Genomic DNA, 243,943 nt, shown 5'->3' with positions numbered 1-243,943 from the left:
AACAAACAAAATTTTGTATTAAGAGGTCTGTTTCTTATTACAGGAAGATCACATACCAGAGCTGAACGCTACTTTAGTTTTAGGGTTTTTAAATAAGTGGAGTGGTAAACACCAGTACAATACTAACACCACTTCGGGTAATTTAGCTGGGCAAAAAGGTTATGAAAGTACATAATTTGGGTTTCTTCAGGTTTTGAAGATGTTAAATGGGAAAAGGGAGGTATCAAAAAAGATAGTCTTAAAGTCGGCATGACCCAAGAGGCAATGAAACATACACTAGTGCATGTTTGCTAATATTTTAAGATGCAGGGATGGGCTAAACACATCTGTAAATGAAGGAAGTCACAGGAGTCTGGCGAAAAACAGCAGAAGGGGATATTCTTCTGCTTTGAAAGTTAAGACTTCCGAAGTCTTCCATGGCTTGGGACTATCCCACAGCTGCTCAGCATACAGCATCGTGGGAAGCACCAGGTGATCTCCCTTCTAGAAAGGTGGTCCGTCTATTCAATAAGGCATCAAATTCAAACCAGCAGCCAATGGGGAGGGGCTGTCGACCCATCTCAGTGGTCAGGGGTGGGGTGGAAAGTACACATTTTGCACCCCGATGTAGAGTGGGGGAAGTTTAGGGGCTTGGAGATGCAGATCCAAAAACTGCCTCTTCAGTACAAGACCTTTGCGAGGGAAGAGTGTAAGAAGCCAATGCCCTCTAGGGGGGCAGCTTCCAGCGTTCATCCCCCTCTATTTTCGTCAGGCCCCTGGCCCTGTACTGAGAGAGATCTGCAGCTTCTGTCAAAAACAAACAAAAAAAACAAAAATGGTAAGATTTAATATTGCAAACTACTTTGAATTTAAAAAAATAAAATAAAAACTCCCTAAGTGAGCAATAAAGACTACTATAAATAACAATAAACTTACCTGTCACCTAATGCAAATAGCTAGGACATTTCATGCACAGCAGGTAGCTATGCATTTTACAAATATTAACACAGCAGTAAATAAATGGGTCAATAGACAACAGTACAATACTTGTTTTGAAGGTCTATAATTCACCACACACTGCATGTGCTGTGTACTTCTGGAAAGTCACTGTAAAAGTACATATAATTTCACACTAGTGAACCACCTTTCCATTGGGGAGAAGGAGCCCAGGAAGTTTTCTAAGCAAGAAACTATTTGGCCAGTTAGCCAATGGTGAACTACCACCAAAAGCTAGCACTGTAATCCTGAGTGCAAGTAACACATTTGAACATGGCTAATTAAGGTATAACTTCCACAATATAAAGAAAGAAAGTCATAAAGAAAACCAAAGAGGCCATAAGTAACAAGAAACAGACTTGAACTTGAATTATACAGTGAATAATTTGGACCAGTTTTAGAATGGAGGATTTGACAGCATTATTTAGGGTATACATTCCAAAATACAATAGGTTAAGTAAAAATCTAAATACAAAAGAACATAAAAAAATACTGAATAAATGATCTAATGAAAGAGCAATGTGGCAGAGTATAGTATTAATGCTTTGTGGGCTGACAGCATAAAATTACTACAAATAATCAACATATAAATAATTCAATTACATCTCAAATGAACTAAAAAGTCTAGTACTTAAGGTGCACATAATCAAACCATTTTGAGAACAAACCAAACACTGCCGAATTAGAGGTCTTTGTTATACTAGGGTTATAATGAACACTAATCTCAATTTAATGTCATGGATACTCAGAAGGAGAAGTTATAAAATAAATTCAACCTGTAAAATTACAAACCTAGACCCCGAGAGGCAACATCTGTAGCAATTAGAATTGGGGCTTTTCCAGTGCGAAATTCTGTTAAAAAAAACAAAACCAAGAAAGTAGGCCATTAAAAAAAAAAAAAGTGTACAACAGGAGATACTGACATTATTTCAAAGGTAATTTATTGTAGCATTAGACTACATACTTGCATTGTAGGGTCAAATGTTGTTGAGTTCATATCATGGCATGAATAAATTAGGTAGCAGAATAAACTACATCAGTGCTTCTGAAACTTAGGCCTCAAGACACACTAACAGTCCAGATTTTAAGGATATCCATGCTTAAGGACTGACTACTTAATTCATACCTCAGTCATTGTGATTTAACCATCTGTGCTCAAGCATTTATGTCCTTAAAACCTATTGTGTCTTGAGAACAGAGTCTGAGAAGCACTGTACTAAAGTGTCAAAAGTATGTGGGCACCTGAACAATACATCTATATGCACTTGGATTGTGAACAAACGATATTTCGGACAACGTGTACAAAGCTTAAAGGGGACCATACATCAGGCTAGTATCAGGCAATTCCTCGTTAACCTGGGTCAGGGGATCAGGGAAATTCAACATGTTGATTCCGACCCAAAAATTCCAACCCAAAATTGATCAGTATTAGCTAATCATAAATTTTTAACAAGTAGGATTTTGCTGATCCTCTGATAAATCTGAGATCGGATCACAATTAGCAGAATGGTAATCAACCCACATATGTATGACCCACATAAAACAGGAGCCCTGCCTAATGAGAGTATACAAGATACCGGTCACCAGTCCTGAAAGGTGAACACTTGATTATCGAGCACGGTGACTCATAAGTTGTAATCTGTTAACGTATAATAAAAACACTTTCCCATTATATTGTGTGCATACCGCACTATGGTTTATATATATATATATATATATATATATATATTTTATATATATATATATATATATATATATATAGAAATTTTGTCACTCACCGATAAATCCATTTCTCTGATTCCACAGGGGACATTGGAGACATATTACACTGGGGTATAGAAGGTCGCTACAGGGAGCTGGGCGCTTTAAGAATTTAGAAGTGTTAAGGCTCCTCCCCCTCTATGCCCCATCAGCTCCCTCAGTTAAGAATGAGCCGAGAGGAGACGGAAACAGAGTAAGAACAGAGGAGAACACACAACAAACAGGAAACAGTAGCAAACAACCAGGCAGGTGAAGAAGCGCTGGGAGGGCGTTCAGTGCACAGATCTGTGGGGACGTCCACAGATCGATCTGATGGCCTCCCGGCTCAACAACAAGCTTCCGTGCTATTGTTCCAGGACGAGGGACCCTCTAGCAGTGGGGTTGCACGCGCTGACGGAACCGTGGGATTACCAGCTAGTGTATCTGTTTCCTCTGATCATTCGGAACACCTGTGGATGCAAGCCCCACTCTCCTGGGTTGAGGTTATGGCGGCTTCCGTGCTATTGTTCCAGTACGAGGGATCCTCTAGCAGTGGCGTTAGCACCGTGTTGACGGCACTGTGGGATTACCAGCTAGTGTACCTGTTTCTTCCGATCATCCGAGAGGCCAAACGGCAGCGCTTGGAACTGATAGTGATTTAATGATTTATTTTTAAGTAATATTCAGGATTCTGCAGGGTTCCTGGTAGATTCCATTAAGGACCTGGGCTCCATGGCTACGGGGATCTCCTCCATGTCCATCTCAGCTAGCAGGGGTCACTGGCTGCACAACTGGTCTGCGGACACGGAATCCAGGAAGTGTGTGGAGGGCCTACCATACAAAGGTCAGGCTCTCTTTGGGGAGGCGCTGGATGCATGGATTGCTGTAGCGCTGGGCGGGCGCCCAGCATCCTCTACGGACTACGAGAAAATAGGATTTTGGTACTTACCAGGTAAATCCTTTTCTTTGAATCCATAGGGGGCACTGGAGTACTCTTGGGATATGGATGGCTTCCGCAGGAACAGGGCACTGAATATTTAAATTTAGAACTCTCCACCCCTCCATATCCCAGAGTACCTCAGGGTTTTTTACTGAGCCGAACAGGAGCTATAGAGAGGTTGACAAAGGAGAATTACATATAACATAACGGACAACAATAAAGTTGACACATAACGTTACTGACAACTAAACAGTTGACACCATAACCGATAGAACTTGAAACTTTGAACCAGTCGGTGAGAATGTGTTACCATAAGATCCCCTGAACTTACTACAAACCAGGTAAAACTGCTCTGGGTGGGCATCCAGTGCCCCTATGGATTCAAAGAAAAGGATTTACCTGGTAAGTACCAAAATCCTATTTTCTTTTTCATCCACTAGGGGTCACTGGAGTACTTTTGGGACGTACCAAAGCTTCCCACGTGGGCGGGAGAGCTGTTTGGCACCTGTAACACTAGGCGGCCAAAGCTAGATGCTGATGCCGCAAACGTATCAAACTTGTAAAAGCGCACAAACGCGTGCACTGATGACCATGTAGCCACACGGCAAAGCTGCGTCGTAGAAGCCCCACGACCAGCTGCCCATGAAGTTCCCACAGAACGTGTGGAATGAGCGGTTACTGATGTAGGCGGCTGTAACCTAGCATGAAGGTAAGCCTGACGTATGGTCAGTTTAATCCATCTGGATAAGGTCTGCTTAGAAGCTGGCCAACCCATTTTGGCAGCATCATAGAGAACAAACAAAGTATCCGTCTTACGAACTGTAGACGTTCGGGATACATAAACGCGTAATGCGCGTACCACATCCAAAGTTCCAGAATGTGCTGTCAACACAGGAACTACTATTGGTTGATTGATGTGAAAAGATGACACTACCTTTGGTAAGAAAGCGGGATTCGTCCGAAGTTCCGCTCTGTCATCCTGAAACACCAAATACGATGGCTTGCATGACAAGGCACCCAAATCTGAAACACGCCTTGCTGAAGCTAAGGCTAGGAGAAAAATTGTTTTCCAAGTGAGAAACTTAATATCTACTTGTTGTAAGGGTTCACAATATGAAGACTGTAAGAAATCTAAAACCAGATTCAAGTCCCATGGCGCTGTAGGTGGAATGAATGGAGGCTGTACTCGGAGGACACCTTGCAGAAAGTTGTGTACATACGGCAATAGAGCCAATCGTCTTTGAAAGTAAATTGACAAAAGCAGATACCTGCACCTTTAGTGTAGAAAAACGCAGTCCTCCATCTAACCCAGTCAGTAGAAATAACAAAAGACGGGATAACTTGAAAGATGATGTCGGAAACTTCCGAGCTTCACACCAACCTATATAGGCACGCCAAATTCTGTAATAATGAGCTGCCGTTACTGGCTTCCTAGCACGTAACATGGTTGGTATAACAGATTCTGGAATGCCCTCTCTTCTTAAGAGGGCGGTCTCAACAACCACCCCGTCAAACGCAGCCGCAGTAAATCGGGGTAAAGGAACGGACCCTGTTGTAACAGGTCCGGACGAAGTGGGAGCGGCCAAGGATCGTCTGCGAGTAGTCCGCGGAGATCCGAGAACCAAGCTCTCCGAGGCCAATGAGGCGCCACTAGTATGACTGTGGCGGATTCTCTTTTGATCCGTTTTAGCAAAAGAGGGAGCAGCGGAAACGGTGGAAACAGGTACACGAGGCTGTACGGCCAAGCGATTGTAAGAGCATCCACCGCCACTGCCTTTGGATCTCGCGTTCTGGACACACACTGGGGCTTTTGGTGATTGTGGCGAGATGCCATCAGGTCCACTTGAGGGTAACCCCACCTCTGGACCAACATGTGAAACACTTCTGGATTTAATGCCCATTCTCCTGGATGAAAATCCCGACGGCTGAGATAATCCGCCTCCCAGTTGTCCACTCCCGGAATGAACACTGCCGACAATATCACTTGGTGATGCTCGGCCCAATTGAGGATTCGAGCTACTTCCCGCATTGCCATGCGGCTTCTCGTTCCTCCTTGTTTGTTGATGTACGCGACCGCCGTCGCGTTGTCTGACTGCACCTGGACAGTCTGAGACCGAAGCATGTGCACTGCTTGTCGTAGAGCATTGTAAGTTGCCCGGAGTTCCAGGACATTTATAGACCGCAATCTTTCGTGATCCGCCCAGAGACCCTGGAGCTGACAATTTTGAACTACAGCTCCCCAACCTCTGAGACTTGCGTCCGTCGTTAGAATTATCCAATTCCAGGCGCCGAACCGTTTCCCTGCGGTTAGATTGTGTACTTTGAGCCACCAGAGTAGAGATACCCTGGCCCGTGACGACAACCTCACCCTGTGGTGAATCTGCAGATGCGAGCCTGACCACTGTGCGAGCACATCCAGTTGAAAAGGACGTGAGTGAAATCTTCCGAACTGAAGCGCTACGAAAGCCGCCACCATTGTGCCTAAGAGGCGAATGCACAAATGTATAGAGACTATGCGTGGCTTGAGCACTAATTGTACCAGATGACGAATAATCTGTACTTTCTGTTCTGGTAGGTAAATTCTTTGGATTTACCGTATCGAGAATCATACCCAGGAATTTAAGTAGTTGAGACGGAATTAGATGTGATTTCTTGAAGTTGACAATCCAACCGTGGTAAACCAGTACATTGTACGTTAGCAACGCACGTTGGAGGAGCATCTGTTGAGATGGAGCTTTGATGAGCAGATCGTCCAAGTACGGAACTATTGTCACTCCCAAGGATCCGAGATGAGCTATCACCACAGACATCACTTTGGTGAATACCCGAGGCGCTGACGAGAGGCCAAACGGTAGAGCCTGAAACTGGTAATGGTTCTGCCGCATTGCAAAACGTAAGAACCTCTGATGAGGTGGCCAAATCAGAATGTGTAAGTACGCATCCTTAGAATCTAGCGCAATCATGAATTCCTGTGGCTCTAAACCTGCAATTACTGACCGCAGAGATTCCATCTTGAATCTGTAGCAAGTGCTGTACTGATTGAGACCCTTTAAGTTCAATATTGGCCTGACGGAGCCATCCGGCTTTGGTACCACAAACAGACTGGAATAATAACCCTGACCTTGTTGTTGTACAGGGACCGGAATCAAAACTGCTGAATCCAGCAGGGACTTAATGGCAATTTGCAGAACCGCCCTCTTGTCGTCCGACAGAGGCAGTCGTGTCTTGAAAAACCGCAGTGGCGGGAGACAGTCGAACTCTATTTTGTAACCTTTTAACACTAAATTGCGGATCCACCCATCTGTGGATGTCTGGAACCACGCCAAATGGAACGTCTGAAGGCGTGCTCCCACAATTGGAGATCCGAGATGGGCTGGGAGCCCGTCATGCCACTGGCTTGTCTGTGACCTTAGCGCCCTGACGACTGGTGTTGGTTTGTTGGAAACCACGTCCTCTACCTCGTCTACCAGGCGTGGCTGTTCCTCTACCACGGCCTCGAAAGGGCTGAGGTCTAAAGGATTTGAACGCCGGACCAGAGTATTTTCGTCTTGGTACCGTTGGAGGCAATGGTAAGAAAACAGACTTTCCTCCCGTAGCCTCAGAAATCCATTTGACCAATTCAGGACCAAACAACTTCTCGCCACCGTAAGGCAACGCCTCTATATCTCTTTTGACCTCTGCCTCCGCTTGCCAAGAACGCAGCCAGAGGGCTCGTCGTATTGTAACTAGCGACGATGAAATGAGAGAAGTGAGCTGACAGACGTCAGTAGAAGCTGTACATAGATACTCAGCAGCTTCACAGATTTGATCAGCAAGAAGTATAAGGTGATAGTCATGTAGGGCAGACTTGAGTTCTGTTATCCATACAATTAACACCTTAGTGACCCAAATGCCAACCAACCCAGGTCTAAGCAACACTCCTGCTGCTATATACATGGACTTTAGCATAGCTTCTATATTACGGTCTGAAGGGTCTTTAAGCGTAGTAGCCGTATGGTTAATTTCTTTGTAAGTTTTGACACAGACGAATCCACCATTGGCGGATTCTCCCATGTACATGTCACAGATTCTGGAAACGGGTAACTAGACTTAAATCTGCGAAGTATAGAAAACCGTTTATCTGGATTTTTTCGTGTTTCTACTAACATCTTATTAAGAGATTCCGAAACAGGAAAACACATTGGAGATCTCTTTCGTTTAGTAAAGACGACTTCATCATTTGTCAGAGGCTCCTCAGTTTCTGTAAACTTCAGAGACTGACGCACCGCTCTGATGAGATTATCAATGCCTGGGCTGTCAAAATCTTCACTATCTGACTGCTGGACTACTTCGCCCTCCTCACCCTCATCTTGCGCAGTGAGGTCTGGCATAGAATCGTCAGAATGCAACATAGCAGAAACGGGTAAATCATAAGACAAATTAAATTTATCCCTACTACCCAAAATGGACTTGGACTTATGGCAAGGCTGAGACCCCTCCGGTAGTTCCAGCGGTCTCACCCGAGACTCAGATCTTGCCGCTTCCCGCTCTTGTCGAGCGGCGGCCAATTCTGATTGCAACCCCGCCATTACATTGACTAGCATTTCCCAAGGAGGGTCCGGGGATGAAACCGGCTTTGAAACCGGAGGCGAAATTGTATTCGTAGCTGAATTCACAAAACATACTGTACATGTGGTAGATCCATCCGGTAACACACTTACAGACATTGCAGTGAAAATGCTTTTTAGATTTTGCTGGTGCCTTACTCATTATGCAGACAGACAATACAATATACAAAGACAGACACTTGCACGACTCAGTAAAAATAGGATTTTGGTACTTACCAGGTAAATCCTTTTCTTTGAATCCATAGGGGGCACTGGAGTACTCTTGGGTTATGGACTGGGCGTAGCCGGAAATGGCACATATTTAAATATTTAAATTAGTAACTGGCCATCCCCTCCATAATCCCATAGAGCCTTCAGTATTTTTACTGGGCCGAACAGGAGTGATAGAGAGGATGAACCATAGAGAATTACATATAACATTATATGAACCTATGACATTATAATATAATGGTCAACCCTAAAGTTGACACATAACGGAACTGATAACAATCAGTTGATACCATAACATCGAATGCATTGGTGATAAAGTGTTACCATAAGATCCACAGACCTTACCACAAGACAGGTAAACTGCTCTGGGTGGGCGTCCAGTGCCCCCTATGGATTCAAAGAAAAGGATTTACCTGGTAAGTACCAAAATCCTATTTTCTTTTTCATCCACTAGGGGTCACTGGAGTACTCTTGGGACGTACCAAAGTTTCCCGTTGGGTGGAAGAGCTGTTTGGCACCTGTAACACTACACGGCCAAAGCTAAATGCTGATGCCGCAAACGTAGCCAACCTGTAAAAGCGCACCAACATGCGCACTGATGGTCATGCACTGATGACCATGTAGCAGCTCGTCTACGCTGTTTCGTAGAAACTCCACGACCTGCTGCTCCTGACGTTCCCAAAGAACGTATGGAATGGTCTGACACTGATGTAGGCGGTTGAAGCCCACTTATGACGTTCACTAGAACGTTTGGAATGGTCTGACCCTGATGTAGGCGTTGTAGCCTATTATGAAGCTAAGCCTGACGTATGACATAAGGACTGCTTGGAAGCTTGTAAAGCCATCTTCACTACATTATAGAGAACAATGGGTCTGTTCTACGTACAATTGTTTGGGTTACATAAACGCGTAGTGCGCGTACCACATTCAAAGTAACTTAAGTTCTCGAACATATTGATAACCAAGGAACTACATTAATTAATTGATGCGTGACATTATACGATCTTTGACTGGAACACGGAATTTGTGCGAAGTTCCGCCCTATGACCATAAAACACCAGATTTGGGGCCTTGTCATGCAAGCCACCCTATGTTAAAACACGCCTTGCTGAGAGGCTAAGGCTAAGAGAAAAGTGTTTACCAATTGATAAACGTAACATCCACTTGTTGTAAGAATTCAACAAATGAAGACTGTAAATAAAAAACCTAAAACCAGATCACGTCCCATGGCGCTGTAGGTGGTAAAACCAGATCACGTCCCATGGCGCTGTAGGTGGTATAAATGGAGGTCGTCTGAGGACACCGTGCAGGAAAGTGTGTACAATCGGCAAAGGAGCCAAACACCTTTGCAGGTAAATTGACATGCAGAGACCTACACCTTGAGTGTAGAATATAATCCTTCACCAAACCCAGTCTGTAAAAATATTTAAGACGGGATAACTTGAAAATGATGTTGGAAACTTCTGAGCGTCACACCAAACTATAGAGGCACGCTAAACCTTGTGATAATGAGCTGCCGTACTGGCTTCCCAGCCCCTAACATGGTTTGTATACCAGATTCTGGAATGCCATCCGTTCTTAAGAGAACGCTTGGAACAGCCACCCCGTCAAACGCTGCCGCGCTAAATCGGGGTAAAAGAACTGACCCTAGTGGTACAGGTCCGGACGTGGCGAGAGCGGTGAAGGATCGGCTACGATTAGTTCGCGGATATCCAAGAATCATGGCCTCCGAGGCCAATGTGGCGCCACTAGTATGACTGTCATGGAGTCTTGTATGATCCATTTTAGTACCCGAGGAAGCAGCGTAAACGTTGTAACAGATTCACAACGCTGTACAGCCACGCGATCGTGAGAGCATCCACAGCTGTTGTACTGGACACATACTGGGATGGACACATACTTGGATGTTTTTTTTTTTTTTTTTTTTATTTGTTTTTGCGAGATGCCAATAGATACCCCTGTGGGTAACTCCACCGCTGGACCAACATCTGGAACACTTAAGAATTCAATGCTCAGTGTCCTGGAATAAGCTGCCTTCCAGCTGTTCACTCCCAGAATGAACATCGAGCAACTTGCCGCATGGTCATGCGACTCCGATTCCGTCCTTGATCGGTGATGTATGCGATCGCCGTTGTGTTGTCTGACCGCACTTGGACAGTCTGAGAACGGAGCATGTGGCCCGCTTGCCGCAGCGCGTTTGTCCGAAATCTTCCGTGATCTGTGAAGTTGATCATTTGGGACCCCAGGTCCCCAACCTCTGAGACTCGCGTTCATATTTAGAATTATCCAATTCCAGACGCCGAACATTGTCCCTGCGGTAAAATTATGTACTTGGAGCCACTAGAGTAGTGAAACTCTGGCCCTTAGAGACAACTGTACTATTTGATGACCTTGTAGGAGCGTGCAAGAACTTCCAGGTGAAAATGACCTGAGTGACTCCTTTGCGAAGTAGAGTGCGTCGAAAGACGTCACTCTCCTTTCCAATAGGCAAAAGGCCAAACGGATCAAGACTGTCCGTGGCTTGCGTACGAACTGTACGTGATGACGAACAGTCTGTGTGGCATGTTCAAGCAGGTAAATCCGTGTAATCACGGAATTATCACTAAGCAAGAGTCCGTTGTTACGGAATGAGGCTTGATATCTCTAGGTTAACAATCTAACAGTGCTGAACGACGCCATTGTACGTTAGTAAGGGCCGTTGCATGACGAAGTTTTGAGACGGAGCTTTAATGAGCAGATCTGCAAAACACGGAACTGTTATCACTTCCAGGGATGAGCTATCACGATAGCCATTACTTGTGACAACCCTATGCGCCATACGAAGCCAAAACGGTAACGCTTGAAAGCGAGAATGGTTTACTGCAAACTTAAGTAGGCCTGATGCGTCCAAGTACTTATTCTTGTTGAAATCCAGAATCACTGTGGATTTCAACCTGTAGTCACCAACTGCAGGTATTCATGAATGTGTAGTAAGCGACGCCCTGATTGACCTGAAGGGTCAGTATCGGCCTGACAGATTCAGCCAGCTTTGGAACTACCCCAAACTGAAATAATGACCGTGACTCTGTTGTTGACTGCAGTCAAAGTGCTCAATCTACTAGAGCTTTCTGACCCAGGCAGACCCGTCTTGCAAATTGCAATGGTGGAAAACAATCAACCTTCGTCTGGTAAACTGCGAACCCAAAATAGCGGATCCCCCAACTGTGGATGCCCACAACTGACGATCGGCGATGGGCTGGAAACTCATTCTAGCCCTGGCTTTTCAGTGGCTTAGCTGTAAACGCCACTGAAACCCTGGTTAAAGACGGCTGGAAGTAGGTGGCAGCACTTTAACCGTATATTGACGACAATCAGAGGTTATCGAAAACCACGTTCACTACCACCTGACCCGCCTGTGGCTGTTTCTGTAGCACGGGCCCGAAAGGACCGAGATGTAAAGACTATATCCTGAGTATATTTATTCAGGAATTTGTCCAAGACAGGACGAAACCTGTGGGCAGCGTAAGGTAATGTTTCTATTCTCGTTTAGAAACGGACACCGTCCTGTTAAGCACGTAGCGAAAAAGCACGTCGTGCCGCACTAGTGAAACTGAAAAGCGAGAACTAAACTGGCTGACATCCACAGAAACTGTACCTAGATATTGAGTAGATTCACAAGTGTGATCAGCGAGAAGCGTAAGGCGTTCTTCTTGTAGGGCAAACGTGAACTGTTTTGCCATGCAACCACTGCCCTGTTAAGCCGAAACTGGGCCCAAACCAGGTTAAACAACACCCCTACTGCTGTATACTGTAGGACACACTGCGGCGGGTATCTCTGAAACCGTCAAATTATAAAACAATAATAACAATTGTTCACAGTCCGTATATACGCCAGCCTCCCCCAACGAGGAACGGCAATAGTGCGTATGTGCAGTCTTATTTGTCCGACGGACTCTGCAGCGAAGCTATGTCTTAGACGTACTCCTTATGTACACGGACAATCAAGTACAGAAGGATAGACCAGTACCGTGACTTATTACCACGTAAAAAATAAGATTTTACTCACCGGTAAATCTATTTCTCGTAGTCCGTAGTGGATGCTGGGAACTCCGAAAGGACCATGGGAATAGCGGGCTCCGAAGGAGGCTGGGCACTCTAGAAAGATTTATGACTACCTGGTGTGCACTGGCTCCTCCCACTATGACCCTCCTCCAAGCCTCAGTTAGGACACTGTGCCCGGACGAGCTGACATAATAAGGAAGGATTTTGAATCCCGGGGAGGACTCATACCAGCCACACCAATCACACCGTACAACTCGTGATACTATATCCAGTTTGACAGTATGAAAACAACTGAGCCTCTCAACAGATGGCTCAACAATAACCCTTTAGTTAGCAATAACTATTTACAAGTATTGCAGACAATCCGCACTTGGGATGGGCGCCCAGCATCCACTACGGACTACGAGAAATAGATTTACCGTTGAGTAAAATCTTATTTTCTCTGACGTCCTAGTGGATGCTGGGAACTCCGAAAGGACCATGGGGATTATACCAAAGCTCCCAAACGGGCGGGAGAGTGCGGATGACTCTGCAGCACCGAATGAGAGAACTCAAGGTCCTCCTCAGCCAGGGTATCAAATTTGTAGAATTTTGCAAACGTGTTTTCCCCTGACCAAGTAACAGCTCGGCAAAGTTGTAAAGCCGAGACCCCTCGGGCATCCGCCCAAGATGAGCCCACCTTCCCTGTGGAATGGGCTTTCACTGATTTAGGATGCGGCAGTCCAGCCGCAGAATGCGCCTGCTGAATCGCGTCACAGATCCAGCGAGCGATAAGTCTGCTTAGAAGCAGGAGCACCCAGCCTGTTGGGTGCATACAGGATAAATAGCGAGTCAATTTTCCTGACTCTAGCCGTCCTGGAAACATAATTTTTCAAGGCCCTGACTACGTCCAGTAACTTGGAATCCTCCAAGTCCCTAGTAGCCGCAGGCACCACAATAGGTTGGTTCAAGTGAAAAGCTGATACCACCTTAGGGAGAAACTGGGGACGAGTCCTCAATTCTGCCCTATCCATATGGAAAATCAGATAAGGACTTTTATATGACAAAGCCGCCAATTCTGATACCGCCTGGCCGAAACCAAGGCCAATAACATGACCACTTTCAACGTGAGATATTTTACATCCACGGTTTTTAGTGGTTCAAACCAATGTGATTTTAAGAAACTCAACACCACGTTGAGATCCCAAGGTGCCACTGGAGGCACAACCGGGGGCTGAATATGCAGCACTCCTTTTACAATGTCTGAACTTCAGGTACTGAAGCTAATTCTTTCTGGAAGAAAATCGACAGAGCCGAGATCTGTATCTTAATGGAGCCTAATTTTAGGCCCATAGACACTCCTGCTTGTAGGAAATGCAGAAATCGACCTAGTTGAAATTCCTCTGTTGGGGCCTTTTTTTTTTTTTTTTGGCCTCACACCAAGCAACATATTTCCGCCATATGCGGTGATAATGTTTTGCAGTTACATCTTTCCTGGCTTGAATCAGCGTAGGAATGACTTCCTCCGGAATGCCCTTTTCCTTTAGGATCCGGCGTTCAACCGCCATGCCATCAAAACGTAGCCGCGGTAAGTCTTGGAACAGACAGGGCCCCTGCTGCAGCAGGTCCTGTCTGAGCGGCAGAGGCCATGGGTCCTCTGATATATTTTTTTGAAGTTCTGGGTACCAGGCTCTTCTTGGCCAATCCGGAACCACGAGTATCGTTCTTACTCCTCGCCTTCTTCTTATTCTCAGTACCTTTGGTATGAGAGGCAGAGGGGGGAACACATAAAACGACTGGTACACCCACGGTGTTACCAGAGCGTCCACAGCTATCGCCTGAAGGTCCCTTGACCTGGCGCAATATCTTTTATAGCTTTTTGTTGAGGCGGGACGCCTTCATGTCCACCTGTGGCCTTTCCCAATGGTGTACAATCCTTTGGAAGACTTCTGGATGAATTCCCCACACTCTCGGGTGGAAGTCGTGTCTGCTGAGAAGATCTGCTTCCCAGTTGTCCACTCCGGGAATGAACACTGCTGACAGTGTTAACACATGATTTTCCGCCCATCGGAGAATCCTTGTGGCTTCTGCCATCGCCCTCCTGCTTCTTGTGCCGCCCTGTTGGTTTACATGGGCGACTGCCGTGATGTTGCCTGATTGGATCAGGACCGGCTGGTTTTGAAGCAGAGGCCTTGCCTGACTCAGGGCATTGTAAATGGCCCTCTGTTCCAGAATATTTATGTAGGGAAGTCACCTGACTTGACCAAAGTCCCTGGAAGTTTCTTCCCTGTGTGACTGCCCCCCAGCCTCAAAGGCTGGCATCCATGGTCACTAGGACCTAGTCCTGTATGTCGAACCTGCGGCCCTCTTGAAGATGGGCACTCTGCAGCCACTACAGTAGAGATACCCTGGTCCTTGGAGACAGGGTTATCAGCCTAATGCATCTGAAGATGCGACCCCCGGACCACTTGTCTAACAGGTCCCCCTGAAAAGTTCTTGCATGGAACCTGCCGAATGGGATTGCTTCGTAGGAAGCTATCATTTTTCCCAGGACTCGCGTGCAATGATGCACCGATAACTGTTTTGGCTTCAGGAGGTCTCTGACTAGAGATGACAGCTCCTTGGCTTTCTCCTCCGGGAGAAACACTTATTTCTGGTCTGTGTCCAGAACCATCCCCAGGAACAGTAGACGTGTCGTAGGAACCAGCTGTGACTCTGGACTGTTTAGAATCCAACCGTGCTGTTGTAGCACTTTCCAAAATAGTGCTACCCCGACTAGCAACTGCTCCTTGGACCTCGCCCTTATAAGGAGATTGTCCAAGTACGGGATAATTAAAACTCCCCTTTTTCGAAGGAGTATCATCATTCCGGCCATTACCTTGGTAACACCCTCGGTGCCATGTACAGTCCAAACGGCAGAGTCTGGACTTGGTAATGGTAATCCTGTACCACAAATCTGAGGTACTCCTGGCGAGGATAGTAAATAGGGACATGCAGGTAAGCATCCTTGATGTCCCGGGATACCATGTAATCCCCCTCGTCCAGGCTTGCAATAACCGCCCTGAGCGATTCCATCTTGAACTTGAATTTTTTATGTATGTGTTCAAGGATTTTAAATATAAAGAAGGGTCACACCGAACCATGCGGTTTCGGTACCCCAAACAGTGTGGAATAGTAACCCCGTCCTTGTTGAAGTAGGGGCACCTTAAGTATTACCTGCTGGGAATACAGCGTATTAATTGCCTCTAGCACAGCCTCCCTGCCTGAGGGAGTTGTCGGCAAGGCATATTTGAGGAAACGGCGGGGGGAAGACATCTCGAATTCCAGCTTGTACCCCTGAAATACTACTTGAATGAAACAGGGATCCACCTGTGAGCGAGCCCACTGATCGCTGAAATTTTTGAGACGGCCCCCCACCGTACCTGGCTACACCTGTGGAGCCCCCGCGTCATGCTGTGGACTCAGAGGAAGCGAGAGAAGAATGATGATTCTGGGAACAGGCTGACTGGTGCAGCTTTTTCCCTCTTCCCTTGTCTCTGTACAGAAAGGAAGCGCCTTCGACCCGCTTGCTTATCTGAAGCCGAAAGGACTGTACCTGATAATACAGTGCTTTCTTAGTCTGTGAGGAAAACTGAGGTAAAAATATTTCTTCCCAGCTGTTGCTGCGGATACGAGGTCCCAGAGACCATCCCCAAATAATTCCTCACCCTTATAAGGCAGAATCTCTATGCGCCTTTTAAGGTCAGCATCACCTGTCCAGTGACAGGTCTCTAATACCCTCCGGACAGAATGGACATTACATTCATTTTGGATGCCAGCCGGCAAAATATCCCTCTGTGCATCCCTCATATATAAGACGACGTCTTTAATATGTTCTCATGTTTGACAGGGTCACCGACCACGCTGCAGCAGCACGCTCTGCAGGTTTCAGTCTAGTACCTGAGTGTGTAAATACAGACTTCAGGATAGCCTCCTGCTTTTTATCAACAGGTACCTTCAAAGTGGCCGTTCCTAAAACGGCAGTGCCACCTATTTTGACCACCGTGTGAGCGCCTTATCCACCCTAGGGGATATCTCCCAGCGTAACTTATCCTCTGGCGGGAAAAGGTACGCCATCAGTAACTTTTTAGAAATTACCAGTTTCTTATCAGGGGGAACCCACGCTTTTCACACACTTCATTCATTCATCTGATGGGGGAACAAAACACTGCCTGCTTTTTCTCCCCAAACATAAAAACCCATTTTTAGAGGTTAATGTCAGAAATGTGTAACACATTTTTTATTGCCGGGATCAAGTCACGGATGTTCCTAGTGGATTGTGTATATGTCTCAACCTTGTCGACACTGGAGTCAGACTCCGTGTCGACATCTGTCTGCCATCTGAATGAGCGGGCGTTTTTGAGCCCCTGATGGCCTTTGAGACGCCTGGGCAGGCACGGGCTGAGAAGCCGGCTGTCCCACAGCTGTTACGTCATCCACCCTTTTATGTAAGGAGTTGACACTGTCGGTTAATACCTTTTACCTAACCATCCACTCTGGTGTTGGCCCCACAGGGGGCGACATCACATTTATCGGCATCTGCTCCGTCACTATATAAGCCTCCTCAAACATGTCGACACAGCTGTACCGACACACCGCACACACACAGGGAATGCTCTGACTGAGGACAGGACCCACAAAGCCCTTTGGGGAGACAGAGAGAGAGTATGCCAGCACACACCAGAGCGCTATATAATGTGGGGATTAACACTATAACTGAGTGAATTTTCCCCCATAGCTGCTTGTATATACAATATTGCGCCTAAATTTAGTGCCCCCCCTCTCTTTTTAACCCTTTGAGCCTGAAAACTACAGGGGAGAGCCTGGGAAGCTTTCTTCCAGCTGCACTGTGAAGAGAAAATGGCGCCAGTGTGTCTGAGGGAGATAGCTCCGCCCCTTTTCCGCGGCCTATTCTCCCGCTTTTTTCTGGATTCTGGCAGGGGTATTTACCACATATATAGCCTCTGGGGCTATATATTGTGGTATTTTTGCCAGCCAAGGTGTTTTTATTGCTGCTCAGGGCGCCCCCCCCAAGCGCCCTGCACCCTCAGTGACCGGAGTGTGAAGTGTGCATGAGGAGCAATGGCGCACAGCTGCAGTGCTGTGCGCTACCTTGGTGAAGACTGATGTCTTCTGCCGCCGTTTTTCCGGACCTTTTCTTGCTTCTGGCTCTGTAAGGGGGACGGCGGCGCGGCTCCGGGACCGAACACCAAGGACTGGGCCTGCGGTCGATCCCTCTGGAGCTAATGGTGTCCAGTAGCCTAAGAAGCCCAATCCGGCTGCAAGCAGGCGAGTTCGCTTCTTCTCCCCTTAGTCCCTCGCTGCAGTGAGCCTGTTGCCAGCAGGTCTCACTGAAAATAAAAAACCTAAATCTATACTTTCTTTCTAAGGTCTCAGGAGAGCCCCTAGTGTGCATCCAACCTCGGCCGGGCACAAGATCTAACTGAGGCTTGGAGGAGGGTCATAGTGGGAGGAGCCAGTGCACACCAGGTAGTCATAAATCTTTCTAGAGTGCCCAGCCTCCTTCGGAGCCCGCTATTCCCATGGTCCTTTCGGAGTTCCCAGCATCCACTAGGACGTCAGAGAAAAAGTGTGTATAAATCTACATTACAGCACACGTGTTCATCTTGTGCTGTACAAAACCAAGAAAATAAAATTCCTAACACCCCGGCTCCTCTAGAGGCCGAGTGTTGTAGGGCAGCAACTTCCTGGGAAGAACCAGGAAGTAATGTTAAAATGGTGTCCGGCCATGTGCTTGCTGATTGCAAGATTGCCGATACACCAAGTTCCATATACATAAACATATAGATATATATTAATACATGTATATGCAGATACATATCTGTATTTGCTTGAAGAATCGCAGGACATTCAGTCCTCAGTACCTTCCGCTAGAGGCACAGAAAAATACTGCAGGCTCTATGGGATTATGGAGGGGATGGCCAGTTACTAATTTAAATATTTAAATATGTGCCATTTCCGGCTACGCCCAGTCCATAACCCAAGAGTACTCCAGTGACCCCTAGTGGATGAAAAATAAATTGTACTAAGGTGTGTGTAATATATATGTATATAAGGCCGAAATGCAGTGCACTTGGCCAGTACTATATGAAACCTGATCCAAAATTCCCACTAACACCCCTGCTCATCCGGTGGAGTAGAGATGTAGGACAGGAACGTTGTGGAATCATAGGAAGCATGGTTAAAATGGCCCCCATGCCATGCTTACAGTGAAATCACAGGTCAGGTTACAACACATGTATTTATAACCTGTACCTAACTGTGGAATCAATAATAAGATTTTAAACATACCGGTAAATCTTTTTCTCGTAGTCCGTAGAGGATGCTGGGACTCCGTAAGGACCATGGGGATAGACGGGCTCTGCAGGAGACATGGGCACTTTAAGAAACACTAAAGGCTCTGGGTGTGCACTGGCTCCTCCCTCTATGCCCCTCCTCCAGACCTCAGTTAGAGAAACTGTGCCCAGAGGAGACGGACAGTACAAGGAAAGGGTTTTAGGTAATCCAAGGGCAAGATTCATACCAGCCACACCAATCACACCGTATAACTTGTGATATACTATCTAGTTAACAGTATGAAAAACCAACATAGCCTCGGTCCACCACCGATGAAACTATAACATAACCCTTATGTACGCAATAACTATATACAAGCCTTGCAGAAGTAGTCCGCACTTGGGACGGGCGCCCAGCATCCTCTACGGACTACGAGAAAAAGATTTACCGGTAGGTTTAAAATCTTATTTTCTCTAACGTCCTAGAGGATGCTGGGACTCCGTAAGGACCATGGGGATTATACCAAAGCTCCCAAACAGGCGGAAGAGTGCGGATGACTCTGCAGCACCGAATGAGCAAACAGAAGGTCCTCCTCAGCAAGGGTATCAAACTTATAGAACTTTGCAAAGGTGTTTGACCCCGACCAAGTAGTAGCTCGGCACAGCTGTAGTGCCGAGACCCCTCGGGCAGCCGCCCAAGAAGAGCCCACCTTCCTAGTGGAATGGGCCTTAACCGATTTTGGTAACTGCAATCCTGCCGTAGAATGCGCCTGCTGAATCGTGTTACAGATCCAGCGAGCAATAGTCTACTTTGAAGCAGGGCCGCCAACCTTGTTGGCTGCATACAGGACAAACAGTGCATCTGTTTTTCTGATACTAGCCGTTCTGGCTACGTAAATCTTCAAAGCCCTGACCACATCAAGGGACTCGGAATCCTCCAAGTCACGTGTAGCCACAGGCACGACAATAGGCTGGTTCATATGAAAAGGATGAGACCACTTTAGGTAGGAATTGAGGACGAATCCGCAATTCCGCCCTATCCATATGAAAAACCAGATAGGGGCTTTTATGTGAAAAAGCCGCTAATTCCGAAACTCGCCTAGCCGAAGCGAAGGCTAAGAACATGACCACCTTCCAAGTGAGATATTTTAACTCCACCGTTTTGAGTGGTTCAAACCAATGTGACTTAAGGAAACAACACCACGTTAAGGTCCCAAGGCGCCACCGGAGGTACAAAAAGGAGGCTGAATATGCAGTACTCCCTTCACAAACGTCTGTACTTCAGGAAGAGGCCAATTCCTTCTGAAAGAAAATGGATAGGGCCGAAATCTGAACCTTAATGGAGCCTAATTTTAGGCCCAAATTTACTCCAGTTAGTAGGAAGTGAAGGAGACGGCCCAGCTAGAATTCTTCCGTAGGAGCATTCCTGGCCTCACACCAAGAAACATACTTTCGCCATATTCGGTGATAATGTTTCGATGTCACGTCCTTCCTAGCCTTTATTAGTGTAGGAAAGACCTCATCCGGAATAACTTTTTTCGCTAGGATCCGGCGTTCAACCGCCATGCCGTCAAACGCAGCCGCGGTAAGTCCTGGAACAGACAGGGCCCCTGTTGCAGCAGGTCCTGTCTTAGAGGAAGAGGCCACGGATCTTCTGTGAGCAATACCTGCAGCTCCGGATACCAGGTCCTTTGTGGCCAATCTGGAACAATGAGGATTGTTCTCACTCCTCTTTGTCTTATTATTCTCAACAACTTGGGTATGAGAGGAAGAGGAGGAAATCCATAGACCGACCGGTACACCCACGGTGTCACCAGGGCGTCCACAGCTACCGCCTGAGGGTCTCTTGACCTGGCGCAATACCTTTTTAGCTTTTTGTTGAGACGGGACGCCATCATGTCTATTTGGGGCAGTCCCCACCGACTTGCAATCTGCTCGAAGACTTCCTGATGAAGCCCCCACTCTCCCGGATGCAGATCGTGTCTGCTGAGGAAGTCTGCTTCCCAATTGTCCACTCCCGGAATGAACACTGCTGACAGTGCGCTGACATGATTCCCCGCCCAGCGAAGAATCCTGGTGGCTTCCGCCATTGCCACCCTGCTCCTTGTGCAGCCTTGGCGGTTTACATGAGCCACTGCGGTGACATTGTCTGACTGAATCAGAACTGGTCTGTCGCGAAGTAATGCTTCCGCTTGACGTAGGGCGTTGTATATGGCCCTCAACTCCAGGACGTTGATGTGGAGACAAGTCTCTAGACTTAACCAAAGACCTTGGAAATTTCTTCCCTGTGTGACTGCTCCCCAACCTCGGAGGCTTGCGTCCGTGGTCACCAGGATCCAGTCCTGAATGTCGAACCTGCGGCCCTCTAGGAGGTGAGCACTCTGCAGTCACCACAGGAGAGATACCCTGGCTCTGGGGGACAGGGTGGTCCGCCGATGCATATATAGATGTGACCCGGACCACTTGTCCAGCAGGTCCCATTGGAAGGTTCTCGCATGGAACCTGCCGAAGAGAATGGCTTCGTATGATGCCACCATTTTCCCCAGGACTCGAGTGCAGTGATGCACCGACACCTGTTTTGGCTTCAATAGGTTCCTGACCAGAGTCATGAGTTCCTGAGCTTTTTCCGTCGGAAGAAAAACCCTTTTCTGGTCTGTGTCCAGAATCAAGCCCAAGAAGGTCAGACGCGTCGTAGGAACCAGCTGCGACTTCGGGATATTGAGAATCCAGCCGGGTTGCTTTAACACCTTCAATGAAAGTGACACGCTGTCCAGTAACTTCTCCCGAGATCTCGCTTTTATGAGGAGATCGTCCAAGTATGGGTTAATTGTGACACCTCACTTGCGCAGAAGCACCATCATTACCGCCAGTACCTTGGTGAAAATCCTCGGGGCCGTGGAAAGCCCAAACGGCAACGTCTGAAATTGGTTATGACAATCCTGTACAGCAAATCTCAGGAACGCCTGATGAGGAGGAAATATTGGAACATGAAGGTTCGCATCCTTTATTTCTAGGGAAACCATAAAATCCCCCCCTTCCAGGCTGGCGATGACCGCTCTGAGCGACTCCATCTTGAACTTGAACTTTTTCAAGTATAGGTTCAGGGATTTTAAATTCAAAATGGGTCTGACCGAACCATCCGGTTTCGGGACCACAAACAGGGTTGAGTAATATCGCCTCCCCTGTTGCAGTAGGGGAACCTTGACCACCACCTGTTGAAGATACAATTTTTGAATTGCATTTAACACTAACTCCCTCTCTGAGGGAGAAGCTGGCAGAGCCGATTTGAAAAACCGGCGAGGGGGGACCTCTTCGAATTCCAGCTTATATCCCTGAGAAACAATTTCTATTGCCCAGGGATCCACCTGTGAGAGAACCCAGATGTGGCTGAAAAGTCGAAGACGTGCCCCCATTGGAGCGGACTCCCTCAGGGGAGCCCCAGCGTCATGCGGTGGATTTTGCAGAGGCCGAGGAGGACTTCTGTTCCTGGGAACTAGCTGTGTGCAGCTTTTTTCCTCAGCCCTTACCTCTGGCAAGAAAGGACGATCCACGTACTTTTTTGCTTTTATTCGAACGAAAGGACTGCATTTGATAATGAGGCGCTTTCTTAGGCTGTGAGGGAACATAAGGCAAGAAATTCGATTTACCTGCCGTAGCTGTGGAGACGAGGTCCGAGAGGCCTTCTCCAAATAACTCCTCACCTTTGTAAGGCAAAAACTCCATATGCCTCTTCGAGTCGGCATCCCCCGTCCACTGTCGGGTCCATAAGACTCGCCTAGCGGAAACAGACATAGCGTTTATTCTGGAACTTAGTAAACAAACATCTCTTTGAGCATCCCTCATATAGAATACAGCATCTTTTATATGCCCTAGGGTCATTAAAATGGTATCCTTATCTAGGGTCTCAATCTCCGCTGATAAGGAATCAGTCCATGCAGCCACAGCACTACAAACCCAGGCCGACGCCATTGCCGGTCTAAGTATTGTACCAGAATGTGTGTAAATGGGCTTCATGGTAACCTCCTGCTTGCGATCAGCAGCATCCTTGAGGGTAGCCGTATCTTGGGATGGCAGCGCTATCTTTTTTGATAAGCGTGTCAATGCCTTGTCCACCTTAGGAGATGATTCCCATCGTATCCTATCCTTTTGCGGGTAAGGATACGCCATAAGAATCCTTTTGGGAACCCGCAGTCTCTTGTCGGGGGTTTCCCAAGCCTTTTCGCATAATTCGTTCAGCTCATACGAGGATAGAAAGGTGACCTCAGGCTTTTTCTCTTTATACATGTGTACCCTTGTGTCAGGGACAGGGGGTTCCTCTGTGATATGCAAAACCTCTTTTATTGCAATAATCATATATCGAATATCCTTAGCCACTTTTGGCTTTAATTTTGCATCATCGTAGTCGACACTGGAGTCTGAATCCGTGTCGGTATCTGTGTCAACTATTTGGGATAGTGTGCGCTTCTGAGATCCCGAAGGACTCGTCGACATTGGGACAGGCATGGTTTGACTTCCTGTTTCCTAGCCTCAGCTTTGTCTAATCTTTTGTGCAATAAATTCACATTAGCACTTAAGACATTCCACATATCCATCCAGTCAGGTGTCGGCGCTGCCGACGGAGACCTTGCATTCATACACTCTCCCTCCTCCTTAGGTGAGCCTTCAACCTCATACATGTCGACACACCCCACACACACAGGGAAGCTCTTTTCTGAAGACAGGTTCCCCACCAGGCCCTTTGGAGATACAGAGAGAGAGTATGCCAGCACACACCCCAGCGCTATATGACCCAGAAAAAAATCACAGAATGTTTTACCCCAGTAGCGCTGTTCTAACGTTATACACGCCAATTATGTGCCCCCCCCCTCTTGAAAAACCCACAGTCACCGTCAGTAAGCAGGGGAGAGTCCGGGGAGCTTCCTCTCAGCGCTGTGCTGTGGAGAAAATGGCGCCGGCGAGTGCTGAGGAAGAAGCCCCGCCCCCTCGGCGGCGGGCTTCTGTCCCGCTCAAAATCTATCAAAACATGGCGGGGGCTCTTTATATACATGTACAGTGCCCAGCTGTACATGTATATATATGCTTTTGCCATAGGAGAGGTTTATACTGCTGCCCAGGGCGCCCCCCCTGTGCCCTTACAGTGACCGGAGTGTGTGAGGTGAACGGGAGCAATGGCGCACAGCTTCACCGCTGTGCGTTACCTCTATGAAGATCAGACGTCTTCTGCCGCCTCTGAAGTCTTCTTTCTTCTCATACTCACCCGGCTTCTATCTTCTGGCTCTGCGAGGACGACGGCGGCGCGGCTCTGGGACGGACGGCGAGGATGAAACCTGCGTACCAATCCCTCTGGAGCTAATGGTGCCCAGTAACCTAAGAAACAGGACCTTGAAACTCAGAGAAGTAGGGCTGTTTCTCTCTCCTCAGTCCCTCGATGCAGGGAGTCTGTTGCCAGCAGGCTCCCTGAAAATAAAAAACCTAACCAAAATACTTTCTTACAGGAAACACAGGAGAGCTCCCTGCAGTGCACCCATCTCCTCTGGGCACAGTATCAAACTGAGGTCTGGAGGAGGGGCATAGAGGGAGGAGCCAGTGCACACCCAGAGCCTAAAGTCTTTCTTAAAGTGCCCATGTCTCCTGCGGAGCCAGTCTATCCCCATGGTCCTTACGGAGTCCCAGCATCCTCTAGGACGTTAGAGAAATAGGCCTAACAACCTATTAACATAATGGATGCAGCATATGCAATATTTAAACCCATGCAGCCTATTATAACCCCTGCAGCACGGCATGCAGCCTATGCTCTGTGAGCAGCCTTCTCTCCCCTGAGCTATTGCAGTGAGCCGGGGAGTCTTCTAGCGGGGAGAGCGGCAATGCTGCAGAAGTCTGGCTAGCGGGTGTGAGCGCATGCGGAGCGTCGGTATAGCGCTAGTTGGAGCGGCTGTGTCTAGCGCTGAACCCCGTACAGCGTGATGGTAGTAGCGGCTGGGGCGGGCGGCTTGTTAAAACATTTTCCCCACACAGTGGGACAGCAGCGTGTGCTGACCGCCCCGTCCCCCCAGCATACCTTGACTCCAGTAGCGATGGCTGTGACGGGGCTTCTGTCTGTAAGTTCCGTCCAGCTCTTGCAGCAGTCAATGGGCTGTGTGTGGCTGTGAGGGTGCTCTTTGTGAGGACCGACACGCCATGCGCTGCCTCCGTGCAGCGGCACTATCCCGGACCCACGTTTTTTTTATAAACTGGGAAGGGATGTGCTGAAGATTGTAAAAAGTACAAATGAAAAATAAAAAATATTCAAAAGAAGTGTGGTTGAGCTCCACACAAGCCTTGTTGCTACTTCGAGCACAGAAAAAACACTGAGGTACTCTGGGATATGGAGGGGTGGAGAGTTCTAAATTTAAATATTCAGTGCCCTGTTCCTGTGGAAGCCGTCCATATCCCAAGAGTACTCCAGTGACCCCTAGTGGATGAAAAAGAAAAAGGATTTACCGGTAGGTAACCAAAATCAACGTCCCCCTTATCCAGCGTAGTCGATTCCTCCTGCAGAGTGATTGACCACCTGGCAGTAGCTTTAGCAATCCAAGCACAGGCTATAGTAGGCCGCAATATAGCCCCTGTAGCCGTGTAAATGGATTTCAGTGTAGCATCGACCTTGTGATCTGCCGGGTCCTTTAACGCGGTAGATCCCGGGACCGGTAACACCACCTGTTTGGACAGCCTGGAGACAGAGGCGTTGACTATTGGTGGGGACTCCCATTTTTTCCTATCTTCCTCTGGGAAGGGAAAAGCAACCAAGACTCTCTTGAGAATCTGGAATTTCTTTTCCAGAGTTTCCCATGCCTTTTCAAAGATAGCATTTAATTCTTTGGATGCCGGGAAGGTGAGGGAGGGGGGGGGGGCTTCTTAGTATCTGTAAAGAAGGCCTCCTCCACCTGTTCCGGAGATGTGTCCGAAATGTGTAAAACATCCCTAACAGCCTGAATCATCAACTGCACCCCATTGGCAAGTGCTGACCCCCTCAACACATCCCTGTCACCGCCTGCAGCGTCAGAGTCGGTGTCCGTGTCATCCTGCATGATTGCAAGTGCACGTTTGTGAGAATGTACTGCAGGGGACCCGATGAGGCAGTATCAGACCATACAACCACAGAGGACCTGAGTGGCATGCTCAGTCCTAGCAACTCTATCAGAAATCTGAGAAAACAGGATTTTGGTACTTACCAGGTAAATCCTTTTCTTTGAATCCATAGGGGGCACTGGAGTACTCTTGGGATATGGACGGCTTCCATAGGAACAGGGCACTGAATATTTAAATTTAGAACACTCCACCCCTCCATATCCCAGAGTACCTCAGTGTTTTTTACTGAGCCGAACAGGAGCTAGAGAGAGGTTGACAATGGAGTATTACATAGAACAGAACGGACAACAATGAAGTTGACACATAACGTTACTGACAACTAAACAGTTGACACCATAACCAGCACTTGCTAATTTGAACCAGTCGGCGAGAGTGTGTTACCATAAGATCCCCTGAACTTACCAGAAACCAGGTTTAACTGCTCTGAGTGGGCGTCCAGTGCCCCCTATGGATTCAAAGAAAATAAGAATTTACTTACCGATAATTCTATTTCTCGGAGTCCGTAGTGGATGCTGGGGTTCCTGAAAGGACCATGGGGAATAGCGGCTCCGCAGGAGACAGGGCACAAAAAAGTAAAGCTTTTACCAGATCAGGTGGTGTGCACTGGCTCCTCCCCCCATGACCCTCCTCCAGACTCCAGTTAGGTACTGTGCCCGGACGAGCGTACACAATAAGGGAGGCAATTTGAATCCCGGGTAAGACTCATACCAGCCACACCAATCACACCGTACAACTTGTGATCTAAACCCAGTTAACAGTATGATAACAGAAAAAGCCTCTAAAAGATGGCTCCTTAACAATATAACCCGAATTTGTTAACAATAACTATGTACAGTATTGCAGATAATCCGCACTTGGGATGGGCGCCCAGCATCCACTACGGACTCCGAGAAATAGAATTATCGGTAAGTAAATTCTTATTTTCTCTATCGTCCTAAGTGGATGCTGGGGTTCCTGAAAGGACCATGGGGATTATACCAAAGCTCCCAAACGGGCGGGAGAGTGCGGATGACTCTGCAGCACCGAATGAGAGAATTCCAAGTCCTCTTTTGCCAGGGTATCAAATTTGTAGAATTTTACAAACGTGTTTTCCCCCGACCACGTAGCTGCTCGGCAGAATTGTAATGCCGAGACCCCTCGGGCAGCCGCCCAAGATGAGCCCACCTTCCTTGTGGAATGGGCCTTAACAGATTTAGGCTGTGGCAGGCCTGCCACAGAATGAGCAAGTTGAATTGTGTTACAAATCCAACGAGCAATCGTCTGCTTAGAAGCAGGGGCACCCAACTTGTTGGGTGCATATAGTATCAACAGCGAGTCAGATTTTCTGACTTCAGCCGTCCTTGAAATGTATATTTTTAAGGCTCTGACAACGTCCAACAACTTGGAGTCCTCCAAGTCGCCAGTGGCCGCAGGCACCACAATAGGTTGGTTCAGGTGAAACGCTGATACCACCTTAGGGAGAAAATGCGGACGAGTCCTCAGTTCTGCCCTATCCGAATGGAAGATTAGATAAGGGCTTTTATAAGATAAAGCCGCCAATTCAGATACTCTCCTGGCGGAAGCCAGGGCCAGTAACATAGTCACTTTCCATGTGAGATATTTAAAATCCACATTTTTCAATGGTTCAAACCAATGGGATTTGAGGAAATCTAAAACTACATTTAGATCCCACGGTGCCACCGGAGGCAACACAGGAGGCTGTATATGCAGTACTCCTTTAACAAAAGTCTGTACCTCAGGAACTGAGGCCAATTCTTTTTGGAAGAATATTGACAGGGCCGAAATTTGAACCTTAATAGATCTCAATTTGAGACCCATAGACAATCCTGATTGTAGGAAATGTAGGAAACGACCCAGTTGAAATTCCTCCGTCGGAACACTCCGATCCTCGCACCACGCGACATATTTTCGCCAAATGCGGTGATAATGTTTCGCGGTGACTTCCTTCCTTGCCTTAATCAAGGTAGGAATGACTTCTTCTGGAATGCCTTTCCCTTTTAGGATCTGGCGTTCAACCGCCATGCCGTCAAACGCAGCCGCGGTAAGTCTTGAAAGAGACAGGGACCCTGTTGTAGCAGGTCCCTTCTCAGAAGTAGAGGGCACGGGTCGTCCGTGACCAACTCTTGAAGTTCCGGGTACCAAGTCCTTCTTGGCCAATCCGGAGCCACTAGTATTGTTCTTACTCCTCTTCACCGTATAATCTTCAATACCTTTGGTATGAGAGGCAGAGGAGGAAACACATATACTGATTTGTACACCCAAGGTGTTACCAGTGCGTCCACAGCTATTGCCTGTGGATCTCTTGACCTGGCGCAATACTTGTCCAGTTTCTTGTTGAGGCGAGACGCCATCATGTCTACCATTGGTCTTTCCCAACAGTTTATTAGCATGTGGAAGACTTCTGGATGAAGACCCCACTCTCCCGGGTGAATATCGTGTCTGCTGAGGAAGTCTGCTTCCCAGTTGTCCACGCCCGGGAAGAACACTGCTGACAGTGCTATTACGTGATTTTCCGCCCAGCGAAGAATCTTGGCAGCTTCTGCCATTGCACTCCTGCTTCTTGTGCCGCCCTGTCTGTTTACATGGGCGACCGCCGTGATGTTGTCCGACTGAATCAACACCGGTTTTCCTTGCAGGAGTGGTTCCGCCTGGCTTAGAGCATTTTAGATTGCTCTTAGTACCAGAATGTTTATGTGAAGAGACTTTTCCAGGTTCGTCCATACCCCCTGGAAGTTTCTTCCTTGTGTGACTGCTCCCCAGCCTCTCAGGCTGGCGTCCGTGGTCACCAGGATCAAATCCTGTATGCCGAATCTGCGGCCCTCCAATAGATGAGCCTTTTGCAACCACCACAGAAGATATACCCTTGTCCTTGGCGACAGGGTTATTCGCAGGTGCATCTGAGGATGCGACCCTGACCATTTGTCCAACAGATCCCTTTGGAAAATTCTTGCATGGAATCTGCCGAATGGAATTGCTTCGTAAAAAGCCACCATTTTTCCCAGGACTCTTGTGCATTGATGTACAGACACCTTTCCTGGTTTTAGGAGGTTCCTGACAGGTCGGATAACTCCTTGGCTTTTTCCTCGGGAAGAAAAACCTTTTTCTGAACCGTGTCCAGAATCATCCCTAGGAACAGCAGACGTATCGTCGGAAAACAGCTGCGATTCTTGGAATATTTAGAATCCAGTCGTGCCGTCGAAGAACTACTTTAGATAGTGCTCTTCCGACCTCCAACTGTTCTCTGGAACTTGCCCTTTTTAGGTCGTGCAAGTAAGGGATAATTTAGATGCCTTTTTTCTTTGAAGAAACATCTTTTCGGCCATTACCTTGGTAAAAAGGCCCGGGGTGCCGTGGATAATTCAAACGGCATCGTCTGAAACTGATATTGACAGTTCTGTACCACGAACCAGAGGTACCCTTGATGAGAAGGACAAAATTTGGACATGGAGGTAATCCTTGATGTCCAGGGATACCATATAGTCCCCTTTTTTCCGGTTCGCTATCACTGCTCTGAGTGACTTTATCTCGATTTGAACCTTTTATGTAAGTGTTCAAAACATTTTAGATTTAGACTATGTGTCACCAAGCCGTCTGGCTTCAGTACCACCATATAGTGTGGAAAAATAATACCCTTTTCCTTGTCGTAGGAGGGGTACTTTGATTATCACCTGCTGGATATACAGCTTGTGAATTGTTTCCAATGCTGCCTCCCTGTCGGAGGGAGCCGTTGGTAAAGCAGACTTCAGGAACCTGCGAGGAGAAGATGTCTCGACTCTCCAATCTTTACCCCTGGGATAATACTCGTACGATCTAGGGGTCAACTTGCGAGTGATCCCACTGCGCCCTGAGACTCTTGAGACTACCCCCCCACCTTGAGTCCGCTTGCACGGCCCCAGCGTCATGCTGAGGACTTGGCAGACGCGGTGGAGGGCTTCTTTTCCTGGGAAAGGGCTGCCTGCTGCAGTCTACTTCCCTTACCTCTATGTCTGGGCAGATATGACTGGCCTTTTGCCTGCATGCCCTCATGGGAAAGGAAAGATTGAGGCTGAAAAGACTGTGTCTTTTTTAGCTGAGATGTAACTTGGGGTAAAAAAGGTTGGATTTCCCAGCTGTTGCTGTGGTCCCCAGGTCCGATGGACCGACCCCCAAATAACTCCTTCCCTTTATACAGCAATACTTCCATCTGCCGTATGGGATCTGTATCACCTGACCACTGTCGTGTCCCTGACATCTTCTGGGAGATATGGACAACGCACTTATCTTGATGCCAGAGAGCAAATATCCCTCTGTGCATCTCACATACATATATATAGAATGCATCCTATTAAATGCTCTACATGAATAAAATATTTTCAGTCAGGGAATCCGACCAAGCCAACCCAGCACTGCATCTCCAGGCTGATGGCGATCGCTGGTCGCAGTATAACCACCGTATGTGTGTATATACTTTTTAGGATATTTTTCCAGCTTCCTATCAGCTGGCTCCTTGAGGGCGGCCGTATCTGGAGACGGTAACGCCACTTGATAAGCGTGTGAGCGCCTTATCACCCTAAGGGGTGTTTCCCAACGTTGGCGGGAAAGGGTATAACGCCAATATTTGCTATCGGGGTAACCCTACGCATCCTCACACACTTCATTTTATTTTATCTGATTCAGGAAAAACTACAGGTAGTTTTTTCACTCCCACATAATACCCTTTCTTGTGGTACTTGTAGTATCAGAAACACGTAACACCTCCTTCATTGCCCTTAACGTGTGGCCCTAATGAGAAATACGTTTGTTTATTCACCGTCGACACTGTATTCAGTGTCCGTGTCTGTGTCTGTGTCGACCGACTGAGGTAAATGGGCGTTTTTAAAAACCCTTGACGGTGTTTCTGAGACGCCTGGACCGGTCCTAATAGATTGTCGGCCGTCTCATGTCGTCAACCGACCTTGCAGCGTGTTGACATTCTCACGTAATTCTCTAAATAAGCCATCCATTCCGGTGTCGACTCCCTAGAGAGTGACATCACCATTACAGGCAATTTCTCCGCCTCCTCACCAACATCGTCCTCATACATGTCGACACACACGTACCGACACATAGCACACACACCGGGAATGCTCTGACAGAGGACAGGACCCACTAGCCCTTTGGGGAGACAGAGGGAGAGTCTGCCAGCACACACCAAAAACGCTATAATCATATAGGGACAACCTTATATAAGTGTTTCTCCCTTATAGCATCTTTTATATATATACAATATCGCCAAAATCAGTGCCCCCCCTCTCTGTTTTAACCCTGTTTCTGTAGTGCAGTGCAGGGGAGAGCCTGGGAGCCTTCTCTCCAGCTTTTCTGTGAGAGAAAATGGCGCTGTGTGCTGAGGAGATAGGCCCCGCCCCTTTTCCGGCGGGCTCGTCTCCCGCTATTTTTGAAGTTAGGCAGGGGTTAAATATCTCCATATAGCCTCTGTGGGCTATATGTGAGGTATTTTTTGCCTCTAATAAGGTTTTTATTTGCCTCTCAGAGCGCCCCCCCCAGCGCTCTGCACCCTCAGTGACTGTTGTGTGAAGTGTGCTGAGAGGAAAATGGCGCACAGCTGCAGTGCTGTGCGCTACCTTTATGAAGACTCAGGAGTCTTCAGCCGCCGATTTTGGACCTCTTCTCTCTTCAGCGTCTGCAAGGGGGCCGGCGGCGCGGCTCCGGTGACCATCCAGGTTGTACCTGTGATCGTCCCTCTGGAGCTAGTGTCCAGTAGCCAAGCAGCAAATCCACTCTGCACGCAGGTGAGTTCACTACTTCTCCCCTAAGTCCCTCGTTGCAGTGATCCTGTTGCCAGCAGGACTCACTGTAAAGTAAAAAACCTAAGCTAAACTTTCTCTAAGCAGCTCTTTAGGAGAGCCACCTAGATTGCACCCTTCTCGTTCGGGCACAAAATCTAACTGGAGTCTGGAGGAGGGTCATGGGGGGAGGAGCCAGTGCACACCACCTGATCTGGTAAAAGCTTTACTTTTTTGTGCCCTGTCTCCTGCGGAGCCGCTATTCCCCATGGTCCTTTCAGGAACCCCAGCATCCACTTAGGACGATAGAGAAAAGGATTTACCTGGTAAGTACCAAAATCCTATTTTCTTTTTCATCCACTAGGGGTCACTGGAGTACTCTTGGGACGTACCAAAGCTTCCCCCTTGGGCGGGAGAGCTGTTTGGCACCAGTAACACTAGGCGGCCAAAGCTAGATGCTGATGCCGCAAACGTATCAAACTTGTAAAAGCGCACAAACGTGTGCACTGATGACCATGTAGCCGCACGGCAAAGCTGCGTCGTGGAAGCTCCACGACCAGCTGCCCATGAAGTTCCCACAGAACGTGTGGAATGAGCTGTTACTGATGTAGGCGGCTGTAACCTAGCATGAAGGTAAGCCTGACGTATAGTCAGTTTTATCCATCTGGATAAGGTCTGCTTAGACGCTGGCCAACCCATCTTGGCATCATCATAGAGAACAAACAACGTATCCGTCTTACGAACTGTAGACGTTCGGGATACATAAACGCGTAATGAGTGTACCACATCCAAAGTTCCAGAATGTCCTGTCAACACAGGAACTACTATTGGTTGATTGATGTGAAAAGATGACACTACCTTTGGTAAGAAAGCGGGATTCGTCCGAAGTTCCGCTCTGTCATCATGAAACACCAAATACGGTGGCTTGCATGACAAGGCACCCAAATCTGAAACACGCCTTGCCGAAGCTAAGGCTAAAAGAAAAATTGTTTTCCAAGTGAGGAGAGGATTTTGGTACTTACCGATAAATCCATTTCTCTGAATCCTCTAGGGGACACTGGAATCCTATACAGTAGGGGTGTGAAGCCTTGAACCGGAGGTGTGGCACAATCTAAAATTTGCATTGTCTGCACAGCCGGTTCCTCCCCCTAAACATCCCTCCTCCCTCATTTTGAAAAATTTGACTGAGAGAATAGGACATGACACTATAGCACATGGCGAGGAACCGAACCATACAACATATCAAACAGCAGCCAAGAACTCTTAACCGAATAACTAACGCTGTTTGCACGAACTGTTTAAAACAAGAACTTTGAACACAGCAGGTTGACAGCACCGAGGCGGGCGTCCAGTGTCCCCTAGAGGATTCAGAGAAATGGATTTATCGGTAAGTACCAAAATCCTCTTCTCTTTCATCCACTAGGGGACACTGGAGTCCTATACAGTAGGGGACGTCCTGAAATTTTCCCCCAGGGAGGGAGTGCTGTCGGTGGCCTGCAAAACTAAACGTCCGAACTTAGATTCTCCGGACGCAAAAAGTATCAAACTTGTAAAATTTTGCGAACGTGTGGGCTGAAGACCACTTCGCCGCCCTGCATAGTTGAGTAGTGGAAGCACCCCTGGCAGCCGCCCACGAGGCACCCACTGATCGAGTAGTATGAGCACCCGTCTGAACCGGAACCTGTTTGCCACAGGAAATATAAGCTTGCCGAATGGCAAGTCTAATCCATCTAGACAAAGACTGCTTAGATGCCGGCCAACCCTTCTTTGGCCCATCGTAAAGAACAAACAAATGGTCCGACTTTCTGAAGGACGACGTAACCTGTACGTATACCCGTAAAGCTCGGACAACATCCAATGACACGTCCTCATCTGTGAGACCCTGGAAAGATGGGACCACTATTGGCTGGTTTACGTGAGCTGCCAACCCGCGTGCTCTTCTTGTTACATTTCGTACAAACATAACAGGTCTTGGAGGTCTTGGTTGCCTTAGACATGTTGTTTTGAAAACCCTGTACCAGGGTAGCCCGCCGCGCTTTCACCCTTTAAACTACGAAGAGAAAGACTGGGAGATAACGGAAGCGAAGGTTTTGGATCCGGCTGGAATTACCTGTCCTTTTCGTATATAAAAAGCAGCAGGCCAATATCTTTACTTTAATTAAATAAATAAATAAAAAAAATAAAACACCAGCCGACTCAATCCTCACACCCCAACTGTAAATCAGCTACGATGTTGGAGTTGGTATTCGCTTGCTTCCGTGAATTTTCTGCGGGATCTTTGAAACAGAAGTCCCTTGAAAATATAAATTGTAAAGTAATATTACTTTTCAGGAGATTCTCATATACTGTAAATATATTTTACACCAGCAGAGGGAGCTGTTGCCTAACGATCACTCTGTTATATTTTACTATGCACTATGCAGGCAGTGCAGCAGGGGGAGCTAATTCTGTAATAAGCAACCTTTTCCTTACTTTACTGGGGGGAGGGGAAGGACCCATCCCTTGTCACATTCTGGCGCCATAATCATTAAATATGGCCCCCACTAAATGTCTGCCCCACATATGCTTTCACTTCACTATAGCTTTTTACTGGCTTGGTACGTAAAAAAAAACACTTGCTGCTTTGGCTCCCCTCCCTCCCTCCGCCCGCAGGCTGGCGCGCGTCGAGTCTGCCATCAGCGCTCGGCGAACAGACTTTTCCCCGCTACTATCTGGCGCGCTCCGGACCCACTGGCCGGCGCGCGCCTTGACAGCCCCGTAGCGGCGCCTGTGCTCCGCTTCGGCTGACTGATTCGTCCTTATGCAGCGCTCCTCTCTGCCGTCGCTCCCTGCTCACAGGGAGGAAGGGCTGAGTCCCGCGCCGCACTCTGCTCCCGCCGCTGTATCTGCAAGAGGGGGTCTATTTCTTTTATCAGGAGGCAGCAGTGATAGTAAAGACTTTCAAGAAAGAAAAAAAAAAAAAAATTAATAAATTACATGAAGTACCCTAGCCTAAGCTACGTCTTCCTTCAACCAGTACTCACTGTTAGAAGGTTGGAGGATCTACTGTGCAGAGAGGCAGGTCCCTTCAATAGGGATCTTTGTCTCTCCAATATATATGTGGCTTTGTCTCCCTTTTATTAGGTGGACGCAGCACACTCTTGGTATTTTAGTCAGGAGCTCAGTGCTCCCACGTGCTGTTACCTCCAGCACAATTTTTCAAACTGAGGGAGGAGGGATGTGAAGGGGGAGGTACCGGCTGTGCAGACAATGCTAATTTTAGATTGTGCCACACCTCCGGTTCAAGGCTTCACACCCCTACTGTATAGGACTCCAGTGTCCCCTAGTGGATGAAAGAGAAACTTTATATCCACTTGCTGTAAGGGTTCAAAATATGAAGACTGTAAGAAATCTAAAACCAGATTCAAGTCCCATGGCGCAATAGGTGGAATGAATGGAGGCTGTACTCGGAGGACACCTTGCAGAAAAGTGTGTACCGACGGCAATAGAGCCAATCGTCTTTGAAAATAAATTGACAACGCAGATACCTGCACCTTTAGTGTAGATAAACGCAGTCCTCCATCTAACCCCGTCTGTAGAAATAACAAAAGACGGGATAACTTGAAAGATGATGTCGGAAACTTCCGAGCTTCACACCAACCTATATAGGCACGCCAAATTCTGTAATAATGAGCTGCCGTAACTGGCTTCCTAGCGCGTAACATGGTTGGTATAACCGATTCTGGAATGTCCTCTCTTCTTAAGAGGGCGGTCTCAATAGCCACCCCGTCAAACGCAGCCGCGCTAAATCGGGGTAAAGGAACGGACCCTGTTGTAACAAGTCCGGACATAGTGGGAGCGGCCAAGGATAGTCTGCGGAGATCCGAGAACCAAGCTCTCCGAGGCGCCACTAGTATGACTGTGACAAACTCTCTTTTGATCCGTTTTAGCACCAGAGAGAGCAGCGGAAACGGTGGACACAGATACACTAGGCTGTACGGCCAAGCGATTGTGAGAGCATCCACCGCCACTGCCTTTGGATCTCTCGTTCTGGACACATACTGGGGCGTTTGGTGATTGTGGCGAGACGCCAATCGGGTCCACTTGAGGGTAACCCCACCTCTGGACCAACATGTGAAACACTTCTGGATTTAATGCCCATTCTCCTGGATGAAAATCCAGACGGCTGAGATAATCCGCCTCCCAGTTGTCCACTCCCGGAATGAACACTGCCGACAATATCACCTGGTGGTATTCTGCCCAATTGAGGATTCGAGCTACTTCCTGCATTGCCATGCGGCTTCTCGTTCCTCCTTGTTTGTTGATGTATGCGACTGCCGTCGCGTTGTCTGACTGCACCTGGACAGTCTGAGACCGAAGCATGTGTACTGCTTGTCGTAGCGCATTGTAAATTGCGCGGAGTTCCAGGACATTTATAGACAGCAATCTTTCGTGATCCGCCCAGAGACCCTGGAGCTGACAATTTTGAACTACAGCTCCCCAACCTCTGAGACTCGCGTCCGTCGTTAGAATTATCCAATTCCAGGCGCCGAACAGTTTCCCTGCGGTTAAATTGTGTACCTTGAGCCACCAGAGTAGAAACACCCTTGCCCTTGGCGACAACCTCACCCTGTGGTGAATCTGCAGATGCGAGCCCGACCACTGTGCGAGCACATCCAGTTGAAATGGACGTGAGTGGAATCTTCCGAACTGAAGCGCTTCGAAAGCCGCCACCATTGTTCCTAAGAGGCGAATGCACAAATGTACCGAGACTGTGCGTGGCTTGAGCACTAATTGTACCAGATGGCGAATAATCTGTACTTTCCGTTGTGGTAGGTAAATTCTTTGATTTACCGTATCGAGAATCATACCTAGGAATTGAAGTCGTTGAGACGGAATTAGATGTGATTTCTTGAAGTTGACAATCCAACCGTGGTGAACCAGTACCTTGTATGTTAACAGCGCATGTTGGAGAAGCATCTGTTGAGACAGGGCTTTGATGAGCAGATCGTCCAAGTACGGAACTATTGTCACTCCCAAGGATCCGAGATGAGCTATCACCACAGACATCACTTTGGTGAATACCCGAGGCGCTGACGAGAGGCCAAACGGTAGAGCCTGAAACTGGTAATGGTTCTGGCGTATTGCAAACCGCAAGAACCTCTGATGAGGTTGCCAAATCGGAATGTGTAAGCACGCATCCTTGAGATCTAGCGCAATCATGAATTCCTTTGGCTCTAAACCTGCAATTACTGAGCGCAGAGATTCCATCTTGAATCTGTAGTAAGTGACATACCGATTGAGACCCTTTAAGTTCAATATTGGCCTGACTGAGCAATCCGGCTTCGGTACCACAAATAGACTGGAATAATAACCCTGACCCTGTTGGTGTACAGGGACCGGAATCAAAACTGCTGAATCCAGTAGGGACTGAAAGGCAATTTGCAGAACCGCCCTCTGGTCGTCCGAGAGGTAGTCCTGTCTAGAAAAACCGCAGTGGCGGAAGACAGTCGAACTCTATTTTGTAACCTCTTAACACTAAATTGCGGATCCACCCATCCGCGGATGTCTGGAACCACGCCAAATGGAACGTCTGAAGGCGTGCTCCCACAATCGGAGAACCGAGATGGGCTTGTAGCCCGTCATGCCACTGGCTTGTCGGCGACCTTAGCGTCCTGACGACTTGTGTTGGTTTGTTGGAAACCACGTCCTCGACCCCGTCTACCAGGCGTGGCTGTTCCTCTGCCACATCCGCGAAAGGACTGAGGTCTAAAGGATTTGAACGCAGGTCCAGAGTATCTCCGTCTTGGTACCGTTGGAGGCAATGGTAAGAATACCGACTTTCCTCCCGTGGCCTCAGAAATCAATTTGTCCAATTCAGGACCAAACAACTTCTCGCCACCGTAAGGTAACGCCTCTATACCTCTTTTGACCTCTGCCTCCGCTTGCCAAGAACGCAGCCAGAGAGCTCGTCGTACTGTAACCAGTGACGATGAAATGCGAGAAGTGAGCTGACAGACGTCAGTAGAAGCTGTACATAGATACTCCGCAGCCTCACACATTTGATCAGCAAGAAGTATAAGGTGTTCGTCATGTAGGGCAGGCATGAGTTCTGTTATCCATACTATGAGCGCCTTAGTGACCCAGATGCCAACCAACCCAGGTCTCGGCAGCACTCCTGCTGCTATATACATGGACTTTAGCATAGTTTCTTTTTTGCGGTCTGAAGGGTCTTTAAGCGTAGTAGCAGTTGGCACTGGTATGGTTAATTTCTTTGTAAGTTTCGACACCGACGAATCAACCATTGGTGGATTCTCCCATGTACATGTCACAGAGTCTGGAAACGGGTAACTAGACAAATCTGCGAGGTATAGAAACCGTTTATCTGGATTCTGTCGTGCTTCTACTAACATCTTATTAAGAGACTCCGAAACAGGAAAACACATTGTGTTCTCTGTCGTTTAGTAAATACTACTTCATCATTTGTCAGAGGCTCCTAAATTTCTGTAAACTTCAGAGACTGACGCACCGCTCTGATGAGATTATCAATGCCTGAGCTGTTAAAATCATCACTATCTGATTCCACTTCGCCCTCCTCACCCTCATCTTGTGCCGTGAGGTCTGGCATGGAATCGTCAGAATGCAACATAGCAGAAACTGGTAAATCATAAGACATATGAAATTTATCCCGTCTACCCAAAATGGATTTGGACCTTTCGCAAGGCTGAAACGCCTCCGGTAGTTCTGGCGGTCTCACCCTAGACTCAGATCTTGCCGAGCGGCGGTCAATTCTGATTGCAACCCAGCCAGTACATTGGCTAGCATTTCCCATGGAGGCTCCGGGGAGGAAACTGGCTTTAAAACCGGAGCAGAAATTGTATTCGTAACTGAATCCACAAAACAAACTTTACATGTGGTAGATCCATCCGGTAACACACTGCTACAGACCTTGAGTAGAGATGTAGTACTGAAACGTTCTGGAATCACAACAGGAAGACAAAGGAAGCATGGTTAAAATGGCTGCCATGCTTAAACTTATAGTCACAGTACAGGTCATAATCTTTAAAACTGATATATAACCCTGTATGAAAATCCTGTGTATATCACCCCTGCAGCCTAGCATACTGCTGCTGCTTGTCCCCCCTCGTGCCGCTGATTGTACCCCCTCGTGCAGCTCCTTTCAGCCTGTAATGCCCCCCCCCCCCCCCTGTATGCTCCGTTGCGGAGGCAGTATGCGGGTCGGGCAGCGTTAGTGTGGGGCGGCCAGCGGGAGCCGGGTAGCGGGACGCGCTGTAAACAGACAGCGGGAGGTGGGGAGCGCGGCCCTTTGAAGCGGCGGCCGGAGCAGCGGTGGCGGGCGGGCTGTATAGGGATCCAAGCGGCCAGTAGTATGGTGCGCCAGCGTTAAAGAAAACACCCCACACAGCGGGGCGGCAGCGTGAGCTGGCCGCCCCAACCAACATACCTGGACTCCTGTGGTGAGGCTCCGACGGGGCTTCCCTGTAAGTACCGGCCAGTCTTTCTGCAGGATTTCTGTCTGGCTGTGAGGGTGCTCATTTAGTGAGGACCGACACGCCACAGCTGCTTGTAGCAGCTTGCACTATATCTGACCCTGGCCTTTTGGAAGGGGGAAAGAGATGTGTATGAAAAAAGAAAAAATATTAACTAAAAAAAATTAAAATATTCAAAATAATTGTGGACTAAGCCACAGAAGCCTGTTGCTACTTGAGCACAGAAAAAACACTGAGGTACTCTGGGATATGGAGGGGTGGAGTGTTCTAAATTTAAATATTCAGTGCCCTGTTCCTATGGAGGCCGTCCATATCCCAAGAGTACTCCAGTGACCCCTAGTGGATGAAAAAGAAATAGTCTCCCTCAGAGAGACTAACCATTCTGGCTCTCTAGCTGGGATCTGTGCTAAAACAGTGCAATCCTGATTACATGGAATGGAGTCTTCCTGGGAAGACAAATCCTCTGCAGCATATGAAAGTGTCCCTAGACATGTTGTCACACACCCAAACACCCCACAAACACACAGGGTACTGGCAGACAGAGTTTCCCCCCCCCCCCCAAGAATGGCAGAGAGACACAGAGATTGGAGCCAACCCACACACAACGCTATTAGAGTATAGGGAAACCCTAAACACGCGCTGTGTCCCTTAATTGGTGACAGTCTTCACACAGCCTACCCCCCCTTCTACAACCCCCTGGTACCGTGCAGATAGCTGGAGTCGCTCTGAAGGGACCTGTGCATCCACTGGCAGTGAGCTGCAGGCAGGAAAATGGAGCCCAACGCTGCTGGGTCAGCTCTCAGAAGCTCCGCCCCCCTCAATGGCACTGTCTTCCCGCTCCTTGAAAGATTATACTGGCCGGAGGATTTTGTGCTGGCCTGGATCCGCAGATCCAGACAGGATTGTTATGGTCAGTGGAGGGTCCGGAGCTAGCCCAGGGCGACCATCCCAGCACCGCTGAGCCTTCCAACGCTCCTACCCTCTAGCTGCCCTCTTCACATTGTCCCCCACGCTTGCAAGGGGGGACAGTGACTCTTTTGCCACACTTCAGCTCCCTGAGGGGGTGGCGGCTGGCTGCCGGGGCTAGCGTTCCCCTGTGGCGGTGCGCGATCGGGCACCTCTGGAGCTCAATGTCCAGTCAGCGGGAGCAGTGGCTCAAGACCCCGCAGGGCGGACACTGCTTCCCCCCCAGTCCCTCGCTGCAGGGAGGCTGTCACCAGCAGCCTCCCTGTAAAATAACACTCTGAAAAAAGAAAGAAAAAACTTTTTCTAAGAGAACTCTGTAGAGCTCCCCTAGCTGTGACCAGCTCCTCCGGGCACATTTTCTAAACGGTGTCTGGTAGGAGGGGCATAGAGGGAGGAGCCGGCCCACACTCTCAAACTCTTAAAAAAAGTGCCAATGGCTACTGGTGGACCAGTCTATACCTCATGGTATTAAATATGGACTCCAGCATCCTCTAGTCGTCTTGCTCTTAAAATGTAAACTAAAACTAACCATAATAAATCTCTTTTATGACCAAAACTAACTTACCATTCAAAACCCAATCACGCTCCTGCTGACTCTTGTCACCATGGATACACATGGCTGGCCAACTAAGGAAAGAACATACAGGAACATTAAATACTTTCACAATAGAGAAAGGTGGAAAATAAATAAATAAATTAAACTTCAAATTTTCTGCTCACCCATCACGTCTCATTTTGCGAGTAAGTTCATCACAACGACGTTTAGTTTCTACAAAAATAATTGTCTTATTTTCTTTTTCCGCCATTATTTCTTCCATCAGTTGGATAAGCCTGAAATAGAAACAGAACACTGTAAGAAGCAGGCTATATGGAATACAAAACAGTCTCCTGTGAAAAAATAATTGACCATCTACTACATAAAATTACTCAAAACAACCACAGCACTCATTTTCCAATAAGAAAAAAAATAAGATTTTAAACCTACCGGTAAATCTTTTTCTCGTAGTCCGTAGAGGATGCTGGGGACTCCGTAAGGACCATGGGGATAGACGGGCTCCGCAGGAGACATGGGCACTTTAAGAAAAACTTTAGATCTGGTGTGCACTGGCTCCTCCCTCTATGCCCCTCCTCCAGACCTCAGAGAAACTGTGCCCAGAGGAGACAGACAGTACGAGGAAAGGATTTTTGTTAATCCAAGGGCAAGATTCATACCAGCCACACCAATCACACCGTATAACTTGTGATATACTATCCAGTTAACAGTATGAAAACGATATAGCATCAGTCCAAGACCGATGAGACTATAACATAACCCTTATTTAAGCAATAACTATATACAAGTCTTGCAGAAGTAGTCCGCACTTGGGACGGTCGCCCAGCATCCTCTACGGACTACGAGAAAAAGATTTACCGGTAGGTGTAAAATCTTATTTTCTCTTACGTCCTAGAGGATGCTGGGGACTCCGTAAGGACCATGGGAATTATACCAAAGCTCCCAAACGGGCGGGAGAGTGCGGATGACTCTGCAGCACCGATTGAGCAAACAGGAGGTCCTCCTCAGCCAGGGTATCAAACTTATAGAACTTTGCAAAGGAGTTTGACTCCGACCAAGTAGTAGCTCGGCACAGCTGTAGCGCAGAGACCCCTCGGGCAACCGCCCAAGAAGAGCCCACCTTCCTAGTGGAATGGGCCTTGACCGATTTAGGTAACGGCAATCCCGCCGTAGAATGCGCCTGCTGAATCGTGTTACAGATCCAGCGAGCAATAGTCTACTTTGAAGCAGGGGCACCAATCTTGTTGGGTGCATACATGACAAAGAGTGCTTCTGTTTTTCTGACTGTAGCCGATCTGGCCACGTAAATTTTCAAAGCTCTGACCACATCAAGGGACTCTGGATCCTCCAAGTCACGCGTAGCCACAGGCACCACAATAGTTCATATGAAAGGATGAAAACACTTTTGGCAGGAATTGAGGACGGGTCCGCAATTCCGCTCTATCCATATGGAAAACCAGATAGGGGCTTTTATGTGATAAAGACGCTAATTCCGACACTCGCCTAGCCGAAGCCAAGGCTAATAACATGACCACCTTCCAAGTGAGATTTTTCAACTCCACTGTTTTAAGTGGTTCAAACCAGTGTGACTTAATGAAACTTAACACCACGTGAAGGTCCCAAGGCGTCACCGGAGGTACAAAAGGAGGCTGAATATGCAGTACTCCCTTCACAAAAGTTTGTACTTCAGGGAGAGAGGCCAATTCCTTTTGAAAGAAAATGGATAAGGCCGAAATCTGAACCTTAATAGATCCTAATTTTAGGCCGAAATTCACTCCAGTTTGCAGGAAGTGAAGGAAACGGCCCAGATGGAATTCTTCCGTAGGAGCATTCCTGGCCTCACACCAAGAAACATATTTTCGCCATATACGGTGATAATGTTTAGATGTCATGTCCTTTCTAGCCTTTATTAGTGTAGGAATGACCTCATCCGGAATACCCTTATCCGCTAGGATCCGGCGTTCAACCGCCATGCCATCCAACGCAGCCGCGGTAAGTCTTGGAATAGACATGGCCCCTGTTGCAACCGGTCTTAGAGGAAGAAGCCACTAATCTTCTGTGAGCATTTCCTGCAGATCCAGATACCAGGTCCTTCGTGGACAATCTGGAACAATGAGGATTGTTCTCATTCCTCTCCCTCCTACCATTCTCAACACCTTGGGTATGAGAGGAAGAGGGGGAAATACATAGACCGACTGGAACACCCACGGTGTCACTAGGGCATCTACAGCTACTGCCCGAGGGTCTCTTGACCTGGTGCAATACCTCTGTAGCTTCTTGTTGAGGCGGGACGCCATCGTGTCTATCTGTGGCAGTTCCCACTGACTTGCAATCTGTGCGAAGGCTTCCTAAAGAAGTCCTCTCTTGGATGCAGGTCGTGTTTGCTGAGGAAGTCTGCTTCTCAGTTGTCCACTCCCGGAATGAACTGCTGAAAATGCGCTTACATGATTTTCCGCCCAGCGGAGAATCCTGGTGGCTTCTGCCATTTCCACTCTGCTCTTTGTGCCGCCTTGGCGGTATACATGAGTTACTGCGGTGATGTTGTCTGACTGGATCAGAACCGGTAGGTCGCGAAGCAATGTTTCCGCTTGCCGAAGGGCGTTGTATATGGCCCTCAGCTCCAGGATGTTGATTTGAATACAAGTTTTTTGACTTGACCCAAAAGACCTTTGAAGTTTCTTCCCTGTGTGACTGCTCCCCCACCTCGGAGGCTCGCATCCGTGGCTACCAGAACCCAGTCCTGGATGGCGAACCTGCGACCCTGCAGAAGGTGAGCACTCTGCAGCCACCATAGGAGAGACACCCTGGCCCTAGGGGACAGGGTGATTAACTGATGCATCTGTAGATGTGATCCGGACCACTTGTTCCGTAGATCCCATTGGAAAGTCCTCGCATGGAACCTGCCAAAGGGAATGGCCCCGTAAGATGCCACCATCTTTCCCAGGACCCGAGTGCAGTGATGCACTGACACCTGTTTTGGCTTTAATAGGTTTTTTACCAGGGTCATTAGTTCCTGGGCCTTCTCTATCGGAAGATAAACCCATTTCTGGTCCGTATTCAGAATCATACACAAGAAGGGCAGACGAGTCTTAGGAACCAACTGTGACTTCGGGATACTGAGAATCCAGCCGAGTTGCTGTGACACCTTCAGCGAAAGTGACATGCTGTTCAACAACTGCTCTTTTGATCTCGCCCTTATTAGGAGATCGTCCAAATATGGGATAATTGTGACTCCTTGCTTGCGTAGGAGCACCATCATTTCCGCCAATTACCCGGAAATTGGTAATGACAATACTGTACCGTAATTCTCAGGTACGCCTGATGGGGTGGATAAATGGGAACATGAAGGTATGCAGCCTTTATGTCTAGATACACCATAAAATCCCCCCCTTCCAGGCTGGCGATGATCGCTCTGAGCGATTCCACCTTGAATTTGAACCTTTTCAAGTATAGGTTCAGAGATTTTAATTTTAAAATAGGTCTGACCGAACCGTCCGGTTTCGGGACTACAGCCAAGGTTGAGTAATATCCCCTTCCTTGTTGAAGATGGGGAACCTTGAGCACCACCTGTTGGAGATACAATGTGTGAATTGTATTTAATATTATCTCCCTTTCTGGGGGAGGAGCCGGTAGGGCCGATAAGGAAAACCGGCGAGGAGGCACCTCTTCGAAATCCAGCTTGTAACCCTGAGAAACAATTTCTATTGCCCAGGGATCCACCTGTGAGTGAACTCAGATGTGGCTGAAGAGTCGAAGACGTGCTCCCACTGGGGCGGACTCCCTTAGCGGAGCTCCAGCGTTATGCGGTGGATTTAGTAGAGGCTGGGGAGGACTTCTGTTCCTGGGAACTAGCTGTGCCCTGCGCCCTTACATCTGGTAAGAAAGGACGCTCCTCGTACTTTCTTGTTTTTCTGCGACCGAAAGGACTGCATTTGATAATGTCGTGCTTTCTTAGGCTGTGAGGGACTATAAGGCAAAAGATCAGATTTACCAGCTATAGTTGTGGAGACCAGGTCCGAGAGCCCTTCTCCACACAATTCCTCACCCTTGTAAGGTAAAACCTCCATATGCCTCTTTTAGTCGGCATCACCTGTCCATTGCATGTTCCACAGTACACGTCTAGCAGAAATCGACATAGCGTTGACTCTAGAACCCAGTAGACCAATATCTCTTGGAGTATGTCTTATATATAAGACAGCATCTTTTATATATCCTAGGGTCAATAACATGGTATCCTTATCTAGGGTTTCAATCTCCGCTGATAAGGTATCTGTCCACGCTGCTACAGCGGTATAAACCCCTGCCGACACAATCGCCGGTCTGAGTAGTGTACCAGAATGTGTGTAAATGGACTTCAAAGTACTTTTCTGCATGCTATCTGCAGGATCCCTGAGGGTAGCTGTTTCTTGATATGTTAGCGCTACCTTTTGGGTAAACGTGTCAACGCCTTGTCCACCCTAGGGGAGGATTCCCATCGTATCCTGGCCCTAGCAGGGAAAGGATACGCCATGAGAATTCTTTTGGGAAACTGCAGTTTCTTGTCTGGAGATTCCCGCTATTTTTCACACAATTCATTTGGTTCATGAGAGGGGGAAATGTTATGTCAGCTTTCTTCCCCTTAAACATGTGTACCCTCGTGTCAGGGACAGATGGGTCATCAGTGATATGCAAAACATCTTTTATTACAATAATCATATATTGAATACTTTTCTGCCAGTTTTGGCTGTAACTTTGCATCATCGTAGTCGACACTGGAGTCAGACTCCGTGTCGGTATCAGTGTCTATTATTTTGGATAGTGGGCGTTTTGAGACTCTGAAGGTCCCTGCGACATAGGGACAGACATGGGTAGATTCCCTGTCTGTTCTCTAATCTTTTGTGCAATAAATTTACCTCAGCACTTAATTCCACATATCCAGTCAGGTGTCGGCGTTGTCGACAGACACCACACACACACACACACACACATTTGCTCCATCTCCTCCTTAGAAGAGCCTTTTACCTCAGACATGTCGACACACACGTACCGACACACCACACACTCAGGGAATCCTCTTATCTGAAGACAGTTCCCCCACAAGGCCCTTTGGAGAGACAGAGAGTATGCCAGCACACACCCAGCGCTAATACCCCAGGAAAAACACACAATGTGTTTACCCAGTAGCGCTGTAATACTATTATTTGCTGCCAAATATGTGCCCCCCCTTCTCTGAAACCCCCTTTCACCGTGGATAAGCAGGGGAGAGTCCGGGGAGCTTCCTCTCAGCTGTGCTGTGGAGAAAATGGCGCTGGTGAGTGCTGAGGGCTTCTGTCCCGCTTAAATATAATAAAAACTGGCGGGGGCTCTTTATATATACAGTGCCTAGCTGTATATGTATCTCTTTTGCCAGAAATGAGGTTCATATTGCTGCCCAGTGCGCCCCCCCTGCGCCCTGCACCCTTACAGTGACTGCCGTGTGTGAGGTGTGTGGGAGCAATGGCGCACAGCTGCACTGCTGTGCGTTACCTGAGTGAAGATCATGAAGTCTTCTGCCTCCTCTGAAGTCTTCTTTTTCTTCTCATACTCACCCGGCTTCTATCTTCCGGCTCTGTGAGGACGGCTGCGCGGCTCCGGGACGAACTCCAGGGTGAGACCTGTGTTCCGACTCCCTCTGGAGCTAATGGTGTCCAGTAGCCTAAGAAGCAGAGCCTTGAAACTCACAAAAGTAGGTCTGCTTCTCTCCCCTCAGTCCCTCGATGCAGGGCGTCTGTTGCCAGCAGGCTCCCTGAAAATAAAAAACCTAACAAATATACTTTGTCAGGAAGCTCAGGAGAGCTCCCTGAAGTGCACCCATCTCCTCTGGGCACAGTATCAAACTGAGGTCTGGAGGAGGGGCATAGAGGGAGGAGCCAGTGCACACCAGATCTAAAGTCTTTCTTAAAGTGCCCATGTCTCCTGCGGAGCCCGTCTATCCCCATGGTCCTTACGGAGTCCCCAGCATCCTCTAGGACGTAAGAGAAAACAAAAAACAAACGTGTACCAACTCATCACCCTTGATTCTAAAGCAAAGTATTGGCATCTCTACTTTATTATACACATACCATATAAAAGTGCAAAATAAAAATATAACACTGAACCTACTTGTGGTCTTTCTCACTTTCTTGGCACACATCGACGATCTGTAGGATGTTGTGATTTGCGGAGAGCTCCAAGTTCCCCACATTGATCTGAACATAGTCCCTCAAAAAATCCTCAGCCAGTTGACGCACCTCTTTTGGCCATGTTGCACTCCACATTAAAGTTTGCCTGTCAGGCTAAATAAAACATTTCAATTAAATTATGGCAAGTGACTATGTACATTTCAGGAGCTTTGGGAAATGCATCTACACAAGTATATATCTACTAGGTGACTCATCGCGCCCTACGGGCGCTCTTCACACAGTCGCAAGGGGCTATGCCCCCTTAACCCTTGGGCCGTGCAATATTTAGATTATGTGGAGTATATCCTCCAATCATAATTCTGAGTGGTTAAATATTGCACGGACAAAGGACGTGCGATGGTTAAGGGTCCTTAGCCCCTTGTGACGGCGTGAACAGCGCACACAGGGGACGATCACCTAGTAGGTGCTGTGATTGGGGGAGTGGCGGGTGCGGTGGAGACGCAGATGGGAGAGGGGGTGCCGTGGGTGGGTGAGGGATGGGTGTGGGGGTATCGCGGGTGGGCTAGAGGGTTCGGAGGTGCCGCGGGCGGGGAGGTATGGTGTGCAGTGTACGTATGGGGTACATACATGCACTGCATTACTGATGTACAGTAATGCAGTGTATGTATAGTGTACAGTAATGCAATATAAATATATATATATATATATATATATATATATATATATATACATACATATATATACACACACACACACACATATATATACACACACACACACACACACACATATATAATTGCTGCGGTGCCCTCCTGGTGACAATGGCCACTATATGGGTTGGTTAGAAGAAGGCGGCACTCAGTCAGACTCTTATTGTAGAATTTGGGTCATTTATTTAGACCATGTAGGCCGACATGTTTTTCGGGGTGAACCCCCGTCCTCAGGGCCAATAACAGCATTTTGCTGTTCACCCCGAAACATGTCGGCCTACATGGTCTAAATAAATGACCCAAATTCTACAATAAGAGTCTGACTGAGTGCCGCCTTCTTCTAACCAATAATAAGAATTTACTTACCGATAATTCTATTTCTCGGAGTCCGTAGTGGATGCTGGGGTTCCTGAAAGGACCATGGGGGAATAGCGGCTCCGCAGGAGACAGGGCACAAAAAAGTAAAGCTTTTACCAGATCAGGTGGTGTGCACTGGCTCCTCCCCCTATGACCCTCCTCCAGACTCCAGTTAGGTACTGTGCCCGGACGAGCGTACACAATAAGGGAGGCAATTTGAATCCCGGGTAAGACTCATACCAGCCACACCAATCACACCGTACAACTTGTGATCTAAACCCAGTTAACAGTATGATAACAGAAAGAGCCTCTTAAAGATGGCTCCTTAACAATATAACCCGAATTTGTTAACAATAACTATGTACAGTATTGCAGATAATCCGCACTTGGGATGGGCGCCCAGCATCCACTACGGACTCCGAGAAATAGAATTATCGGTAAGTAAATTCTTATTTTCTCTATCGTCCTAAGTGGATGCTGGGGTTCCTGAAAGGACCATGGGGATTATACCAAAGCTCCCAAACGGGCGGGAGAGTGCGGATGACTCTGCAGCACCGAATGAGAGAATTCCAAGTCCTCTTTTGCCAGGGTATCAAATTTGTAGAATTTTACAAACGTGTTTTCCCCCGACCACGTAGCTGCTCGGCAGAATTGTAATGCCGAGACCCCTCGGGCAGCCGCCCAAGATGAGCCCACCTTCCTTGTGGAATGGGCCTTAACAGATTTAGGCTGTGGCAGGCCTGCCACAGAATGAGCAAGTTGAATTGTGTTACAAATCCAACGAGCAATCGTCTGCTTAGAAGCAGGGGCACCCAACTTGTTGGGTGCATATAGTATCAACAGCGAGTCAGATTTTCTGACTTCAGCCGTGCTTGAAATGTATATTTTTAAGGCTCTGACAACGTCCAACAACTTGGAGTCCTCCAAGTCGCCAGTGGCCGCAGGCACCACAATAGGTTGGTTCAGGTGAAACGCTGATACCACCTTAGGGAGAAAATGCGGACGAGTCCTCAGTTCTGCCCTATCCGAATGGAAGATTAGATAAGGGCTTTTATAAGATAAAGCCGCCAATTCAGATACTCTCCTGGCGGAAGCCAGGGCCAGTAACAGTCACTTTCCATGTGAGATATTTAAAATCCACCTTTTTCAATGGTTCAAACCAATGGGATTTGAGGAAATCTAAAACGACATTTAGATCCCACGGTGCCACCGGAGGCACCACAGGAGGCTGTATATGCAGTACTCCTTTAACAAAAGTCTGTACCTCAGGAACTGAGGCCAATTCTTTTTGGAAGAATATTGACAGGGCCGAAATTTGAACCTTAATAGATCTCAATTTGAGACCCATAGACAATCCTGATTGTAGGAAATGTAGGAAACGACCCAGTTGAAATTCCTCCGTCGGAACACTCCGATCCTCGCACCACGCGACATATTTTCGCCAAATGCGGTGATAATGTTTCGCGGTGACTTCCTTCCTTGCCTTAATCAAGGTAGGAATGACTTCTTCTGGAATGCCTTTCCCTTTTAGGATCTGGCGTTCAACCGCCATGCCGTCAAACGCAGCCGCGGTAAGTCTTGAAAGAGACAGGGACCCTGTTGTAGCAGGTCCCTTCTCAGAAGTAGAGGGCACGGGTCGTCCGTGACCAACTCTTGAAGTTCCGGGTACCAAGTCCTTCTTGGCTAATCCGGAGCCACTAGTATTGTTCTTACTCCTCCTCACCGTATAATCTTCAATACCTTTGGTATGAGAGGCAGAGGAGGAAACACATATACTGATTTGTACACCCAAGGTGTTACCAGTGCGTCCACAGCTATTGCCTGTGGATCTCTTGACCTGGCGCAATACTTGTCCTTGAGGCGAGACGCCATCATGTCTACCATTGGTCTTTCCCAACAGTTTATTAGCATGTGGAAGACTTCTGGATGAAGACCCCCCTCTCCCGGGTGAATATCGTGTCTGCTGAGGAAGTCTGCTTCCCAGTTGTCCACGCCCGGGAAGAACACTGCTGACCGTGCTATTACGTGATTCTCCGCCCAGCGAAGAATGTTGGCAGCTTCTGCCATTGCACTCCTGCTTCTTGTGCCGCCCTGTCTGTTTACATGGGCGACCGCCGTGATGTTGTCCGACTGAATCAACACCGGTTTTCCTTGCAGGAGTGGTTCCGCCTGGCTTAGAGCATTTTAGATTGCTCTTAGTACCAGAATGTTTATGTGAAGAGACTTTTCCAGGTTCGTCCATACCCCCTGGAAGTTTCTTCCTTGTGTGACTGCTCCCCAACCTCTCAGGCTGGCGTCCGTGGTCACCAGGATCAAATCCTGTATGCCGAATCTGCGGCCCTCCAATAGATGAGCCTTTTGCAACCACCACAGAAGATATACCCTTGTCCTTGGCGACAGGGTTATTCGCAGGTGCATCTGAGGATGCGACCCTGACCATTTGTCCAACAGATCCCTTTGGAAAATTCTTGCATGGAATCTGCCGAATGGAATTGCTTCGTAAAAAGCCACCATTTTTCCCAGGACTCTTGTGTACAGACACCTTTCCTGGTTTTAGGAGGTTCCTGACAGGTCGGATAACTCCTTGGCTTTTTCCTCGGGAAGAAAAACCTTTTTCTGAACCGTGTCCAGAATCATCCCTAGGAACAGCAGACGTATCGTCGGAAAACAGCTGCGATTCTTGGAATATTTAGAATCCAGTCGTGCCGTCGAAGAACTACTTTAGATAGTGCTCTTCCGACCTCCAACTGTTCTCTGGAACTTGCCCTTTTTAGGTCGTGCAAGTAAGGGATAATTTAGATGCCTTTTTTCTTTGAAGAAACATCTTTTCGGCCATTACCTTGGTAAAAAGGCCCGGGGTGCCGTGGATAATTCAAACGGCATCGTCTGAAACTGATATTGACAGTTCTGTACCACGAACCAGAGGTACCCTTGATGAGAAGGACAAAATTTGGACATGGAGGTAATCCTTGATGTCCAGGGACACCATATAGTCCCCTTTTTTCCGGTTCGCTATCACTGCTCTGAGTGACTTTATCTCGATTTGAACCTTTTATGTAAGTGTTCAAAACATTTTAGATTTAGACTATGTGTCACCAAGCCGTCTGGCTTCAGTACCACAATATAGTGTGGAAAAATAATACCCTTTTCCTTGTCGTAGGAGGGGTACTTTGATTATCACCTGCTGGATATACAGCTTGTGAATTGTTTCCAATGCTGCCTCCCTGTCGGAGGGAGCCGTTGGTAAAGCAGACTTCAGGAACCTGCGAGGAGAAGATGTCTCGACTCTCCAATCTTTACCCCTGGGATAATACTCGTACGATCTAGGGGTCAACTTGCGAGTGATCCCACTGCGCCCTGAGACTCTTGAGACTACCCCCCCACCTTGAGTCCGCTTGCACGGCCCCAGCGTCATGCTGAGGACTTGGCAGACGCGGTGGAGGGCTTCTTTTCCTGGGAAAGGGCTGCCTGCTGCAGTCTACTTCCCTTACCTCTATGTCTGGGCAGATATGACTGGCCTTTTGCCTGCATGCCCTCATGGGAAAGGAAAGATTGAGGCTGAAAAGACGGTGTCTTTTTTAGCTGAGATGTAACTTGGGGTAAAAAAGGTTGGATTTCCCAGCTGTTGCTGTGGTCCCCAGGTCCGATGGACCGACCCCCAAATAACTCCTTCCCTTTATACAGCAATACTTCCATCTGCCGTATGGGATCTGTATCACCTGACCACTGTCGTGTCCCTGACATCTTCTGGGAGATATGGACAACGCACTTATCTTGATGCCAGAGAGCAAATATCCCTCTGTGCATCTCACATACATATATATAGAATGCATCCTATTAAATGCTCTACATGAATAAAATATTTTCAGTCAGGGAATCCGACCAAGCCAACCCAGCACTGCATCTCCAGGCTGATGGCGATCGCTGGTCGCAGTATAACCACCGTATGTGTGTATATACTTTTTAGGATATTTTTCCAGCTTCCTATCAGCTGGCTCCTTGAGGGCGGCCGTATCTGGAGACGGTAACGCCACTTGATAAGCGTGTGAGCGCCTTATCACCCTAAGGGGTGTTTCCCAACGTACCCTAATTTCTGGCGGGAAAGGGTATAACGCCAATATTTGCTATCGGGGTAACCCTACGCATCATCACACACTTCATTTTATTTTATCTGATTCAGGAAAAACTACAGGTAGTTTTTTCACTCCCACATAATACCCTTTCTTGTGGTACTTGTAGTATCAGAAACACGTAACACCTCCTTCATTGCCCTTAACGTGTGGCCCTAATGAGAAATACGTTTGTTTATTCACCGTCGACACTGTATTCAGTGTCCGTGTCTGTGTCTGTGTCGACCGACTGAGGTAAATGGGCGTTTTTTTAAAAACCCTGACGGTGTTTCTGAGACGCCTGGACCGGTCCTAATAGATTGTCGGCCGTCTCATGTCGTCAACCGACCTTGCAGCGTGTTGACATTCTCACGTAATTCTCTAAATAAGCCATCCATTCCGGTGTCGACTCCCTAGAGAGTGACATCACCATTACAGGCAATTTCTCCGCCTCCTCACCAACATCGTCCTCATACATGTCGACACACACGTACCGACACACAGCACACACACCGGGAATGCTCTGACAGAGGACAGGACCCACTAGCCCTTTGGGGAGACAGAGGGAGAGTCTGCCAGCACACACCAAAAACGCTATAATTATATAGGGACAACCTTATATAAGTGTTTCTCCCTTATAGCATCTTTTATATATATACAATATCGCCAAAATCAGTGCCCCCCCTCTCTGTTTTAACCCTGTTTCTGTAGTGCAGTGCAGGGGAGAGCCTGGGAGCCTTCTCTCCAGCTTTTCTGTGAGAGAAAATGGCGCTGTGTGCTGAGGAGATAGGCCCCGCCCCTTTTACGGCGGGCTCGTCTCCCGCTATTTTTGAAGTTAGGCAGGGGTTAAATATCTCCATATAGCCTCTGTGGGCTATATGTGAGGTATTTTTTGCCTCTAATAAGGTTTTTATTTGCCTCTCAGAGCGCCCCCCCCAGCGCTCTGCACCCTCAGTGACTGTTGTGTGAAGTGTGCTGAGAGGAAAATGGCGCACAGCTGCAGTGCTGTGCGCTACCTTTATGAAGACTCAGGAGTCTTCAGCCGCCGATTTTGGACCTCTTCTCTCTTCAGCGTCTGCAAGGGGGCCGGCGGCGCGGCTCCGGTGACCATCCAGGCTGTACCTGTGATCGTCCCTCTGGAGCTTGTGTCCAGTAGCCAAGCAGCAAATCCACTCTGCACGCAGGTGAGTTCACTACTTCTCCCCTAAGTCCCTCGTTGCAGTGATCCTGTTGCCAGCAGGACTCACTGTAAAGTAAAAAACCTAAGCTAAACTTTCTCTAAGCAGCTCTTTAGGAGAGCCACCTAGATTGCACCCTTCTCGTTCGGGCACAAAATCTAACTGGAGTCTGGAGGAGGGTCATAGGGGGAGGAGCCAGTGCACACCACCTGATCTGGTAAAAGCTTTACTTTTTTGTGCCCTGTCTCCTGCGGAGCCGCTATTCCCCCATGGTCCTTTCAGGAACCCCAGCATCCACTTAGGACGATAGAGAAATATATATTATATACACACACACATACAGACAAACTGTATGTAATTTGTGCAGTGTATGTATGTAGTGTAGAAGTGCACTGTATGTAATGCGTGAATTACTGCCATGACTCTCCCCCCAACGTTTGTATGTGAGCAGCGGTCTGGCAATTTGTGCCCGGGTACCAAGCGCCATCTCCCCCTAGCTATGCCGCTGTGGAGAGCGGGGATGGCTGCATGCGTCAGCAACGTAGCTGTCCACAGGCGAAACAGGGGAGCACTGTGCCGCACGCTCCCGAATTAGGGGAGCGTGCGGGCCGCGGCAGCAGTGAGCTGTCCACGGGCTGAGGGCAGTGGTCGATGGGCGGCCTGTGGCCGAGAGCTGACCGCGGATTTCCGGGGAGCGGCAGAGAGACTGACCGCGGCTGGCCGGCTTCTCTCCGCCTCAGCCTGAGAGTATCCGCTGGCCGGTGAGGGGGAGATGGAGGCGGGGAGAGAGGAGGCGGGAGACAGAGTGGCCATACATACAGCGGCCGCACTGACTGACTGAGGGGCGCCGTCCTCCTCCTCCTCGTGGCCTAGCTCTAGCTTTGTGACTGAGACTCCGCCCAGCGTTAGCCACACAGTCACAGAGTGACAGATGTGGGCAATTATATAGGAGATTTGCATGATCGGGGAAAAAAAAGGCTCCAGCTTCTATTGGAAAATAATATTCTAAGGATAACACAAATGATTGCAATTATACAGTGTCAAATGGCTGCTCAACCACAGCCCCAATACATTTATAGGATCAATCTTCAATTACATCCATAGACAACTGCATTATTGTAATTATCTTTTACAGTATCAGACCTGCAACCACAGAGCTAATCCAATAGAAATGAGTAAGATTCGAAGATGGATGTTAATATTTAGAGATCACATTAATGGCACTCATTAATTTGACTTTCTAACTGTATAATGTAGACATAAATTAACGTATAAATAAATGGTTATATAATTTATCATTCATTCAACTAAGATTCACTGACATCACGGGGAGAGAGAGAATCCAGACATTGGCATTTAAAAAAAATAGGATTTTGGTACTTACAAGATAAATCCTTTTATTTGAATCAACAGGGGGCACTGGAGTACTCTTGGGACGTACCAAAGTTTCCCCCTTGGGCGGGAGAGCTGTTTGGCACCTGTAACACTAGACTACCAAAGCTAGATTCTGATGCCGGAAACGTAGCAAACTAGTAAAAGCGCACAAACGTGTGCACTGATGACCATGCAGCCGCGCGGCAAGTGTGCGTCGTAGAAGCTCCACAACCTGCTGCCCATGACCTTCCCACAATACATGTGGAATGCGCCGAAACGGATGCAAGCGGTTGTAGACTAGCATGAAAGTAAGCTTGACGAATGGTTCGCTTAATCCATCTAGCCAAGGTCTGCTTGGAAGCTGGCCAACGTATCTTGACTGCATCATAGGGAGCTAACGGGTGTGGAACATTAGATTGACAGTGTCTAGGTTGACCACTATAGGCCGACAGGTCAAAAGGTTGACAGGAGTTTTTCATGTTTTTTTGGTGTCGTTTTCTCCGTACAGTGACCGGGAAGCCCAATTAGTGCACAGTCTTCGCTCGCCATGCTTCAGGCAAGGTTACTGTTCCAATCGTAGTCCACGTGGATCGTTAAGTATGAAAAAGTTCAACAAAAAAAAACAAGAAAAGAAAATGTGAAAAACTTGTGTCGACCTAGAAACCCTGCCGACCTATAGTGGTCCACCTAGACACTGTCGATCTTCAGACTGGATCCCAGAGCAAACAATGTATCTGTTTTACGTACTGTTGATGATCAGGCTACATAATCGCAAAGTGTGCGTACCAAATCCAAAGCAGCTGAAGTTCCTGAACCTTCTGAAACACGAACTACGATTAGTTGATTGATGTGAAAAGAAGATACTACCTTTGGTAGAAAAGCGGGATTCGTCCGAAGTTCCGCTCTGTGATAATAAAAATAGGATTTTGGTACTTACCAGGTAAATCCTTTTCTTTGAATCCATAGGGGGCACTGGAGTACTCTTGGGATATGGACAGGGCGTAGCAGGGAATGGCACATATTTAAATATTAAAATTAGTAACTGGCCATCCCCTCCATACTCCCAGAAACCCTTCAGTATTTTTACTGAGCCGAACAGGAGCGATAGAGAGGATGAACCATAGAGAATTACAGATAACAGTATAATATAACGGTCAACACTAAAGTTGACACATAGCGTAAATTATAACGGTCAACACTAAAGTTGACACATAACGTAACTGACAACTAAGCAGTTGACACCATAATAGATATCACCGTAACATCGTATCCATTGGTGATAATGTGTTCCCATAAGATCCACTGAGCTTACCACAAGACAGATAAAACTGCTCTGGGCGGGCGTCCAGTGCCCCCTAAGGATTCAAAGAAAAGGATTTACCTGGTAAGTACCAAAATCCTATTTTCTTTTTCATCCACTAGGGGTCACTGGAGTACTCTTGGGACGTACCAAAGTTCCCCCGTGGGCGGGAGAGCTGTTTGGCACCTGTAACACTAGACGGCCAAAGCACGATGCTGATGCCGTAAACGTATTAAACTTGCAGCAGCGCACAAACATGTGCACTGATGACCATGCACTCATGACCTTGTAGCAGCTCGCCTAAGTTGTTTCGTAGAAGCTTCAGAACCTGCTGGCCATGACGTTCCCAAAGAACTTGTGGAATGGTCTGACACTGATGAAGGCGGTTGTAGCCTGCCTATGACATTCCAAAGAACGTGTGGAATGGCTTGACACTGCCTAGTATGAAGCTAAGCCTGACATATGGTATAAGGTCTGCTTGGAAGCTGGCTAAGCTATCTTAACCATATTATAGAGAACAAACAATGTAACTGTTTAACGTACAATTGATGTTTGGCTACATAAACGCGTAGTGCGCGTACCACATCTAAAGTAGCTGAAGTTCCTGAACCTACTGATAACACCGGAACTACGATTTAGTAATTGATGTGTAACATTACACCATCTTTGGTAGGAAAACGGAATTTGTGCGAAGTTCCGCTCTATGATTATAAAACACAAGATAAGGTGGCTTGCATGACAAGGCACCCAATGTAAAAACACGCCTTGCTGAGGCTAAGAAACAAATGTTTTTCAAGTGAGAAACTTAACCTCCACTTGTTGTAAGGGTTCAAAATATGAAGACTGTAAAAAATCAACATCCAGATTCAAGTCCCATGGCGCTGTAGGTAGTATAAATGGAGGTTGTACTCTGAGGACACCTTGCTGGAAAGTAAGTACAGTCAGCAAAAGAGCCAAACGCCTTTGCAGGTAAATTGACAAGGCCAAGACCTGCACCTTGAGTGCAGAAACATAGTCATTCACCTAACTCAGTCTGTAAAAATATTAAAAGACGGGATACTGATAAAGATAATGTCGGAAATACCGAGCTTCACACCAACCTAAATAGGCACGCCAAATTCTGTGATAATGAGCTGGCGTAACTGGCTTCCTAGCACTTAACATGGTTGGGAGAACAGATTGTGGAATGCCCTCCCTTCTTAAGAGGGCGGTTTCAACAGCCTCCCCGTCAAGCGCTGCCTCGCGAAATCGGGGTAAAGACACGGAGCCTGTTGTAACAGATCCGGACATGGCAGGAGCGGTTAAGAATCGGCTGCGAATAGGTTGCGGAGATCCGAGAACCATGCTCTCAGAGTCCAATGAGGCGCCTCTAGTACGACCGTCGTGGACTACCGTTTGGTCCGTTTTAGCAACCGAGAAAGCAGCGTAAACGGTGGAAACAGATGCACAAAGCTGTACGACCACGCGATCATGAGAGCATCCACTGCCCCTGGAGCTCTTGTTCTGAACACATTCTGAGATGTTTGATGATTTTTTTCAAAATGCCATAGATACCCCTGTGGGTAACTCCACCGCTGGACCAACATCAGGACCGCTCCTGAATATAATGTCCAGTTTACTGGATGAAAATCCTGACCGCTGGGATAATCTGCCTCCCAGTTGTCCACTCCCAGAATGAACACTGCCGACAATATCACCTGGTGACGCTCGGTCCAATTGAGGAGTCGAGCACTTGTCACATTGCCATGCGACTTCGAATTCCTCCTTGTTTGGTGATGTATGCGATCGCCGTCGCGTTGTCTGACTGCACGTGGACAGTCTGAGCCCGGAGCCTGTGCACCGCTTGCCACAGCGCGTTGTAAATTGCCCTGAGTTCCAGGACATTTAATTGACAGCAATCTTCCGTGATCTGTGAAGTAGCCAATTTTGGACTACAGCTCCCCAACCTCTGAGACTCGCGTCCCTCTTTAGAATTATCCAGTTACAGACGCCAAACATTCTCCTGCGGTGAGATTGTATACGTGGAGCCACCAGAGGAGTGATACTCTGGTCCTTGGAGACAAACGCACTTCCTGATGAAGTCGTAGATGCATGCAAAACATCCAGGTGAAAATGACGTGAGTAAACTCTTGCGAACTGGAGTGCGCCGAAAGACACCACCCTCCTTCCTAATAGTCGAATGTCAAAACGTACCGAGACTATCCGTGGCTTGCGTACTAACTGGACGTAATGACAAACACTTTGTGTGTTGTGATGAGGCAGGTAAATCCGTGTATCCACGGAACCATTCCCATGCATGAATCCTTTGTGACGGAATGAGGCTTGATTTCTTGAGGTTGACAATCCAATCGTGCTGAACGACGGCATTGTACATTAGTAAGTCACGTTCCAGTAATAAGCATTTAGACGGAGCTTTGATGAGCAGATCTGCAAAGCAGGGAACTGTTATCACTCACAGGGATCTGAGATGAGCTATCCTGACTCTTGTGACTACCCGAGGCGCCGATTAGACTCCAAATGGTAGTGCTTGAAAGTAAGCATTGTTTCAAGAGCAAACCAGAAGTAGGCCTGATTCGTCTAAGTACGAGATCCATCGTAATCCAGAATTACTGTGGATTCCAACATGCCGACTGCAAATATTCCATGTTGAATCTGTAGTAAGTGACGTACTGTCTGTAGGGTCAGTAGAGGACTGACAGTCATCCAGTTTTGGAACTATCCAAAACTGGAATAACCGTGACTCGGGTGTTAACTACGGCATCAACTGCTGAGCCTAATAGAGTCTGTGTCACGGTCTGCAAAACCGCCGTCTTGTTGTATGACGCAGGTAGACCTGTCTTGCAAATGGCAATGGTGGAAACCCGTCAAACTATATTTTGTACGATGTGTGTCTCGAAGTATATGGCAGTACCTTACCCGTATTCTACCACATGGTCTGGGTATGGCTGCTGCTGTAGCACGGCCTTGAAAGGACTGAAGTGTAAAGCCTATATCCTGAGCATTTCTAGTCAGGAATTTGTAAAGACAAAAAGTAAGAAATCTGAATTTTCCTCCCTTGTGGTCTGCGAAAAGCCTGTGTCCAAGACAGGACCATGTAAAGTAAAGCTTCTATTCTCGTTTATAAACTGACTCCGCCTGTTAAGAACGTAGCGAAAATGCACGTAGTTAACTAGTGAAGCTGAAAGGCGAGATGAGCAAAATGACAAACGTGATCAGCGAGTAGTCTAAGGTGTTCCTATTGTAGGGCAAACGTGACCGTTATGGCCATGCCACTACAGCCCTGGTAACCTGAAACCCCCACCAAAGCAGGGCGAAGCAACACCCATACTGCTGTACACTGTAGGGTACGCTCTGACGGGTATTTAAACGTCGTAGCCTGAAACTGGCAAGATATAACACCAATAATAACAATGGTCTCTCACTGGAAGAATGTGGTTAAGTGTTCGTGGAGAACCTGACGTACTGCCCTGTTGCCTGCTATGTGATATGAGGGCTGGCGTCGATTCAGCAGCAAGCGACGTAGCGGAAACACTCAAATTATAAGACAAATAATACCAATTTTCCTCAGGCAGTACATGCGCCAGTCTTCCCCCCAAAGAGGATCGGCATGGGTGCAGTCGTATTTATTCGACATCTGTCCGACCGACTGTGCAGTGAAGCTGCTTGCTTTTTAGACTTACTGATTATGTACACTGACAAGCCAGTCTAGAATGACAGACCAGTACTGTGACTTAGTACCACGTTTGCATTTACAGGGCACGTGTTTAGCTGCAATAGTGAAACCTGCACTACAAAAACAAAGAAAATAAAATTCCCAACACCACCCCGGCTCCTCCAGAGGCCGAGTGTTGTAGGGCAGCCACTACCCGGGAAGAACCAGGAAGTAATGTTAAAAATGGTGTCCGGCCATGTGCTTGCTATTGCAAGAATAGATTTTCAATGTTATCTCTTACCCAAGCCATATACATATATATGCACCCAAGCACACCTCTGTAAACATATACATATCCATGTGCACACACAGTACATAAAATAAGAATTTACTTACCGATAATTCTATTTCTCATAGTCCGTAGTGGATGCTGGGGACTCCGTAAGGACCATGGGGAATAGCGGCTCCGCAGGAGACTGGGCACATCTAAAGAAAGCTTTAGGACTAACTCGTGTGCACTGGCTCCTCCCCCTATGACCCTCCTCCAAGCCTCAGTTAGGATACTGTGCCCGGACGAGCGTACACAATAAGGAAGGATTTTGAATCCCGGGTAAGACTCATACCAGCCACACCAATCACACCGTATAACTTGTGATCTGAACCCAGTTAACAGTATGATAACAGAGGAGCCTCTGAAAAGATGGCTCCCAACAATAATAACCCGATTTTTGTAACAATAACTATGTACAAGTATTGCAGACAATCCGCACTTGGGATGGGCGCCCAGCATCCACTACGGACTATGAGAAATAGAATTATCGGTAAGTAAATTCTTATTTTCTCTAACGTCCTAAGTGGATGCTGGGGACTCCGTAAGGACCATGGGGATTATACCAAAGCTCCCAAACGGGCGGGAGAGTGCGGATGACTCTGCAGCACCGAATGAGAGAACTCCAGGTCCTCCTCAGCCAGGGTATCAAATTTGTAGAATTTAGCAAACGTGTTTGCCCCTGACCAAGTAGCTGCTCGGCAAAGTTGTAAAGCCGAGACCCCTCGGGCAGCCGCCCAAGATGAGCCCACTTTCCTTGTGGAACGGGCTTTTACAGATTTTAGCTGTGGCAGGCCTGCCACAGAATGTGCAAGCTGAATTGTACTACAAATCCAACGAGCAATAGTCTGCTTAGAAGCAGGAGCACCCAGCTTGTTGGGTGCATACAGGATAAACAGCGAGTCAGATTTCCTGACTCCAGACGTCCTGGAAATATTTTCAGGGCCCTGACAACATCCAGCAACTTGGATTCCTCCAAGTCCCTAGTAGCCGCAGGCACCACAATAGGTTGGTTCAGGTGAAAACGCTGGAACCACCTTAGGGAGAAACTGAGGACGAGTCCTCAATACCGCCCTGTCCGAATGGAAAATCAGATAAGGCTTTTACAGGATAAAGCCGCCAATTCTGACACGCGCCTGGCCCAGGCCAGGGCCAACAGCATGACCACTTTCCATGTGAGATATTTTAACTCCACAGATTTAAGTGGTTCAAACCAATGTGACTTTTGGAACCCAAACTACATTGAGATCCCAAATTGCCACTGGAGGCACAAAAGGAGGCTGTATATGCAGTACCCCTTTTACAAACGTCTAAACTTCAGGGACTGAAGCTAGTTCTTTTTTGGAAGAAAATTGACAGGGCCGAAATCTGAACCTTAATGGACCCCAATTTCAGGCCCATAGACACTCCTGTTTGCAGGAAATGTAGGAATCGACCCAGTTGAATTTCCTCCGTCGGGCCTTACTGGCCTCGCACTACGCAACATATTTTCGCCAATTGCGGTGATAATGTTTTTGCGGTTACATCCTTCCTGGCTTTAGATCAGGATATGGATGACTTCATCCGGAATGCCTTTTTTCCTTCAGGATCCGGTGTTCAACCGGCATGCCGTCAAACGCAGCCGCGGTAAGTCTTGGAACAGACAGGGTCCTTGCTGGAGCAGGTCCCTTCTTAGAGGTAGAGGCCACGGATCCTCCGTGAGCATCTCTTGAAGTTCCGGTTACCAAGTCCTTCTTGGCCAATCCGGAGCCACGAATTTAGTGCTTTCTCCTCTCCATCTTATCAATCTCAGTACCTTGGGTATGAGAGGCAGAGGAGGGAACACACGGTGTTACCAGAGCGTCTACAACTATTGCCTGAGGGTCTCTTGACCTGGCGCAATACCTGTCGAGTTTTTTAATCATGTGGACGACTTCTGGGTGAAGTCCCCACTCTCCCGGGTGGAGGTCGTGCTGAGGAAGTCTGCTTCCCAGTTGTCCAATCCCGGAATGAATACTGTTGACAGTGCTATCACATGATTTTCCGCCCAGCGAAGAATCCCTGCAGCTTCTGCCATTGCCCTCCTGCTTCTTGTGCCACCCTGTCTGTTTACGTGGGTGACTGCCATGATGTTGTCCGACTGGATCAACACCGGCTGACCTTGAAGCAGAGGTCTTGCTAAGCTTAGAGCATTGTAAATGGCCCTTAGCTTCAGGATATTTATGTGAAGTGATGTATCCAGGCTTGACCCTAAGCCCTGGATATTCCTTCCCTGTGTGACTGCTCCCCAGCCTCGCAGGCTGGCATCCGTGGTCACCAGGACCCAGTCCTGAATGCCGAATCTGCGGCCCTCTAGAAGATGAGCACTCTGCAACCACCACAGGATGGATACCCTTGTCCTTGGTGACAGGGTTATCCGCTGATGCATCTGAAAATGCGACCCGGACCATTTGTCCAGTAGGTTCCACTGGAAGGTTCTTGCGTGGAATCTAACGTATGGGATTGCTTCGTAGGAAGCCACCATTTTTACCCAGAACCCTTGTGCATTGATGCACTGAGACTTGGTTCGGTTTTAGGAGGTTCCTGACTAGCTCGGATAACTCTCTGGCTTTCTCTTCCGGGAGAAACACCTTTTTTCTGGACTGTGTCCAGGAACATCCCTAGGAAACAGAAGACAAGTCGTCGGAACCAGCTGCGATTTTGGAATATTGAGAATCCAATCGTGCTGCCGCAACACTACCTGAGATAGTGCTACACCGACTTCCAACTGTTCCCTGGATCTTACCCTTATCGTCCAAGTAAGGGATAACTAAAATTTCCTTCCTTCGAAGGGATATCATTTCGGCCATTACCTTGGTAAAGACCCGGGGTGCCGTGGACCATCCCTACGGCAGCGTCTGAACTGATAGTGACAGTTCTGTACCATAACCTGAGGTACCCTTGGTGAGAAGGGTAAATTTTGACATGAAGGTAAGCATCCTTGATGTCCCGAAACATCATGTAGTCCCCTTCTTCCAGGTTCGCAATCACTGCTCTGAGTGACTCAATCTTGAATTTGAACCTCTGTATGTAAGTGTTCAAAGATTTTAGATTTTAGATTTAGAATCGGTCTCACCGAGCCGTCTGGCTTCGGTACCACAATAGTGTGGAATAATACCCCGTTCCCTGTTGCAGGAGGGGTACCTTGATTATCACCTGCTGGGAATACAGCTTGTGAATGGCTTCCAAAACTGCCTCCCTGTCAGAGGGAGACGTCGGTAAAGCCGACTTTTGGAAACGGCGAGGGGGAGACGTCTCGAATTCCAATATGTACCCTTGAGATATTACCTGAAGGATCCAGGGGTCTACTTGCGAGTGAGCCCACTGCGCACTGAAATTCATTGAGAACGGGCCCCCACCGTGCCTGAGCTTGTAAGGCCCTAGCGTCATACTGAGGGCTTGGCAGAGGCGGGAAAGGGTTTCTGTTCCTGGGAACTGGCCAATCTCTTCAGCCTTTTTCCTCTCCCTCTGTCACGAGCAGAAAAGAGGAACCTTTTGTCCGCTTGCCAACAAAGGACTGCGCCTGATAATACAGCGTCTTATTTTGAGAGGCGACCTGGGGTACAAACGTGGATTTCCCAGTTGTTGCCGTGGCCACCAGGTCTAAAAGACCGACCCCAAATGTCCCTTTTCAAAGGCAATACTTCCAAATGCCATTTGGAATCCGCATCAACTGACCATTTTACTGGTAGAATTGGACAACGCACTTATACTTGATGCCAGTCGGCAAATATTCCGCTGTGCATCATGCATATATAGAAATGCATCTTTTAAATGCTCTATAGGCAATAATATACTATCCTTATCTAGGATATCAATATTTCCAGTCAGGGAATCCGACCATGCCAACCCAGCACTGCACCTCCAGGCTGAGGCGATTGCTGGTCGCAGTATAACACCAGTATGTGTGTGAATACATTTTTGGATACCCTCCTGCTTTCTATCAGCAGGATCCTTAAGGGCGGTCATCTCATGAGAGGGTAGAGCCCTTGTTCTTACAAGCGTGTGAGCGCCTTATCCCCCCTAGGGGGTGTTTCCCAACGCACCCTAACCTCTGGCGGGAAAGGGTATACACCAATACTTTTTAAGAAATTATCAATTGTTATCGGGGGGAAACCCACGCATCATCACACACCTCATTTTATTTCTCAGATTCAGGAAAACTACAGGTAGTTTTTCCCTCACCGAACATAATACCCCTTTTTGGTGGTACTCGTATTATCAGAAATGTATAAAACATTTTCCATTGTCTCAATCATGTAACGTGTGGCCCTACTGGAAATCACGGTTGTCTCTTCACCGTCGACACAGGAGTCAGTATCCGTGTCGGCGTCTGTATCTGCCATCTGAGGTAACGGGCGCTTTAGAGCCCCTGACGGCCTAGGAGACGTCTGGACAGGCACAAGCTGAGTAGCCGGCTGTCTCATGTCAACCACTGTTTTTTTTATACAGAGCTGACACTGTCACGTAATTTTCAACAGTACATCCACTCAGGTGTCGACCCCCTAGGTGGTGACATCACTGTTACAGACACTCTGCTCCGTCTCCACATCATTTTTCTCCTCATACATGTCGACACAAACGTACCGACACACAGCACACACACAGGGAATGCTCTGATAGAGGACAGGACCCCACTAGCCCTTTGGGGAGACAGAGGGAGAGTATGCCAGCACACACCAGAGCGCGCTATATATATATATATATATATATATATATATATATATATATATATATATATATATATATATATATATATACACACATACATACAGGGATAACCTTATATAAGTGTTTTTCCCCTTATAGTTGCTGTATGTTTTAATACTGCGCCTAATTAGTGCCCCCCTCTCTTTTTTTAACCCTTTCTGTAGTGTAGTGACTGCAGGGAAGAGCCAGGGAGCTTCCCTCCAACTGAGCTGTGAGGGAAAATGGCGCCAGTGTGCTGAGGAGATAGGCTCCGCCCCCTTTTCGGCGGCCTTATCTCCCGTTTTTCTGTATATTCTGGCAGGGGTTAAATGCATCCATATAGCCCAGGAGCTATATGTGATGTATTTTTTGCCATGTAAGGTATTTTTATCATGTTTTATTGCGTCTCAGGGCGCCCCCCCCAGCGCCCTGCACCCTCAGTGACCGGAGTATGAAGTGTGCTGAGAGCAATGGCGCACAGCTGCAGTGCTGTGCGCTACCTTATTGAAGACAGGAACGTCTTCTGCCGCCGATTTTTCCGGACCTCTTCGCTCTTCTGGCTCTGTAAGGGGGCCGGCGGCGCGGCTCCGGGACCCATCCAGGCTGGGCCTGTGATCGTCCCTCTGGAGCTAATGTCCAGTAGCCAAGAAGCCCAATCCACTCTGCACGCAGGTGAGTTCGCTTCTTCTCCCCTTAGTCCCTCGATGCAGTGAGCCTGTTGCCAGCAGGTCTCACTGAAAATAACAAACCTAAACTAAAACTTTCACTAAGAAGCTCAGGAGAGCCCCTAGTGTGCACCCTTCTCGTCGGGCACAGAAATCTAACTGGGGCTTGGAGGAGGGTCATAGGGGGAGGAGCCAGTGCACACCAGTTAGTCCTAAAGCTTTCTTTAGATGTGCCCAGTCTCCTGCGGAGCCGCTATTCCCCATGGTCCTTACGGAGTCCCCAGCATCCACTTAGGACGTTAGAGAAATAATAAGATTTTACTCACCGGTAAATCTATTTCTCGTAGTCCGTAGTGGATGCTGGGACTCCGTAAGGACCATGGGGATTAGCGGCTCCGCAGGAGACTGGGCACAACTAAAGAAAGCTTTAGGACTACCTGGTGTGCACTGGCTCCTCCCACTAAGACCCTCCTCCAGACCTCAGTTAGGATACTGTGCCCGGAAGAGCTGACACAATAAGGAAGGATTTTGAATCCCGGGTAAGACTCATACCAGCCACACCAATCACACCGTATAACTCGTGATACTAAACCCAGTTAACAGCATGATAACAACTGAGCCTCTCAACAGATGGCTCAACAATAACCCTTTAGTTAGGCAATAACTATATACAAGTATTGCAGACAATCCGCACTTGGGATGGGCGCCCAGCATCCACTACGGACTACGAGAAATAGATTTACCGGTGAGTAAAATCTTATTTTCTCTAACGTCCTAAGTGGATGCTGGGACTCCGTAAGGACCATGGGGATTATACCAAAGCTCCCAAACGGGCGGGAGAGTGCGGATGACTCTGCAGCACCGAATGAGCAAACTCTAGGTCCTCCTAAGCCAGGGTATCAAACTTGTAGACTCTTGCAAGAGTGTTTTAACCCGACCAAGTAACAGCTCGGCAAATTTGTAAAGCCGAGACCCCTCGGGCAGCCGCCCAAGAAAAGCCCACTTTCCTCGTGGAATGGGCTTTCACAGATTTAGGGTGCGGCATTCCAGCCGCAGAATGTGCAAGTTGAATCGTGCTACAGATCCAGCGAGCAATAGTCTGCTTAGAAGCAGGAGCAGCCAGCTTGTTGGGTGCATACAGGATAAATAGCGAGTCAGTTTTCCTGACTCCAGCCGTCCTGGAAACATATACTTTTCAGGGCCCTGACTACGTCCAGAAAACTTGGAATCCTCCAAGTCCCAAGTAGCCGCAGGCACCACAATAGGTTGGTTCACATGAAAAACTGATACCACCTTAGGAAGGAATTGGGAACGAGTCCTCAATTCCGCCTTATCCATATAGAATACAGATATATGACAAAGCCGCCAATTCTGATACACGCCTGGCCGACGCCACGGCCCACAGCATGACCACTTTCCACGTGAGGTATTGTAGCTCCACGGATTTAAGTGGCTCAACTCAATGCGACTTCAGGAAATCCAACACTACGTTGAGATCCCACGGTGCCACTGGAGGCACAAACGGGGGTTGACTATGCAGCACTTCCTTAACAAAAGTCTGAACTTGAGGCAGTGAAGCCAGTTCTATTTTGGAAGAAAATCGACAGAGCCGAAATCTGGACCTTAATGGAACCCAATTTTTAGGCCCATGGTCACCTCTGACTTGTAGGAAGTGCAGAAAACGACCTAGCTGAAATTCCTCCTTTGGGGCCATACTGGCCTCACAGCACGCAACATATTTCCGCCATATGCGGTGATAATGGTTTGCGTTCACTTCTTTCCTAGCTTTAAATAGCGTAGGGATAACTTCCTCCGGAATGCCCTTTTCCATCAGGATCCGACGTTCAACCGCCATGCCGTCAAACGCAGCCGCGGTACGTCTTGGAACAGACAGGCCCCCTGCTGCAGCAGGTCCTGTCTGAGCGGCAGAGGCCATGGGTCCTCTGAGATCATTTCTTGGAGTTCTGGGTACCAAGCTCTTCTTGGCCACCCGGAACAATGAGTATAGTTCTTACTCCTCTCCTTCTTATTATTCTCATTACCCTGGGTATGAGAGGCAGAGAAGGGAACTCATACACCGACTGGTACACCCATGGTGTTACCAGAGCGTCCACAGCTATCGCCTGAGGGTCCCTTGACCTGGCGCAATATCTTTGTAGATTTTTGATGAGGCGGGACGCCATCCTGTCCACCTGTGGCCTTTCCCCACGGTGTACAATCATTTGGAAGACTTCTGGATGAAGCCCCCACTCTCTCAGGTGGAGGTCGTGTCTGCTGAGAAAGTCTGCTTCTCAGTTGTCCACTCCGGGAATGAACACTGCTGACAGTGCTAACACATGATTTTCCGCCCATCGGAGAATCCTTGTGGCTTCTGCCATCGCCATCCTGCTTCTTGTGCCGCCCTGTCGGTTTATATGAGCGACCGCCGTGATGTTGTCTGACTGGATCAGCACCGGCCGGTGTTGAAGCAGGGGTCTAGCCTGACTTAGGGCATTGTAAATGGCCCAAAGTTCCAGAACATTTATGTGTAGGGAAGTCTCCTGACTTTTCCATAGGCCTTGGAAGTTTCTTCCCTGTGTGACTGCCCCCCAGCCTTGAAGGCTGGCATCCGTGGTCACCAGGACCCAGTCCTGTATGCCGAATCTGCGGCCCCCTAGAAGATGTGCAGTCACCACCACAGCGACACCCTGGCCCTTGGAGACAGGGTTATCCGCCGATGCATCCGAGAATGCGACCCGGACCACTTGTCCAACAGATCCCACTGGAAGATCCTTGCATGGGACTTGGCGAATGGAAATTCTTCGTAAGAAGCTACCATCTTTCCCAAGGTTCGCGTGCATGGATGCACCGATACCTGTATTTGTATTAGGAGGTCTCCGTCTAGAGACGCCAACTCCTTGGACTTCTCCTCCGGGAGAAACCCTTTTTATCCTGTTCTGTGTCCAGAACCATACCCAGGAACAGTAGACGCGTCGTAGGAACCAGCTGTGACTTTGGAATATTCAGAATCCAGCCGTGCTGTTGTAGCACTTCCCGAGATAGTGCTACTCCGACGAACAACTGCTCCCTGGACCTCGCCTTTATAAGGAGATCGTCCAAGTACGGGATAAGTACTTCGGCCATTACCTTGGTAAATACCCTCGGTGCCGGGTACAGACCAACGGTAACGTCTGGAATTGGTAATGACAATCCTGTACCACAATTTTGAGGTACACCTGGTGACGAGGGTAAATAGGGACATGCAGGTAAGTATCCTTGATGTCCAGTGATACCCTGAAATTTTCCAGGCTTGCAATAATCGCCCTGAGCGATTCCATTTTGAACTTGAACCTTCGTATATAAGTGTTCAAGGATTTCAATTTTAGAATGGGTCTCACCGAACCGTCTGGTTTCGGTACCACAACATTTTGGAATAGTAACCCCGGCCTTGTTGAAAGAGGGGCACCTTGATTTCACCTGCTGGAAGTACAGCTTGTGAATTGCCGCCAGTACTACCTTTCTCCGAGGGCAGCAGGCAAGGCTGATGTGAGGCAACGGCGAGGGGGAGTCGTCTCGAACTCCAGCCTGTATCCCTGTGATACTACTTGCAGAACCTAGGGATCCACCTGTGGGCAAGCCCACTGATCCCTGCAGTTCCCGAGACGCGCCCCCACCACACCTGTCTCCACCTGTGGAGCCCCAGCGTCATGCGGTGGACTCAGAGGAAGCGAGGGAAGATATTTGATCCTGGAACTGGCTGACTGGTGCAGCTTTTTCCTTCTTCCCTTGTCTCTGTGCAGAAAGGAAGCGCCTTTGACCCGCTTGCTTTTCTGAAGCCGAAAGGACTGTACCTGAAAATACGGTGCTTTCTTTAGGCTTTTGTGAGGAAACCTGAGGTAAAAAATTTTCTTCCCAGCTGTTGCTGTGGATACGAGGTCCCAGAGACCATCCCCAAACAATTCCTCACCCTTATAAGGCAGAATCTCCATGTGCCTTTTAAATGCAGCATCACCTGTCCACTGCCGGGTTTCTACTACCATCCTGGCAGAATGGACATTGCATTAATTCTGGATGCCAGCCGGCAAATATCCCTCTGTGTATCCTTTAGATATAAGACAACGTCTTAAATATGCTCAATGTTAGCAAATATTATTATCCCTGTCTTAGCGTATTAATATTATCTGACAGGGTGTCAGACCACGCTGCAGCAGCACTATTTATGCGGAGGCAATTGCAGGTTTCAGTATATAACCTGAGAGTGTAAATACAGACTTCAGGATCGCCTCCTGCTTTTTATCAGCAGGTTCCTTCAAGGTGGCCGTATCCTAAGACGGCAGTGCCACCTTTTGACAAACGTGTGAGCGCCTTATCCACCCTAAGGGATATCTCCCAACGTGACCTATCCTCTGGCGGGAAAGGGTACGCCATCAGTAACTTTTTAGAAATAACCAGTTTCTCATCGGGGGAAACCACGCTTCTTTACACACTTCATTCATACATCTGATGGGGGAACAAAACAGTGGCTGCTTTTTTCTCCCCAAAAATAAAACCCCTTTTATGTGGTACTTGGGTTTATGTCAGAAAATGCGTAACACATTTTTCATTGCCGAGATCATGTAACGGATGTTCCTAGTGAATTGTGTATATGTCTCAACCTCGTCAACACTGGAGTCAGACTCCGTGTCGACATCTGTGTCTGCCATCTGAGGTAACGGGCGTTGTTTTGAGCCCCTGATGGCCTTTGAGACGCCTGGGCAGACGCGGGCTGAGAAGCCGGCTGTCCCACAGCTGTTACGTCATCCAGCCTTTTATGTAAGGAGTTGACACTGTCGGTTAATACCTTCCACCTATCCATCCACTCTGGTGTCGGCCCCACAGGGGGCGACATCCCATTTATCGGCCTCTGCTCCGCCTCCACATAACCTTCCTCATCCAACATGTCGACACAGCCGTACCGACACACCGCACACACACAGGGAATGCTCTGACTGAGGACAGGACCCCACAAAGTCCTTTGGGGAGACCGAGAGAGAGTATGCCAGCACACACCAGAGCGCTATATAATGCAGGGATTAACACTATAACTGAGTGATTTTTCCCCAAATAGCTGCTTGTATACATATATTGCGCCTAAATTTAGTGCCCCCCCTCTCTTTTTAACCCTTTGAGCCTGAAAACTACAGGGGAGAGCCTGGGGAGCTGTCTTCCAGCTGCACTGTGAAGAGAAAATGGTGCCAGTGTGCTGAAGGAGAAGACCCGCCCCCTTTTCGGCGGACTTTCTCCCGCTTTTTCTGTAATACTGGCAGGGGTAATTTTACATCTATATAGCCTCTGGGACTATATATGATGTATATTTTGCCAGCCAAGGTGTTATTTATTGCCCTCAGGGCGCCGGCCGGCCCCCCCCCCCCAGCACCCATCAGTGACCGAAGTGTGAGGTGTACATGAGGAGCAATGGCACACAGCTGCAGTGCTGTGCGCTACCTTGGTGAAGACCGAAGTCTTCTGCCGCCGATTTTCCGGACCTTCTTCGTGCTTCTGGCTCTGTAAGGGGGACGGCGGCGCGGCTCCGGGAACGAACACCAAGGTCGGGTCCCTCTGGAGCTAATGGTGTCCAGTAGCCTAAGAAGCCCAAACTACCACCTGTTAGGTAGGTTCGCTTCTTCTCCCCTTAGTCCCTCGCTGCAGTGAGTCTGTTGCCAGCAGATCTCACTGAAAATAAAAAACCTAAATATACTTTCTTTCTAGGTGCTCAGGAGAGCCCCTAGTGTGCATCCAGCTCAGCCGGGCACAGAAATCTAACTGAGGTCTGGAGGAGGGTCTTAGTGGGAGGAGCCAGTGCACACCAGGTAGTCCTAAAGCTTTCTTTAGTTGTGTCCAGTCTCCTGCGGAACCGCTAATCCCCATGGTCCTTACGGAGTCCCAGCATCCACTTAGGAGGTTAGAGAAAAAGAAAAAGAAAAAAAAAAAAAAATATATATATATATATATATATATATATATATATATATATATATATATATATATATATATATATATATATATATATATATATATATATATATATATATATATACATACACACATACCCCTCTACAGGTAACAGAGGCTCTTGTAGTGCCCAGCAGCACTAATAATAACTTTTACCCCCTTCCAGGCTTAAAGCCTGCTTTGTTTGCTGCCTTAAACACAGCTTAGTTAAGGGGCCTCCCTGCGAGTAATCCTCCTTCCTCTCTCACCTGCAGCGTCGGACCGCGCCAGCAATTAGAGCTGTCCGCGGTCATCTGTCATTGAAGCGCCGACTTCCCCCACTGTTCCCCTCTTTGTTTCAACGGACAGGAGTCGGGGAGCAGCGGAAATGTATACTGGGAGCGGCATGTGCGCGCCTGTGCTTGGCGCTCAAAAGCGGCTTCTACGCCCTCACCCTGTGCTGGGAGCCGGGGAGCGGCGTGTGCGCAGCCTGTGCTGGGAGCCGGGGAGCGGCGCCATCATCGGAGACTGGGGAGCGGACGAAAGCTGGCCGCGGCAGCAGGGAGAGCTGGCCGCGGTCAGCTCACCCGCTCTCTCCTTTACAGAAGCTGTTCTGAGAGGTGGGGAGAGGCAAGCGTCCCTGCTGCAGTGCCGGGGACTGCTCGCTGGCTCCGCGCTGAGTTACCGTGGCCGGCGGCAATGAGCGGCTTAGGGAGCGGGCGTTCTCACCCCCTGGGGATGTGGCAGGCAGCATAAATGAGTATAAACACATAGTTAAGAAATAAATAAACAAATACATGTTTCACATAATGGGCGGCAGCATGAGCTGACCGTCCGGCATAGAAAGTAAATAAGTGAGCGGCGGCAGTGAGAGCTGCCTGACCGCTCAGTACCTGCACCACCCGTGGAGGCCATGACGGGGCTTCTCTGCTAAACGCCGTCCTGCTTCCTTGTGCAGCCGGAGGCTGCCATCAGCTCGGCTGATCTTGGTCAATGGCGGGGCCCTATTCATGGGCACCGGCAGACCATCTGCTGCCTTCTGCAGCACCAACAAACCCGGACCCAAGTTTCTTGATAAACTGGGAAGGGAGTGTGGAAAAAAATAAGAATTTACTTACCGATAATTCTATTTCTCGTAGTCCGTAGTGGATGCTGGGGACTCCGTCAGGACCATGGGGTTTAGCGGCTCCGCAGGAGACAGGGCACAATAATAAAAGCTTTAGGATCAGGTGGTGTGCACTGGCTCCTCCCCCTATGACCCTCCTCCAAGCCTCAGTTAGGATACTGTGCCCGGACGAGCGTGCATAATAAGGAAGGATATTGAATCCCGGGTAAGACTCATACCAGCCACACCAATCACACCGTACAACCGGTGATCTGAACCCAGTTAACAGTATGATAACAACGAAGGAGCCTCTGAAAAGATGGCTCACAACAAGAATAACCCGATTTTTGTAACAATAACTATGTACAAGTATTGCAGACAATCCGCACTTGGGAAGGGCGCCCAGCATCCACTACGGACTACGAGAAATAGAATTATCGGTAAGTAAATTCTTATTTTCTCTAACGTCCTAAGTGGATGCTGGGGACTCCGTCCGGACCATGGGGATTATACCAAAGCTCCCAAACGGGCGGGAGAGTGCGGATGACTCTGCCAGCACCGAATGAGAGAACTCCAGGTCCTCCTCAGTCAGGGTGTGCCCCTGACCAAGTAGCAGCTCGGCAAAGTTGTAAAGCCGAGACCCCTCGGGCAGCCGCCCAAGATGCGCCCACTTCCTTGTGGAATGGGCTTTTACTGATTTTGGCTGTGGCAAGCCTGCCACAGAATGTGCAAGCTGAATTGTACTACAAATCCAGCGAGCAATCGTCTGCTTAGAAGCAGGAACACCCATCTTGTTGGGTGCCTACAGGCTAAACAGCGAGTCAGATTTTCTGACTCCAGTCGTCCTGGAAACATATATTTTCAGGGCCCTGACAACGTCAAGTAACTTGGAGTCCTCCAAGTCCCTAGTAGCCGCAGGTACCACAATAGGTTGGTTCATGTGAAAAACAGAAAACACCTTAAGGAGAAATTGAGGACGAGTCCTCAATTCTGCCCTGTCAGAATGAAAAATTAAGTAAGGGCTTTTATATGATAAAGCCGCCCATTCTGACACACGCCTGGCTGAAGCCAGGGCTAATAGAATCTTCACCTTCCATGTGAAATATTTTAATTCCACAGCGGTGAGTGGATCAAACCAATGTGACTTTAGGAAACTCAAAACAACATTGAGATCCCAAGGTGCCACTGGGGCACAAAAGGAGGCTGTATATGCAGTACCCCTTTTACAAACGTCTGAACTTCAGGCACTGAAGCCAGTTCTTTCTGGAAGAAATTCGACAGGGTCGAAATTTGAACCTTAATGGACCCTAATTTTAGGCCCATAGACAGTCCTGTTTTCAGGAAATGTAGGAAACGACCCAGTTGGAATTCCTCTGTAGGGACCTTCTTGGCCTCACACCACGCAACATATTTTCGCCAAATGCGGTGAAAATGTTTTGCGGTTACATCCTTCCTGGCTTCGACCAGGGTAGGGATGACTTCATCTGGAATGCCCTTTCAGGATCCGGCGTTCAACTGCCATGCCGTCAAACGCAGCCGCGGTAAGTCTTGGAACAGACAAGGCCCCTGCTGGAGCAGGTCCTCTCTTAAAGGTAGAGGCCACGGTTCTTCCGTGAGCATCTCTTGAAGTTCCGGGTACCAAGTCCTTCTTGACCCATCCGGAACCACGAGTATCGTTCTTACTCATCTCCTTCTTATGATTCTCAGTACTTTTGGTATGAGATGCATAGGAGGGAACACATACCCTGACTGGTACACCCACAGTGTTACCAGAGCGTCCACCGCTATTGCCTGAGGGTCCCTTGACCTGGCGCAATATCTGTCTAGTTTTTTGTTCAGGCGGGATGCCATCATGTCCACCTTTGGTTTTTCCCAACGGTTTACAATCATGTGGAAGACTTCCCGCTGAAGTCCCCACTCTCCCGGGTGGAGGTTATGCCTGCTGAGGAAGTCTGCTTCCCAGTTTTCCACTCCCGGAATTAACACTGCTGAGAGTGTTATCACATGATTTTTCGCCCAGCGAAGAATCCTTGCAGTTTCTGCCATTTCCCTCCTGCTTCATGTGCCGCCCTGTCTGTTTACGTGGGCGACTGCCGTGATGTTGTCCCACTGGATCAATACCGGCTGACCTTGAAGCAGAGGTCTTGCTAAGCTTAGAGCCTTGTGAATTGCCCTTAGCTCCAGTATATTTATGTGGAGAGAAGTCTCCAGACTTGATCACACTCCCTGGAAATTTTTTCCTTGTGTGACTGCTCCCCAGCCACTCAGGCTGGCATCCGTGGTCACCAGGACCCAGTCCTGAATGTCGAATCTGCGGCCCTTTCATAGATGAGCACTCTGCAGCCACCGCAGAAGAAAACACCCTTGTCCTTGGAGACAGGGTTATCCGCTGATGCATCTGAAGATGCGATCCGGACTATTTTCCCAGCAGATTCCACTGAAAGGTTCTTGCGTGAAATCTACCGAATGGGATCGCTTTGTAAGAAACCACCATTTTTCACAGGACCCTTGTGCAATGATGCACTGATACTTTTCCTGGTTTTAGGAGGTTCCTGACTAGCTCGGATAACTCCCTGGCCTTCTTCTCCGGGAGAAAACATCCTTTTCTGGACTGTGTCCAGAATCATTCCTAGGAACATTAGACGTGTCGTCGGAAAAAGCTGCGATTTTGGAATATTTAGAATCCACTCGTGCTGTCGTAGAACTACATGAGATAGTGCTACTCCGACCGCCAACTGTTCTCTGGACCTTGCCCTTATCAGGAAAGCGTCCATATTTCTTTTAGGAAGAATCATCATTTCGGCCATTACCATGGTAAAGACCCGGGGTGCCGTGGACAATCCAAACGGCAGCGTCTGAACTGATAGTGACAGTTCTGTACCACGAACCTGAGATACCCTTGGTGAGAAGGGCAAAATTTGGACATGTAGGTAAGCGTCCCTGATATCCAGTGACACCATATCGTCCTGGTTCGCTATCACTGCTCTGAGTGACTCCATCTTGATTTGAACCCTTGTATGTAATTGTTCAAATCTTTTAGATCTCACCGAGCCGTTTGGCTTCAGTACCACAATATAGTGTGGAATAATACCCCTTCCCTTGTTGTAGGAGGGGTACTTTGATTATCACCTGCTGGGAATACAGCCTGTGAATTTTTTCCCAATACTGCCTCCCTGTCGGAGGGAGACGTTGGTAAAGCAGACTTCAGGAACTTGTGAGGGGAAGACGTCTCGAATTTCCAATGTACACCTGGGATACTACGTGTAGGATCCAGGAGTCCACTTGCGAGTGAGCCCACTGCGTGCTGAAACTCTTGAGATGACCCCCCACCGCACCCGAGTCCGCTTGTATGGCCCCAGCGTCATGCTGCGGACTTGGCAGAAGCTGTGGAGGACTTCTGTTCCTGGGAATGGGCTGCCTGCTGCAGTCTTCTTCCCTTTCCTCTAACCCTGGGCAGATATGACTGGCCTTTTGCCCGCCTGCCTTTATGGGTACGAAAGGACTGAGACTGAAAAGACTGTGTCCTTTTCTGCTGAGATGTGACTTGGGGTAACAAAAGTGGATTTTCCAGCTGTTGCCATGGCCACCAGGTCCGATGGACCGCCCCTTTATACGGCAATACTTCCATGTGCCGTCTGGAATCTGCATCACCTGACCACTGTCGTGTCTATAAACATCGTCTGGCAGATATGGACATCACATCTACTCTTGATGCCAGAATGCAAATATCCCTCTGCGCATCTCGCATATATAGAAATGCATCCTTAAAATGCTCTATAGTCAATAAAATATTGTTCCTGTCAAGGGTATCAATATTTTCAGTCAGGAAATCCGACCAAGCCCCCCCAGCGCTGCACATCCAGGCTGAGGCGATTGCTGGTCGTAGTATAACACCAGTATGTGTGTATATACTTTTTAGGATATTTTTCAGCTTCCTATCAGCTGGCTCCTTGAGGGCGGCCGTATCTGGAGACGGTAACGCCACTTGTTTTTATAAGCGCGTGAGCGCCTTATCCACCCTAAGGTGTGTTTCCCAACTCGCCCTCACTTCTGGCGGGAAAAGGTATACCTCAAATAATTTTCTATCGGAGGAAACCCACGTATCATCACACACTTTAATTTATCTGATTCAGGAAAAACTACAAGTAGATTATTCCCACCCTACATAATACCCTTATTTGTGGTACTTGTAGTATCAGAAATATGTAACACCTCCTTCATTGCCCTTAACATGTAACGTGTGGCCCTAAAGGAAAATACGTTTGTTTCTTCACCGTCGACACTGAAGTCAGTGTCCGTGTCTGTGTCTGTGTCGACCAACTGAGGTAAATGGGCGTTTTTACAAGCCCCTGACGGTGTCTGAGACGCCTGGACAGGTACTAATTTGTTTGCCGGCCGTCTCATGTCGTCAACCGACCTTGCATCGTGTTGACATTATCACGTAATTCCTAAATAAGCCATCCATTCCGGTGTCGACTCCCTAGAGAGTGACATCACCAATACAGGCAATTTGCTCCGCCTCCTCACCAACATCGTCCTCCTACATGTCGACACACACGTACCGACACACAGCACACACACAGGGAATGCTCTGATAGAGGACAGGACCCCACTAGCCCTTTGGGGAGACAGAGGGAGAGTTTGCCAGCACACACCAAAAACGCTATAATTATACAGGGACAACCCCTTATACAAGTGTTTTCCCTTATAGCATTTTCACATATGTAATCATATCGCCAAATAAGTGCCCCCCCTCTCTGTTTTAACCCTGTTTCTGTAGTGCAGTGCAGGGGAGAGCCTGGGAGCCTTCCTCACAGCAGAGCTGAGCAGGAAAATGGCGCGTGTGCTGAGGAGAATAGGCCCCGCCCCCTAAAACGGCGGGCTCTTCTCCCTGAGTTTGTGAGATCTGGCAGGGGTTAAATACATCCATATAGCCTCAAGGGCTATATGTGATGTATTTTAGCCATAAAAAAGGTATAATACATTGCTGCCCAGGGCGCCCCCCCCAGCGCCCTGCACCCTCAGTGACCGCTGGTATGAAGTGTGCTGACAACAATGGCGCACAGCTGCAGTGCTGTGCGCTACCTTATGAAGACTGAAAGTCTTCTGCCGCCTGTTTCTGGACCTCTTCAACTTCGGCATCTGCAAGGGGGGTCGGCGGCACGGCTCCGGGACGAACCCCAGGGTGAGACCTGTGTTCCGACTCCCTCTGGAGCTAATGGTGTCCAGTAGCCTAAGAAGCAAATCCATCCTGCACGCAGGTGAGTTTACTTCTCTCCCCTAAGTCCCTCGTAGCAGTGAGCCTGTTGCCAGCAGGACTCACTGAAAATAAAAAACCTAACTTAAACTTTTATTCTAAGCAGCTCAGGAGAGCCACCTAGATTGCACCCTTCTCGGCCGGGCACAAAAATCTAACTGAGGCTTGGAGGAGGGTCATAGGGGGAGGAGCCAGTGCACACCACCTGATCCTAAAGCTTTTATTATTGTGCCCTGTCTCCTGCGGAGCCGCTAAACCCCATGGTCCTGACGGAGTCCCCAGCATCCACTTAGGACGTTAGAGAAAAAACAATTAAAAAAAAAAAACATTGAAGTTTTCTGTGGAACTCTCGTCCACTAGTACCTTCCCGACTGGCGGCACAGAAAAATACTGAAGGGTGGGAGTATGGAGGGGATGGCCAGTTACTAATTTAAATATTTAAATATGTGCCATTCCCGGCTACGCCCTGTCCATATCCCAAGAGTACTCCAGTGACCCCTTTGGTAGAAAAGCGGGATTCGTCCGAAGTTCCGCTCTGTGATCATGAAATACCAGATATGGTGGGGCTTGCATGACAAGGCACCCAATTCTGAAACACGCCTTGCCGAAGCTAAGGCTAGGAGAAAAACTTTGTTTTCCAAGTTAGAAACTTAACATCCAGGTGTTGCAAGGGTTCAAAAATTGAAGACTGCAAAAACATCCAAAACTAGATTCAAGTCCCATGGAGCTAATGCTAGGTATAGGACCGGACCCTGCTGTAGTAGGTCTGGACGTAGCGAAAGCGGCAAGGGACCGTCTGCGAGTAGACCGGGAAAGATCCGAGAACCACACTCTCCAAGGCCAATGAGGCACCACTAGTATGACGGTCGTGGATATTCTTTTGAGCTGCTGTAGCAACTGAGGAAGCAGCGGAAATGGGGGAAACCGATACACGCGGCTGTACGGCCACGCTATTGTGACAGCATCCACTGTCACTGCCTTTGGATCGCTTGTTCTGGACACATACTGGGGAGTTTGATGATATTGGCGAGGTAACCCCACCGCTGGACCAACAGCTGGAACACCTCTGGATTTAAAGCCCATTCTCCTGGATAAAAATCCTGACGGCTGAGATAATCTGCTTCCCAGTTGCCCACTCCTGGAATGAACGCTGCCGACAATATCACCTGGTGATGCTCGGCCCAAATTCGGATTTGAGCAACTCCTCGCATAGCCATGCAACTTCCAGTTCCTCCTTGTTTGTTTATGTACGCGACTGCCGTTGCGTTGTCTGACTGAATTTAAACAGTGAGACTGGAGTATTTGAACTGCCTGACGCAGAACGTTGTAGACTGGCCTGAGTTCCAGGACATTTATTGACAGCAATCTTTCTCGGTCTGACCATAGACCCTGAAGCTGACAATGTAGGACCACTGCTCCCCAACCACTGAGACTTGCGTCCGTCGTCAGAATTCTCCAAGTCCAGACTCCGAACCTTTTTCCTGCGGTGAGATTGTGTATGTGGAGCCACCAGAGTAGGGATACTCTGGCCCTTGGAGACAGCTATACCATCTGATGAATTCGTAGACGAGAGCCTGACCATTGTCAGGCGCCACCATCTGTCCTAATATTCGAATGCACAACTGCACAGTGACTGTTGTGGTTTGAGCACTAACTGTACAAGATGACGAATACTTTGCGCTTTCTGTTCTGGCAGGTAAATTTGTTGATCTTCCGTATATAGAATCATTCCTAGAAATTTAATTCTTTGACACGGGACAAGGCTTGGAGTTGACAATCAAACCATGCAGAACTAGTACATTGTACGGTAGGCAGTAAGGCATTTTGAAGGAGTATTTGTCGAGACCGAGTCTTAATGAGAAGGTCCTCTAAGTACGGAACTATTATCACTCCCAGGGATCTGAGATGAGCTATCACCTTTGAGAATACCCGAGGCGCTGACGAGAGGCCAAACTGTAGTGCCTGAAATTGATAATGGTTTTGTTGTACTGCAAACCTTAAGTACACCTGATGAGGGTGGCAAATTGGAATGTGTGTGAGTACGCATTCCTGAGATCAAGCGAAATCATGAACTCTGGTTCTAAACCTGCAATCACGAACCAAAGGGGTTCCCATCTTGAATCTGTTGAAAGTGACGTACTGATTGAGCCCCATCAGGTTCAATATTGGTCCGATTGAGGGTAGGCTTTGGTACTACAAATAGATTAGAATAATAACCTTGACCCTGCTGGTGAACTGGAAGTAACTGCTGAATCTACGAGAAACTGAATCGCGGTCCGCCTTTTTGTCTCCTGACACAAAAAAATAAAAAAGGTACAGCGTGGAGAACTCTCCACGTGTGCCATACCGTCAAGGCACAAAAAACAACAACACACTGAGGTACCTTTGGGAGTATGGAGGGGGTGGAAGGTTACTAATTTAAATATTTAAATGCGCCTATCCCTGCTAACTCCCCGTCCATATCCCAAGAGTACTCCAGTGACCCCTAGTGGATGAAAAAGAAATCCATAAGCTTTTTAAGCTTCTATATCCCCTATCAAGCAGGGAACTCAGTATAGGGCATTCTATTTGCCAGGCTTTTCAAGCAACCTGTATTTATATAGTTACATTTATTTGTTTTATTTTACTGCTATGAGGAGGTGAGGCTCTCTGCTCTCAGCACAGATTCCCATTTCCGACATGGAACTCTTCCAGAGTGATACCCTTTGCGACCTCTGCAGGTAGTGACCATTGAGTGCCGCAGCACCTGACCATGAGTGTGGTAAAGGTTTTCCTTGGCACCAGGCATTTCCTCACAAAGCAACAGTTCGCGCAAAGGGGCTCCATGGTGGTATCCAACAGTTATAGGCCTTGGGAGTGGGTATTGTAACTATGGGCAGTATAGTACCTCTTCGTTGGTGGAAACGCCTGCTGCTGTGAACTACACATCTAAGCATGCACTACCACAATTTTAGCATTCCGTACCAGCAAAACGGTGGCAGGACAAGATAAGATTTGTAGTCCCACAGAAGCTGGAGTGACACACACTGCCTACCCCTAATCTAGAAAAACACAGTTTGGGGTAGATCCAGGGCACAATCTCTCTCTAAAATTAACCAGCTCCCCAGACAGCAGTCAGAGACCCCCACTCTGCTGCACCGCCATTGCTGACGCCTGAGGGACTGATACCATAAATCACAATGCACTTGGTCAGGGGTCAGTTAGTCGATCAATGGCATCACTAGATGAACCAGTATGGGTAAACACCCTGGCCAAATAGGTGCAGGGGCTGGATAAGGTTTACTCCTCATTAAAAGGAGTCTTCATGGGAAGAGCAGGATTCTGAGATCTCCCCACAGGAAAAAAGCGAGGTGGTGGCAGACTCAGAAACTGAGGAATCCTTGTGTTTGAAGAGAACCGTACAAGACCACACAGAGTGAATGATTTAGAGTGAGTGGTGTGAGAGACACTTTACGTTCCAGACAGTGGGGATGGGGTGGCAGCTGAGCCTGACATTAATTTGTTTAAGAGGAAGAAGAAACATGTCGTTTAGTTTCCTTCATTACCACAGTTAGATTCCTTGAGGCATGGAGCAAACCTGAACAGAGGTTTCCAGTTACTATCAGATTGCCGATCAAGAGGAAAAATAGGATTTTGGTACTTACCAGGTAAATCCTTTTCTTTGAATCCATAGGGGGCACTGGAGTACTCTTGGGATATGGACGGCTTCCGCAGGAAACAGGGCACTGAATATTTAAATTTAGAACACTCCACCCCTCCATATCCCAGAGTACCTCAGTGTTTTTTACTGAGCCGAACAGGAGCTATAGAGAGGTTGACAATGGAGTATTACATAGAACAGAACGGACAACAATGAAGTGGACACATAACGTTACTGACAACTAAACAGTTGACACCATAACCAGCACTTGATAATTTGAACCAGTCAGTGAGAGTGTTACCAGAAGATCCCCTGAACTTACCACAAACCAGGTAAAACTGCTCTGAGTGGGCGTCCAGTGCCCCCTATGGATTCAAAGAAAAGGATTTACCTGGTAAGTACCAAAATCCTATTTTCTTTTTCATCCACTAGGGGTCACTGGAGTACTCTTGGGACGTACCAAAGCTTCCCCCGTGGGCGGGAGAGCTGTTTGGCACCTGTAACACTAGGCGGCCAAAGCTAGATGCTGATGCCGCAAACGTATCAAACTTGTAAAAGCGCACAAACGTGTGCACGGAAGACCATGTAGCCGCACGGCAAAGCTGCATCGTAGAAGCTCCACGACCAGCTGCCCATGAAGTTCCCACAGAACGTGTGGAATGAGCGGTTACTGATGTAGGCGGCTGTAACCTAGCATGAAGGTAAGCCTGACGTATGGTCAGTTTTATCCATCTGGATAAGGTCTGCTTAGAAGCTGGCCAACCCATCTTGGCAGCATCAGAGAGAACAAACAACGTATCCGTTTTACGAACTGTAGACGTTCGGGATACATAAACGCGTAATGCGCGTACCACATCCAGAGTTCCAGAATGTGCTGTCAACACAGGAACTACTATTGGTTGATTGATGTGAAAAGATGACACTACCTTTGGTAAGAAAGCGGGATTCGTCCGAAGTTCCGCTCTGTCATCATAATACACCAAATACGATGGCTTGCATGACAAGGCACCCAAATCTGAAACACGCCTTGCCGAAGCTAAGGCTAGAAGAAAAATTGTTTTCCAAGTGAGAAACTTTATATCCACTTGCTGAAAGGGTTCAAAATGTGAAGACTGTAAGAAATCTAAAACCAGATTCAAGTCCCATGGCGCTGTAGGTGGAATGAATGGAGGCTGTACTCGGAGGACACCTTGCAGAAAAGTGTGTATAGACGGCAATAGAGCCAATCTTCTTTGAAAGTAAATTGACAAAGCAGATACCTGCACTTTTAGTGTGGATAAACGCAGTCCTCCATCTAACCCCGTTTGTAGAAATAACAAAAGACGGGATAACTTGAAAGATGATGTCGGAAACTTCAGAGTTTCACACCAACCTACATAGGCACGCCAAATTCTGTAATACTGAGCTGCCGTAACTGGCTTCCTAGCTCGTAACATGGTTGGTATAACAGATTCTGGAATGCCCTCTCTTCTTAAGAGGGCGGTCTCAACAGCCACCCCGTCAAACGCAGCCGTGCTAAATCGGGGTAAAGGAACAGACCCTGTTGTAACAAGTCCGGACGTAGTGGGAGCGGCCAAGGATCGTCTGCGAGTAGACCGTGGAGATCAGAGAACCAAGCTCTCCGAGGCCAATGAGGTGCCACTAGTATGACTGTGACAGACTCTCTTATGATCCGTTTTAGCACCAAAGGGATGAGCTGAAACGGTGGAAACAGATACACTAGGCTGAACGGCCAAGCGATTGTGAGAGCGTCCACCGCCACTGCCTTTGGATCTCTCGTTCTGGACACATACTGGAGCGTTTGGCGATTGTGGCGAGACGCCATTAGGTCCACCTGAGGGTAACCCCACCGCTGAACCAACACGTGAAACACTTCTGGATTTAATGCCCATTCTCCTGGATGAAAATCCCGACGGCTGAGATAATCCGCCTCCCAGTTGTCCACTCCCGGAATGAACACTGCCAACAATATCACCTGGTGGTATTCTGCCCAATTGAGGATTCGAGCTACTTCCCGCATTGCCATGCGGCTTCTCGTTCCTCCTTGTTTGTTGATGTATGCGACTGCCGTTGCGTTGTCTGACTGCACTTGGACAGTCAGAGAGCGAAGCATGTGTACTGCTTGTCGTAGTGCATTGTAAATTGCGCGGAGTTCCAGGACATTTATAGACAGCAATCTTTCGTGATCCGCCCAGAGACCTTGGAGCTGACAATTTTGAACTACAGCTCCCCAACCTCTGAGACTCGCGTCCGTCGTTAGAATTATCCAATTCCAGCCGCCGAACAGTTTCCCTGCGGTTCAATTGTGTACCTTGAGCCACCAGAGTAGACACCCTTGCCGACAACCTCACCCTGTGGTGAATCTGCAGATGCGAGCCCGACCACTGTGCGAGCACATCCAGTTGAAATGGACGTGAGTGAAATCTTCCGAACTGAAGCGCTTCGAAAGCCGCCACCATTGTTCCTAAGAGGCGAATGCACAAATGTACTGAGACTGTGCGTGGCTAGAGCACTAATTGTACCAGATGGCGAATAATCTGTACTTTATGTTGTGGTAGGTAAATTCTTTGATTTACCGTATCGAGAATCATACCTAGGAATTGAAGGCGTTGAGACGGAATCAGATGTGATTTCTTGAAGTTGACAATCCAACCGTGGTGAACCAGTACATTGTACGTTAGCAGCGCATGTTGGAGAAGCATCTGTTGAGACGGGGCTTTGATGAGCAGATCGTCTAAATACGGAACTATTGTCACTCCCAGGGATCTGAGATGAGCTATCATCACAGACATCACTTTGGTGAATAACCGAGGCGCTGACGAAAGGCCAAACGGTAGAGCCTGAAACTGGTAATGGTTCTGGCGTATTGCAAACCGCAAGAATCTCTGATGAGGCTGCCAAATCGGAATGTGTAAGTACGCATCCTTGAGATCTAGCGCAATCATTAATTCCTTTGGCTCCAAACCCGCAATCACTGAGCGCAGAGATTCCATCTTGAATCTGTAGTAAGTTACGTACCGATTGAGACCCTTTAAGTTCAATATTGGCCTGACTGAGCCATCCGGCTTCGGTACCACAAACAGACTGGAATAATAACCCTGACCCTGTTGGTGTACAGGGACCGGAATCAAAACTGCTGAATCCAGTAGGGACTGAATGTCAATTTGCAGAACCGCCGTCTTTTCGTCCGACAGAGGCAGTCCTGTCTTGAAAAACCGCAGTGGCGGAAGACAGTCGAACTCTATTTTGTAACCTCTTAACACTAAATTGCGGATCCACCCATCCGCGGATGTCTGGAACCACGCCAAATGGAACGTTTGAAGGTGTGCTCCCACAATCGGAGAACCGAGATGGGCTGGTAGCCCGTCATGCCACTGGCTTGTCGGTGACCTTAGCGTCCTGACGACTTGTGTTGGTTTGTTGGAAACCACGTCCACGTCTACCAGGCGTGGCTGTTCCTCTGCCACGTCTGCGAAAGGACTGAGGTCTAAAGGATTTGAACACAAGTCCAGAGTACCTCCGCCTTGGTACCGGAGGAGGCAATGGTAAGAAAACCGACTTTCCTCCCGTGGCCTCAGAAATCCATGTGTCCAATTCAGGACCAAACAACTTCTTGCCACCGTAAGGTAACGCCTCTATACCCCTTTTGACCTCTGCCTCCGCTTGCCAAGAACGCAGCCAGAGTGCTCGTCGTGCCGTAACTAGCGACGACGAAAGGCGAGAAGTGAGCTGACAGACGTCAATAGAAGCTGTACATAGATACTCCGCAGCCTCACACATTTGATCAGCAAGAAGTATAAGGTGTTCGTCATGTAGGGCAGACTTGAGTTCTGTAATCCATACTATGAGCGCCTTAGTGACCCAGATGCCAACCAAGCCAGGTCTCAGCAGCACTCCTGCTGCTACATACATGGACTTTAGCATAGTTTCTATTTTGCGATCTGAAGGGTCTTTAAGCGTAGTAGCAGCTGGCACTGGTATGGTTAATTTCTTTGTAAGTTTCGACACTGACGAATCAACTATTGGCGGATTCTCCCATGTACATGTCACAGAGTCTGGAAACGGGTAACTAGACTTAAATCTACGAGGTATAGAAAACAGTTTATCTGGAGTCTGTCGTGTTTCTACTAACATCTTATTAAGAGACTCCGAAACAGGAAAACACATTGGAGTTTCGTAAATACGACCTGATCATTTGTCAGAGGCTCCTCAGTCTCTGTAAACTTCAGAGACTGACGCACCGCTCTGATGAGATTATCAATACCTGAGCTGTTAAAATCCTCACTATCTGACTCCACTTCGCCCTCCTCACCCTCATCTTGTGCCGTGAGGTCTGGCATGGAATCGTCAGAATGCAACATAGCAGAGACTGGTAAATCATAAGACATATGAAATTTATCCCGTCTACCCAAAATGGATTTGGAGCTTTCGCAAGGCTGAGACGCCTCCGGTAGTTCTGGCGGTCTCACCCTAGACTCAGATATTGCCGCTTCCCGCTCTTGTCGAGCGGCGGTCAATTCTGATTGCAACCCAGCCAGTACATAGGCTAGCATTTCCCATGGAGGCTCCGGGGAGGAAACTGGCTTTAAAACCGCAGCAGAAATTGTATTCGTAACTGAATCCACAAAACATACTGTACATGTGGTAGATCCATCCGGTAAAACACTGCTACAGACTTTACAGTGATGCTTTTTAATTTTTGCTGGTGCCTTACTCATTATGGAGACAGACAATACAACACACAAAAAACAGACACTTGCACAACTCAGTAAAATAGTACTAACGTGTCTCTATATATATATATATATATATATATATATATATATATATATATATATATATATATATATATATATATATATATATATATATATCTGGTCAAGTGCAGTACACGTGGCCAGTACTATGAAATGTGATCCCAAATTGCCACTAACACCCCTGCGCCTCCGGTGGAGTAGAGATGTAGTACTGGAACGTTCTGGAATCACAGCAGGAAGACACAGGAAGCATGGTTAAAATGGCCCCCATGCTTACACTTATAGTCACAGTACAGGTTACAAGCCTTTAAACTGACATCTGTATGAAAATCCTGTGTCATTAACCCTGCAGCCTAGCATACTGCTGTTGCTGCAGGTTATCCCCCCTCGTGCCGCTGATTGTACCTCTGCTTGCAGCCTGTAATGGCCCCCCCCTGTATGCTCCGTTTGCGGAGGCAGCATGCGGGGCGGGCAGCGTTAGTGTGGGGCCGCCAGCGGGAGCCGGGTAGCGGGACACGCTGAAGACAGAGAGCGGGGAGCGCCTGAAGCGCTCTGAGCTGCGGCGGCGGGCGGACTGTTTAGCGGCCAGTAGTATGGTGCGCCAGCGGTCTATTAAAGAAACGTTGTCCCCACACAGCAGGGCGGCAGCGGGAGCTGACCGCCCCGACCAACATACCTTGACTCCTGCTTGTGGTGAGGCTCCGACGGGGCTTCTCTGCAAGCGCCGGCCAGCCTGTGTGCAGGATGTCTGTCTGGCTGTGAGGGTGCTCATTTAGTGAGGACCGACACGCCACAGCTGCTTGTAGCAGCTTGCACTATCCCTGACCCTGCCTTTTGGAAGGGGGAAAGGGATGTGTATGAAATAGAAAAATATTAACTTAAAAAAAAAATACAAATATTCAAAATAATAGTGGACCAAGCCACAGAACCTGTTGCTACGTCGAGCACAGAAAAAACACTGGGGTACTCTGGGATATGGAGGGGTGGAGTGTTCTAAATTTAAATATTCAGTGCCCTGTTTCCTGCGGAAGCAGTCCATATCCCAAGAGTACTCCAGTGACCCCTAGTGGATGAAAAAGAAAGACCAAATGGGAAAACCCACCTAAGCCAGGCGTTAAACCCTGTAGTTGTCTTTGACTAAAGCCACTGACGTGCTTGAGAACATGACATTGGTAAATAAACAAAGTGAAGTGAAGAGTGTGGTACAAAAATCTGTGCCCAAGAAGAGAGTCAAGCTGCCTTTGTTATTGCAGCACCACTCATCACGCGTTCACGATGAGTTAACATAGGGTACGACTGCAGTGGTGCATTGCGATACTCACTGTTGGGAGTCTGACAGAATGCGAACACGCTGCCCGGCCCAATGGACAGGACTCCTAAGAAAGTCAGAAAACTATCTTGCAGCTTGAGCACATTGATGTGCAACGCTGTCTGAGATTGTGTCCAAAAGGCAGTGAAGCAGAAAATTGGTATCACGGTGTGACTCGCATATGTGGTCAAAATTACCCAATTGGAGTGACCAATGATCGTATTTGGAATATACAAACTTAAACTAGTCACCTCTGGAGACTGACGAATGCTGTTGGACAGAATGAGAAAATAAAGAGTCGTGAGGCATGCAGAGCAACCTTCTGAATTGTGGCCAATTACTTACTAGAACTCCAACGAGAACGCATGATAGCTGCGCTGCAAGGCAGTAATGCTAACCATTACACCCACTGTACCGCCTTTGTAACTGCACGACTGCAGACTAAGCTATAGTAGCAACCTATACTCAAAAGATATTGTACAAATGGCAGATATACACAAGTTGTACACTGGTTGGCACAGAACCAGCGCAATATTATATTCAATTGAAGTCAGATCCATTTCGATCTTCATGTGTCGGAATGGACCTGACCAGGGCTATTCAATGCCATCTCAATTCGACTTTTAAAAAAAAAGTCGAAAATTGAGATGCGGGAGCGGAGACGGGGGAGAGCAGCGCTACAGCAGCGTAGCTGGGGAATGTGACACAGCCGCCGCTCACGGCAGCGTCCACGCGGACGCTGCTGTGAGCAGCGGCTGTGACACATCCTCCGGCTACGCTGTTGTATCGCTGCTCTCCCCCGTCTCTGCTCCCGCATCTCAATTCGACTTTTATTAAAGTCGAATTGAGATGGTCGAAAACGGGGCCAAAAGCTGTCGGTTTTGGCCCTGTTTTTGACAGAATCAGGCGGATCGGCAGCTATTCCGCCGATCAACGTGCTTATCGACAAGTCGAATTCCTCGACTTGTCAAATAATTTGGGGTTAGATTGAGTAGGTCGGAACCCCTTCCGACCTAAAAAATAAGATTTTACTCACCGGTAAATCTTTTTCTCGTAGTCCGTAGTGGATGCTGGAGACTCCGTAAGGACCATGGGGAACAGACGGGCTCCGCAGGAGACTGGGCACTCCAAAGAAAGATTCAGTACTATCTGGTGTGCACTGGCTCCTCCCTCTATGCCCCTCCTCCAGACCCCAGTCAAGGAAACTGTGCCCGGAAGAGCAGACATTATAAGGAAAGGATTTTGGAATCCCGGGTAAGACTCATACCAGCCACACCAATCACACCGTATAACTTGTGATACACTTATCCAGTCAACAGTATGAACAACAACAGGGCATCAAACAATGGATGCCAACATAACATAACCCATTATTAAGCAATAACTATATACACGTATTGCAGAAAGTCAGCACTAGGGACGGGCGCCCAGCATCCACTACAGACTACGAGAAAAAGATTTACGGTGAGTAAAATCTTATTTTCTCTAACGTCCTAGTGGATGCTGGGGACTCCGTAAGGACCATGGGGATTATACCAAAGCTCCCAAACGGGCAGGAGAGTGCGGATTACTCTGCAGCACCGAATGGGCAAACTCAAGGTCCTCCTCAGCCAGGGTATCAAACTTGTAGAATTTTGCAAATGTGTTTGAACCCGACCAAGTAGCAGCTCGGCAAAGCTGTAATGCCGAGACCCTTCGGGCAGCCGCCCAAGAAGAGCCCACCTTCCTTGTGGAATGGGCTTTCACTGATTTTGGATGCGGCATTCCAGCCGCAGAATGAGCCTGCTGAATCGTGCTACAGATCCAGCGGGCAACGGTTTGCTTTGAAGCAGGAGCACCCAACTTGTTGGGGGCCTACAGGATAAACAGCGAGTCAGTTTTCCTGACTCCAGCCGTTCTGGCTACATAAATCTTCAAAGCCCTGACTACATCTAGTAACCTGGAATCCTCCAAGTCACGAGTAGCCGCAGGCACTACAATAGGTTGGTTCAAATGAAAAGATGACACCACCTTCGGCAGAAATTGGGGACGAGTCCGCAATTCTGCCCTGTCCATATGAAAAACCAGATAGGGGCTTTTACATGACAAAGCCGCCAATTCTGATACACGCCTAGCCAAAGCTAAGGCCAATAGCATGACCACCTTCCACGTGAGATACTTTAGCTCCACGGTCTTAAGTGGTTCAAACCAGTGGGATTTCAGGAAACCCAACACCACGTTGAGATCCCAAGGTGCCACTGGTGGCACAAAAGGGGGCTGAATATGCAGCACTCCCTTAACAAACGTCTGAACTTCAGGAAGAGACGCCAGTTCCTTTTGAAAGAAAATGGATAGGGCCGAAATCTGGACCTTTATGGATCCCAACTTCAAGCCCATAGTCACTCCAGACTGTAGAAAGTGCAGAAATCTGCCCAGTTGGAATTCCTCTGTAGGGGCCTTCCTGGCCTCACACCAAGCAACATATTTTCGCCATATGCGGTGATAATGTTTTGCTGTCACGTCCTTCCTAGCCTTTATCAGCGTAGGAATAACTTCCTCCGGAATGCCTTTTTCCGCTAGGATCCGGCGTTCAACCGCCATGCCGTCAAACGCAGCCGCGGTAAGTCTTGGAACAGGCAGGGCCCCTGTTGCAACAGGTCCTGTCTGAGAGGCAAAGGCCATGGGTCCTCTGTGAGCATTTCTTGCAGTTCCGGGTACCAAGACCTTCTTGGCCAATCCGGAACAATGAGTATTGTTCTCGCTACTCTTCTTCTTACGATTCTCAGCACCTTGGGTATGAGAGGAAGAGGAGGAAATGCATAGACCGACTGGAACACCCACGGTGTTACCAGGGCGTCCACAGCGATCGCCTGAGGGTCTCTTGACCTGGCGCAATACCGTTGTAGCTTTTTGTTGAGACGGGACGCCATCATGTCTACCTGTGGCAGTTCCCATCGATTTGCAATCTGAATGAAGACTTCGTGATAAAGTCCCCACTCTCCCGGGTGAAGGTCGTGCCTGCTGAGGAAGTCTGCTTCCCAGTTGTCCACCCCTGGAATGAACACTGCTGACAGTGCTTGCACGTGATTCTCCGCCCACCGAAGAATCCTGGTGGCTTCCGCCATCGCGACTCTGCTTCTTGTGCCGCCCTGGCGGTTTACATGAGCCACCGCGGTGATGTTTTCTGACTGAATCAGCACCGGTTGGTTGCGAAGCAGGGGTTCCGCTTGACTCAGGGCGTTGAATATGGCCCTTAGTTCCAGGATATTTATGTGCAGACAAGCCTCCTGACTTGACCACAACCCTTGGAAGTTTCTTCCCTGAGTGACTGCCCCCACCCTCGGAGGCTCGCATCCGTGGTCACCAGGACCCAGTCCTGTATGCCGAACCTGCGGCCCTCGAGAAGGTGAGCACTCTGTAGCCACCACAGAAGAGACACCCTGGCCCTGGGGGACAGGGTGATCAGCCGATGCATCTGAAGATGTGATCCGGACCACTTGTCCAACAGATCCCATTGAAAGATCCTCGCATGGAACCTGCCGAAAGGAATGGCTTCGTACGATGCCACCATCTTTCCCAGGACTCGCGTGCAGTGATGCACCGACACCTGTTTCGGTTTTAAGAGGTCTCTGACTAGAGTCATAAGCTCTTGAGCCTACTCCGTCGGGAGAAACACCTTCTTCTGGTCTGTGTCCAGAATCATGCCCAGAAATGGCAGACGCGTCGTAGGAATCAGCTGCAACTTTGGGATATTCAGAATCCAGCCATGCTGTTGCAACATTTCCTGAGAGTGCGCTACGCTAATCTGCAACTGCTCCCTTGACCTCGCCTTTATGAGGAGATCGTCCAAGTATGGGATAACTGTGACTCCTTGCTTTCTCAGGATCACCATCATTTCTGCCATTACCTTGGTAAATATTCTCAGTGCCGTGGAGAGCCCAAACGGCAACGTCTGGAATTGGTAATGACAGTCCTGTACCACAAATCTGAGGAAGTCCTGATGAGGCGGATAAATAAGGACATGCAAGTAAGCATCCTTGATGTCCAGAGACTCCATAAAATCCCCCTCTTCCAGGCTTGCAATGACCACCCTGAGCGATTCCATTTTGAACTTGAATCTTTTCAGATAAATGTTCAGGGACTTTAAAATAAGAATTTACTCACCGGTAATTCTATTTCTCGTAGTCCGTAGTGGATGCTGGGAACTCCGTAAGGACCATGGGGAATAGACGGCTCCGCAGGAGACTGGGCACATCTAAAGAAAGAATTAGGACTATCTGGTGTGCACTGGCTCCTCCCCCTATGACCCTCCTCCAAGCCTCAGTTAGGACACTGTGCCCGGAAGAGCTGACACAATAAGGAAGGATTTTGAATCCCGGGTAAGACTCATACCAGCCACACCAATCACACCGTATAACTTGTGATAGGAACCCCGGTTAACAGTATGATAACAAAAGGAGCCTCTGAAGAGATGGCTCGCAATAATAACCCGATTTGTGTAACAATAACTATTTACAAGTATTGCAGACAATCCGCACTTGGGATGGGCGCCCAGCATCCACTACGGACTACGAGAAACAGAATTACCGGTGAGTAAATTCTTATTTTCTCTGACGTCCTAGTGGATGCTGGGAACTCCGTAAGGACCATGGGGATTATACCAAAGCTCCCAAACGGGCGGGAGAGTGCGGACGACTCTGCAACACCGAATGAGAGAACTCCAGGTCCTCCTCAGCCAGGGTATCAAATTTGTAGAATTTTGCAAACGTGTTTGCCCCTGACCAAGTAGCAGCTCGGCAAAGTTGTAAAGCCGAGACCCCTCGAGCAGCCGCCCAAGATGAGCCCACCTTCCTTGTGGAATGGGCTTTTACAGATTTAGGCTGCGGTAGTCCTACCGCAGAATGCGCCAGCTGAGTAGTGCTACAAATCCAGCGCGCAATAGTCTGCTTAGAAGCAGGAGCACCCAGTTTGTTGGGTGCATACAGGATAAACAGCGAGTCAGTTTTCCTGACTCCAGCCGTCCAGGAAACATAAATTTTCAGGGCCCTGACTACGTCCAGTAACTTGGAATCCTCCAAGTTCCCAGTAGCCGCAGGCACCACAATAGGCTGGTTCAAGTGAAACGCTGATACCACCTTCGGGAGAAACTGAGGACAAGTCCTCAATTCTGCCCTATCCATATGGAAAATCAGATAAGGGCTTTTATAGGACAAAGCCGCCAATTCTGACACACGCCTGGCCGAAGCCAGGGCCAACAGCATGACCACTTTCCACGTGAGATATTTTAAATCCACAGTCTTAAGTGGTTCAAACCAATGTGATTTCAGGAACTCCAAAAATAAGAATTTACTTACCGATAATTCTATTTCTCGTAGTCCGTAGTGGATGCTGGGGACTCCGTCAGGACCATGGGGAATAGCGGCTCCGCAGGAGACAGGGCACAAAAGTAAAAGCTTTAGGATCAGGTGGTGTGCACTGGCTCCTCCCCCTATGACCCTCCTCCAAGCCTCAGTTAGGATACTGTGCCCGGACGAGCGTACACAATAAGGAAGGATTTTGAATCCCGGGTAAGACTCATACCAGCCACACCAATCACACTGTACAACCTGTGATCTGAACCCAGTTAACAGCATGATAACAGCGGAGCCTCTGAAAAGATGGCTCACAACAATAATAACCCGATTTTTGTAACAATAACTATGTACAAGTATTGCAGACAATCCGCACTTGGGATGGGCGCCCAGCATCCACTACGGACTACGAGAAATAGAATTATCGGTAAGTAAATTCTTATTTTCTCTGACGTCCTAAGTGGATGCTGGGGACTCCGTCAGGACCATGGGGATTATACCAAAGCTCCCAAACGGGCGGGAGAGTGCGGATGACTCTGCAGCACCGAGTGAGAGAACTCCAGGTCCTCCTCAGCCAGGGTGTGCCCCTGACCAAGTAGCAGCTCGGCAAAGTTGTAAAGCCGAGACCCCTCGGGCAGCCGCCCAAGATGAGCCCACCTTCCTTGTGGAATGGGCATTTACATATTTTGGCTGTGGCAGGCCTGCCACAGAATGTGCAAGCTGAATTGTACTACACATCCAACTAGCAATCGTCTGCTTAGAAGCAAGAGCACCCAGTTTGTTGGGTGCATACAGGATAACAGCAAGTCAGTTTTCCTGACTCCAGCCGTCCTGGAAACCTATATTTTCAGGGCCCTGACAACATCTAGCAACTTGGAGTCCTCCAAGTCCCTAGTAGCCGCAGGTACCACAATAAGCTGGTTCAGGTGAAACGCTGATACCACCTTAGGGAGAAACTGGGGACGAGTCCGCAGCTCTGCCCTGTCCGAATGGACAATCAGATATGGGCTTTTGTGAGACAAAGCCGCCAATTCTGACACTCGCCTGGCCGAGGCCAGGGCCAACATCATGGTCACTTTCCATGTGAGATATTTCAAATCCACAGATTTGAGCGGTTTAAACCAATGTGATTTGAGGAATCCCAGAACTACGTTGAGATCCCACAGTGCCACTGGAGGCACAAAAGGGGGTTGTATATGCAGTACTCCCTTGACAAACTTCTGGACCTCAGGAACTGAAGCCAATTCTTTCTGGAAGAAAATCGACAGGGACGAAATTTGAACCTTAATGGACCCCAATTTTAGGCCCATAGACACTCCTGTTTGCAGGAAATGCAGGAATCGACCGAGTTGAAATTTCTTCGTGGGGCCTTCCTGGCCTCACACCACGCAACATATTTTCGCCACATGTGGTGATAATGTTGTGCGGTCACCTCCTTCCTGGCTTTGACCAGGGTAGGAATGACCTCTTCCGGAATGCCTTTTTCCCTTAGGATCCGGCGTTCAACTGCCATGCCGTCAAACGCAGCCGCGGTAAGTCTTGGAACAGACATGGTACTTGCTGAAGCAAGTCCCTTCTTAGCGGCAGAGGCCATGAGTCCTCTGTGAGCATCTCTTGAAGTTCCGGGTACCAAGTACTTCTTGGCCAATCCGGAGCCACGAGTATAGTTCTTACTCCTCTACGTCTTATAATTCTCAGTACCTTAGGTATGAGAAGCAGAGGAGGGAACACATACACCGACTGGTACACCCACGGTGTTACCAGAACGTCCACAGCTATTGCCTGAGGGTCTCTTGACCTGGCGCAATACCTGTCCAGTTTTTTGTTCAGGCGGGACGCCATCATGTCCACCTTTGGTCTTTCCCAACGGTTCACAATCATGTGGAAGACTTCCCGATGAAGTCCCCACTCTCCCGGGTGGAGGTCGTGCTGAGGAAGTCTGCTTCCCAGTTGTCCACTCCCGGAATGAACACTGCTGACAGTGCTATCACATGATTTTCCGCCCAGCGAAGAATCCTTGCAGTTTCTGCCATTGTCCTCCTGCTTCTTGTGCCGCCCTGTTTACGTGGGCGACTGCCGTGATGTTGTCCCACTGGATCAATACCGGCTGACCTTGAAGCAGAGGTCTTGCTAAGCTTAGAGCATTGTAAATTGCTCTTAGCTCCAGTATATTTATGTGGAGAGAAGTCTCCAGACTTGATCACACTCCCTGGAAATTTTTTCCTTGTGTGACTGCTCCCCAGCCTTTCAGGCTGGCATCCGTGGTCACCAGGACCCAGTCCTGAATGCCGAATCTGTGGCCCTTTAGTAGATGAGCACTCTGCAGCCACCACAGAAGAGACACCCTTGTCCTTGGAGACAGGGTTATCCGCTGATGCATCTGAAGATGCGATCCGGACCATTTTTCCAGCAGATCCCACTGAAAAGTTCTTGCGTGAAATCTGCCGAATGGAATCGCTTCGTAAGAAGCCACCATTTTTCCCAGGACCCTTGTGCAATGATGCACTGACACTTTTCCTGGTTTTAGGAGGTTCCTGACTAGCTCGGATAACTCCCTGGCTTTCTCCTCCGGGAGAAACACCTTTTTCTGGACTGTGTCCAGAATCATCCCTAGGAACAGCAGACGTGTCGTCGGAGACAGCTGCGATTTTGGAATATTTAGAATCCACCCGTGCTGTCGTAGAACTACTTGAGATAGTGCTACTCCGACCTCCAACTGTTCTCTGGACCTTGCCCTTATCAGGAGATCGTCCAAGTAAGGGATAATTAAGACGCCTTTTCTTTGAAGAAGAATCATCATTTCGGCCATTACCTTGGTAAAGACCCGGGGTGCCGTGGACAATCCAAACGGCAGCGTCTGAAACTGATAGTGACAGTTTTGTACCACGAACCTGAGGTACCCTTGGTGAGAAGGGCAAATTGGGACATGGAGGTAAGCATCCTTGATGTCCAGGGACACCATATAGTCCCCTTCTTCCTGGTTCGCTATCACTGCTCTGAGTGACTCCATCTTGATTTGAACCTTTGTATGTAAGTGTTCAAATATTTCAGATTTAGAATAGGTCTCACCGAGCCATCTGGCTTCAGTACCACAATATAGTGTGGAATAATACCCCTTTCCTTGTTGTAGGAGGGGTACTTTGATTATCACCTGCTGGGAATACAGCTTGTGAATTGTTTCCAATACTGCCTCCCTGTCGGAGGGAGACGTTGGTAAAGCAAACTTCAGGAACCTGCGAGGGGGAGACGTCTCAAATTTCCAATCTGTACCCCTGGGATACTACTTGTAGGATCCAGGGGTCCAGTTGCGAGTAAGTCCACTGCGTGCTGAAACTCTTGAGACGACCCCCCCACCGCACCTGTTTGTACGGCCCCAGCGTCATGCTGAGGACTTGGCAGAAGCGGTGGAAGGCTTCTGTTCCTGGGAATGGGCTGCCTGCTGCAGTCTTCTTCCCTTATGGGGACGAAAGGACTGAGGCTGAAAAGACGATGTCTTTTTCTGCTGAGATGTGACTTGGGGTAAAAAGGTGGATTTTCCAGCTGTTGCCGTGGCCACCAGATCCGATGGACCGACCCCAAATAACTCCTCCCCTTTATACGTCAATACTTCCATGTGCCATTTGGAATCTGCATCACCTGACCACTGTCGTGTCCATAAACATCTTCTGGCAGATATGGACATCGCACTTACTCTTGATGCCAGAGTGCAAATATCCCTCTGTGCATCTCGCATATATAGAAATGCATCCTTTAAATGCTCTATAGTCAATAAAATACTGTCCCTGTCAAGGGTATCAATATTTCCAGTCAGGGAATCCGACCAAGCCACCCCAGCGCTGCCCATCCAGGCTGAGGCGATCGCTGGTCGCAGTATAACACCAGTATGTGTGTATATACTTTTTAGGATATTTTCCAGCCTCCTATCAGTTGGCTCCTTGAGGGCGGCCGTATCTGGAGACGGTAACGCCACTTGTTTTGATAAGCGTGTGAGCGCCTTATCCACCCTAAGGGGTGTTTCCCAACGCGCCATAACTTCTGGCGGGAAAGGGTATACCGCCAATAATTTTCTATCGGGGGAAACCCACGCATCATCACACACTTCATTTAATTTATCTGATTCAGGAAAAACCACATGTAGTTTTTTCACACTCCACATAATACCCTTTTTTGTGGTACTTGTAGTATCAGAAATATGTAACATCTCCTTCATTGCCCTTAACAAGTAACGTGTGGCCCTAAAGGAAAATACGTTTGTTTCTTCACCGTCGACACTGGAGTCAGTGTCCGTGTCTGTGTCGACCGACTGAGGTAAAAAGGACGTTTTAACGCCCCTGACGGTGTTTGAGACGCCTGGACAGGTACTAATTGGTTTGCCGGCCGTCTCATGTCGTCAACTGACCTTGCAGCGTGTTGACATTATCACGTAATTCCTTAAATAAGCCATCCATTCCGGTGTCGACTCCCTAGAGAGTGACATCACCATTACAGGCAATTGCTCCGCCTCCTCACCAACATCGTCCTCATACATGTCGACACACACGTACCGACACACAGCACACACACAGGGAATGCTCTGATAGAGGACAGGACCCCACTAGCCCTTTGGGGAGACAGAGGGAGAGTTTGCCAGCACACACCAAAAACGCTATAATTATACAGGGACAACCTTTATATAAGTGTTTTTCCCTTATAGCATTTTAATATATATATACATATCGCCAAATAAGTGCCCCCCCTCTCTGTTTTAACCCTGTTTCTGTAGTGCAGTGCAGGGGAGAGCCTGGGAGCCTTCCCACCAGCATTTCTGTGAGGGAAAATGGCGCTGTGTGCTGAGGAGAATAGGCCCCGCCCCCTTTTCGGCGGGCTTCTTCTCCCGTTTTTCTGAGACCTGGCAGGGGTTAAATACATCCATATAGCCCCAAGGGGCTATATGTGATGTATTTTTAGCCAGAATAAGGTACTATCATTGCTGCCCAGGGCGCCCCCCCCCAACGCCCTGCACCCTCAGTGACCGCTGCTATGAAGTGTGCTGACAACAATGGCGCACAGCTGCAGTGCTGTGCGCTACCTTATGAAGACTGAAAAGTCTTCTGCCGCCGGTTTCTGGACCTTCACTTTTCGGCATCTGCAAGGGGGTCGGCGGCGCGGCTCCGGGACGAACCCCAGGGTGAGACCTGTGTTCCGACTCCCTCTGGAGCTAATGGTGTCCAGTAGCCTAAGAAGCCAATCCATCCTGCACGCAGGTGAGTTCACTTCTTCTCCCCTAAGTCCCTCGTTGCAGTGAGCCTGTTGCCAGCAGGACTCACTGAAAATAAAAAAACCTAACAAAACTTTTACTCTAAGCAGCTCTTTAGGAGAGCCACCTAGATTGCACCCTTCTCGGCCGGGCACAAAAATCTAACTGAGGCTTGGAGGAGGGTCATAGGGGGAGGAGCCAGTGCAGACCACCTGATCCTAAAGCTTTTACTTTTGTGCCCTGTCTCCTGCGGAGCCGCTATTCCCCATGGTCCTGACGGAGTCCCCAGCATCCACTTAGGACGTCAGAGAAACCACATTGAGATCCCAAGGTGCCACTGGGGGCACCAAAGGAGGCTGAATATGCAGAACTCCCTTGACAAAAGTCTGAACTTCAGGCAGGGAAGCTAGTTCTTTCTGGAAGAAAATCGACAGGGCCGAAATCTGGACCTTAATGGACCCCAATTTGAGGCCCAACGTCACCCCTGCTTGTAGGAAATGCAGGAATCAACCCAGTTGAAATTTCTCCGTTGGGGCCATCCTGGCCTCACACCAAGCAGCATATTTTCGCCAATGCGGTGATAATGTTTTGCGGTGACATCCTTCCTGGCTTTGATCAGGGTAGGGATGACTTCCTCCGGAATGCCCTTTTCCTTCAGGATCCGGTGTTCAACCGCCATGCCGTCAAACGCAGCCGCGGTAAGTCTTGGAACAGACAGGGCCCCTGCTGCAGCAGGTCCTGTCTGAGCGGCAGAGGCCAAGGGTCCTCTGAAAGCATCTCTTGAAGTTCCGGGTACCAAGCTCTTCTTGGCCAATCCGGAACCACGAGTATAGTTTTCACTCCTCGCCTTCGTATTACCTTGGGAATGAGAGGCAGAGGAGGAAACACATAAACCGACTGGTACACCCACGGTGTTACTAGAGCGTCCACAGCGATCGCCTGAGGGTCCCTTGACCTGGCACAATATCTTTTTAGCTTTTTGTTGAGGCGGGACGCCATCGTGTCCACCTGTGGTCTTTCCCACCGGTTTACCAGTATTTGGAAGACTTCTGGATGAAGTCCCCATTCTCCCGGGTGGAGGTCGTGCCTGCTGAGGAAGTCTGCTTCCCAGTTGTCCACTCCCGGAATGAACACTGCTGTCAGTGCTAACACATGATTTTCCGCCCATCGGAGAATCCTTGTGGCTTCTGCCATTGCCCTCCTGCTTCTTGTGCCGCCCTGTCTGTTTACATGGGCGACCGCCGTGATGTTGTCTGATTGGATCAGTACCGGCTGGTTCTGAAGCAGGGGCCTTGTTTGGCTTAGGGCATTGTAAATGGCCCTTAGCTCCAGAATATTTATGTGAAGCGAAATCTCCTGATTTGACCACAGTCCTTGGAAATTTCTTCCCTGTGTGACTGCCCCCCAGCCCCGAAGGCTGGCATCCGTGGTCACCAGGACCCAGTCCTGTATTCCGAATATGCGGCCCTCTAGTAGATGAGCCCTCTGCAGCCACCATAGCAGCGACACCCTGGTCCTTGCCGACAGGGTTATCCGCTGTTGCATCTGGAGATGGGACCCGGACCATTTGTCCAACAGGTCCCACTGGAAAGTCCTTGCGTGGAACCTTCCGAATGGAATTGCTTCGTACGAAGCTACCATTTTTCCCAGGACTCGTGTGCATTGATGTACCGACACCTGTCCCGGTTTTAGGAGGTCTCTGACTAGAGATGACAACTCCTCGGCTTTTTCCACTGGAAGAAACACTTTTTTCTGGTCTGTGTCCAGAATCATTCCCAGGAACAGAAGACGTGTCGTCGGGACCAGCTGTGACTTTGGAATATTGAGAATCCAGCCGTGCTGTTGTAGCACTTCCCGAGAAAGTGCTACCCCCACTACCAACTGTTCCTTGGACCTCGCCTTTATCAGGAGATCGTCCAAGTACGGGATAATTAAAACTCCCTTCTTGCGAAGGAGTATCATCATTTCGGCCATTACCCTGGTAAAGACCCTCGGTGCCGTGGATAACCCAAACGGCAGCGTCTGGACTGATAGTGACAGTCCTGTACCACAAATCTGAGGTACTCCTGGTGAGGGGGGTAAATGTGGACATGTAGGTACGCATCCTTGATGTCCAGGGAGACCATGTAATCCCCCTCGTCCAGGCTCGCAATAACCCCCCTGAGCTATTCCATCTTGAACTTGAACCTTTTGATATAAGTGTTCAAGGATTTTAAATTTAAGATGGGCCTCACCGAACCGTCCGGTTTCGGTACCACAAACATTGTGGAATAGTAACCTTTTCCTTGCTGAAGGAGGGGTACCTAGACAATCACTTGCTGTGAATACAGTTTCTGGATAGCCACCAACACTGCCTCCCTGACAGAGGGAGTTGCTGGTAAGGCAGATTTTAGAAAACGGCGGGGGGGGGGGGGGGGGGGGGGACGTCTCGAATACCAGCCTGTACCCCTGAGATACTACTTGAAGGATCCAGGGATCCACCTGTGAGAGAGCCCACTGTGTGCTGAAATTTCTGAGACGGGCCCCCACCGTACCCAGGTCCGCCTGTGAAGCCCCAGCGTCATGCTGTGGACTTACCGGACGCGGGGGAGGACTTTTGCTCTTGGGAACTGGCTGTATGCTGCAGCTTTTTCCCTCTACCTTTGCCTCTCGGCAGAAAGGATGCGCCTCGAGCCCTCTTGCGTTTATGGGGCCGAAAGGACTGTACTTGATAATACGGTGCTTTCTTTTGCTGTGGGGTAGCCTGTGGCAAAATGTCGATTTCCCAGCCGTAGCTGTGGAAACGAGGTCTGAAAGACCATCCCCAACAGTTCCACCCTTCAGCAAAATATTGTCCCTATCCAGGGTATCAATATTATCCGACAGGGAATCTGACCACGCAGCAGCAGCACTGCACATCCATGCTGATGCAATCGCTGGTCGCAATATAATGCCCGTGTGTGTATATATAGCTTTTAGGGTAGCTTTCTGCCTTCTATCAGCAGGATCCTTTTGGGCGGCCGTATCCGGAGACGGTAGTGCCACCTGTTTTGATAAACGTGTAAGCGCTTTATCTACCCTAGGGGATGTTCCCCAACGTGACCTATCCTCTGGCGGGAAAGGGTACGCTGCCAATAACCTTTAGAAATTATCAATTTCTTATCGGGGGAAGTCCAGGCTTCCTCACACACCTCATTTAATTCCTCAGATGCAGGAATAACTACTGGTAGTTTTTTCTCACCGAACATAAAACCCTTTTTTGTGGTACCTGGGGTACTATCAGAAATGTGTAATACATTTTTCATTGCCTCAATCATGTAACGGGTGGACCTATTGGAGGGTACACTAGTCTCATCGTCGTCGACACTGGAGTCGGTATCAGTGTCGACATCTGTGTCTGTCATCTGAGGTAGCGGGCGTTTTAAAGCCCCTGATGACATTTGAGACGCTGGAACAATCACAAGCTGAGTAGCCGGCTGTCCTATGTCGTCAAACCTTTTATGTAAGGAGCTGACACTGTCACGTAATTCCTTCCATAAGTCCATCCACACAGGTGTCGACCCCTCAGGAGGTGACAACACATTTACAGGCATTTGCTCTGACTCCACATCATTTTCCTCATCATACATGTCGACACAGCGGTACCGACACACAGCACACACACAGGGAATGCTCTGACAGAGGACAGGACCCCACAAAGCCCTTTGGGGAGACAGAGGGAGAGTATGCCAGCACACACCAGAGCGCTATATACCACAGGGATAGCGCCTATAAAGAGTGTTTTCCCCATATAGCTGCATATATATATATTATACTGCACCTAAATTTGTGCCCCCCCTCTCTTTTTTACCCTTTCTGTAGTGCAGGACTGCAGGGGAGAGCCAGGGAGCGAAGCTGTGAGGGAAAATGGCGCCAGTGTGCTGAGGGAGATGGCTCCGCCCCTTTTTCGGCGGGCTTTCTCCCGCTATTTTAATATTCCTGGCAGGGGTTAATATACACCTATATAGCCTCTGGGGCTATATATGGTGTCAGTTTGCCAGCCAAGGTGTTATTTATTGCTGCTCAGGGCGCCCCCCCCCAGCGCCCTGCACCCATCAGTGACCGAAGTGTGTGGTGTGCATGAGGAGCAATGGCGCACAGCTGCAGTGCTGTGCGCTACCTTGGAAAAGACAGAAGTCTTCAGCCGCCGATTTTCCGGACCTTCTTGCTTCTGGCTCTGTAAGGGGGACGGCGGCGCGGCTCCGGGAACGGACGACGAGGTCGGGTCCTGTGTGCGATCCCTCTGGAGCTAATGGTGTCCAGTAGCCTAAGAAGCCCAAGCTACCACCACTTAGGTAGGTTCGCTTCTTCTCCCCTTAGTCCCTCGGTGCAGTGAGCCTGTTGCCAGCAGGTCTCACTGTAAAATAAAAAACCTAAATTATACTTTCTTTCTAGGAGCTCAGGAGAGCCCCTAGTGTGCATCCAGCTCAGCCGGGCACAGAAATCTAACTGAGGCTTGGAGGAGGGTCATAGGGGGAGGAGCCAGTGCACACCAGATAGTCCTAATTCTTTCTTTAGATGTGCCCAGTCTCCTGCGGAGCCGTCTATTCCCCATGGTCCTTACGGAGTTCCCAGCATCCACTAGGACGTCAGAGAAATAAATTTTATTTAATAAATTAAATTTAATATAATATAGGTCTGACCGAACCGTCCGGTTTCGGTACCACAAACATTGTGGAATAGTATCCCTTTCCCTGTTGAAGAAGGGGAACCTTTACCACCACCTGCTGGAGAAATAGCTTGTGAAACGCCGCTACCACTACTTCCCTTTCTATGGGGGAAACTGCCAGGGCCGATTTTAGGTAACGTTGAGGGGGCATCACCTCGAATTCCAGCTTGTATCCCTGAGACACAATCTGTATAGCCCAGGGATCCACCCGTGAGCGAACCCACTGGTGGCTGAAATGTTGGAGACGCGCCCCCACCGCTCATGGCTCCACCCGTGGAGCCCCAGCGTCATGCGGTGGATTTAGTGGAAGCCGGGGAGGACTTCTGTTCCTGGGAACTAGCTGTAAGGTGCAGCTTTTTTTTCCTCTACCCCTGCCTCTAGCAAGAAAGGAAGCACCTCTGACCTTCTTGCTTCTTTGTGCACGAAAGGACTGCATTTGGTAATACGGTGCTTTCTTAGGTTGTGAGGGAATATATGGCAAAAAGTTTGACTTCCCAGCAGTAGCTGTGGAAACCAGGTCCAAGAGACCGTCCCCAAACAATTCCTCACCCTTGTAAGGTAACAGCTCCATGTGTTTTTTGGAGTCGGCATCACCTGTCCACTGCCGAGTCCACAGGACCCTCCTGGCAGAAATGGACATTGCATTAATTCTAGAGCCCAGTAGGCAAATGTCCCTCTGGGCATCCCTCATATATAGGACAGTGTCTTTTATATGCCCCAGGGTCAGCATAATGGTATCCCTGTCCAAGGTATCCATTTCCTCAGACAGATTATCTGTCCACGCTGCTACAGCACTACACATCCACGCCGACGCAATTGCCGGCCTCTGTAGAGTCCCTGAATGTGTATAAACAGATTTCAGGATACTTTCCTGCTTTCTATCTGCAGGATCCTTTAGGGCGGCCGTATCCTGTGACGGCAGGGCCACCTTCTTAGATAAGCGTGTGAGAGCTTTATCTACCCTAGGGGAGGATTCCCAGCGCACCCTGTCCTCTGGCGGGAAAGGGTACGCCATAAGTAACCTTTTGGAAATCAGGACTTTCTTATCTGGGGAATCCCACGCTCTTTCACATAACTCATTTAACTCATGTGAAGGGGGAAAAGTCACCTCTTGCTTTTTCTCTCCTTTTATGTAAGGAGTTTACATTATCATTTAACACCTTCCACATATCCATCCAATCAGGTGTCGGCACCGACACGTCAGTCAACTGCACTTGCTCTGCCTCCACATAGCCCTCTTCGTCAAACATGTCGACACACGCGTACCGACACACCACACACACAGGGAAGCTCTAAATGAGGACAGGACCCCCACAAGGCCTTTTGGAGAGACAGAGAGAGAGTATGCCAGCACACACCCCAGCGCTATATAACCCAGGGATTACACAGTAACTTAGTGTTTACCCCGTAGCTGCTGTATATGATTAATGCGCCTAAATTTATGTGCCCCCCCCCCCTCTCTTTTTTTACCCTTCTACCGTGATTCTGCAGGGGAGAGCCTGGGGAGCTTCCTCTCAGCGGAGCTGTGGAAGGAAAATGGCGCTGGTGAGTGCTGAGGAAGAAGGCCCCGCCTCCTCAGCGGCGGGCTTCTGTCCCGCGATTTTGTGTAAAAATAATGGCGGGGGCTCATGCATATAACAGTGTCCAACTGTCTATATGCAGCTTTCGCCAGGAGGTATCAATTGCTGCCCAGGGCGCTCCCGCCTGCGCCCTACAGTGACCGGAGTGTGTGGGTTAGTGTGGGCGCAATGGCGCACAGCTGCAGTGCTGTGCGCTACCTCATGTGAAAACAGGAGTCTTCTGCCGCCGATTTCGATGTCTTCTCTGCTTCTGTCTTCTGGCTCTGCGAGGGGGACGGCGGCGCGGCTTCGGGAACGGATGACAAGGTCAGGTCCTGTGTTCGATCCCTCTGGAGCTAATGGTGTCCAGTAGCCTAAGAAGCGCAACCTAGCCGCAGTTAGTAGGTTTGCTTCTCTCCCCTCAGTCCCACGTAGCAGAGAGTCTGTTGCCAGCAGAAGCTCTCTGAAAATAAAAAACCTAACTAAAATACTTTCTTATTAGCAAGCTCAGGAGAGCTCACTAAAAGCACCCAGCTCTGTCCGGGCACAGATTCTAACTGGGGTCTGGAGGAGGGGCATAGAGGGAGGAGCCAGTGCACACCAGATAGTACTGAATCTTTCTTTGGAGTGCCCAGTCTCCTGCAGAGCCCGTCTGTTCCCCATGGTCCTTACGGAGTCCCCAGCATCCACTAAGACGTTAGAGAAAAGTAGATAACCGACGTCTTTTCGACAGACAGCAGATTTTGACTTCAATTGAATAGACCCATAGTCTAGATCAGTGGTCTCCAACCTTAATAGGGGCGTGAGCTACTTTCGGAAAATAAAACCTCTGGAAGAGCTTACCCCCTCCCCGCAATGTGCGCATTCCCGTGAAAGCAGGCGTGACCTAAGAAAAGTGAGTGTGGCCTTGTAACTAATGTCCCCCAACAGTGCCAGATACACAAGTAATGCCCCCCCACAACAGTGCCAGACACACAAGTAATGCCCCCCCCCCCCCCCCCACAACAGTGCCAGACACACAAGTAATGCCCCCCCACAACAGTGCCAGACACACAAGTAATGCCCCCACCTAACAGTGCCAGACACACAAGTAACGCCCCCCCCACAACAGTGCCAGATACACAAGTAATGCCCCCCTCCAACAGTGCCAGATACACAGGTAATGCCTCCCCCCTCTCCAACAGTGCCAGATACACAAGTAATGCCTCCCCCCCCTCCAACAGTGCCAGATACACAAGTAATGCCCCCCCCCCCCCCCCCCCCCAGCAGTGCCAGATACACAAGTAATGCCCCCCCCCAGCAGTGCTGCGTCTGATGGGAGAAGATGAGGAGACTGAGAGTCCAGCACTAACAAAGCACGTGCTCAGTCTACTGCTCCATCTGAAGTTGTACAGACGCTGACGTCTCCTGCCCGGCAGCTGCGGAAAGGGGGAGCGGTGGTAGCGCTTCTCCCTGTGCGCCTATGATGGGCAGCAGTGGGAGCACCACGGCGGGCGGCACTTCACACTAGAGGTGCGGGAGGGGATGCCGGCCTGGCTGCAGGTGCTGCTCTTGCTGCTGACACTCACCGCCTCTGCCCTGTTCAGCGGCCTTCGCCTCAGTCTGCTCTCGCTGGACCCAGTGGAGCTGCAGGTGCTGCGGAACGGCGTCGGCGGAGCAGGCGCGGCGGGTGCAGTCTGTGCATGTTCATTTGCAAAATATAGTGTGGACCGCCAACCAATCAGGAGCCGAAGCGCGAGCTCTGATTGGCTGACGGCAGGCACCATATTAATATGCACCCACCGTCGAGAGCTACTTAAAAAGCGGTGCAGAGCGACGGGTTGCCGACAGCTGGTCTAGATACTCAGAGGCAAGAGACGCAGCAATATGTATAGTGTACATAGATACACATAAGCAAGAGCGACACAATCAATCATATGTGGAAGCAGGGTTGTGGACCTGGGACTTAGTCCCGGGTTGCTTCCTTTCACACATGCTGAAATCCTGGGTTGATGAATGTGCATGTGCAACAGACAGGATATATAGCTGCATGTGTGAAAGGGATTTTAGTCTTCAATCAAAATTTTAAAGATTATGGAAAAGATTATGGTTTTCTCTACTAAAAACTTGACTCTTAATCTCCATGTAGATAGCTATTTTGTTTGCTATATTTTCTGTATAGCACTTGCATGTAGCAAAATGAGTTGTCTGTGGACAATGTCCTGTATACTGTTTTTTACTGTTTTAGTTACACAAACAGTAACATATCTGTTTTGCATTCAAGTGACTAAAACGAAGATAAGGAAAACAGAGATTATAAATAAATAAATGCAAAATATACCCTGATTTGGTCAACAATCTTGCGGATCTGTGGCTCAAAACCCATATCAAGCATCCTATCAGCTTCATCCAGCACCAGGTAGGTACAGCGTCTCAAGTTTGTTTTTCCAGTCTCGAGAAAGTCAATGAGCCTGCCAGGAGTGGCAATGCAAATCTCCACACCTTGCAAGAAGAGGAAAAAAACACCCCACAGTAATTAGAGCAGGTACTACAAGAAAATGAAGAACCATTGCTCTCTTATTGCTAAAATCACAAAGGTTTTTCCCATATTCAAACAAAAACAACCACTCACATAATAGGGAACCCCCCTCCCCCAAACACCACTAGTAAAATTGTTCAGCTGTAAATGCTGTTTGGGTCCTGATAACATTGCGTGAACAAAAAAACCACTGTTCTTGCTGCAGCTCGCAATGGTTGCTTTTGAAAGCTGCAGTCATCTCGTTCATGACTTTCTTCAGTCAGCGACATATCGCATTTTCTGTGATTGCCCAAAATTTAATTGAAAAAAACAGGGCATTTAAAATCTAAGCAGATAACTTACTTTCCTGTGCGTTTTAAACAAAAATAGGATTTGAAATTACCTACCGGTAAATGATTTTCTCGTAGTCTGTAGAGGATACTGGGGCCCACATTAGTACTATGGGGTATAGACTGGTCCACTAGGAGCCTTGGGCACTTTAAGAAATCAATAGTGTGCACTGGCTCCTCCCTCTATGCCCCTCCTACCAGACTCAGTCTAGAAACTGTGCCCGAGGAGACGGACATATCTTGAGAGGATTCAGAAAGGATAGCAGTGAGATTTGAACCAGCACACACAAACAAGAAGAAAACCATGTCAACCCAACATGAACAGCAACAGCTGAACCAACAACAAACACTTAACCAAGTAACCATGCAGGAAACACGAAGCACTGGGTGGCCGTCCAGTATCCTCTACGGATTAAGAGAAAAGGATTCACCGGTAGGTAATTAAAATCCTATTTTCTCTTATGTCCTAGAGGATATTGGGGGTCTACATTAGTACCATGGGGATGTACCAAAAATCCCAAACCGGGTGGGAGTGCGCTGAGGTTCCTGCAGAACTGACTGACCAAACTGAAGGTCCACAGAGGCCAAAGTATCGAACTTGTAGAACTTAGCAAACGTGTTTGAACCCGACCAAGTAGCTGCACGCCAGATCTGTAAGGCCAAGACACCCCGGGCAGCCGCCCATTAAGAACCCACCGACCGAGTAGACTGGGCATGAACAGTTTTTGGAACCGGCAAACCTGCCTAAGAGTAAGCATGTCAGATAGTAAGCGTAATCCATCGAGCAATAGACTGCTTTGAAGCAGGACACAGAAATTTCTTGGGATCATAAAGCACAAACAGTGAGTCGGAATTTCTGTGACGAGCTGTCCGTTTGACAGATTCTCAAAGCCCGCACAACATCCAGGAAGTGGAAGAGGTGTCGGTAAGCACCGGAACCACAATAGGTTGGTTGATGTGAAACGCAGAAACCACCTTTGGAAGAAACAGCTGACGAGTTCCGAGTTCAGCTCTATCTTCATGAAAAATCAATTAGGGGCTCTTGTGACACAAGGCCCCCAATTCCAAAACTCACCTCACCAAAGCCAAAGGCCAACAGTGTGACGGTCTTCCATGTAAGAAACTTTACATCTACCTCCTGTAAAGGCTTAAACCAATCTGATTGCAGAAACATTAAGATCCCAAGGTGCCGTGGGAGGCACAAAGGGCGGTTGGATGTGCAGAACCCCTTTCAAGAACGTCAACCTCAGGAAGGCAAGCAAACTGTTTCTGGAAGGAAATGGATAAAGGCCGAAATTTGGACTTTTACTGATCCAGGTGTAGGCCCACATCCACCCCAGACTGCAGAAATAGCAGACACGACCCAGCTGAAAATCCACTGCAGAAAATGTCCTGTTTTCACACCAAGAGACGTGTTTCTCCAAATCCGGAGGTAATGTTTAGACGTTACCTCTTTTCTGGCTTGGATCAAGGTAGGAATTACCCTGTCCGGAATCCCTTTCCGGGCTAGAATTTGACGCTCAACCTCCATGCAGTCAAATGTAGCCGTGGTAAGTCTTGATAGACAAAATGGCCCTGTTGCAGAAGATCCTCCCAAAGAGGTAGATGCCACGGATCCTCCAGAAGCAGTTCCAGTAGATCTGCGTACCAAGCCCTTCTTGGCCAATCCGGAGCAATGAGAATTGCTTGAACCCTTTCCTTTTTTATCCTTTTGAGAATTCTTGGGATCAATGGAAGTGGAGGAAAGACATACACCATCTGATAGGACCCACGGAGTCACCAGAGCTTCCACTGCCACTGCCTTTGGGTCTCTTGACCTGGAGCAATACCTCCTTGAGCTTTTTGTTGAGACGCGAGGCCATCATGTCGATCTGTGGAGACCCCCACCGACGAGTCAAGCACCCGAACTCCTCCGGGTGAAAGTCGTGTCTGCTGAGGAAGTCTGCTTCCCAGTTGTCCACGCCTGGAATGAAGATCGCGGACAGCGCCGCCGCCTGTCTCTCAGCCCAGAGGATAATCCTCGTCACCTCTGACATTGCTGCTCTGCTCTTGGTTCCGCCCTGTTGGTTTATGTACGTCACATGGTCCGACTGAACCTGGATGGCTCGACTGTGCAGAAGTTCAAGAACGTTGATCGGAAGAACGGTTTCCTAACTTGACCACTTTCCTTGGAAGTGTTTCCCCTTGGGTGACCGCTCCCCGTCCCCTTGCATCCGTGGTTAGCAGAAACCAATTTTGAATCCCGAGCAGTCGGCCCTCCGTCAGATGAGAAGTTTGTAGCCACCACAGAAGAAAAATCCTGGCTTTCGGCGACAGACTTATCCTCTGATGCGATACGGACCATTTGTCTAGCAGATCCAGCTGGAAGGGCCTTGCATGAAACCTTCCGGCTACCATCTTTCCCAAGAGGCGAAAGCACAGATGCACCGAAATCTGGGTCAGCCTTACGACGTCTCTTACCATTGACAATCACAAATGCATTTTCCAGAGGATGGAATACCTTCTATACCTACGTATCCAGGATCCTCCCCAGGAACGGAAGCTTCCGTGTTGGTTCCAGGTGAGATTTTTGGCAAGTTCAGAATCCAATGCTGTGCAACAACCTCTCCCTGGACGGTGCTTTTATCAGTAGATCGTCCAGGCACGGTATTATGTCCACTCCTTGCTTGCGAAGGAGAGACATCTCCGCCACTACTTTGGTAAACACCCTCTGTGCCATGAAGAGCCCAAAGGGTAGAGCCTGAAACTGGTAGTGACAGTCCTGCAACGCAAACCTTAGCCTGATGAGGCGACAAAATCGGAATATGAAAACACGCATCTTTGATATCCAAAGACACTAGGAATTCTCCTCCTCCATACCTGAGATCACCGCTCTCAGCGACTCCATCTTGAATATGAACACCCGTAAATACGGGTTCAGGGGCTTAAGGTTTAAAATGGGCCTCACCGAACAGTCCGGTTTTGGTACCACAACAGTTTGGAACAGAAACCTTGGTTTTGTAGTTGAAGTAGAACTGGAACAATGACCCGAGTCTGTAGCAGTTTTTGAACTGCTGCTTGTAAGGTTATACTTGCTTCCGGTGAAGCTGGCAAGCCTGATTTGAAAAATCTGTTATTTGGGAGTTCCTGAAACTCCAGTCTGTAGCCCTAGGCGTCAAGATCTTATATCCATGGATCCAGGCATGATGTGGTCCATACATGACTGAAATATCGTAACCGGGCTCCCACTTGCCTGTTGACCAGGCAGTGCGGTCCACAGTCATGCTGAAGGTTTTGCGGAAGCAGAACCGGAGGTCTAATGCGGGAAGCCTGTATTTGCAGGTTTTCTGGGCTTACCTCTAAGGGGTATATGCAATTGTGGTCGAATTCCCGAAATTGTCGAATTTCGGGTCATTTTCGACCAAAAAAAAAAATTCCCCTATGCAATCCAGTGCTTTCCGACCAAAAAACGGACTTTCAAAATTCGACTTTTTGAAATTCGAATTTTTGCAAATTCGACTTTTCTGCAATGATACAAGTGCTGCAATTCGACCAAAGCATATTCAATTCAAGTTTTGAAATTCGACAGCAGTGCTTTTAGACAGCAAATTCGTCATTTTCAATCCGCCACACTTTGGAGGGTGAAAACAAATAAAAAAATTTTAAACATGTTTTTTTTGGTGTTTTTTTTTTTGGGAATAGCAGATCTATTTATATTAGAAGGGATTAGGTACTTTTTTTTTTTTTTTGGGAGGCACAAATATTATTTATATATTTTTTAAAATATTTTTTTTTTTTTTTTTTTTTTATGCTGGAAGGGTAAAATCATTAAAAAAAATGGCGTGGGGTCCCCCCTCCAAAGCATAACCAGCCTCGGGCTCATTGAGCTGGTCCTGGTTCTAAAAATAGGATTTTGGTACTTACCAGGTAAATCCTTTTCTTTGAATCCATAGGGGGCACTGGAGTACTCTTGGGATATGGACGGGCGGAGCCGAACAAAGGCACTGAATATTCAAATTTAGGACTCTCCCCCCCCTCCATATCCCCAAGTACCTCAGTGTACTTTGCCAGTGTTTTTTACTGAGCGAACAGGATATAGAGAGGTTGACAATGGAGAATCCCTATAACATAACGGACAACCACAAAGTTGATCCGTAACCTTATTGTCAACTAAACAGTTGACACCTTAACCGATAGAACTTTATAATTTGAGCCAATTGGTGAAAATGTGTTACCCTAAGCTCCTTCGAGCTTAATACCATCCAAGTTAAATTTGTTCACTAAGCTCCCTTGAGCTTACAACAACCCAGGTAAAACTGCTCTGGGTGGGCGTCCAGTGCCCCCTATGGATTCAAAGAAAAGGATTTACCTGGTAAGTACCAAAATCCTATTTTCTTTATCATCCACTAGGGGTCACTGGAGTACTCTTGGGACGTACCAAAGCTTCCCTCGTGGGCGGGAGAGCTGTTTGATACTTGTAACAGTAGGCAGCCAAAGCTAAATGCTGATGGCGCCACCATTCATAACGTGTAAACGTGCACAAACGTGGTGCACTAAAGGCTATGTAGCCGCGTCGTAAACGCTCCACGACCCGCTGGGTGTGACATTCCCACAGAACCTGTGGGATGCTATTACTGACGTAGGCGATTGTAACTTAGCCTTAAGTAAGCCTGACTTGTAGTCATTATTATCCAACTGGATAAAATCTGCTGAGAAACTGGCTAACCCCAGTTTGCAGTATCATATAGAACAAACAACGTATTCATATCACGTACTACATATATAAACGCGTAACGCGTGTACCACATTCAGAATTTTAGAATGTGCTGTCCCCACAGGAACCACTATTGGTATATTGATGTGAAGAATACGAAAGCGGATTTTGTCGGAAGATCTGCTTTGTAATGAGAAAACTCAAATACGGTGGCTTGGAATACAAGGCACCCAAATATGAAAACAAAATCCTTGCCGAAGCACCCTTGGCGAAGCCAAGGCTAGAAGAAAAATGTTTTCCAAAGTGAGAACTTAATACCCATTTGTTGTACGGGTTCAAAAATATGAAACTTAATTCCCATTTGTTGAAAGGATTCCAAAATATGAAAACTAAGAAATCTGAACCCAACCTCAAATCGCCTGGCGCTGTAGGTGGGATAAATAGAGTCTGAACTTTGGTGACACCTTGTAGAAAGATGTTTACAGACGTAAATAGAGGCAAACGCTTTGAAAATAAGTTTACCACACAGATACCTGCACTCTTAGTGCAGATGAACGCAGTTTTCCATCCCATCCCGTTTAACAGAATACGGGTACTTGAAGTATGATGTTGGAAACTTCCGAGGTTTACAACCTATGTAAGCACACGAAATTTTTTAATTATGAGCTGCCTTAAGCGGCTTACTATTTCGTAACATGGTTGGTATAACCGATACTGTAATTCTCTATTTTTTAAGGGAGAGGTCTGAACTCTCACCCCGTCAACCGCAGCTGCGGTACATAGATAATAGGTACATAGGTAACTATGGGTAAAAGAACGTTCCGTGATGTAACAGGTTGGCCGTATTATGAGCGGGGCAAGATCGTGTGCAAGTATTACTTGAAAATTCGAGAAGCAAACTTCTCCGAAACCCATGAGATACCACCAGTATGACTGTGACGAACTGTCTTCTGATCCGTTTTGGCAACGAAGAGAGAAGCGGAAAATGGTGGAGCCAGATACACGATGCTGAATGACCCCATGAATGTGATGTACATATACTGAGCTTTTGTAATTGTGGCGAGATGCCATTATGTATACTTGGGGTAACCGCCTTCTGTGGACTCACATATGAAACACCTCTGGATTTAATGTCCAGTTTTCAAGATCCAAACCCTGACGGGTGAGATCTTTTGTCTAACAAATGTCCACTCACGGATTGATGTCTTGACATTTTCACATAATGGCGTTCTGAGCCATTGAAGATTTGAGTTACCTGCCGCATTGCCATGCGGCTTCTTGGTTTTCACTGGTTGTTGTGTATGCAACTGCCGTTGCTTTGTTTGACTGCTTAAGGGCAGCGTGAGCCAGGCATGAAAAAACAAAATTACCTGAAACTCACGGTTGTTCCTGTCCACAGAAATCTTTAGTAAAAAGCGAAAGATTTATTCGTTCTGAAGAGAACCCAGAGTCTATCCCTGGACAGACTGAAAACGAATTATTTATTGCATTGTAAAATGCACAGAGTTCTAGGACATTTATCTATTGCATTGTAAAATGCACAGAGTTCTAGGACATTTATTGACAGCAATCTGTCGTGTTTTAGAACCTTTGCGTTGATTTTAACTACAAATCCTGACTCTCTGTGACTGTCGTCCAGAGTATACGCACCCTTGTCCCTCTGTGAGAAACGCGATTGAAAACACATCTTTATTCTTAATAAGTGAATACACCAATGTACCGCTAATGTGCGTGTACCTTTGTTCTTGCTGGTGTAGTAGGTAAAAGTCTTTGATTTACCGTATTTATAATCTTACCTAGGAATTGACATCGTTTAGACCGACTTAGATGTGATTGTTTTCGAACTTAATCTGCTACCGCAGTATACCTTAGTAGCGCAAGATAGAGGAACTTTGTTGATACATAGTTCTTATGTGAGATGAGCGATTATTCCAACATCACTTTGGTAAATACCGGCAGCGATAAGCAACGGTATAAATGAAATGGTTAATGGTTGTGGCGATTTGCAAACGCTAGAACCTGTGATGAAGAAACCGGACTGGGTAAATACGCATTGTGAAGATCAAATGCAATTATACAATTTTGTGGCTGCAATAAGCAAAAACTAACTGCAGAAAATCCATTTTCATTTTCTAACTGTAGTAAATGACTTGCTGATTGATATTGCAACGGAGCTGTTTGATTTTGCTCAAACAGACGGGAATAAGTCATTTTGACTCTGTTGGCGTACTATTGACTGGTTTATAACCCAGCAAAGACTAAATGACAACCTGCCAAACCGTTCGCCAGAAGCAGTTTTGTACTCTAAGCTGTAAATAGCTGAGACATATATGAGTTGAAGTCATGAAACCTCGCAAATGTAACGTGAAAAGACGCACTTCCACAAATGTAAAAGAGGTCATCAAACCACTGGCTTGCTGACTGTAACGTCCTGTCGTTACAAGACGTGACTGATGTTTATAAAAGAATAAAACGCTGTTACAAGTATATTGTATGCGCTATGATCGGCATGGTTCCATAGATAGATTCTAGTGACCCAAATGTATCTGTGGTTTTTATAATGTTTGACAGAAACGCATATACCAATGGCGGATCGCGTCCTTTTGGAAACTATTATGTATGGTTGTCTAAAACCCCGCACTATCTGAGTGCTGGACTAATGTACCCTGCTCACTTGTAGTTATCGGTGTGAGATTTGACATAGAATCGTGCATTAAATTATAAGACTAGTGAAATAAACACTCTGGTACCCAAAGGAAAATTGTCACTTTGGAAAGATTGTCTTTTGTTAGCGCTGGCGGAGTTATTCTGAGACTCCGATTACCGCTGTTTTAATTTGAATTGCCAATGTTAACATTTTTAGTCTGCACTAGAGCCTTATTCGCTATGTAGACAGACATCATAATAGGCAACAGACAGACACTTGCACGATTATTATATGGCATATATATCTATATATATATGTTATTGCTGAACAGCATATTTATTAGGAAACCAAAGTCTTTATGTGAAAAGCAGTTCACATGGCCATGAAACCCGAACCAAATTCCTACTAACACCCCTGCGCCTTCTGGTGGCTTAAAGATGTAGGGCAGGAATGTTCCAGAATTATCTTGAACTAATAAAAAAAAAAAAATTCCCACTAACACCCCTGCGCCTCCTTGTGGAGTAGAGGTGTATGGTCTGGAATTATAACTGGAAAACCAGCAATGATTAAAATGGCCGTCATGCCATGCTTTCCCAGAAAATCATAGTACAGGGTACCTGCTGCAGTTTTAATATAGGCTTAATAGCCTATTATACAGTTATTATGCTTAATAGCCTATTATACATAGGATACAGTAAAATATATGTATTCAAATAATATGAGCACTGCCTGCAGTGTATTTATGCAACTGCAACCAAAAATAACAGAAAACATGGTTAAACGTGGAATAGGTTATGCCACTGATAACCTATTGCCAGCCAAAGCCTCATATATATATTATATATATATACAAAGTGTTTACACCTATAATCACAGTTCATACTGATATTATTGCCAGCAAAAGCTTCATTATATTTATATATATAAAACGTGCTGAAACATCACAGTACACAGTGTACATTGTTTAACGTGCTGCGCTGCTTGTGTATTTTGAACCCATGCAGCCTTTGCTGCTGCTATGGGTATTATTCCCCCTCCCCCTGCATCCCTTACCTGCAGCGTACGGAGATCGGGAGCAGGGAGAGCAGGAGAGCCTGATCTAGCGCCGGGGAGCCGTCCGGCAGCTGCTTCCTACAGCAGTACACAGTCTCCCTGTGTCTGCGGTGTGTCTTTGGAAAAGTGGCCTGCGTCCTTTAGTGACGTGCGGCCACTGTCTCGGCGGCGTGTAGCGGTGCCGGGCCATGAAAGCAGTGAGAGCGGCCGGCGTCTGAGTGACGTGCGGCCGCTCTCTTAGTTGAGCTCCCGGAGAATGTCGGCGGCGTGTAACGGTGCCGCAGCAGAGCAGTGAGAGCGGCCGGCGTCTGAGTGACGTGCGGCCGCTCTACTTAGTTCAGCCCAGGAGAATGGCGGTAGCGTCTAGCGGTGCCGTGCCCTCAGAGCAGTGAGAGCGGCCGGCGTCTGAGTGACGTGCGGCCGCTCTCTTAGTACAGCGCACGGAGATTCTCGTACCGGTGTAGTTCTACAGTATAACACTCACGTGCTCAGCGGCTATGTCATTTCTACAGCATAACACACACACAGCAGGGCGGCAGCGTGAGCTGACCGCCCTGACACTCATACCTTGTGCCGCCTTCTCTTCTCTCTGCAAGCTCCGTTTCAGCCTCATCTTGGCTGTGACGGAGCTTCTGTAAGTGTAAGCTCCTTCCAGCTCTTTGTCTTATCCTGGCTGTAACGGATCTTCTTTCTGTAAGCTCCGTTCAGTTTAAAGGAGACAATGGCTGCCTGTGGCTGTGAGGGTGCTCTTTGTGAGGACCGACACGCCATGCACTTGCCTATAGCGCCTGTGGCTGTGAGGGTGCTCTTTGTGAGGACCGACACGCCATCCGCTGCCTTGCAGCGACACCATCCCGGACCCATGTTTTTCCATAAACTGAGACGGGCAGTGTAAAAATTAAAAATAAAAATAAAAATCTGAAAAGTGGCCATTGCCACAAGCCGATGTTCATCTGTGAGCACCGAAAAAACACTGGCAAAGTACACTGAGGTACTTGGGGATATGGAGGGGGGGGGAGAGTCCTAAATTTGAATATTCAGTGCCTTTGTTCGGCTCCGCCCGTCCATATCCCAAGAGTACTCCAGTGACCCCTAGTGGATGATAAAGAAAATGCGGGGAAAAAATTGACAGGGGATCCCCCGTATTTTTAAAACCAGCACCGGGCTCTGCGCCTGGTGCTGGTGCCAAAAATACGGGGGACAAAAAGAGTAGGGGTCCCCCGTATTTTTAACACCAGCATCGGGCTCCACTAGCTGGACAGATAATGCCACAGCCGGGGGTCACTTTTATGCCGTGCCCTGCGGCCGTGGCATTAAATATCCAACTAGTCACCCCTGGCCGGGGTACCCTGGGGGAGTGGGGACCCCTTCAATCAAGGGGTCCCCCCCCCCAGCCACCCAAGGGCCAGGGGTGAAGCCCGAGGCTGTCCCCCCCCCATCCAATGGGCTGCGGATGGGGGGGCTGATAGCCTTTGTGATAATAAAAAGATATTGTTTTTTCCAATAGTACTACAAGTCCCAGCAAGCCTCCCCCGCAAGCTGGTACTTGGAGAACCACAAGTACCAGCATGCGGGAGAAAAACGGGCCCGCTGGTACCTGTAGTACTACTGGGAAAAAAATACCCAAATAAAAACAGGACACACACACCGTCGACAGTAAAACTTTATTTCATACGTCGACACACACATACTTACCTATGTTCACACGCCGACATCGGTCCTCTTCTCCATGTAGAATCCACGGATACCTGTAAAGAAAAGTTCAAAATACTCACCTCAACCATGGTCCAGAGATAAATCCACGGACTTGGCAAAATAAGAAAACGCAAATACCCGCACCAAAAACGGACTGAAAGGGGTCCCATGCTGACACATGGGACACCTTTCCACGAATGAGACCTGTCAGTGACAGCTGTCACTGACAGGTCTCTAAGCCAATCAGGAAGCGCAACTTCGTTGCGCTCACCTGATTGGCTGAGCGCTGTCTGCACTGTGACAGCGCATCGCACAGCTCCCTCCATTATATTCAATGGTGGGAACTTAGCGGCTAGCGGTGAGGTCACCCGCCGGTCAGCGGCTGACCGGCGGGTGACCCCACCGCTACCCGCAAAGTTCCCACCATTGAAAGTAATGGAGCGGCTTTGCGATGCGCTGTCACAGTACAGACAGCGGACAGCCAATCAGGTGAGCGCCACGGAAGTAGCGCTTCCTGATTGGCTGAAGGGACGTCAGTGACAGGAGTCACGTGATGTCCCGGCATTCGGGAGAAAGGGGTCTTATGTGAAAACATTGGACCCCTTTCTAGTCCGGTATGGATCGGTGTTCGGTTTGTTTTTTTGCCAAGAACGTGGATTTACCTCTGGACGTGGATGTACCTCTGGACGCTGGAAGGTGAGTATAATTTTTTCACAGGTACCCTCGGATCGTCGGCGACCGTGGCAGTCGGCGTGTCAACATAGGTAAGTATGTGTGTGTCGGCAGTATGTAATAAAGTTGTACAAGTCACGGTGTCTGTGTCCTGTTTTTATTTGGGTATTTTTTTTCCAGTAGTACTACAGGTACCAGCGGGCCCGTTTTTCTCCCGCATGCTGGTACTTGTGGTTCTCCAAGTACCAGCTTGCGGGGGAGGCTTGCTGGGACTTGTAGTACTAATGGAAAAAACAATATCTTTTTATTATCACAAAGGCTATCAGCCCCCCCATCCGCAGCCCATTGGATGGGGGGGGGGGGACAGCCTCGGGCTTCACCCCTGGCCCTTGGGTGGCTGGGGGGGGGGACCCCTTGATTGAAGGGGTCCCCACTCCCCCAGGGTACCCCGGCCAGGGGTGACTAGTTGGATATTTGATGCCACGGCCGCAGGGCACGGCATAAAAGTGACCCCCGGCTGTGGCATTATCTGTCCAGCTAGTGGAGCCCGATGCTGGTGTTAAAAATACGGGGGACCCCTACTCTTTTTGTCCCCCGTATTTTTGGCACCAGCATCAGGCGCAGAGCCCGGTGCTGGTTTTAAAAATACGGGGGATCCCTGGCCAATTTTTCCCCTGCATTTTTAGAACCAGGACCAGCTCAAAGAGCCCGAGGCTGGTTATGCTTTGGAGGGGGGACCCCACGCCTTTTTTTTCGGGTTTTTCACGTTTTTTCCCGTTTTTTAAAATCGCGGCAAAATCCGCCAAATCGGCCGATTTTCGCCCGCGATTCTGGCGAATCCGTTTTTCATTGAATATGGTGAATCCCGGCAGGCACCTGCCGGGATTCACCTGGCGAATTTGGTCGAATTAAAAAACGTCGATAATTGCCGCGAATTCGACCGCAATTGCATATACCCCTATAGCCTTTGAAGGCAGTAGAAGAACCTTTGGACTAACCTTTAAACTTTGCTGTCCGAAAGGACTGCAAAGTTGGTGCAGAATAGGATTTTCTAGTCGGGGTGGGTATGTAGACTTACCTGCCGTAGCCTTGGATATCCACGTATCCAGTTCATCTCCAAACAGGGCTTTACCTGTGAAAGGTAGGCTTTCCACGCTTTTCCTGGAATCCGCAGTCCACTGGCATAGCCACAAGCCCCTGCGTGCTGATACTGCCATGGCAGTGGTGCATGCGTTAAGCAGTCCAATCTCCTTTATGGCCTCCACCATAAATTTAGCAGAATCATGTATATGCTGTAGGAGTAAAATAATCTCCCCCCTGGACAAGGAATCCAGCCAGTCTATCTTACGTGACAGCCTGGAAACCGATGCATCAACGATCGGTGGGTTTTCCCATTTTTTTTCTACCATCCTGAGGAAATGGGAAGGATGTAATTAACAGTTTTGGAATCTGAAACTTCCTGTCAGGGTTAACCCAATTTGCTTCAAAGAGGGAATCTAATTCCTTAGAAGCAGGAAAAGTAGCAGAGGATTTCTTTTTCACATTAAAAAAGGATTCCTCCTCGTCCTCTGACACTGTCAGGAACGTGCAAAACCTATCATAGCTTCAATCAGAGCCTGTATTCCCTGTGCCAAAGCTGCCCCCCCCCCCCAAAGTCCGCCTCCGGGTCTGAAACATCACGACAGGTGTCAGCCTGCATGATTTGTGGTAGAGTACGCTTCTGTGGATAAATAGCAGGGGTCGGAGACTCTGGGATGACCACTGAATATCTATTCATCAGGTCATCTACAGGTTGCCTTAAATAAGGAGTCTCCTTTTCATTTTGGGACAATTTGTTTGAAATATTTGAAATCACCCCCTTTAATGAATCTCCACCAAACAGGTTCAGATCCACTAGCCTGAGAATGTGTACTATCCTGAGTACACGGCAGTGAACCCCCAGATTGAGAAAAGCACTCTGCTGTGCATGATACACACTCCTTTGACATGATAAATGTAAAAGAACACACACACAGAGTGATGAATAGGTTAAAAGCACAGTTAACCCACACAGAGCACTTCTAGGGAGACAGTATCGGAGCAAGCCACACAGCGCCCCTATAGCTGAAGTATAGACTTAGCTGGGTTGCAAACCAAGTACCCTTAATAGGGCATAGTACACCAAATTATTGTTCCCCCCCCCCCTCGCTATGACCCCCCTGGTACCGCTGAGGTGCTCTGGAGTCCGTGTGGAGGAGCTGCACTTTCCTGTCAGTCTGCCTACGTAAGCTGCAAAAGGGAAATGGCGCTGGTGAGCCACTGGATCCGCTCAAAGTGAAGGCCCTGCCCCCGTAATGGCGCGTGGTCTTCCCGCTTTTTATACTGGCTGGGGTGCATAATAAGGGTTACAGTGGGTTAAAACCCCTGTAATATGTGCCAGTTGTGGGTAATAGTAGTGGCTCAAGCCACAGTGGTCACACAGTGCATCTGAAGCCTGGAGCGCTCCTACCCTTATGTCGCCATTAGAGCCGGCGACCCGCTAACCGGGACACCGGCCACCTACTCACCACTCTTCAGTCTCCTGGCTCTGTTAGGGTGGCGGCGTGCTGCGGGTCTGTACGCCCACCGTGGTGGGGCTTGCGAATAGGACCCTCAGGAGCTCAGTGTCCTGTCAGCGGGGAACGGGACCATTAACCCTAGGGAGGTTGGGCAGTCTGGTGCCAGCCAGCCCTGCCTAAAATAATAAAATGAAAAATAAATGCAGAAAACTCTTCAGGAGCTTCCCAAGCGTGACCGGCTCCTCCGGGCACATTTTCTAAACGGAGTCTGGTAGGAGGGGCATAGAGGGAGGAGCCAGTGCACACTATTGATGTCTTAAAGTGCCCAAGGCTATACCCCATAGTACTACTGTGGACCCCAGTATCCTCTAGGATGTAAGAGAAAAGCATTTTTCAATCACTTCAATTACACCATCTATCTTACCTCTCTCCAGATCACGTATCTGTGGACCCTTTGGTGCCCCACCATAGATGCATGTACTCTTCAACCGGGATGATTTACCATAATCATCAGCTACTTGCTGTACTTGCTGAGCCAACTCTCTGGTTGGAGCCAGGACCAAACACTGTAAAAACCAATAGTATTTGTTTCATATGGATTGGAATATATGGTTCTCTAATATTTAAATCTGAAAAAGCAAAAGCGGTTCCACTATACGTACAATTGGTCCATCCCCTCGCTCCAGATAAGGCTGATGGTTGATGTGCACCATAGCAGGCAGCAAATACTTTAAGAGTAAATTAAAAAAAAAAAAAAAAAAGAGAAAAAAAAAAGTTCAGTGCTGAGAAAATCTTGCAAACAATGTACTCTGGCAACATTTAACTTTTCAACAAACTATTAAAAAAAAAAAAAAACACACAACAAGCACCATCATCCAATTTACTACACAAGATAATAAAAAGTTTTAACTGTGAATAGAAAACTCAGGTTTTATGTGCTGTTTTGATGTGCACAGGAACGTTGGAATTTAATGAAGCAGTCCAAACAAACAAACAAAAAAATAAGAATTTACTTACCGATAATTCTATTTCTCGTAGTCCGTAGTGGATGCTGGGAACTCCGTAAGGACCATGGGGAATAGCAGCTCCGCAGGAGACTGGGCACAAAAGTAAAGCTTTAGGACTACCTGGTGTGCACTGGCTCCTCCCCCTATGACCCTCCTCCAAGCCTCAGTTAGGATACTGTGCCCGGACGAGCGTACACAATAAGGAAGGATTTTGAATCCCGGGTAAGACTCATACCAGCCACACCAATCACACCGTACAACTTGTGATCTGAACCCAGTTAACAGCATGATAACAGCGGAGCCTCTGAAAAGATGGCTCACAACAACAAAAACCCGATTTTTGTAACAGCAACTATGTACAAGTATTGCAGACAATCCGCACTTGGGATGGGCGCCCAGCATCCACTACGGACTACGAGAAATAGAATTATCGGTAAGTAAATTCTTATTTTCTCTGACGTCCTAGTGGATGCTGGGAACTCCGTAAGGACCATGGGGATTATACCAAAGCTCCCAAACAGGCGGGAGAGTGCGGATGACTCTGCAGCACCGAATGAGAGAACTCCAGGTCCTCCTCAGCCAGGGTATCAAATTTGTAGAATTTAGCAAACGTGTTTGCCCCTGACCAAGTAGCTGCTCGGCAAAGTTGTAAAGCCGAGACCCCTCGGGCAGCCGCCCAAGATGAGCCCACCTTCCTTGTGGAATGGGCCTTGATAGATTTAGGCTGTGGCAGGCCTGCCACAGAATGTGCAAGTTGAATTGTGCTACAAATCCAACGAGCAATCGTCTGCTTAGAAGCAGGAGCACCCAGCTTGTTGGGTGCATACAGTATAAACAGCGAGTCAGATTTTCTGACTCCAGCCGTCCTTGAAAGATATATTTTCAATGCCCTGACAACGTCCAGCAACTTGGAATCCTCCAAATCGCTAGTAGCCGCAGGCACCACAATAGGCTGGTTCAGGTGAAACGCTGAAACCACCTTAGGCAGAAACGGACGCGTCCGCAGTTCTGCCCTGTCCGAATGGAAAATCAGATATGGGCTTTTATACGATAAAGCCGCCAATTCTGACACTCTCCTGGCTGAAGCCAGGGCCAGTAGCATGGTTACTTTCCATGTAAGATATTTCAAATCCACCGATTTGAGTGGCTCAAACCAATGGGATTTGAGAAAATCCAAAACTACATTAAGATCCCACGGAGCCACTGGGGGCACAACCGGGGGCTGTATATGTAGTACTCCTTTTACAAAAGTCTGGACTTCAGGAACTGAAGCCAATTCTTTCTGGAAGAAAATCGACAGGGCCGAAATTTGAACCTTAATGGACCCTAATTTGAGGCCTATAGACAATCCTGTTTGCAGGAAATGTAGGAATCGACCCAGTTGAAATTCCTCCGTCGGGGCCTTCCTGGCCTCACACCACGCAACATATTTTCTCCAAATGCGGTGATAATGTTGTGCAGTCACCTCCTTCCTGGCTTTTACCAGGGTAGGGATGACCTCTTCCGGAATGCCTTTTTCCCTTAGAATTCGGCGTTCAACCGCCATGCCGTCAAACGCAGCCGCGGTAAGTCTTGGAATAGACACGGTCCCTGCTGAAGCAGGTCCCGTCTTAGAGGTAGAGGCCACGGATCTTCCGTGAGCATCTCCTGAAGTTCCGGGTACCAAGTTCTTCTTGGCCAATCCGGAGCCACGAGTATCGTTCTTACTCCCCTTTGCCGTATAATTCTCAGTACTTTTGGTATGAGAGGCAGAGGAGGAAACACATACACTGACTGGAACACCCACGGTGTTACCAGAGCGTCCACAGCTATTGCCTGAGGGTCTCTTGACCTGGCGCAATACCTGTCCAGTTTTTTGTTGAGGCGGGACGCCATCATATCCACCTTTGGTTTTTCCCAACGGTTCACAATCATGTGGAAGACTTCTGGATGAAGTCCCCACTCTCCCGGGTGTAGATCGTGTCTGCTGAGGAAGTCCGCTTCCCAGTTGTCCACTCCCGGAATGAACACTGCTGACAGTGCTATCACATGATCTTCCGCCCAGCGAAGAATCCTTGCAGCTTCTGCCATTGCCCTCCTGCTTCTTGTGCCGCCCTGTGTTTACGTGGGCGACTGCCGTGATGTTGTCCGACTGGATCAACACCGGCTGACCCTGAAGCAGGGGTTTTGCCAGGCTTAGAGCATTGTAAATCGCTCTTAGCTCCAGTATATTTATGTGAAGAGACATCTCCAGGCTTGACCACACTCCCTGGAAGTTTCTTCCCTGTGTGACCGCTCCCCAGCCTCTCAGACTGGCATCCGTGGTCACCAGGACCCAGTCCTGTATGCCGAATCTGCGGCCCTCTAACAGATGAGCACTCTGCAACCACCACAGAAGAGACGCCCTTGTCCGTGGAGACAAAGTTATCCGCTGATGCATCTGCAGATGCGATCCGGACCATTTGTCCAGCAGATCCCACTGAAAAGTTCGTGCGTGGAATCTGCCGAATGGAATCGCTTCGTAAGAAGCCACCATTTTTCCCAGGACTCTTGTGCATTGATGCACAGACACTTTTCCTGGTTTTAGGAGGTTCCTGACAAGTTCGGATAACTCCCTGGCTTTCTCCTCCGGAAGAAACACCTTTTTGTGAACCGTGTCCAGAATCATTCCCAGGAACAGCAGACGCGTCGTCGGGGTCAATTGAGATTTTGGAAAATTCAGAATCCACCCGTGCTGTTGCAGCACTACTTGGGTTAGTGCTACTACGTCCCCCAGCTGTTCTCTGGACCTTGCCCTTATCAGGAGATCGTCCAAGTAAGGGATAATTAATACGCCTTTTCTTCGCAGAAGAAACATCATTTCGGCCATTACCTTGGTAAAGACCCGAGGTGCCGTGGACAATCCAAACGGCAGCGTCTGAAACTGATAATGACAGTTTTGCACCACGAACCTGAGGTACCCTTGATGTGAAGGGCAAATTGGGACATGCAGGTAAGCATCCTTGATGTCCAGGGACACCATAAAGTCCCCTTCTTCCAGATTTGCTATCACTGCTCTGAGTGACTCCATCTTGAACTTGAATTTTTGTATGTACAGGTTCAAAGATTTCAGATTTAGAATAGGTGTTACCGAGCCGTCCGGCTTCGGTACCACAAATAGCGTGGAGTAATACCCCTTTCCCTGTTGTAGGAGGGGTACCTTGACTATCACCTGCTGAGAATACAGCTTGTGAATGGCTTCCAATACCGTCGCCCTGTCTGAGGGAGACGTTGGCAGAGCAGACTTTAGGAACCGGCGAGGGGGAGACTTCTCGAATTCCAACCTGTAACCCTGAGATACTACCTGCAGGATCCAGGGGTCCACCTGTGAGTGAGCCCACTGTGCGCTGAAATTCTTGAGTCGACCCCCCACCGCCCCTGAGTCCGCTTGTAAAGCCCCAACGTCATGCTGAGGGCTTTGCAGAACCCGGGGAGGGCTTCTGCTCCTGGGAGGGAGCTGCTTGGTGCACTCTCTTACCCTTTCCTTTGCCTCGGGGCAGATATGACTGTCCTTTTGCCCGCTTGTTCTTATAGGAACGAAAGGACTGCGGCTGAAAAGACGGTGTCTTTTTCTGTTGGGAGGGGACCTGAGGTAAAAAGGTGGATTTCCCGGCTGTTGCCGTGGCCACCAAATCCGATAGACCGACCCCAAATAATTCCTCCCCTTTATACGGCAATACTTCCATATGCCGTTTGGAATCCGCATCACCTGACCACTGTCGCGTCCATAAACTTCTTCTGGCAGATATGGACATCGCACTTACTCTCGATGCCAGAGTGCAAATATCCCTCTGAGCATCTCGCATATAAAGAAAAGCATCCTTTAATTGCTCTATAGTCAATAAAATACTGTCCCTATCCAGGGTATCAATATTTTCAGTCAGGGAATCCGACCAAACCACCCCAGCACTGCACATCCATGCAGAGGCGATGGCTGGTCGCAGTATAACACCAGTATGAGTGTATATACTTTTCAGGGTAGTTTCCAGCCTCCTATCAGCTGGATCCTTGAGGGCGGCCGTTTCAGGAGACGGTAACGCCACTTGTTTTGATAAGCGTGTGAGTGCCTTATCCACCCTAGGGGGTGTTTCCCAGCGCGCCCTAACCTCTGGCGGGAAAGGATATAATGCCAATAAATTCTTTGAAATTAGCAGTTTTCTATCGGGGTTAACCCACGCTTCATCACACACTTCATTCAATTCCTCTGATTCAGGAAAAACTACAGGTAGTTTTTTCAGACCCCACATAATACCCCTTTTTGTGGTACTTGCAGTATCAGAGATATGCAAAGCCTCCTTCATTGCCGTGATCATATAACGTGTGGCCCTACTGGAAAATACGTTTGTTTCTTCACCGTCGACACTAGATTCGGTGTCCGTGTCTGGGTCTGTGTCGACCGACTGAGGTAAAGGGCGTTTTACAGCCCCTGACTGTGTCTGAGACGCCTGGACAGGTACTAACTGGTTTGCCGGCCGTCTCATGTCGTCAACTGATTTTTTGTAACGTGCTGACATTATCACGTAATTCCATAAACAAAGCCATCCATTCCGGTGTCGACTCCCTAGGGGGTGACATCACCATTACCGGCAATTGCTCCGCCTCCACACCAACATCGTCCTCATACATGTCGACACACACGTACCGACACACAGCAGACACACAGGGAATGCTCTTATCGAAGACAGGACCCCACTAGCCCTTTGGGGAGACAGAGGGAGAGTTTGCCAGCACACACCCAAGCGCTATAAATATATAGGAACAACCCTACAGAAGTGTTGTTTCCTTTATAGCAGCTTAATATATCAATATCGCCAAAAAAGTGCCCCCCCCTCTCTGTTTTTTTACCCTGTTTCTGTAGTGCAGTGCAGGGGAGAGTCCTGGGAGCCTTCCTCGCAGCGGAGCTGTGCAGGAAAATGGCGCTGTGTGCTGAGGAGATAGGCCCCGCCCCCTATTTCGGCGGGCTCTTCTCCCGGTGTTTGTGAGACCTGGCAGGGGTTAAATACATCCACATAGCCCCAGGGGCTATATGTGATGTATTTTTAGCCAGAACAAGGTATTATCATTGCTGCCCAGGGCGCCCCCCCCCCAGCGCCCTGCACCCTCAGTGACCGCTGGTGTGAAGTGTGCTGACAACAATGGCGCACAGCTGCAGTGCTGTGCGCTACCTCATGAAGACTGAAAAGTCTTCTGCCGCCGGTTTCTGGACCTCTTCACTTTTCGGCATCTGCAAGGGGGTCGGCGGCGCGGCTCCGGGACCGGACTCCATGGCTGGGCCTGTGTTCGATCCCTCTGGAGCTAATGGTGTCCAGTAGCCTAAGAAGCCAATCCATCCTGCACGCAGGTGAGTTCACTTCTTCTCCCCTAAGTCCCTCGTTGCAGTGAGCCTGTTGCCAGCAGGACTCACTGAAAATAAAAAACCTAATAACTTTTTCTAAGCAGCTCTTTAGGAGAGCCACCTAGATTGCACCCTGCTCGGACGGGCACAAAAACCTAACTGAGGCTTGGAGGAGGGTCATAGGGGGAGGAGCCAGTGCACACCACCTAGTCCTAAAGCTTTTATTTTTGTGCCCTGTCTCCTGCGGAGCCGCTAATCCCCATGGTCCTGACGGAGTCCCAGCATCCACTAGGACGTCAGAGAAATGTGGATTTTCCAGCAGTTGCCGTGGCTACCAGGTCTGATAGACCTACCCCAAATAACTCCTCTCCCTTATAAGGCAATACTTCCATGTGCCTTTTGGAATCCGCATCACCTGACCACTGCTGCGTCCATAACCCTCTTCTTGCAGAAATGGACAGCGCGCTAACTCTTGATGCCAGTCGGCAAATATCCCTCTGCGCATCACGCATATATAAAAATGCATCTTTTAAATGCTCTATAGTCAGTAATATACTGTCCCTATCTAGGGTATCAATATTTTCAGTCAGGGAATCCGACCACGCCACCCCAGCACTGCACATCCAGGCTGAGGCGATGGCCGGTCGCAGTATAACACCCGTGTGAGTGTATATACATTTTAGGATATTCTCCTGCTTTCTGTCGGCAGGTTCCTTTAGGGCGGCCGTATCAGGAGAGGGTAGTGCCACCTGTTTAGACAAACGTGTGAGCGCTTTATCCACCCTAGGGGGTGTTTCCCAACGTGCCCTATCCTCTGGCGGGAAAGGGTATGATGCCAATAACCTTTTAGGAATTATCAGTTTTTTATCGGGGGAAACCCACGCCTCATCACACACTTCATTCAATTCCTCGGATACAGGAAAAACTACAGGCAGTTTTTTCTCACCAAACATAATACCCTTTTTAGTGGTACTTGTATTATCAGAAATATGCAAAACATTTTTCATTGCCTCAATCATGTAACGTGTGGCCCTACTGGAAGTCACATTTGTCTCATCATCGTCGACACTGGAGTCAGTATCCGTGTCTGTGTCCGCCATCTAAAGTAACGGGCGTTTTAGAGCCCCTGATGGCGTTTGAGACCCCTGGACAGGCACAAGCTGAGGAGCCGGCTGTCTCATATCGTCAACTGTCTTTCGTAAAGAGCTGACATTGTCACGCAATTCCTTCCATAAGCTCATCCACTCAGGTGTCGACTCCCTAGGGGGTGACAACTCTATTATAGGCAATTGCTCCGCCTCCATCTCATTTTCCTCCTCAAACATGTCGACACAATCGTACCGACACACCGCACACACACAGGGAATGCTCTGATAGAGGACAGGACCCCACTAGCCCTTTGGGGAGACAGAGGGAGAGTATGCCAGCACACACCAGAGCGCTATATATAGACAGGAATACCACTATATAACGTGCTTTTCCCTTTATAGCTGCTGTTATTATCAAAACTGCGCCAAATTAGTGCCCCCCCTCTCTTTTTTACCCTTTTCTGTAGTGCAGGACTGCAGGGGAGAGTCAGGGAGACGTCCTTCCAGCGGAGCTGTGATGGAAAATGGTGCCCGTGTGCTGAGGAGATAGGCTCCGCCCCCTTCTCGGCGGCCTTTTCTCCCGCTTTTTGGTGAATTCTGGCAGGGGTTAAAATACATCCATATAGCCCTGGGAGTTATATGTGGTGTATTTTCGCCAGCCAAGGTGTTTTACATTGCTGCTCAGGGCGCCCCCCCCTAGCGCCCTGCACCCTCAGTGACCGGAGTGTGAAGTGTGCCTGAGGAGCAATGGCGCACAGCTGCAGTGCTGTGCGCTACCTTGTTGAAGACTGATGTCTTCTGCCGCCGATTTTTCCGGACCTCTTCTTGCTTCTGGCTCTGTAAGGGGGCCGGCGGCGCGGCTCTGGGACCGGACTCCGAGGCTGGGCCTGTGTTCGGTCCCTCTGGAGCCAATGGTGTCCAGTAGCCTAAGAAGCCCAAGCTGGCTGCAAGCAGGCAGGTTCGCTTCTTCTCCCCTTAGTCCCTCGATGCAGTGAGCCTGTTGCCAGCAGGTCTCACTGAAAATAAAAAACCTAAAACTAAACTTTCACTAAGAAGCTCAGGAGAGCCCCTAGTGTGCACCCTTCTCGGCCCGGGCACAAAAATCTAACTGAGGCTTGGAGGAGGGTCATAGGGGGAGGAGCCAGTGCACACCAGGTAGTCCTAAAGCTTTACTTTTGTGCCCAGTCTCCTGCGGAGCCGCTATTCCCCATGGTCCTTACGGAGTTCCCAGCATCCACTAGGACGTCAGAGAAAAAAAGTAAAATTTGATTTGGAGTAGAAGTCACTATCACAACGCAGCCAGCAACACAATGCACATAACACTTCTGATGTCACGGAGAGATTTTATAGGGCTTGGTAGAGGAGCTATTTGCACTTTTTACAGCTATTCTACAGAAACCGGATTAAGGCCAGGATATATGGACGGGTCAGGCTCAATGGCCAGTAGAAGACATACTATATTTATATAGGTCATGTCATGTTTACACCTTCATTTGAATTTTCTTCACTTCAGAGAAGTCCAGAAAATAGTACATAAATAAATACACATTTCCCATTTAGTTGTTGGCATGGAGTGCATCATTGCCAGTGTCCCCTATGGCTTCTGAAAAAGGGATTTATCGGTAACTACCAAAATCCTCCTTTTTCTGTCAGCCACTAGGGGACACTGGCACAACTTCAAGACTGTGGGGACGTCCAAAAGTTTCCCCCCTGGGCGGGAGATAAACAAGACGGCCAAACCGTGAAGATGAAGACGCAAAAGTAACAAACTTGTAGAATTTAGCAAACGTATGAATACTGGACCAAATGGCTGCTCTACAGAGTTGAGAAGTGGCAGCCCCCTACTAGCGGCCCACGAAGACCCAACTACACCGCGTGTAGAGTGGGCAGCAATGGTTAATGGAGGTCGCCTAGATTGGTGTAGATAGGCCTGACGAATAGTCAACCGAATCCAGCGGCCCAAGGTCTGCTTAGAAGAAGGCCACCCTCGACGCGGAGATCATAAAGCAAGAATAAAGCATCAATCTTTCATAACAGTGCTGTTCGTTCCACATAGGTCTTCAACATTCTCACTACAGCCAAAGAAGAAGGTGTCCCAGAATCCTCCTGCAAGGACGGTACCACAATAGGCTGATTGATGTGAAAAGCCGACACGACCTTGGGAAGAAAAGAAGCATGTGTTCCCAACTCTGCCCTATCAGGATGAAATATCAAGTAGGGAGGCTTACAAGACCAGGCACTTAATTCAGATACTCTCCGGGCTGAAGCTACGGCCAGTAAGATATTTAAAGGTCTGCTTCTTCCAAGGGTTCAAAAGAGAGTGACTGTAGATAATCCAGCACCAGATTTAAAATCCCAAGGAGCTGTAGGAGGAACAAACTGGGGTTGTACCAATAGGACCCCCCCTTGTAGGAAAGTTTGCACATTCGGTAGGAGCGCAAGGAGTCTCTGGAAAAAAAAAAATATATAGATAAAAAAAGGTAGATACCTGAACTTTCAGGGATCCCAGACGAAGTTCGGAATCTAAACCTGCCTGAAGAAAGAGCAAGAACCAAAAGAGATGAAAATAATCTGATTGAAACCCTTTTCCGTCACACCAAGAGATATACGACCGCCAGATGCGATGGTAATGGGCTGCCGTAACAGGTTTTCGTGCCCACATCGTGGGAATCACACCTTCCGGAATCCCTTTGCGTTTTAGGATATCTGCCTCAAGAGCAATCCCGTTAAACGTAGCCGTCGTAAATCTGGATGCACGAAGGGCCCTTGTTGGAGTAAATCCGGACGCAGAAGGAGAGGCCATGGATCGTCTGCTAGCAGAATGCATAGGTCTGAAAACCAAGCTCTCAAAGGCCAATCTGGTGCCACCAAAATCATCGTGACTGACTCCCGTTAGATTCTCTTGAGAATAAGAATACGAGACAATAGAGGGAATAGAGGAAACACATATACTAGGTGGCACGGCTAGAGCATCTACAGCTCCTGCTTGAGGATCCCATGTTCTGGAAATGTATAGAGAAAGAGGATGATTGAGGCAGGACGCCATGAGATCCACCTCTGTATACCCTCAGCGTTGTGTTAGGGCGTCGAACACCTGTGGGTGAAGTGCCTATTCTGAGGTAGTCTGCTTCCCAATTGTCCACTCCTGGAATGAATACCGCCAAGAGAATTACAGCATTGCGCTCTGCCCACTGGAGGATGCGTGTCACCTCTTGCATCGCCTGGCGACTCGGAGTTCCTTCCTGTTTGTTTACGTACGCTACAGCAGTCGCGTTGTCAGATTGAACCTTTATCGCCTTGGATAGAAGAATGTGGGCAGCTTGTACCAGCGCATTGTAGATCGCTCTCCGTTCCAAAACATTTATTGGCAACAGTGACTACTGTGGCGATCGTGGCCCTGAAGATGGAACAATACAGCCGCGCCCCATCCCGAGGCTGGCATCTGTCGTTAGGAGCGTACAGTTCCATATTCCAAAACGCCTGCCGCAGTGAGATTGTGCCGCTGGAGCAACCAAAGAAGCGAAATTCGTGTCTCTGGAGTCAGATGAACCAACTGCTGAAGATGTAGATGTGACCCCAACCATTGATGTAACAGGCCCAGCTGGAAAGGAAGTGAGTGAAAACGGCTGAACTCCAGAGTTTCGAAGGCAGCTACCATTTTCCAAGCAAACGAATGCATAAATGGACTGATACCAGTTGTGGTTTAAGGACAGCTTAAACCAGTTTCCTTATACTCCGAGCTTTGTCTTTCTGCACGTTGGTGTCCAAGATCACACCGAGAAACTGGATACGTTGTGACGGTGATGGTTGGATTTTCAAAAATTGATTATCCATCTAACACATTGTATTTTAAAAGAGCATGCTCCTGGAGAATGAGATCGGATGGAGCTTTGAGGAGGAGGTCGTCTAGGTATGGTATTATTGTGACTCCTAATGATCTGAGGTGAGCAATCATCACCGACATGACGTTGGTAAACACCCTGGGTGCCATGGACAGTCCGAATGTCAAGGCTCTGAACTGAAAATGATCCTGTTTAATAGCGAGCCTGAGAAACGCTTGGTGAGGTTCCCAGGTCGGGATGTGGAGATATGCATCCTTGATATCCAGAGATATCATGAACTCCTTGGGTTCCAGGCTCGAAATCACTGAGCGACTCCATCTTGAACCGGTAATAAGTTAGAAACTGATTCAATGATTTTAGGTTCAGGATAGGTCTTACAGTTCCATCTGGTTGTGGAACTACAAAAGGATTGCAATAATAACTCTTCTTTTGCTGAAACGGTGGCACCGGCATTAATACTGCCGATTCCAGTAAGGTCCGTATTGCACCTTGAAGGGCTAACCGTTTGTCCAGAAGAATTGGAAGACTTGTCATAAAATATTTATTTGGCGGTAAAACTTCGAAATCTAACTTGTACCCTTGGGAGTTGATATCGTGAATCCATGCATTGTCGGATATCTTGAACCAGCCATCTTGAAAATTTCGAAGCAGCGCTCCCACCGTACCTGGGCCCCAGTGGGAAGGGAGACAGTCATGCCGCTGTCTTTTCTGTAGGCTTTGGGTCCTGACAAGCAACGACTGGTTGTTTGCCGTGAACTCTGCCTCGCAAGAATGAATTTCTGCCACGTCCTCTAAAAGATTGAGTTGGACGGAATAAGAGCATTTAGGCGGTGGTGAAAGGATCAGTAAAAAGTTAGATTCCCCCCCCCCCCCCCCCCCCCTCCGTAGCTTGCAAAATTAAAGTATCCAGTTCTTTTCTAAAAAGAATGTCACCTGTAAACGGCAGTGCCTCAGCCGCTCTCTTGGACTCAGTACCTATCTGCCATGACTTTAGCCAAAGGACTCTCCTGACAGCAATAGCCGAAGCAGAGATTCTCGAATTCACTTGGCCGATCTCTCTAGACCAGGCATTCCCAACCACGGTCCTCAAGGCACACCAACAGTGCAGGTTTTATTGATATCCAGGCTGCAGCACAGATGGTTAAATCAAAATAACTGAGCTATTAAGTGAGCTGTGCTGAAGCCTGGATATCACTAAAACCTGCACTGTTAGTGTGCCTTGAGGACTGTGGTTGGGAATGCCTGCTCTAGACGTTTCCCCTAAATATACGGCCGACTCCTTAATGTGTTCCGCTAGTATAACTACTTCTATAATCGGAACTCCATTTTATAAATCCGTAATTAACTTAGTGGCCCAATGCTCCACTGCTTTGTTCACCCAAGAGCTCACCAAGGTTGGTCGAAGGGATACACCTACAGCCGAATAAATGGATTTCAGCATGGTGCCCAGTTTCCGTTCAGACGGGACTTTCAAAGAGAGAGAAAGAGAGAGATGACTTTTCCCATTTATCCGTCGTGGACGATGGAAACTGAAAACTACTGAGGAATCTCTTAGGCATTTGAAACTGTTTGTCTGGGTTTTCCCATGCCTCAGTCAGCTGATCATCCAGCTTTTTTGAAAAAGGATGCGACTGATGTTCGCTGTTTTCTACCAAATAAGGCAGCATCTGGCAAATCCGATGCCATAGTTTCATAGATGTTCAAAACCTGTTTTATTGCTAAAATAAGAGATTCAACCCCTTGGGAAGAATCTGGAGAAACTTCATCATCCGCGTCAGTAATCTCGTCCAACTCCCGTTCGTCTTCTTCAGCTTCGTCCTGAGAAGTTCTTATTCTGATTCATCGGACTGCAGAAGTAATGGTACTGGACGCTTTTCAGCCTCAGCCACTGCCTGCGGCTGTTTATTGGACGTGTCCAAGCGTTTTGCAAGTCCGGCAACTGACTTGGCTAGCCCTGCCACCCAGGGCGGTTCCGTAGAAATAGAGGGAACATCATTCTAATGGAAGTTCGTAACCGTCTCGCGAGTCTTCCGTAAAGCAGCCACCTCAGTATGTGAGAAATGGTTCCTGTGAGCGCTACCACCCAGGGGGATAAATTAGAGTCTTGAGACGGATTAACTAATGTAGACTCTGAAGCACATGCTTCACATAGGGAGGAGTCATCTGTGCGAGCCTTTTTGTTACACTTTTCGCACAGACAAATAATTTTTGTGACGCCTTGTTCGCTGGTCCCTTGCCTGCCGTGGTGATGGACAGAGTGGAGACACATACAATTCCCATGAGCACTCAATACAACAGAGAGCGTGAGAGAGAGATATCAGAAGGATAGAGAGATATATTTGCACTACTCCCCTATTCTAAACTCCCTCAGCCACCAGCTTGTATTTTGTTGTGCAGGTTTTCAGCAGCTTGTAGCAATCTGCATCTGTCTCTGCTAACAGTGTGGATTCCTGAGAAGAACCATTGTTGCGAACACATGAACTGCCTGGCTGAGAAAAGCGCCCTTTTTGTGATTGACAGGTTAAACCCCGCCCCCTTGCCCAGGCACCCATCTCAACCAGGTCTAACGCCATTTTGAATGGGTGCCTGACCAAAGTAACAGGTCTTTGTTGCACTTAATATATAAAATGTGCTCTGTTATGAACCCTGCTGTCCTACCGCAGTATTCTGGCTGTAAGTCCCCCATTTCCTGCAGTGCACCTCTAGTGGGCGACTTTGCAGGCTGTAGCTAGATTACGCTGCCGTGTTGTGTGCGGTCAGCGCGTCAGTGAAGTGAAACCACACCGCTGCTATCAGTGACACTGGTAGGTTGGTCTCTGTTAGCGCGGTGAAGGAGGAGAGAGGCGGCACTGTGCTGGACACTGCCACGTTGTGTGCGGTCAGCGCAGCAGTAAAGACAATACCGCTGCCACGGCTGCTGGTGGAGGATGCGGCCGCCGCATATCTGTACAGGGAGGATGTACTCAACGGACCGTTGCAGCCTCAGTAAGGTGCGGCTTTTGTTTTAGGGACAAACAGTGTGCAGCGTAACGCTGCTAGTGTCTGACCTGGACCCCACTTCTGTAGTTAAGTGGCGAAGGACCAAGAACTTTAAGAGTAAAAAGAAAAAAAAAAAGAAGAGGAAGATGCAACTGAGCAGGAGCTCAGTCAGCAGTGAACGACTCCCTCGGCACAAATTCAAAACTGAGGGATGATGGGGGATAGAGGGGGAGGAGCCTGTTTCATTTCTTAGATTATTTAAAGTGCCAGCTCCGTGTCAGCAACCATCATCACCCCCCAGTCATGAAATTGTGCCAGTGTCCCCTAGCGGCTGACAGACAAAGTAAAAGCATTCTCCTATTTAAAAGGAGTTAGCCAAAATCGCTTGCACACTTAGTCAAAATCGCTGGTAAAGATAGCCAAAAATCTCCTACTGTCAGTTCAGGTAAAATCGCTCCGTGTGTACGGACATTAATACTCTAACCCTAAAGGGCAGAATGAGCAATTTGGTTATTTCAAGCCATCAAATTCTATGGTTCTATGTAACTTCATTAAGTTTTTAGGAATAATTAATGTTACATACTGCAAGTGTTTTGCCAGATCCTGTCTGTGCAATGCCCACCATGTCCCGACCACTCAAGGCAAGAGGGAAGCCCTGGCACTGGATGGGTGTAGGTTCCTTGAATCGCTGATCCAGAAGAACATCCATTACATACTCTGCAGTTTCAAAACAAACATTACATATAAAAAAAATGTTACTGGAACTTTCTTGATTTAAATAAAATGTAAACACAAAAAGAATCATTACAATGCAGACAAAGCAACTTACGAGGAAAATTGGCCTGTAGGAAAGTATACACAGGTTTTGGACAGTTCAATCCTCGAACAGTAATTTCTTTCTTTCTCTTTAATTCTTCTACTTCATGCTATGCAAAGACAGCGAAAATAGGCACAGATTTACAGAGACCAATTTGCAATTAGTGCATGAAAGTATTAGATAGTGGGCATACAATTTTACACTGCAAATTTCAAAGCAAATTCTTAATTTTCATTGCAAATTAAGCTTGTAAGTTATAAGCCAACTGTAATGCCATAAATATAATCAAGTGCAATGTAGGGTATTTGTGCCATAGGGGATGGTGGGGGGCATGCAAACTCCAGCAATATAACCTTCATACTACCCAAAAAAAAACGCATAACAGTAAATTCAATTAGATACAAATTACTTGCGCACGCGAGAAGTGCAGCTATATGATGCAATTACGTTACCTCCAGACAGATTTTTATTTGCAGCTACAGAGGGCTGCATACAAAGATCCACGAGTCTGAAGCAAGTTTGGGCTAAAAGGGAGGAGTGCTACAGTGTCCTTATTATGGGTTTCCATGTCGTTACAACGCCAACTCGACCACCTCACGGCTTTAAATAGACCACATTTTAGGCTACAATAAGTATGGGTTGTGGAACACGAGCGTCTTCAGCACATTTACCTGAACGTTATACAAATAAGTATTTCTTACATTGAGCAACTTGTAAGCTTTTTTTTTCCCACTTACAAATCTTTAAAATGGTTAAGCATTATTCCCGTTTAGATTGTTTAACACATTTCTTCTTCAGGGAAATGTTTAAATGGAGTTTTACAACAACTGTATCCCTGAACCCCACAAAAGCATATTTATTGTTAGATCATAGGTCAAATCTGCAATCATTTACCATCATCATGCGAGCTACTTCAGGATGCTCTGCGTAAAAGTTTTTCTCAAATTTTGGAAGTTCATTCAAGTCCCAACGCTTCTTACGGAGTCGTTCCCCTGGGTTACCAAACTTTGGAAAGCGATTGCCACTGGAATTAAATAACCAAAAATAAATATTATATACAAAATAATGATGAAAGTGCAGAAATGTAAAGTGAACCTCTTTCTTGAGAAAACTTAAGCTACTTTCTCTACATCTGCTCTATTATTTCCTACTAATATTCTAACGAACACCCCTTTCAGAAATTAGCCTAAAACCCGGGGTTTTGCACGTAAATGTGCATCGGATCTGGCTTATGTCTGAGAAGGTCTGATGTTGGTTGACAATCTTGATGACCCCGTTCACGCCTAAAAGAAGTTCATTGGCCAGGTACAGTAGCGCTTGGAGATCACAACATCTCCAAACGCCGACTGAAATCTGGAAGACCAGGGTCCGGTGTGAATGGTGACAAACGAGGAATAACCTGGGTTGTCACCCATGTGTAAAAGGGGTAGCCCCAGCTTCAACCTCCTGCTCTGTGTTCCAGGTACAAGCTGGGTTGAAGCCGGAGTTGTGTGTCTGAAAGGAGTATAAGTGAATAGTTAGAACAGGTTCACAGTCTGGCTATATAGCAGAAACTGTTCAAGAGGACATATTTAAATGGAGTAAAAGGTTAGTGTAGTATATATCATAATAAATGCATTTTTTTTTTGTCTCTCATAAGTATTACAAGTGACCTAGTAAACGTAACTGCTATATATTCAGCTCTCCTATCCCTTATGGACATTCAGTATTGTTTAGTGAGGAGGCCTTTGGTTAGTGAAACATAATGGGTAATGCAGTCACTAACATGCAAGTCTAGCCACAAAATACTAATACTAGAGTGATAATAAACATGGCAATACTATTCTCTCTACCTATCCTCATTCAAAAAAAGTCATAATTGATGGACTGAGATTCATTTCTCCACAGGACGTCCCTACTTTGCAATTTATATACTGTGATTGTTCATATGTATGCTGCAGTGAACCGCTGTGTGTGAAGAAATTCAGAGCATTCCAAGATTGTGTCAGTTAAGTATAAAATCGACAAACTTAAAGGCCAATTCTGATTTGTGAATAAAGTAAAGGTGTGTATACAGTGAGATCCTTGCTATACCCGATTTTGATTATGCGATTTCCCTTGAACTACCCCAGAGCCCAGATTTTGTCTATCTGTATTTCCGATTTTGTCTATGTCTGATTCTGACTAAGTGCCAATTTTGACTATACTTTGTACTAGATAGTACACTATATAGTCAAGACTGACTTGCCTGCACAATCTAGCCTTGCGATGCCGACCCCACGAGGGTGCGCATCGGTATCAAATCTGTATCACAAGCTGCCTAATTTACCTTGAGATATGCACCAACTTTCCTTAAGATTTTGACTACATAGTCAAAATCTTACAGATTTTCTCACCGTGTGTACACACCTTAAGAAAGAGCAGAACTTTTGCATCTGGGAAAAGACATGTTGCACTGCAGGTGAGGCAGATTTAAAATGTGCAGAAAGATGTGGGAGGGATGTATCCAAACTCAAGTCTATACGCAGTGTTAAATACCCCCAAAGTCTCCAGTTTCCCTCTAGATTGTGACAGAAATAAAGCTGCCCAGTATGTTTGGGCTACATGCAAAATCAGCCAGTATTTACCCTGCATGCAAACACATGTATTTGTGCCCCTTGCATTGTAACATGGTTTGTCCAGGTGCACAGTTATTTGCTCGTTCTTACTTTATTCCCAAATCAGAACCAGGTCCTTAATGGGGTGCCATAGTATGGATCAGATGAGAGGTTCTTAAGCAGTAGTCAGCTTGCCAATAAATTGCTTACTTTGTTGAAAATTAACTGCAAATATCCTTTGGAGTCGATTCAATTCTCCGACAGTTGAATAGCGCCGGGAATTTGCTCCCGTCGCTATTCAATTCAGTTCAAGTTAAGTCGACGAATGCCCGTTCTCCCGGACTTAACAGGTTGATTTGTCGTTAGAATGGGCATTCTCTGACTTAACTCCCTGCCGCGAGGCTGATTCCCGACAGATTCAGACTCATGCTGGCCGCACGTCAGCACTTTTGTCGGATTTCATCTCACATCCCCCGGGGGTGAAAGAAGAATTCCTGACAATTGAGTGTCACTTGGCGCTGTATTGAAGCGTTACTGGAGCTAATTCCCGGCACTATTCAACTGTCAGAGAATTTAATCAACCCCTTTGTCTCCTTAAAAATAGATGCTTTGAGGTATACTAAATTGCTGTTGGTCGACTGCACTCTATTCAATGTCGGGCCAAACCTGACAGGTTTGGCCTGTTCCCAACAGTGTCAATCCAACTTTTTAAAAAAAGTCAGATTGACATTGTCGGAAACTGGGCTAAAACCTGTCGGGTTAGGCCTCACTTCCGAAAATACACTTGGCTTGGTGGCTGAAGCTGAAGTCAGGAATTCCAACATGTCGGAATACACACTTGTCGGAAAAAATGACGCTGGATTGAATAGGTCGGAACCCCTTCCGACCTATTCCTGTCGGAAACTGCTGTCTTCCCGACAAGACGGCAGTTTCCGACTAACTGAATATACCCCATTATATCCCTTTCTGACCAGAACAATTTTCAGTTTCACACTTTGCTGGTTTAATTGGCAGTTACTTTTTTCCTCTCTCTTTAGGGCCAATTTAAATAAGTGTGATGCAGCGTGCACATCGTTCCTAGCCGAATCAAGTTGATATTACTTTTTTGGGACAAATGGCTGTTTTGTTTGTAGCACCAAAATTAATCTCTCTTACATATGTGTTCTTACGTCCTTGCAGCAGTCACGCTAAAAGGCCCTTCAAGCCGCACCATGCCGTGGCGGGCCTTGGTAGTGGCGAGCGCCTTTTTTTGCATTTTCCGCCTGTAAAAATGCGTCTTAGTAATGTGGCTGAATCTACATCCAAAATGCCACATTACAGTGTTTTCCAGGAAAATACTGTAGCCTAGCATTTTGTATACAAATACATTTTCAGTCACACACAAAATATAGGCATGCTACTTATTTTAATCAGCAGAAGCTACTCATGCATCCTACTGAAATGCAATTAAGACGCATTCTCACAGGAAAAACAAAAAGACGCTCGGCACTAACGCGTTATGTGTAACGCGATTTGTAGCGCATGGAGCAAAGATGTAAGAGGACACATCCGTAAATGACTACTAAATAATGGAACCAAATTATAAATGACCACACCCTCCCTTGACTAGAGAAATTAAACACACTACAAGGTAAACCAGAGGAATGCCGTGGAATTAATAATAATAATAATAATCTGTAGGTTCCATGTGACTACTGAATAAAATGTATTATTTACGATGTGGCAAGTGTTTTGTCATAATTTGAATTCTGCGATGAACAAAATTGCAAATTCCACCAGAGAAACGTGGATCACACTGGGACGGATGTGGAGTTACATGCAATTTATAGCACTTAAAGCCGAGTCACTGACCACAGGTTTCAAGCCGCAGGCTAGACACGGGTTATTGCCATGCCATCATCTCCAAGTACCAATTAACCAGTTCTCCGTACATGGTCAACAGACCCAGGTTGAATGACCCGTTCACACTGGGGGTAATTCCGAGCTGATCGCAGCATCAAATTTGTTAGCAGTTGGGCAAAACCATTTGCACTGCAGGTGTGGCAAATGTAACATGTGCAGAGTGTTAGATTTGGGCGGGGTGTGTTCAAACTGAAATCTAAATTGCAGTGTAAAAATAAAGCAGCCAGTATTTACCCTGCACAGAAACAAAATAACCCACCCAAATCTAACTCTCTCTGCAAATGTTATATCTGCCCCCCTGCAGTGCACATGGTTTTACCCAACTGCTAACAAATTTGATGCTGCGATTAACTCGGAATTACCCCCACTGCCCCATAACTCATGTATGACCAATATAGTTATACCGGAGTTATGAGGCCGATGACCATGCCCGGTTGCTAACCTGGTTGGATTCCCGGGTCACTCGAGCCAAGTGTTTTTTTTAGGGACCCTTTCATACCGAGCCACAGCCCGGGTTAACCCAGCAATAACCAGGGTCGAATTGGCGGTGTTAAAGGGGTATCAGTTATGCAGAGAAATCTGCACAAAAGAGCACACATTCTGGCGATTCAACTGATTGCATTCACACCAAGGCAAGGATTCGAAAAAGTGTGTAGACACAACTATAGATGGAATCCCATCACAATGTTTACAATCCCTTTTTGAACATACTATTGGGGATATTCAATTGTTTGAAAACTCAGTTGGGTGTCTTTTTTGGCATGTGAAATGTCGACATTCTGAGGATGTGACGATTAAAATAAGGATTTTTATTTACTTACCGTAAAATCTCTTTCTCTGATTCCATCTGGGGGACGCTGCGACGTTACTTGTGGGTTAGAGGTGTGTGGTTGTGGAGTTTGGCACAGAACTATTAAAACCTAAATCCTCCCCCTCTAACCCCTCCCATCTCCTTCCTGCCTAGCCAGCACCTCAGTTAACGTTTAGCCAAGCCAAAGGAGATAGACCGAAAAAAATTAACTGGTTAAACCAGACAAACATATGGGAGGGATCGCAGCGTGCCCCAGATGGAATCAGAGAAAGAGATTTTACGGTAAGTAAACAAAAATCCCTATTTCTCTTTCATCCATCTGGGGGACGCTGCACCGTTACTTGTGGGATTTCCCAAAGCAAGCTAATGAAAGGAGGGAGAAGTAGACGGCATAGCCGTCCGTAACATTTGACGCCCAACAGAGGCAGTCTCCAAACCGAAAGTATGAAAACGGTAAAACTTTTTAAACGTATGCACAGACGACCAGGTCGTCGCCCTACACAGCTGCTCAATAGATGCACCCCCGCGAGCAGCCCAAGAAGCTCCAACTCGAATGAGCTGGAATTGAGTCAGGAACTGAAACATCAGAAGACTGTTTGATGGCCGAAGTCACCCAACGAGCCACTGTGTTCTTGGAAGCCGGCCAATCTCGTTTGGACGCATCAATTAAAAGCCAACAATGCATCCGTACGACAGATATGATCCGTACGAGATAATTAAACCCGTAAGGCCCTAAGCATATCTAAGAGAGCCAAATGGGAATCCTCCCCGGAAGGAGAAGGAGTAAACGCTGGAAGGACAATGTCCTGATTTAGATGAAACGCTGACACAACTTTCGGAAGGAAGGAAGGTTTTGTTCGCAGAACCACCCGGTCATCATGAAACATCAACAAGGGTAGTCTGCAAAAAAAAAAAAAAAAAAAGGAGAGAGCTGCCAATTGAGATACTCGTCTTGCGGAGGCAATTGCCAATAGGAAGACAACTTTTGAACGTTAGATACCGCTATTCTACAGATTCCAAAGGATCAAATGGAGACTTCTGAAGAGCCGTAAGGACTAAGTTAAATTCCCATAGAGGAACCGGAGGAACAAAAGTTGGCTGAATCCGAAGAACTCCCTGAAGGAACGTCTGAACTTCTGGAATGATAGCTTTGAAAAAGAACCGACAAGGCAGAAACTTGACCCTCCAGTGAAGAAAGTCTCAGACCCTCCCGAAGGAAGGATAACAGACGAGGGACTCTAAACAAATCCGGTGTTAAACCACGCTTTTCACACCAAGCAATGTAAATACGCCACTCTGTGGTAAATTCCATAAGTCACCGGCTTTCTAGCCTAAATCATCGTTTACACAACAGAGCAAGAAAAACCTCTTTTCCCTTAAAAAGTTGGATTCAAGAACCAAGCCGTCAAAGCCAGCCGACCAAACCTGGGTGGTGACATGGTCCCTGAATCAGAAGATCTGGACGCAGAGGGAGTCTGAATGGCTCCTCGACGACCATATTGCGCAGAAGAGTGTGCCACTGTCAGCGTGGCCAATCTGGGGCCACCAGAATGATAGGAAGACCGTCTCTCTGAAGCAGACGTGGAATCAATGGCAATGGTTGAAACACATATCCCAGTTGAAAGTGCCACGGCGCTGACAGTGCATCGATTAGAACTGCTGGAGGGTCCCGAGTACGTGACCCGTAGAGAGGAAGTTTGTTGTTGAGGCGAGACGCCATCCGATCTACATCGGGCATCCCCCACCGGGCTACTAGAGTCAGAAACACCTCCTGGTGAAGCTCCCACTCTCCCGGAAGCACCGTGTGACGGCTTAAGAAACCGCTTCCCAGTTCTCGATTCCTGGAATGTGAATCGCGGATATGGTCGGAACCCAATGTTCCGCCCATGTGAGAATCTTAGCGACTTTCATGGCGGAGTAGCCTCGAGTGCCTCCTTGCTTGTTTATGTAAGCCACTGCCGTGACGTTGTCGGACTGAATCCGCACTGGATGACCCTGAACCATGGTTTGAATCCGAAGTAGTGCCCACCGGATTGTCCTCAACTGTGAGATGTTGATCTGCAACTTTGACTGTTGACTGGTCCAGAGCCCTGGAAAGTGATGAGTCTGAAACACCGCCCCCCAACCTCTGAGGCTGGCGTCTGTAGTGACCATCACCCAAAACCAAACAACTTTGGTCAAATTGGAACTGTGAAGCCACCAGCTACGCGACTGACGATTCTGTATAGACAAGCGGACCAGCTGTAATTCGAAATGAGGCCCTGTCAGAGTCCAACAGTTGAGAACCTGAGCCTGAAGGGGTCGAGCATGAAACTTGGCATATGGAACTGCCTCGAAGGTTGCCACCATCTTGCCTAACACCTGCATGCATCGGAGAACCGAAACCACCGATAAATGCAGCCGTGCTCGAATTCTGGACTGTATGTCCTGAATCTTGTCCTGAGGAAGAACCACTTTCTGGTTGTTGGCGTCGAATAAAATGTCCCAGAAACATCATTTTCTGGGAAGGAAGCAAAGACTACTTCAGACAATTTATTATTCATCCGAATGACTGTAGAGTCTCTATTGTGAAACGCAAGTTCTTGTGAAGAATCAACTCTGACGGGGTCTTGATCAACAGATCATCCAAATATATAGTCATGTTGACTCCCTGACACTGCAAAACTGCCACCACATGGCCCACCACATGGCCCATGTCCTTTGTGAATACCCGAGGAGCCGTGGATAGACCAAAGGGAAGAGCCTGAAACTGAAAATGTCAAGGCCGACTGCGAATCTCAGAAGAGATTGATGGCCCGTCCAAATAGAAACAAGCAGATAGGCGTCTTATGTCTAATGAGGCCAAATATCACCCTGGTTCCATGGCGACGATAATCGAGCGGATGGATTCCATCTTGAACTTTTGTGTTGAAATGAACCGTCCAGTTTGTCCACGAGTAAAATCCCCGACCTCTCTGCTGAGCGGGAACTAGAAGAATTACTTCATTTCGTAAAAGAGTGGCTGTTGCATGACGGAGAGCTCGACGTCTGGAGGGACCGCTTGGAAGAGGAGTGATGAACACACGATATGGGACTGGTTCCTCGAGATCTAACAGATATCCTCTGGATATGACCTCCGTCACCCACCGATCTGGTTTCGACAGGAGCCACACTTCTTTGAACTGTAGTAACCGAGCCCCAACCGTCACTGATCCCTCCGGAGATCCTGAACCGTCATGCAGTAGGTTTGTCGGCAGGTGTACTTCTACCTCTGAATGCCTCTCTTCGTGGGTATCTGGAAAAAGCACGAAAGGAATGGAAACTACCTTTGCCCTGTATACGAAAGGACCGAAACCTTGTAGTATTCGGTTTCGGAGGAGCAACTGGAAGAAAGGGCTCTTGCCCTCCTGTAGTATCTGAAATAATCTTCTTTGATTCCGATCCAAAGAGAACTCACCTTTAAAGGGTACCGTCGACAAGGTCTGTTTGGAGTCAAAATCGGCATTCCAAACCCGAAGCCAGAGACCGTCTTGCTGTCACGGTCAAGGCAGAAATACGGGATTGTAGAATCAACCAAGGCCTTACCCACATAAGTAAGAGTCTCCGAAATCTGTTCTGCTAATTGAATGTCCGATGGATCGTCAGACTGCATTCCAGATATGACCGGTGCTAGTCAGTCATCCGCGGCCTTGAGGACCCAAGCGCCAGCTAGAATTGTGATAAAGAAAACAGATTTAGGCATTGTATCAATCTTCCTATCTGTAGGATCTTTCAACGTCACAGACTGTATAGAAGAAATAACCGTAGCTCCTGCTAAATGTGAAATGGGAGCGTCTACCTTTGGGGCTGTTTCCCAAAATCTCATATCCTCCTCTGTAAAAGGATATAGAAATTTTAATTTCTTAGGGGCTTGGAAACGGGAATCCGGCTTAAGCCAGGGCTCCTTTAAAATATCCCTGTTATTAAGAGTCTGAAGGATGGTGTCTATCTAACACCTGAGCTAGTAGAAAAATCATCTTCCCAGACTGAAACCTCGTCCCACTCTGGGTCTATTTCCCCATCCTCCAGCGGGAATGACTCCAACTCCTCCCCCAGAAAGTTATAGCGGGCAACGTCTGTGTCGGTTTTTGTTTTTGTTATTTTTTTTTTGGGGGGGGGGGGGGGGGAGTTTGTAGCAGAAGAACTGCCGGCAGAGTTTACAAACTTGTTTAGGGATTGAGTTAAATCAGCAAGACATCTGCCCAGATTTTGAGTCCACACCGGATGTTCCTGGCCCTAGAAGACAGTCTGATCCACGGAACCTCCCTGTTGGTCCACCACAAATGCACCAGAGCATGAAACACAGAGGGTATCCGCGTCCGCCCATAATCCGTCTTGCCCATAATCTGAGCCCACAGAGGCTCCACCCGAGTCTGACCGGACTTAGTCACCGATCTAGACTGACGCAATTCAGAAATGGCATCTACCATGTTCTTAGCCCATGGAGGTATAGACTGATCTGTGGAACCTCCCTTGAACAAGAAAAATAAACCAATCTTTAATAGGACTATAAATGCACTATAAATCCCCTATAACAGTGACCTAGCAGTGAACCCACAATGCTAGTAACACCAAAGGGGATGACTTATCAGCTAGAGAAATAAAAACCCACAAATATACTTGCAGTTAGCTGATCCCCATTTGAGAAGACAGTGAGAAATACTGCTGCTTCTTATAGAAACTTCCCCTGAAAATAGCTGTAGTCTCCGTGTTGAGTAGCACAGCGTCCCCTGGTCAGTAGTAGGAGAAGATGGCGCCCAGAGCCCTCTGTACGCTGGAGGGGAGCACACGAGCGGGCAGAGCAGGGCGGGAAGCTGTCCCTGTACAATTATGTAATAGCCGCGGCTGCTTACAGGGAGAGACTACTAACAGGAATTCAGTCTCTCCCGCGCGCCGCTATACAGAGCGGCTTGTACGGCAACTGAATGTAAGCCCCGGGGAGTGCGACACCACTCTCCCGGCCCCTGAGCAGTAACACTACCACAGCCCCTGACAGTAAACCCCCAAATAAAGTTGACTGTCCAGCCCCGGAACGAGGCCAGTGTTGGAGGAGAGGAGGTGGAAGGGGGAGGGGGCGCGCGCGGGCGGTAGTAGTGTATAGGGAGGCTGTGATAAAAGTACAAATATAGAAATAGTAATAGAGCGGACAGCCCAATACTGTCAGTGACAGATTGTGGCTGTGTACCTTGACGCATCCTGTGTAGAGTAGAACGAGGCCCCAGTGACCGGAGTGTGGTGGCCTCCAGCGGCAGCGCAGAGTGGAACAAAACTAACTGAATCCACTCCAGCAGTACCTGCCACCTGTAAACAGGGACTAGGTACTTCAGAAAAAGTCTAAAAATAATAAAAACCTCACTATCTAAGGAGAAAGAAAAGAACCGTGTCTGTACTCCACAGGCACAAAACCAAGACTGAGGTGATGGCTAGGCAGGAAGGAGATGGGAGGGGTTAGAGGGGGGAGGAGATAGGTTTTAATTGTTCTGTGACAAACTCCACAACCACACACCTCTAACCCACAAGTAACGTTGCAGCGTCCCCTAGATGGATGAAAGAGAAAATATGATTTTACTCACCGGTAAATCTATTTCTCTGACATCCTAAGTGGATGCTGGGGACTCCGTAAGGACCATGGGGAATAGACGGGCTCCGCAGGAGACTGGGCACTCTAAGAAAGAATTAGGACTACTGGTGTGCACTGGCTCCTCCCTCTATGCCCCTCCTCCAGACCTCAGTTAAGGAAACTGTGCCCGGAAGAGCTGACATTACAAGGAAAGGATTTTGGAATCCAGGGTAAGACTCATACCAGCCACACCAATCACACCGTATAACTTGTGATAACATACCCAGTTAACAGTATGAACAACAGAGCATCAAACAAACGGATGCCAACATAACCCTTTATTAAGCAATAACTATATACAAGTAGTGCAGAAGAAGTCCGCACTTGGGACGGGCGCCCAGCATCCACTACGGACTACGAGAAATAAATTTACCGGTGAGTAAAATCTTATTTTCTCTAACGTCCTAGTGGATGCTGGGGACTCCGTAAGGACCATGGGGATTATACCAAAGCTCCCAAACGGGCAGGAGAGTGCGGATGACTCTGCAGCACCGAATGGGCAAACACAAGGTGCTCCTCAGCCAGGGTATCAAACTCGTAGAATTTTGTAAAAGTGTTTGAACCCGACCAAGTAGCAGCTTGGCAAAGCTGTAATGCCGAGACCCCTCGGGCAGCCGCCCAAGAAGAACCCACCTTCCTTGTGGAATGGGCTTTTACTGATTTTGGATGTGGCAATCCAGCCGCAGAATGAGCCTGCTGAATCGTGTTACAGATCCAGTGAGCAATAGTTTGCTTTGAAGCAGGAGCACCCAGCTTGTTGGATGCATACAGGATAAACAGAGAGTCAGTTTTCCTGACTCCAGCCGTTCTTGCTACATAAATCTTCAAAGCCCTGACTACATCAAGTAACTTGGAATCCTCCAAGTCACGAGTAGCCGCAGGCACCGCAATAGGTTGGGTCAAATGAAAAGATGACACCACCTTCGGCAGAAATTGCGGACGAGTCCGTAATTCTGCCCTGTCCATATGGAAAACCAGATAGGGGCTTTACCATGACAAAGCCGCCAATTCTGACACACGCCTAGCCGAAGCTAAGGCCAATAGCATGACCACTTTCCACGTGAGATACTTTAGCTCCACGGTCTTAAGTGGTTCAAACCAGTGGGATTTCAGGAAACCCAACACCACGTTGAGATCCCAAGGTGCCACTGGTGGCACAAAAGGGGGCTGAATATGCAGCACTCCCTTAACAAACGTCTGAACCTCAGGAAGTGAAGCTAGTTCCTTTTGAAAGAAAATGGATAGGGCCGAAATCTGGACCTTTATGGACCCTAATTTTAAGCCCATAGTCACTCCTGACTGTAGGAAGTGCAGGAACCGGCCCAGCTGGAATTCCTCTGTAGGGGCCTTCCTGGCCTCACACCAAGCAACATATTTTCGCCATATACGGTGATAATGTTTTGCCGTCATGTCCTTCCTAGCCTTTATCAGCGTAGGAATAACTTCATCCGGAATGCCTTTTTCCGCTAAGATCCGGCGTTCAACCGCCATGCCGTCAAACGCAGCCGTGGTAAGTCTTGAAACCGACAGGGCCCCTGTTGCAACAGATCCTGTCTGAGAGGCAGAGGCCATGGGTCCTCTGTGAGCATTTTTTGCAGTTCCGGGTACCAAGACCTTCTTGGCCAATCCGGAACAATGAGTATTGTTCTCACTCCTCTTTTTCTTACGATTCTCAGCACCTTGGGTATGAGAGGAAGATGAGGAAAACACATAGACCGACTGGAACACCCACGGTGTTACTAGTGCGTCCACAGCTATCGCCTGAGGGTCTCTTGACCTGGCGCAATACCGTTGTAGCTTTTTGTTGAGGCGGGATGCCATCATGTCCACCTGTGGCAGTTCCCATCGATTTGTAATCTGTGTGAAGACTTCTTGATGAAGTCCCCACTCTCCCGAGTGGAGGTCGTGCCTGCTGAGGAAGTCTGCTTCACAGTTGTCCACTCCCGGAATGAACACTGCTGACAGTGCTTGCACGTGATTCTCTGGTGGCTTCCGCCATCGCCACCATGCTTCTTGTGCAGCCCTGGTAGTTTACATGAGCCACTGCGGTGATGTTGTCTGACTGAATCAGCACCGGTTGGTTGCGAAGCAGAGGCTCCGCTTGACTCAGGGCGTTGTATATGGCCCTTAGTTCCAGGATATTGATGTGCAGACAAGTCTCCTGACTTGACCACAGCCCTTGGAAGTTTCTTCCCTGAGTGACTGCCCCCCATCCTCGGAGGCTTGCATCCGTGGTCACCAGGACCCAGTCCTGTATGTCGAACCTGCGGCCCTCGAGAAGGTGAGCACTCTGCAGCCACCACAGAAGAGACACCCTGGCCCTGGGGGATAGGGTGATCAGCCGATGCATCTGAAGATGCGATCCGGACCACTTGTCCAACAGGTCCCACTGAAAATTCCTCGCATGGAACCTGCCGAAGGGAATGGCTTCGTATGACGCCACCATCTTTCCCAGGACTCGCGTGCATTGATGCACCGACACCTGTTTTGGTTTTAAGAGGTCTCTGACCAGAGTCACGAGCTCCTGAGCCTTCTCCGCCGGGAGAAACACCTTCTTCTGGTCCGTGTCCAGAATCATGCCCAGGAAGGGCAGATGCGTCGTAGGAATCAGCTGCGACTTTGGAATATTCAGAATCCAGCCGTGCTGTTGCAACACTTCCTGAGAGTGTGCTTCACTGATCAGCAACTACTCTCTGGACCTCGCCTTTATGAGGAGATCATCCAAGTATGGGATAATTGTGACTCCTTGCTTTCGTAGGAGCACCATCATTTCCGCCATTACCTTGGTAAACATTCTCGGTGCCGTGGACAGACCAAACGGCAACGTCTGGAATTGGTAATGACAGTCCTGTACCACAAATCTGAGGTACTCCTGATGAGGTGGATAAAGGGGGACATGCAGGTAAGCATCCTTTATGTCCAGAGACACCATAAAATCCCCCTCTTCCAGGCTTGCAATGACCGCTCTGAGCGATTCCATCTTGAACTTGAACCTTTTCAGGTAAATGTTCAGGGACTTTAAATTCAATATGGGTCCGACCGAACCGTCCGGTTTCGGTACCACAAACATTGTGGAATAGTAACCCCTTCCCTGTTGATGGAGGGGAACCTTTACGGGAACATTTACCACCACCTGCTGGAGATATAATTTGTGAATTGCCGCTAACACTACCTCCCTTTCTATGGGGGAAGCTGGCAGGGCCGATTTGAGGTAACGGTGAGGGGGCATCACTTCGAATTCCAGCTTGTATCCCTGAGACACAATCTGTATAGCCCAGGGATCCACCTGTGAGCGAACCCACTGGTGGCTGAAATTTCGGAGACGCGCCCCCACCGCTCCCGGCTCCACCTGTGGAGCCCCAGCGTCATGCGGTGGATTTAGTGGAAGCCGGGGAGGACTTCTGTTCCTGGGAACTAGCTGTATTGTGCAGCTTCTTTCCTCTACCCCTGCCTCTGGCAAGAAAGGACGCACCTCTGACTTTCTTGCCTTTTTGTGATCGAAAGGACTGCATTTGGTAATACAGTGCTTTCTTAGGCTGTGAGGGAATATATGGCAAAAAAAATTGACTTCCCAGCCGTAGCTGTGGAAACTAGGTCCGAGAGACCGTCCCCAAACAATTCCTCACCCTTATAAGGTAAAACCTCCATGTGCTTTTTTGAGTCGGCATCACCTGTCCATTGCCGAGTCCACAGGACCCTTCTGGCAGAAATCGACATTGCATTTATTCTAGAGCCCAGTAGGCAAATGTCCCTCTGGGCATCCCTCATATATAGGACAGCGTCTTTTATATGCGTCAGTAAAATAGTATCTTGTCCAAGGTATCCAGTTCCTCAGACAGAGTATCTGTCCATGCTGCTACAGCACTACACATCCAGGCCGACGCAATTGCCGGCCTCAGTATGGTACCTGAATGTGTATAAACAGACTTCAGGATACCTTCCTGCTTCCTATCCGCAGGATCCTTTAGGGAGGCCGTATCCTGTGACGGCAGGGCCACCTTCTTAGATAAGCGTGTCAAAGCTTTGTCTACCCTAGGGGATGACTCCCAGCGTAACCTGTCCGTTGGCGGGAAAGGATACGCCATAAGTAACCGTTTGGGAATCTGCACTTTCCTATCAGGAGAATCCCAAGCCTTTTCACATAACTCATTTAACTCATGTGAAGGGAAAAGTCACTTCTTGCCTTTTTTCCCCAAACATATAAACCCTCTTGTCAGGGACAGGGTTTACCTCTGAAATGTGCAATACATCCTTCATTGCTATAATCATGTAGCGGATGGCTTTAGCCATTTTAGGCTGCAACTTTGCATCATCGCCATCGACACTGGAGTCAGAATCCGTGTCGATATCTGTGTCAACAATTTGGGATAGTGGGCGCTTCTGAGACCCTGACGGCCTCTGCGCTGTAGGATCAGGCATGGGTTGAGACCCTGACTGTCCCAAGGCTTCAGCTTTATCCAACCTTTTATGCAAGGAGTTTACATTATCATTTAACACCTTCCACATATCCATCCAATCAGGTGTCTGCGCCGTCCGCGGAGACACCACATTCAACTGCACCTGCTCTGCTTCCACATAGCCTTCCTCGTCAAACATGTCGACACAATCGTACCGACACACCACACACACAGGGGATGCTCTATTTGAGGACAGAATCCCCACAAGGCCTTTTGGAGAGAGAGAGAGAGAGAGAGAGAGAGAGAGAGAGAGAGAGAGAGAGAGAGAGAGAGAGAGAGAGAGAGAGAGAGAGTATGCCAGCACACACCCCAGCGCTATATGACCCAGGAATCACACAGTAACTTAGTGTTTACCCAGTAGCTGCTGTATTAGTGAATTTGCGCTAAATTTATGTGCCCCCCCTCTCTTTTCACCCTCTTTCTACCGTGATTCTGCAGGGGAGAGCCTGGGGAGCTTCCTCTCAGCCGAGCTGTGGAGAGAAAATGGCGCTGGTGAGTGCTGAGGAAGAAGCCCCGCCCCCTCAGCGGCAGGCTTCTGTCCCGCGATTTTGTGAAAAATAATGGCGGGGGCTCATGCATATATACAGTGCCCAGCTGTATATATGCTCTATTTTGACAGGAGGTACTCAATTGCTGCCCAGGCCCTGCGGTGACCGGAGTGTGTGGGCGCAATGGCGCACAGCTGCAGTGCGCTACCTCATATGAAGACAGGAGTCTTCTGCCGCCGATTTTGATGTCTTCTTGCTTCACTCGCCGGCTTCTGTCTTCTGGCTCTGCGAGGGGGACGGCGGCGCAGCTCCGGGAACGGACGACCAAGGGTGAGTTCCTGTGTTCGATCCCTCTGGAGCTAATGGTGTCCAGTAGCCTAAGAAGCGCAACCTATCCGCAGTAAGTAGGTTTGCTTCTCTCCCCTCAGTCCCACGTAGCAGAGAGTGTTGCCAGCAGATCTCTGAAAATAAAAAAACCTAACAAAATACTTTCTTATTAGCAAGCTCAGGAGAGCTCACTAAAATGCACCCAGCTCCGTCCAGGCACAGATTCTAACTGAGGTCTGGAGGAGGGGCATAGAGGGAGGAGCCAGTGCACACCAGTAGTCCTAATTCTTTCTTAGAGTGCCCAGTCTCCTGCGGAGCCCGTCTATTCCCCATGGTCCTTACGGAGTCCCCAGCATCCACTAGGACGTTAGAGAAAATAAGAATTTACTTACCGATAATTCTATTTCTCGGAGTCCGTAGTGGATGCTGGGGTTCCTGAAAGGACCATGGGGAATAGCGGCTCCGCAGGAGACAGGGCACAAAAAAGTAAAGCTTTACTAGGTCAGGTGGTGTGCACTGGCTCCTCCCCCTATGACCCTCCTCCAGACTCCAGTTAGGTACTGTGCCCGGACGAGCATACACAATAAGGGAGGCATTTTGAATCCCGGGTAAGACTCATACCAGCCACACCAATCACACCGTACAACTTGTGATCTAAACCCAGTTAACAGTATGACAACAGAAAGGGCCTCTTAAAGATGGCTCCTTAACAATAACCCGAATTAGTTAACAATAACTATGTACAAGTATTGCAGATAATCCGCACTTGGGATGGGCGCCCAGCATCCACTACGGACTCCGAGAAATAGAATTATCGGTAAGTAAATTCTTATTTTCTCTATCGTCCTAAGTGGATGCTGGGGTTCCTGAAAGGACCATGGGGATTATACCAAAGCTCCCAAACGGGCGGGAGAGTGCGGATGACTCTGCAGCACCGAATGAGAGAACTCCAGGTCCTCCTTTGCCAGGGTATCAAATTTGTAAAATTTTACAAACGTGTTCTCCCCCGACCACGTAGCTGCTCGGCAGAGTTGTAATGCCGAGACCCCTCGGGCAGCCGCCCAAGATGAGCCCACCTTCCTTGTGGAGTGGGCTTTTACAGTTTTAGGCTGTGGCAGGCCTGCCACAGAATGTGCAAGTTGAATTGTGTTACAAATCCAACGAGCAATCGACTGCTTAGAAGCAGGTGCGCCCAACTTGTTGGGTGCATACAATATAAACAGCGAGTCAGATTTTCTGACTCCAGCCGTCCTTGCAATGTATATTTTTAAGGCTCTGACAACGTCCAACAACTTGGAGTCCTCCAAGTCGCTAGTGGCCGCAGGCACCACAATAGGTTGGTTCAGATGAAATGCTGATACCACTTTAGGGAGAAAATGCGGACGAGTCCGCAGTTCTGCCCTATCCGAATGGAAGATTAGATAAGGACTTTTATAAGATAAAGCCGCCAATTCAGATACTCTCCTGGCAGAGGCCAGGGCTAGTAACATAGTCACTTTCAATGTGAGATATTTCAAATCCACCTTTTTCAATGGTTCAAACCAATGGGATTTGAGGAAATCTAAAACTACATTTAGATCCCACGGTGCCACCGGAGGCACCACAGGAGGCTGTATATGCAGTACTCCCTTGACAAAAGTCTGGACCTCAGGGACAGAGGCCAATTCTTTTTGGAAGAATATTGACAGGGCCGAAATTTGAACCTTAATGGATCCCAATTTGAGACCCATAGATAATCCTGATTGCAGGAAATGTAGGAAACGACCCAGTTGGAATTCCTCCGTCGGAACCTTCCGATCCTCGCACCACGCTACATATTTTCGCCAAATGCGGTGATAATGTTTCACGGTGACTTCCTTCCGTGCCTTAATCAAGGTAGGAATGACTTCTTCTGGAATGCCTTTCCCTTTTAGGATCTGGCGTTCAACCGCCATGCCGTCAAACGCAGCCGCGGTAAGTCTTGAAAAAGACAGGGACCCTGCTGTAGCAGGTCCCTTCTCAGAGGTAGAGGCCACGGTTCGTCCGTGAGCATCTCTTGAAGTTCCGGATACCAAGTCCTTCTCGGCCAATCCGGAACCACTAGTATTGTTCTTACTCTTCTTTGCCGTATGATCTTCAATACCTTTGGTATGAGCGGCAGAGGAGGAAACACATACACTGACTGGTACACCCAAGGAGTTACCAGTGCGTCCACAGCTATTGCCTGTGGATCTCTTGACCTGGCGCAATATTTGTCCAGTTTCTTGTTGAGGCGAGACGCCATCATGTCTACAATTGGTCTTTCCCAACGGTCTATTAACATGTTGAAGACTTCTGGATGTAGACCCCACTCTCCCGGATGAAGATCGTGTCTGCTGAGGAAGTCTGCTTCCCAGTTGTCCACGCCCGGGATGAACACTGCTGACAGTGCTATCACGTGATTCTCCGCCCAGCGAAGAATCTTGGCAGCTTCTGCCATTGCACTCCTGCTTCTTGTGCCGCCCTGCCTGTTTACATGGGCGACCGCCGTGATGTTGTCCGACTGAATCAACACCGGCTTTCCTTGCAGGAGAAGTTCCGCCTGGCTTAGAGCATTGTAGATTGCTCTTAGTTCCAGAATGTTTATGTGAAGAGACTTTTCCAGACTCGTCCATACTCCCTGGAAGTTTCTTCCTTGTGTGACTGCTCCCCAGCCTCTCAGGCTGGCGTCCGTGGTCACCAGGATCCAATCCTGAATGCCGAATCTGCGGCCTTCTAATAGGTGAGCCTTCTGCAACCACCACAGAAGTGACACCCTTGTCTTTGGTGACAGGGTTATTCGCAGGTGCATCTGCAGATGCGACCCTGACCATTTGTCCAACAGATCCCTTTGGAATATTCTTGCATGGAATCTGCCGAATGGAATTGCTTCGTAAGAAGCCACCATTTTTCCCAGGACTCTTGTGCATTGATGTACTGACACTTTTCCTGGTTTTAGGAGGTTCCTGACCAGATCGGATAACTCCTTGGCTTTTTCCTCTGGAAGGAAAACCTTTTTCTGAACCGTGTCCAGAATCATTCCTAGGAACAGCAGACGAGTTGTCGGGATTAAATGGGATTTTGGAATATTCAGAATCCACCCGTGTTGTCTTAGCACCTCTTGAGATAGTGCTAAAGCTGTCTCCAGCTGTTCTCTGGACCTTGCCCTTATTAGGAGATCGTCCAAGTATGGGATAACTAATACGCCTTTTCTTCGAAGAAGAATCATCATCTCGGCCATTACCTTGGTAAAGACCCGAGGCGCCGTGGACAATCCGAACGGCAGCGTCTGAAACTGATAGTGACAGTTTTGAACAATGAACCTGAGGTACCCCTGGTGTGCGGGGTAAATCGGAACGTGTAGATACGCATCCTTGATGTCCAAGGATACCATAAAGTCCCCTTCTTCCAGGTTCGCTATCACTGCTCTGAGTGACTCCATCTTGAACTTGAACTTTTTTATGTAGAGGTTCAAGGACTTCAGATTTAGAATAGGCCTTACCGAGCCATCCGGCTTCGGTACCACAAATAGAGTGGAATAATACCCCTTTCCTTGTTGTAATAGGGGTACTTTGACTATCACCTGCTGAGCGTACAGCTTGTGGATGGCTTCCAACACCCTCTCCCTTTCGGAAGAGACGGTTGGTAAGGCAGACTTCAGGAAACGATGAGGAGGATCCGTCTCTAATTCCAACCTGTACCCCTGAGATATTATCTGCAGGATCCAGGGGTCTACCTGCGAGTGAGCCCACTGCGCGCTGTAATTTTTGAGACGGCCCCCCACTGTCCCCGAGTCCGCTTGAGAGGCCCCAGCGTCATGCTGAGGTTTTTGCAGGAGCCGGGGAGGGCTTCTGTTCCTGGGAAGGAGCTGCCTGTTGGTGTCTCTTCCCTCTTCCTCTGCCTCGTGGCAGGTACGACAAGCCCTTTGCTCTCTTATTTTTGTAGGAGCGAAAAGGCTGCGGTTGAAAAGTCGGTGCCTTTCTCTGTTGGGGAGTGACTTGAGGTAAAAAAGTGGATTTCCCGGCAGTAGCCGTGGCCACCAAGTCTGATAGACCAACTCCAAATAACTCCTCCCCTTTATACGGCAAAACCTCCATGTGACGTTTTGAATCCGCATCGCCTGTCCACTGTCGTGTCCATAAGGCTCTTCTGGCTGAAATGGACATAGCACTCACCCGAGATGCCAGTGTGCAAATATCCCTCTGTGCATCACGCATATAGATAAATGCATCCTTTATTTGTTCTAACGACAGTAAAACATTGTCCCTATCTAGGGTATCAATATTTTCAATCAGGGATTCTGACCAAACTACTCCAGCACTGCACATCCAGGCAGTTGCTATAGCTGGTCGTAGTATAACACCTGCATGTGTGTATATATTCTTTTGAATAACTTCCATCTTTCTATCTGATGGATCCTTAAGTGCGGCCGTCTCAGGAGAGGGTAACGCCACTTGTTTGGATAAGCGTGTGAGCGCCTTGTCCACCTTAGGGGGTGTTTCCCAGCGCGCCCTAACCTCTGGCGGGAAAGGGTATAATGCCAATAACTTTTTTGAAATTATCAACTTTTTATCAGGAGCAACCCACGCTTCATCACACACGTCATTTAATTCTTCTGATTCAGGAAAAACTGTTTGTAGTTTTTTCACACCATACATAATACCCTGTTTTACGGTATCTGTAGTATCAGCTAAATGTAACGTCTCCTTCATTGCCAAAATCATATAACGTGTGGCCCTACTGGAAAATACGTTTGAATTTCTACCGTCGTCACTGGAATCAGTGCCCGTGTCTGGGTCTGTGTCGACCGACTGAGGCAAAGGGCGTTTTACAGCCCCTGACGGTGTTTGAGGCGCCTGGACAGGCATTAATTGATTGTCCGGCCGCCTCATGTCCTCAACTGACTGTTTAAGGGAAGATAAACCATCACGTAATTCCACAAATAAAGGCATCCATTCTGGTGTCGACCCCCTGGGGGGTGACATCTGCATATTTGGCAATTGCTCCGCCTCCACACCAATATCGTCCTCATACATGTCGACACCACGTACCGACACACACCGCAAACTCACAGGGAATGCTCTAATGAAGACAGGACCCACTAGCCCTTTTGGGGAGACAGAGGGAGAGTCTGCCAGCACACACCACAAAGCGCTATATATACAAGGGATATCCTTATATTAAGTGCTCCCTTATAGCTGCTTTAATATATATATATATAGCCATTAATGTGCCCCCCCTCTCTGTTTTACCCTGTTTCTGTAGTGCAGTGCAGGGGAGAGACCTGGGAGCCGTTCTGACCAGCGGAGCTGTGACAGAAAATGGCGCCGTGTGCTGAGGAGATAGGCCCCGCCCCTTTTTCGGCGGGTTCTTCTCCCGCTATTTTTCCAGTCAGGCAGGGGTTAAATATCTCCATATAGCCCCTATGGGCTATATGTGAGGTATTTTTAGCCTTGTATAAGGTTTATATTTGCCTCTCAGAGCGCCCCCCCCCAGCGCTCTGCACCCTCAGTGACTGCCCAGTGAAGTGTGCTGAGAGGAAAATGGCGCACAGCTGCAGTGCTGTGCGCTACCTTATGAAGACTGAGGAGTCTTCAGCCGCCGGTTTCCGGACCTCTTCACGCTTCAGCATCTGCAAGGGGGTCGGCGGCGCGGCTCCGGGACCGGACTCCACGGCTGGGCCTGTGTTCGATCCCTCTGGAGCTAATGGTGTCCAGTAGCCAAGCAGCAAATCCACTCTGCATGCAGGTGAGTTTACTACTTTCCCCCTAAGTCCCACGTTGCAGTGATCCTGTTGCCAGCAGGACTCACTGTAAAGAAAAAAACCTAAACTAAACTTTCTCTAAGCAGCTCTTTAGGAGAGCCACCTAGATTGCACCCTTCTCGTTCGGGCACAAAATCTAACTGGAGTCTGGAGGAGGGTCATAGGGGGAGGAGCCAGTGCACACCACCTGACCTAGTAAAGCTTTACTTTTTTGTGCCCTGTCTCCTGCGGAGCCGCTATTCCCCATGGTCCTTTCAGGAACCCCAGCATCCACTTAGGACGATAGAGAAATAGGATTTTAAATTACCTACCGGTAAATCTTTTTCTCGTAGTCCGTAGGGGATACTGGGAATCCATTTAGTACCATGGGGCAGTGATTGCAAAATGCGCGCTGTAGCGCTTTTTTACGTGCTACAGCACACGAGGGACTCACTTTTTATAAATGAGCGGGTCCTGCAGGACACGCTGTGAATCAGTCCTGTGTGCGCCTCAGCCAATACTGAAATGCTATTGGCTGAGGCGCACACAGGACTCATAGCGCGTCATGCAGGACATGCTTATTCCTCATTGGCCGTCCTCCCTGTCACTCACCGCCGGCAGCATGCCCCATCCGTCCTTCTTGTAACTGAGAAGAGGGGGCGGTGCCCGTGTGTGTGAAACCAATAGCGGACTACATTCCAGGGACTTCCTGCCTTGTTACCATGGTACCCATGATTAGGTTCCGTGGTAACCTGTCCTGGTTACCGCTGCTGCTTCGGGCTGTGGCCAGTGTGATGAGCATGTGTGGAGATGTTCGCGGCGCCTAAGGCCGTCCCGCTGCTCTGGCTGCCGGCTGGGGCTGAGCCCAGCAGGTTTAATGATGTGCTGCTGTGCCCACCGCGGGGGAGAGGGTAGCAGCTGCACCACGTTGTCTACTTCCCGGGAGACGTGCAGGCAAGTGTGGGCAATGGGCGTCATGGTAGTGGTGTGTCTCTGGCTGGGCGCTGAGTAGTATCAGCATGGGCAACTGGCTGGTTCTGAGCTGCACGCAGGTTCCGCATGGGCAAGGATTGACAACCACCGCGCTGTGTTTATCTGCCCATGCCATATACAGGCTGCGTGATCATGTGTCGGTCATATCAGGGTGGGAACCCGGATTGGTCCAGGCTGTTGGTTGACCCTGCAGTAGCTGACAGCATAGTGTTCACTCTAGGCTGTTTTAGCAGGGCGCCGCGCCCTGCCCGGTTTTTTAACAGGCAAAACCTGCCCCTTTTGCGGCGCCCGCTCCCTGCCCTCCCGGCGTGTATAGATGCCGTGCGCATGCGTGCGGCATCCATTCACGCATTGGGAGAGGGTTGGGGGAAGCCCAGCACCGACGGAGGTGCTGGGCACGCCCCCAACAGTGACGTTGCCGGCCACAGACGCTCTCTATAGTAGCATCTGTGGGCCGCACCGCCCCCTAAAATGATGGAGGCGTGGCCACACACCCTAATTTGCATGGCTGCGCCCCCATTTCGGACGCATGTGCCCCCGGAGTCCGGCGCCCTGACCCTTTTCACTCCTAGAGTGAACACTACAGCAGATGGGGAGCGGTATTTGTGGTGTGATGTGTGGCCTCGGTAGCGCTGCGGGGACGCGTATCTCACCACTGCTGCGCGAACAGCAGGGCCAGGTAACAGGGGGTATGGCGACGCTGTCACAGAAGTGGGCTCTGTCACCCATTCATGCACATACATGCATACAGCCGTCCCAGGTCCCTTTCCCATGTTGCTCTGTTCTCTCCCTCTCTGGCCTGTACAGCAGGAGGAGGCAACCTGTGGCTCTCTGGCTACGGTGCAGGCTTACTGATTGTTACTGCACCTGGGAGTCTGAGCAGGTTGTGTATCTGGCCTACAGGGAATCAATATGTAATGCCAGAGCATGGGATCCCGGCATTCATGATACCGATGCCAGGATCCTGATATATAAAATACCGACAGGTGAGTAGAGGGTATTTCCCCCTGCTCCATAACCCTAACATTCTGTTCCCGCAGACTAACCTCCCCCCTTAGTGCCTGACCCTAACCACCCCCCCATCCCTGCTGCCTAAATCTAACCGTCACTCCCCCGCAGCCTGACCTGTTTTGTTTTTATATACAGGTTGAGTATCCATTATCCAAAATGCTTGGGACCAGAGGAATTTTGGATATCGGATTTTTCCGTATTTTGGAATAATTGCATACCATAATGAGATATTATGGTGGTGGGACCTAAATCTAAGCACAGAATGCATTTATGTTACATATACACCTTATACACACAGCCTGAAGGCAATTTTAGCCAATATTTTTTATAACTTTGTGCATTAAACAAAGTTGTGTACATTCACACATTCGTGTTTCATATACACCTTATGCACACAGCCTGAAGGTCATTTAATACAATATTTTTAATAACTGAGTATTAAACAAAGTTTGTGTACATTGAGCCATCAAAAAACAAAAGGTTTCACTATCCCAGTCTCTCAAAAAAGTCCGTATTTCGGAATATTTGGATATGGGATACTCAACCTGTACTGTAGATAGTAGCTCAGGTAAATCTGGATGTTAGAATAGAGAAAGCCTTTTACTGTCGGCATGCTGGGCATTGCATTATTAGTATCAATTATTTATAGCTCTGCAATGGGTGTACTACAAATTGCTGGCTGTCGGGATCCTGGCGCCCAGTATACTGGCACCGGGTTCCCGACAGCTGGAATGCCGGCAGCAAGGTGAGCGCAAAAGAGCCCCTTGCGGGCTCGCTGCGCTCACCGTGCCCGTAGCTTGGCGGAGCGCATATTCTCCCTCCAGGGTTGTCGTAGACACCCCAAGAGGAAGAAAAGTTGTCGATATATCAGCAGTCAAGATCCCGGTGCCGGTATGCTGAGCGCCGGGATCTCGACAGCCTGTATAACGAGTGCCACCCCTCTGCAATGACTAGAGGACAACCGACCGGGTCCAGCAGGACACGCTGTAAGTCAGAGTCCTGTGTGTGCCTCAGCCAATACTAAGGAATGGTATTGGCTGAGGTGCACACAGGATTCTGACTCACAGAGCGTAATGCAGGACCCGGTCATTCCTCAGTGGCCGTATCCCTTGTCAATCACCTCCTTTCCCACCAGTAATGCCCAAACTGCTTTATACCCTTACCCCCTCCAAAGGATGTAGCTACCATAGGTGCAGGGAGTGCAGCTGCTATGGGACCCAGAGCTGAGAGAGGCCCATCTTACCTGTCACAGTTATATGTTTTATATGCATACCCCCAGCACGTTCTGCCCCTAACCACCCCCTTGCCCTGAGTACTGCCCCGACTGCAATCTACCTTTACCACCTTCCTCTACCCCCATCACACCCCTCTGTACTGCCTGGCCCTAAACCCTTGCCACCAGCACTGCCCTAACTGCTATCAACCCTTACCCACTTCCTACCCCCAGCACTACCTGCTCCTAACCCTCTCCTTGTTCCCCAGCACTGTCCCATCTGCTTTCTGCCCTCATCCCCGATAATATGTGATGGGACCCAGAAATAGTGGCGTAGGACACACATTTTTTTCATGAGAGGGGTCCGCAGGACCCACAAATTATTTTGCTCCACGCGATCACTGTGGGGTATACATGGGTCCACTAGGAGCCTTGGGCACTTTAAGAATTTGAAAAGTGTGTGCTGGCTCCTCCCTCTATGCACCTCCTACCAGACTCAGTCTAGGAAACTGTGCCCAAGGAGACAGACATACTTTGAGACAAGGATAGATAAGGAAAGTGGTGAGATTATGAACCAGCACACACAAAACAAGAGAATAGCCATGCTAACCAAACTTGAAACCAGGAACAGCAACAGCTTAACCAAGTAACAGTGTAGTAACAAAGAAGCAACGGGCGGGCACCCAGTATCCCCTACGGACTACGAGAAAAGGATTTACCAGTAGGTAATTAAAATCCTATTTTCTCTTACGTCCTAGGGGATTACTGGGAACCCACTAAGTACCATGGGGAAGTACTAAAGCTCTCAAACCGGGTGGGAGAGTGCTGAGGTTAGTGGCAGAACCGATTGGCCTCTGAGGGCCTTCAGTTTGGTCAAAGTATCGAACGTGTAAAACTTTGCAAATGTGTTCGAAGCTGACCAAGTAGCTGCTCGGCAGAGCTGTAAAGCCGAGACAGCCCAGGCAGCCGCCCAAGAAGAACCCACCGACCTAGTAGAGTGGGCCTGTACAGATTTTGGAACCGGCAAGCCTGCCGTGGAATAAGCATGCTGGATAGTGAGCCTGATCTAGTGTGCAATTGCCTGCTTTGAAGCAGTACACCAAATTTTATTGGGATCATAAAGAACAAACAGAGTCCGATTTCCTGTGACGAGCTGTCCTCTTTACTTATACCTTCAAAGCCCTCACAACATCCAAAGACTTTGAAGTAACAGAGGTGTCCGTGACAACCAAAACAATAGGTTGGTTGATGTGAAATGCAGACACCCCCTCAGGAAGAAATTGCTGCCGAGTCCTGAGTTCAGCACTGTCCTCATGGAAAAATAAGAATTTACTTACCGATAATTCTATTTCTCATAGTCCGTAGTGGATGCTGGTACTCCGTCAGGACCATGGGGAATAGCGGGCTCCGCAGGAGACAGGGCACATCTAAATAAAGCTTTTAGGATCATATGGTGCGTACTGGCTCCTCCCCCTATGACCCTCCTCCAAGCCTCAGTTAGGTACTGTGCCCGGACGAGCGTACACAATAAGGAAGGATCTTGAATCCCGGGTAAGACTCATACCAGCCACACCAATCACACCGTACAACTTGTGATCTGAACCCAGTTAACAGTATGATAACAAAAAACGAAGTAGCCTCTGAAAAGATGGCTCACAACAATAGTAATAACCCGATCTTTGTAACAATAACTATGTACAAGTATTGCAGACAATCCGCACTTGGGATGGGCGCCCAGCATCCACTACGGACTATGAGAAATAGAATTATCGGTAAGTAAATTCTTATTTTCTCTAACGTCCTAGTGGATGCTGGGACTCCGTCAGGACCATGGGGATTATACCAAAGCTCCCAAACGGGCGGGAGAGTGCGGATGACTCTGCAGCACCGAATGAGAGAACTCCAGGTCCTCCTTAGCCAGAGTATCAAATTTGTAAAATTTTACAAACGTGTTCTCCCCTGACCACGTAGCTGCTCGGCAAAGTTGTAATGCCGAGACCCCTCGGGCAGCCGCCCAAGATGAGCCCACTTTCCTTGTGGAGTGGGCCTTTACAGATTTAGGCTGTGGCAGGCCTGCCACAGAATGTGCAAGTTGGATTGTGCTACAGATCCAACGTGCAATCGTCTGTTTAGACGCAGGAGCACCCAGCTTGTTGGGTGCATACAATATAAACAACGAGTCAGATTTTCTGACTCCAGCTGTCCTTGAAATATATATTTTTAATGCTCTGACAACGTCCAGTAACTTGGAGTCCTCCAAGTCGCTAGTAGCCGCAGGCACCACAATAGGCTGGTTCAAGTGAAAAGCCGAAACCACCTTAGGGAGAAAATGAGGACGTGTCCGCAGTTCTGCCCTGTCCGAATGGAAAATCAGATATGGGCTTTTGTATGATAAAGCCGCCAACTCTGAAACTCTCCTGGCTGAAGCCAGGGCCAATAGCATGGTTACCTTCCATGTAAGGTATTTTAAATCTACCGATTTTAGAGGCTCAAACCAATGAGATTTGAGAAAATTCAAAACTACGTTCAAATCCCACGGTGCCACTGGAGGCACTATTGGGGGTTGTATATGTAGTACACCTTTGACAAAAGTTTGTACTTCAGGCACTGATGCCAATTCCTTCTGGAAGAAGATTGATAAGGCCGAAATTTGAACTTTAATGGACCCCAATTTTAGGCCCATAGACAATCCTGCTTGCAGGAAATGTAAGAATCGACCCAATTGAAATTCTTCCGTTGGAGCCTTCTTGGCCTCACACCACGCAACATATTTTCGCCAAATGCGGTGATAATGTTGTACAGTCACTTCCTTTCTAGCCTTAATCAAGGTAGGAATAACTTCCTCTGGAATGCCCTTTTCTTTTAGAATCCGGCGTTCAACCGCCATGCCGTCAAACGCAGACGCGGTAAGTCTTGGAACATACAAGGTCCCTGCTGAAGCAGATCCCTTCTTAGAGGTAGAGGCCATGGATCCTCCGTGAGCATCTCTTGAAGTTCCGGATACCAAGTTCTTCTTGGCCAGTCCGGAGCCACCAGTATTGTTCTTACTCCTCTTTTCCGTATAATTCTCAGTACCTTTGGTATGAGAGGCAGAGGAGGGAACACATACACTGACTGGTACACCCACGGTGTTACCAGAGCGTCCACAGCTATTGCCTGAGGGTCTCTTGACCTGGCGCAATATCTGTCCAATTTTTTGTTGAGGCGAGACGCCATCATGTCCACCTTTGGTCTTTCCCAACGGTTCACAATCATGTGGAAGACTTCTGGATGAAGTCCCCACTCTCCCGGGTGAAGGTCGTGTCTGCTGAGGAAGTCTGCTTCCCAGTTGTCCACTCCCGGGATGAACACTGCTGACAGTGCTATGACATGATTCTCCGCCCAGCGCAGAATCCTTGCAGCTTCTGTCATTGCTCTTCTGCTTCTCGTGCCGCCTTGTCGGTTTACGTGGGCGACTGCCGTGATGTTGTCCGACTGGATCAACACCGGCTGACCCTGAAGCAGCGATTTTGCCAGGCTTAGAGCATTGTAGATCGCTCTTAGCTCCAGTATATTTATGTGAAGGGACGTCTCCAGGTTTGACCACACGCCCTGGAAGTTTCTTCCCTGTGTGACTGCTCCCCAGCCTCGTAGGCTGGCATCCGTAGTCACCAGGACCCAGTCCTGTATGCCGAATCTGCGGCCCTCTAACAGATGGGCACTCTGCAACCACCACAGGAGAGACAACCTTGTTCTTGGTGACAGTGTTATCCGCTGATGCATGTGCAGATGCGATCCGGACCATTTGTCCAGCAGATCCCACTGAAATGTCCGTGCATGGAATCTGCCGAATGGAATCGCTTCGTAAGAAGCCACCATCTTTCCCAGGACTCTTGTGCATTGATGTACTGACACAGTTCCTGGTTTTAGGAGGTTCCTGACAAGTTCGGATAACTCCCTTGCTTTCTCCTCCGGGAGAAACACCTTTTTCTGAACCGTGTCCAGAATCATTCCCAGGAACAGCAGACGAGTTGTCGGGGTCAATTGAGATTTTGGAAGATTCAGAATCCACCCGTGTTGCTGAAGCACTACCTGGGTTAGTGCTACACCGACTTCCAGCTGTTCTCTGGACTTTGCCCTTATCAGGAGATCGTCCAAGTAAGGGATAATTAATACGCCTTTTCTTCGTAGAAGAACCATCATTTCGGTCATTACCTTGGTAAAGACCCGAGGGGCCGTGGACAAACCAAACGGCAGCGTTTGAAACTGATAATGACAGTCTTGTATCACGAACCTGAGATACCCTTGGTGTGAGGGGTAAATTGGGACATGCAGATAAGCATCTTTTATGTCCAGGGACACCATGAAGTCCCCTTCTTCCAGATTCGCTATCACTGCTCTGAGTGACTCCATCTTGAACTTGAATTTCTGTATGTACAGGTTCAAGGATTTCAGGTTTAGAATAGGTCTTACCGAACCGTCCGGCTTCGGTACCACAAATAGTGTGGAATAATACCCCTTTCCCTATTGTAGGAGGGGTACCTTGACTATCACCTGCTGAGAATACAGCTTGTGAATGGCTTCCAAAACCGACGTCCTTTCTGAGGGAGACGTTGGTAAAGCAGACTTTAGGAACCGGCGAGGGGGAGACCTTTCGAACTCCAACATGTAACCCTGAGATATTATCTGCAGGATCCACTTGTGAGCGAGCCCACTGATTGCTGAAAATCTTGAGTCGACCCCCCACCGCTCCTGAGTCCGCTTGTAAAGCCCCAGCGTCATGCTGATGGCTTTGTAGAACCCGGGGCGGGCTTCTGGTCCTGGGCAGGGGCTGCTTGCTGCCCTCTCTTACCCTTTCCTCTGCCTCGCGGCAGATAAGACTGTCCTTTTGGTCGCTTGTTTTTATAGGAGCGAAAGGACTGCGGCTGAAAAGACGGTGTCTTTTTCTGTTGGGAGGGGGTCTGAGGTAAAAAAGTGGATTTGCCGGCAGTTGCCGTGGCCACCAGGTCCGAAAGACCGACCCCAAATAATTCCTCTCCTTTATATGGCAATACTTCCATATGCCTTTTGGAATCCGCATCACCTGACCACTGTCGCGTCCATAAACTTCTTCTGGCAGATATGGACATCGCGCTTACTCTTGATGCTAGAGTACAAATATCCCTCTGAGCATCTCGCATATAAAGAAAAGCATCCTTTAATTGCTCTAGAGTCAATAAAATACTGTCCCTATCCAGGGTATCAATATTTTCAGTCAGAGAATCCAACCACACTACCCCAGCACTGCACATCCAGGCTGAGGCTACTGCCGGTCGCAGTATAACACCAGTATGTGTGTATATACTCTTCAGTGTAGTTTCCAGCCTCCTATCTGCTGGATCCTTGAGGGCGGCCGTATCAGGAGACGGCAACGCCACTTGCTTTGATAAACGTGTGAGCGCCTTATCCACCCTAGGGGGTGTTTCCCAGCGCGCCCTAACCTCTGGTGGGAAAGGGTATAATGCCAATAACTTCTTGGAAATTAGCAGTTTTCTATCTGGGTTAACCCACGCTTCGTCACACACGTCATTCAATTCCTCTGATTCTGGAAAAGCTACAGGTAGTTTTTTTCACCCCCCACATAATACCCCTTTTTGAGGTACCAGCAGTATCAGAGATCTGCAAAGCCTCCTTCATTGCCGTGATCATATAACGTGTGGCCCTATTGGAAAATACGTTTGTTTCTTCACCGTCGACACTAGATTCATCTGTGTCGGTACCCGTGTCGACTGACTGAGGTAAGGGACGTTTTACAGCCCCTGACGGTGTCTGAGACGCCTGAGCCGGTACTAACTGGTTTTCCGGCCGTCTTATTTCGTCAACTGACTTTTGTAATGTGCTAACATTATCACGTAATTCCATAACTAAAGCCATCCATTCCGGTGTCGACTCCCTAGGGGGTGACATCACCATTACCGGCAATTGCTCTGCCTCCACACCAACATCGTCCTCATACATGTCGACACACACGTACCGACACACAGCAGCCACACAGGGAATGCTCTAATCGAAGACAGGACCCTCTTAGCCCTTTGGGGAGACAGAGGGAGAGTTTGCCAGCACACACCAAAAGCGCTATAAATGTATATAAACAACCCTAGAAGGTGTTGTTTTTGATATAAGCGCTTTTAATATATCAATATCGCCAAATTATGCCCCCCTTCTCTTTGTTACCCTGTTTCTGTAGTGCAGTGCAGGGGAGAGTCCTGGGAGCCTTCCTCACCAGCGGAGCTGAGCAGGAAAATGGCGCTGAGTGCTGAGGAGAATAAGCTCCGCCCCTTTTACGGCGGGCTTTTCTCCCGGGTTTTAAGAAAACTGGCCTGGGTTAAATACATACATATAGCCTTAATGGCTATATGTGATGTATTTATTTTGCCACTAAAGGTATTTAATATTGCTGCCCAGGGCGCCCCCAGCAGCGCCCTGCACCCTCCGTGACTGAATCAGTGAGACGTGTAGCAACAATGGCGCACAGCTGCAGTGCTGTGCGCTACCTTCATGAAGACTGAGGAGTCTTCTGCCGCCTGCTTTCCGGACCTCCGTCTTCAGCGTCTGTAAGGGGGATCGGCGGCGCGGCTCCGGGACGAACCCCAGGAGGACCTGTGTTCCGACTCCCTCTGGAGCTAAGTGTCCAGTAGCCTAAGACTCCAATCCATCCTGCACGCAGGTGAGTTGGAAATCTCTCCCCTAAGTCCCTCGATGCAGTGATCCTGTTGCCAGCAGGATTCACTGAGATTTAAACCTAAAAAAACTTTTTCTAAGCAGCTCTTTAGGAGAGCCACCTAGATTGCACCCTTCTCGGACGGGCACAAAAACCTAACTGAGGCTTGGAGGAGGGTCATAGGGGGAGGAGCCAGTACGCACCATATGATCCTAAAAGCTTTATTTAGATGTGCCCTGTCTCCTGCGGAGCCCGCTATTCCCCATGGTCCTGACGGAGTCCCAGCATCCACTAGGACGTTAGAGAAATAAGATTTTACTCACCGGTAAATCTATTTCTCGTAGTCCGTAGTGGATGCTGGGGACTCCGTAAGGACCATGGGGAATAGCGGCTCCGCAGGAGACTGGGCACAGCTAAGAAAGATTTAGGACTACCTGGTGTGCACTGGCTCCTCCCACTATGACCCTCCTCCAGACCTCAGTTAGGATACTGTGCACGGAAGAGCTGACACAATAAGGAAGGATTTTGAATCCCGGGTAAGACTCATACCAGCCACACCAATCACACCGTATAACTCGTGATATTATACCCAGTTAACAGTATGAACATAACAGAGCCTCTCAACAGATGGCTCAACAATAACCCTTTTAGGTAACAATAACTATATACAAGTATTGCAGACAGTCCGCACTTGGGACGGGCGCTCAGCATCCACTACGGACTACGAGAAATAGATTTACCGGTGAGTAAAATCTTATTTTCTCCGACGTCCTAATGGATGCTGGGGACTCCGTAAGGACCATGGGGATTATACCAAAGCTCCCAAACGGGCGGGAGAGTGCGGATGACTCTGCAGCACCGAATGAGAGAATTCCAGGTCCTCCTCAGCCAGGGTATCAAATTTGTAGAATTTTGCAAACGTGTTTGCCCCTGACCAAGTAGCAGCTCTGCAAAGTTGTAAAGCCGAGACCCCTCGGGCAGCCGCCCAAGAAGAGCCCACCTTCCTCGTGGAATGGGCTTTTACCGATTTAGGCTGCGGCAGGCCAGCCGCAGAATGCGCAAGCTGAATTGTGCTACAAATCCAGCGAGCAATAGTCTGCTTCGAAGTAGGAGCACCCAGCTTGTTGGGTGCATACAGGATAAATAGCGAGTCAGTCTTTCTGACTCCAGCCGTCCTGGAAACATACATTTTCAAGGCCCTGACTACGTCCAGTAACTTGGAGTCCTCCAAGTCCCTAGTAGCCGCAGGCACCACGATAGGTTGGTTCAAGTGAAAAGCTGATACCACCTTAGGAAGAAACTGGGGACGAGTCCTGAATTCTGCCCTATCCATATGGAAAATCAAATAGGGGCTTTTACATGATAAAGCCGCCAATTCCGACACACGCCTAGCCGAAGCCAAGGCCAAAAGCATGACCACTTTCCACGTGAGATTTTAAATCCACGGTTTTAAGTGGCTCAAACCAATGTGACTATAGGAAACCCAACACCACGTTGAGGTCCCACGGTGCCACTGGAGGCACAAAAGGAGGCTGAATATGGAGCACTACCTTGGCAAATGTCTGAACTTCAGGTAGTGAAGCCAGTTCTTTTTGGAAGAAAATCGACAGAGCCGAAATCTGGACCTTAATGGTACCCAGTTTTAGGCCCATAGTCACCCCTGACTGTAGGAAGTGCAGAAATCGACCCAGCTGAAATTCCCCCGTTGGGGCCTTCTTGGCCTCACACCACGCAACATATTTTCGCCATATGCGGTGATAATGGTTTGCGGTTACTTCTTTCCTAGCCTTAATCAGCGTAGGAATGACTTCCTCCGGAATGCCCTTTTCCTTCAGGATCCGGTGTTCAACCGCCATGCCGTCAAATGCAGCCGCGGTAAGTCTTGGAACAGACAGGGCCCCTGCAGCAGCAGGTCTCGTCTGAGCGGTAGAGGCCATGGGTCCTCTGAGATCATTTCTTGAAGTTCCGGGTACCAAGCTCTTCTTGGCCAATCCGGAACAATGAGTATAGTTCTTACTCCTCTTCTCCGTATTATCCTCAGTACCTTGAGTATGAGAGGAAGAGGAGGGAACACAAACCGACCGGTACACCCACGGTGTCACTAGAGCGTCCACAGCTATCGCCTGCAGGTCTCTTGACCTGGCGCAATACTTTTGTAGCTTTTTGTTTAGGCGGGACGCCATCATGTCCACCTGTGGCCTTTCCCAACGGTTTACAATCATTTGGAAGACTTCTGGATGAAGTCCCCACTCTCCCGGGTGGAGGTCGTGCCTGCTGAGGAAGTCTGCTTCCCAGTTGTCCACTCCCGGAATGAACACTGCTGACAGTGCTAACACGTGATTTTCCGCCCATCGGAGAATCCTTGTGGCTTCTGCCATCGCCGTCCTGCTTCTCGTGCCGCCCTGTCTGTTTACATGGGCGACTGCCGTGATGTTGTCTGACTGGATCAGAACCGGCTTGTTTTGAAGCAGGGGCTTTGCCTGACTTAGGGCATTGTAAATGGCCCTTAGTTCCAGAACATTTATGTGTAGGGAAGTCTCCTGACTTGACCATAGTCCTTGGAAGTTTCTTTCCCGTGTGACTGCCCCCCAGCCTCGAAGGCTGGCATCCGTGGTCACCAGGACCCAGTCCTGTATGCCGAATCTGCGGCCCTCTTTGAGATGAGCACTCTGCAGCCACCACAGCAGAGACACCCTGGTCCTTGGAGACAGGGTTATCAACCGATGCATTTGAAGATGAGATGCGATCCGGACCACTGGTCCAACAGGTCCCACTGAAAAGTTCTGGCATGGAACCTGCCGAATGGAATTGCTTCGTAGGAAGCTACCATTTTTCCCAGGACTCGCGTGCAGTGATGTACCGACACCTGTTTCGGTTTCAGGAGGCCTCTGACTAGAGATGACAGCTCCTTGGCTTTCTCCTCTGGGAGAAACACTTTTTTCTGGACTGTGTCCAGAATCATCCCCAGGAACAGTAGACGTGTCGCAGGAACCAGCTGTGACTTTGGAATATTCAGAATCCAACCGTGCTGGTGTAGCACCTCCTGAGATAGCGCTACGCCGACCAACAACTGCTCTCTGGACCTCGCCTTTATCAGGAGATCGTCCAAGTATGGGATAATTAAAACTCCCTTTTTTCGAAGGAGTATCATCAGTTCGGCCATTACCTTGGTAAATACCCTCGGTGCCGTGGACAGGCCGAACGGCAACGTCTGGAATTGGTAAGGACAATCCTATACCACAAATCTGAGGTACTCCTGGTGAGGATGGTAAATGGGGACATGCAGGTAAGCATCCTTGATGTCCAGAGATACCATGTAATCCCCCTCTTCCAGGCTTGCAATAACCGCCCTGAGCGATTCCATCTTGAACTTGAATTTTTTTATATATGTGTTCAAGGATTTTAAATTTAAAATGGGTCTCACCGAACCGTCCGGTTTCGGTACCACAAACATTGTGGAATAGTAACCCCGTCCTTGTTGAAGTAGGGGCACCTTGATTATCACCTGCTGGGAATACAGCTTGTGAATTGCCTCTATCACAGCCTCCCTGTCTGAGGGAGTCGTTGGCAAGGCAGATTTGAGGAAACGGCGGGGGGGAAATGTCTCGAATTCCAGCCTATACCCCTGAGATACCACTTGAAGGATCCAGGGATTTACTTGTGAGCGAGCCCACTGATTGCTGAAGTTTTTGAGACGGACCCCCACCGTACCTGGCTCCGCCTGTTGGGCCCCAGCGTCATGCGGCGGACTTAGCAGAAGAAGCGGGGGAGGACTTTTGTTCCTGGGAACTGGCTGTATGCTGCAGCTTTTTTTCCCCCTACCTCTGCCTCTGGGCAGAAAGGACGCGCCTCTACCCCGCTTGTTCTTTTGGGGACGAAAGGACTGTACCTGATAATACGGTGCTTTCTTTGGTTGTGAGGGGACATGTGGTAAAAATGCTGACTTCCCAGCTGTTGCTGTGGAAACTAGGTCCAAAGGACCATCCCCGAACAACTCCTCACCCTTATAAGGCAAAACTTCCATGTGCCTTTTAGAATCTGCATCACCTGTCCACTGCCGAGTCCATAAACCTCTCCTGGCAGAAATGGACAGTGCACTTATTTTTGATGCCAGCCGGCAAATATCCCTCTGTGCATCTCTCATGTATAAGACAGCGTCTTTAATATGCTCTATGTTTAGCAATATAGTGTCCCTGTCTAGGGTGTCAATGTTTTCCGACAGGGAATCCGACCACGCAGCTGCAGCACTGCACATCCATGCTGAAGCAATAGCTGGTCTCCGTATAATACCTGTGTGCGTATAAATAGAAAGCAGGAGCATCTCCTGAAGGCTATCAGCAGGTTCCTTTAGGGCGGCCGTATCCGGAGACGGTAGTGCCACCTTTTTTGATAAGCGTGTAAGCGCTTTATCCACCCTAGGGGGTGTTTCCCAGCGTGACCTATCCTCTGGCGGGAAAGTGTACGCCATTAGTAACTTTTTAGAAATTACCAATTTTTTATCGGGGGAAGCCCACGCTACTTCACACACTTCATTTAATTCTTCAGAAGGGGGAAAAACTACTGGTAGTTTTTTCTCCCCAAACATAATACCCTTTTTTGTGGTACCTGGGGTCACATCAGAAATGTGTAAAACATTTTTCATTTCCTCAATCATATAACGAGTGGCCCTATTGGACATTACATTAGTCTCTTCGTCGTCGACACTGGTATCAGTATCCGTGTCGACATCTGTGTCTGCCATCTGAGGTAGCGGGCGTTTTAGAGCCCCTGATGGCCTTTGAGACGTCTGGGCAGGCACGGGCTGAGAAGCCGGCTGCCCCGCATTTGGCATGTCGTCAAATTTTTTATGTAAGGAGTCAACACTTTCGCGTAATTCCTTCCACAAGTCCATCCACTCAGGTGTCTGCCCCGCAGGGGGTGACAACACATTTATAGGCACCTGCTCCTCCTCCACATAAGCCTCCTCATCAAACATGTCGACACAACCGTACCGACACACACACAGGGAATGCTCTGACAGGAGAGAGGACACCACAAAGCCCTTTGGGGAGACAGAGAGAGTATGCCAGCACACACCAGAGCGCTATATAATACAGGGATTAACTAAATTATATCCCCTTATAGCTGCTATAAATGTATATTGCGCCTAAATTTAGTGCCCCCCCTCTCTTTTTTACCCTTTCTGTAGTGTAGACTGCAGGGGAGAGCCAGGGAGCTTCCTTCCAGCGGAGCTGTGAGGGAGAAATGGCGCCAGTGTGCTGAGGGAGATAGCTCCGCCCCTTTTTCGGCTGACTTTTCTCCCGCTTTTTAATGGATTCTGGCAGGGGTTATTTATCACATATATAGCCTCTGGGGCTATATATTGTGATATATTTGCCAGCCAAGGTGTTTTTATTGCTGCTCAGGGCACCCCCCCCCCCCAGCGCCCTGCACCCTCAGTGACCGGAGTGTGAAGTGTGCATGAGGAGCAATGGCGCACAGCTGCAGTGCTGTGCGCTACCTTGGTGAAGACTGATGTCTTCTGCCGCCGATTTTCCGGTCTCTTCTTGCTTCTGGCTCTGTAAGGGGGCCGGCGGTGCGGCTCTGGGACCGAACATCAATGGCCGGTTCCATGCGGTCGATCCCTCTGGAGCTAATGGTGTCCAGTAGCCTAAGAAGCCCAAACTACCACCAGTTAGGTAGGTTCGCTTCTTCTCCCCTTAGTCCCTCGCTGCAGTGAGTCTATTGCCAGCAGATCTCACTGTAAAATAAAAAACCTAAAATATACTCTCTCTCTCTCTCTCTAGGAGCTCAGGAGAGCCCCTAGTGTGTATCCAGCTCAGCCGGGCACAGGATTCTAACTGAGGTCTGGAGGAGGGTCATAGTGGGAGGAGCCAGTGCACACCAGGTAGTCCTAAATCTTTCTTAGCTGTGCCCAGTCTCCTGCGGAGCCGCTATTCCCCATGGTCCTTACGGAGTCCCCAGCATCCACTAGGACGTCAGAGAAAATTAAGTAGGGGCTCTTGTAAGACAACGCCCCTAGCTCAGACACATGTCTTGCTGAAGCCAAGGCCAGCAGTAGGACAGTCTTCCACGTAAGGTACTTAACATCCACCTCTTGTAACGGTTCAAACCAACCAGTCCGATTGGAGGAAGTGCAGAACCAGATTGAGATTCCAAGGTGCCGTGGGAGGCACAATGGGAGGTTGTATGTGCAAAACACCCTTCAAGAACTTCTGGACCTCAGGGAGAGAAGCCAATTGTTTCTGAAAGTAAATAGACAAGGCCGAAATCTGGACTGTTATGGAGCCCAGACGCAGGCCAACATCCACGCCTGCCTGCAGAAAAAGCAGGAAACATCCCAGATGAAATTCTACCACAGAATAATGTCTGCTCTCACACCAAGAGACGTATTTCTTCCAAATACAATGGTAATGCTTAGACGTTACCCACTTCCTGGCTTGGATCATAGTCGGGATAACCTTGTTAGGGATCCCTCTCCTGGCTAAAATCAGCCATTCAACTTCCATGCAGTCAAACGTAGCCGCGATAAGGTCTGATAGACGAATGGGCCCTGTTACAGAAGATCCTCGCGAAGAGGTAGAGGCCCCGGATCTACGAGGAGCATCACCAGAAGGTCCGCATACCAGGCTATTCTTGGCCAGTCTGGAGCAATGAGTATTGCTTGAACCTTTTCCCTTTTTATTCGTTTTAGAATTCTTGGGATCAGAGGAAGTGCAGGAAACATGTTCACCATCTGATAGACCCATGGAGTTGCCAGGGCTTCTATCGCCACCGCCTGTGGGTCTCTTGACCAGGAACAATACCGCCTGAGCTTCTTGTTGAGACGAGAGGCCATCGTGTCGATCTGTGGGTATCCCCATTGACCTGTCAAGCACCTGAACACTTCCGGATGAAGGCCCCACTCCCCCGAGTGCAGGTCGTGTCTGCTGAGGAAGTCTGCTTCCCAGTTGCCTACTCTTGGAATGAAGACCACTGACAACGCCACAGCGTTTCTTTCTGCCCAGAATTCTTGACACCTCCGACATTGCTGCTCTGCTTTTCGTTCCGCCCTGTCGGTTTATGTACGTTACTGCCGTTACATTGTCAGACTGGACCTGAATTGCCCGATCTTTAAGAAGATGTGAGGCCTGCAGAAGGGCGTTGTATATGGCCCGGAGCTCCAGAATGTTGATTGGAAAGATGACTTCCTGACTTGACCATCTTCCCTGAAACTGCAACCCCTGACTGCTCCCCAACCTCTTAGGCTTGCGTCTGTGGTTAACAGAATCCAGTACTGAATTCCGAACCTCCATCCTGCGATGAGGTGAGAAGACTGTAGCCACCACAGAAAGGAGATCATGGCCTTTGGCGACAGACGGATCGTCTGGTGCATGTGAAGATGCGATCCGGACCATTTGTCCAACAGATCGAGCTGGAAGGGTCTTGCGTGAAACCTTCCGTATTAAAGTGCCTCGTAAGAGGCCACCATTTTCCTCAGAAGGCGAATGCACCGACACCCGGGTTGGCTTCAGGACATCGCGAACCATCGACCAGTGTCCAGTATCATTCCCAGGAACGGGAGCCTCCGTGTTGGCTCTAGGTGAGATTACGGAAGGTTTAGAATCCACCCGTGATCCTGGAGTTTAGTAGAGAGAGCAATGCTGTTTAGCAACCTCTCCCTGGACGGCGCTTTTAATAAGGAGATCGTCCAGGTACGGCATTATGTTCACTCCCTGCTTGCAGAGTAGAAACATCATCTCTGCCATCACCTTGGTGAACATCCTCGGTGCCGTGGACAGACCAAATGGTAGGGCCTGGAACTGGTAGCGACAGTCCTGTAGTGCAAACCTGAGATAAGCCTGATGAGGCGGCCAGATCGGAATATGAAGGTACGCATCCTTGATATCCAGAGACACTAGCAATTCCCCCTCCTCCAGACCTGAGATCACCGCTCTCAGAAACTCCATCTTGAATTTGAACACTCGTAAGTACGGGTTCAAAGACTTGAGGTTCAGAATTGGTCTTACCGAACCGTCCGGTTTCGGTACTATGAACAAACTGGAATAGTACCCCTTGTTTAGTATTAATCGGATGGGTAATCTGCGCACTGCGGTGTTAGAGTATGTGTTTGGGGTGTGCTGCTAGTTCAAAGGGTGTCCTAATCCCCTATAATATTAACGAGTAACCAATAGGTGCATCACCTAACTGCGCTCAACCCCTCGGTGTATGATGGATGCGTTTGATAGAAAATAAACTTGTTGTGTTGCTTCTAATTTAGACAAATTTTTAATTAAGAATAATCAATTGAAATTTCAGACATATGGAATACTTGTCCGTTTACAAAAAGTGGCACTCAGATGCAGTGGGGAAGTGACTTGATAGTAAGTCCAAAAAAAATGCAAGAAAATTATAAGAACAAAAAAAAAAAAAAAATGTATGTATGTATATATATGGTAAATAATACAAAATTATAGTCCTTTTGCTGGCAAGTCTATAACTGCTTCAAATTGAAGTGTCCTTGTCCTATCGGACTTTGTATTAAAGTTCCTGTGGTAGGTAACCTGGGCAGAAATACGGCGTCCCGCATCTCTGTATGTTAGCCAAAAGCAGGCATGACTATCACCATCATGCTGAAGTCTTTGAGGAAGCCGAGCCTGAGCTCTGTTCCCGAGTACCTGCTGTTGCTGGTTTGTGTGGTTTACCTCTTGCGCCGCTGGAGGACGTAGAGACACCTCTGGATTTGCCCTTGAACTTGGCCATCCGAAAGGACTGTAACTTAGAAGCTGAATAAGTCTTCTTGGTGGGGGTGCTGTGGAAGGAAGATACGTAGACTTACCCGCAGTAGCTGTGGAGTTGCATTTGTCTAATTCATCTCCAAACAAGGCCTCTCCTGTGAACGGTAGGCCTTCCACACCTTTCCTGGAGTCCGAGCCAGCAGTCCACTGGCGTAGCCACAAGCCCCTGCGTGCCGACACTGCCATAGCAGTGGTGCGTGCGTTAAGCACGCCTATTTCCTTTATGTATTCCACCATAAAGTTTGCAGATTCCTGTATATGCTGCAGGAGTAAGACAACATCCCCCCTAGTTAAGGAATCTAACCCCTCAATAGGTTACCTGACCATTTAGCAATGGCTTTAGTGATCCACGCACATGCAATAGTGGTTCTTTGGGCCACCCCAGCAGCTGTGTACAATGATTTGAGTGTAGTCTCAATTTTACGACCAGCAGTGTCTATCAGGGAGGCTGCACCAGGAACAGGCAATACAATTTTACGTGACAGCCTAGAGACTGATGCATCCACTATCGGTGAAGTTTCCCATTTTTTCCTATCCTCCAGAGGAAAAGATGAGTAACCTTTTAGGGATCTGAAACTTATCAGGAATAACCCATGGTTCTTCAAACAGGGTATTCAATTCATCTGACACAGGAAAAGGAACTGAGGACTTTTCGACACGAAAATAAGATTCCTCACACTCCTCCGACACCTTATCAGGAATATGCAGAACATCTCTGATAGCCTCTGTATCTCCCCCCCCCCCCCCCCCCCCCATCTGAGTACACCTCCCCCTCCTCCCTGTCTGACCTGAGTTGAGATCCTTAAGAGAATTAACCCATTCCGGTTCAGCCCCGCTAGTCTGTGAATCCTGAGTACCCTGTAGTGAGCCCCCAGGTGAAGAGGAACACTCTGCAGTACAAGAGACACTCACTTTGCCTGACATAATGTAAATGTGACAGCTCACACACACACACACACACACACAGGAAAGGTTAAGCACAATTAACCCACAAAGAGCCCTTCAGGAAGACACAGTTGTTTGGAGCCAACCCCCACTGCGCCCTTATCGCTAATGCCAAGCTTAGCTGGGTCGCAGACTAAGTAACCTGATAGGGGACTTAGTACACTAATAGTCACTCCCCCCCTGCTATGACCCCCTGGTACCGCTGAGGTAATCTGGAGTCACACTGGAGGAGCTGCGCGTCCCTGTTCTGTCAGCGTCTGTTTCCACCGCAGAGGAAAAATGGCACTGGTGAGCTGCTGGACCCTTCATAGTGAAGCCCCGCCACATCAATGGCGCGCGGTCTTCTCGCTTTTTTTTATACTGGCTAAGGAATCTGGGGCTTAAAACTGAGAAAACCGTTTTAAGGCTGTTGTGCCAGTATGGGTACTGTGTACAGTGTACGTGGACGCAGTTGTGTACTGTGTTAGGAGACTCATTCCGCCCCGTGTAGAAGCAATGCGTCTCCGTACCCTCATGCCGCCATAATGGCCGGCGCCCCGCTAGCCAGGACGCCGGCTCAGTACTCACCACTCTTCATTCTTCTGGCTCTGTTAGGGGTGGCGGCGTGCTACGGGAATGTACGCTCGCCGTGGTGGGGCTTGCGAATAGTTCCCTCAGGAGCTCAGTGTCCTGTCAGCGGGGAACGGGACCATTAACCCTTCAAGAGGTTGCCCCCCCCCCCATTAGCTGCAGATGTCGTAATCAGTTTAAAAAGCACCAAAAACTTAAATCTATATGTAGAGATTGATCATGAACTCTGGAATTTACGTATATATCATCTCTTATTTTATACACAAATATACCTAATCAGAAATTGAAGCAGTTGTAGGTATGGTATTGTATAAGGAGAGTTGTGGACCAAGTTGAGGAAGAGAGATTAATACAGGTTGTGATTCTGCCATCAACTTTAGACTTTGTTTGCCACTTCGTGATAAACCCTACAACACCTGGCATTCCCACGGAGTCCCCTCCATGGTACTGGCCAGGCCCATCAATTTTATTGCTTCCAAGATCGAACGAGATTGGGCAGATTCACTGTGGTATGGTTGTAGGATATGAATCACTCAAAGAATCATTGATGAGAGTTCATGAATAAGCGCAGTATTGAAATGAGAAAAAGACAGATATTAACAGTAATCTCAAACAAGTACATGTGAATTAAAAATAAAAAATAAAACTTCAAAAAAAGGTAAATGCCAGTAAGAAAGGATGGAAGTAAGCAAACATAGGAACAGCTTTCAGTGTTAAACAGAGGTGTGTCCTAGGGCCACCCAAAATGGACACCTACTCTGGATCACTGATGAGTACAGAAATTTAGTGAGTAATGAAATGAAAGTATATAAGGTCTCACATGTATATCATATAGTATTTTATAACCTAACTGCACTTCAATATCACCGTTATTATTCCAGAGGCTTTTTTAGTATCATCACCATCACATGCACAATTAAGATATTCTCTATTATATGGAAAAATATGATAACATTCTGACCTCAGAAGAATTCTCATTATCATGACACAAACATCACTATTTTATCTGTTGGAATAAGAGGCAAATTCAATAACAATATGTGGTGCTTCATGTGCTGATGCTATAAGGATTCCTTTAGACACAGAACATATTTCAAAAAAGTTATTACTCCATAGAAATATCCAGCACCAGGACAGAAATATATACAATGTTCCAGGGTTATTGTATAACTGGGGCTTGTTGTATGGATTCTGATAGAACTTTCAGGATTAATGCACAGTTACTATGTGTCTTATTATCTTATGCTGCAACAATTGTGTCTCCGAATATTGCAACAATTGTATCTCTGAGCAGAAACACTTAGATTTCCACTTTAGTAATGAAATGACCCTGATGTACACCATCTACTGATTCACAAAGCCTAAAATTGGATTGTGCTGCCAGTAGAAAAATGGTGAAGTCATTAAACAGTGATCACAAAAACGCACCAGGGCGCGTATTTTACCCACTTTTGAGGACCAGTGACTCAGATCTCCAAACTGGGAGGGTCCCTGCGCCGCGAGTCTGTGGATGCACTAAATGAAGGCATATTCACCTGTGAAAAACTACTGTGCATTTGGGTCGAGGGGTGATGATGTTATAGCCGCGGCGGCTGGGTGAGTGAGTAGCCACGACGTCTGAGAGTGTCACAGGTGGTGGCTGGGCTTGTTGTGGGGGGTTCCTGCAGCGTCTGAAGGGGACTGGGATGGTGGCTGCCGCTGGACTCTTGCTGTTTTCCACGGTGCAGGGGGACAGTGAATCATGTTAAAGCCGCCGCAGTGGGTGAGTGAGTGCTAAGTGTTACTGCAGTGGATGTCAGCAGGTATGTGGCTTGACTGGCTGTAAACACGGCTGCCGGGTTCCCACGGGGGTCATGGTATGGCCACATGAGAGACTGAGTGTCACGTATTATGCAGCGGGGCCGGTGAGAGGCGGTAACACAAGCAGGTGGTGGCTGGACTTGCTGTGGGGGATTCCCGGGGTGTCTAAGTGCTCTACCTGGCGCAGTGGGTATAACGTGCTCTACCTGGCGCAGTGGGTATAACGTGCTCTACCTGGCGCAGTGGGTATAACGTGCTCTGCCTGGCGCAATGTGCATAGGAGGGTCTACCTGGTGCAATATGTATAATGTGGTCTGCCTGGTACAATGTGTATAGGAGGTTCTACCTGGTGCATTGTGAATTGGCACTATGTGGCCACGTCCCTTACTCACGAAGCCTCCATGTTTTCGAATATGGGAGGGGGAGAAAATTAACTTTCTGCCAAAGGGCGCCAATATGTCTAGTTACACCTCTGGTGCAGAGTGTCCTGTATGCTACACAGCCCAGCAGCATTGTTACACCCCTCACAACACTTTTGTAGTGTCCAAATCAAGTCGTGTGCTTTTATATTTGAATCATTAATAAGATTACCAAGAACCTTCATTCCGATGGGACCCAGAAAAGGACAGGAAGGACCCCAATTTGTAAAAGTGAGGGGTCCCTGGGACCCACTTTTTTTCCGGCTTAGTGCGATCACTGATTAAATTAAAGGAGTGTATAACATCCAGCGGTAAGGGGAATAAGGCGCGGATGTCTGTACATTACAGATCCCGTTCACCCGCCAGGATAATCTGTGTAGCGTCTGGGTCCCCGCCTGATGGTAGGAAATCTCTGCCCATGGCCGTAGCTGGCAATGACTAAGCACACCGCAGCGCTTCTACCTGAGGTAGTGGGCCAAACGACCCAGTGCCCCCTGCTGATATGATCTGTGTGGCGTCTAATCCCCGCTGTATGGTAGAGGGATACTATAACTGTGGCCATGGCGAGCGATGGTAGAGCGTGCAGCAGCACGTCTAACTCTGGTGTCGGAGCTGGAGCGAACAGCCACCGTGTGGAGTCCGACTTCCGGAGTGGGCGGACCAGGAAACGTCCTTATGTACGTTTCACAAACAGGTATGTTCACAGGAGTCCCCTCCTTTTATGGAGTGTTGCCAGTGTGGGTACTGTGTCTGATGTTCGGCGTCCGTATCCTTACACAGCGGGAGACGCAGTCCGTCCCGTTCAGAAGCCGTGCGTCTCCGTACCCTCATGCCGCCATAATGGCTGGCGACCCGCTAACCGAGACGCCGGCATAGTACTCAACAGCCTTCTGGCTCTGTTAGGGGTGGCGGCCTGCTGCGGGAATGTATGCTCGTCGTGGTGGGGCTTGCGAATAGTTCCCTCAGGAGCTACTGTCCTGTCAGTGGGGAACGGCACCATTAACCCTGAGAGAGGTTGGGCCGTTCCCCCCTCTAAGTCCCACAAAGCAGACAGGTTGGTGCCACCCAGTCCTGCCTGAAAATAACAGAGAAAATAAATGCAGAACACTCTTCAGGAGATTCCAGAGACGTGACCGGCTGCTCCAGGCAGATTTTCTAAACAGAGTCTGGTAGGAGGGTCATAGAGGGAGGAGCCAGCGCACACTATCAAATTCTTAAAGTGCCCAAGCTCCTAGAGGACCCGTCTATACCCCTTGGTACTAAATGGATTCCCAGTATCCCCTAGGACGTAAGAGAAAGTTGGATACCTCAGAGAGTCAGGCCCTGCGGATGGCGGAGATTAGGGACAAGGGGGAAGAAAAAAAAACAACAACCATCAGAACCACCACTCTTCGGAGGTTTACACTGGAAGTGCCGGGATGGCCATCGATGATTACACATTACCGATGGTAGAGAGCCTATGTTCTTTTTTGCTCCCTGCTTATTGCGGGGTAAAGAGCCTAGTACCGCCCTCCCGACGAACCCCCTCCCCAGGCGATTTACTAATCCAAAGCATAGGGATGACCATCGATGTGAATGTGAATGGGTTTATACCATCGAGATTAAGCACCAATGGCGACCATCGATGATTAACCCACCAATGCCCATCCCTACCCAGAAAATGCTGCTAATACCAAGTAAGTAACTGTTGGCCAATATTCCCCCAGTATCCCCTACCACATGTACACACTAGAATTTTCTGACAGTATCCAATTAACCCACATCTATGTTTTCCAACTGTCAGAAGAAATCCAGGGAGATCATACCATAAAACTCCACAGCTAAGGCCTGGGTGGGAATCGAACTCAAGACCTCAGTGCTGTGAGGCAGTACTGTTAACTAATACCCCTTTCACATCTCCAATGCCGGATCCCACCCAGGAATTGGAAACGGGTCCTTCCCAGGTGGAATCCGGCATTGGAGACTCTCCTACACCTTTTGCTGGCTTCCAGACCCGGCAATATGCCGGGTCAGTTGCCATACGGAGGAAGGGGGCGGAGCCGGCAGTGGGGGCGGCGCAGGGAGATAAGCTCATCTCCGTGCCGCCTCTCCCTATCTAGAAAACGGGTGCGACCCCGGGAATCCGTTTATGCAGCCACTGACCCGGTATTCAACTCGGGTATAACACGGCTTATAACCCGGGTTGAATTATCGGGTCAGGCGACCCAGGAATTCGGCCTTGGCGCTTTCACACCGCACACTGACCCGTGTCGACACAGCAATATGCTGGGTCGATACCGGGTTATCTGTGCGGTGTGAAAGGGGTATGGTAGATGCTAGAATCAAGTGGGCTAAGGGACCTTTTCCGTAAGGGGGAGGAGTTACGACGCAAGGGGGAGGAGCTAGGCCAGCGGGATAGTTCCTCTACTATCCACGCCACCAACTATTACCTTTAGTAATTAGGTGGTGAGCGGAGCGGAGCCACCGTGCCCGAAGCGTGGCGAGCGAAGCGAGCCCGCGAGGGTACTTTTCGGGTACCCTGTTCGCCCGTAGCTCCTCCCCCTGGTGACGTAGCTCCTCCCCTCAATACGTCACAAGGTCCCTTCAGCCCCTCCGATATAGAACCAACCAAAGGGGTATAAGTGCAGGTGGAGTCTCCCATATCCAAAATGCTTGAAATCAGAAGTATTTTGGATATCTAAGTTTTCAGTATTTTGGAATATTTGCATACCATAATGAGTTATCTTGGGGATGAGATCAAAGTCTAAAACACAACTTTGATGGAATCAAAGTCTAAACGATGCATTTGTTTGTACACACCTTATACACATGGCCAAAAATAATTTCATTCAATATTTGTAATAATTTTGTGCATTAAACCATTTGAAAGCAAAGGTGTCACTATCTCAGTCACGCTAAAAAAAAAAAATCTGTATTTCGTAATATTCCGCACTTTGGATATGGGAAACTCAACCTGTATTGACCTTTTAGATTTTGTAAACCAACGCCAGTCCTCCAAAGCCCTATGGGAACTCACCACTAAGCACCCTATCTCACTTCTGCGTATTATCAGGATCCTCTTTCCTGGCACCAACATACTGCGTAGCGCAGTACAGAGAAAATTCATAACAGATAGGCCAAATATCTCAAAAAATAAAATACATGTATGTGAACAAAACCACATATTCCGATTTGTGTGGGATCCTCATCGGTCAAACAACATGTGCAAATACTACGTCCACTTATGTCCTAAATATCCTGTGGTGCTGACCACTCGGTAAACTACAGAGCCACATTTCCTGACCACGTCACAAGAGGTCTTGTTTTATACGGCCGGGTCACTGGACTTCTATAAGTACAGTCTAGAAGCAACAAAATTTTGTTAGCCGCAAACTATAGCAACCCCAAATTACCATGCATTTGTATTTTAAGACAAATACAATAACAGTAATACAGTAGTCTCACCCGCCACGGTCCCGAGCCATAAAACTTCCTCTCATCTTGTCGTCGCTGCGTAGAAGGGTCCAAACGATGTTTGGGTTTGCAACAATACGTCAATATCGGATGCAGCAAAGTTTCAGTTCAGAATTAAGCCTTCTGTGTCCTAATTAAGATATATAATAAAAAAAGACGCGGACAGCAGGACACCTGACGTCTCCAAACTAAAGCGCCAGCACAAAATGGCCGCCGTCGTCTTCTTCCGTTGTACTCGATTACTTGAAATGGTGCTCTACGCTGTTTACGTAACGTAAAGCACCATTCATCTGCATAGACGCACCAGCAGAGAAGCACGTAGATGAGTCAAAGAATAGGAACCAGCCCCCGTGTGACATAGTTCGCTGTATTGTTTTGAATTGTGTCGGCTTCAGGTCTCAAGATGAAGTCAAACAACAAGTCACAAGTGTTGCTGGAAGGAATCTGATATTACAGTACAGCCGCTAGTCGCCCTCTTTGTTGTGGGCGTGGGGATTTAAGATGAGTTGAGAAACAAGATATCGTTACATTACTATTTTATTATATAGTACATCGATTATAGATAAAATAATTAAAGTCTAGTTTATTACAAAACAAGAAATTCAGACGTAATTCGAAGTCCTGTAACCCAGTGATACTCTCCAAAACGGTTACACTATTACATAGCCAGTTTACAGTAAGAAAAATCTATTTTGACCTCGTTTTTATTAATTTGTTGTTTTTAGTAACTTTTCTTTTTGCTTTATTTGCCAAACATTAGGAGCAAAATGATTCAAGCCATGTCAAACCGTTTTACTTTCATTATTGATCCAGAGGTCAGGGATCATAGATATTTTTTTTATCCTGGACAGTGTTAAGATGACGGGTGAAGAGGGAATAAAGCTGGTTGTATGGTTAAAATGTGTATGGATATTAAATAAAATATTTTGTCATATGACTACATTTACAGACCCTCCAACATGACCCGCCCCAGTAGGTACAAAATGCTCTGTTTCTGGACTTCCCTCTTAATTTATGATTTCCATCACCTGTGTTGAACTAGTTAAATGATAAGAAAGCTGTTTCTTCACAGGTGATGGCAATAATAAATTAAGAGGGAAGTACAGAAACAGAGCATTTTGTACCTAGTGGGGCGGGTCATGTTGGAGGGTATGCATTTAGCACTGTCAGTCTGTGAGGGGTATCCAATTACCTGCAGTAAATTTCCACAGGTAATCACCCATTATCTTCATGAAACTCTCAACATGCTTTGTTATAATGTAAATACTCTCAAGGGCCCTACACATTTAATGATCCGCCTGCCGAGCTGCCCGACGGCGGATACGGGCGACCCGGCGGCGCGCGTGGGGGGCGCACTGACGGGGGGAGTGAAGTTTCTTCACTCCCCCCCCCCCGTCACCCAACTCCATAGAAGTGCAGGCAAATATGGACGGGACCATCCATATTGGCCTGCATGCATAGCCGACGGGGCACCAGCGAAGAATGAGTGCGGGGACGCGCATCGTTCATCGCTGGTGCCTCCACACTCAAAGATATGAACGGTATCTCGTTCATTAATGAACGAGATCGTTCATATCTTTGACTATTATCGCCCAGTGTGAGGGGCCCATCTCAGTACAACATTCTAACCCTACTCTCTTAGCATTAGTATGCTGCAATCACCCATTTTGTATAATCACTTCTTGGTGTAACCTATTCCACCCAGGGTAATCCTATGTAGTGCACAGTGATGTAACTATAGAGGGTGCAGGGGATGCAGATGCTCTGGGGCCCAGCGTTTTGGGGGGCCCCAAAGGCAATCCTATTGCACCTTCTGAAAAACACTTTTTCTACAGCAGGGTACACTGTGTTCCACAGGAAATACATTGGGGTGTAGAGATGGATCTTGATCCAGAGGCACCAAAAGGCTAAAGCTTTAGACTGTCCCAGAATGCATGGCAGGCCTTCTCTATAACCCCGCCTCCAGGCACTGTGAGCTCAGTTTTAGAGTTAGTGCCTGCATGAAGCAGGTCACTAAACAGGGGGGCTGCGCTAGGTCCTGAAAAAGCTTTTTAGAAGACTTCAAGGGCTGCAGCACTTCATATGTCAATGTGAAATACTGTGCTGTGGCTCCATCACCTCCCCAGCGGCGTCGCATACTCCCGCTGGCTCTGTTCCCGGGTACTTGCGGCGGAAACGCTCCGGTTCCTAGGCACACCACCGCAGACGCTCTCCTGGATCTTGTGGCTGCTACTAAGGGAGGAGGTAAGAGGGTCCCCCAGGCGGGACCCACCATTAAATTGCATTCCGGACACGGTTTAAGGAGATGAACCGCGATGCTGGCGTGGACACTGTGTCAGAGCAGGGACCCCACTATATCCACCAGGGCATGGGAGCACAGGTCGGATAGTAAACTATCCACTTTAATAAGGCTCCATAGTACCCCGTGGTGAGGACCAGCATAGGGAAAAAGGCGCTTGACCTGTAGCCCCTCCTCCAGCTCCGGGTGCCATCTACTGCTGGTGTTCCCACCGTGGAGCTGTCCCACACTCTCCCTCACTCCCTGACTGAGACACTGGGCGCCATCTTCTCAAAGTAGCTGCGACTGGTCTCCGGGAATGCAGGGCAAGGTCTCCTCTGTAAATCCGCCTGATTCATTAGCGCTGTGATTTTACAGACACTTAAGTATTCTACATGTCATTTTAAGACAGCATTTGTCAAGAACAAGTGTACCTCTACCAGAATATATTGTACGAGTATTCTGATATATTCATCTTGTCTCACTAAAATAATTATCTGCATTGTCACTGTGACTGTGTACCTGTATCTGCTGTGTGGATTTAACTTTCAGTGTATCCCAGCTATATCTATAACTGTATTCTGTACCCTAAAGGACTAGGTGCGTCAGGGTCTCATTTATAGTGCTGCACAGTATTTACTGTTAAGTGTATTCTACTGTGTACTCAGTCACATCATACCGGATTTATTCGCTGGTGTTGTGTACTGTGTACGCAGTCACATAGTACCAGTTTTAGATGCTGGTGTTGTGTACCGTGTACGCTTTCACATACTAGGGGATTTATTCGCAGGTATTGTACTCTGGCTGTATCGTACTCATACGCTCTGCGGTTCCATTCACTAAAATGTCTGACACAAAGGGCGGGAAATCAACGGACGCTCCTGTATCATGCAGCGCATGCGCCAGGGATTTGCCTGAGGGGGAACCTTTTAATTGATAGTCTGTGTAATATGTGCCATACATCTCCCAGTCAGACAGCAGCTCCTGTAACCAATCAGCAGCCACCTTGGGCGGCGTTCTCAACTATGCTCAATACACTTGTGACACGCCTTATGCCCCCTATGGGACCTCTTGTGCCATTGCAGCCACATATTGTCCCTATGGTAAATCCGCCTTGGATGGATAATTTGTCTACCCAGTTGCAGCAATTGAATCAGTCTTTGGTTAGACAAAAACCTACCCCACCTCCCTCTGGGGTCAATGGGTCATCTAAGCGGGTCACTTACTCTTCACAATCCACTAATATATCAGATGATACTTCTGATGAGGATGGGGAGTATACTGATCCATCAGACACTAATTAAGTTGCTTCTGGCGAGGAACCTACAACTCAGGTTGATGTCCCTGACCTAGTGGAGGCTATTAAGCTGATTCTACAAATTGATGATGATGTAGATCCCACTGCTGTGTCTAAGAAACCTGATAAGTTTAAACGTCAGAAGGTAGCTACAGGAGTCTTACCACATTCTGACCACTTAGTTGACATACGTCAGGAACCATGGTCTTCTCCAGGAAAGAAATTCTCCCTGTCTAAAAAGATACTAGCTTGCTATCCTCTCCCTGCTGAGTTGTGTAACAAGTGGGAAAATTCACTAATTTTGGATACTGTCAAAGTAGGAAAAAGAAGACAATACAAACTACACACAGATTGGCGCTTCTCTGTGGTAGCTTAAGGAAAATGTGCAATCACTGAGAAATGCCATAAAGATGCACACAGACACTTATTTCATATCACACATAAATTAAACATGTCAAGCACCAGACATTATAATGTATTTATATAATAGAGTTTAACATCATATATATGTATTATTGGAATGGAACAATATAAACAGGTCATGCTTGGTGTCAAAATGATCAGGGGAATGAGTGTGTTGGTTTGATAGCTGTGGTTAGGTTGTAGCACATTGCAACGATTAGTTATGATTAAATGTATGAAATCTAAAGTCACTCTTATTAGAACAACGAACATTCCTGAGAAAGCATGTGGGCAGAAACCAGTAGCTAACCCCTATGATGTCATCTTCAAGGCTGGACGTTGCTTGCATATGAACTGACCAATAGCACATCATGAATGAGAGACCTCCCTCTCCTGTACCAATGGAAAGAGCCTGAAAAAAAAACAACCTATTAACTCCCACTGTTTTGATATAGGCAGTTTCTAGGACTTAGAGGGGTAGTTGCTGTTTGCTAGTTGCTGTTTGTTTGCTGAGAGGGGGAGATGGAACGAAGTGTGCATTGAGGGACAGGGTAAAGTATGCTGGCTGTAGCTGTAATGGATTCTTTTGTAACTATCTGCTTCTTGTGTAATTGTAACATTATAACTGAATGATATATACTGTACGTGTGATATATTGTATACATATCCTTTTAATATCAAATATATACATCTCTGAGCGTTGGACTTCATACAATGTGTGCGAGTACTTGTTTTCTCTTAAGGGATGTAGTGTTTGCGACGTACAGCGCACTTTTATCGTATATGGTAATAAAATGCGCCTTGCGTCCGCAGCATATATTAACGCTGGCATTTGAAATCTTTATTTGAAATAATCTGAACTTCTCAGTTGGGGGCTGCGTCCGCGATATCACGTACTTAATGATGCGCTGTACAGACGCTGCTGTGGTCTACCAGCTAACGATGGATGCATCTTGATGCTGCTGAACCACATGCCGTTTGTTTTTTTGTGTTATCAGTAAGGTGCTGATATGAAATTCAAGGGACAATATAGTTCTGTGTTGCGTGAGTGTGACAAAAAAATGCACAATATTTAAAATGCTACAGCGTATTTTTATTGTTGCTAAACAAGGTTCAATAAGTCATATTGTGTTTGATTCAGATTGGATTGTTTATCAGTTAAGTAAATTTAAAGAGCATTTAAAAGTTGGTGCATAGGTATGATATAGCTGTGTTATCATGCTGAGGCCTATTCGCATACTGCTAGCGCAGGCCTAAAGTAACAAACTTCCGGTGCTTGTATAAATTGGGATTTATTTGTGACAAAAGAGCTAGTCCTGTCTTGGCAAAAATTGTTCAATGCTCTTTGCATACAGGCATTTTTCCTGGACCCCTAAAGGAAGCAATTGTTAGACCGCTTCTTAAAAAACCTAATTTAGATCCCGACTGCATGACCAACTACAGACCGGTATCAAACCTTCCTTTCCTAGGAAAGGTTATTGAGAAAGTGGTTGCAAATCAACTGGAAACCCGCCTCACAACCCATGATATTTATGATCCATTCCAATCAGGATTTAGGAGAAGACATAGCACCGAAACAGCCCTGGTGTGTGTGATAAATGATCTTCTGATGGCAAGAGACAGAGGTGACTGTTCAATATTAATCCTTCTGGATCTCTCGGCAGCATTTGATACCGTGGACCATGAGCTTCTGATTGAGCGACTGATACATTTCTGTGGTCTGGATGGCACAGTCCTAAACTGGTTCAAATAATTTCTCACAGGCAGGTCACAGAGAGTATCGTCTGGATTATACTCATCACCACCAGTGCCATTGCCATGTGGTATCCCACAAGGTTCTATACTATCCCCCATGCTTTTTGCAGTATACATGCTCCCATTGGGCGAAATAATCAGGCGCCATGGCCTGGTCTACCACTGCTATGCAGATGATACACAACAGTACTTGCCCTTTGCTGCGGGCACTGATAACCCAATAGCAACCCTAAATGGCTATCTAGCTGAGCTATAGGAGTGGATGAGCGCCAGTTGGCTGCGACTGAACCCGGATAAAACAGAGGTCCTTATGATACGACCGCAACATCAAAGGACAAGACTGCAGCATAGCCAATGTCACGCACCGCGGGCAGCGGCGACCGCGCTTGTCCCTGCGGGTGGCCTGGTCTGCCCGGCGCCTCTCTTCTCCCGGCGGTCTCCGGCTCCGGCGGCGGGTCGGCGCGTCCCTCCGGCGGATTCCCGGAAGCGAGGGCGCCGCCATCATAAGTGAGGTCAAGGAGGCGGAGCAGGTCTGACGTCACCTGCCTGCTCCGCCAATCAGGTTAGGGCGGGGGATTTAAAACCAGACACCGGGCAGAGATCCGGTGCCTGAGTATCTTCGTTTCTCCTGCGGAAGCTGTGATTCCAGAGCTCCCTCGTCCCTGTGATCTCCGTGCCTCCAAGCATCCTGTACCTCCAAGCGCCTCCGTGCCTCCAAGCGCCTCCGTGCCTCCAAGCACCTCCGTGCCTCCAAGCGCCTCCGTGCCTCCAAGCGCCTCCGTGCCTCCAAGCGCCTCCGTGCCTCCAAGTACCTCGTGCCTCCAAGCGCCTCCGTGCCTCCAAGCGCCTCCGTGCCTCCAAGCGCCTCCGTGCCTCCAAGTACCTCGTGCCTCCAAGCACCTCCGTGCCTCCAAATACCTCGTGCCTCCAAGCACCTCCGTGCCTCCAAGCACCACCGTGCCTCCAAGCACCTCCGTGCCTCCAAGCACCACCGTGCCTCCAAGCACCTCCGTGCCTCCAAGCACCTCGTGCCTCCACGCACCCCGTGCCTCCAAGCACCTCCGTGCCTCCAAATACCTCGTGCCTCCAAGCACCTCGTGCCTCCAAGCACCTCCGTGCTTCCAAATACCTCGTGCCTCCAAGCACCTCGTGCCTCCAAATACCTCGTGCCTCCAAGCACCTCCGTGCCTCCAAGCACCACCGTGCCTCCAAGCACCTCCGTGCCTCCAAGCACCACCGTGCCTCCAAGCACCTCCGTGCCTCCAAGCACCTCCGTGCCTCCAAGCACTCCGTGTCTCCAAGCACCTCGGTGCCTCCAGTGCCTCAGCATTTAGTCTCACTGTGCTCCCGGCACCCGGGTGTCTCAGTACCTGTACTACCAGCACCTCTGTGCCTCCAACACCACAGTGTCTCCAACACCACAGTGCCTTCAATATCTCAGTACCTCAGCATTCAGTATTTCTACAAGTCTTGTCTTTCAGGAAACCTTCAAGAATTCTTCTGTGCTTCCTGCCTGCCGTCTTAATCCTGCATGAGGAAGACCTACATCCGGCCATCTCTACTGCGACCCAGTAGCGGATCCTCTTCCCGGTAATCGGAAGAAGCCCCGAGTCCACAACACTCCCAAATCAGGTCAGTGACAGCCAACCAACTGGACTTACACTCGCGATTTAGAATTACAGACCACTGATCGTGTGCGGAATCTTGGCGTTGTCCTGGATGGTGGCTTGACATTTAAACATCAGATATCAGCCACAATCAAATCCTTATTCTTTCACCTGAGGAACATAGCCAGAATCAAGCACTTAATTGCCTCTGATGATCTGCCAAAAGTCATACATGCATTTGTATCATCTCGATTAGACTACTGTAATGCCCTCTACCTGGGTCTACCAGCAAAAGAATTGCAACGCTTACAGCTGGTGCAAAACACAGCTGCCAGGCTGTTAACCAACCAGCCCCGTTCTAGCCACATAACACCCATCCTCTACTCCCTTCACTGGCTGCCTGTAAGATGGCGAATCATCTTCAAGATTGGCTTACTGAGTTTCAAAGCATTACATGACCAGGGCCCAAGGTACCTGAAGCAGCTTCTGACCCCATACTGCCCCACTCGATTACTGCGATCTGTAGATGAAGGACTTTTAGCTGTACCTAGAATCTCCGTAATTCATCTGGGGGTCGAGCTTTTAGTCATGCGGCTCCGACTCTATGGAACTCACTTCCCCGCTCAGTGCGAGAGGCCCCAACTATAGAATCCTTCAAAAGTAGACTCAAGACTTTCCTGTTTACTCAAGCATTCCCATAATTGACCTTTTAGTATCTCCATGCTTCTGTTTTTTATGAAAATGTACTTCATTATTTCCTGTACTATATTATGCTATGTATCTGTTAAGTGCCTTGAGTCCTATTGGAAAAAGAGCGCTATATAAATAAAATTATTATTATTATTAATTATTATTATTATAGCCGCATGGTATTCTGGCTGCATGGTGTGTCCACCATTTTGTCCAAGCACATGGCTTGGGAATAAGGGGGAGGAGCAGTGGCCATTTTAGGTAAGGTCACTCTATCCACCTAGCTAACAACTGACTTTCAGTCTGGTTAAACAATCTGTTTCCTTTGTCACAAATAAACAATATATATGTACAAATCCAACACCATTTAAAAGCTACCAATGAATTTAACTAACCCATGCCATAGTCAATTACAAATAGTTTCAATTGGGCCTAGTGAGAGTTAATAGTGAGATGAATACTTGATGTAGGAATTACACACAGATATGAAAAGTTTTTTTTTCTCCTTTTCCAGGATTTGTTAACTCTTTGTTTGCTACAAGATAAAACATTGAAATGTTAATGAACCTGTTCAACCACCCTATGAACATCTTTTGATATGCAAATAATAGAGGCTCTAGAGAAACTATATTCATTCAGTATGTGTGTACGAATACATATGCTGGGTGAGGGGTTTCATAGAAGTGTAGTAAATAATGTGTTTATGTGTATATATATATATATATATATATATATATATCAGAAAAAAACAATTCCTGAGTGCGCTGTATTGATTGTATAGATTTGACGGAAGTCCTTCCCAATGGGTATATCATTGACTAATGGCTGACAATGATCCGGTCTGTGGAAACACTCCCTTTGTTGAACTCACACCTTTTGAAGGTGAGGGAGTAGACATATCTACATCACTTACCGGACACTCTTTTCACTGATGGAATTATTAAGAAATTGTCTATGTATAACATTTTTGAAAGATCTTATGTAAATGATTTTTTATGAATATTTTGTTATTAAATATTTTATTCTAATTGGCCTTGGGCCATTTGTTTGGGTGACTTTCTGGTGAGGGGTTATCCATTTTAGGAACCCAGAAAATCCTGCACAGTATAAGATATACCCATTGGGAAGAACTTCCGTCAAATCTATACAATCAATACAGCCCACTCAGGAATTGTTTTTTCTGGTCTATGTTAATTTGAGATTTGGCAACGGTGATCTCACCTGTAGTGCTGCTTTTCTTTTGAGTGCAAGATAAAGATATTTGTGTTTTATATATATATAATAATAATAATAATAATAATAATTATTATTATTATTATTATTATTATTATATGGATATTTATATCAGTGTATGTTCTGCAAGATAGCTATCCAATCTGAATCATAGCATTTAAATTATGGTCAATAGTCATTATAGATCTGCATAGAATCGGATACGTTTATTTGTTATACATTTTGTGTATTTGTTTAAGTGGGTAAATTGTAAAACACATACAGGACTCTGTTCCGGCCTAAAAGTTTGGGCAGCACACAACGGAAGTTATCCTCGTGGGTGACTTCCAGCGTATGTAAGCAGGGGCGCTGGAATGTTTTTAGGTTGGGGGGGGGCGTAGAAAAAAATTATTTTGGCGCCCCCTGGTGCCGGCCTCCTCTACCTTTTTAGCCCCCCACCGATGTGCGGATGAGAGCTTTGTGGATGAGAGCTTACCGGCAGATCCACGCGGGCGGCATCTCCTTTAAAAACAGCCTGCTACCGCAGGGTGCTGTGTCCTCCTATCTTCGTTGTGTCCTAGCCGCCGCCGGCTGTCTCTCCTTCACAGATGCATTACTGGGAGGAGGCGTGGCCAGGCTGGTACATCCCGGGACCATAGCCACGCCTCCTCCCAGTAATGCAACTGTGAAGGAAAGACAGCCGGCGGTGACAATTTCTATTGCCCAGGGATCCACCTGTGAGTGAACCCAGATGTGGCTGAAAATTCGAAGACGTGCCCCCACTGGGGCGGACTCCCTTAGCGGAGCCCCAGCGTCATGCGGTGGATTTTGTAGAGGCCGGGGAGGACTTCTGTTCCTGGAAACTAGCTGTGTTGTGCAGCTTTTTCCCTCAGCCCTTACCTCTGGTAAGAAAGGACGCACCTCGTACTCTGTTGTTTCTTTGTGACCGAAAGGACTGCATTTGATAATGTGGTGCTTTCTTAGGCTGTGAAGGAATATAAGGCAAAACATTTGATTTACCAGCTGTAGCTGTGGAGACCAGGTCCGAGAGACCTTCCCCAAACAATTCCTCACCCTTATAAGGTAAAACCTCCATATGCCTCTTTGAGTCGGCATCACCTGTCCATTGCCAGGTCCATAGGACTCATCTAGCAGAAATCGACATAGCGTTGATTCTAGAACCCAGTAGACCAATGTCTCTTTGAGCATCTCTCATATATAAGACAGCATCTTTTATATGTCCTAGGGTCAATAAGATGGTATCCTTATCCAGGGTTTCAATCTCCGCTGATAAGGTATCTGTCCACGCTGCTACAGCGCTACACACCCAAGCCGACGCAATAGCCGGTCTGAGTAAGGTACCCGAATGTGTGTAAATGGACTTCAAGATAACCTCCTGCTTGCGGTCAGCAGGATCCCTGAGGGTAGCCGTATCTTGGGATGGCAGCGCTACCTTTTTGGATAAGCGTGTAAACGCTTTGTCCACCCTAGGGGAGGATTCCCACCGTATCCTGTCCGTTGGCGGGAAAGGATTCGCCATAAAAATCCTTTTGGGAATCTGCAGTTTTTTGTCTGGAGATTCCCAATCTTTTTCACATAACTCGTTCAGCTAATGTGAGGGAGGAAATGTTACCTCAGGTTTCTTTCCCTTATACATGTGTACCGTGTTAGGGACAGGGGGTTCCTCTGTGATATGCAAAACATCTTTTATTGCAATAATCATATATCGAATACATTTAGCCACTTTTGGCTGTAACTTTGCATCATCGTAGTCGACACTGGAGTCAGAATCCGTGTCGGTATTTGTGTCTACTATTTGGGATAGTGGGCGCTTTTGAGACCCCGAAGGTCCCTGCGACATAGGGACAGACATGGGTTGACTCCCTGGCTGATCCCTAGCTTCCGCTTTGTCTAATCTCTTGTGCAATAAATTTACATTAGCACTTAAAACATTCCACATATCCATCCAGTCAGGTGTCGGCGTTGTCGACGGAGACACCACATTCATTTGCTCCTCCTCCTCCTCCCTAGGAAAGCCTTCTACCTCAGACATGTCGACACACGCGTACCGACACACCACACACTCAGGGAATCCTCTTATCTGAAGACAGTTCCCCCACAAGGCCCTTTGGAGAGACAGAGAGAGAGAGTATGCCAGCACACACCCAGCGCTATATGACCCAGGAAAAAACACACACAATATGTTTACCTAGATAGCGCTGTATGTATTTTGCGCCAAATATGTGCCTCCCCCCACTTCTTTAAAACCCTCTTTCACCGTTGATAAGCAGGGGAGAGTCCGGGGAGCTTGCTCTCAGCGCTGTGCTGTGGAGAAAATGGCGCTGGTGAGTGCTGAGGAAGAAGCCCCGCCCCCTCGGCGGCGGGCTTCTGTCCCGCTCAAATATCTAAAAAACCTGGCTGGGGCTCTTTATATATACAGTGCCCAGCTGTATATATATACTTTTGCCATAAAACGAGGTTTATTGCTGCCCAGGGCGCCCCCCCTGCGCCCTGCACCCTTACAGTGACTGCCGTTTGTGTGTGCTGTGTGGGAGCAATGGCGCACAGCGTTACTGCTGTGCGTTACCTCAGTGAAGATCTGAAGTCTTCTGCCGCCTCTGAAGTCTTCTTTCTTCTCATACTCACCCGGCTTCTATCTTCCGGCTCTGCGAGGAGGACGGCCGCGCCGCTCTGGGACGGGCGGCGAGGGTGAGACCTGCGTACCGATCCCTCTGGAGCTAATGGTGACCAGTAGCCTAAGAAACAGAGCCTAACATTAAAGTAGGAAAAAAGAAAATCGGCTGCGCTTAAGGTGCTTTACAAATTGGTATATATCATGAAGAGTTGACAATCTTCTGTATAAAATTTATTTATTATATAAAATACAGCTACAACAGATAAAATTGGTCATATAAAAGATAAATGCATAACCATACTCAGAAGCACCATAATATGAGCATACAGTATCAATCAAAAATTTGTGTCTAGAAATCCCCTGATTCAGGGTACAAGATTGATACTTGTTTAAAGATTGTAACAATAGTAACACTTAATCTTTACAATTTTACTCTCTACAGTGTGATGTGGCTAAATATAGAGACAGCAGAATTTTTTCTCCAATCATTGGAGACAGAAAAAGGGCCCAGTAGTCAAATAAGCAATGAACAATATACCGTTTTTACCTCTCCTATGGGCTGGTACTACCGAGCGTCCTCGGTAGAGTCCTGTATAACGCCCACAGTATGATGTTGAGGAACAGGATTTTGATGAAGAGAATAATTATCCGGGCTTGCTCTTTAGTTTGTAGGTCCCAAATGTAAGATGGTCGTTTGTATAATACCTAGGGCTGGTGGATATCCTTTTTATGCCCTGAGCATGGGTATTATAGCATTTTCCAAGGTGTCAGTAGAACACACGCTGTAGCCGCTGATTGCGGTGAAGATTCACAGGTGTGACACCCGCCGAAGCCGCTGTACTTGTCCGTATGAGACCAAGACACTGTCCCACGGCTGAGCAGCAACCTGGACGGCACGGACCGATGTTATATCACAGCCAGGCACTGCCGTGGATCAGATGACACGGGCTGTCGTTTTCCCACTGCCGGGAACAGCCGTTGGAGAATGTGGGCAGACGGAGTACCGCCGCCAACTGCAGCCGTCAGGTGATGTGTACTGGTGCCGTTCTGAGACTGCAGTGTAGCCACAATACAAACTGGAGAATTCTCCGTTATAGGTGAAATACCTTGAGACTGTGGTGCTGGTGAGCCGGAGTATGAGGGAGGAGCCTAACGCGTTTCGTCACGATTGACGTGACTTTTTCAAAGGAATACCACCTCCACTGTGTGCATCCTATATATAGCATTACCTACTTCCAGGTGCAATTAATAAAAACAAATTGGAACTTAATTAAGAAAGTCAACTCTTCAATTATTTAGCAGCTAGGTAGCTATCAGTGTATTAATCTATTCAATCTAAATGTACATAGATACAATTTTTATTGTTAGAACAAAACCAATTTTATAATTATTCTACAATTAGATTTATATTAAATAAACAAATATTCCATATCATATGATATACAGTGGCATAGGAGATTGAGGATCATGCCAGGGATGGAATTAGTCATTCATGGCATTATGAGGGAGGACTCAGAAGGTATCGTTTTACACTGATTATATCAGGGATTTTGATCCTTCATAATAGGATGATAAAAGAGACAAATGTATTTATCTATTAGAATTTAGGTATACATATACATATATAGATATAGTGTTTATATTATAAAGACAAAAATGTCTTTATAATTAATTTATGATCAAATTCATGTTAGGTAGACAGATATTATATATTCCATATTATATATTATATGATGGTCTTAGAAATTGGAAATAGCACAAGTTGCTATTTTACGGGGATCATGCCAGGAATGCGATTAGTCACTCATGGCATGGGACGCGCTACACGTAAATTGAAAATTCGCTTTTTAGAACACAGGCGCAATATCTCAAAGGGTTTTTCTCAGCACAGTGTATCACGACACTTTGCAGAATTCCATGAAAAGAATCCACATGACATTCATCTCATAGGCATTGAAACTATTTCACCAACCCCCAGGGGGGGTGATAGATACAGGAAACTGTGCCAAAGAGAGAATTATTGGATTCACCTGTTAAAAACCCTCGCTCCTGAGGGACTCAATGAAACGATTGAATTTGATCCCTAATATCATATGAGGTATTTTTTCAACTATATATAATTCTCTCTGGGCTGCATCTCTATATGGGTGTTTATTCAAGATCACCTATTAATACACTATACATATGGGATGCATCGTCATATAATGCATCCTATATAGTAATCATTCATCCTTACTTTATCATGTAAAAACCACTTGGATATATAGCCATGTGCATATCCAGATGGGTATATATGCCATTTTTTTCTTCTCTTTTTCTTTTTCTTTTTTTTGGGGAGGATTTCCCTGATCCATGGCCCGGTGTCTCCTTCATATTGCTTAGTATAAATGCACTATTATACACTACTATTATATATTAAATACAATCCCATCAGGGGCTACAACACTTTTACTCATAATAAATACAGGATTAGATTGGTTCTATATAGAACTGATCCTACTTTATATACCATAATTTTATGTGAAGTACTAATGGATTTTTACCATTGATCACAGCTAAATGATAGCCTAATTTGTCCTTTTTTCCATTATGTCATGAAGGACTACAGCCACTGGTATAATCTGTGTAGAATCATGCCCTCTGTGTTCTCCCTTATCATGCCATGAGTGACTAATCGCATTCCTGGCATGATCCCCGTAAAATAGCAACTTGTGCTATTTCCAATTTCTAAGACCATCATATAATATATAATATGGAATATATAATATCTGTCTACCTAACATGAATTTGATCATAAATTAATTATAAAGACATTTTTGTCTTTATAATATAAACACTATATCTATATATGTATATGTATACCTAAATTCTAATAGATAAATACATTTGTCTCTTTTATCATCCTATTATGAAGGATCAAAATCCCTGATATAATCAGTGTAAAACGATACCTTCTGAGTCCTCCCTCATAATGCCATGAATGACTAATTCCATCCCTGGCATGATCCTCAATCTCCTATGCCACTGTATATCATATGATATGGAATATTTGTTTATTTAATATAAATCTAATTGTAGAATAATTATAAAATTGGTTTTGTTCTAACAATAAAAATTGTATCTATGTACATTTAGATTGAATAGATTAATACACTGATAGCTACCTAGCTGCTAAATAATTGAAGAGTTGACTTTCTTAATTAAGTTCCAATTTGTTTTTATTAATTGCACCTGGAAGTAGGTAATGCTATATATAGGATGCACACAGTGGAGGTGGTATTCCTTTGAAAAAGTCACGTCAATCGTGACGAAACGCGTTAGGCTCCTCCCTCATACTCCGGCTCACCAGCACCACAGTCTCAAGGTATTTCACCTATAACGGAGAATTCTCCAGTTTGTATTGTGGCTACACTGCAGTCTCAGAACGGCACCAGTACACATCACCTGACGGCTGCAGTTGGCGGCGGTACTCCGTCTGCCCACATTCTCCAACGGCTGTTCCCGGCAGTGGGAAAACGACAGCCCGTGTCATCTGATCCACGGCAGTGCCTGGCTGTGATATAACATCGGTCCGTGCCGTCCAGGTTGCTGCTCAGCCGTGGGACAGTGTCTTGGTCTCATACGGACAAGTACAGCGGCTTCGGCGGGTGTCACACCTGTGAATCTTCACCGCAATCAGCGGCTACAGCGTGTGTTCTACTGACACCTTGGAAAATGCTATAATACCCATGCTCAGGGCATAAAAAGGATATCCACCAGCCCTAGGTATTATACAAACGACCATCTTACATTTGGGACCTACAAACTAAAGAGCAAGCCCGGATAATTATTCTCTTCATCAAAATCCTGTTCCTCAACATCATACTGTGGGCGTTATACAGGACTCTACCGAGGACGCTCGGTAGTACCAGCCCATAGGAGAGGTAAAAACGGTATATTGTTCATTGCTTATTTGACTACTGGGCCCTTTTTCTGTCTCCAATGATTGGAGAAAAAATTCTGCTGTCTCTATATTTAGCCACATCACACTGTAGAGAGTAAAATTGTAAAGATTAAGTGTTACTATTGTTACAATCTTTAAACAAGTATCAATCTTGTACCCTGAATCAGGGGATTTCTAGACACAAATTTTTGATTGATACTGTATGCTCATATTATGGTGCTTCTGAGTATGGTTATGCATTTATCTTTTATATGACCAATTTTATCTGTTGTAGCTGTATTTTATATAATAAATACATTTTATACAGAAGATTGTCAACTCTTCATGATATATACCAATTTGTAAAGCACCTTAAGCGCAGCCGATTTTCTTTTTTCCTTTCCTAATCACTGCATTTATAGGCACATACACAGTGCCTATTATCGGCAGCGATCAGGTGCTATTGCAATTTGGTAGATCTTTCCATTTTAGGCGCTGCCAGTAAGTTCGTTTCGGTCTCTAACATTAAAGTAGGTCTGTTTCTCTCCCCTCAGTCCCTCGATGCAGGGAGTCTGTTGCCAGCAGGCTCCCTGAAAATAAAAAACCTAACAAAAATACTTTCTTTCAGGAAACTCAGGAGAGCTCCCTGTAATGCACCCAGTCTCCTCTGGGCACAGTAGTAAACTGAGGTCTGGAGGAGGGGCATAGAGGGAGGAGCCAGTGCACACCCATACCTAAAGTCTTTCTTAAAGTGCCCATGTCTCCTGCGGAGCCCGTCTATCCCCATGGTCCTTACGGAGTCCCCAGCATCCTCTAGGACGTAAGAGAAATAGAGCCAAATAATAGTACCAATTCACATTACCCTGTACAGTAGTGTCCGTTAGTCACATTACACCGCACAGAAGTTTCCGTTATTCACATTACACTGCACAGTAGTACCCTTATACACGTTACACCACACAGGAGAGCCACTTATACAAGTTATGCCAGATTAAAAGCCTCTTATACACGTTACGCCACAATAGAGCACCTTATACATGTTATGCCAGGTAGAGCTGCTTATACACTTATGCCAGGTAGAGTCCCTTATACACGTTATCCAGCCAGAGCCCATTATACACATTTGCCAGGTACAGCCCATTATACACATTATAGGGGTCATTCAGACCCCGACGCAAAAGCGGCCCGCATCGCAGTTTGTTGGTGGCAGCAAACTGCGCATGCGCAGTGGGCGTGAGGCCATACACATTGTGGTCGCTTCTCCGATGGATGCAACCACAATGTGATTGACAGGTGACAGCGTAGCGGGATTAAGGCAGGGTGGTGACGGAAAAACGGGGGCAGGCCGGGACCATTTTTGGGGCGGCTGCATGACGTCACACACAGACGCTCCCCCAATAAAAAAGTCTGCTGACCGCCTGACAGCGCAGCTAGCCAACACAACCTTAGATCAGATGTGTCCGCAATCTAATTGCGGATTCATCGGGAGGCGGCCTTGCCCTGTGCTGGGCGGCCCTCAGCATGTGCAGGGATGAATGCAGATCTGGCTGCGTATGCAGCAATCTGCTTTCATCTCTGAATAACCCCCTATGCCAAGTACAGCCCTCGTTCCCTCCACAGTGCGGCCCCAGTACCTGCAGGAGGTCCCGGCTCAGGCGCTGACTCTCCGCTCTCTTCTCCGCCTCCGGTGTCTCGCAGGCTCCGTTACTCCAGCAGCAGCGGCTCCATCCTATGTCGTCAGTGACAGCGAGAGGAGGGGGGGGGTGAAGCAGGTACTAATTACCCAGACCTGGGACTGATAGAGGGGTCTGCCGGGGGCCCTGGTGCACTGCACTCCCACCCCTCTCCCTCCTTACTGGGCAGCAGCACAAGCTCTCATGTTGGCAGCACAGCACATGCTGCAGTGTGCTGTGCTGCAGTCAGGCAGATAGGCTGCTGTTCTTTCTCAGCCCCTGCCTTTTCCTGTATAGGTGGGGGGGGGGGGGGGGTGATCACACTGATCACATTCCCCCCCTCGAATTGACCCTGGCTGAGGGGCTGAGGACTCAGTCAGGGGTCAGGCACTGCACAAATTCCCCCACCACCACCACCACCACTTTTTCCATAAAGGGGCGTGGCCACGCCTCCCGCGATTAGGCCACGCCCCCAAAACGTCGCGGCAGCAGGGGAAGTCGGCGGCAGCAGCATAGCAGTGTGTGGGCAGAGGCCGCACACTGGGGGAGTGAGCGGCGCTACACGGGGCCAGCGCTGCCACTAGTTGTCATCCAGTTTGACAGGCGCAGCAGCAGGGTAGCAAAGCAGGGAGAGCGCCTCCCTGCTTTGTATGCCCTTGCTGAGCGAGCAGCGCCGGCTCCCCTGCGCCTCTGTCATATTTGGGGGGGCAAGCTGCCCCCTTGCCCCCCCTATTCCGACGCCCCTGTATGTAAGGAACAAAGGTGTATTGTGTAGTCAGCAGTAGAAATACAAATTTGCTGCATTGCTTACATTGATCAGGATAAGTGTGGAATATTCAGGTGCGAACGCACGGTGTACACGTGGTACGGTAGGAAAAGTACGTGAAGTGTGCGTACGGGAACGCGCACGCATGCACGATTACGGTTGCGTGCTTACGCAAGGTTGCGTAAAGTAGCGAGCGCAAGTTTTTACAACACAATAGAAGTCAATTTAAAGGTGGGATAAAAGATTTATAATTATACATTAACAAGTAACTATCCGATTTTAGACAGATTACTCAAGACCTTGTTATAAGTGTACTACCTCTGGGACAATCTACCAATCAAAGGGAGTGATAGTTTTCTGTACAGAAAACATTGTGTATTAGTGTGAGTTGAAAGTAGGTGTGGATGTATTGAACCGCGGTAACCGGGATCCCATGGGAGACGCTGTGTTAACAGAGGCTTGGCGGCGTGAAGGCTCGCAACCTTGCGTATTGACTAGTATTGAGGCACGTAGTGTGTGTGTTTTAAAACATGCAGAGGAGCGTGATAGATTATAGATTGATTTAAGGTTTTGGTGTTACGCTCCGGCTGTGGAGCGCAGCTTGTGAATTCGACTCCTGTGATCGTAGGGCGTATAGATAACAAGTATCTATAAGCTGTGCGATTGGACCGCACGTCTGTGTATGTGATACGCGGCACAACGTGATACCATTTGCAGGTTTTGTTCGCAATTGCTTCATCATACGCGCTGTGTAGAGCATATGCAAACATGATTTGTGTAAAGTAAAAGGAATTTTTCACTGACTCTCTCTCAGGAAATCTTCCTGGTGGACATTCGATAGGGTGATCGATAAGTTGTTTCTCACCCAAGAAAAATTCCAGCGGATAGATACCGAAAAGATCAGGCTGTTTTGATTTATTTGCTGTTAATATGTCAATACTTACAGTGCTGAGGGGTCTGGTAGGCGCCTCACTGGGTACGCGGCAGTCACTACAGAAGTGGACTGTGGTACTTTCCAGTGGAGAAGGAGTTGGTGAGAGAACTCAGAGGACTTTCACCGTTTGCTTACTTTGTCCATTTGGTGATTGTGTTAAAAAAGTCCTCAATGGGAGCCAAATGCACAGGTGGGAAACGTTCGACAGCCAGGGTTCAGACTGGAGAGCAGAGGCCAAGAGGGTCTGCTCAGTTTATAGTGTGTGGGAAGTATGGTCCACACAGTGAGGCTTTTTGTGATGAATAAGTACGAATGACTGTTGATAGGGTATCATTTCCTAGAGTTGGTGGTTTTGATCCTGAGGTATTGCAGGTAGTATGTTTAACCAAAGTCATATAAGACAAAAACAAAAACATAATAACTGTTTGAACTCGTAGCAACAATAAATAAATAAAAAAAGAGAAAGCAAGTACACCGCCATATGTGGATGTGGAAGCAGTTACAGCCAGCATACAAACTATAGAAAATAATAAAAATATGAAAAATATGAATGTAACCTATATATGTACTAATGAATGTCAAAGTTTTATTTAGGAGGAGAAGGTGACCTTACTGGTTTCAGCCATTTCTCATGCACTCAGAGGAGTAGTATCCAACCGGTAAAAGAGGAACTGTAGCCTGCAGGGGAAGTGGCTGAGACCGGTGGAACTAGTAAGTATGGAGCCATTCAAGTACATATATAGTAAAACCCAAAAATAAAATAAAAATCGAGAAAGTAACGTCATAAATGGAGAATATCCTGTCCGCAGATTAGTATTTCCCAGTAGGAAAGTGGACAGAGATAGGGTAACCCCCGGGTATTTCTTTTTAATTACCACATAAGAAGTATTCATTTCTAGTAATGCCCTAGTCTAGATAAGCTCATAAATGTTTGTTGGACCATGTACAGACCCTCTATTCTGTTTCTTCACAGTTTCCTCTTCATCTTTTGCGTTCACAAAGGGGGTACAATACATGGACCCGACTCAACCAAGGTTTCGAGTGACAGCCTGAGTATTGTCTCCCAATCCCTACATGTCTGTTTACAGTCCTTTCAGCCTGAGAATGGGTCGGTGCTGATACAATATGTTGATGACTTGTTTTTGTGCGCTGGTTCATTTGAGTCATCACTGGCAGATACGAAGCAGTTTCTGTATCGTTTCTTCCAGACAGGACACAAGGTCTCAAGGGATAAACTACAGTTTTGTAAGACAAGGGTCAAATACCTGGGACGTAGTACTGGTACATGATTTGACAGTTCATATACCACATGCCGTATTGGTCCTTCAAAGTTCTGCCCGAAATCGGTATGTCTCATCAGCACGATGGCACCAGTATATTACTGCAGTGTGCCTTGTAATGCACAAAGGGTGGAGGATGAGAATACTGGTGAAGGAAAATTTTGTATAGACACTGATATGTATGATGGTATGGAATATCTGAATCAGACCTTTACTACGAGACCAGTCATAAGTGACAGCCCATTGGTGAACGCAGACCTGATATTATTATTTTTTATTTTTCCCTCTAGAGATGTTCTTTTTTTCTTTTTTTTTGAGTTATGCTTATGGTTCTCTACATTGCAAACACACAACAGTTAAATTAAGATGCAAATTTGTGTTCCCTACAAGAAAACGAGGTCTGGAAGGCGAAGGGGTATGGTTAGGAGTTCTCAGGACTCTGGAGAAATGGACAATGTAAGCCAGTGGCCCCCAGGACGTATCTCCCAGGCCTAGCTGAGGCGGCACATGGTCTGACTCACCTAGGGTAAGGAAGGTATGTGCAAATTGGTAAGAGCATACTGGTGTGCACCAGGGTTCTCTTCTCAAGCAAGCAGGACAGCAATGACCTGTCTTACTTGCATGAGGAAGAACATTTGGTAAGGTAGTACCAACAGAGCCATCCCATACTCCTCCTGCAGATGGACCCTTTCAGGTACTACAAATCGACTTTGTACAGTTAACACCCTGTAGGAATCTGAAATATGTATTGGTGTACACTGATGTTTTCTCAAACTGGGTAGAGGCATTTCCTGCCGCCACAAATAATGCTGTGTTTACCACAAAGAAAATTGTGCAAAAATGTGTGTGTAGATATGGTATCCTTAGGAGTAAGAGCAAAGTGATAGCTTGAAACTGGACTATTGTGGTCATAGACACTGCCACTAGTGTTATGTAGCATCGAAACCACTCCCAGATCCCCACTTAACGAATCACCCTCTTTAAAAATTTTGTTTTGCTTTTTGTTTTGTTTTTTGGAAGACAACCTCATGTCATGATCGATCCGCACCATGATCAGAAATACACCAATGAGGTGACAGTACAGTACCTTATGGAACCAGCATTTGAGAACTTAACAAAAGAACTTGAAACTGTTGATTCCTGGTATGCCAACTACTAACTGTCTTGATTGTGGACCAAGAGACTGTGTGATTGTTCTTACGCTCAGGTTGCCTAATAGACAGGTGGGAAGGACCATACCAAGTTTTGTTGACATCACGATCCCAGTGAAAGTATCCGAAAGAGAGACTTGGGTCCACGATTCCCATCGCAGGAAAGTCGGTAGTCCGGAAGGAACTCGTAAAGGGAGTGAGATTGCAGAAATATCACCCGAGAGTCTGTTCCGTGAAGACTGAGAGGCGGCACTGTTGAATACTACCTGAGCGTACTAAAGGATTACAGAATGACCAGTCATTGTAATGGATTTGCCATGGGCAAGATTTGTTTTGTTCTATCTTTTTTTTCCCATTGACAAACATTTTTTTTCATGACATTCTATTTTTGTGAGGTTTTCATGAGGAGTCGAGTGTGGGACTGGAACTGGTTCTGGAGAAAGGAGTGGTGTCTTTATAGGATCCCAGGATCAGCCTATCACTTTGTTAAAGCCAGAGAAAAATCAAAGGTCTAGTAGTTACGGAGTTTGGAGGTAACGTGACAGGCTATTGTCTGAGGAATACTGTATTTTGTAGTAATTGTGACCCTATAATTGAAGATGAGTGCATCCAGAGATGTCAGTCTACAATAAGGCAGCATTTGACAGACATCCCTTGAGTGATAAGACCAAATAATGCAGGATTAGTGCCATATTCTTTAGAGTTAGCTGAGGTACTTGAATGACACGGAAAGAGGGGGGAGGTGGGGGGGGGGTGGACAAGGAATATAATATAACTAGACCCTCTAGTCTTAAAATCCACCAGTACCATAGATAAATTCCTGGTATGTTTAAATCTCACCAATTTCAGGAAATCAGGAAATTGGGATGTAATCAGGAACAATCAGACAATGGATATTCACACATAGTAGATAAAGAGCTCATTAATATATGTGGAAGAAAAGTTTACGAATGGCTCTCGCCAAACTCCGAAGGTTTATGTTATCTAGGAAGGACATTACTAATAACCCTTGTTCAATGATGAAACAGACCTAGCATACGATCCAGAAATGGAAACAATGTTCAGGGAGTGATAGGAATATATACCATGAAAATTTTATATATCTCTTTCATGATTTGTTTGTGTTTTCTCACTCTACCCAGCAAAACCTCTATCGAATCAGAACATCAGTGTACAAAGACGTAGGTGCATGTATGTGTGCAACGTTCATTCAAATCAGACATCATAGGCCATAGCACTGTCCCAGCATACTCTATATGTTGAATGTTGTCCCAATCCCAACCAGTGGTCCCGTGACCGCCAAGTGCATATAGAGGATGTCCCGTTCTCCTCCCTGTCTTCCCCAAATATAGTCAATGTTTGATTTGCGAAATGAATACATACGTGTGTCTAGGTCACCGATTATGTGTTTGAAAATTTTTTTTTGTAATTATGTTTAGTGTGACAGTTATGACAGTTATTGTCTACTGTCAAAGGGTGGACTGTTGAAGTTGGAAAAAGAAGACAATACAAACTACACACAGATTGGTGCTTCTCGGTGGTAGCGTAAGGAAAATGCGCAATGACTGAGAAACACCTTAAAGACGCACACAGACACACATTTGATACCACACCTAAATTAAACATGTCAAGCACCAGACATTATAATGTATTTATATAATAGAGTATAATATCATATATATGTATTATTGGAATGGAACAAGATAAACATGTCATGCTTGGTGTCAAAATGATCAGGGGAATGAATGTGTTGGTTTGATAGCTGTGGATAGGTTGTAGCACATTGCAACGATTAGTTATGATTAAATGTATGAAATCTAAAGTCACTCTTATTAGAACATAGAACATTCCTGAGAAAGCATGTGGGCAGAAACCAGTGGCTAACCCCTATGACGTCATCTTCAAGGCTGGACGTTGCTTGCATATGAACTGACCAATAGCACATCATGAATGAGAGACCTCCCTCTCCTGTACCAATGGAAGGAGCCTGAAACCAACAACCTGTTAACTCCCACAGTTTTGATATAGGCAGTTTCTAGGACTTAGAGGGGTAGTTGCTGTTTGATAGTTGCTGTTTGTTTGCTGAGAGGGGGAGATAGAACGGAGTGTGCATTGAGGGACAGGGTAAAGTATGCTGGCTGTAGCTGTAATGGATTCTTTTGTAACTTTCTCTTACGTCCTAGAGGATGCTGGGGTCCATATTAGTACCATGGGGTGTAGACGGGTCCACCAGGAGCCATTGGCACTTTAAGAGTTTAATAGTGTGGGCTGGCTCCTCCCTCTATGCCCCTACTACTAGACTCAGTTTAGAAAATGTGCCCGGAGGAGCCGGTCACAGCTAGGGGAGCTATACAGAACTTCTTTAGAAAAGTTTATTTTAGAGTTTGTTTTTTTACAGGGAGGCTGCTGGCAACAGCCTCCCTGCATGGAGGGACTGAGGGGGGGAGCAGTGTCCGACCTGCGGGGTCTTGAGCCACTGCCTCCGCCGACTGGACGTTGAAATCCAGAGGGGATGGATCGCGCCCCGCCATAGGGGAAGGCTCACCCCGGCAGCCAGCCGCCACCCCCTCAATGTGCTGAAGTTGGCAAGTTAGTCACTGTCCCCTCTTACAAGCGGAGGGACAGTGTGAAGAGGGCGGCTTAAGGGTGGGAGCGCGGTATTAACTGCGCAACCGGACAGCTCAGTGGTACTGCGGTGCGGCACTGTGAGGGGCTCCCTGAGCTAGCAAGGTACCCTACACAGACCATTTCCAGCCTGTCTGGGTCCGCGGATCTCAGCCAGCACAGAATTCCTCAGGCCAGTCTAATCTTCAAAAGAGGAAGACAGCGCCATTGAAGGGGCGGAGCTTCTCCTCAGAGCGGACCAAGCAGCGTTCAGCGCCATTTTCCCTGCCTGCAATTACTACTAGTGGATGTCCAGGTCCCTCCAGTGCGACTCCAGCTATCTGTACGGTACCAGGGGGTTGTAGAAGGGGGAGAAGGCTGTATTATAGGCTGTGTCACCTATTAAGGGACACAGTTAGCGCGGGTTTTCCCTATACCTCTAATAGCGCTGCATGTAGGTTGGCTCCAATCTCTGTGTCTCTTTGCCATTCTTGGGGGGGGGGGGGGGGAAACTCTGTCTTGTGAATACCCTGTGTGTCTGTGGGGTGTTTGGGGTGTGTGACAACATGTCTAGGGACACTGTTTCATATGCTGCAGAGGATTTGTCTTCCCAGGAAGACTCCATACCATGTAATCAGGATTGCACTGTTGTAGCGCAGATCCCAGCTAAAGAGCCAGAATGGTTAGTCTCTCTGAGTGGGACTATTTCTCAGATTTCTGACAGGGTTGCTAGGACTGAGCATGCTACTCAGATCCTACAGTCCTCTATGGTTGTATGGTCTGATACTGCTTCCTCGGGGTCCCCTGTGGTACAGTCTCAAAAACGTGCACTTGCAATGCTTACGCAGGATGACACAGACACCGACTCTGACACTGCAGACGGTGACGGGGATGTGTCGAGGGGGACAGCATCACTTGCTAGGGGTGTGCAGTTGATGATTGAAGCTGTGAGGGATATTTTACATATTTCTGACACAGCTCCTGAACAGGTGGAGGAGGCCTTTTTTACAGATAATAAGAAGCCCCCCCTCACCTTCCTGGCTTCCAAAGAATTACACGCTATCTTTGAAAAAGCCTGGGAAACTCCGGAAAATAAATTTCAGATCCCTAACAGGGTCTTGGTTGCTTTTCCCTTCCCAGAGGAAGATAGAAAGAAGTGGGAGTCTCCACCGATAGTTGACGCCTCTGGTTTTACCAGTGCCGGGATCTACCGCGTTGAAGGACCCGGCAGATCGCAAGGTGGATGCTACACTTAAATCCATTTACACAGCTTCCGGGGCTATATTACGGCCTACTATAGCCTGTGCTTGGATTGCAAAAGCTATTGACAGGTGGTCGATCGATAAAGGTGAAGTTGATGTATTTTTATGCCATATTCAGGATTCTGCAGGGTTCCTGGTGGATTCCATGAAGGACCTGGGTTCCATGGCTGCTGGGGACCTCCTCCATGTCCGTTTTGGCACGCAGGGGTCTCTGGCTGCGCCAATGGTCTGCGGACGCGGAATCCAGGAAGAGCGTGGAGGGCCTACCCTATACTGGTCAAGCTCTCTTTGGGGAGGCGCTGGATGCGTGGATTGCCACGGCTACCGAGGGTAAGTCTCCTTTTCTCCCCTCAGCTGCACCGGCTACGAAGGAGCCTTTTACACCAGCCACATCACAGTCCTTTCGGCCCGCGAGGCCTAGAAAGAACAAGCCTTCGAACACCTTCTTCAGAGGTGGTCGTGCCAAAGGAAAGAAACCTGCTCCCGCAGGTTCCCAAACCCAGGAACCCGCTTCTAATACCCCTAAGTCCTCCGCATGATGGTGGACAGCTAGGCCTGGAGAAGGGTCAGGTGGGGGCAAGACTCCGGCAGTTCAGCCACGTCTGGGTGTCGTCTGGCCTGTACCCCTGGGTACTGGATATAGTGTCCAGGGGGTACAGACTGGAGTTTCAAAACCCACCCACCTCACCGTTTCTTCAAGTCAGGCTTGCCAGCTCTGCTGGCAGACAGAACAGTTCTTCTGGAAGCCATCAGAAAACTGGTGGTGTCAGAGGTCATTGTTCCAGTTCCACCTCAGCAGTGGAACAAGGGTTATAATTCGAACCTTTTTGTGGTACCGAAACCGGATGGTTCGGTACGGCCTATTCTAAACTTAAAATCTTTGAACCCTTATCTCAGGGAGTTCAAATTCAAGATGGAATCTCTGAGAGCTGTCATCTCAGGACTGACGGAGGGGGAGTTCCTGGTGTCTCTAGACATCAAGGATGCTTACCTCCACATTCCCATTTGGTCGCCGCATCAGGCATATCTCAGGTTTGCACTGTTGGACAATCACTATAAGCTCCAGGCGCTGCCGTTAGGCCTCTCCACAGCACCAAGGATCTTCACCTAGGTGATGGCAGAGATGATGGTTCTCCGCAGACAGGGGGTGAACATAATTCCATATCAGGACGATCTCCTGATCAAGGCGTCATCCAGGGAGAGGTTGTTAAGATCCATCGCGCTCACGACACAGCTGCTCAGGAAGCATGGCTGGATCCTGAACCTTCTGAAGTCTCATCTGGAGCCGACAAGGAGGCTGCCTTTCCTGGGAATGATCCTTGTCACGGAAGTGCAGAGGGTATTTCTCCTGGTGGAGAAAGCGTTGGTGATTCAAACAATGGTCCGGGATGTCTTAAAGCCTACCCGGGTATCGGTTCATCAATGCATACACCTTCTGTGGAAGATGGTTGCCGCCTACGAGGCTCTGCAGTACGGCAGGTTTCATGCTCGACCTTTTCAGCTGGACCTCTTGGACCAGTGGTCGGGCTCTCACCTACACATGCACAAGAGGATACGCCTATCTCCGAAAGCCAGTATTTCACTCCTATGCTGGCTACAACTTCCGCACCTTCTGGAAGGACGAAGGTTTGGAATTCAAGACTGGATCCTTTTAACCACAGATGCAAGTCTAAGAGGTTAAGGAGCAGTCGATCTGGGGGAAACCTTTCAGGGAAGATGGTCGGATCAAGAATCCCTTCTCCCAATAAACATCCTGGAACTCAGGGCCGTGTACAATGCCCTTCTGCAAGCAGCACACCTTCTACAGGATCAGGCTGTTCAGGTGCAGTCGGACAACGTGACCACAGTGGCCTACATAAACTGACAAGGCGGAACGAAGAGCAGGGCGGCCATGTCAGAGGTGTCAAAAATCCTCCTCTGGGCAGAAAGGCACGTGGTGGCGATGTCGGCAATCTTCATTCAGGATGTAGACAACTGGGAAGCAGACTTCCTCAGCAGACACGATCTCCATTCAGGAGAGTGGGGCCTCCATCCGGAGGTGTTCGAGGAGGTAACCGGTTGGTGGGGGGTTCCTCACATAGACATGATGGCCTCCCGCCTCAACAAGAAGCTACGGAGGTACTGTTCCGGGTCGAGTGACCCACAGGCAGTGGCGGTGGATGCTCTGGTAACACCGTGGCTGTTTCCATCTGTGTATGTGTTCCCTCCACTTCCTCTGATACCAAAGGTTCTTCAACTAGTAAGAAGAACAAAGGTTCTGGCAATCCTCATTGCTCCGGACTGGCCAAGAAGGGCTTGGTACGTGGATCTACTGGATCTTCTTCTGGAAGATCCAAGGCCGTTGCCTCTTCGGGAGGATCTGCTACTGCAGGGGCCGTTCGCTTATCAAGACTTACCACGGCTACGTTTGACGACATGGTGGTTGAACGCCAGATTTTAGTTCGGAAGGCTATCCCGAGTGGGGTCATTCCTACCCTGATACAGGCTAGGAAGGGGGTAACGTCTAAACATTACCATCGCATTTGGAAAAAATATGTTTCTTGGTATGAGTCCAAGAAATTTCCTGCGGCGGAGTTTCAACTTGGACGTTTTCTCCTTTTCCTACAAGCAGGGGTGGATATGGGCCTGAGATTGGGCTCCATCAAGGTCCAGATCTCTGCGTTGTCCATCTTCTTCCAAAAACAATTGGCTGTCCTCCCTGAGGTTCAGACCTTTTTGAAAGGGGTTCTGCACATCCAGCCTCCCTTTGTGGCGCCAATGGCATCCTGGGATCTTGATGTGGTGTTGAAGTTCCTGCAATCTGCTTGGTTTGAGCCTCTACAGTCACTTTGTTGGCCCTGACTTCTGCATGACGCATGTCGGAATTGGGGGCTTTATCTTGTAAAAGTCTGTATCTGATTTTCCATGAAGACAGGGCGGAACTGAGGACTCGTCCACAGTTCCTGCCTAAGGTTGTGTCGGCTTTCCATATCAACCAACCTATTGTTGTGCCAGTGGCTACTGACTCCTCAATTTTTTCAAAGGCCTTGGATGTGGTGAGGACCTTGAAGATTTATGTGAAGAGGACAGCTCGTCATAGGAAAAGTGACTCTCTGTTTGTCCTCTATGATCCCAAGAAAATTGGGTGTCCTGCTTCTAAGCAGTCGATTTCACGCTGGATCAGATTCACTATCCAACATGCTTATTCCATAGCAGGATTGCCGTCTCCTAAATCTGTAAAGGCCCACTCTACTTGTAAAGTGGGCTCTTCCTGGGCGGCTGCCCGGGGTGTCTCGGCTGTACAACTCTGCCGAGCAGCTACTTGATCTGGGTTGAACACGTTTGCCAAGTTTTACAAGTTCGATACTTTGGCCTCTGATGACCTCAAGTTTGGTCAAGCAGTGTTGCAGGAGTCTCCGCGCTCTCCCTCCCATACTGGGAGCTTTGGTACATCCCCATGGTACTAATATAGACCCCAGCATCCTCCAGGACGTAAGAGAAAATAGGATTTTTGTTACCTTCTGGTAAATCCTTTTCTCGTAGTCCGTAGAGGATGCTGGGCGCTCGCCCAGTACTGCGTTTTCCTGCTTTGGTTTTATAGTTCAGTACTGCCTGGTTCCTAGGTAAGTTCTGCGTTATTTACTGTTTCAGCTGTTGCTGAGTTGTTCCGGCATGTTGGCTGGATTTGCCTGTTGTGTGAGCTGGTATGAATCTCGCCACTAACTGTGTAATTCCTTCTCTCGAAGTATGCCGTCTCCCTGGGCACAGTTTCTAGACTGAGTCTGGTAGGAGGGGCATAGAGGGAGGAGCCAGCCCACACTATTAAACTCTTAAAGTGCCAATGGCTCCTGGTGGACCCGTCTATACCACATGGTATTAATATGGACCCCAACATCCTCTACGGTACACTTCAGACCCATGGGTGCGAGAAGTCATCTCTCACGGGTACGCAGTCTCTTTCAAGAGACGTCCCCCTCGCCAGTTCTGTACAATGGTTATTCCTTTGGATCCGTTGAAGGCACGAGCTCTACACCTGGTTGTGCGTTCCCTCCTGGATACAGGAGTGGTAGTGCCGGTACCCCTGTCCCAGAGATGCAGAGGATACTACTTGACCCTGTTTCTAGTTCCGAAAGCCAATGGGTCTTTCCTGCCTATACTCAACCTCAAATCACTGAACAAATTTGTGAGAGTGTCAAGTTCCGTATGGAAACGCTGCGCTCGATTGTACTGGCCATGAAACCCGGAGATTATATGGTATCCCTGGATATACAAGATGCTTATTTGCATATACCTATTGCCATATCGCATCAGCAATATCTGCGATTTGTTATTGGCAACCTTCACTATCAGTTCCAGGTTATGGCCGTGATGACGGCTCATCTGCGTCATCAGGGAATCAGGATCCTGCCGTATCTGGACGACTTGCTGATCCTGGTGAACTCCCAAGATGTCCTCCTCAGTCATCTGCAACTGACAGTACGCTTCCTACAAGCCCACGGGTGGCTTGTCAACTGGAAGAAGTCCTCGCTGGTCCCTGCTCAGAGCATGGTGCACCTGGGGGCACTGCTGGACACACACAGTCAACCGTTGTTTCTGTTTCCAGAGAAGGTCCTGAAGCTTCAGGACAGGATCAGATACTTCCTCTCTCGCCCAAGAGTGTCATTACACTCGGCGATGCAAGTACTAGGCCTCATGGTGTTGACTTTCGACATGGTACAGTACTCTCAATTTCATTCCTGCCCTCTACAGAGGTTAATCCTTTCCAAGTGGGATGGCCTGCCTCATCGGATCAGGTCTCAAATGATCTCCTTGACTCCGGAGGTTCGTCTGTCACTGAGCTGGTGGCTACAGGACCAGCAGTTGAGCAGGGGCCGTCCCTTCTGGATCCCCAACTGGGTCCTACTGACTATGGACGCCAGTCTGAGGGGTTGAGGCGCGGTGCTGGAGCAACACTCTCTCAGGGTCGGTGGACCAAGGAGGAATCTCTCCTCCTGATAAACATTCTGGAATTGCGGGCAGTGTTCAATGCTTTGACTCTTGCCCTGCCTCTGATACAGAACAGGCCTGTTCAAGTACAATCAGACAATGCCACCACGGTGGCATACATAAACCATCAAGGCGGCACTCGAAGCCGCATGGCAATGATGGTAGTGTCAAAAATCCTTCGTTGGGCGGAATGCCATCTACCAGCAATATCGGCAGTGTTCATTCCGGGAGTCCTCAACTGGGAAGCGGATTTCCTCAGTCGTCAGGACACATACGCCGGAGAGTGGAGTCTTCATCAGCAAGTCTTTCAACTCCTAGTGGACAAGTGGGTTCTACCAGATGTAGACCTGATGGCGTCACGACACAATCACAAAGTTCCGGTCTTCGGATTAAGAACAAGGGATCCTGGATGCACTGGCAATTCCATGGAACTTTTAGCTGCCCTACGTGTTCCCTCCAGTGTCACTACTGCCCAGGGTACTACGGAAGTTCAAGCAAGAAGGAGGAATACTACTTCTAGTCGCTCCAGCGTGGCCCAGGCGGCATTGGTTTGCAGATCTGCAGGGCCTATCGATAGAGCGTCCTTTTCTACTTCCTCAACGCCCAGACCTACTTGTTCAGGGCCCTTGTGTCTACCCAGACTTGGCCAGACTGGCTTTGATGGCGTGGCTCTTGAAGCTTCACTCCTGAATGCCAAAGGATTCTCTGAGGTGGTTATCCAAACTATGCTAAAGGCCCACAAACCAGCTTCCGCACGGATTTATTATAGGGTCTGGAATTCTTACTTCACCTGGTTTGCTGCTAAGAATTACGATGCTTCCAAGTTTAGTATTTCAGACTTCTGACTTTTTTGCAACAAGGCCTGGATTTAGGACTTCATCTGACCTCCCTCAAGGTTCACATACCTGCCATGTCGTTGTGGTTTCAGAGAAAAATTGCGTCTATACCTGACGTTCATACATTCACTCAGATCGTACTGCGGATTCAGCCCCCCTATATTCCTCCTGTGGCTCCATGGGATTTGTCTGTTGTCCTGAATGCCCTGCAAGAGTTTCCATTTGAACCTCATGAGTCAGTGTGTCACACGCCAGAGGCGGCGTTCGCCGCGCTTACCCCTGCGTGTCTGCTGGTCGGTGTTGCGGCCTCTGCCTTCGGTGGGCCACGGGCTCCGGCATCTGGCTGGCGCGGCTCCCGGCGGTTCTCCGGGGCATGGGCGCCGCCATGACACCCGGCATCACGTGGACGGGGGGCAGGTGACGTCATCAGACTGCTCCGCCAATCCAGCGGTGGCGGGGAATACAAAGTCAGACGCCCGACAGAGCCTCAGCGCCTGAGTATCGTCTTTCCCTGACGTGGATGCCAGCGCTCTTGTTCCCGGCAAGGATCTCTGCAGTTGTACTCCAGTGTCTCCGGCATTTCCAGGTGCCAGTTCGCTGCACCGGTTCCAGTGTATTCAGCGGCCGGTATATCTCTCTGCGGTCCAGTCACCAGTGCTCCTAGGAATCAGCGTGGGCTGCGGGCCTAAATCACCGTTCTCAAGTTCTACGAATCACCAGCGTCTTAAACCCCTGCACTTCAGTTCTTCACATCATCAGCGTCTCAGTCACCGTTCACAAGTTCTGCAAATCAACAGCGTCTCAAACCCCTGCACTTCAGTTCTCACATCATCAGCGTCTCAGTCACCGTTCACAAGTTCTACAACTCAACAGCGTCTTTAACCCCTGCACTTCAGTTCTTCACATCATCAGCGTCTCAGTCACCGTTCACAAGTCCTACAAATCAACAGTGTCTTAAACCACTGCACTTAAGTTCCTCAAATCATCAGCGTCCTAAACCTCTGCACTTAAGTTCTTCAATTTACCAGTGTCTTCACCTCCGCTCACAAGTTCTTTATCCATCTGTGCCTTTAATCATCATTTACAAGTTCCTCAAGTTATCAGTGACTTTTAAACATCACCCACAGTTTCTTCAGTTATCAGTATCTCTCACATTGCTCACAAAACCCTTCAGTGGGTCTGGACATTCCCTCATTAATTCCTCTTTGACATATGACTTTAAGTTGTTTTTCCCTGCAATAAAGTTCTTCTATATTTCATCAAACTCCACTGTCAGCGTCCTGTATGAGGAAATCCTATATTAGGCCACCCCTTTTCCGGCTCAGTTGTGGTTCCTCTCCCAACCATCGGAAGAATCCCCGAGTTCACAACACCCTCAGTCTAGGCCAGTGACAGTATACTCAGGCCACATGGACCCGGGGAATCGGAACCCAGAGGCAAGTACCATGCAGGACCTGGTTTCCCCGAGTACAGAGTCAGGAAGCAGCACAGAATCAGGTGATGCATTATCTCCAGGAATTATCTGGCCGGCTGGATCAAATCCAGACTTCGCTGGCTTCAGTGGTTTCAGCTCCAGTTCCAGTATCCGCTCCAGTGGTTGTCTCTGGCAATGTTCCCTCCTTGTCTGGAACCAGGTCACGCCTTCAGGTTCCCACTCCTCCTCGTTATAACGGGAATCCGAAAAATTGCCGTGGATTCCTCAATCAGTGTGAGGTACATTTTGAACTCCTCTCACATAACTTCCCTACTGATCGGTCTAAAGTGGCATACATTATCTCTTTGCTTGAGGGTTCAGCGTTGGAGTGGGTGTCACCATTATGGGAGCGATCAGATCCGTTAGTTTCTAGTTATACCAACTTCATTGCGTCATTCCGAAGGATCTTTGATGAGCCCGGCAGGACGACTGCTGCCTCAGCTGACTTGCTCCGAGTTCGACAAGGCTCTCGTACAGTGGGACAGTATGTAATTCACTTTCAAACTGTAGCTTCTGAACTGAGCTGGAATAATGATGCCCTTCGGGCTGCTTTTTGGAACGGGCTCTCGGATCGTTTAAAAGACGAATTGATTACTAGAGATCTGCCAGATTCCTTGGAACAGTTGATGTCACTCTGTGTAAAGGTGGATCTTCGCATGCAGGAACGAGGTGGTGAACGTAGTCGGTCAGACCGGTCGAGACTCCGATCTCTTTCTTCTAAGCAAACAGTTAATTCTAGTCCAGACGAACCCATGCAGATTATTCGGTCTCGGCTGTCCCCAGAAGAGCGTCAGCGTCGTCGTGAGGGTAGACTTTGCCTCTACTGTGGAGCCGCGGATCATTTTCTCAAGTCTTGCAAGTCTCGCCCGGGAAACGGGCAGTCCTAGCTTGTTCTGGAGAAGTCAAGCTAGGGGTTGTTTCTCAATCTTCTCCGGCAGTGGACTGTCTACTCTCTGTATCTCTGTTTTCTGAGTCTGAAGTCAAAACCGTTAAGCTGCGGGGAATTTTGTTTCCCTTTCCTGTGCCCAGAATCTGGGTTTGAAGTTACAGTCGGTCGAACGACCTATTACGATAACTGCTATTAATGGTACCCAAATTCCTAATGCTCTGATTACAAGTCGTACTATGCCAATCAAGCTGCAAGTGGGAGCTTTGCACCAAGAACATCTGGAGTTCCTTGTGATTCAGGAGATGCCTCACGATCTCGTCCTCGGTCTTCCCTGGCTCAAGCTGCACAACCATCACGTCGACTGGAGGTCGACACAGATAATTTCTTGGAGTCCATTCTGTCACTCGAATTGTCTTATTCATGTCTACCCGCTTTGTGTTTCGTCCAAGTCGGATGAAGAGCTTATTCCAGAGGCTTATCGGGAGTTTACAGATGTGTTCTCGGAACAGGCGGCCGATAAGTTACCACCGCATAGACTCTGGGACTGTTTTATTGAGCTCATTCCGGGGAAAATGCTACCTCGAGGTCGTACCTATCCTTTGTCAGTACCTGAGACATAAGCCATGTCAGAATATATCAAGTCTAATCTGCAGAAGGGATTCATCCGCCCCTCTACTTCCCCAGCGGGATCAGGCTTCTTCTTTGTGAAGAAAAAAGACGGAGGCCTGAGGCCATGTATCGACTATCGTGGTCTAAATGAAGTCACCATTAAGAATAAGTATCCTCTGCCGCTCATCACGGAGCTTTTTGATAGAGTTCGCGGAGCTCGAGTCTTCACTAAGCTCGATTTAAAGGGAGCTAATAACTTGATACGTATTCGACAAGGGGACGAATGGAAGACGGCCTTCAATACTAGGGACGGGCATTATGAGTACCTGGTAATGCCGTTTGGCCTCAGCAACACCCCCGCCGTCTTCCAGGGATTCATTAATGAAGTCTTTCGGGACATGTTATACCTAAATGTAGTGGTATATTTGGATGACATCCTGATATTTTCGAAGAATCTCACTGAGCACAGAATACAAGTTAAGGAGGTACTCCTTCGGTTGCGAGAGAACCATCTTTACGGCAAGATTTCCAAGTGCACCTTTGAGGTCCCCTCTATTCCATTTCTGGGTTACATTATTTCAGGCACGGAGTTGCGTATGGATCCGGAGAAACTTTCTGCTATTCGGGACTGGACTCAGCCTCTTTCCTTGAAAGCAGTGCAACGATTTCTAGGGTTCGCAAATTACTACCGTAAATTCATGAGGGGTTTCTCTACTATCGTGGCGCCTATTACTGCCCTAACCAATAAGGGGGCTGACCCAAGCCATTGGTCCTCTGAAGCTGTAGCAGCGTTCGCTCAGTTGAAGGCAGCCTTTATGACCGCTCCGGTACTTCAGCAACCAGACTTTCAAAAACCATTCTTTCTGGAGGTTGATGCTTCTACGGTAGGCATTGGTGCCGTACTTTCGCAGTACGCTCCAGATGGGAAGTTACATCCATGTGGTTTCCATTCTCGCAAGTTCTCCCCTGCTGAACTAAATTACACCATTGGAGACAAAGAGCTGTTGGCTATAAAATCTGCCTTGGAAGAATAGAGATATCTTTTGGAAGGTGCTAAACACCTAATTACGATTTTCACGGATCACAAGAATTTGCTGTATCTCAAGACGGCCCAGTGCTTGAATCCCCGTCAAGCAAGATGGGCGCTCTTCTTTGCCCGATTTTCGTTTGTCTTCAAGTACCGGGCTGGAACTCTTAACACCAAGGCGGATGCCCTATCCTGTTCTTTAATGGCTTCGGATGAGGAGAATTCCGTTGAAAAGGCGTTGATCCTCAGTCCAGTTTCTATTTCTGCGGCTCCCACCGCGTTGGGTCCTCCTCCTGGAAGAATGTCGGTGCCAGCTAAATTTCGACCAAGATTGTTGCAGTGGGCTCACATTTCCAAGTTTTCTGGCCAATCTGGAGTTCAGAAGATGTGGGAATTTCTACGAAGATCTTACTGGTGGGACACTATGAAGAAGGACGTTCAAGAGTATGTCAACTCGTGTCCTCAATGTTCTCAGCACAAAATTCTTCGGCTCCCTCCTGCGGGGTTGTTGCACCCATTGTCCATTCCTAAGAGGCCTTGGACTCATATCTCTATGGACTTTGTTACTGAACTGCCTCTCTCTAAGGGTCATAACACCGTCTGGGTGATTATCGACCGATTCTCTAAGATGGCACATTTTGTTCCGTTGACCGGATTACCATCAGCTTCTAAGTTGGCTTTGTTATTCATTCGGGAACACTTCCGCCTGCACGGGTTACCTCTGGAAATAGTTTCTGATCGAGGAGTACAGTTTACAGCAAGATTCTGGAGAGCCCTCTGCACGGCCCTACAAATAAAACTCAAGTTTTCATCCGCTTACCATCCACAGACCAATGGGCAAACTGAACGCGTCAATCAAGATTTAGAGACTTTTCTCCGTGTTTACCTCTCCCCCTCACAAGATAATTGGGTGGAGTTGTTGCCTTGGGCCGAGTTCGCCCCCATAATCATCTATATCACTCCTCGACTGGTGAGTCTCCATTTTTCATTAATTATGGATTTCATCCCCAAGTTCCAGAATTACCCATTTGTCCTCCAGAAGAAGTTCCTGCTGCAGCCTCTACTTTCCGGCATTTCAATCAAATCTGGAGCCGAGTTCATGCCAACCTCAAGAGAGTTTCTGGCCGCTATAAGTTCTTTGCGGATAGGAAGCGACGGGCAGCTCCTCAATACAAGGTTGGTAACAGGGTATGGCTCTCCACCCGCAATCTCCGTTTAAAGGTGCCCACTATGAAGTTCGCTCCAAGGTTCATTGGTCCTTACTCCATGTTACAAGTCTTGAATCCGGTTGTCTGCAAATTGGGATTGCCTTCCCATCTCCGGATACCAAATTCCTTCCATGTCTCTCTTCTTCGCCCTCTTGTTTTGAACCGGTTTCATTCCAAGTCCCCAAGGCCAACCTCTGCAGAGGCTGAAGAGGGTACGGACTTTGAGATCAAAGCTATTCTTGATTCTCGCTATCTTCACAAGAATCTACAGTATTTGGTGGAATGGAAAGGTTTTGGCCCCGAGGAAAGGAGCTGGGTCAAAGCTACTGAGGTTACAGCTCCCCGACTGGTGCGGATGTTCCATTCCAGACATCCAACAAAACCTGGAAAGTGTCCAGGGGCCACTCCTGGAGGAGGGGGTACTGTCACACGCCAGAGGCGGCGTTCGCCGCGCTTACCCCTGCGTGTCTGCTGGTCGGTGTTGCGGCCTCTGCCTTCGGTGGGCCACGGGCTCCGGCGTCTGGCTGGCGCGGCTCCCGGCAGTTCTCCGGGGCATTGGCGCCGCCATGACACCCGGCATCACGTGGACGGGGGGCAGGTGACGTCATCAGACTGCTCCGCCAATCCAGCGGTGGCGGGGAATACAAAGTCAGACGCCGGACAGAGCCTCAGCGCCTGAGTATCGTCTTTCCCTGACGTGGATGCCAGTGCTCTTGTTCCCGGCAAGGATCTCTGCAGTTGTACTCCAGTGTCTCCGGCATTTCCAGGTGCCAGTTCGCTGCACCGGTTCCAGTGTATTCAGCGGCCGGTATATCTCTCTGCGGTCCAGTCACCAGTGCTCCTAGGAATCAGCGTGGGCTGCGGGCCAAAATCACCGTTCTCAAGTTCTACGAATCACCAGCGTCTTTAACCCCTGCACTTCAGTTCTTCACATCATCAGCGTCTCAGTCACCGTTCACAAGTCCTACAAATCAACAGCGTCTTAAACCACTGCACTTATGTTCCTCAAATCATCAGCGTCCTAAACCTCTGCACTTAAGTTCTTCAATTTACCAGTGTCTTCACCTCCGCTCACAAGTTCTTTATCCATCTGTGCCTTTAATCATCATTTACAAGTTCCTCAAGTTATCAGTGACTTTTAAACATCACCCACAGTTTCTTCAGTTATCAGTATCTCTCACATTGCTCACAAAACCCTTCAGTGGGTCTGGACATTCCCTCATTAATTCCTCTTTGACATATGACTTTAAGTTGTTTTTCCCTGCAATAAAGTTCTTCTATATTTCATCAAACTCCACTGTCAGCGTCCTGTATGAGGAAATCCTATATTAGGCCACCCCTTTTCCGTCTCAGTTGTGGTTCCTCTTCCCAACCATCAGAAGAATCCCCGAGTTCACAACACCCTCAGTCTAGGCCAGTGACACAGTGGACCTTAAATGGATCACAGCCAAGGTCCTGTTCCTGCTGACTTTTGCCTCTGCTAGAAGGATGTTGGACTTAGGCGATTTGTCCTCTCGTCCCCCCTTTTTGATATTTCATCGTGATCGGGCAGTTTTTAGAACTCGCCCTGGTTATTTATCTAAGGGGGTGTCATCTTTTCATCTTAATCAAGAGATTGTGGTTCCCGCCTTCATCTCTTCTGAATTGTCCTCCAAAGAGCGGTCTTTGGATGTGGTACGGGCTCTCCGTATTTATGTGGAGAGGACTGCCTCTATCAGGAGGTCAGATACCCTAATTTTACTGTTTGGTTTCCACAAACGTGGCTGGCCTGCGTATAAGCAAACCTTGGCCAGATGGATTAGAATGGTGATTGCACAAGCTTATGCGCAGGCTGAACTCCCAGTTCCTGCTGCTATTAAAGGCCATTCTACTTGGTCTGTTGGACCCTCTTGGGCGGCCCATCATGGCGCGTCCGCAGAGCAATTGTGCAAGGCAGCTACGTGGTCCTCAGTGAACACGTTTATTAAGTTCTATGCCTTTGATACTTCCGCCTCCCAGGATGCTTCCTTTGGACGCTGGGTTCTCATACCCGCTAAGGTGCGTCCCCTCTCTTGAGGAACTGCTTTAGGACACCCCCGATGTATTCCCTGTGGAACACAGTGTACCCTGCTGCAGAAAAGGAGATTTATTGTAGACTTACCATGGTTAAATCTCTTTCTGCGAGGTACACTGGGTTCCACAGGGCACCCATGCTGATGCACTTAGCTTCTTTGGGTTTGTATGGCATTAGCCGCTAGTCCCTTCTCCTGTCGTGAGAACGTGGTTCTATGTGGCTAACATCTGCCTTCTCTTTTACCTGCTTCTGCATCGGACTGGTTAACAAAACTGAGCTCACAGTGCCTGGAGGCGTGGTTATAAAGGAAGCCCCGCAATGCATTCTTGGACAGTCTAAAGCTTTAGCCTGTTGGCGCCTCTGGATCAAGATCCATCTCTACACCCCGATGTATTCCCTGTGGAACCCTGTGTACCTCACAGAAGAGATTTAACCATGGTAAGTCTACCATATATCTCCTTTTTTCTTCATTTTTTTATTTTTAATTGCTGTTGCCACGTCGTTATCATGCCCGGCAGTGTACTCACTGGTAATGAGGAGGGAGGCGGAGCCGCTTGTTCTGCAGAATCCGGAAGCATGGCTGCGCCTGCAGTAGCGTCACTGGGGCAGCACGGCTCACGGACAAGCACTGATTGTGCTTACACAGTGCTAGATATGTCAGCCGTGCACCACCAGTGCCGCTACTATTGATGAAGCCACACTTCCAGATTCTCTAGAACAAGCAGCTTCACCTCCCTCCTTCCTACCAGTATGCACACTGCAGGACCCCGAACGCGGCGCGGCAGCAGTAGGTAAAAATGAAGAATTTTTATTTAATACATTTTAGAGGGTGCAGTTAAATTGCCGTCGGGGGCCCCCCAAGCGGATAAGCCCCATAACAGCTGAATCCCCTGCACCTTGCATAGTTAGATGGTCCAGCCATTTCTGTTAGTCTATAACCCACTCTCATCCATCGGTCTATGCCCCCTCCTGTCCGTTCGCCTTTGCGTCTATGCTGCCATATGGTGCTCTGTCTGTCCGCCCATGCCCCTGTCCATCCATCTATACCTCCATATGATTCTCTATCCGTCCGCTTATCTATGTATGACCCCGCCTGTCCATTCATCTATACCCCCCCATATAGTTCTTCGTCTGTCCGTCTATGTCCCCTCCTGTCCGGATACCACCCAACATGACCCTCTCCAGGAGGGATAGAATGCTCTGCTTCTGGACTTTTCTCTTAATTTATGATTGCCGGCACCTGTTTTGAACAGGTTAATGGATAAGAAAGATGTTTCAGCACATGTGATAGCAAGCATACAGTAAGAGCGAAGTCCAGGAGCAGAGCATTGTGTCCCTCCAGGAGAGGGTCATGTTGGGAGGTATGCATCCGTCCATCTGTCCATCTATGCCCCCTCCCGTCCATCCGTCTATACCACACATTTCTCTTACATCCTAGGGGATTCTGGGTGCCATTGAATGTGTGTGCTGGCTCCTCCCTCTATGCCCCTTCTACCAGACTCGGTTTAGAAAATGTGCCCGGAGGAGCCTGTCACGTCTCTGGAAGCTCCTGAAGGGGATTCTGCATTTATTTAAAAAACTTTGTTATTTTCAGGTAGGACTGGATGGCACCAGCCTATCTGCTTCGTGGGACTTGGGGTGGGGAAGGGGGGGGGGTATGGCCCAACCCCACTAAGGGTTCATGATCCCGTTCCCCGCTGACAGGACACTTGATCCTGAGGGAACTATTTGCAAGCCCCACCATGGCGAGCGTACATTCCCGCAGCACGCCGCCACCCCTAACAGGGCCAGAAGAATGAAGAGTGGTGAGTACTAAACCAGCGTCCCGGTTAACGGGTCGCCGGCCATTATGGCGGCATGAGGGTACGGAGACGCACGCCTAAGTATACTATAGTGTACACAGTATCCAGATTGGCACCAAAGCCATAAAAGGGGGCTTACTCCATTTTATGCACACAGACACATAAAGCCAGTATAAAGAAGAGCGGGAAGACTGCGTGCCATTGAAGGGGCGGGGCTTCACTATGAGCGGATCCAGCAGCTCACAAGCGCCATTTCCCCTACTGCAGCTGACACAGACGCTGACTGACAGACGCGCAGCTCCTCCGGAAAGCCTCCAGTTTACCTTAGCGGTACCAGGGGGTTATAGCAGGGAGGGAGCGATTTCTAATGTACTAAATCCCTAATCTAGGTACTTAGTCTGCAACCCAGCTAAGCTTGGCATTAGCGATAATGGCGCCGTGTGCTGGTTCCATACTCTATCTGTATCTCTCTGGAAGGGCTCTTTGTGGGTTTATTGTGATCTTAACATTTTCCTGTGTGTGTGCTGTCACTGCTGCAGTATGTCAGGCAAAGAGTGTGTTTCATGTAAGGCACAGTGTTCCTCTTATCCAGAGCCAACATGGCTGGACTCCATTAGGGGAATGATTTGCACCAGTTCTACAAAATTATCTCGGAATGAGAAAGAGATGCAATACTTAAGGCAGTCTGTGGATGAGTTTATGAAAATGGACTCAGTACCCAGACCAGCGTCTCAATCCTCTACCATTTGTCCGCAAAAACGTGCCTTGACCCATATACTGCATTCTGACTCTGATGAGGAAGGGTCAGAAATTAAGGAAGGGAAGGTGGACACAGAGGTAGGGGAGGGCACTCTGTCACAGGGTGTAGAGTGTCGAAGTCGAAAATATTATACCCACATGCATCAAGTACAAACACCACACAAAGTGGCCTCTGTGCGTGTGCTTTTTCTGTCGTGCGTGCACATGCCCGCACACTGCGTACATTGGCTCATGAGGCCCTGCGTATTAGCGCATGGTATGAGTAAATACGGTAGCATATGCATTCGCATGTAAAAGCCACAAAGACATAACTGACATTTCATCCACGTAGTGCATAATTTACACATAGCCCACACACACCACACCAGCAAGTTACATTTACTTTAGAAATGGAACAATAGAGGGATTCAACTCTACAGGATATGAGGGGACAGAATTAGGTTAGAAGGTGGTGTTTGGTATCCAGTTGTACAGTATTTCAAGGGCAATATTCCGATGGCAGTTTGCAGAAAGTAGCACGCTCCTGCGCATAGATATGCACAGGAATATATTATTAATATCACACTGTATGTACTGTACTCCTGATATTCGGCAGGAACCCAGTGGAAGACATCTGCAAGTACACCTGGACTAAGCATCGCCCACCTGTTCAAACCAACCTATGACCCCTCATGTACTGTAAATGACCAGCTTTTTGACCTATGAAAGAAGAGATTACAGTTTCCTTTGTTTCATGCTTTGGACCATTGTATAAAAACCAAGCCTCCTGGCTGGCCTCAGTCTATTCTCTGAAGGTCATCTTTCCAGATTGACTGAGGACCGAAACCGGGTGGCGCAGGCTAACAAACGTATGTATCCATTGGTTGTAGCCTTTTTCTCTTGTATTGTTGTATTTCTGTTGTACCCCCCTTTTAAGTAAATATTTGTTGCTGCATTGGACCACAACATAACATATACAATTGGTGTAACATTCCTTTCCTGTTAGGGGTTAAAGTGTATAGGCCGCACGTGTAGCTATTTTGTGCTTACAGCGTGACGGTGTGCTTACGCAACGTGTACGCATTTCATAGAGGTTTAACACACACACACACGCTTAGAGGTTGCAGCAGCCTGAACATTTCTGTATTTAAGGTATTGCTTTTCTTCCTGTAAGTTAAACAAACTTAACAATTGGGGACTCGCCCAGTTCACCACATACTTACCTACTTGCAGGCCATAACAGACTTTGATCTATCAACAAAGGGTAGAGACGCATCTTAAGTAACCTTGCATTGTGTTTAAAACCATCCTGTGTTGTTAGACCACGTCTATTCTGTATAGTCTTAGAGGTTCTGGTGTAACCCGAGGGACAAACAGGAAAAAAAATCTGTTTATTATTTGTGTGTAACTTTTGGTGCAAAAGCGTACACAAAGCGTACCGATACTTTGCATACATTCTCACATATTGTTGCCATATGTTATAATAGTCATTATAGATCTGTGTGAAATCGGATACATTTATTTGCTATATATATATATATTTGAATTAGTGTGTTATGGGAGTAATTATAAAAACACGAAACGCAGTTCCAGTCTAAACATTTAGGTATACACTCAAAAGAGGATAATCTTTGTGGGTGACTTCCGGTGAGTGTAAGGAACAATTGTGTGTTGTGTTAGTGAGCAGTAGTATTTTGTTGCTCACATTTATCGTGATATAGTGGGGATTAGTGAGTTGTGAACGCACGTTGTACAGGTGGTACAGTACGAGAGGAAAGTGTACAGGAGCGCACACGTGGTGCAGGGACGCGCACGGTCGCGTGTTTACGCAAGGTTGCGTGAAGTAGCGAGCGCAAGTTATAACCGCACAATAGCAGTTCAATTTAAGGCGGGATAGAAGACATTTATACAATAGCAAATAACTATCCAATTTTAAAAAGCAGATTATTATAATACATTGTTTAAACTGTACTACCTCTGGGATAGGCTATCAATCAAAGGGAGTGATATTTTTCTGTACAGAAAAACATTGTGTATTTGTGTGGGCTGAAAGTAGGATTGGACGTATTGAGCCTCGAAAAACTGGATCCCGTGGAAAAAATGCCTGAGCTTGAAGGGGCTCAGCTGCAAGAAAGGGTCGCAACCTAGCGCATTTAACGAAGTTTGGCACGTACTACAACGTGTTGGAGGAGTGTAAAAGTTTGTGATTTGTGAAGTGTTTTAGTGTTACGCTCTGGCTGAGAAGCGCGGCTTAAAATCGACTCCCGTGATCGTAGGGCATATAGATAACTAGTATCTATAGGCCATGCGATTGCACCGCACGTCCGTGTGTTATGCGCAGCGCAACATGATACCATTTGCGTTATTTTACGCAGGTGTGTCATAGGCGCTTTGTAAAGCACACGCAGTCGTGATTATGTAAACAAGGGGTTTTTCACTGATGTTCTTCAGGAAATCTCCCTGGTAGACATTCACTGGAAAGGGTGATCGATAGTATGTTTCTCACCCTATAAAAATTCTAGTGGAAAGAGACCGAAAAGGAATTTTTCGCTGGCCCTCTCAGGAAAATATTCCAACAGAACCTCCACCGAAAGCGGTTGGGAACATTGCGATTCCACTATTTACAGTGGGTCGTAGTACAGGCCAGCAGGGACTGGGGTGAGTGAAAGCACTCAATAAGAACTTTCACCATCTGCTTGCATTGTTCATTTGGTATTTGTGAAAAAAGGCCAACAATGGGAGCCAAGTGCACAAGCGAGAGATGTTCAGCAGCCAGGGTTCAGGCTGAAGAAGAGATAGGGCCTAAAGGGTCCGCAAGGTTAGTAATGTGTGGTAAGTATGGTCTGCATGTAGAGGCTTTTTTGTGATGAATGGAGATGTATGACTGCGGGGGATAAGGCATCATTTCCTAGGATGGGTAGTTCTAAACCAGAGGTACTGCAGAATTTAAGGAATAGAATATGTCTGATCGAGTCTAAGGAACAAAGGATCAGCCATAACGACTGTTTAAATATATGGCAACAAGAGGGAGATGTGCAAAGGGAGCTGGCTCGCACAGCAAGTTCCAAACCTGACAGGAATGTGATTGCGAGCACACCATCACCGACATATGTCGATGGGGAGGAAACAGCTACAACCAATGGTACATCTGCAAAGGATAGGAACATTCATGTAAATTGTATTAAACCTAACCCATGCATATTGTACCCTGTCTTAAGTTCTCTCCAAGGTCATAGGTGGAAGGAAGATCATGGATCCAGCCTAATCTTAGCCCTCATCCAGGCAGCCACCTTGCAGGAAACTCAGGTGGGCATGGCCCAACCAGTAAGAACAGTGACGTTGTCTCCCATTGAAGGGACGGGTGAGATCATAGCCACCGGTAATTGTGAGACTGTTCATTACGCAGAGACAGTAACACCTCACAGTGAGCCAATTAGGAATGGAATGGTTAAGTTACATCCTGTCTTAGTAATAGCAACTCCCAATGGGAGAACAGCTAGCCAGGGAGTAACCCTCACCAGGAAAACTGCAATGTATTGCCCGTGGACCAGATCAGAACTGCGGTCAATCACTTCAGAATTCCCTGATCCCCGGAGACATTTAGCTAGATATCAGAAGTTTATTAAGGATCTGGGTAATGCCCACGAACCTACAAACAAAGATTGGCAGAGACTTTTGAAAGCGTGCCTACCCCCTAATATTGACGGCCAAAAATGTATCACGGATTGTAAGATAGAGTCAGACGATCCTCTGACTGACGAATACAATCAGGAGAACGTGGAATGAATTAACATACAACTAGGATTGTATTTCCCCACAATTGTAAAATGGAGCAAAATTTTTACAATTAAACAGAGAAAATGAAATGACATCTGAGTATTTCCATAGGGCCTTACAAATAATGGCTAGATACACTGGGGTATCGGATATAAGGAAATGCGAATTACAGGGAGGTGGCTGTCTCTGTGCTAATGGACGGGCTCAATAAGGCATTGAAGGTCAGGGTACAGACTTCTTTGCCTAATTGGAGAGGGGTCATAGTATACACTCTCAGAGAGTGTGCTATCGAGCATGACAGGAATATCTCCAAACACAGAGAACAGCAGGAGAAGAGGCTGAGGACGGTAAGCATACAGGCACTTAAAGGGATGTCTAATCAACCAAGATCCGAGGCCCCTAAAGACTGTAAATGAGCAAGAATATGTTATGTTTGTAGAAAGGAGGGGCATTTTGCCAGGGATTGTAGGAGTCATGGGACACATAGTAAATATAGACCCCCTAGACAAAGAACACAAGCCACATTATCAAACACATAGACAGGACCAAGGGACATATAGTAAGAATTTAAAGCCATATAGAAAACACTAATTCGGCAAATGGGAAGAATGAGAAAAAAATGCAACATTACCCTTTGAGTAGACCTACAGAGATTACGATAGGGCCCTTGCATACCAAACATTCTTTCCTGTTAGCTGCATCGGCTCTGACTAATCTACTTGGCAGAGATTTGTTGTGTAAAATGCGGTGTGTCATATACTGTACCCCTGAGGGTGTGTTCTTAGATATCCCTGAGAACCATGCACAGGAGGTACAAGATATATTAGACACCCCTCAAAGGCTAATGTTACACTCCACCGTTATAGACACATGTCCATCACAGGTAGAGGAAATGTTCTCGCAAATACCAGGTTCCCTTTGGACCAAAGATGGACAGGTCACTGGATTGATGGCGAATGTAGCCCCAGTAGTAGTACAAATAAAAGGTGGTAGGATAGCTCCAAAAATCCCCCAGTACCCTCTGAAACCAGAGGTGGAGTTAGGAGTATACCCCGTCATAGAACGGCTGCTACAGCAGGGCATCCTAGTCAGGACATCCAGCACAGCCAACAGTCCCATCTTCCCTGTGAAAAAGAGTGGGGGGAGGGGTTACAGGCTAGTGCAGGATCTAAGGGGGATAAACAAAATAGTTGAGAGTCAATTCTCCGTAGTGCCCAATCCAGCCATCATCCTCATGCAAATTCCCTCCACCTCCAAGTTCTTCACTGTCATTGACCTCTGCTCTGCATTCTTTTCTGTCCCTCTTCACCCTGACAGCCAATACCTTTTTGCTTTCACCTACAGGGGAGTATAGTACACATGGACCCGACTTCCCCAAGGTTTCATTGACAGCCCAAGTATTTTCTCCCAGGCCCTGCATGACTGTTTGCAATCCTTTCAACCTGAGAGTGGGCCGGTGCTAATACAATATGTTGATGACTTGTTGTTGTGCACTGACTCATGCGAGTCGTCCCTGGCAGATACTAAACAGCTTCTGTTTCATCTCTCCCAGACAGGACACAAGGTTTCAAAGGATAAGTTGCAGTTGTGCCGGACTAGAGTTAAATACACACTGCTTGACGCAAGGACTTAGGCACCTGACCACTGACAGAACACATGACCCTGCCGCAAACTCAGCAACAGATCCACACTTTTCTAGGAATGTGTCGGTACTGTCGGAATTGGATTCCGGGGTTCTCTATTCTGGCACTACCTTTGTAAGAAATGGTCTCTTCAAACAAACCAGAACGGGTCTCCCATACAGAAGAGTCCGAACTGGCATTTGAGAGACTAAAACAGTGTTTGTCACAAGCACCAGCATTGGGGATGCCAGACTACGAGAAACCCTTTGAATTGCACGGTACTAAAAGCGCTGGGTGCGTGGCAGGAGTTTTAACACAGAAGCATGGTGATGCCAGCAGACCGGTAGCCTACTACATTGCACAGTTGGACACTGTAGCATGGTCTCTCCCCATTTGCCTACGAAGTGTTGCAGCCATAGCTTTGTTGGTAAGTAAAAGCGAAGACGTAGTGTTAGGACACAACCTAACCATTCATACACCACATGCAGTATCAGCCTTGCTAAACTCCGCCCAAACCAGACATGTCTCATCCGCTCAGTTTACAAAGTGGGAACTATCACTGATGGCCCCTGTAAACATCACCATAAAGAGGTGCAGCACACTAAATTCTGCAACTTACTTGCCGAGTGTGCCTGGTCATGCACAAAGGGTGGAGGATGAGAATGATGGTGAAGGAGGATTTAGTGCAGACACTGATACGCATGACTGTATGGAATACCTGAACCAGACTTTACTGCGAGACCTGACATCAGTGACAACCCACTTTAAGGTGTAGACTTTACCTTCTACACTGACGGTAGTTGCCATAGACAGACTGACTCGGGAGACCAGTGCACCGGATACGCAGATGTAGATGATGAAGGTATCATAGAAGCTGAACCCCTTGGCCCACCTCACTCAGCACAAGTAGCTGAACTGGTAGCACTGACCAGAGCATGTGATTTGGCAAAGGGTAAGTCAGCTAATATATACACGGACTCTAAGTACGCCTTTGGAGTGGTGCATGATTTCGGGGGGCCCTGTGGCATCTCAGAAATTTCATGACGGCAGCTGGCACACCTGTAGCGCATGCGTCATACATCAAGAGGCTTCTGACAGCCATACAGGAACTGGACAGAGTGGCTGTTATCAAGTGTAAAGCACACACTTACAACCAAGACCCAATTTCACTTGGTAACAGCCGGGCGGATGAAACTGGAAAATCAGCAGCAAGCACCATCATACAAACTAACATCACACAACTGATGACATTTAGGCCCTCATTCCGAGTTGATCGCTCGCTAGCTGCTTTTAGCAGCCATGCAAACGCTAAGCCGCCGCCCTCTGGGAGTGTATCTTAGCAGAAGTGCGAATGAAAGGTTTGCACAGCAGCTACAAAATAATTTTGTGCAGCTTCAGAATAGCTCCAGACCTACTCATAGCTTGCAATCACTGCAAACTATTTAGTTCCTGTTTTGACGTCATGAACACGCCCTGCGTTCAGCCAGCCACACCTACGTTTCATCAGGCACACCTGTGTTTTTATCTGGCACGCCTGCGTTTTTCTGCTCACTCCCTAAAAATGGTCAGTTGACACCCAGAAACACCCACTTCCTGTCAATCACTCTGCAGTCACCAGAGCGAATGAAATGCGTCGCAAGACCTTGTGTAAAACTACTTCGGATATTGTGAAAGTACGTCGCGTGTGCGCATTGCGCCTCATATGCATGCGCAGAACTGCCATTTTTTTGCCTGATTGCTGCGCTGCGCATGAAAGCAGCTAGCGATCAACTCGGAATGACCACCTTAACACGGTAAACATGCAACAATTAATCAAAATGCTAAATTTGTGTTCCCTACAGGAGAAGGAAGTCTGGAAGGCGAAGGGATATGGTCAGGAGTCCTCAGGACTTTGGAGAGATGGAGACACGGTAAGCCAGTGGCCCCCAGGGCATATCTCCCAAGCCTAGCTGAGGTGGCACACGGTCTGACTCATGTGGGCAAGGAAGGTATGTGCAAATTGGTAAGAACCTACTGGAGTGCACCAGGGTTCTCTTCTCATGCAGGTAAGAAAGCAATGACATGTCTTACTTGCTTGAGGAAGAATATTGGTTTTGACAATACGAACGGAGCCATCCCATATCCCTCCTACAGACGGACCTTTCCAGGTAATACAAATCGACTTCATATAGTTACCACCCTTTAGGAATTTAAAGTATGTGTTAGTATGTACCGATGTCTTTTCAAACTGGGTAGAAGCATTCCCCGCTGCCACAAATACTGCCGCGTTCACTGCAAAGAAAATCATGCAGGAATTTGTGTGTAGATATGGGGGTAAATTTACTAAGCTCCCCATTTTGACCGAGTTGGTGTTTTTTCTTCAAAGTGCCATCTCGGGAATTTACTAAACACAAATCTCGGCAGTGATGAGGGCATTCGTATTTTTTTGAAGGCAAAGAAAAAAAATATGAATGAATACACCATCGGTCAAACACACCTGTTATTTTATACAACTCGGTAATTTACTAAAAATTCGACTTCACAATCACTGCCGGCAATAGCCAAACACTGCTGTGAAAGAATACAAATCGTAAAAAAAAGCAGAAATAGACCTGCTTTTTTTTACCGTGTTCTGATAGGCATGCACTGTAGATACAATGTAGCGCATAGGCGCTCCATTGTATCCAATGGTGGGAACTTTGCGGTCTGCGGTAGACCGCAAGGTTAAGTGGGGCCAACCACAAGAGTGACCCCACTTAACCTCGCGGTCTACTGCAGACCGCAAAGTTCCCACCATTGGATACAATGGAGCGCCTATGCGCTACATTGTATCTACAGTGCGCAGCCTGACTGACAGCTCAGGCGCGCACAGCCAATCAGGAGAGTGCCATGACATAGCGCTCCCTGATTGTCTGAAGGGACCCTCTTTGACAGGAGTCACGGGGGGTCCCGCCAGTCGGGGAAAGGGGATCCATGTGTAAACATGGATCCCCTTTCAGTGCATGGTCCGGGTAATTCGTTTTTTTATTTTCAAAAAAGAACTTAAACTTTGGGTCCCCCCTATTGAAACTACTCGCTCATTCGAGTGCATTGCTGCCTGGTGTTCGACAGGATTAGGTTTCAGAGTACTTCTCATTTACCGGCCACCTGGAGATGGAAAGATATTGTTAGGATCTCCTGCTCTGTGCTGCCACGTCGCCATGGCAACCGGGAGGCAAGTGTTAGCGAAGTAACCTGAGCGCAGCTGATACCCCGGTCCGGGTTTTTACTGTGTAGTGGTTACAGGCTCTGTGCACGGCAGGGAATCCGGCACTGGTTTTGTGCTCACAGTCTGTGAGGTCTGAGTGGGGCGTGGACAGCACCTGCTATATAAACCATCCTCTCAGGCTAGGCAAATGCTGCTGAATCTTTGTTTGTTAGTCAGTTCCAGAGAGTTAGCTAGTACTGTGTGACTTTGTATTTACTTGTTGCTTACTGCGAATAGACCTTGGGATTCGGTACTTCATTCTGCCAATCCGGACCTAGCAGTAAGACTGGAGTCAGTTGTTTGACCTGCTGGGGTTCTTTTGCTATTCTGTGAACCCAGCAGGTTTGCGGCTGTACTCTCAGACCTGCTTGCTTAATCCTCCCTCACTGTGCAGGGCGTCCAGGTGTCAGTTTAGTGGCAGTAAGCTGAACCTGTGCCCTGCAAGTGGGGGTTAGGATTGTGGATACTCTCCTTGTGTCTATATTTCTATCTCTGACCAAGGAGTTTATTCCCACACCCGTTGGTAACCCTTTGGGGTTTTTTCTGTTGCTCTTAGCAACATCATTTCAGGTGCTCCACATGTGAAATCACTACACATCGCTTCATTGTCCGCTCTATTCCATCTGAGCATTCCTGACACTAGGGAGACACCCAATTCCTGAGCCTTTTGGGCTTCCCCGTTCACTTTGTGTTTATTAGTTATTCCATCACCTCCTGTGTATGTTATGTTATACTGTCTGTGAGTTCGTTTGCTTTGCTTCCCTCTCTGTTCATACACCGGTATACTCCTGTTAGCACTGGTGTGCGTAACAGATATTTCTACAAGAAATTGCAGACACTGTTGCTGGCCTGGTTCTGGAACATCAAAGATGGCTCATCCTCGGGGATTTCAATGCATGGGTGGATGATGAGCTCTCACGCCTTGGCCAAGACCTCCTGTGCACAATGAATGGTCTGGGCTTCACACAGGTCATTCCCTCTGCCACACATAAAAGTGGTCACACTCTTGACCTTGTCTTTCAGATTGGATTAGAAGTCACTGACCAAAAAATAAACCCAGTCATCTGGTCAGACCACTACTCCCTCTGGTTCTCAGTTGCAACCCCTCAAATAAGATCTCTGCCCGTGGAGTTGACCAGGTATCGTCCAAGGAGGGGTATGACTCCCCAGGCTCTTGCAGCAAATCTGGATCTCTCTGCTATACTGGGTGCCTGTGAAGATCCCTGTTCCCTAGTCCGTTATTATAATAGGAATGTTATGGCTGCAATTGATATTATCGCCCCTGTGCATTTAAGACCTCGTAAACCACAACGTCAAGCTCCATGGTTCGACAACAGTGTTAGTGAGCTCAAGAAAAGGGGGCATAGACTGGAAAGACGATGGAGGAAGACTAACCTAGTGGATGACAAAATAAAACTAATAAAGCATAACGAAGAATATCAATCGACAATCACTCGTAAGAAAGCACAATTCCTGTCAAATGAGATCACAGCAGCAAACAATAGGCCAGCTCAACTTTTCCGCACAGTGGAGATGCTTTGCAAGCCAGCATGCCTGCAGACTGATGAGACCCTCTCCCAGGCAAGATGCAATGAGTTTGCAAACTTCTTTGCAGATAAAATATCCACCATCCGGGCTGGAATCTCCACAGTGCCATCAAAGGAGTGCCAAACTACAAAGCCTGCCAATATAAGCTACCTGCCTTCATGGACCAGCTTTGACCCAGTGGATGTAAAGGATACTGCTGAAATTGCTCGGATTTTGCGTCCCACCACCTGTGATCTGGACCCAGCCTCAACCAAGCTTCTAATAGGTTGTATGGATATAATTGGTCCTGTCTTTACAAAAATTGTTCAATGCTCTTTGCAGACAGGCATTTCTCCTGGACCCCTAAAGGAAGCAATTGTTAGACCGCTTCTTAAAAAACCTAATTTAGATCCTGACTGCATGACCAACCACAGACCGGTATCAAACCTTCCTTTCTTAGGAAAGGTTATTGAGAAAGTCGTTGCAAATCAACTGGAAACCCGCCTGACAACCCATGATATTTATGATCCATTTCAATCAAGATTCAGGAGAAGACATAGCACTGAAACAGCCCTGGTGTGTGTGTTAAATGATCTTCTGATGGCAAAAGACAGAGGTGACTGTTCAATATTAATCCTTCTGGATCTCTCTGCAGCATTTGATACCGTGGACCATGGGCTTCTGATTGAGCGACTGATACACTTCTGTGGTCTGGATGGCACAGTCCTAAACTGGTTCAAATCATTTCTCACAGGCAGGTCACAGAGAGTATCATCTGGATTATACTCATCACCACCAGTGCCATTGCCATGTGGTGTCCCACAAGGCTCTATACTATCTCCCATGCTTTTTGCAGTATTCATGCTCCCATTGGGCGAAATAATCAGGCGCCATGGCCTGGTCTACCACTGCTATGCAGATGATACACAACTGTACTTGTCCTTTGACCGGGCACTGATAACGCAATAGCAACCCTAAATGGCTGTCTAGCTGAACTACAGGAGTGGATGAGCGCCAGCTGGCTGCGACTGAACCCGGTTAAAACAGAGGTCCTTTTGATACGACCGCAACATCAAAGGACAAGACTGCAGCATAGCCAACCAACTGGACTTACACTGGGGGATTCAGAATTACAGACCAGTGATCGTGTGCGGAATCTTGGTGTTGTCCTGGATGGTGGCTTGACACTTAAACATCAGATATCAGCCACAATCAAATCCTCATTCTTTCACCTGAGGAACATAGCCAGAATCAAGCACTTAATTCCCTCAGATGACATGCCAAAAGTCATACATGCATTTGTATCATCTCGTTTAGACTACTGTAATGCCCTCTACCTTGGTCTACCAGCAAAAGAATTGCAACGCTTACAGCTGGTGCAAAACACAGCTGCCAGGATATTAACCAACCAGCCCCGTTCTAGCCACATAACACCCATCCTCTACTCCCTTCACTGGCTGCCTGTAAAATGGCGAATCATCTTCAAGATTGGCTTACTGAGTTTCAAAGCATTACATGACCAAGGCCCAAGGTACCTGAAACAGCTTCTGACCCCATACTGCCCCACTCAATTACTGCGATCTGTAGATGAAGGACTTTTAGCAGTACCTAGAATCTACCGTAATTCATCTGGGGGTCGAGCTTATAGTCATGCGGCTCCGACTCTATGGAACTCACTTCCCCGCACAGTGCGAGAGGCCCCAACTATAGAATCCTTTAAAAGTAGACTCAAGACTTTCCTGTTTACTCAAGCATTTCCATAATGTCCCTTTTAGTATCTTCATGCTTCTGTATTTTATGAAAATGTACTTCATTATTTTCTGTACTATATTATGCTATGTATCTGTTAAGCGCCTTGAGTCCTATTGGAGAAAGAGCGCTATATAAATAAAATTATTATTATTATTATTATTATTATTATTATTATTATAATTATTATTTATTTTGCCAAGTCCCTGGATTACAAACTTAAAGAAGAGGACCGATCTACACAGGATTTTTTGTGAGTATAATTTTTATTTACAGGTATCCCGGGATTCTACTGGAGAAGAGGACTGTCTGCTTCGTGTCCACATAGGTATGTATGAATGTAAGTGTGCATGTATGTTTAATAAAATCTTACTATCAAGGTGAGTGTGTTTTGTTTTTATTTGGGTATTTTTTTTGTAGTAGAACTACAGGTACCAGCGGGCCCGTTTCCCCCCCCGCATGCTGGTACTTGTGGTTCTCCAAGTACCAGCTTGCGGGGGAGGCTTGCTGGGACTTGTAGTTCTGCTACAAAAAACAATATTCTTTTTTTTTAAACAAAAGGTTATCAGCCTCCCATCCGCTACCCTTGGATGGGGGGACAGCCTCGGGCTTCACCCCTGGTCCTTGGGTGGCTGGAGGGGGGGACCCCTTGATATAAGGGGTCCCCACTCCTCCAGGGTACCCCGGCCAGGGCCGGATTAACAATGGGGCGGATGGAGCTGCAGCTCCAGGCCCCCCATTGAAAATAGGCCCACAGCCCGCCGCAGTGAAGAGGCCCATAACCGCCGACATAACAATGAGTTACACTGATTCATTGTATGCCGGCGACAGAAGTTGCCGCCGCGGCTCCCAGTTTGTAAATTCCGGCAAGAGCGGGAGGAGGGGCAGCTCTCCTCTCGAGCGTCTCTTCCCCAAAAGTTATTGAAGTGCCTGGGCGGAGTGGAGGAGGAGCCGCTCTCCTCTCTACTCTCAGCTCCTCCCCCCCAGACTTCAGTGCTGCTGAATGATGAGGACGGCCGCAGACGGGGAGGAGGGGCACAGCAACGTAATGGCCGCATCACCTCCGCATCCACACCGCACTGGCCAGCACCCCCTGGCCATCTCCCGCTTCGCACAACGCGCTGGCCCCTTCAGCCGTCTCCTGCTGCACGGTCCCTACACCGCTCTGGCCACCCTGCGGCCATCACCCGCACAGTCTATAATGTGAGTGTCCATGTCACATTTGACAGTGTCCTGATCCCGGGGGGGGGGGGGGGGGGGGGGGGGCTCTTCCAGCTGTATTTATATTTTACAACTAAATTCTGGAATGTGATGCAAAACTGGACCTTTATGACTGCGAATTTGATGTACCACTGCAAAACCTATATCTGTGCCCCTGAGAGTTGCATATTTCCCTGTTTCATACACTCTTGAGGAGCACACGTCCTATCATTTTTCTGTTCTAAGCCGGAGTAGCAAGTCACTACTATTCATACAATATGACAAGAGATGAAAATACGCACATCTGTAGAGCATATCTTGCCTGAATTTGCTCTGTGCATGCTCCAGTAATGGGTGCTCCTAAGTACCGTCAATGCAGATACATGCACAATTTGATTTAATCTATAAAGTACTTAAGAGCGTCAGGGCCATCTGGACACACTGGGGGTCCGGGTAATAATGGGAACATGGCTACATCTGGGAGACATGTCCATGCTATTAGAATAAAGAATAGGGACCTTCAATTTGTGCAGACTTGAAGCAGCGATGCGTGTCTTGGAAGGGAGTAAATCTCCTACAAAGCTTGCCATGCCCCCATCATTCCCAGGTATTTAGTACCGGCCCCCTCACCCTGTCAGCACCCAATACTGTGGCAATGATTTATTACTGGACATTTTAATGGGATGTGGTATGGCTGACCGATGGTCTCCTGACCGCCGGCCAGCATACCGATGCCGGGATCCCAGCAGCATACCGACGCCGGGATCCCAGAGGGGAGGGGCGAGTGCAGCAAGCCCCTTACAGGCTCGGTGGCAACCTCTGGTCGCCACGGGTTCTATTCCCACTCTATGGGTGTCGTGGACACCCACGAGTGGGAACAGTCCCTGTTGGTTGGCATAGTGAGGGGGCGGGATGTTGGGGGAGGGTCATGTGACCGTCGGTCTCCTGACCGCCGGTCACATGAATACCATCCGTTTTAATGTAGGCACAGTGCAGCGATGTTGCAAATGCAGACTATGCAGAGCTGGGCAAAGCATTTGCACCTATTACAGAGCAGGTGCAAGTCCACCGGGATGCTAAGGAGGAAGGGGGGGTTTGTAATGGGCCCAAGCCATATGTGTAGGGGAGGAGGAGAACGCCCCCTCCTTGGCGTGCAATGTATGTCACTGCACATAGTTGTTTTTCTTTTCGAACTCCTATCACTTGGCCGGCCATTGCTTTTTACAATCCTGCAAGTCCACACTGGTGTCGATGATTACTAGTAAACCAGGCAGTAGAGACGTTAAGCATGCAAGCACAGACACATCTCTGGATGAATGCTACTCGGAATATGGGTGCATATATATGCATTTTTTTCTGGGTGCACTCCTTTGGAGCAGATAACGTCTGCTCTACTGTGTGGTGTAGTGTGACTGATGGACACTACTGTGTGGTGTAGTGTGACTGACGGACACTACTGTGTGGTGTAGTGTGAATGACGGACACTACTGTGTGGCGTAGTGTGACTGACGGTCACTACTGTGTGGTGTAGTGTGACTGACGGACACTACTGTGTGGTGTAGTGTGACTGACGGTCACAACTGTGTGGTGTGTGACTGACGGACACTACTGTGTGGTGTATTGTGACTGAAGGACACTACTGTGTGGTGTAGTGTGACTGGCGGTCACTACTGTGTAATGTAGTGTGACTGACGGACACTACTGTGTGGTGTAGTGTGACTGGCGGTCACTACTGTGTGGTGTAGTGTGACTGACGGACACTACTGTGGGGTGTAGTGTGACTGACGGACACTACTGTGGGGTGTAGTGTGACTGACGGACACTACTGTGTGGTGTAGTGTGACTGACGGACACTACTGTGTGGTGTAGTGTGACTGACGGTCACCACTGTGTGGTGTAGTGTGACTGACGGACACTACTGTGTGGTGTAGTGTGACTGACGGTCACTACTGTATGGTGTAGTGTGACTGACGGTCACTACTGTGTGGTGTAGTGTTACTGACGGACAATACTGTGTGGTCTGTGTGGTGTAGTGTGAACAGAGCCAGCCCTAACCAATATGATGCCCTAGGCAAGATTTTGGCTGATGCCCCCTAGTACCACCACTAGTTCTGCAGGAGATGCCTGGCATGAGTCAGTTGGCAGCTCTGCTAACGTTGGGCACCTTTTGTTTATGAAAATGCATCTTATTTGCATTACTATGTGGTTAGGACGCACAAGCAGCTTCTGCTGATTAAAATGATATGCAGTATGCCTATATTCTGTGTGTGACTGCGGCTGTATCTGCATATGAAATGCTACATTACAGTGATTTCCAGGAATACACTGCAACGTAGCATTTCATATGCAGATACAGCCGCAGTCACACACACAGAATATAGGCATGCTGCATATCATTTTAATCAGCAGAAGCTGCTGGTGCCCCTAAGCATACCAAATGCCCTAGGCATTTGCCTAGTTTGCCTATGCCTAAGGCCGGCTCTGAGTGTGAATCTGTACTATTATGTGGCCACGCCCCTATATTTTTGACACGCCCCCACAGTACGCACTGTCCCTGTTTTCAATGGGGAGAGGAGGGGGGGGTGCCAAAGCAAGCATTTGCCCTGGGCACCACAATGTCTAGAACCAGCCCTGACTTCAGCATATACAGACGATGAGGGGAGGGTGGCACACTAATACACATACAGACTATGAGGGGAGGGTGGCACACTAATACATATACAGACTAGCTGGGGAGGGGGGCACACTATTACACATACAGACTAGGAAGGGAGGGTGGCACACTAATACACATACAGACTAGGAGGGGAGGGTGGCACACTAATACACATACAGACTAGCTGGGGAGGGTGGCACACTAAGACACATACAGACTAGCTGGGGAGGGTGGCACACTAATACACATACAGACTAGCTGGGGAGGGTGGCACACTAATACACATACAGACTAGGAGGGGAGGGTGGCACACTAATACACATACAGACTATGAGGGGAGGGTGGCACACTAATACACATACACACTATGAGGGGAGGGTGGCACACTAATACATATACAGACTAGCTGGGGAGGGTGGCACACTAAGACACATACAGACTAGCTGGGGAGGGTGGCACACTAATACACATACAGACTAGCTGGGGAGGGTGGCACACTAAGACACATACAGACTAGCTGGGGAGGGTGGCACACTAATACACATACAGACTAGCTGGGGAGGGTGGCACACTAATACACATACAGACTAGGAGGGGAGGGTGGCACACTAATACACATACAGACTATGAGGGGAGGGTGGCACACTAATACACATACAGACTATGAGGGGAGGGTGGCACACTAATACATATACAGACTAGCTGGGGAGGGGGGCACACTATTACACATACAGACTAGGAGGGGAGGGTGGCACACTAATACACATACAGACTAGGAGGGGAGGGTGGCACACTAATACACATACAGACTAGCTGGGGAGGGTGGCACACTAATACACATACAGACTAGGAGGGGAGGGTGGCACACTAATACACATACAGACTAGGAGGGGAGGGTGGCACACTAATACACATACAGACTAGGAGGGGAGGGTGGCACACTAATACACATACAGACTAGGAGGGGAGGGTGGCACACTAATACACATACAGACTAGCTGGGGAGGGTGGCACACTAATACACATACAGACTAGGAGGGGAGGGTGGCACACTAATACACATACAGACTAGGAGGGGAGGGTGGCACACTAATACATATACAGACTAGCTGGGGAGGGTGGCACACTAATACACATACAGACTAGGAGGGGAGGGTGGCACACTAATACACATAAAGACTAGCTGGGGAGGGTGGCACACTAATACACATACAGACTAGGAGGGGAGGGTGGCACACTAATACACATAAAGACTAGCTGGGGAGGGTGGCACACTAATACACCTACAGACTAGGAGGAGAGGGTGGCACACTAATACACATAAAGACTAGCTGGGGATTGTGGCACACTAATACACATACAGACTAGGAGGGGAGGGTGGCACACTAATACACCTACAGACTAGCTGGGGAGGGTGGCACACTAATACACCTACAGACTAGGAGGGGAGGGTGGCACACTAATGCACATAAAGACTAGGAGGGGAGGGTGGCACACTAATACACATACAGACTAGCTGGGGAGGGTGGCACACTAATACACATACAGACTAGCTGGGGAGGGTGGCACACTAATACACATACAGACTAAGAGGGGAGGGTGGCACAATAATACACATAAAGACTAGCTGGGGAGGGTGGCACACTAATACACATACAGACTAGGAGGGGAGGGTGGCACACTAATACACATAAAGACTAGCTGGGGAGGGTGGCACACTAATACACCTACAGACTAGGAGGGGAGGGTGGCACACTAATACACATAAAGACTAGCTGGGGAGGGTGGCACACTAATACACATACAGACTGGCTAGGGAGGGTGGCACACTAATACACATACAGACTAGCTGGGGAGGGTGGCACACTAATACACATACAGACTAGCTGGGGAGGGTGGCACACTAATATACATACAGACTAGGAGGGGAGGGTGGCACACTAATACACATAAAGACTAGCTGGGGAGGGTGGCACACTATTATTATTTTCTCTGACGTCCTAAGTGGATGCTGGGGACTCCGTCAGGACCATGGGGATTAGCGGCTCCGCAGGAGACAGGGCACAAAAGTAAAAGCTTTAGGACTAGGTGGTGTGCACTGGCTCCTCCCCCTATGACCCTCCTCCAAGCCTCAGTTAGGTTTTTGTGCCCGGCCGAGAAGGGTGCAATCTAGGTAGCTCTCCTGAGCTGCTTAGAATAAAAGTATAGACTTAGGTTTTTTTTATTTTCAGTGAGACACAAACAACAAGAAGAAGATGATCTGTTAGTGGTGCACTGGGTTATTAAAATTTAACTTTTACTTACTGTCCTAAAATATGATTAATCTATCTTACTAGATCGAAAACACTATGCGAAATATTAACAACATATATGTGAAAAGATTATGACACTGTGAGACAATACAAAGAAGAATAAATGTAAAAAAGAATTAAAACAGCCTGGGTGTCTTTACTGTGTCTGTGTATTATCTTAATTGTATCCTTTTATTGGTAATATTACTACCTGAATGTGTTACTAAATATGTTTCACAAAATTTTGTTTTTGAAACTAATGTATCTTATCTAAGCTCAGCTATAATTCTTGGCAGGCAGCCAGATCACGTTGTGCAACAATGTTTGCTACGGCAGTAGGCTGCTATTATTAATAGCATCTAAATTGGAAGGGAAGCATATATTGATTATGTTGCACACTGTATCATTCAGTGTACAGCTTATCTGATTAAGTATAAGTACTGTTATCATGCAGCAATAATGGATTGTAATTCAATGCTAACCACTTCTATGATTTAATATAGGTGCCATAAACACGCAGCAATCCTAGAATACAATTCAATGTTAACCGCTTGCTTGTATTAGCTGTGATGTCCGCGATTAAGCAGCCTTTATTTTCACTGATTCTCTCCAGTGACCCGCAGGGTGTCAGTTTCTATTGATGCCTTAAAGCAGACCTAGGGATATAAGCGCTTTTAATCCCCTGTCTGCTACTATAATGTGTATGCAGGTTATATATATATGCTCTAATGTGCGTGGAGGGTATTTCAATATGCCATTGATACAGTAATATTGCTCAGAGGTACTTTATTGTAAGTCCGTATTGGGAGAAGGCAATTTATAGGGCTGCCAATGATGTTTCAATACATTATGATTATACTGCATTAATTGCCCCCGTATCGGTCTGACTTACTGGTAATTCCATCAAAAGTACAACTGATTGCTATATCCAGAAATATTTCCTCTTTATTATTGTCCCGATCTTACACATATATATTAACAGATAATATGACACTGCATACTACACCACTATAAACGGGTTTTATATAAGCAGGTAATGTCACTTTGCTGAATTGATCCGTGTGATCTATTTTTCAATGCCGTGCTTTCTGCCTATAGTACACTCTATTTCTGGCTGAGCATATTTGATACTAAAATTAAAAGTAACACATTCAATTTAGCACAGTAGGACACCAGGCTGGAGTCCTACGTACGTTTCGCATACAGGCTTTAACGTTAAAGCCTGTATGTGAAACGTACGTAGGACTCCAGCCTGGTGTCCTACTGTGCTAAATTGAATGTTTTACTTTTAATTTTAGTATCAAATATGCTCAGCCAGAAATAGAGTGTACTATAGGCAGAAAGCACGGCATTGAAAAATAGATCACACGGATCAATTCAGCAAAGTGACATTACCTGCTTATATAAAACCCGTTTATAGTGGTGTAGTATGCAGTGTCATATTATCTGTTAATATATATGTGTAAGATCGGGACAATAATAAAGAGGAAATATTTCTGGATATAGCAATCAGTTGTACTTTTGATGGAATTACCAGTAAGTCAGACCGATACGGGGGCAATTAATGCAGTATAATCATAATGTATTGAAACATCATTGGCAGCCCTATAAATTGCCTTCTCCCAATACGGACTTACAATAAAGTACCTCTGAGCAATATTACTGTATCAATGGCATATTGAAATACCCTCCACGCACATTAGAGCATATATATATAACCTG

General features: G+C 47.9%; 1 protein-coding gene, 1 non-coding gene and 1 pseudogene across 2 annotated transcripts; all 3 read right to left on the bottom strand.

The window, feature by feature from the left end:
- Window positions 1-582: 582 nt before the first annotated feature.
- On the bottom strand, window positions 583-183,323 carry DDX17 (DEAD-box helicase 17). Its single transcript, XM_063940483.1, has 12 exons — window positions 183,096-183,323; window positions 136,200-136,329; window positions 135,318-135,414; window positions 135,072-135,205; window positions 120,882-120,947; window positions 120,644-120,785; window positions 106,396-106,556; window positions 46,847-47,019; window positions 40,894-41,004; window positions 40,739-40,800; window positions 1,768-1,827; window positions 583-786 (listed from the first exon to the last, which is right to left on the bottom strand). Exons 1-12 carry the CDS (start codon window positions 183,128-183,130, stop codon window positions 707-709), a joined length of 1,251 nt encoding a protein of 416 aa, XP_063796553.1. The 5' UTR covers window positions 183,131-183,323; the 3' UTR covers window positions 583-706.
- On the bottom strand, window positions 112,953-113,068 carry LOC134959524 (U5 spliceosomal RNA). The gene has a single exon (XR_010187550.1). It is a non-coding gene; the product is annotated as a U5 spliceosomal RNA (small nuclear RNA).
- On the bottom strand, window positions 177,837-177,955 carry LOC134958920 (5S ribosomal RNA; annotated as a pseudogene).
- Window positions 183,324-243,943: the final 60,620 nt, after the last annotated feature.

This window comes from Pseudophryne corroboree, chromosome 9, assembly GCF_028390025.1.
Source record: "Pseudophryne corroboree isolate aPseCor3 chromosome 9, aPseCor3.hap2, whole genome shotgun sequence".
Classification (NCBI taxonomy): domain Eukaryota; kingdom Metazoa; phylum Chordata; class Amphibia; order Anura; family Myobatrachidae; genus Pseudophryne; species Pseudophryne corroboree.
This window is presented reverse-complemented; position numbering and strand designations above follow the sequence as displayed.

Coding starts and splice junctions, on each gene's coding strand:
- DDX17 (XM_063940483.1), bottom strand. CDS start 183,130: ATGAGAGGAAGTTTTATGGCTCGGGACCGTGGCGG. Junction 135,415..136,199: donor AAGTAGCTCGCATGATGATG/GTAAATGATTGC, acceptor GTCTTTGCATAG/CATGAAGTAGAAGAATTAAA. Junction 120,786..120,881: donor AGCGAGGGGATGGACCAATT/GTACGTATAGTG, acceptor TGGTTTTTACAG/TGTTTGGTCCTGGCTCCAAC.